At 38.9% G+C, this 258,547-nt stretch overlaps 5 protein-coding genes across 9 annotated transcripts; 3 read left to right on the forward strand and 2 right to left on the reverse strand.

Annotated features, from left to right (window-relative positions):
• Nucleotides 1-20,457: 20,457 nt before the first annotated feature.
• On the forward strand, nt 20,458-86,408 carry LOC128507169 (lysosome membrane protein 2-like). The gene is made up of 12 exons (XM_053477845.1): nt 20,458-20,645; nt 38,190-38,347; nt 45,732-45,879; nt 63,223-63,417; nt 64,475-64,566; nt 66,742-66,861; nt 74,612-74,790; nt 75,515-75,633; nt 78,898-78,971; nt 79,403-79,454; nt 82,348-82,452; nt 85,657-86,408. The coding sequence occupies exons 1-12, from the start codon at nt 20,526-20,528 to the stop codon at nt 85,756-85,758; spliced, it is 1,464 nt and encodes a 487-aa protein (XP_053333820.1). The 5' UTR covers nt 20,458-20,525; the 3' UTR covers nt 85,759-86,408.
• A 5,600-nt stretch (nt 86,409-92,008) lies between these two features.
• Nucleotides 92,009-96,793, forward strand: LOC128507170 (UPF0729 protein C18orf32 homolog). Its single transcript, XM_053477846.1, has 3 exons — nt 92,009-92,128; nt 93,654-93,850; nt 96,433-96,793. The coding sequence occupies exons 2-3, from the start codon at nt 93,674-93,676 to the stop codon at nt 96,508-96,510; spliced, it is 255 nt and encodes an 84-aa protein (XP_053333821.1). The 5' UTR covers nt 92,009-92,128; nt 93,654-93,673; the 3' UTR covers nt 96,511-96,793.
• A 1,031-nt stretch (nt 96,794-97,824) lies between these two features.
• On the forward strand, nt 97,825-154,415 carry ric1 (RIC1 homolog, RAB6A GEF complex partner 1). Its single transcript, XM_053477836.1, has 26 exons — nt 97,825-98,353; nt 107,446-107,553; nt 127,529-127,608; nt 131,430-131,537; nt 132,043-132,185; nt 132,306-132,442; nt 137,621-137,712; nt 138,720-138,808; nt 140,826-140,970; nt 143,286-143,334; nt 143,489-143,626; nt 143,744-143,905; nt 144,291-144,329; nt 146,960-147,070; nt 147,250-147,339; nt 149,213-149,373; nt 149,629-149,761; nt 150,157-150,273; nt 150,455-151,279; nt 151,688-151,846; nt 152,096-152,232; nt 152,507-152,778; nt 152,913-153,110; nt 153,183-153,360; nt 153,592-153,774; nt 153,864-154,415. The coding sequence occupies exons 1-26, from the start codon at nt 98,213-98,215 to the stop codon at nt 154,147-154,149; spliced, it is 4,281 nt and encodes a 1,426-aa protein (XP_053333811.1). The 5' UTR covers nt 97,825-98,212; the 3' UTR covers nt 154,150-154,415.
• A 6,198-nt stretch (nt 154,416-160,613) lies between these two features.
• On the reverse strand, nt 160,614-181,364 carry LOC128507167 (endoplasmic reticulum metallopeptidase 1-like). Its single transcript, XM_053477842.1, has 15 exons — nt 181,010-181,364; nt 175,451-175,755; nt 173,907-174,034; nt 172,516-172,621; nt 172,066-172,212; nt 171,568-171,660; nt 169,105-169,317; nt 168,545-168,765; nt 168,269-168,443; nt 167,680-167,870; nt 166,474-166,626; nt 165,532-165,734; nt 164,493-164,608; nt 161,901-162,064; nt 160,614-160,837 (listed from the first exon to the last, which is right to left on the reverse strand). Exons 1-15 carry the CDS (start codon nt 181,270-181,272, stop codon nt 160,667-160,669), a joined length of 2,649 nt encoding a protein of 882 aa, XP_053333817.1. The 5' UTR covers nt 181,273-181,364; the 3' UTR covers nt 160,614-160,666.
• A 1,771-nt stretch (nt 181,365-183,135) lies between these two features.
• LOC128507165 (endoplasmic reticulum metallopeptidase 1-like) lies at nt 183,136-236,825 on the reverse strand. Of its 5 annotated transcripts, XM_053477838.1 has the most exons (16): nt 236,443-236,729; nt 232,155-232,270; nt 211,396-211,679; nt 210,686-210,813; nt 203,295-203,400; nt 202,963-203,109; nt 201,231-201,323; nt 198,429-198,641; nt 197,797-198,041; nt 197,497-197,671; nt 192,341-192,531; nt 192,092-192,244; nt 191,282-191,481; nt 190,918-191,033; nt 189,319-189,461; nt 183,136-184,058 (listed from the first exon to the last, which is right to left on the reverse strand). In XM_053477838.1, the coding sequence occupies exons 1-16, from the start codon at nt 236,578-236,580 to the stop codon at nt 183,891-183,893; spliced, it is 2,616 nt and encodes an 871-aa protein (XP_053333813.1). In that variant the 5' UTR covers nt 236,581-236,729; the 3' UTR covers nt 183,136-183,890. The 5 variants fall into 5 exon arrangements, with proteins under 5 accessions (XP_053333813.1, XP_053333814.1, XP_053333812.1 ...); XM_053477837.1 differs by lacking the exon at nt 232,155-232,270 and having other exon boundaries at nt 183,137-184,058; nt 236,443-236,824; XM_053477840.1 differs by lacking the exons at nt 232,155-232,270; nt 236,443-236,729 and adding an exon at nt 234,338-234,631 and having other exon boundaries at nt 183,137-184,058.
• Between the last annotated feature and the right edge of the window lie 21,722 nt (nt 236,826-258,547).

Consider the following 258,547-nt stretch of genomic DNA (forward strand, 5'->3'; position numbering starts at 1 on the left):
ACTCTTACTCTGTAACACTGTTATGGAAGAACCAATGCAGAAAACTCCACAATACAACCAAATCCCTAATAACATTACGTTAAACTTTCATTTTGAGTATTTAAGCAGTGTCATTACTTTGTAAAACGTTTTTACTTATGGACAATTTTGTCTTATTTAGCATTTGCTGATGCTGAATAAATAGAGTAAAAGTAAAACTTTGGGGTCATTTTCTATGGGTCCTTATCTAGAGATGAGTAGGACTGACAAATTTACATCAAAAATTTTAAATGGTAACAGATATGACCATATACTGTATATATATATATATATATATATATATATATATATATATATATATATATATATATATATATATATATATATTAGATTTACAAAGTTCAAAAGGTTTTGTACTTTGCAGAGGAAAGGTGATATTTTAGGAAGTGATTAAGAAGTTTTCCCATGTAGGGAAGTAAAAATGAAGTCATGACAAAGTGTGAGGTCATTATACTGTTAGTTTTTTATAATAATCGGAAATAATGGCTGTGGGGATCTAATTGAATTGGAATATTTACAAAATCATGATACTGATCTCGATACAGATTGAATTGGCGCCTAGGTTAAATAGTAATATTGTATTTACTGGTCCCTGGTGATTCGCGTCCCTAATATTTATATAATTTTGAACTCACACACTTGTATAATTGTGTGTTTACCATGTCACATTGCACGATAGAGATTCTCTAACGATAAAGCTGTGATTAAACTGTGATTATATATATATATATATGTATATATATTTTTTTTATTTATTTTTTTTTTTTTTTGTCTTCTCAGTGTGAATTTTAACCGTCATGGTGTGTTATTGTGTTAAAATATAAGCACCAGCCCAGGTTTTCTGGGGGAAAAAAATCTTTCTGGGGTATTATGCTCTGAACCAAGATAAGGAGCTTTTTATGTGTTGTTCTTAGACAAGCCAATCTCAGTTCTATTCACTTGCCCATGAGTGATATGGCAGATTCAAACTTATATCTAACTGTTTTGATGTAAAATATTAATAACAACGACCTGTCTGACACATCCTGGTGCTCAGCTTCTGGTTGGAGTTTATGTGGCGGCCTCTGTTTCCAGCTGAGGATGGCCCTGTATTTTCCTCTTGGTTTAATCACAAGCCGCCAGAGAATAACTTTCTGCAACAGAGTCCATGACCGTCTTCATGTTCAGGTGGAACCAGCCGCTAACTTAGAATGTCAATCTATCTTGTCTCAGCTAATTAGCTACTCAGCTAGTTAGGTTTTTTTGTTAAAGTAGTTTTACTGTGTACTGAACTAAATAAGATTGAAATGACAATAAAAGATTGAACTACTGAACTATTTAACTTGAACTATTGTTTCCAACCAAAGTAAAAATCTATGTTGCATCTGTAATTAGATACCACCAGATGGAGCCTTGTTCCTTTTTTTATTAATTCATTAAAAAAAAACACCAATTACAATATGAAAATTGTAAAAGTACAAGATTCAGGTAGTATAAAGAATTGAATTTAAAAAATAACTATCCACAGTTAAATAGAAGTTATTCAATATGAGCACTTAACATAACTTAACGTAAATATACAAATGAATAATAACAGTAGACAGAGTAAACCAACTAGTAACAAGACATATAAATAAATAATATACATAAATAACTAACAAGAAAAAAAAACAGAAAATAAATAAATAAACTAAATAGCAGAAAAAATGTGTTCCACTGACTAAATCACAACAAAGAGCTCAAAAGGTTTTGTATTTCACAGAGGGAAGGTGATAATTTAGGAGATGATTTAGAAAATTTGCATTTATGAATGTAGAACTTTGCCATTGAAATATAGAAGTTTTCAAGTAGCCCCCAAAATGCTCGTACCACTCCACAATAAAAAAAAAAAGATGAGGAATTTTTTTTTTCTGATAGTTGCAAAAAAGTACACAGATCCACAATGTCTACATATTTTGCAATTAGGCAATACATTTTTCAATTTATGTTATCAATTATTAAAGCCCAACAAAATTTACTTTTTGTAACGTTCTTGTTTAGGTTGTGAGTGGTTTGACGTATATGTTTTTTTTTTTTTTTTTACATTTTGTATCAATGATGAGAACACCTTCAGTGGTTGGTTTGTCATACTTGGTTATTATTTCACACAAACTAATATGAGGTTTATAAATTGGTAATAAAGCACTTGGAATAGCATTAATCACTGATTTTTATTCTCTAAATGGAATAGGAAAATTTAATTTATTCATGAATTGTTCATAGGTAAATACAGAACCTGAATCATTAAGAAGCAAAGATATGTGATCAATATCTCTTAGATGCCATTTTGAAAGAAAAAGTGACTACCTTTTAAAAAGTAATAGTAGCATTGTTCCATAATGAAGCTTTATTTGGAGTTAAATGGCAAATTTTCCAGGCTAACAGTGCTTGCTGGTGAAATTGAGACAGCTTAGTAGGCTATCTAACAACATTAGATAAAATGTATATCTCTTTTATAGAGAATTTTATTTACCCCTCTATAATTGTTAATATTAACATATAAAGGCCGGCAGGTAAACAAAACGAGACAAACCTTTTGCTTTAGAAAGGAGTACTCTTCCAAAAATAGACAAATCTCTTTGTAGCCTATTATTACATACATTAGATACTCTCTTCAGTCTGTAGCTGTTGTCTCTCAGCCACACATTTCAAAATTGAAATGGCCAAATATTTAACAGTATTAATAACTGGTATATTTGCAATTGTGGTGTCATTACAAGAGTGAATGGGCATAATTTCACATTTACAAACATCAAGAGATAACCCAGAGGCTATAGAGAATTGTTTAATCACAGATAAAGCACATAGGGCATATTAAGATTTATCCTTCATGTACGGACATGTTATTCCACAGGTTCTGACGCATATCCTTCTTATTGAACTGGTTTACTCACGACTTGGACGTCCATGAATTCTTTGTCTCTTTTTCGTTTATTTTTTAACGTCAAACGTTCAACACTTCTTACAGTTTTCTTGCATAAATCCACTATGGTTACAACAACTTATTTGCTGTATCTTATTACGTTTTTTTTTTTATTACGGTCAAAAGCTTGTGTTCTCCACAACTTCCGTATCCTAACAACTTCTACAGTGCGTAATGGTCATGCAACTACACAATTATGTAATGACGTCACAGAACAACTTACGATTATCATAAATAAATGCTTACCTAATGAACTTTAAATAAACACAACAACAGAATCGTAAAAATCTCTTACAATTAAAAAAAAGTTGCGTGACACTCAACAAAAATATAAACGCAACACCTTTGTTTCTGCTCCGATTTTTCATGAGATGGACTTAAAGATCTAAAATTCATTCCAGATACACAATATTACCATTTCTCTCAAACATTGTTCACAAATCAGTCTAAATGTGTGATAGTGAGCACTTCTGCTTTGCTGAGATAATCCATCCCACCTCACAGGTGTGCCACATCAAGATCTGACATCATGAGTAGTGCACAGGTGTACCTTATACTGCCCACAATAAAAGGCCACCCTGGAATGTGCAGTTTTGTCTTACAGCAAAATGCCACAGATGCCACAAGCATTGAGGGAGCGTGCAATTGGCATGCTGACAGCAGGAATGTCAACCAGATCTATTGCTCGTGCATTGAATGTTCATTTCTCCACCATAAGCCGTCTCCAAAGGCGTTTCAGAGAATATGGCAGTACATTCAACCGGCCTCACAACCGCAGACCACGTGTAACCACACCAGCCCAGGACCTCCACATCCAGCAGGTTCACCTCCAAAATCGTCTGAGACCAGCCACTCAGACAGCTGCTGAAACAATTGGTTTGCATAACCAAACAATTTCTGCACAAACTGTCAGAAACCGTCTCAGGGAAGCTCAACTGCATGCTCGTCGTCCTCATCGGGGTCTTGACCTGACTCCAGCTTGTCGCCGTAACAGACTTGAGTGGGTAAATGCTCACATTTAATGGCGTCTGGCACGTTGGAGAGGTGTTCTCTTCACGGATGAATCTCGGTTTACATTGTTCAGGGCAGATGGCAGACAGCGTGTGTGGCGTCGTGTGGGTGAGCGCTTTGCTGATGTCAATGTTGTGGATCGAGTGGCCCATGGTGGTGATGGGGTTATGGTATGGGCAGGCATCTGTTATGGACGAAGAACACAGGTACATTTTATTGATGGCATTTTGAATGCACAGAGATACCGTGAAAAGATCCTGAGGCCCATTGTTGTGCCATACATTATATATATATATATATATATATATATATATATATATATACACTCAGCAAAAAAAGAAACATCCTCTGACTTTCAACTGTTTTTACTTTCAGTAAACTTAATGTGTAAATATTTGTATGAAACACTAAAAGAGTCAACACCATAAGACATAAACTAAAAATGTTTCACAATGTGTCCCTGAATGAAGGGAGGCTCAATATTAAAAGTACCAGTCAGTATTGTCGTGTTATGCGTAAGGATTCACGGCACAGATATCATATCACACCGAACTGCTTTATTTTCCATGCACTCTTACATAACCCCAGAAGAGAATGTTTTCCCCTTCCCCCTCCAGCAACACTTCACAATAATAGACTCTGCATCACATTAAACACCACCACATCGCCCTTCTTTAGCTCCAAGGCTTGCAATTTCCAAATAACTCTCTATATACCTAAATTAACACTTTAACTTCAATGATCTGCAACTCCGCTCTTTTATCCATTTACAAGTCCAGTCTTTTTGGTTTACATACAAGTCTACCAAACCTAGTTCTAACAGGAATGGATGAAACACACTCTTGCATCTTTTCTGGGGACATGTGAGCAACTGGGTCACCTAAAGTTGGCTCTACTGGCTGAGATTGTGTACAAGGTGACTGTGTAGAGTTTGAAGTCTCTGACAAAGGAATAAGATGGCATATGTTCCTCCTGATAGTGCCTGTTGGGCTGTTCACAAGATACGACCGAGGTGTGGTGTGTGTCGAAACCACTGCCTGAGAACTTATCACTTGAAACCCACACTGGTTGTCCTGGTTTCAGAGGATTTAGTTCTTTCACACGATGTCTCCTATTGAAGTCAGAAGTGTCTCGTAGCCATCTCTCACTTTCTTTACTGTCGACGACTGAACGATCTGGAAGCTCTGGAATGAGCAGGGATGGAAGCTGCGGTATTGGTGTGCGAAGTCTCCGTCCCATGAGGAGTTGGGCTGGACTATAGCCGTTGGATAAGGGAGTGGCTCTATACGATAAAAGTGCAAGGTAAGGGGCTTGAGCTTTTTTCAGCATCAGCTTCACAGACTGCACTTGGCGGTCAGCCTCACCATTGCTTTGAGGAAATCTTGGGCTACTGCTGATATGTTTGAACCCGTAGGCTGCTGCAAAATCCACAAACTGCTGGCTTGAGAACTGAGGACCATTATCGCTATAGAACAGCTCAGGAATACCATGCCGTGAGAAGATAGATTTCAGATGCACAATTACATCTACCGATCTGCTTGGTGTTAGCTTTGCTATCTCAACAAATCTTGAGTAATACTCCACTACTAATAGGTAGATGCTGTTATGAAGTGTGAACAAATCGGTTTCTCTGGTACTTCACTGGACATGAGCGGCTCCACCGGATTGGATCGTTCCTTAATGCATATTCTACAGTTTTTCACCAGGTCATTTCACTGACTGCTCAAACCTGGCCACCATACAGACTCTCTAGCTCGCTCTCTGCACTTTGTCATCCCTTGATGTCCCTCATGAAGTGAATCTAGGACTGTGTTGCGCATAGCTGTGGGAATAACAAGTCTGGAGCCTCTGAGTAGCAGTCTGTCTTGCACAGTGAGTACTGCTCTTTCTGGCCAGTATGCTTTCACTGGCCCTGAGAGCTGGCTGTGATCTGGCCACCCTCGCTTACAGAATGTCAAAACTTCTGCACAAACACTGTCCTCCTCGAGCTGTTCTTTGATTTTCGAGAGGTAGGTTGAGCTGGCAGGTATGGTGTTCATAATCAAATCTACATAAATATTGGTGTCTTCCATTAAACTTTTGTCTGGCTCACTGCTGTTGGCATCCTGACTAACCGGAGCACGATAAAGTGTATCAGCTGTCAATAGGTTTTTACCTGGAGTGTGGTAAATGGAGTAGCTATATCTAATAAACCTCTGGATTCTTGGAGGAAGTTCTGTTAGAGCCTGGTGGCGTAATAAACTAACAAGTGGCTTGTGGTCAGTCTCTAGGAGAAAGTGTCTCCCCACGAGAAAGTCTCTGAAACGCTCACATGCCCAAGTCAATCCCAGGGCCTCCTTCTCCACTTGGGCATATCTCCGCTCAGTCTCTGTCATAGAGCGTGATGCATATGCCACCGGTCTCCACTGTTCTCCCTCTTTCTGCAAAAGGACTGCACCCAACCCATAGGATGATGCATCTGCTGACAATTTTAGCTCTTTATTTGGGTCATAGAGGGTCAACACAGGAGGTGAAATGAGGTCTGTTTTTAGCTGATCGAACGCTTTTTGTTGTGCATTACCCAAATCCAGTGGTTTTTCTTTAAGAGAAGATCCCGCAGTGGCTTATCCTTCTTTGCTAAGTCTGGGATAAATTTCCCTAGCTGGTTAACAACCCCCAGGAAGCTGCGAAGCTTGCCTGTGTTCAATAATGCTTTTATCTCTCTGACAGCCTCAGTCTTGCCTGGATCTGGTTTCACTCCATCCACCGATACGATATGTCCAAGACACTTGATTTCTCGCTTTTCCAGTTCACATTTCTCCGTATTCAAAGTGACTCCTGCTGCCTGGAGCTTGTTCAGCACCGTGTAAAGTCTCTCGTCATGCTGTTGTCTGTCTTTTCCTCAAACCAGAATATCATCCATGTGACATACTACTCCCTGAAGTCCTTCCAGGATCATGGACATCCGTCTCTGAAAATGTTCAGGGGCTGACGCTATGCCGAAGGGCAATCTGTGAAAGAAATAGCGTCCAAAAGGGGTTATAAACGTTGTATATTTCGCTGACTCAGGAGACAGGGGAATCTGCCAGAACCCTCTGTTTGCATCTAGTTTGCTGAAGACCTGGGCACCCGCAAGAGAACCAAGAGTCTGTTCGACTGATGCAAGGATGTATTTCTCTCTGTCTACTGGTTCATTGAGATGTGTAAGATCTACGCAAATACGCACCAAACCATTTTTAGCTGGTACCGGAACCATGCCAGAACACCAATAGGTCGGCTCTTCGATTTTGGAGATGACATTGAGTCTCTCCATCTTCTCTAGTTCTGCCTTCACTCTTCCTAATGGAGGGATAGGAACCCGTCTTGGCGTTGCAAGGGAAAAAGGAATCGCGTTTGGCCTTAATTTGATATACAGTAGTATGGCTTTTGAAACAACCCTAAGCCCTGACACTACTTTGGGTATGACTTTTCTAGTTCAGTTTTTTCTATGCTATCTGCTCTAGCCACTAACTTGAGCCTAACACTGGCAGGTCTGCTAAGAAGAGCTGTGTGCAAGTCTTTTATGACATAGACTTTTTCAATAATCTTCATTTGTCCTCTGCATAACCTCTCTGTGTAAGCGCCTATAAGTGACAGTGGAGTACCACCTGGGCCCAACAGTATTCTGTCTGCTTTAGCCAGATGGATATTTGTTTGTTTGTTATAGTGCCATAGATCTGTGCGGAAATTACTGTGACATCAGCACCTGTGTCGATCTTGAATCTCACTTTGTGACTTCTGATGGTCAAATCTGCATACCAGGGATCAGCTCCTGCACTGACTGAGCCTAAGAACATGGGACAACAATCAGGGTTGTTTGTTTCCACCACATGTACAGTCCTTGCTGATTTGCACATTTTACTGTAATGTCCTATTTTCCTGTATGTGTGGCACGTAACCTCCTTAGCTGGACACTTAGCTGTGGATTGGAGATTTCCCACATCTGTAGCATGTCTGTCGATCCGGAGGTGTTTTACTCTTGGCTGTTTGTTTCATTTGACGTGATGTCTTGTATGTGCCATTCTTTTGCACTTTGTTCCTTATTGTCACTGCCTCAATGTCTTTTTTTAATTCTCTTCTAAGATCAGTTTGCTGTCTTTTTATATTTTTAGACTGTCTCGCCATGTTGACAGCTTTTTGAAGAGTTAAGTCTTTATCCAACTGTTATTCCTAAAGTTGTTTTTTCGCTCTCACAGTAGTGCTACGCTGCACTTACTTATACTGCTGCCGCACTTCTGACACCATGTCGTGTTATGCGTAAGGATTCACGGCACAGATATCATATCACACAGAACTGCTTTATTTTCCATGCACTCGTACATAACCTGGAAGAGAATGTTTTCCCCTTCCCCCTCCAGCAACACTTCACAATAATAGACTCTGCATCACATTAAACACCACCACAAGTATCTTGTGTGGCCACCAGCTGCTTGAAGTACTGTACTGCAGTGCATCTCCTTCTCATGGACTGCCTATTGCGGACAGTCTGAGCACTGATGTTCCTGGTGTGACTCGGGCAGTTATTGTGGCCATCCTGTACCTTTCACGCAGGTGTGATATTCGGATGTACCGATCCTGTGCAGGTGTTGTTACACATGGTCTTCCACTGCAAAACTTCTCGGTTAACAAATAACCCAACCTTAACCCAGCCACTGGGTCATTATTGGACAGAACATGTGCTGCATTGTTTTGACCCAAGTGCTGGGTTTAACCATTTAACCCAGAATTCTGGGTTCTTCATTTGACCCAAGTGGGTTAAGTTAACACTCTCGCTAGGTTGACACATTCCATTTGATTTGTTTTTCCTAAAAAAAAAGAACCAAAATGTTCACAACTTTACATGATGTAAAAACATTGTCACAGAATAAAAAAATGCGAACTTAATTTTGACAAATGTCAGACAGAACCATGTAATCCAAAGGTGATCATCTGTTAAATATAAAATAAATGTAACATACAGTAAACACACTCTGTAAAACAATAAAAACAAGAGGCCCCTGGTTCACTTAATCTAATTTGAATTGCATTTCTTTTTTGCATTTAATACAATATTTTAACACTTTTTATATAGAAGTTGTCGATACAAATCTTATAAGGCCCACAGGACATCAAACATGTTAATCTCAATATTTTAACTATTTATTTTATCTATTAGTTATTTAACTATTTTCCTTCAAAATTACATTAAGAACAAAAACAATAAAACTTTTTAACATATTATTAATTAAATGTGGGCTGAAACTGTTGCCCTCAAAAATTTAACAGATGAGTACTCATGTCCATCAATCTGATCTACAGTATGCTGGAGAAACTCCCAGGTGGGAGGACACTGCTTTGTGTAGTTAACATTAAAGACAAAAAAACAACAACATTTTAACAAACCAACAGTCCCCACCAAAGAGTCTCAACTGCATTGCCAACAACAATGGGAAAGGTATGTCAGGCGCCCCCTGTCACATCCCCAAAGCACAAAACGTGGAACAATGCTCCATTCATCGCCATATTTTTCACATATCATTCCCATCATGTTACGGAAAGCATTTTTGTTAAGGACATACAGCTAGGTATGGATTTAGTGCAAAATGTTTTCTCTTGTAAACAGTGGCGGACTGGGACAATAATTCAGGCCGGGAATTTGACTCCACTCCCAGGCCACCACTGCTGCTGCAGTCACCACCACCCTATTCATGTAATCTACTGGACTGATAAACTTGTAGGCTAACCCTATTATTGTAACAGGTAGACTACCAGATGCAATATAAATGAATAAAAAAATAGCCCTTAACAGCTCACTAGGAATACACACATTCACATGTTGAAATATTTACATTTTATGTATTTTCAGTGCTCAACTCTAGTATATCAAATGCATCAGAAACACAAACACAAATAAACTTAACAAAACCTATGACAGCGTAAGTAACAGATAACAATGTTTACTCAATTATGGCATTATGTGGAACAGACCAGTAAGAGTAAACAGTAAGTAATTAGCACTACTAGTACACCAGTAGGCGTTTAAATTGGGTGATCCTCAAAAAAAAAAAAATCTAAATCCTTAGACTGTGGACAGGCAAAATAATCAAAAGAGATATAAAGGCTTTCACTGTCTCCTTAATATTTCCCTGAATCCTTCTCTCTCTCTCTATCACTCTGCACATGTAGTTGCTCTGCAATATGAAATAAGCGTGTTCAATAATCTGTACTTATAACTGTGCAGCCATCAGTTGTATGTCCCCAAAATCACAGTCCTACTACTGATCTTATAAACCATAAAAAGCACATGTTGTTTAAAAAGTATAGCCTGCTGCCTGCATGTTTAGTTTTGCTTATCTTTAACTTTACCTGAAGGTCCCTGCTCTGACTCAAACGCTGAACTGTCCACCACCTCTATAGCTCAACAGCAGGAGCATTTACAGCACTAGTGCTACTGCTGCTTCCTTCGTCACCTTTTCAGACGAAACGAGACTTGACACAGCACAGCAGCACAGCAGCACTTACATATTGTTGCTCGTTTGTTGGTTTAGTTTTATCGATTGTGATGATCTAAGTGATTTGGATGAAAGTGTTCGTCTGCCAAATTATTATAAATATAATGTAGATGTAATCTTGACCGACCTGTTCCCTTACTGGCGAACATGGCTGGGATTTTGCAGCAGCTTGCTGCGTCTGCGGCCAGGGCTTTTTTCCTTTATTTTTTACGCTGACTCTCTGCTCCTCCTTTGCGTTTACGCTCCATTTTTTTTAACGATTTAGTCAGATATACCCTGTTTTTGGATAAGGCCAGATATTAGGCAGTGCGTCGCTGACGTTGGGTCATGTGATGTGGGAGTGTAATTTTCCCTCCTGATCTTCTAATCTTCCCCTCCCTTTCCATTTCCTGATTCGTAGATTGAGAGATCCGTCAATTAATTCGTAGTTATACACCAGCCTATCACATGCCAGGCTAATCGTCTGCACAGCGGCAGCCGGCAGGCCAGAACGACCGTCAGGCCACCGGGAAATGTCCCGGTGCTCGCGATGGCCAGTCCGCCCCTGCTTGTAAATACACACAAATACATACTATGAACATAAATGTGTATATTTCTGACTAATTTACCTCACCATTCAACGTATGAGGGATAACAGAAAATGCGGTGCTCCATTTGGATTTAATATAAAGCATTTATGCCTTTTCAAATTCTCACAATACCCTAGATGAATACGATATTTACTATAAGTGATGAATTTACAACTTATAATGAATATTTCATAAGCATGCAGATATAGCTTGTTTTAAACTATGACTTAACGTTGACACATTCTCATGTTTTAAATGATAAAAAACAGAATGAAAAAAAACGTTAACCCCATATCACCCCATACCACGACTTACTAAAAAAAAATATAAGTAAAAATTTACATTAACTTACCATAAAATACTAAGTGCTTTGAGCGTGATCCAGTCAGAAGTAAATAATCCAGGAAGTTTCGCAAAGAATGAACCAACTGCTGGGTCAAAATAACACAATCAGGTGTTTTTCTTTTTCCAGAATGATTCTGGTTTAGAAAAGAAACAGGAGACATATTAAGGCTTTTGTTAAACTTACCCTAATTGCTTTTTTCTGACAACTATAAAATATTATAAAATATGCCAACAGATTTTCCACACACAACTCTAGTAATAATTACTAGTAATCTACTTAAAATTACATTTAAGATTAAATTGAGTAAATTTAGTTTTTTTACAGCAGCGTTGTGTGGCTACAAGAGCGCTGAGCATCTGGGTATTGCCTGTAGCTCAAATCTCCAAAATCGTTGGGCCAATTATTTTAATAGACGCTATCTTCAATAACTGGTGGATGTTTTGAGCTGTACACACATACATTCTCGCTTAAACAACTCTTAAAACTACACTTTAAATTGATAACTGTGACTCTGCTGTCAATAATATGTCACAGGCTCGCAGGCATTAGGTATCAAGCATAAGATACATCGATTTCACAAACTGCTTATGCGTTCGTAATGTAGTACGAAAATTATATTACAACACAATGTGAGATATATAAGGTATTTTTATGAATTCATCCCGTCTCTTTTGCACTCTCCTTATCTGCCATCATGCCGCCTCAAGGTCAAAAAGTACAAAGCATGTGCAGTTTGTCAAATCAATGTATCTTTTGCTCGATACATAAGGACTGCGAGCCTGTGACATATTTTTGACAGTAGAGTCACGGTTATCTATTCGTATTCATAATAAATAAAACCCAAGGGAAAATTGCGCTTTGTAGTACAGTGCAACCTCAGATTGCGAGTAACCTGGTTTGCGAGTGTTCTGCAAGACAAGCAAAAATTTGTTATAAATTTTGACTTGAAAAAAGAGCAAGTCTTGGTTTACGAGTACCAAGTATCATGTATAACGCATGTGCTTCTTGTTTTGACGTTGAGCACCACGTGAACACAACTAGGCCAATGGTTTTTCTCTCTTGCGTTGCAGAATTGTGGGTAATCGTCTCCCCTGCTTGGTCTTAGTGAGCGTCTCTCACTGGTATAATCAACATCTGTGCACGCGTGGACTGTTTACTATACTGTTTACTGTTTACTATTACTGACGTGTGTGCATGTAAAGCATAATTTATTTTGTGTTTATGTGTGGGTACAGCATGCGTGTATTGTTTATTATAACACATAATGCATGCGCATGTAAAGCTAAAGAAAGTGGCATTAGAAAGGTTAAAGCTCTATTTTCTCTCTCTGTTAAACACTGTGCCCCTTCACACACACACCTCCTTCTCTCGCCTTCATACACACTCCTCCTCCTCTCGCCTTTACGCAGAGACACTGCTCTGTCGCAATTCTTTTCAAGGCTTAAGTGTACGGTAATTTGTTTTATTTGTACTTTACAGCAGTGAGTCTGTTAGTGAGTGCGCACACTTGAGATGTTTCTTCTTAATTTTCCAGATGAGGCAGTGTGTGTGCGTGTATGTGTGTGTTTGTGTGAAAGTCATCCCACACATTAGTTATTCCCACCTCTTAAATAAGAGAGGGGGGAGGAACACACACATACACAGTGCATACGCGCACAAACAAACACATATACCCATCGCTTGCGCGCACAAACTTACACACGTACACAGCGCGTCCGCGCATACACATATACACAGCACATGCGTGCACACTAATGGAAACACTTATCTGTCGGGATTTATTTTTTATTATTATTATTTTTTTACTTTATATTTTGTATTAATTATTTTAAGGTATTTTTTTAGGTTGTGGAATGAATAATCTAAGATTTCATTATTTCTTATGGGAAAATTAGTTTTGATTTATGAGTGTCTTGATATACAAGCATGTTTCAGAACGAATTATGCTCGCAATCTAAGGTTCCACTGTATTATAATTTTTATAAGAATTTTTGTTTTGTTTTTTGGAATCGTATTCTCACATACGAACCAACACATTACATATTTTATGTATGATTTGACATATATGAGAGTTTACAAAAGCACATTTTGGCACAACCAACGCGACACAACAATTAAACTATAGCATTTAACCCTATGTCTTGTATAAATTATCCATCAGATGCCGATGCCATATTGAATAGTTCTAAAACTATAGTGCATCAATAAAATTTAATTGAAAGATCAGCTGAGATTGAGATTGATCAGCAGGGCAATTAACAGTTTTTTTTTGTAGGTTTTGTCTTTTTTGCATTTTGTGCAAGATTTAGTAAAGACTTAAAGCACCATGGATCCCAAGAATGGTAACAAGGACGGGAAGAAAAGGGAGCCACATTTAGTTTCATTTTTAAAGCGGCCGATGTCAAGAGGAATCATAAATTAAGTGCGACTTAATGTATATTTATTTTATATTTTAGTTACATTTATGTGTTTTAAAAATGTTTTGATTGTTTTTATATGCAAAAATATGATTAAAGTGTTGAAAATTGGTAATATTTTTGGGTGGCTGAAACGGATTACCTGCATTTACATTATTTCCAAAGGGGAAATGCGTATTACAATATGAAATTTCACCTTAAAAACTTGCCTCTGTAATGGTTAACTACCTTGTACTCTTCTTCTCTTTGTGTTTATTTACAGCTCACAAACCATCTAGAAGCCAACCTGGTATATCGGAGAGTGCAAGTGTACTCAGGTACTCGTCACTTACTCGTACCCTACTGTATCTACTCAATAGGCACTGTGTCCTGGCTCACCCTGTGATCTGACCTCAGCTTCCTAAAGGGGATATGTGAGAAAAAAAGACATATAATTGTGCTGCAAGATGTTAAACTTCTATTTTATTTTATTTTTATTTAAAAGCAGTTTCTCTAATTCAGTATTATGGACTATTTTGTGTACCTTACAGAACAAAATTTCTATTACACTACAGGTAATTTACAAACACCAGTCAGCCTACAAAACCTGTTGTTGGATAGGAGTACCCAAAGGAAACCCACCAAGCATGAGGAGAACATGCAAAATCCACAAACACAAACTGGAAGCAAGATTTAAACCCCCAATGCTGAAAATGAGAGGCCACAGGGAAAACTTCTGAGTCAACATCAGTATTGCCAACTATTTTTAATGGAAAGTAGCTAAAGTCTGCTCGAAAAGTCGCCAAATGTCGCTAGATGACATCATGCGTATATTTGCATATTGGTGACGTAATTACGTCGTATTTGCAATCTGCATGTTTTCCCTAATCCTTCCTCACGTGTCCAATATAAAACAGCACATGCGTAGCTCAATTACATCTATGTCAGCTGACGTGTGGTGATGTGAATAAGCTGCTTCTTTCAGCCGGAGCTAGCGCTCACTGATTAGAGCAGACACAGGGAGATGAGTAACTATACTGGGAAAGCAAGACCTTGCTCTTACAGCACAGTACTGGCGACATTTGGAAAGTTGCTAGATTTGTCGCTAGGTGCTTTTTTAAAAAAAGAGTTGTCAAGGGGGTCTAAAAAGTCGCTAAATCTAGAGACAAAGTCGCTAAGTTGGCAACACTGGTCAACATGCCACCCTTCATGTAAATATTTAATACTTTATTACATTGTTAGGATTATTAATCTGGCAACAAATCTGCCCATTGACTGCATTAGTTTGTCAAAAATGGTATCTCTTAAAATAATAATCATTTTTAAAAGATATTATGATGACTATAAAGAAAAAAATATATAGAATTTTGCAAGTCACTTTAAACACTTTAAATATGTGACATTTCCATTTATACTCAATTTATATTCAACTTCATTCCCACACAAAAAGTCTATAAATTCGATATCTTTGTATTGTACAGCTGTTTCTTATTTTCTATATATTTCCTATATGTTTTTCATATTATATATTTTGTCTTGTACAGTACAGCTGTCTTTTATTTTTCTATATTTTTTCATATATTTTTTATATTGTATATTTTGTACTGTACAGTTATGTTATTTTATTTTAGTTTTATATTTTGTTTTATTCTTTCTTAGTTAAATTTACCTTCTGTTTTCTTTTTCATCTTTATTTTCTATTCATGGTCTTTTATTTTAAGGTCACGGGCAGTTGTCTAAGCATTTTACTGCATATCATACTGTGTATTACTGTGTATGTGACAAATAAAATTTGAATTTGAATTTTAACTTCTAAACTCATTTAAACTTTAAATTTGAGGTTAAGCTCTTTGCTTTCTTAAACTGTTGTCTCACGTTGTGCAGAACCTCTTTAAAAAACCTTGAATAAGTTTAATGAAGAGGAACATAATAGCAAGTGACTGCAAGTGAACTTGAGCAAACACGTGGTTTTAGACTGCACATGGCAGAGTTTGAGTGTGGTAGAGATCATAGAGATACACACTTTTCAAGGAGATCCTGTTATTTTTTTTATTAATTTTTAATTTATAGGTTAATGAGTTTTTTTGTTGTTGTTTTAACTTTACTGTCTCACTTTTGAAGTTCTTGAGGTCTCTGATTCAGAAAAATTAAGTGCATGATCTGTCTAATCTATGCCTTCCTAATAACTGGCAGTTATGGTAATAACAGAGATCTAATAACAGAGATTCACTAAAACAAATAGAAGATAAACTAAAAGGGGTCGATTCATACATGTTTGTACAAGTTCATATTATTTTATGAACACACACCGGCATCCCCTATCACCCTCTTTCGACCCTGTTTTTGAGACTTTGCACATCAGTGTCCTTGGCTGAAATGTTTGCAGGTCTATCATGCAGCTTGTTGGGTTTTTTCCCCTCTATAAAGTAATGACAGACAGAATGAAATAAGCTAGTTTTCTTACAAACTTAAATACAATGTTCATTTAGATTCACTTAGGTGTCAATATGTATAATTTTATATTCTGCCAGCCAACTTTTACTAATCTCAACTCTAAGAATTTCTTTACATTCTAGCTACAGAAGGAACGTTGTCATTACAGAAACAGCAGCAGGAGAAAACCTTTTCTGAAACATTTAGTTAAGGGTTACCGATTAAACCTCAGGGGGGAAAACTGGTCTGTTAATGCTTTAACCATTTAAATCCTCTGTAGGCAGTATCAGTAATGCATTTTGACCATTTTCCCTATTTTTACTGTTGCCTTTAATGCTTAACTATTATTGATTAGTTTGTTTCAATAGATAAGTCAATTCAATCAAGTCATGTTTTGCTTTACAGTGGAGCTTTTCCTGTCAGCACTTTTGAAATGGACTCTGAACAGATCGGATGTCTGGTTTTAACATGCAGTACAGACATACGACTCTGGCCAGTTACCTTTAAACATTTTGTTTTTGACCCCTGTACATTATGAACAAATGCAAACATTAGATATGCTTCAAATTTAAGTACAGTAGGCTTTATTGTCACTTCAACCATATACAGTTAGTACACAGTGAAACGAAACAACATTCCTCCAGGACCAAGGTGCTACATGCAACATAAATTTACAACCTAAATTACCAGAAAAACTGAAACTAGCTAACTAAAAGGCCTAGTTAGCTGGCTAGCGGAGACTAGACAGATTGACCTGACAACATAAATTTAACAACATAAATTAACAAAAACTAACTGGCTAACTCAGAGAAGAAGACTATCTAAGTTTTTTTTTTATTTTTTTTTTTACAGACAACATAAAGTGCACATGCAAATGTGCAAACAAGAGCAACAAAGTAATGGTGTGACAAACACAACATAACATAATACTTTGTGGTATTAAGGTGATAAGTTAAGGTAGTGGAGAACCAGTAAGCATTCCTTAAAGTAGCAGCAAGAATTAAAAGTTAGTGCAAAAAGTAATCCAGTAATGAATACTGTGCAAAAAAGAGCATTTGCATGTTGGTGTGTACAATAGTTTTGGTAGTGTAGGTCAGTGTGTTTGCGATTGTGTTGATTAGTCAGTCCAGTCTCAATGTTTTAAGGTAGTTGAGTTAAGCTGAGTGATAATGTTTGTGTGTGCGTGCGTGCGTGTGTTTATCAGTCCAGTCCCTTTTTGCTGAAAAGACGGCTTGTGAAAAAAAAGCTGTTTCATAGTCTGGATGTGTGTGCCCGAATGCTTCGGTACCTTTTTCCAGATGGCAGGAGTGTGAAGTGTGTGTGAGAAGGGTGTGTCCAGTCAGCCACAATGCTGGTGGCTTTGCAAATGCTAGTGTGGTGTAGATGTCTTCAATAGAGGCGAAAGAGACCCCGATGATCTTCTCTGCTGTCCTCACTATCCGCTGTAGGGTCTTATGGTCCGATATGGCACAATTCCCAAACCAGACAGTGATGCAGCCGCTCAGGATGCTCTCGATAGTTCCTCTTTAGAAGGTGGTCAGGATCGGTGGTGAAAGCTGGGCCTTCCTCAGTCTTCTCAGAAAGAAGAGACACTGTTGGGCTTTCTTGTGCAGGGAGCTGGTGTTGAGGGACCAGCTGAGGTCCTTCTCTAGGTAGACACCCAGGAATTTGGTGCTTCTGACGATCTCCACAGAGTCCTCCTGTCTTGTCAACATTTAGAGACAGGTTGTTGTCTTTACACAAGTCTGTTAGCCTCTGCACTTCCTTATTGTACGCTGACTCGTCGTTCTTGCTAATGAGACCCACCACGGTCGTGTTATCAGCAAACTTGATGATGTGATTCGAACTGTGTGTTGCTACACAGTGAGTCAGCAGTGTGAACAGCAGGGGACTGAGCACACAGCCTTGTGGGGCCCCAGTGCTCAGTGTGGTGGTGCTGGAGGTGCAGTTCCCGATCCGTACTGACTGAGGCCTTCCGGTCAGAAAGTCCAGGATCCAGTTGCAGAGGGAGGAGTTCAGGCCCAACAGGTTCTGCTTCCTGATCAGTTGTTGGAGGATGATAGTGTTAAATGCTGAGCTGAAATCTATGTACAGCATTCGAACATGTGTGTCCTTATTGTCCAAGTGTGTGAGGTCAGGATGGAGTGTAGTGGAGATGGTGTCGTCCATTGAGTAGTTAGAATGGTAAATGAAGTGGGTCCAGTGAGGGGGGCAGCAGGGTCTTGATGTGTCTCATGACGAGCCGCTCGAAGCACTTCATGATGGTGGGTGTAAGTGCAACGGGACAGTAGTCATTGAGACAGGACACAGAAGACTTCTTGGGCACGGGGACGATGGTGGTGGCCTTGAAGCACGTGGGAATGACGGTGCTGCTTATAGAGATGTTGAAGATGTCGGTGATAACATCTGCCAGCTGTTCCGCACATTCTCTAAGCACTCTGTCTGGGATGTTGTCTGGACCGGCAGCTTTATGTGTGTTGACTCTGCGTAGAGTTTTTCATCACATCAGCTGTAGTGAGACACAGTACCTGGTCATTCAGAGGAGGGGTCGTCTTTCTCGCCGCCATGTCGTTCTGCCTCTCAAAACGTTTGGGTAGAAGTTGTTTAGCACATCTGGGAGAGAGCCGTCACCATCACAGGCAGGTGATGTTGTCCTGTAGTGAGTGATGGCTTGTAAGCCCTGCCACATGCGCCATGTGTCACCGCTGTCTCTGAAGTGATTGTGGATTCTCTGGGCGTGTGCGCGCTTCGCCTCTCTGATGACCCGAGAAAGTTTGGGCCTTGCTTCTCTAAGAGCCACCTTGTATCCCGCTTTGAAGGCAGAGTCTCAGGTCCTCAGAAGTGCACGCACTTTCGCAGTAATCCACGGTTTCTGGTTGGGTCGTGAAATTATGTTCTTGGAGACAGTGACGTCATCTGTGCACTTGTTGATGTAGCTGATCACTGATGACGTGTACTCCTCCAAGTTAGTGAAGTCGCCGTAAGTTGCAGCCTCCCTAAACATGGCAGAGTCAGTGTTAAAACAGTCCTGAAGAGCAAAGATGGCTCCTGCTGGCCAGGTTTTCACCTGCTTCAGAACCGGTTTTGAACACCTGACAAGTGGTCTGTATGCTGGAATTAGCATAACAGAGATGTTGTCTGAGTAGCCAAGGTGGGGGCGGGGCTCTGCCTGATATGCGCTGGGGATGTTTGTGTAAACAAGATCCAGCGTGTTTTCCCCTCTCATTGCAAAGTTCACATACTTGAGATTTGCATGGTTGAAATCTCCAGCAACAATAAACAGTCCATCCGGGTGTGCATTTTGCAGTTCACTGATCTTTGTATACAGTTCCCATAGCGCTTCCTTAGCGTTAGTGCTAGGTGAAATGTATACTCCGATAATGAAAACAGTGGTGAATTCTCGTGGTAAATAAAAAGGTCTGCATCTAATAGTCACAAACATTGTCGAAAATTATGTTATATTCATTGTCGAAAATTATGTTAAAAGGAGTGATGTTCTTGAAAATTTGACAAATGTTCACAAATATACACTACCAGTCAAATGTTTTTATTTATTTTTATTTACCTTCTAATTCAATTGTTTTTATTTATTTTTATATGGAACTATGTTATCAACAAATACTGTGTAACACACAATATGACTGCAGATCAATCCCTGCTATCCATTATCACCCAAATGAGGATGGGTTCCCTCTGGTTTCTTCCTATTGTCATCTCAGGGAGTTTTTCCTTTGCCAACCGCCAACAATAAGGGACAATCTTATGATTTTGATTCATGCACATTAACATTTTATACAAACGTCCATAATTTCTTTTGACTGCATAAACCTGCTACGCGACAGTGTCAATTGTTAAAAGCGCTATACAAATTTAATTTAATTTAATTTAATAAACCAAAATTTTTTTAAATTCTTTAAAGCAGTTTCCATTTGCTTTGATGACAGCTTTGCACACTCTTGGCATTTTCTTAGTCAACCTCATGAGGTAGTCACTTGAAATTATTTTTTTAACAATTTTAAAGGAGTTCTCAGAGATGTTGAGTTCTTGTTGGTGGGTTTTCTATCACACTTTGGTCCAACTCATCCCAAACCATCTCAGTTAAATTTAGATAAGGCAATTGTGGAGGCAGGCCAAGTCACTGGGGTCATTGGCCTGTGAGATGGGATGGCATGTCACTGCAAAATGCTGTTGTAGCCATACTGGTTAAGTGAGCCCTCAGTTTTGACCAGTAGTGTTACCTTATCAGTTTGAAGTTCTTCTTGTGGTGTCTGATTTGGGACAATGAAGTACAAGATTCATCTAATCCATGCCTCCATGATAATCGGTGCAGTTATGATAATAGCATACCCTGGCAACTTGGCTGGAGTTTTGCATGAACAAATAGAAGAGAAGCTCAAAGGGGTAAGTTCGTACAAACATTATTTTATGAACACACACCTGCATCATCCTCTTTCTGACCCTGTTTTTGAGACTTTGCACATCAGTATCCTGGGCTGCAATGTTTATAGGTCTATCATGCAGCTTGGTAACAGACAAAAAGAAAAAAGCACTGATTTGTTTTTACAGAAAATTAAATACAATGTTAATTTAGATTAACTTAAAGGTTTTTTTTTATAGATTTTATTGATTGCTATGAGTATTGATTTATTTTTCTCATAACAGTGTCAGTATGCATCATTATATGTTCTTTCAGCCATGAGCAGCAAACTTTTACTAACTCCAACTCTACTATTTTTTACTTTCTGGCAACAGAAGGAAACATTTTCTGACCGGGAAATGTTCTGTTGAGAGTTCCCTATTATACCTCACAGGAGAAAACTGATCTGTTATTTCTTTAATCATTTTCTCCATCTTTCAAAATCTTTTGTAGGCAGTTTCAGTTTGAACATGTTTTCTTCTTTCTCTCCTCTTACTTTAGCTTTGTACTTTTCATTTGTACTTTTTTCAAAGGTAAAGTGCCGGTTAATTCATATAATTTTTACTTTATATTTTGTATAAATTATTTTTATATATGTATTTTTTTGGATTTTATTATTTCTTATGTGGAAATTCGTTTTACAAGTGTTTTGCTATACGAGCATGCTCCGGGAACTAATTATGCTCACAATCCGAGGTTTCACTGTACTGAAATATGGACAGAAGGGTAAATGGGTTTAAATGTTCTAAAGAAAATTGCTGGTATCACAGTGTATGAGATAGTGTGAAGATTTATGGAAAAAAGGTATTGATGAGAAAAAATGATTATTGGTATAGAAGGCTAGGTGGGTTTAAGTTTTAACGTGGCTGTGATTGTGATTGTCTAAGGCACTTTTAATTTAATCCCTAACAACTTATTGATACGTCTCATTTCCCTTTTAAACTGTTCTAAGCAGTGGCAGTCACCGCATTAACACACTCCATCCAACCCAAAAAAAACACATTCTCTACACTAATGTTTTATAATTTCAATTGTAAACTACATAACATGTTTTTATTTAAGAGAAACAGCACTCTTGAAAAACTAACCATCTGTCTCTCACTAGTGGAGACAGAGGGATAGTTTTTTTTAGCCATTTTATAAAATAAAATACGGTTGGGAGGGTAAGGGTCAACAAATCAAAAAGATTTTACCTTAAATACCATTTCAATTTGCCTCTGTCTCGATGACACTGTTTGGCAGGAATCCTGGAACTACGCAATAAAGATATTCGTCTGTAATCGAAGAAAATCTACTCAGTTCATGATTCTACATCATGCACACACCAAAACTGTTCTCAAAAATAAGATGTACACCTCGGTGAAAAAAGTGAAGGAAGTGGTTAAAAATCTTGAGAACAGAATGGAAGAATCAAAGTGTAGGATTGGCGCTTCGGAAGAACGTGGCGACAGAACTGAACGATTGTTGGCGTACATGCTAACAAAACAGCGCCAATTAGGAGAAAAGTGTGAGGACTTGGAGAGCCGATCGCGCAGGTCAAACATCCGCATTTATGGAGTCAAGGAAGGGGCTGAAGGAGAAATGACTGACAGAATTTACAAACAATCTGTTAAAAAGCCTCCTCAAACTCCCCGCTGACCGAGATTTGGGCATTGAGCGCGCTCACAGGTCTCTAATCACGGCTCCAACAGATCCTAAAGCGTCTCCCAGGTCAATTGTTGTAAATTCCTGCACTTTCCGACCAAGTAACAAATCTTGTTTAAGGCATGGAGTGAAAAAGGACTAAAGTACCAGGGCAACACCATCTCATTGGACAATGATTACTCCCTAGATATTCAACACAGACGCAAGGAATATAGAGACATAAAAAGGCAGCTAAAAGAACGGCACATAAAGTTTAGATCACTGTACCCAGCGTTGCTTAAAGTTTCCCTGGAATCCGGCGAGAAGACTTTTCACTCCATGTGGGAAGCGGCGGATGGACTGAAACACCTGGGAATCACAGTCAATCTCTCGGAGAGTGAACTGATCGAAAAAGAACTTTCCCAGTTAGGATGGTTCGCCCAAGGACAGGCCAGGGGCAGGCACCCCTCGCGTGCAGTACTAAGCGACATGAGAGCGCTGACTAAGTAGGTTGGCTGCGTTTTCCTCCTTAGGTAGAGGGATAACATGCTTGTAGGCTACGCCCAATGTTTAAATTTAAAATTTAAATTAATGTTATGACTCAGTCTAAATAAGGGAGATATAGATTTATATTTATCTATTTATTCATTATTATTTTCTCTCTTTCCTTTCCCCCTTAATTATTTATTCATTTATTTATTTTATTTTATTTTATTCTGCCATTTATAAGAGGTTCAGCGGTTAGAAAAATTAAGCCCAAACTGTATGTGTTAAACTATACACTTATTCATTTTGTCATTCTTCATTCTTCGTTATTCTGCTTTCTAAAGGGCTGTTAGTATTCATCCCTGCCTTTAATGGTAACTGTTACATGGTCTGAGAGGAGGGGGTATTATGAGATGGATAAGCTTACAATGGCTATGCTGTCCATTTTCATAACTGCAAATAACTTCATGCAGTCGAAGGCCCATGCCCCAAAGATTAGGTTCTGGATTCTCCTTCAAGCTCTGCCCATAGTACTGCCTATGTCCTTGGTTTTCTTTATGTTGATTATCTGTTTGCGGCAGGGGGAAGCCACTGGGTGGATTATTTTTGTGGAAGTCCAAAAGAAAGAAATTTATATTTTTTATATATTGTGGCGTGGGCGGGGCGGCGGCTGACGACCAGCATGCCTTGCGGGGATGTCGGTGTGTTCACCATATTGGGGAAAGGTGTTTTGGTTAGTGGCTTCGGCCCTGTTTGTGTGTGTGGGGGTGTGACGTGTGAAATGTGCTCCAGTTCAGGCTGACGCTGAATTGGATGTAGGCTCCTGAGTGAAGGTGCTGCTCATGCCATACCTGCTGTGTGCCTAATAAAGTACTCCCAGCCATTGCATTGGGCAGCAAATAAGCTCACTCATCTCTCCAGCATTCTTTCCGGCGTAAAAACGCTACAATATATATTCAGCAAAAAAAAGAAACGTCCCTTTTTCAGGACTGTGTATTTCAACAATAATGTTGTAAAAATCCAAATAACTTTACAGATCTTCATTGTAAAGAGTTTCAACAATGTTTTCCATGCATGTTCAATTAACCATAATCAATTAATTAACATGCACCTGTGGAATGGTCGTTAAGACCTTAACAGCTTAGGTCTTGTCTACCGACTGTGAAAAACACCCAAAGAAAGATGCCCAGGGTCCCTGCTCATCTGCGTGAACGTGCATTAGGCATGCTGCAGGGAGGCATGAGGACTGCTGATGTGGCTACGGCAATAAATCGCCATGAACGCACTGTGAGACGCCTAAGACAGCGCTACAGGGAGACAGGAAGGACAGCTGATCATCCTCGCAGTGGAAGACCACGTGTAACAACACCTGCACAGGATCGGTACATCCGAATATCACACCTGCGTGACAGGTACAGGATGGCCACAACAACTGCCCGAGTCACACCAGGAACACACAATCCCTCCATCAGTGCTCAGACTGTCCACAATAGGCAGTCCATGAGGAGGAGATGCACTGCAGTACTTCAAGCAGCTGGTGGCCACACCAGATACTGACTGGTACTTTTGATTTTGAGCCTCCCTTCATTCAGGGACACATTGTGAAACATTTTTAGTTTATGTCTTATGGTGTTGACTCTTTTAGTGTTCATACAAATATTTACACATTAAGTTTACTGAAAGTAAAAACAGTTGAAAGTCAGAGGACGTTTCTTTTTTTGTTAAGTATAGTTAGCAATTGTTCCTGGTTGTATTGTATGATGTGTTCTATGAATCAGCGTATGGGAAGTTTTATTTCTCTTCTGATCGAATTACTTAATGTTTTGCAACCCAAAGACGTATCAGTCTTAGACACTGTATTATGACTTCGGTAAAGATAGTGAGTTATAATGTCAAAATATACAGACAACAAGGGGCGGTTTGTCTTGGTTCTATATGCACACAATGAGGTTAATATCAAGTTTATGAAAAAAATGTTTAGTCTGGTCAACGAAAAGGCAAAAGGTCAGTTGCTTATTGGAGGCGACTTCAATTGTGTGCTGTCCCCACTAGATAGAAATCCCTTTTCACACAAGCCCCTTTCTATAATGAGTAAGGCATTAAAGAACAACTGTGCAGAATTAGGAGTAATTGATATCTGGAGACACCTGCATCCTAGAGACAGAGACTTCACTTTCTATTCTCATCCGCATAATTCATACCCTAGAATAGACAATTTTTTTGTTTCTGGAAATGAAACATGCAGAGCTATTGACTGCAAAATTTATAACATTACATTATCAGATCATGTGCCGGTGTCATTAGTTTGGGATTTAGGGGAGGGGGGGGGGACTTATACAAAATTGTGGTGGTTAAACAATTCTTTATTAGCATATCCAGCTTTTCAAACATATATTGAATCAAAGTTAAAATATTTTCTAAATACGAATAACACTGGAGATGTTTCTGCAGTTACATTATGGGAGGCAGCAAAAGCAGTTTTGAGGGGTAGAGTGATTGCTTTTGCATCTGCTCTAAAGAAAAGAAGCAAGAAAGAAATTGGATGAACTGCTCTCTGACAATGTAGAGCGGAATTTAAGATTTCTAAAACAAAGCTTTTATGAGTGCGGCCCTAGGGCTTGTAAACTCCTTGCATTCCAGCTCAGGAAAAAAAGAGGGCATAACACAGTTCAAAAAATCAGGAGTGGGGATTCTAATAAACCTTTTTGTTTCAAATCTAAGGAAATAGCAGATGCATTTGCTTCATTTTATGAAGAGCTATATTCTGAAAATAAAGACGAATTAGATCTAGAAGAGATAGATGTTTTTTTTAAAAGAAATACATCTAACCCAGTTGAGCATTACTGATTCTGAAGCTATGGATGCTCCTATAACTGTGCAAGAGATTAATGAGGCTATTTTACAATCAAAAAACAATAAAAGTCCTGGAACTGACGGAGTTAATAATGAATTTTGATGAATGAAGACTTTTAGAAGTCAAATTTGTCCAATGTTAGCAGAGGCTTTCGCTGATGCTAATAAAAATAGTAATTTGCCAGCTACATGGAAAGAAGCTATAATATCTGTTATTCATAAACACGGAAAAGACCCGACGGACTGTGCTGGGTATAGACCTATAGCTCTACTTAATACTGATTGTAAATTGCCATCCTCAATCTTAGCAAAAAGAGTAAATAGAGTAATTACATCTCTGATTCATAATGACCAAACTGGATTCATTATGGGCCGACACTTACAAGATAATATTCGCAGGTTACTTAACATGATGTCTTATAGTTCAACTCTCTCTGAACCCTATATGGCACTGGCGCTTGATGCCGAGAAGGCTTTCGACCGAGTGTCATGGCCTTCTCTGCTCAAAGTGTTAAAAAATTTTGGATTCAGTCCTAATATTATTCAATGGATACGGCTTCTCTACTCTGCCCTAAAAAGTATTGTTAAAGTTAATGGGTGTATGTCCCAACCCTTTTACACTTAAAAGAGGAACGAGACATGGATGCCCACCCCTACTTTTTGTCCTGTGTATAGAGCCATTGGCTGAGATAATTAGAAATAACCCTGACATTCAGGGAATAAGAGTAGAAAGAGAGTTACATAAAGTGTCATTATACGCAGATGACATAATTGTCTACATTTCTGATCCTTTACACTCTGTCCCCAAATTAATGGAGTGTATCAACAAATTTGGCAAACATTCAGGTTATAAAATCAATGTAGGGAAAACTGAAGCTCTAGCCATGAATGCCCTTATTACAACACAGATAAAGTCCTCCTTCTCCTTCAGGTGGCCTAAAGAGGGAATTAGGTATCTAGGTGTGGCCATACCCTGTAATTTGAATAAATTATATGATAGGAACTACACAAAATTATTAGAAAAAATCAATTCAGATTTAAGGAGATGGAGTATATTACTTTTTTCTTTATCTGAAAGAATAGAAGCCGTTATGAGGAATATACTACCATGGCTATTATTCCTTTTCCAGACTCTTCCATTGTCCCCTCCGGTATCCATGTTCTCTCGTTTAGATAAATTGATTTCTAGATTCCTCTGGTGAGGGAGGCGTCCCAGAGTTAGGTATAAAACATTGCAGTTGCAAAAGTCTCGAGGGGGTTGGGCATTACCAGACTTTAAGAATAACTGGATAGCATCACAGTTGCGAGCCATGATAGTTTGGGTGTCTGACACAGTAGGAACTAGGAGGCTGGAAATAGAGAAATTTAATTTTAGACCTTACTCACTTGCAGTTTTTCCATTTAACGAAGAAAAGAAGATGAGTACATATGCAGAGAGGTGCAAAAGATTTATGATCTTCCTATGGGTCTTTCATTGTTAACAAACATAACACAGATAAAGAATTTTTCTCCCTTAGAAATGCATTTGGGTTTCAGGGTATGGGCCCAGAAACAACTGCAATATGTTCAGCAACTTTTTGAAGGAGAAACACTTAAAACCTTTGAACAACTTGCTACTGAATTTGCTCTCTCTAGGACTGACTTCTACAGGTATCTCCAGATTCGAAGCTTCCTTTTTAAACATCCAAATTGGAAAAGGTTAAAAACTACCCCATCAGCAATTGAGATTTTGTTGATTAACGCTCAAAAGGGATTCTCAGACCAATCAGCGGTATATACAGAGCTCTGGAAGACATGAAGACAGACAGAACGCATTATATTAAGTTAAAATGGGAAAAGGAGCTCGGGGTAGGGATATCTGACAAGATTTGGGCCGAAATACATGTTAAAACACGTGTAGTAGAATTTGGAGAGAATATCAGTGGAAGGTGATGAATCGTTTTTTTCGAACGCCACAAACTGTAGCCAAATTTAATTTAAGCCAATCTAGTGCCTGTTGGAGAGAGTGTGGAGAACAAGTAGCCACACATCCGCACATATTTTGGGACTGTCCTATTCTGCTTCCTTACTGGACAAATAAATTTGGTCTTATTAATAATATTTTTGAGGTTAATTTGCCCAGAGATCCTTTAATAGCTTTTTTAGGATTTTAAAAGGTATTTAATCAAAAGTGAGAAGAGTAGATATCTCCTACGCATACTCCTAGTTGCAGCAAAGACGAACATTACAATTAAATGGCTTCAGAGGAGGGATGGAAAAAATAATGTACAGTTTAAGGCTCAGAATGAACCGGTTTGTTGAACAATGGAAACCCTTAATAAAAGAGCTGGGTGAAACATGGGGAGGAAGTTTTTAAATATACCCCATATTATTTATTTATTTTCTTACTTAACTATGTACTTATTTATTTATTTTTTGAATAGATCGGCTGGTGAATTTTGTCAATTCTATATATTTTGACCCCATCCAAAGCTGTTGTTCTGTGTTTATAGTTTTAGAGTGTTTTGTTACTTTTTTCTTTTCTTTTGTTCTTCTTGTCATGCTGTGAAATGCAGTTCTGTTACATAACTCTGTAAAAATGTAATGTGAAAAAGAACTTTATGTACAAATTAAGATACTTTGTTATTCTTATATGTCTTGCAAGATGTTTGTTAATAAAAAATAAGTAAAAAAATTCTCTCTTTTTTTCCCCTCTCATGTTTATGTATCTGCTGAGCCATTGTTCTGTTTTTTTATTGTTTCTTTGTTTCTTTGTTTTCATTGTTATTGTGTTTAAGAAAAACTCAATAAATATATTGCTTTTAAAAGAATTCCCCTGTCTGTACGTTTCACATTGTACATAAGAACACATGTATTACAACAATAAAAGGCCAAATTGAAAAAAGAAAAAATATAATTAGATGAGGTAGATCAAATTTTTAATGACTTCACAGTTAAAGGATATCAACTACATGATTTTTACTGTTTTTGCAAGTAACTTCTCAAATACCCATACTTCATTTGAGTTGTTAAAATCCAAGGTCCATAAGGACATGGATGAGCGAGTTTGGAACTTGACCGAGTTCCGCAGAGTCCTGACCACAACTCGATAAAACACCTTTGAAATTAATTAGAGCAGAGACTGCGAGCCAGGCCTTCTCGTCCAACATCAGTGTCTGACATCACAAATGCGCTTGTGGAAGAATGGTCAAAATAACTTATAAACACACCCTTAAACCTTGTGTTAAGCCCTTCCAGAAACGTTGAAGCTGTTATAGCTGCAAAGGGTGGGCAAACATCTTATTAAACCCTATGGATTAGGAATTGTATGTTACTGAAGTTCATACTGTATGCATTGAAGACGGTCTAGCTAATAGTTTTGGCAATATAGTTATGTGGTGTCAAAAGTATTCACATTCAAAAAGCTTTTTACTTAAGTAAAAGTGTAAAAGTACTGGTTTCAAAACTACTTCAAGTATAGAGTAAAAGTGGTAAAAAGCAATAAGGGTAAAAGCTTAGGCTATGCCACAGGCCTATATACTGCACTAACACCTCATTTAAAAAAAGAAAATGTGTTGTTTTTTTGTTGTATTTTTTAACGGCCATAGTGATTTGGGATAAGGTATATGGCATTTGAAAAATTATGCATTTTAGTACAATGCAAATACATTAAAGAACCATATATGTGTACTAGTGAGCATTAACATGTTTCATGGAGAAGAGGATATAATAACTAGTTGCCTATGAGTATTTTAATGGTGCAAAAAGTCAAACTTCAGAGGCATGTCATCGGTAACCTTTATTGGAATGTAAATGTACATCCAAGTTTAGCTGCAGGAATCTGTGAGGGCAACATGCAAATTGTACCCAGTCTACAATAAACATTGGTGCTGTCAGAATTACTGATTAATCCATGTAATTACTGATTAATATATATATATATACAGATGTTACTCATGCGGTATTCTGGTTTTACCGCCACGCCTCACGGTGGCAGCATTTGGGTTGCTGAGTGGCGCTATATAACTGCAGACTGACGCCTCGGGCATCAGTTCATTCTCTCAAGGTTAAATGAGCCGTGCTCCGTTAGAGCTGCACGTAGTAGCGGATAAAAGCAAGTGAAACATTGTGGTTAAACGAATTCATAATCACAGTATTAAAATTACAGTACAAATGTACTTCCCAGAACTCAGCGTCTGTCCTCCAACACGGAATACGGACTCCGCTAGACTTACCTGATCTCTTCGTCAATGTTTGTATGTTGTCTCGCCTCCTGGCTCCTCGTCCCGTCTTCTGTGTCCTCTTCGTTGTTCGTCCACACGCCTCCACCAGCTCCGGCATCCACACAGTTAAGACTTTTCCGCTTTTGCATTCAATCTTGTCATTATCCACTGTTTGTTAATAAAATGCCCGTTCAGGTTTTAATACGATCTTTGTCTGAGTCTGTGCCTCTGTAACACCCAGCACCCCCGTTGCACTTTACCACTGCCAGCAAAAACACTGCCAGTAAAATACAAGTGAAACATTATGCGAATTTATCATCACAGTACTACAATTACAGTACAAATTTAGAATTAAATATAGGCGTTTTTTAGTTCCATCATGCAGCTCACATCGGCATGCGTTTCGCACAGCGCTGCAAAGACAGTGCTTATTTAACACATATAAATGTGTGCTTGTTATATTTCTGGGAAAGAGAAATCTCTTATAAATCTCTCATATCGGCGCACACGCTCATCTGACTTTAGATCAAAACTCGGCAAAGTGAAAGAGCGCACATGCGCCGCGGGTTCACGCAAACATTTTACATTCACTAAATGATTTACTCACAACCACATTTCAGCCATTCACACACATGCATTGTGCTATGTTGTTGGTACACACTTTCACTTTTCATCTCCACTTTGATCAAAATGCTCCCAATATAAGCCGACATGAGCAGCTTTGTTTCAGTCAGAATATTCCTCTATTATAAAGAGAGGCGACATATACTTGCTGATTAAACACTGCATTTTTTAAAGTGAAAGCGCGCAAAGAAAATTGTACCCAGTGATGTGAGCAGCTTTAATTATTATTAATTAAATAATTATTCAATGCTGGACATAAACAGCTAAAATCAAGATGATTATTATTTTTTAGATTATTATTATCATGTTCTTTTGCTGTTTGGGTTCAGCGTTAAATGATTATTTGAAACTGAAGCACCTCGTGTAAATTTATGCCACGAGTCATTTTATCATACAAAGATTATTACGTTGTGCTCGGACCACTAACTCCAAAATTGACATTTTTACCATTAAAAATAAAAATGTTTTTACAAGCCCTTGAGCTGTTGTTTGTGCTATTTTCTTTAATAATAACAATAGACAGATAGAAACAGAGTCTGTCTAAACAAAATTAATTGCAGCCGTTTTGCAAAATGTCCCTCTGAATTGCGACTGATTTATTTTGGCTGTTGCCGTTTGCAGCGATAGAGTGCATGGCAGTCATAGACATTCCCCTTGAGTAACCACTGTATATATAAATGTTACCTTCCTGGTGCTGTTACCTTCCTCCTTCAAATTTTGAATCTCTGTCACGGACATCGTAGTCTAATAATCACAACCTTATCAACCAAAAATGCTATATTATTCATGTGCAGGTGCGATGGAGCGCGTACCCACCAATAGGGTGTCGGAATGGTATGTTTATACTTCTCATCCAACAACAATCAAATTTGCTCCATCCGGATGGTGCGATTTATCCAGATGTTTTTTTGTTTGTTTGTTTTTTGAATAACAAGCTGTAATAAAATAGGAATAACAAGGCTTTTTTTAAAATGTAAGGAGTAGAAAGTACAGATAATTGCGTGAAAATGTAAGTAGAAGTAAAAAGTTGGCTGAAAAATAATTACTCTATGTAAGGGTCCTCCACTAGAGGTCACTGTTTTTATTTTGTAGTTTTTGTTGGCCGACTCAGTTTCCCAGCAGGCACCTCGGTCAGGTGATGCAGTGCACACCTGAACCGAGGTAGCCATCAATCAATCTATAAATAGCTGTTTAGACTGGGAAACTGGGTCGAGCATTTTTGGTAATACCACTGTCAGTTATGTGGGCATTTTGGTTTGTTTTGTTATCTGTTTAATTTGTACTTTGATTTTAGTTGTGTTGACTTGGGCTCTCTTATTGGCAATGTCTCTGTGTATGTTTTGTGTGTCTGTGTTTGTGGAGATGATTCAGTCCTGTCCTCCTGTGTTCTTGTGGTTAGCTAGAGCAGGTAAGCAGTTAGGTGTGTGTGTGGCTAGGAGCATGATTAGCTAAATGCTATGTTGAGTTTATAGTATAGTTACAGTACTAGCATGCTTCTAGCCATAGCCCCTCTGTGTCTCTAGCTGTCCTGTGTTTCCTACCTCCCTAGTTGCCCAGTGAGCCTAGCCTTTGAGTGTCCCCTAGCCTAGCCTTTGAGTGTCCCCTAGCCTAGCCTTTGAGTGTCCCCTAGCCTAGCCTTTGAGTGTCCCCTAGCCTAGCCTTTGAGTGTCCCCTAGCCTAGCCTTTGAGTGTCCCCTAGCCTAGCCTTTGAGTGTCCCCTAGCCTAGCCACTGGGTATCCCTTGTCCTGTGTTTCCTCTCCCCCTATTGTCCCAGTGCGCCTAGTTTTAGAGTGCTGTCCCTCCTGGCTGGGGAGTAACGACTAGCTTGTGAGTGCCGCCTCGCTTAGTCTTGGAGGGCTGCCTCGCCTAGCCACTGGGTATCCTTTGTCTGTGTTTCTGTGCCCCTATTCCCTAGTGTGTTTCAAATCAAATTCAAATTTTATTTGTCACATACACAAACATACACAGTACGAAATGTAGTGAAATGTATTATACGACTGCTATTGACCCTAAAAGAGAATTAAAGTTTACAAATAAGAAATAAATATAAATAAAAGAATACGATAAAAAAATTAAATAAAAAAATTAAATTAAACTAGGAAAAAATAGAACTAAAAATAAAAATAGAAATGTGCTAGTAAAAAATGGAACTAAAAATAGAAATATGATATGCATAAAAATAGAAATATACTGTACATAGAAATATGATGTGCATAAAAAAAGAAATATACTGTACAAATTGAAATATACTGTACTGGTGTGCAAATATGCATAGAAGAAAGTGTCTTTGTGCAATGGTCCAGGATGTAGATGTACAAAATGTAGTGTAGATATGAGGGAAGGTGAGCGTGTAATTGTCCATAGTGTTCATGGATGTAAAAGGATTGATAGATTTGATCAATTATGGAAAGATTGTGTTAGTTCGTGGTTGTGGTTGAGTGACCTTATCGCCTGCGGGAAGAAGCTCCTCCTTAGTCTCTCTGTGTTGGTCTTCAAGGAGCGGAATCGCTTCCCAGACCGCAACAGAGTAAACAGTCCGTTATTGGGGTGACTGAGGTCCTTCACGATCTTCCTGGCCTTGGTCAAGCACCGCTTGCTGTAGATCGAGTGCAGGTCAGGGAGCTCGATGCGGATGATGCGCTCAGCTGATCGCACCACCCTCTGTAGAGCTCGTCTGTCCTGCATGGTGCTGTTCCCGAACCAGGTCGTGATATTTCCCGTCAGGATGCTCTCTATGGTGCAGGAGTAGAAATTCCTGAGCACCTTGGAGGGCAGTCTAAAGTCTCTCAAGCGTCTGAGGTGGTAGAGACGCTGCCGGGCCTTTTTTACCACGGTGTTGATGTGACAGGACCATGCCAGGTCCTGCGTGATGTGAACACCGAGGTATCTGAAGCTGTCCACTCTCTCCACTGGGCTCCTGTTGATGACGGGGGTCTGGTAGTTCCTCACCTGCTTTGTACTGAAGTCCACTATCAGCTCCTTTGTCCTGCTGACGTTCAGGAGGAGATTGTTTCTCTGGCACCAGTTCTCCAGATTTCCAACCTCCTCCAGGTAGGCCGTCTCATCGTTGTTCGTGATCAGGCCCACCACAACAGTGTCGTCAGCAAACTTGATGATGGTGGTGGAGCTGGTAGTGGCCACGCAGTCGTGGGTGTACAGAGAGTACAACAGGGGGCTCAGAACACAACCCTGGGGGGCTCCAGTGCTGAGAGTGAGGGAGGCTGAGACATGTCCGCCCATCCTTACTGCCTGTGGTCTGCCAGTCAGAAAATTGGAGATCCACTGACACATGGATGAGCTGAGTCCCAGGTGCTCCAGCTTGGTGGTAAGTGTGGAGGGAATTATGGTATTAAATGCAGAACTGTAGTCGATGAAGAGCATTTTCACATAATTCCCCCTCCGAGAGTCCAGGTGAGTGAGAGATGTATGGAGGAGATGAGAGATTGCATCGTCCGTGGAACGGTTTGGACGATAAGCAAACTGTAGTGGGTCGAGTGTGTCTGGTAGTGAAGAGATGATGAAGTCTCTGACCAGGCGTTCAAAGCACTTCATCACTACTGAAGTGAGGGCTACAGGGCGATAATCATTGAGGGAAGCAGGATGAGGTTTCTTTGGGACAGGAACAATGATGGATTCTTTGAAGCATGTGGGGATCACCGACTGAGATAAAGAGATGTTAAATATCTCAGTGAACACAGGTGCTAGCTGGTCTGCGCAGGCTCTGAGAATGCGGCCTGAGATGCCATCTGGTCCTGCTGCTTTCCTGGTGTTCACTCTCTTGAAGGCTCTCCTCACGTCATGCTCGGTGATGATGAACGCGCTTCCGGTGCTGGCAGTGACTTCCTGTCTGCAGCCGTTAGCGCCGCTAGCATTAGCATCGCTAGCGTCCTTAGCTGCAGCCTCGAAGCGAGCATAGAAAGTGTTCAACTCGTCTGCCAGAGACACGTCTGCGTTTATCATACCGGATGTTGGTGCTTTATAATCCGTTATTGTTCTTAATCCCTGCCACAGGCTCCTAGAGTCATTCTGTTGGAGTTGTGACTCTAGTTTCCTCCCGTAGCGCTGCTTCGCCTCTTTCACCCCCTTCCGGACGCTGTATGACGCAGCCTTGTACGGTTCCATGTCCCCCGACGCAAGTCCCGTGTTGTAGGCAGCGGTGCGAGATCTCAGAGCGTCGCGGATGGTTTTATCCACCCACGGCTTCTGGTTGGGAAACGTTTTAATAGTCTTTTTTTCTACGGTATCATCCGCTAGTTTCCCGATGAATCCCACAACCGCTTCCGTAAACACACTGACGTCATCGTCGGAGCTGTTTCTGAACATGTCCCAGTCTGCGTCATCGAGTGCGTCCTGTAACGCAGCCACCGATTGGTCCGTCCAGCGCGCGACCTCCCTCTGAACCGGAACTTCCTGTTTCAGCCTTTGTTTGTATTTTGGCATGAGGAAGATGGCGGCGTGGTCGGATTTACCAAACGGTGGACAAGATTGTGCCTTGTAGCCGTCCTTGACTGTAGTGTAACAGTGGTCCAGTGTCCTTTCGCCCCTGGTGGGGCAGGTGATGTGCTGATAAAAGTTCGGCGCTGCACGTTTGAGGTTGGCACTATTAAAGTCCCCCGCCACAATAAGCGCAGCGTCCCGGTGTTGTGTTTGTTGTTGTGTGAGTGCCTCATGCAGCTCGCATAAGGCAGTGTCCGTGTCCGCTTGTGGTGGAATATAAACGGCGCTGATTATGACCGATGTAAACTCCCGAGGAAGGTAAAAAGGACGACACATGATGGACAGTAGTTCCAGGTTGGGTGTGCAGGAGCGTGTGAGAGGAACAACGCTCGCGCTGTTGCACCAGCTGCTGTTCACCATTAAACACACGCCGCCTCCTCTTGACTTCCCCGAGTCCCGCGTCCTGTCCATGCGGTGAACCGAGAAGAACTCGGCCGGCTGGATGGCGTGGTCCGGCACCGCTGGGTTCAGCCATGTCTCGGTGAAGCAGAGGAGATTGCAGTCCCGAATGTCTCTCTGGAACTTTATCCTGGCCCTGAGGTCATCGAGCTTGTTTTCCAGTGACTGGACGTTGGCGAGCAGGATGCTAGGCAGAGGTGTGCGGTGTGCACGGGCTCTCAGCCTGTTCCTGACGCCGGCTCGTTTCCCTCGGGGCCGCCGCTTCGCGTCGCGTCCTTTGTTGTCCCTCAGGATCTCACTCGGCCAGCTCGGATCCGGAGTTAAAAACGTCGAATTGTGAGTACATTGTATACCAATAGAAACAAGCTATTAGGTAAGTATAGCTTAGTGCATGTTGGGGCTAAAGACATGCTTAGCTAGGTGTATGTGTAGCTGACTGCCATGGTTAAGCTTAGCTTAACCATGTTTAGCTAAAAGCCATGCCTAGCTGATTGCCATGTCTTTAGCCCTCGTCCCGTCCCTCTCTTGTCTCTAGTCTTTACGTGTCTCCCGTTCTTCTCTAGTGTCTCCCGTTCTTCTCTAGTGTCTCCCGTTCTTCTCTAGTGTCTCCCGTTCTTCTCTAGTGTCCTGTTATGTGTCTTGCCAGAGAGCCCCTGTTAGCACAAAGTTAAGTATGGTTTGAGTTTGTTTGTTCCTTTGTTTGTATCTTTATTTATACTTTGTGTTTACTCATTATTAAAAAGACTCTTTTTTGGTTACACCACCCCTCTGCCTCTATGCCTGCTCCTTCCGCCCACGGCGTTCAACACCTGCCACAACACCCCGGTCATGACACTCTAGTAAAGTATAGATACCCAAAATGTTTACTTAAGTAAGGTAATAAGGTATTTGTACTTCATTACTTGACGCCTCTGCTCACATATAGAAACATCATTTGAGGAAGCTTGAAAGAAAGTGAGAAAAGTGTATATACATTGGTTTTCTAGTAACTGACATGGATGTCATAACATGCATTAAGAGCAAAGACATTCTAACACTAATTGTAACACAGCCACCATATTTTTGCAGCCTGACAATGTACATTATGAAATAAACAACTCCCTTCTTGAAATAAGGACGTACAAATTGGAAACAAATACAGCAAAACTAAAATTGTAAATATATACTGTATAAATATAAGTGGAACCTCGGATTGAGAGTAATGCGGTGTGCGGGTGTTCCGCAAGACAAGCAAAAATTCGTAATAAATTTAAAAGTCTAAATTTAAGTCTTTTCATGTATCACGCATGAGCTTCTTGTTTTGCTGCCGAGCGTCACGTGATCACAACTGAGCCAACAGTTTTTCTCTCTCTTGCGCTGCGGAATTGTGGGTCTTAGTGCACGTCTCTCACTGGTATAATTAACATCTGCAAACAATTTTTTTGTCTGTATGCGTGTGTGTACAGCGCCCATTTAAAGCGAAAGCAAGTCTCATTAGAGAGGTCAACAATCAATTTTCGCTCTCTGCTTATGGCTCAGTCTGCTGTTTATGTCATTGGATACCGTGCCACACACACACACACACACACAGATCCCTCCTACTTTCGCCCTTACAGACACATAGACACACACTCTTTCTCTCTGCTCTACACAGAAACACTACTTTGTTGCGATTTTTTTCAAAGGTAAAGGTCAGGTTAATTTGTTTTTTATTTTTACTTTACAGCAGTAATTCCATTAGCGTGCCGCTCAATCGAGTGTCATTAGAGAGATTACTTGTTTATTTTTCCGATAAAACAGTGTTTTCGTTGTGTGTGTGTGTGTGTGTGTGTGGCACACACACACACGTACACTAACAGTACACAGCACCTGCGCGCACAAATGGAAGCACTTATCTGTCGAGATTTTATTATTTTTTTTAAAGGTAAAGTGCAGGTTTATTTGTTTTATTATTTACTTAGTTTGTGCTAATTATTTTTATGTTTTTTTTGGGGGGGGGGGCTGTGAAATGAATACTTTGAGTTTTCATTATTTATTATGGGAATATTCGATTTGGTTTACGAGTGTTTTGGAATATGAGCTCGCTTCCGAAACTAAGAGAGGAAACGAAGAAAAGAGGAAAACAGGAAGCAATATTAGGTTTCCTGAAATAAGGTTAAAAGAGCAAAAATGAATTCAAAGGCAGATTGCTTATGATGAACTTTATCTGTGCAAATAAACTTCCCATCTTGACTACATGACTGTTTGAGGAATTCTGGAAAATTTGGAACACATCCCAAGCATTTAATATAACCCACATTTACATCTCATTTGGAGGAATAATGACCCACTTGTAGTAAGGAAGAAAAAAGGAACAAAACTCTAGCTTGTGTTTAGCTTGGCTGCAGAACGTAATCAGCAACACCTGGGGACACCTGGGGTTTTACGTTCCTCTTAGTGGTTAGAGCCATCCAGTCACCTGTTTGACAGTGTTCACATTTGAGCACGATGAACAATGAATGTAACATTTAGAAAGAGATCATTTAGAAAACATCCACTGAGTTAGATATATAATTATTTCAATGTTATTTACATACTAGATTGGTAACCAACCCTTATATGAGACCCTGATGTGTGTTTGGCATATCTGTATATACTGGTACTTATATTGTACTGTACATTACAGTAAAGACAAGATTTTTTATCATCAAGCGTTATGGCCACTAATAATTCTAGTTTCTAGTAATTTATTATTTTTTAGTAAGGTTTGTTTTTAATTAAAACTGTAAGAGGGTTGGTATCTGAATACTAAAAATTAAACATACGTTACAGTGTAATGATGCAGTTTTGTGTGGGTGTGTGCGTGTGCGTGTGTGTGTGTGTAGAAAATCACTCTGACTGAAGGCAGTAAAGTGCTTGATACATGGAAGAACCCACCTTCACCTGTCTTCAAGGAGTTTTTTTTCTTCAACCTCACAAACCCAGATGAGTTCTTCGCTGGACAGAAGCCATTCCTCACGCAAATGGGACCGTACACTTACAGGTAGCATATGAGGCGCCGTATAGGGCTTAAATCAAACTTTACTCACGCACACACATATAAAACACTTGCATACACATATATGAAACACTCACACATACATATATACTACTAACTGCTCAAACAACTACATATGAAACACTTGCATACACATATATGAAACACTCACACATACATATATACTACTAACTGCTCAAACAACTACATATGAAACACTTGCATACACATATATGAAACACTCACACATACATATATACTACTAACTGCTCAAACAACTACATATGAAATGCGCGCGCACATACATACATACTTTCCGCGCACACACATACATACTTTTCACGCACATACATACATACTTTCCGCGCACATACATACATACTTTTCACGCACATACATACATACTTTCCGCGCACATACATACATACTTTCCGCGCACACACATACAAACTCTTCTCGCACATTCACCTATGAGATTCTCAGTGTAACCGGAAGGCATTTCAGTGTAACCGGAAGGCATTTCAGTGTAAAAGGAAGGCATTTCAGTGTAACCGGAAGGCATTTCAGTGTAGACGGACTTGTCGCTTCATTCTCCCTGAATGGTAGTACTGGTTTGTATCATCACTGCTCAATCACATGGCATATTCAGAACTATCCACATAATGTCTGAATATTTCAGCGGCAGAAAACGCAGGTGATGATTTGCAAAAAAAAAAAATAAAGCACGGAATCTGTGGCTAATATGTCGGATCCTACAACAGAAAGAAATACTGTTTTGTGAAATGTGTTTCCTCGCCTTTGCTTATATGAATAAACAACTCATCGGAATCCCACGGGACAAACATTGTTCCGACCCCCCATATCACCCACTTTTGTGGTGATAAATAAATCACTCGTTGTCTTCTAAACTGTCCATTAACGGTCTATTTAAGAAACGCTACTACTAATCAGGGAGAATGAAGTTCATATACATTGAAATGACTACACCCTACACCCTACTCCCTGCGCAGGAAATGTCTGAAAAGGGAACTTCACTCTACAAAATTCCACCATTCAGAACACCATGCAACGTCACTTCCTCCTTGCGTTACCATGGTAACACAAGCACCTCGGATACCTGCTGCTGTGGAAATTTCACGCTACGGACATTAAATCTAGATTATTTATTGAAACAAAAACTGATACCATAAAAAAATATAAAACTTATTATTTATTTATTTATTTTTACAGATTACTAGACTATATAATACGAATGGTTTCTTTATTAAATCAAAATGTAAATTATTGTGTCCTATTTATATGATGTCCTCGCCTCGATAATAATTATAATAAAAATATAAATTCTTTTTCGAGTAAAATTTTTTCACACTCCAGCGATATGTAATGACTTATAGGAAATTATCCATTCCCTTTTTCGCTAAACTGAAGATCCGTTGTTCACTCGTTCCCTACACCGCTACAGTTGGCTTTGTGCGCGTGCACAGAAAGTATGTATGTGTGTGTGTGTGCGTGCGTGTGCGCGGAAAGTATGTATGTATGTGCGCGAAAAGTATGTATGTATGTGCGCGGAAAGTATGTATGTATGTGCGTGAAAAGTATGTATGTGTGTGCGCGGAAAGTATGTATGTGTGTGCGCGGAAAGTATGTATGTATGTGCGCGCGCATTTCATATGTAGTTGTTTGAGCAGTTAGTAGTATATATGTATGTGTGAGTGTTTCATATATGTGTATGCAAGTGTTTCATATGTAGTTGTTTGAGCAGTTAGTAGTATATATGTATGTGTGAGTGTTTCATATATGTGTATGCAAGTGTTTCATATGTGTGTGCGTGAGTAAAGTTTGATTTAAGCCCTATACGGCGCCTCATAGGTAGCACGCACGCACGCACACACACACACACACACACACACACACATACAGTAGCATATACAGTGTATAGCAGATTGCTTTAAACAATAAATGTAGCTTTAAAAAAAAAAGTTTGTACACTCAAAAAAATGAACATGGCTACCTGTTACATGTACTAAAATGTAATATGTGTTTTGTACATAATAATTTCATGTTTCCAAGATAAACATGAATAAATTATGTTGTATTTACATGAAATTCAACAACTTAACATGTATTAGATTTAATCATGTTGAGATAAACCAAAGAGATCTTGTCACTATGAAAACCGGAAATAGCAAAACCGGAAATATCGCGAGAAAACATCGCGAGAAGAGAACACAGCGTGTTGAGAAGACAAACGTTTGGCGGGCATGTGGAAAAGGTAAGCAGGAATTAATTCCCGTCTTTCTAAATAGAAACGAAATACTAAATATAAATGTCACCTTCTGTTTAGCGATGTTTAGTCACGTTATTTTGGTTTAAGCTATTCATTGTATTTTTAATCACACTTAAAATACCTACGGTTATATGCGCGTGCTTAATCTGCGGTTCGGTTCTGGTTTCGGTCTGTTCTCATGAGTTGTGAAGCGAGAGGAAGAAAGTATAAATATTGTTCATTTAATAAATTAAGTATCATGAATTTTAATTGAATCTATCTCTGTATTTTTTCACAGGAGTTTGTGAGTGAAAGTGTCCTGTCTGCATCTGACTTCAGGAGTTTCCTGACCAACCGTCTCTAACGGTCATATTTAAAAGTCATAACGAACAGTTATAAAGTACAAAACTTTCTGTTGGTGTTAATTTTTTTCTATGATTAATACTTATTTGTGGTGTTTTATGTTTTGTACATCTTTTCAAATTAAGACTTCATTTGTAAGTTGCTGCTGGTGTAAAATAAAAATCTCTGTTTTATCCCGTTTGTCTTATGTTTCCTTCCTTCACAGAATTCTGTTGACCAGGGCTTGAAATTTAAATTTACTTGAGTTGGATCAACTTAATTTACAAAGAGAAATGTGTTGTACCAACGCTATTCATTTATGTTAACAGTATTAAATTATGTTGGACGCAGCTGTAGTAAATAAGTTAAATGAACCTAATAAAATTAATTTGACTGAACCTAAGAACATTAAGTTGGGCCAACAAAATTGTTTAATGCTGAAAGAAAGCCATTAAATCAGGTGGAAATTCTTTCCATAATTTAATTACGTTCATTCAACAAGTTATTTTTTTGAGTGTAGTAAGAAAACACTTCTGTTATACAAATAAATCATATAAGGCATTCTGCAATACTTACAGTATGTTTAATTCTTTTTCATTTATTCATTTATTTTCTGTTGCTCCTTGTTGCTTTCCCATATTTCTTAATTTTTTGCCCATGGGTGCCAAATTGCCCAAAATTTTAATTCTTGCTCACCTATGTGACATCGCTTGACTTAAATCACCTGCAAATTAACTAAGTATTACCTATGGAAAGGTACAATGAGGTAATGTACACTGATCAGCCATAACATCATGATTACCTGCCTTATATTGAGTATGTTCCCCCTTGTGCCACCAAACAGTGATGCACTTTGCGTTCTGACACATTTCTATCACAGCCAGCATTAACGTTTTTATCAGTTTGATCTACACTAGCACTTCAATTGGATCAGCCTTCACTCCCCATGTGCATCAGTTTACAGGTTCTCCTTTCATTGGGCACTTTATGTAGGAACATCCCACAGGAGCTGTAGTTTTGGAGTTTTGCATTTGAACCTTAAATTTTGAAAAAGAAAAAAGTAGGGATAGAGTATTCAAATAAAGAAATAAAATATGAAATAAGAAAGAATTATACCAATATAGAAAACCTTAGCTGTTTAAATTTACAATGTGTATGAGTCATAAGAGAGAACTGAAATAGAATTGTGTCAAATGTTAAGTGTATACAGTAGATAATGCAGAATAAGTTACATTTACATTTACATTTAGGCATTTGGCAGACGCTCTTATACAGAGCGACTTACATTTTTATCTCATTACACATCTGAGCAGTTGAGGCCTAAGGGCCTTGCTCAAGGGTCCAGTGGCAACTTGGTGGTTGTGGGGTTTGAACCTGGGATCTTCCGAACTGTAGTCCAATGCCTTAACCACTGAGCAAAATGTCAACCAACCTTTTACATATTTACCTAAGAAGTACCTACCTCATGGTTTAATATGAACTGTTAAGACTTGCTTGGAACTCCTTATATTTCTGTTACTTCAGAATTGCTCATTTTACTTTACATACTTTCTCCACCTACTTTTTGTAAGGTTTTCAAGTGCTATATTAATAACGATCCATTCCACAAAGAACCACAAACCTGACATGAAGTTTACAAAGGGCTAATAATAGTTAATTGATTTAATCTAAATGTTTACGGCACATTTTAACTGATCATTTTTAGATTACACATCTCAAGTATCTGTACAAAAGAGAGAAATTAGTGCTAGTTCCTTCAATCATGAATGCATATTGTTTCTTTCTGATTTCTCCTATTTAACGCTGCCAATGTACTGTAGCTAGGTAATATAGTCACAGCTTGCTAGCTAAAGATGAATAAGTAGAAAACTCTAAATAGAAATAATCTAAAGTAAATAGTAATTTTAAGAAATCTGGGCTCCCCAAATGATACTGTCATTGATTGCTTAAATGCAGTAAAGCATAAACACATGATGTGCCCAAAGTGAGCGATTAGAGTGTTAAAGATTTTAGTTGGATTACATATGAATTCTTGTAATAAATTTGTAATTTCTCTGCATTCACATTTACTGTATTTTAATCAGTACGTTTTACACATGGACTAAATCTCCAAATGAGACTCTAATAATCACAGTATAGTTTGACAGGAAAATAGGGCACATGAACACATGCCCCAGCCCATTAAACACACTTTGATTGTTCAGGACAATGTGTACTAACATTTTCCATTCGATTAACAGTCAGTTATTTAAAGTGCTGAATCAAACAAAAAAATATTTTTTTGCATCAGATTAATAACCTCAAACATGATTTAATTTTACATAAATTATTTTAATATTTTAGGAATGTTTTGTTAAAACTAGGAAGGATCTACATTTAGATGTTTAAGAATAATTTAAATGTTCACACATATTAAATTTCCTTCAATTAGAACACATATGAGTCATAACATGCATTGTTATTATACTGTATGTGATTGAAATTTAAACTTATTTAACCAGGACAGTAACAAAATATTATCTGGTTTAAAAAATTAGATAGGGACAAAACACAATAGACATGATAAACCGTGCATATTTAAATATATGATATGTACAATGAACAGTAACTGTAGTTTACTTCCGGTTATGTTCACCTGTTATTGAGTCAGCTGGTGCTATGTGTGATCTTTCCAGCTTTTAGTAAATATAATAGATCAGTTAGATAACATGTGCATGCATCCTTTTGTGTCTGCCATACACAAATTTATAAAACTGCAGTAAATTATCTAACACAAACCGAATTAATCAGGCCTTTCAGTTCTGCTTTTAGGGTATACTAGTGGATAATAAATGGAATATCGTGTAAGTACGTACTAGCATGTTAATAACCAACTTTTGGTAGTTGTCTCAGACATTTAGACACAGCTGTTTGTACTTGAGTTCTTACACAGCCTCCTCAAATGAAAAAATGTTGTAAGAAAATGAACCTTTAGGCCATGTTATGATTGGTTAGCCGAATTTACCATTTATATTCACATTTAGGCATTTGACAGATGCCCTGACCCAGAGTGACTTACATGAGTGCTATCAAAGCTACCCAACTACCTAAGGCCATGTTCACGTACCAGAAAAGGCTCTATTCTAATTTTAGATTTTTATTGTTGTCTGAATGCATGATCTTATGTTTTTCCGATTGGATCTGAGTAATTTCCTAGCGTATATCCTAGTAATAGCTGGTAAAATAGATAAAACAACCCGTCTGGCTTCTTCTGGACCTCAGCTGATTAACTGCTCCGTCTACAACCGTCATCCAGCGCGAAATCCCAATAATATTTTTGCGAAAATCATATTGTGGCGTGGGCGGGCGGCGGCTGACGACCATCATGCATTGCGGGGGGCTTTGCAATGTGTTCACCATGTTGGGGAAGGGTGTTTGGGTTAGTGGCTTCAGCCCTGTTTGTGTGTGTGTGTGACCTGTTGAATGTGCTCCGGTTCATGCTTAGGCTGAATAGGATGTAGGTTCTTGTGTGAATGTGCTGCTCATGCTATACATGCTATACATTGACGCAAATGCAATGGGTTTTTCCAAGATTTACTGAAACAAATAAGTATAATAGGGCGGAGTCGAGAAAACAGGCAAGGTTGGCAACGTGAAACTGCATGAACAAAAACGCGAGAAAACTGCGGCAAAACAACACACAATAATCCAGCAGCGAGGTAGCGCGCTGCGCTTCCTTATAAGCAGGGAGAAATCAGCGCCAGATGGGAAACCGGTGTGCCGGCGGGGCGGTCCGGGAGGAGCGATGACAGCGTGGGAAAGCATGACCACGTGATGAGAGCCTGACAGCGTGGGAACGGAAATGTCAAATGAATGACGCGGTCTTTGATCAGCGCGGAGCGCTGAGAGCGTGACAGAATAGATATTTGCTTCAAGTTAAATCTGCGCCACAAATGTAATAAATTTTAGGAGCAGAAGGGAATTTATAAGCAGTTATGTGCCAGATTTTAAACCGAAGTTCTGACAGCGTACTGCGCATGTATCAAACCGTGGGTGCATCTTAAATCGACCGCTGGACAAAATTTTATGAATCTTTTGCAGTACTTTTCCCTGAAGTTTAACCTGCACCATAAGTGAAATCAAAATGTTGAGTAAAAGCAATGTTATGAACATTCATGTGACTTTTTTAATGATTTACTTTAAAATAAGCTACTGTACTAATAAGATACTTGCTTAATGAAAAAAAAAACACCTGCACTAATAGATATTAATGAGAAAATCTAAACTGAACATTTTTATTGTAATTGGTTAATATTTTCACCATTGAAGTGGTATAAGTAAATAATTTTTATCCCTTCTACTTTTTCTATTTACCAAACAGGGAGTGTGTTTGGGTTACAACGAAAAAAATTAAATGTAAACAGCGTAAAAACATTTTTTTTTTAAGTTGAATATCTTACGCCTTGTAAGGTACCTAACCTTACACAATTTTATTTTAAATGACAGGCAGACGTACGTGCGCTTCAACCTAAAACAAGAATTATGATTTTTTTTTAACTAGAACAGAGTCGTGTTTACAATCAATTATATTGATTATATTTATAATTATTTATATCATTATATTTTTTATCATTTTAACAATTGTTTTGTTATATTTAATTCAGAGATAAATATTTAATGACCTGGTCTACAAAAACTACTACACAACTGTATAAAAGAAATAGTAGTATCAATCCTGACTTCATTTCTGATGTATAATTTCATTGAACTAGATTGTATAGCATTGTCTTGTGTTAAATTTAGGAAGTACACACCCAAGGAGAACGTCGCCTTTGCGGAAAATGGAACCAAAGTCTCTGCTCTGACAACAAAAACCTTTGTGTTTGTGCCCGAAATGTCAGCTGGAGACCCGAGTGTGGATCTTATAACTACTGTTAACATTCCAGCTATAGTAAGTCATGTCAAATTTTCTCATCTTTCATTGATATTGAGATCACCTTTTTACAGCTCACCTAAATAAGCTTTAGGAGATGTCTTGATGTCTTGAATATATTTTTACTGAAATATTTATTCCTAGATTACTATGGTAATATTATAGTGGATTTTAGATTCAAATTAAAGGTTGTAACAGATTAAAGAATCATACGTACATGAAATCTTTTTTCCAAGTGTCATAAATCGTGTTGGAAAAAAGGGAGAAATGACGGCAGTTCAAGATGGCAACGTGACAGGCTGTGGGATTGTGGTTAGGCATAGGGGAGTACTTGTGAGGCTTTTAATAAACAAACAAACCAAGAACAAAGAAAATGGGCTTTACGCCGTAAACATACGAAGTATGTTCAAGATGGTGTCCAAGATGGCGCCGGTGAGGTCGGCTGCCGTCACGACTGCTCCGACCACCTTTTCTTTGTTTTTGTTCTTTAAGTTAGTTTTTAGCGTTTTAAAACCAGTCAAATTACCACCATGGAGTACATTAGTTATGATAGAGACACTCTTGTTTCTATTGGTATACAATGTACTCACAATTCGACGTTTTTAACTCCGGATCCGAGCTGGCCGAGTGAGATCCTGAGGGACAACAAAGGACGCGATGCGAAGCGGCGGCCCCGAGGGAAACGAGCCAGCGTCAGGAACAGGCTGAGAGCCCGTGCACACCGCACACCTCTGCCTAGCATCCTGCTCGCCAACGTCCAGTCACTGGAAAACAAGCTCGATGACCTCAGGGCCAGGGTAAAGTTCCAGAGAGACATTCGGGACTGCAATCTCCTCTGCTTCACCGAGACATGGCTGAACCCAGCGGTGCCGGACCACGCCATCCAGCCGGCCGAGTTCTTCTCGGTTCATCGCATGGACAGAACGCTTCCTCTCACACGCTCCTGCACACCAAACCTGAAACTACTGTCCATCATGTGGTGTCCTTTTTATCTACCTCGGGAGTTTACATCGGTCATAATCAGCGCTGTTTATATTCCACCACAAGCGGACACGGACACTGCCTTATGCGAGCTGCATGAGGCACTCACACAGCACCAAACACAACACAAGGACGCTTATTGTGGCAGGGGACTTTAACAGTGCCAACCTCAAACGCGCAGCGCCGAACTTTTATCAGCATATCACTTGCCCCACTAGGGGCGAAAGGACACTGGACCACTGCTATACAACTGTCAAGGACGGCTACAAGGCACAATCTCGTCCACCGTTCGGTAAATCCGACCACGCCGCCATCTTCCTCATGCCAAAATACAAACAAAGGCTGAAACAGGAAGTTCCGGTTCAAAGGGAGGTTGCGCGCTGGACGGACCAATCGGTGGCCGCGTTACAGGACGCACTCGATGACGCAGACTGGGACAGTTCAGAAACAGCTCCGATGGTGACGTCAGCATGTTTATGGAAGCGGTTGTGGGATTCATCGGGAAACTAGCGGATGATACCGTGGAAAAAAAGACTATTAAAACAATTCCCAACCAGAAGCCGTGGGTGGATAAAACCATCCGCGACGCTCTGAGATCTCGCACCACTGCCTACAACACGGGACTCGCGTCGGGGGACATGGAATCATACAAGGCTACGTCATACAGCGTCCGGAAGGCGGTGAAAGAGGCGAAGCAGCGCTACGGGAGAAAACTAGAGTCACAACTCCAACAGAGTGACTCTAGGAGCCTGTGGCAGGGATTAAGGACAATTCAGGACTATAAAGCACCAACAACCGGTATGACGAACGCGGACGTGACTCGACGTGGCAGACGAGCTGAACACTTTCTATGCTCGCTTCGAGGCTGCAGCTAAAGACGCTAGCGATGCTAGTGCTAGCGGCGCTAACGGCTGCAGATAGGAAGTCACTGCCAGCACCGGAAGCGCGTTCATCATCACCGAGCATGACGTGAGGAGAGCCTTCAAGAGAGTGAACACCAGGAAAGCAGCAGGACCAGACGGCATCTCAGGCCGTATTCTCAGAGCCTGCGCAGACCAGCTAGCACCTGTGTTCACTGAGATATTCAACATCTCTTTATCTCAGTCAGTGATCCCCACATGCTTCAAAGAGTTCATTATTGTTCCTGTCCCAAAGAAACCACATCCTGCTTCTCCTAATGACTATCGCCCGGTAGCCCTCACTTCAGTAGTGATGAAGTGCTTTGAACGCCTGGTCAGAGACTTCATCATTTCTTCACTACCAGACACACTGGACCCACTACAGTTTGCATACCGTCCAAACCGTTCCACGGACGATGCAATCTCACATCTCCTCCATACATCTCTCACTCACCTGGACACTCGGAGGGGGAATTATGTCAAAATGCTCTTCATCGACTACAGCTCTGCATTTAATACCATAATTCCCTCCACACTTACCACCAAGCTGGAGCACCTGGGACTCAGCTAATCCATGTGTCAGTGGATCTCCAATTTTCTGACTGGCAGACCACAGGCAGTAAGGATGGGCGGACATGTCTCAGCCTCCATCACTCTCAGTACTGGAGCCCCCCAGGGTTGTGTTCTGAGCCCCCTGCTGTACTCTCTGTACACCTATGACTGCGTGGCCACTACCAACTTCAACACCGTCATCAAGTTTGCTGACGACACTGTCGTGGTGGGCCTGATCACCAACAACGATGAGACGGCCTACCTGGAGGAGGTTGGAAATCTGGAGAACTGGTGCCAGAGAAACAATCTCCTCCTGAACGTCAGCAGGACAAAGGAGCTGATAGTGGACTTCAGTACAAAGCAGGTGAGGAACTACCAGACCCCCATCATCAACAGGAGCCCAGTGGAGAGAGTGGACAGCTTCAGATACCTCGGTGTTTACATCACTCAGGACCTGGCATGGTCTTGTCACATCAACACCGTGGTAAAAAAGGCCCGGCAGCGTCTGTACCACCTCAGACGCTTGAGAGACTTTAGACTGCCCTCCAAGGTGCTCAGGAATTTCTACTCCTGCACCATAGAGAGCATCCTGACGGGAAACATCACGACCTGGTTCGGGAACAGCACCATGCAGGACAGACAAGCTCTAAAGAGGGTGGTGCGATCAGCTGAGCGCATCATCCGCACCGAGCTCCCTGACCTGACCAAGGCCAGGAAGGTCATGAAGGACCTCAGCCACCCCAACAATGGACTGTTCACTCTGTTGCGGTCTGGGAAGCGATTCCGCTCCCTGAGGGCCAATACAGAGAGACTGAGGAGGAGCTTCTTCCCGCAGGCGATATGGTCTCTCAACCACACCACTATGCAGAATTAACACAATAATTTCACAATTTTCACAATCAATCAATCAAGTGTTATACATACATGGACACTATGGACAACTCCACGCACATCTACACTACATGTTTATGTTTACATTCTGGACCATTGCACAAAGACACTTTAATAACCTTGGCACAAAGTCACTTTTTCTATGCATATTTGCACACCATTATATTTCTATTTGTACAGTACATTTCTATTTTCAGTTTCTATTTTTAGTTCTATTTTTCCTAGTTAAATTTTATTTTATTTATTTTATTTTTTTATTAAATTTTTTTATCGTATTTCTTTTATTCATATTTATTACTATTATAAGCTTTAATTCTCTTTTTAAGGTCACTGGCAGTCGTGTAAGCATTTCACTACATTTCGTACTGTGTATGACTGTGTATGTGACAAATAAAATTTGAATTTGAATTTGAAAAAATTTTGAATTTGAAGTATGTTTTAAACAAAACATTTAACAAAAATAGGAACCTATCCATGCTAGGAACTTAAACAGACAAAGAACTTAAATATGCTTTTAGCTTTAAACACAGGCTCAGAGCTTTAAACACAGGCTTGGAGCTTAAACACACTTGGGGACGAGACAGACTGGGATAAGACAGAGTAGTGGTTGATCGGGTTAGTAGTTAAGCGGGTTAGTATCTAAATGGGTTAGTGACTAAACAGACTAAAGTAGGCTGGGTAAACAGGCTGAGTATACAAAAGGCTACACATACCAGAGGCTAAACATACTAGAAGTCACACTGACCAGGAGACACACAGGCTTTGGAGACACACAGAACAGGACACACACAGACGAGAGAAACACTAACTAGCAAAATTAACTAAACTAAATGCAAAACTTAACCAAACAATACCAACATAACAAAACAATGCAAACATATTAAATACATGCACACTAAACAAAAACAGCTCCACAAGACAAATGCCAAATTAACTTAATAAACTCACAACAAACTTAACAGAACAAATGCCGACTTTACGCAACAAATGCAAGCCAAGCAATAATAAAACAAAAGACTACTTCTACTAAAACTAATGAGTCGCTTCGGGTCAGGTGAGCGCTCCAAACTGAGTGAAACCGAGTTCAGAAAAAAAAATACGAAACACATGAACAGAGCCTTTGGGCGCACAGCGGTCTCTGGACGTTACCCCTGACACCAAGCTGTTATTTATTACAAAGGAATAATACATGTAGTAACATACTTGGTGAATATCCAAGTAATAGTGTGCTAAAATTCAGAAAATAACACCTGTGTATGCAATATAACGAGGCCAAAAGGCCATGAATTTTAAAAACATCAGTCTATGCACATTCATGCAGTATATTACTTTAAGATCAAAATAGCAACACACCAGCAACAATTGTCTGTCCATAAAAGTTACTTATATGGTAATAAAATGAAATCCAGGTAGAGTTTAACATCTCAGCAAACTTTTCTACTCAATTTTCTTACCATAACTGCAGAACAGCATACAGCCCCAATTTTCCCATCTCCCATTCTCCCCTTAATGAGCAACATCATATTAATAGTTCGCTTTCAAAGGCTACACTCGATGCTGCGTGAAAAATGCTATGGGGAACATCTTTTCATGTTGCCAGTTGTGAAGCATGTGTGTATCAAACACGCCAAATTTTGGCCTATATAACCTCGGTAGGGTGACGTCATCTAATTAGATGCACCTGCAGGTAATAAATACAGGAAGAAAACATTCCTCAGATCTTTTGTCTTCACCGCTTTGTGCGCGTGTGTGTGTGTGTCAACAAGCATACAAAAAATCTAACAGCAGAATTTAAAGCTTATAAAACTCACCAGATAATAATGGCAGAGTTTAGAGCTAGATGTCCCCCTCCGTGCGATAATTTCCTTTCGGAGGGCGATATGCATACTTTCTGCTTTGAATATTTGGGTGATCTTCTTCCCATGAAGCTGCTATGCGCGTGCCTCGCGTTCTTTAGGGAGCCCCGAGCCGCGCTGCACTCATGGGGATCACAGGCTGACTTGGCCCAGGCACGAGAGACGGAGTCCCTCGTTTCTCTTGCCCTCTCCCCCGATCCCGAACTCTCTCTTCCACTTCACAAGCGCACTTAAGTGCTTCTCGTGGGTGCGTTGAAGAGACTTACTCTCCTGCTTCTGTGGAAATAGAAGTAGCCGCACTGTCTTCTTTGGTAAAAATAAGTCCTGATAGCCTACGCGCTCAGGACTGCGGGGGTTGCTGAGAAATGGGGCCATGGAACATGTTCCCCTACTAGACAGTGAGTCAGGCTACTACAGTCAGTATTTCTTTGTTCCAAGTGGAATGGGGGGCTGTGTCCAATTTTAAGATTTCGCGGGCTGTCCCGCTATCTAAAATGAATAATACAGCCTCAAAATGTTAAATGTCAAAGTGATTGCTCTCAAATCATACCAAGCGATTGATTTGTGACAATCGATTGAAGGACGCTTACTTTCATATAGAAATATTGCCACGACACAGGAGGTTCCTGAGGTTCGCTTTCGGGGTGAAGCTTACCAGTATCGGGTCCTTCCATTTGGTCTAGCTCTCTCACCCGCACATATACAAAATGCATGGATGTAGGGTGCTTCGTACCCTTTCTATGTGGTTCAGACCCCGGTTTTTACTCTGGGTCCCACTCTAACTTCATCTTGTCGTCGCAGATGCTAACGACAGATGCTTCCCTCACGGGCTGGGGTGCGGTCTTAGATAACCATCCAGCCCAAGGGAGCTGGAGAGGCCATCTTCTCGCGCGGCACATCAATTGCCTCAAAATGATGGCTCTATTTCTGGCCCTAAAGCACTTCCTCCAGCAGTTGAGAGGCTGCCATGTCCTAGTGCGGGTGGACAACACTATGAAAGTCTCATACATTAATCACCAGGGCAAACTGTGCTCATTCCCTTAGCGTTTTCACGCAGCATCGGGTGTAGCCTTTAAAAGGGAACGTTTCGGGTTACTTTGCTGCAACCCTGTTCCCTGAAAATGCGAGAACGAGATGCTGCATCCCAATGCCACACTGCTTCGTGACCGGATGTCTATTCAAAATCAATCCGAGGAATGTTTCCGGTTCACCTGTATTTATAACCTGCAGGTGCGTCTAATCAGATGACGTCACCCTACCGAGGTTATATAGGCCAAAATTTGGCGTGTTTGATACACACATGCCTCACAACCGGCAACATGAAAAGATGTGTAGCCAGGGGTAGCTCAGTGGTTAAGGCATTGGACTACGGTTCGGCAGATCCCAGGTTCACACCCCACAACCACCAAGTTACCACTGTTGGCTCCTTGAGCAAGTCCCTTAACTGCTCAGATGTGTAATGAGATAAAAATCGCTCTGGGTAAGAGCCTAATTGTAAATGTTTCCCATAGCGTTTTTCACGCAGCATCTCATTTCCGCCTTTTCAGGGAACAGGGGTACAGCAAAGTAACCTGAGACGAACTCCTCATAATCTATCATCATAACACCCCCCCCCACACACACACACACATTACCATTATTCCCTCAATGTAATTAAATTAAAATTTCCCCTTAACATTCCAGTACATCTTAGTCAACTCTAATTTCCACTATAAGCTACAAATCAGCCTTTGAAACTCTTTTTTCTGATGCTTTGATCTCCTTAAACTTTTTGCACTTGCCTCAATCGGGGTAGGTACTCTGTCCTAAGGCATCTCCGGTGGTACCTGCACAATTGTTTTGCCTGTGTGGGTGACAGGGATAAGGACCTGGCATACCTTATAACTCAGAACTCTTCTTGTTTTCAAATCCACTAACTTGCTCGACACAACTGCACTGCTCTGCCACTTGCCAGGTCTTCACATGATCCTGATGATGACAGACCTCCTGCATATCTGACAGTCTCACCACATAAGAGTGAGAGCCACTTTCTTTTATTCTTTTATGAGATTTTGGTTTCTGTCCCAGCAACATCTCTGCAGATGCCAGGCCTGTATTAGTCTGCTGGGTAATCCGATACTTGAACAGAAAATGAGAAAGGTTAGTTTTAATGCTTGCACCTGACATCTTCTTCAAACTCTCCTTCAACGTCTGTACTGCTCTCCCAGTCAGCCTGTTCGAAGCAGGATGAAATAGCGCTGTCCGAATATGTCTAATTCCATTCCACTTGGCAAATTCTTAAAACAACTCTCCTGTACAGGTCGGCTTATTATCCGTGACACCTACATCCAGCAAGCCATGTGTAGAAAACACTTGCTGCAATGTCTCAATTGTCACTGGAGCAATGATGTTATTCAAGACATGAATTCTAGCCCCTTGAGTGAAAGCTCTCTCCTCCCTGCGAAACATAGCAGATGCCTTAGAGCTTGCACTCCTTGTGCTCTCCCCTGATTTAAAGGAAAAAGAGGACCTTCCAAAGCGGGAAGCCTTACAGCATGTCCCTCAAGCTAAACCACCCCAAACTTTTTTCCCTAAGTACTCCCTATAGTGCGGGAGCACATGAAGCAAGCAGAACAATGGAAAGCATATGACAGGCCAGGTTAGACCCGGGAGTTTTAACCAGGGGACCAAGTTTCTGGCTGGGTACCAGGGACCATACACCGTTATGGAACTAGTGGGGCCAATAAACTATAGACTGCAACAGCCGGGTAAGAGAAAAAGCGCTGAGCTCTATCACATAAATCTTGTTGGATTGAACCATTGCCACTTGTTTCAGCTCTTGCCTCTCTCTCTCTCCCAAAGCACAGGGTCATGAGTTATTGCAGCGAGGGGAAGACCTTTCACTACCACAGCAACAAGAGTTGAACGAGCTCATAGAACAGTTTCAGGACAGTTCTCCTTAGAACCGGGGCTCACCCACCTTGTAAAACACGACATCAAAACCCCACCAGATTTGATTGTCCGCTTGCAACCCTACAGAGCCCCGGAGGCCCGCCGCTGTGCCATCAACGCTGAAGTTGCTAAAATGCTCCGTGATGGCATCATAAAGGAGTCCACTAGCCCCGGGTCAAGCCCCATTATTGCCGTGGATCGACCAGGATATGCAACGACTTCAGGCGCCTAAACCAAATCTCTGAGTTGCATACCTGTTGCCCCTAGTGGACGACCTCGTTGAGCGGTTGGGAGCAGCACAATTCATATCCACACTGGACCTAACCAAGAGGTACTGGCAAGTGGCTCTCACAGCTGATGCTAAGGAAAAGACTGCCTTTAATACTGGACAGGGACACTGGCAGTACAGGGTCCTGTCATTGGCTTGCATGGCGCACCAGACACTTTCCAGCGTTTAATGGATATTGTACACCGGCAGCATCGACAATATACCGCAGCCTATCTAGACGACGTTATTATCCACTCGAGCAACTGGGAGGACTACCTCTACCACCTGAAAAGATCCTTAAAGAACTCCAAAAAAGTGCCACCTGGGGCTGACCGAAGCACAGTACCTGGGTTAACGTATTGGCCGTGGTCTTATGAAACTGCAAGAAAAAAAAGTTAAAGCAGTCTGCACTTTCCCACCACTGATGACAAAAAAACAGGTACGCATTTCTGGGGCTAGCAGGATACTATAGACATTTTGTGCCTAACTTCTCCTCTGTGGCAGCACCCCTCTCCAATCTGCTCAGAAAGGGACAGGCAGAGAAAGTACCATGGACCAAAGAAACAGAAAAGGCTTTCCAACCACTTAAAACCACTTCACCAGCTCCCCTATCCTCCGGAACCCCTTTTTTGTTCACACCGATGCCTCAGAAACCGGGCTAGGAGTAGTTCTCTCCCAGGACTTTAAGGGTGAGGAACACCAAATCCTATATGCGAGTAGAAAACTCACCCCGGCGGAACAGAAGTAGGCGGCTATTGAGCGAAAGGCCCTTGCCATCAAGTGGGCAATAGACGAACTAAAGTATTACCTGGCAAGACGACACTTTTACTGATGACACTATTATTGATCATGCTTCCCTGCAGTGGATGGCAAGAGCTAAGGATACTAACCCTCACATTCATTCTCAATTCTGTACAGAGCTAAAACACAACATGGAAATGCAGACAGTCTCTTGAGGCCTAGAGCCAGCGCCTCTTACTATCTACCACCCTCATACTCAACCAAACAGAGGACAACTCAGCATAGATATAGCACCATGGTCAGCTCCACCTCATGCACACAAGGGGCAGGACGCCTCAACTCTTTGTGGCCAAAAGCAGCAGAGGACCTACCATCCTGGTGTCAACAGCATCTGAAAAGGAGACTAATCCACACCAGACGAGTGGGGGGGAGATACCGGATGCAAGGCTCACATGCCTTCTTTTCTCCTTTTCTCTCCTACAGAGCCAAGAAAGCACACGATTCGTGACAACTCACCAAGAAGGGGACTGCATCTCAGCCTTCCCACACGAAAAAAACCTATATAAAACATATATGTTTTAATATAGGTTTGATATAGGTTTTTAATATATGTGACATATATAAAATTGGCTGTTTTCCTATATTATATGTACATATATGCACATATATGCACATATATGCGTGCGTGCATATATGCGTGCATATAAGTACCTATAGACATATATGTGACATATATAAAATTGGCCGTTTTCCTATATTATATGTACATATATGTACATATATGCGTACATATATGCGTGCGTGCATATATGTACCCATATAGACATATATGTGACATATATAAAATTGGCCGTTTTCCTATATTATATGTACATATATGTGTACATATATACGTGCATATATGTACCTATGTGCATATACATGCACCTATATTTTTACCTAGATATTAGTAAAATTATTAAAATCCATAGCTGTTAGACAACATAAATAAAAGCCCAAAATGTGGAAATTTATTTTTTTTATTTTTTTAAGATCAAATAGTAAAAGAACAAAAATAAGACAAAAAAACTCAACAGGAAGAAAACATATATTTATTTTGAGGACCTTCTCAGCTTCGTGAGCTTTGAATTGATAGATGTGCCTGTCTGCCCTCGGGTGGCTGCCGGCCACTTCTTCAATGTAGCATCTAGAAAAGACAAAAATAATAAGACAGTATAATAATAATAAATGATTATTTATTAAAACGTTTATAAACATCTGTAAACTCCATAAGGCATTAGCTTAGCCACCGGGAAATATCATGTTTGTGCTACATACAGAAAGGCAGCATGTTAGCATGATTTACCTAAACTATGTAAATGGCATTGAAAGCCAATGTGTCACACAAGCTGACAAGAGCTAGCTGAAGTGAGGAAAATATTTACTAATATTAGTTTAATATTATCAGAATAAGAGTTATATAAGACTTAATAACTTACCCAGTGTGTCCTCCTGTATTCTCTCTTCAAAATGCTCCCGTTCGTCGTCAGGGCCACACAGTCTTCTTCTGAGGTAAATGTAAACTCCTCCCATTTTCCAGAACATTCTGAAGAGTTTCCTTGTCCGGGGGCGTGGCCTAGTATGTAAATTAGCCAGACTGATTTCCGTGTGATTGGCGTGTGGGCGTGTCCTGCCTCGGGTCATTAGCAGATAATGCGACAGAAATTCTAAAATGTGTTTTTTATTTAGTTAGTTCTTAGTTATTGCCTTGATAATAGAAAATATGAGCGCATTATGTATGACAGTTGCCAAAGTGAAATATGAGCTAAAATGACCAGATCCTGCCATGAGCTATATAGGAGACATATCTTGTATGTACATATAGGGCTTATATGTGGATATAAAGAAGCAATACAGGAGACCTATATGGCCTGTATATGCACATATATGCACCTCAATTTTGCCTATATGCAGCATATATATTATCATATATATGCATATATACTGCATATAGGCTTCATATATGCGCATATATCCTCATGTAGGTCAGGATATATGTGCATATATACTGCATATAGGTGAGGATATATGCGCATATATACTGCATATAGGCCTTCATATATACTGCATATAGGCTTCATATATGCGCATATATCCTCATGTAGGTCAGAATATACAGTGGTGTGAAAAACTATTTTCCCCCTTCCTGATTTCTTATTCTTTTGCATGTTTGTCACACAAAATGTTTCTGATCATCAAACACATTTAACTATTAGTCAAAGATAACATAATTGAACACAAAATGCAGTTTTTAAATGATGGTTTTTATTATTTGGGGAGAAAAAAAATCCAAACCTACATGGCCCTGTGTGAAAAAGTAATTGCCCCCTGAACCTAATAACTGGTTGGGCCACCCTTAGCAGCAATAACTGCAATCAAGCGTTTGCGATAACTTGCAACGAGTCTTTTACAGCGCTCTGGAGGAATTTTGGCCCACTCATTTTTGCAGAATTGTTGTAATTCAGCTTTATTTGAGGGTTTTCTAGCATGAACCGCCTTTTTAAGGTCATGCCACAACATCTCAATAGGATTCAGGTCAGGACTCTAGGCCACTCCAAAGTCTTCATTTTGTTTTTCTTCAGCCATTCAGAGGTGGATTTGCTGGTGTATTTTGGGTCATTGTCCTGCTGCAGCACCCAAGATTGCTTCAGCATGAGTTGACGAACAGATGGCCAGACATTCTCCTTCAGGATTTTTTGGTAGACAGTAGAATTCATGGTTCCAGGTCCTGAAGCAGCGAAACAACCCCAGACCATCACACCACCACCATATTTTACTGTTGGTATGATGTTCTTTTTCTGAAATGCTGTGTTACTTTTACGCCAGATGTAACGGGACACGCACCTTCCAAAAAGTTCAACTTTTGTCTCGTCGGTCCACAAGGTATTTTCCCAAAAGTCTTGGCAATCATTGAGATGTTTTTTAGCAAAATTGAGACGAGCCTTAATGTTCTTTTTGCTTAAAAGTGGTTTGCGCCTTGGAAATCTGCCATGCAGGCCGTTTTTGCCCAGTCTCTTTCTTATGGTGGAGTCGTGAACACTGACCTTAATTGAGCCAAGTGAGGCCTGCAGTTCTTTAGATGTTGTTCTGGGGTCTTTTGTGGCCTCTCAGATGAGTTGTCTCTGCGCTCTTGGGGTAATTTTGGTCGGCCGGCCACTCCTGGGAAGGTTCACCACTGTTCCATGTTTTTGCCATTTGTGGATAATGGCTCTCACTGTGGTTCGCTGGAGTCCCAAAGCTTTAGAAATGGCTTCATAACCTTTACCAGACTGATAGATCTCAATTACTTTTGTTCTCATTTGTTCCTGAATTTCTTTGGATCTTGGCATGATGTCTAGCTTTTGAGGTGCTTTTGGTCTACTTCTCTGTGTCAGGTAGCTCCTATTTAAGTGATTTCTTGATTGAAACAGGTGTGGCAGTAATCAGGCCTGGGGGTGACTACAGAAATTGAACTCAGGTGTGATAAACCACAGTTAAGTTATTTTTTAACAAGGGGGGCAATCACTTTTTCACACAGGGCCATGTAGGTTTGGATTTTTTTTCTCCCTAAATAATAAAAACCATCATTTAAAAACTGCATTTTGTGTTCAATTATGTTATCTTTGACTAATAGTTAAATGTGTTTGATGATCAGAAACATTTTGTGTGACAAACATGCAAAAGAATAAGAAATCAGGAGGGGGGCAAATAGTTTTTCACACCACTGTATGTGCATATATACTGCATATAGGTGAGGATAAATGCGCATATATACTGCATATAGGCCTTCATATATGCGCATATATGCTCATATAGGTCAGGATATATGTGCATATATACTGCATATAGGTGAGGATATATGCGCATATATACTGCATATGGGTTTCATATATGCGCATATATCCTCATATAGGTGGGGATACAGTATATGTGCATATATACTGCATATAGGTTTCATATATGCGCATATATCCTCATATAGGTTCTTTCCATGTGGGTTGTTGCCTCCTCGTGCCCAGCTCGTCGGATGTGTAAGACCGGCTGCAGCTATTCTAGGAAGTCTCCAAGCTACTCTCTCAATTGCTCCTCAGGAAGCAACTTCCCTAAACTTTGTAATTTTCCTGTGTGTTGTAAATAAAAGAGATCCTATTTCCCCAATCTGGTGTTTCCTGTGTCTGTGTTCTGGCCTGCCGTGCTAAACGCTTTACATTTTCTGTTTTTTCTGGCACTTCTTGCATGGTCTGAACTTGTTTTCAAGATTTTGATCCATATTTGACCAGCAGACAAAGGCTTTTCATACGTAACATTCCAGGATGGGATATGTGGACCTTTTGTAGCAGTCTGGCTCGTCATGCAACTATCCTTAACTGAGGGCTCATTTTTCTTTTTCTCAAAAGTTTTCATTTCTGTATTCACCACCTTGGGTGGCCATTCCTTGAGGAAAAATCTTTTGACTTTTGACAAGACTTTGACTCTCTCTGTACATATAATAATTCCTCTAGACCGCCTGCCTGGCAGTTCCAACCTCAGCATCCTTCTACCGATATATTTACAATCTCTCCTCTGAACATGTCCAAACCACCTCAATCTGGCCTCTCTGACTTTATCTCCAAAACATCTAACATGGGTTGTCCCTCTGATAAACTCATTCTTGATCCTATCCATCCTTGTCACTCCCAAACTCACCTCACAATCCAATCCTCTGCACAAAACCCTTTTAAAACTCCCATCTGAATCATCAGACCACATGAGAATGCATTGTATGTGCAGAAATTTTCTTACTTTTTTTGTTAAACATAGCTGTAATTCTATTGTCTATTTTTTACCATTGAAATTCACATAGCTTTAAATAATAAATATTTCCGATCACAATAATTCATAATTTTTCTTCTGAGCACATTTCTTCAAAAAAAATGTAACAATTTAACACTGTTCTTCCAGGTTTTCAATAATATGTTGGACATTTTATAACGCATTTCCAGTCATATGAGCAATCTCTTTAGTGATTTTCTTTGCTTGATGCAAGCTCATCTGAAATTGAATGTCAGCAATCATGCCACTTTTTCGGTCATCCAGTGCATATATTGTAATAGTAATGATTAATATTAAGATTAAGTTTTGTATTAAAATTTCTCTAGCATATTAAAATTTACTTCTACCTCTTCAATGCTTTTACTTCAGCAGTGAAAATATTAAGTAATACCATAAAAAATATTTAGGTTTTTTTTATTAACATTTATTGGTGAAAGTATTTCTTTACATTTAGAAAGTAGCTTATTAGTATCTTATTTTAAAGTAGATTGTTTAATCTGACACATACTGTAACTGTTCATAACGTCGCTTTAACTCAACAGATTTTTGTAGGTTTTTGGGCTCTCAGTTTGGATATATTTCAGGCCCCCACCTTAAACTGCTAAAGATATGTTTCCTCTAAAAAGCCGTGTTTTATCTCATAGTGGCACTTCCCATTACTGCTTTGTATTAGCTCCACAGTTTTGGGAACATATGAAAATCTTTCCTCCTTTTTTGGAGGAAGAAATGCTGCGTTATTAGTTTTGTGAGAATTTACAAAATACAATGTGCCCATTGTAGCCCTTTGTATTACAGTATCTGTCTACTGTCTACAGTCTTTCGCATACTCTGTCTATACAATGTAAATTATCATGTTGATTGGTTTAAAAAAATGTTTTATTTATTCTAAAATGCATTAGATGCTGTGACAAAATCTGGCACATACAGTGGTGTGAAAAACTATTTGCCCCCTTCCTGATTTCTTATTCTTTTGCATGTTTGTCACACAAAATGTTTCTGATCATCAAACACATTTAACTATAAGTCAAAGATAACACAAGTAAACACAAAATGCAGTTTTTAAATGACGGTTTTTATTATTTAGGGAGAAAAAAAATCCAAACTTACATGGCCCTGTGTGAAAAAGTAATTGCCCCCTGAACCTAATAACTGATTGGGCCACCCTTAGCAGCAATAACTGCAATCAAGTGTTTGCGATAACTTGCAACGAGTCTTTTACAGAGCTCTGGAGGAATTTTGGCCCACTCATCTTTGCAGAATTGTTGTAATTCAGCTTTATTTGAGAGTTTTCTAGCATGAACCGCCTTTTTAAGGTTATGCCACAACATCTCAATAGGATTCAGGTCAGGACTTTGACTGGGCCACTCCAAAGTCTTCATTTTGTTTTTCTTCAGACATTCAGAGGTGGATTTGCTGGTGTGTTTTGGGTCATTGTCCTGCTGCAGCACCCAAGATCGCTTCAGCTTGAGTTGACGAACAGATGGCCGGACATTCTCCTTCAGGATTTTTTGGTAGACAGTAGAATTCATGGTTCCATCTATCACAGCAAGCCTTCCAGGTCCTGAAGCAGCAAAACAACCCCAGACCATCACACTACCACCCCCATATTTTACTGTTGGTATGATGTTCTTTTTCTGAAATGCTGTGTTACTTTTACGCCAGATGTAACGGGACACGCACCTTCCAAAAAGTTCAACTTTTGTCTTGTCGGTCCACAAGGTATTTTCCCAAAAGTCTTGGCAATCATTGAGATGTTTTTTAGCAAAATTGAAACGAGCCTTGATGTTCTTTTTGCTTAAGTGGTTTGCGCCTTGGAAATCTGCCATGCAGGCCGTTTTTGCCCAGTCTCTTTCTTTTGGTGGAGTCGTGAACACTGACCTTAATTGAGGCAAGTGAGGCCTGCAGTTCTTTAGATGTTGTCCTGGGGTCTTTTGGGTCCTCTCGGATGAGTTGTCTCTGCGCTCTTGGGGTAATTTTGGTCGGCTGGCCACTCCTGGGAAGGTTCACCACTGTTCCATGTTTTTGCCATTTGTGGATGATGGCTCTCACTGTGGTTCGCTGGAGTCCCAAGGCTTTGGAAATGGCTTTATAACCTTTACCAGCCTGATAGATCTCAATTACTTTTGTTCTCATTTTTTTCTGAATTTCTTTGGATCTTGGCATAATGTCTAGCTTTTGAGGTGCTTTTGGTCTACTTCTCTGTGTCAGGTAGCTCCTATTTAAGTGATTTTTTGATTGAAACAGGTGTGGCAGTAATCAGGCCTGGGGGTGACTACAGAAATTGAACTTTTAACTGTGATAAACCACAGTTAAGTTATTTTTTAACAAGGGGGGGCAATTACTTTTTCACACAGGGCCATGTAGATTTGGAGTTTTTTTTCTCCCTTAATAACATAATCTTCATTTAAAAACTGCATTTTGTGTTCAATTATGTTATCTTTGACTAATAGTTAACGGTTTTTGATGAGCAGAAACATTTAAGTGTGACAAACATGCAAAAGAATAAGAAATCAGGAAGGGGGCAAATAGTTTTTCACACCACTGTAACTGCTTGTAACATTCCTTTTAATCAACATTTTAATTTCATCTATGCCGCTGATTTAACTTCAGGTAAATACCAAAGGACTGGCAAAGTTTTATTAAATTCTGTCCAGCCAGTTTTGCATAATGCAATGATGATTTTGGCAGAACAGACATACACTCATGCAGAGATTTTTTTCTGAGATTGGTGTGCATCCCCCAATATATGAAATGTAAAAATATAATTGAAAGAGTGAGTTCTGACTAATGTACAGACAAAACCTTTGGTTTATTTATATAGATATATAGTTCTATATCTTACTTAATTTTTTTAAAAGAGAAAGAAAACACAGTGATCTACTGAGATGCTCAATATGAGGCTGTGTTTTTATCTTACATAATGAACAAAACACAACCGGGTGTAATGTTATCGAAAACTCATCGAAGACAGTGTTATGTAATGTGGCGTGATGTACACATGTTCCTCTTATACATGAGAAATAAACATTTATTAATAAAGGAAACTTGAATTTTTATCTATTTATAGTTATTTTTAATGTTTTAGAGCATCTGTTACATAAGCTATTTCTTGTTATCACTGACTGTGGAGACTCCTTCCATCAGCTTTAAATAAACATCTCCTTACAAAAAGCTAAGCTGTGAAAATGTTTATGCCTTTGCTTTGTTATTTTGTTTTGATTTCTCTTTCACAAGTCCGTGTTAATGAGGGTTTTTTTTTATAGAACCAATAACATAAAATCATGTCAGCATTTCAATACACTTGTGATTTAGCATATACTTGAGCACCATGGTATAATGTGCATACAGTGCAATGTCCCACTGTGAAAAAGCAATTCATCTCTACATTATCTGTTTCTCTTTTTTTTTCCAGGCAGTGATGAAACATTTAGAGAATTCAGGTTTTTATATCAGAACACTCTTTGCTATATATATGCTATCAATAAAAACCACCATGTTTATGACACACACAGTGGATGAGCTTTTGTGGGGCTATAAGGATCCACTGCTCAGCCATTTACACGAAAAAAACCAAAAGATAGATAAAAACTTTGGCCTCATGCTATACGTAAGTATCACTTGCTCTCTCACTTATTCATTTATTATAAACAGAGGTGTGTAAAGTAGCCAAAAATTGAACTCAATAAGAAAAGCTGTACTTCAAAATAATATTACTCAAGTAGAAGTAAAAAGTAGTCGTCCACAATATTACTCTAGTAAAGTAAAAAAGTACTGAATAACTGTTTCATCATGATATTCTTTTTTTTTTCTAAGAAATGATGCAGCCAGAGAAAAGGATTAAATAATGTAAAAATTCTGACATTCCCAAATTATAAAATGAAAAAATAAATAAAACTAAATATATTTCCAAAATAGCAAATTAAGGAACAAGAAACACAAATTTCCTAATCTTACTTTTTTCACAATATAAAGCTGTAGGTAACATATGTATGTTTGAACAGTGTAAACTATTTCCAGTGTTAGATATACTGGATATTCAGTTACTCTCCAAATGGCTCAGATAGAAAATAACATTAGAACATGTGTACAAGAGGTCTCATGTTACCATAAACTGTGTCCAGCAGAACAAATTTAAGACAGTTTCTGCTTTGTCATGAGACTACATGAGGTTATTGTTTTTGCGACTGATTGGTCAAACACAGTCACATGGTAGATCCACTGGCTGCATTTCTCTGGCACAAATAAAGAATATCTAATGTGTAGACTAAATAGTTAGAAAAGTAACGAGTTGAATGGAGCCGAATGTAGCGAAGTAAGAGCGTTTCTTCTTTGCTAATCTACTCTAGTAAAAGTTTGATTTAATTTAATTTTATTTTATTTATATAGCGCTTTTAACAATGTTCATTGTCTCAAAGCAGTTTCACAAAATGAAAATGAAAAATAAGTATAGTGCAGTAAAACTGCTTATGGAAGTAATTTTTTTTTTAAGTTATTTAAGTAAATGTAACAGAGTAAATGTAACTCCTTACTGATTATAAATTATTGCAGTGTAGTTAACAACTTGGATAGATAGCATGATTGTCACTGTTTGTATCAGTCATTAATTCATTTGTTTGTTACTTCATTAATTTCCATGACAATTTTTTTGCGTAATTTTCACACAGAAAAATGGAAGTAGTGACGGTGAGTTTGTTTACTACACCGGAGAAGATAACTATTTCAACTACGGTCGCATCGACACCTGGAAGGGAGAGAAGTAAAGATTATATCATCTACCCCCATTTTTACTAACGTTCCAGGACATTAGAGAGAAGAAAAAGGAGGAAGGTTTTATTTAGGGATTTCATTGTGCATTGTGGTTATGTGCATGGATTTTGGGGGAGAAAATAAATGTACAGTTAATTCATTTATAAAACACTCACTTTATGGTATTATAGGAAAATAATCAACTATGAATCCAGACATTGAGCAAAGTGATTATTACCCTGTGAAGTTGATTTTTTTTCCACTAATTGCACATTCAGACGTGTTTTGTTTCTCTTGTACTGCAGTAGTTTAACTATCTTTATTTAATGCACACCAATATCACATCATCCTTTGCATCTGTTTATAATTACTGTTTATTTACATTTTTTTTTTTCATCATGTTGTCATGTCACCAAGAAACTCGTTTTTATTAAAACAATGAACTGGTACTTAAAGCTTCTTGATGAATTAGTAAAAATTTTGTCACAGTAAAATCCGTCTTTCTTTTTCTTCTCATTTCTTATGAGTCTTAAAGTATTTGGAGCATCCAACAAACAAGTCTCTGAAAATATCATATTTCAGGTATTAATATAAACCTGTGATTCATACTACAATTGTCACTACAGTCAAAACTGGTATAAGAAACTAATTAACACCTTCTGGCCAATCAGTTTCGAGAAAAGCATTGTGGAACAATCATAAATATTCATGTGAACATCTTAATGATTTGCTTTCACTCATTTAATTAAATTCAATTTCATTAAATTGAAAACCATTTCAGGAATTATTGCCATTCTTATGCATACATCTCACAGCCCACATTTGAGGGGGGCAGAAATAATGGAACAAATGACTGACAAGCAGTTGACCAGATGTGGTGTTACATTTGCATTTGATAGTTGTTCACTTGAACTCTCAACATGAGGTCCAAGTAAAGGATGCCATCATTTGCTGAAAAAAACCCAACAATAAACCCATCAGAGAGACAGCAAAAACATTGGGAGTACAACGTTTTAGAAAGTTCTTAAAAAATAGAATTAACTGGTAAGCTCAGCAAAAGCAAAAGGCCTGGAAGGCCACAGAAGACAACTAAAGTGGAGGAGTGCAGAATCTGTCCATAGTAACCCTTTTACAACATCTAGAAAAGTCAACACTGTCATTGTCTACACTCAAGTGACGGCTCACTGGTAGCGCTCAAGAACAAAAAGGCCAGATTAGACTTTGCCAGAAAATTTTGCCAGATTCTTTGAACTGATGAAACCAAAATGAACTTGTCCCGGAATCATAGAAAGAAAAAAGTATGGAGAGAGAAAGGAAAAGCTTATGATCCAGAGCATACCACATCATCCATTAGGCATGGTGGAGGCATAAGTGTGTATGGCTGCCAATGGAACCAGATCACTGGTGTTTATTGATGACCTGATGGTAGGTCTGTATAACTGATAGGACGTGGCTTCAAATTGGAGATGACCCAAAAACATACAGTGAAAGCCACCCAAGGCAAGAAAGAAATAGGAAGGTCTTCACTGGGAAAGTCAGTCATCTGCTCTCAACCCATAGTGCATGCTTTCCATTTACTGAAGATAATACTGAAGGCAGAAAGAGCCACAAACAAGCAGCAGCTGAAAAAAGCTGCACTAAAGGTCTGGCAAAGAGTCTTGAGGAAGGAAACTCAGCAATTGGTCATGTTTATGACTTCCAGACTTCAGGCAGTCATTGACTGCAAAAGATTTTCATCTTTTAAAGGCAATCCTTATTTCAATAAAATTATATTTGTTTGTTCCATTATTTATAAGCCTCTAAAGTAAAATGCAAAAAAAAAAAAAAACTGTAATTCCTCAATAGTTAATGCCACACGTTTGTCACTTGAATTTCAGCTGATATTCTTAAATTATTTTTGCGTTTCAAATTTAATGCAGTGTTTCACAGAAAATAAATCCCATGATACTTATTTTTGTTTAAAATTTCTGTACTTTTCTAATGTATGTCTTTAGTTTATGCTTCATCATATCAAGTTCCCGTTCCTATTTTTCAGTTCAAAGGAATTGGTAATAAAATTGATGTCAATGTAAATACCTTAAAAAATTAAAGATATATTATGTGAGGAAATCTACAGTATGTACTTATCGATCATAAAGTTACGGACTGCTAATGCTTTATTGATGTTATCTATGACTTTGTTTAGATTTTTGTCATTCTGGGCCACCAACCAGAGCAACATGATTAATGGAACAGATGGTAGTGCTTTCCACCCATTCCTGACAAAAGAGGAGCGATTAAATGTGTTCAGTGCAGACCTGTGCAGGTAAAATAGTTTATTTTTATTTAAATTATATCCACTACATGAATATGAATTCTCTGAAGTAAGTAAGAAGTTATCAAAATCTAATACATTTAAAACCTACAAAAAACTTTCACCAGGAACTTTAGAAATAGGAAAAGAGAAAAATCTGCGGGTGGCACGGTCGTGTAGTGGTTAGCACTGTCGCCTTGCACCTCCTTGGTGGAATTTTTCCGGGTACTCCGGTTTGCTTCCACAGTCCAAATACCGACAGATTAGGCTAATTGGCATTCCCAAATTGTCCGTAGTGTGTGAAAGAGTGTGTGAGTGTGTGCAGTGGATTAGGTGCTTAGGGTGTACCCTACCTCATGCCCTCAGTGTCTAGGCTACAGGTCCCCCGCGACCGTGAATACAGGATAAAGCGGTAAAGACGATAAATGAGAGTGGGTGAGTGATATATCTGACTTTGATTGATGTATAGAAATTGGTACACCCTAAAAAATGCTGGGTTAAAAACAACCCAATCTGGGTTGTTTTTAACCCAGCTGCTGGGTAACTATTGGACTAACTAAATGCTGGGTTAATTTAACCCAGCAAAATGGGTTATTTTTTTAACCCAGCAAAATGGGTTAAATATACAACCCAAATGCTGGGTCATATTTAACTATAATGCTGGGTTAATTCTACCTCACAAATAGGTTATTATTATTTTCATGTTTTACAGTGAATCTGTAAAAAAAAAAAAAAAACTACCCACGTCTATTAAACAGTTAAATTACTTTGATATACTGGTTTATTACAAAAAAAAACTTAAAAGTTTTGCAAACCATACGCAATAAACAACATTCTATTAAATGTTCATAGAAAAAACTTTTAATTTCAAAAGCACAAGAACAGATAATCAACAGTCACATCATTACTATACTATTACTCACAAGGGCAGAATGGAGTAATAACACAAATAGGCTGAGGCAGCTTCTACAGAGCAGGATCTCTTTGTGACATTAGATATCTTTTCTGCAGAACAAAACTATCCAGCCCTGGTTCCGTTTTAACATACAAACACTGTCTATGACTTTTCAAGTAGGCCTCGCTATTTCATAGCAACATTACAAAAAGTCCTATACAGGTGCACACTACTTTAAATAGTTAATGTCAAAAATATAAAATGCCTTGAAGCACACATCAACCGCCCCAAGTAGTGTGCATTGTTTCAGAGCCTGTCCCACCAGAATGACGAATGCCTGAGAGCAGCGCTGGTCATCATCTCCCAACGTCAGGATGTAGGGTACGGCCTTGGTGCCAACCTTAGAAAGAAATGAAAGAAAGTTAAAAATTTGTTGAATAACAAAGATTAAACTGAATAAGACTATTAATTTAATGTGTAATAGGATTTATACTAAATAAAAAAATGACAAAGCTAAGGTTATAGGTAACATGAAACAAAAACATGGAGACAGCTACTACCAAAAATAAAATAAGCAAAATAAGCAAAATAAGCATGGCTTTTGGGATAAAGCTCATATGAGCTTTATCAGACTAGTAGGTCTTGTGGTCTGTGTTGATTTTAAGCTAATTACTGAGGAGATGCATTGTCATAGCTGGGGTCATACTGGCACATTACAATCACCCAAATATTAATACTTCCATCTAGTAGTTATCTGTACAGCTGACTGATAGTTAATTAAGTCTGAGTCACAAGCAACTTTGGTTAAAGAGGGCTACCTGGTTAGCTTACATGCAGCAGTCATATTTACATACTACTTGCCAAAGGGGGAAAGGTGTAAAATATTGTTATAATTCGGGAGAAACGCGGGCGACTTTTGACCGCGGAGTAAATTACTAGCTAGTGAAAAACGGGAGGTTAGCAGGTGTGTATATTTGTGAGAGGGTCAGTGTTTTGTAACACCCCAGCATTTTATTTTCTCAAACAGTGAGATTAATAAAGTTCTAATGTTAACTAAATGCTAGCGTCATGCTAATACTACAGTTACAGTTTCGTCACCCTGCAAACATTCTACAGAGAAAGATAAAAAGCTCAGACATCTTATCCGTTTCCTTCATACACAGGTGAGAAACTAGCAGCTATTGTCAGCTAAATTATCTTACCTCAGACCAGCCTGAAAGTTTAAGTGTAACCTTAACACGGTAACTAATAAATCTCACATAGAGTAATATTTTTTCAGTCATATGTGACTTAGGTGAGTGAACATGTGTATACAGACCTTGTATTTAACGTCATTTTCCCTTAAATGAACCGTCATCAGCGGTGTGGGAGCTCAAGAGAGACACGAAGCTCTGACTGACAGCCGCTGAATCCACCGGTGAACTTTGGGGGAGGAGCCAAGCAAACTTCAACCCAGCAGCTGGGTTACACAAAAACTACCCAACTCTCTGTAAATAACCCAGAAAAATGACCCAACAGCGGCAACCCAGCGTTTGGGTAGAAAAAACAACCCAGCGTTTTTTAGAGTGTACTTAGCTGTAACGGGTTGTTTTCATAAACATCTTCACACGCAGCAAGCTTTAGAATTCCCACAGAATGGTGCAAAAGAGGTCAGAGGAGAATGACCAGGTTGGTTCAAGTTGACAGAAAGGATATAATAACTCAAGAAATATCTTTTTTATCTTTTTCTCCCATCACATTGTGTAAAAGCATTTTGGTGTACACGAAACATTGAACCTTCTAGGATGCCACACATCAAACCTTGAGGTTGATACACTACAACAGCAGAAGACTAAACTAAGCTCCTGTCAGCCAAGAGCAGGAATCTAAGCATTCACAAGCACAAATTCCCTAGACAGGTAAAAATGGGCTTTTTCAATTCTTCATCTATCCAGTTTCTGTGAGTCTCAGAGCGATTCCTAATGTGGTCTTCTGCTGTTTTAACCCATCTACCTCATGGTTTGTTGTGAATTCTAGGATGCTTTTCTGATGAGCTCAAACCAGTCTGGTCATTGTCCTCTGATCTCTCTCACCAACACGGTGTTTCAGCCTGCAAACCATTCACACAGGATTTTATTTATTTATTTATTTCTCTTTCACATAATTCTTTGCAAACTCCAGAGGCTGTTGTAGGTGTCAAAATCTCAGTGGTTCAGCAGCTTATAAAATACTCATCAAACTAATCTGGCACAAATACATAACTATGCCACTGTTAAAGTTACAGGAATCAAATTTTTTTCCATTCTCATATTTATTGTGAAGATTATCTGAAGCTCTCGGCCTATAGCTGCACGATTTTACCGTTATGCTTCTGACACATGATTTCCTGAATGGATAAATTCACTAATAAACAGGTACACAGATGTTCCTATTAAAGTGCCTAGGGTATATTATTAACAAAAACACTTTTCAATTAATTATATTAAAAAAAAATAGCTGTCTAAGGGATTCTGGTACAAAAAACTTTTTTCTAAATATTATTGTTTAATAATTAAATTGATTGTTCTGTTCTATTTTTTCAATTGGTATTTTGGTGTTAGAGGAAGAGTGTGTGTAATGAAAGAGAAAGCCTTGTTTTAAAAATGTTTGTTTTTTAAAGAGGGAATTTTATTTCTGTGACAGAAATTGACAGAATAATTGTTCTTTTAATGAAACAAATCCTGCCTTTTGTTGAGTCAGATGGGAAATCAGTGGAAATTAACTTAAACAGAGGGCCAACAGCACACAGAACAGCGTGTACACATGATCATTAAACACTAACTGTGTAAGGAAATTACAGCGTTCAAGGTTGTAGTCTGGATATGAAAGTGAGGTTCCATGGATTTACACACAATCAAATTATTATCAAATTAAGCACAATTAAATACAGTTAAACATTGGATTGCAGGCATAATTTGTTTCGGAAGCATGTTTGTATATCAAAGCACTCGCATATCAAAGCAAAGTTCCCGTAAGAAGTAATGGAAACTCCGACAGTTTGTCCACATCCCAAACATATTCATGTAAAGATGATTAATACGAAATTGCTGTTAGAAAGTAAGAAAAAAACAAATCACGGGGGAGAGGACGCTGGCGCTCGCTGTTTGCCGCTTCTCCTGCTGCTGCTGCTGTTTTTATTTTTCTGCTGCTGTTTTTATTTTTATACGGACTGTTTTAGTAACCCGGAGGCTGTTTTTTTTTAAACCTTAGTTTTTTACCTTTGGTTTATGGCGTTTTTAAGACGTTGTGTGCTTCCTTGGACATCTGCTCTGTGGTCTCAATACACTGAAATTTTTTGAGCCTGGTTTTCGCTGCTTCTGCAGTTATTTGGCTGCTAGCTTGTTTTGCTAGTTTTCCGGCGACCGGCATGAGGCTAAAATACACCATCTCGCACTTGTTAAGTCATAACAAGTATTCCATTCCTACAACAAATCCCTTGGCAGTCTCCTAGATTTCCATGCCCCTGTGAGATATAGAACTGTCTGCTTCTCACGTTCTCTTCTCCCCTGGTATACATGTGAGCTGCAGAAGATGAAGACAACTGGGCGTGTTCTTGAGCGACGTCTACAGGCTTCAGGACTCACTGTTCATAAGCAAGTTTACAGAGAACATCAGAAGGCATATGCAAGAGCATTGAGAGCTGCAAGATCACAGTTTTATTCAAATATCATTAACAATAGCTCTGGAAATTCAAAGCAACTATTCTCTACTATTAATCGCCTATTGAAACCACAATTTCAATCTGATCTGGAAGCTACAGAGGAAAAATTGCAATAACATCATTACTTTCTTCAGGAAAAAAGTGGATACCATCCGCTCGTCTCTATCGAGTTCCTCTGCACTACCTGTCTTAATGGATGACCCACAGCCAGGGAATTTGCAACCTTTCAGCTGTTTCTCTGAAGTTACACAGCAAGAGGTTGAGGTCATTGTCAGAAAGGTGAAACCATCAAATTGTGCTCTGGACCCTTTTCCTACAGTTTTGGTTAAATCCAACCTTTGTGCTATAAGCCCCCTGATTACCAGGATAATAAATCACTCTCTCCAGACTGGATATGTTCCCGCTACATTGAAATCTGCTATCATCAGACCACTTTTTTAAAAATCCACCTTTGATCCAGAAGTACTTGCAAACTACAGGCCCATTTCTAACCTCCCATTCCTTTCAAAAGTACTTGCTGCACAGCTTCAGTCTCATCTAAAACAAAATAATTTGTTTGAGAAATTCCAGTCTGGTTTCCGCCCCTGCCACAGTGTAGAAACAGCTCTGGTTAGAGTCATGAAAGACCTGCTGATGTCGGCTGATGCTGATTTTTTTATCGCTTCTCATCCTGTCGGACTTGTCTTTGGCCTTTGATAATGTTGATCACAACATTCGGCTTCACAGATTACGTCACACTGTTGGACTCTCTGACTCTGTTTACAACTGGTTCTCATCTTACTGAAAGCACGGAGCATGTTGCCCTGGGAGAGGCTAAATCCGCTATACACAATGTCACCTGTGGTGTTCCTCAGGGCTCTGTGCTCGGTCCGATTTTGTTTATATTGTATATGCTTCCCCTGGGCTATATCATCAGGCAGCATAGTATTTTATTTCATTGCTATGCTGATGATACTCAGCTCTACCTCAGGATAAATTCCACCTCCTCGTCTACTCTGCCATCATCCACTTTGACCATCTGTTTGGAGGAGATAAAGTTATGGATGAAGCAGAATTTCCTGCAGCTAAACAGCTCTAAGACTGAAACTATTATAGTAGGCACCCCACACCAGGTTAGGTCATCTAACATCACCAGTATTACCTTTTCTGGTCAGGATATCCCATTGTCAACATCTGTTATAAACCTTGGGGTTAAAATAGACTCTTGTTTGACGTATGAGGCTCATGTCAAACATCTGTGTAAAACGTGTAATTTTCACCTCAGGAATATAGCAAAACTGCGTCCAGCACTCACGTTTGCTGATGCAAAAAAAGTTAGTCCATGCGTTTGTCTCCTCCAGGCTGGACTTCTGCAATGCACTTCTCATTGGGACTACTGGAAAAACCCTTAAAAAGCTGCAGTATATTCAGAACAGTGCTACTAGGATCCCGATGAGAGGGCGTAAATACGACCATATTACGCCCATTCTTAAATCTCTTCACTGGCTCCCTTTTTATTTAGAATTGATTACAAGGTTGCCCTTCTTACGCACCAGTGTATTTATGGGGATGCCCCTCATTACCTCAAAGAACTTATTTCCTCACATACGTCCACATGCAACCTCCGCTCTGCATCAGTACATCTTTTGAAAACTCCTAAGACTAAATTTCATACCATGGGAGATCGAGCTTTTTGCTCAGCTGCAATCAGACTGTGGAATGCTCTCCCTAAGTATCTGAGGACGCCACAGACTGTTGATGCTTTTAAATCTGGTCTTAAAACTTATCTTTTTATCAGAGCTTTTGGGTCGAATTAATTTTGTAGCACTGTAACAAACTTTTAATTTGTTTCAAATATAACGTGCATTATAAATAAAATGTATTATTATTATTATTATTATTATTATTATTAAATTAACCTGCACTTAACCAAAAGGAATGATGCAGTTCTGATTCTGCCTTCAGTCCTGTCTGTGAAAAGCATGCTCTATGGGTTAAAGCAGGTGACTGACTTTGCTAGTGAATAATTTCCCATTTCTTCCTTGCCTTGTGTAGCTTTCACTGTATGTTTTGGGTCATTATCCATCTCCAATATGAAGCCACGTCCTAGTTTTACAGAACTGCTGTTAAGTCATTAATAAACACCAGTGATCTGGATCCATTGGCAGTCATACACACTTATGCCTCCACCAATCTAAATAGATGATGTGGTATGCTCTGGATCATAATGATCATCAAAGAATCATGGCTGTAGTGATTAAAACAAGAAGGGAGATAGGAGGAGGGAGAGGGCTACTGTGTAGGATGACTTTCTCACACACACACACACACACACACACACACACACACGCACACACACACACACACACACACACACACACACACACACACACACGCACACACACGCACACAAACCAGCTCCTGACAGGCCAGTGAGAGGAGAGGAGGATAAAGGGGACTCCCGTGTAGAACAACTGTCTTATAATCAGGTTGTACTACAAGTTTTACTGTTTGTTATAATTGTTATAAATGTTTGTTCTTGTAATGTGCATTAATTCATGACCAGTCTTTAGATTATAAAAATTGGTCATAAACATAATCACTCAGTGCTTCAAATGAAGTAATTCATGTTAAATTATTTTAAATTATATGTACTTTAAAAAATCCTCATGTAATACACTTATTCTCATTTCATTTCCAAAATTACACAGATACACATTGTACTTTGAAATTTAAAAAAGATTAAGGACAGAAATATGCTACAAGTTCTATGGTCCTTTTCATTTAATTTAGAACTCGGGTCTGTGTGCATGGAGTTTGCATGTTCTCCCACTGCTTAGTGGGTTTCCCTCTGGGTAAATTGCTTATAGTTTGTGTGTGTGTGTGTGTGTGTGTGTGTGTGTGTGTGTGTGTGTGTGTGTGTGTGTGTGTGTGTGTGTGTGTGTGTGTTTGTGTGTGTGCCCTGTGATGGATTGGCACCCTGTCAAGGGTGTACCCTGCCCTAAGTCTCCTGATACCTTCCCACGATTCTATCTCAGCACGATCTATCTAATCTTTAGTGCCAAGTAGGCTAAATGTTAACACGGATATTAATATTATCACAAATACTTCAAAAAGGGAATTCCTAATTCAGTGTCTCTGTCTATAAACAGCCAGGTGCTTTATTCTTATCTTATTTATAGCTTTTTTTATTCCTATACTTTTTCTAGGTCAATCTACATGTTGTTTGAGAAAGAGGTTGTGGTGAAGGGGATTCCAGCATATCGATACACTCCTCCTCGTGCTGTGTTTGCCAGTGGAAAGAACAATCCAGAAAATGAAGGTTTCTGCCTTGAGAAAAACACTTGCTTAGATGATGGGGTCTTAGATGTTTCAGTGTGTCGCAAAGGTAATGCATAGATACATGACAATCGAATCAGTATTTGCTTTTTGAACATGCCATTTCAAAGACGGACAGTTTGTACCACATAAGCTAGCTAGTTATGTTAATATAGGGTGATTCACTCGAGAGAGGCCCCGAATATTCTGTAGTAACTCTTGCTATGATGACTCAATCTGAACCAAAAGATACACTGCATACCTTGACGTATGTCTAATCGATTGCCTTATATGCAATGCTTAAAGTGATCACCATTTTCTGCCAGAAACATTTTGACGCGGCAATTCATGTTCCTGAACATATTTGCAAGGATATTGGGAGAAATAGGAATTTCAAATCTTCCACTCATGGGCATCTCAGGATGTTTAAAGCTCCATATACTAAGAAGCACATTGTACATGTGTTTCGTTTAGATTGCTTCATCCTAGCAAGAGTTATTACAGAATATTCAGGGCCTCTTTCAAGTTAATCACCCTGTATAATCAGTGTAAGGTTTTGATCAGGGTGTTGGATTGCCATGTGCTTAATATTACATGCCATGTAATTAATATGAATTGGAATGAACTTTGATTGAATGAACTGCATTGGAAAATATCTAAGATGATCTTTAAATGCAGTTTTCTTCCAAAAAAATTTATCCTTGTTATGTAATATTTCCCTTTACCGTTTCTTTCTTTTTTCCACATTCATCTTACCTGTCCATGTTCTCACCTTATTTATGTTTCTTCTGCAGGTGCTCCTGTCATTGTCTCTTTTCCTCATTTCTACTTGGCTGATCAGAAATACATTGATGCCATCGAGGGAATATCACCCGTGCACGAACATCATCAGACTTTCCTCGACCTAAACCCTGTAAGCAAATCCCCTCATTGGATCAATAAAACTTCAGGAAACCGTTATGTAAATCAGATTAACTAATACTCTTATGTACACTTTATGTATTTTACATTTGTTGCTGACTGAGTTGGTTCTTGATGTCTTTATGATGTTATTGTGGCTACTTCTTTCAGTCAGTGAGGACGTAATAAAAGTGTGCGGTAGTGTATTTGATGAATAATGTGCGTTTGATGAATAGTAGTCCAGTCAAGTCAAGTAGGCTTTTATTGTCATTCAAACCATATACAGTTCAGTACACAGTGAAACAAAACAACGTTCCTCCAGGATCAAAGTGCTACAAATATGCAACAACATAAATTTACTACACAACTCTACCTCTAACTAAGACACCTGATTAGCTGAATAGCTCTGATCTGACAGATTTACATTTTGTATTTTTAAGTTAAGCTAAAAAAGCGACAACAATAGACAACGGACAACAAAGTGCAAATGTGCAAACAAAGAGCTACACAGTGACAAACACAACATGTTTCAGTATTTTTGTGGTAATGAGGTATGAGTTGAGGTAGTGGGAGGAGAAACAGTAAACAGAAACATTTGACATTCCTGAGTAGCAACAATGATTTAAAGATTTTTGTGCAAAAAATAGCAAGAAGATAAATATTGTGTAATATATTGCAAAAAGAGAAGATCAGGTAGGTCAGCATGAACAAATTTTGAGATCACAGTGTTTGTGCATGTGTGTGTTTATCAGTTCAGTCCTGATGTTATTTAGATAGTCTGAGTAATTTGTGTGTGTGTGTGTGTGTGTGTGTTTTATCAGTCCAGTCCCATTGTATTGAGGAGACAGATGGCTTGTGGGTAAAAACTGTTACATAATTTGGATGTGAGTGCCCGAATGCTTCTGTACCTTTTTCCAGATGGCAGTAGGGTGAAGAGTGTGTGAGAGGGGTGTGTCCGATCAGCCACAATGCTGGTGGCTTTGCGAATGCAGCATGTATTGTGTATGTCTTCAATAGAGGAGAGAGAGACCCCGATGATCTTCTTAGCTGTCCTCACTATCCGCTGTAAGGTCTTGCGGTCCGATATGGCACAATTCCCAAACCAGACAGTGATGCAGCTGCTCAATTGTCCCTCTATAAAAGGTTGTGAGGATTGGTGGTGGAAGCTGAGCCCTCCTCAGCCTTTTCAGGAAGAAAAGACATTGTTGGACTTTCTTGTGCAGAGAGCTGGTGTTGAGGGACCAGGTAAGGTTCTCCTCCAGGTGGACACCCAGAAATTTTCAGGAATCTCCACAGAGAAACCGTCGATGTTGAATGGAGGGTGATCGCTCCATGTCCTCCTGAAGTCAAGAACCATCTTTTTTGTCTTATCGAAGTTCAGAGACACGTTGTTGTCCTTACAACCGTTTGTTAGCCTCTGCACTTCCTCCTGTATGCTGACTCCTCGTTCTTGCAGATGAGAACCACTGCGGTCGTGTCATCAGCAAACTTGATGATATGATTGAAGCTGTGTGTCGCTACAAAATCAGCACAGCAGAGTCAGCAGTGTGAACAGCAGGGGACTGAGCACACAGCCCTGGGGGCCAGCCAACCTTGTCCCCCACTCTGAAGGCAGAGTCTCGGGTCCTCAGAAGTGCACGCACCTCTGCAGTAATCCACGGTTTCTGGTTGGGTCGTGAGATGATGCTCTTGGAAACAGTGACATCATCGGTGCACTTGTTGATGTAGCTGGTCACTGATCACGTGTACTCCCCCAAGTCAGTGAATAACTTGTTAGAACACTACAAAACACATGCATTTTTAACAAAACAACTATAAAAGTGTGAAAATGGTCATTAAAAAGTATTCAGTGCACGTGCATATATCCATCAATCCAGGAACTTCTGTAGTCCAACTAGGGACTGTGGAGGCCAATGTTGACCATTGTATTTATTCTCATTTGTACGACCATGGTATAACCTGTAATCTTCACAACCTTCACACACAATGCAGGCAATTTGGAAATGCCAATTAGCCTAATGCTTAATGTCTTTGGGAGAAAACCCACCAAGCATGGGGAAAACATGCAAATTCCATGCGCACAGACCAAACCCAGGACCTGGAGGTGCATGGCAACAATGCTAAGCACTAAGCCACTGTGCCGCACATGCATATATGCGTTTCCTGAACTCTTAAAGATTGACACAGACCATACATGGTTCTCTAAATTTATATTATAGGTATAAGAATGTAAAATGTTAAAATGAAGAGAAAAAATTAAATAAAGTTACTATAGCAAATACAATGTGTGTATAAACATTGAAATAATTAAACACAGAAAAGGCTGATCCTGTGTACATGCCTATCTTTTGCAGATAATGAATATTAATGAGCAGTGTTGGGGGGCGATACTTTTTGAAGTAACTAATTACAAAATTGCTTTCTTTAAAAAGTAATCCGTTACATTACAGCGTTACTTTCTGATAAAAGTAACTAGTTAGAGTACTTTTCCATTGCAGAAAATGAAAACTCCTTTGTGATTCCTCGTGCATGTTGTTTTAGTCAAGACCTTTATAATTATTCTACCATCATCACTCCCATAATCTGTTAACTACTAAGACCCCTATCGCACCTACACGGTTTCGTGAGTATGGTAATGCAACGTGACAAGGTTTCAAAATGAACAAGAAATTCAAACAAGTAAAAAATTTTCTTGGCAGATTCTGTAAAAAGCTTGCATCTTTTTTTGCGAGTTGGATCTGTATCTACGATGATGGTTGTTTTGAAGAAATTTATAATGCGGTCTCGGGTCACGTGATCTCAGTACCACAGAAGTACCACAGAAGTTGGACCTAATTAGCATATTAAAAGTACAGGCTGCACAAAACAATAAAAAAAAAATGCTAGTGCATATGGCAAAGCAAAAGTGCTTACTTGTGAAAGCACAGAAGTTAAAGAAAACAGGGGCTAGTGCATATTTGATGCATGACTTTCTGAACATTGTTTTTTGAAATTTTGCTGTTAAATGCTTGACTATTAAATTTTACAATATCATTTAATATTCACCAAATTATTATTATACACGTGTACATGTATCCAATCCATAAACTAAAAGTTTAACTAAACATATGAAGGTGCACCAGTTTAAAATATATTTTCCCCTGTTATTATTATAGGTCCTCTAGCTGTACTGTGTAGTAGCCCACATCTAAACCTACTATGTTACATTAATTAAAGAGTAAGAAAGTACTATGTGTACAATATATAATAACATGTGTGTGCGTCTGTGTGTGTGTAGACGACAGGTGTGCCAGTTCGTGCTGCCAAAAGAGTCCAAATAAACATTAAACTTGACAAAATACCCGGATTTCCGTAAGTACACTTTTTTACACTGTCTGGATTTTTATACATTTTTCTTTTTTGGTCCTCTTAAATGTAGCTATTCTGTATAAATAAGTATACATGCATTCCTGTGCAAAAGTCAGGCATAAAAAAAACATCTAACTTACTGCATAAACCAGTGAGAAACCAGGTGCAGATGATGACAGATGTTCAAACAGGTGATTAATACTGGTGATTCTAAATGCTGAGTGGGTGGAACAGACGAGAGGGGAAAAGAGGTTGCTCATGAGGTTGTTACCTAAACCACAATCTGCCAAATTTTTCCAAAATGTTTCCTTTTAGTTACTGCTTTTTAAGATTAGGGTTCATTTTAGAGTAGGGATATCATTTGAATACTTAGTTAGCTGTTGTAATAATTAGGTCAGTATAAAACAAGGTGTGTCTCTATATGTGTTCTACAGAATAACCAAAAACCTGAACGACACCATTTTCCCTGTCATGTTCTTTAATGAGGTAAGGAATTTAAAGGGGAAAAACTATTTAAAAAACAAAAACAGTTGTTGTTGTTCAATACAAAAAGTTATATCACTTTTTTTGCCCTGAAACTATGAGAATGAGGTAGTTGATGCGTGTGACATTCAGATCAGCAGCAAGAGTAGGGAGCAGGTTGAGATGAGTCTAGAGAGGTGAAGAGAAGAGGCATGAAGATCAGTAGGAGCAAGATGGAGTACATGAGTGTAAATGAGAGAGGGGTGGGGAAAGGTGCAGTTGCAAGGAGTAGAGAAGTCAAGAGGAAAGTGCAGGCACGGTGGAATGGGTAGGGAAGAGAAGCAGGACTGATCTGTGACAGAATGGTATCGGCAAAAATGAAAGGGAAAGTTTACAGGACGGTAGTGAGACCAGCAATGTTGTATGGATTGAAGATGTTACCGCTGACAAAAAAAAACAGGAAACAGAGCTGGAGGTGGCAGAGATGAAGATGTTTCAATTTACTTTTGGAGTGAAGAAGAATGGACAGGATTGGGAATGAGGATATTACAGGGACAGGGCAGGTAGGACGGTTTGGGGACTTAAGATTAAGATGGTTTGGACATGTTCGGAGAAGGGATAAGGGGTATTTCAGGATATTAATGTTAGAGATGGAGCTGCCAGACAGGAGGAGAAGAGCAAGGCTCAAGAGAAGATTTTTATGGATGTGGTGAGGGAGCACATGCAGGAGGTTGGAATGACAAGGAAGGACGTGGTAGAGGGTTAGATGGAGACAAATGGTCGGCTGTGGAGACCTCTATTGGGAGAGAGAATAGTGTAGTCATGAAAGTACATGTTTTTCTATGCTGAATAAAAACAGCGACAAAATAACTTTATAATAATATCTTCTTATAATAGGAATAATAAAGCTTAAAAAGTGCTGCAACTGGAGATTCTTTCCATAAATGCAAAAAACAAGGAGTTTCCATTAGCTTCCAGTAGTTTTGGTGTAACGTCCACCATATAAGTCCCTGTATCATTTGTTTCACGATATAGAAATCATACTTTATTACTTAATCATCATCAACTTTGTAAATGCCACTACTGCAACAACAACTGTTACAAAAAAGTAATCAAAACTTTGGGAGAAATTGTAAGTGGTATAAATAATGATAATAGACAGTATTATATACAGTGGTGTGAAAAACTATTTGCCCCCCTCCTGATTTCTTATTCTTTTGCATGTTTGTCACACAAAATGTTTCTGATCATCAAACACATTTAACTATTAGTCAAAGATAACACAAGTAAACACAAAATGCAGTTTTTAAATGATGTTTTTTATTATTTAGGGAGAAAAAAAAATCCAAACCTACATGGCCCTGTGTGAAAAAGTAATTGCCCCCTGAACCTAATAACTGGTTGGGCCACCCTTAGCAGCAATAACTGCAATCAAGCGTTTGCAAAAACTTGCAACAAGTCTTTTACAGCGCTCTGGAGGAATTTTGGCCCACTCATCTTTGCAGAATTGTTGTAATTCAGCTTTATTTGAGGGTTTTCTAGCATGAACCGCCTTTTTAAGGTCATGCCACAACATCTCAATCGGATTCAGGTCAGGACTTTGACTAGGCCACTCCAAAGTCTTCATTTTGTTTTTCTTCAGCCATTCAGAGGTGGATTTGCTGGTGTGTTTTGGGTCATTGTCCTGCTGCAGCACCCAAGATCGCTTCAGCTTGAGTTGACGAACAGATGGCCGGACATTCTCCTTCAGGATTTTTTGGTAGACAGTAGAATTCATGGTTCCATCTATCACAGCAAGCCTTCCCGGTCCTGAAGCATCAAAACAACCCCAGACCATCACACTACCACCACCATATTTTACTGTTGGTATGATGTTCTTTTTCTGAAACGCTGTGTTACTTTTATGCCAGTATAACGGGACACGCACCTTCCAAAAAGTTCAACTTTTGTCTCGTCGGTCCACAAGGTATTTTCCCAAAAGTCTTGGCAATCATTGAGATGTTTTTTAGCAAAACTGAGACGAGCCTTAATGTTCTTTTTGCTTAAAAGTGGTTTGCGCCTTGGAAATCTGCCATGCAGGCCGTTTTTGCCCAGTCTCTTTCTTATGGTGGAGTCGTGAACACTGACCTTAATTGAGCCAAGTGAGGCCTGCAGTTCTTTAGTTGTTGTCCTAGGGTCTTTTGTGGCCTCTCGGATGAGTTGTCTCTGCGCTCTTGGGGTAATTTTGGTCGGCTGGCCACTCCTGGGAAGGTTCACCACTGTTCCATGTTTTTGCCATTTGTGGATAATGGCTCTCACTGGGGTTCGCTGGAGTCCCAAAGCTTTAGAAATGGCTTTATAACCTTTACCAGACTGATAGATCTCAATTACTTTTGTTCTCATTTGTTCCTGAATTTCTTTGGATCTTGGCATGATGTCTAGCTTTTGAGGTGCTTTGGTCTACTTCTCTGTGTCAGGTAGCTCCTATTTAAGTGATTTCTTGATTGAAACAGGTGTGGCAGTAATCAGGCCTGGGGGTGACTACAGAAATTGAACTCAGGTGTGATAAACCACAGTTAAGTTATTTTTTAACAAGGGGGCAATCACTTTTTCACACAGGGCCATGTAGGTTTGGAATTTTTTTTTTTTTCTCCCTTAATAACGTAAACCTTCATTTAAAAATGCATTTTGTGTTCAATTATGTTATCTTTGACTAATAGTTAACGGTTTTTGATGAGCAGAAACATTTAAGTGTGACAAACATGCAAAAGAATAAGAAATCAGGAAGGGGGCAAATAGTTTTTCACACCACTGTACATTTTTGTATGTTATTGTATTTTTATCGTCTTATGTATTGGTTTTTTTCATGATCATCTATTAGCCAGTTCGTATTGTAGTGTGCATTGAATGATGATGCGTGTACGTGTGTGTGTTGTAGTCTGTTGTGATTGATGACGCCTCAGCACAGGAGCTGCAGAAGCAGCTTTTTAATCATACCAGTCCTCCCTTGCATCCTGCTGGGTCTGGAAGTTTTGAGAAAAAGGTAATGAGTTTGTGTTTAAAAGAGCGAGAGAAAGAGAGAGTGAGAGAGAGAGTGTTCAGAGAGAGGTGTGTGCGTGACAAAGTTTCTCGGAAAGTTTTTGGTTACTCTTACCTCATTTTCCATTCTTCTTACACACTTAGCATTCTCATAACCCACAAAAAAATTTGATATTTTAAACGTAGGGTGAAGATCACGGTCACATAACCTTAAACTGACCTATGCTTTCTTTCCCAGAAGGCTGCAGGCCCTCTGGTATGTGTGAGTTTTGCTCTACATTCATGTACAACAACATTACAGGAGAATGTTAGCAATAAAATCACGCAAGATTGGAAGGGGAAAGACATCGAGCCTCATTTAATTGGCCTATCAGACTTTGGTGATAAATATAAGACTGAACAGGATGTGCTGCAGTGTTGTTGACTTTCCTCCACTGCCATGTGTCAATTTATCAGCTTGTCAAGAATCCTTTCGCACGCAAGTGTGTTTGATTTCCTTGTGATGCTACAGCCAACCATAGACAAGAGTCTAGAGAGCAGAGTGGCTGCTCTCTCTCGGGATGAAAAGATGGCAGACCCGCACTCCCACATGGATCAGGGTGACACTAGCCAATCATGAGCACCTGCGAGCCCACACAAGGGGATGGGGTGGAAAGAATTAAAGATATATATTTTTATTACACAAAAAAACAGGCACAGCTGAGCAGTCTCAATCTTAGTTGATCTGTCAGCTCATTACTTGAAGCAGCACACACCTTGCTGTGACCTTGTCAAATGTTTTACTTGTTTTAAACCATTTTAGGCAAATTTGTGTCACATAATGCCAGATAAGAATTTTAACATAAATATGATCCATCATATCAAGTCAGATATGACGAGTCACATTTATGTTAAAAAGCTTCGCCAATGGTGTGCAGATCTTCAATTTTGCCAAAAATCTATTTAAAATTAAAATTTTATCCGTCACATACACAGTCATACACGGTACGATATGCAGTGAAATGCTTACACGACCGCCAGTAAACTGTAAAAATAAGGGCATAATAAAAATATTAAAAAATATAGAAATATAGAAGAAAAAAAGTATATATATAAAATTGTGTCTTGTGCAATGGTCCAGAATGAAAATATAAATATGTAATGCAAATGTGTATTAATGTGTCCATGATTGTCCAGTCAATGTTGGGAGTTTAAATTAAGAGACCTTATTGCCTGCGGGAAGAAGCTCCTCCTCAGTCTCTCTGTGTTGGCCTTCAGGAAGCGGAATCGCTTCCCAGACCGCAACAGAGAAAACAGTCCATTGTTGGGATGGATGAGGTTCGTCACGATCTTCCTGGATTTGGTCCAGCACCACCTGCTGTAGATTGAGTGCAGGTCAGGGAGCTCGGTGCGGATGATGTGCTCAGCTGATCGCACCACCCTCTGTAGAGCTCGTCTGTCCTGCATGGTGCTGTTAAGATCAAGATGCTCTCTATGGTACAGGAGTAGAAATTCCTGAGCACCTTAGAGGGCAGTCTGAAGTCTTTTAAGTGTCTGAGGTGGTAAAGATGCTGTCGGGCCTTTTTGACCACGGTGTTGATGTGACCACCGAGGTATCGGAAGCTGTCCACTCTTTCCACTGGGCTCTCGTTAATGATGGGGGTCTGGTAGTTTCTCTTCTGCTTTGTACTAAAGTCCACTATCAGCTCCTTTGTCTTGCTGACAAAGGGGTTAAAATAAGTTAATAAATATTTTATCTTCAATTGATTTAGAAAATATTTTAATACAATTGAGAAAGTTCAATCCTAAGCATTGTGTAAAACACTTTAACGAATGCTATCCAAGCTCACACTGGCCATATCTAAGCAATTGTATATGATAGAGTAATTAAATTTGTATAAAAAATGGGCCACCGAGTGGCGCAGTGGTAAAGTTCATTCAGAAAGTTTAATTCCTGAATGCTGTAGCCATCAGCAGGCGGGGGCCTAGAGAGCTCATCAGGGAGGGATGGGAAGCACTAACATCAATCATGGCCCTCCATGGTTGATGCTCACACATGAGAGTAAAGAGTGAATAGCACAAGTATTACATGGTTACGGGATTAGGAACTATCCCTCGGCTTCATAAGCATGCCCAGGGTGCCAGTCAGTGCAACAGTGTCTCGCTCGTGTGCATCAATTCTTCCCTTTTAATATTGCTCTATTGCACAAATACACACACACACACACGCGCAAACCTGCTGCTGCGCACTGACGCCCACTTACACACGCTCTCTGAGCCTCTCCACCAGCCTTAACATTTCAGCCCCAAATAAAACTGCACGCATGTGCTTCTTGTTTTAAGACCGAACGTCATGTGATCACAGCTGAGCCAATGGTTTTTCTATATTGTGCGTTGCAGAATTGTGGGTAATCGTCTCCACGCTCCGTCTTTGTGCTCGTCTCTCACTGGTTGAATCAACACTGTTTACTATAACACTGTGACCACGTGTAAAACATCTTTTGTTTTGTGTTTGTATGCGTGTGTGTACAGTGCGCGTGTACTGTTATTATAACACAAGTGTGTGTCATAAGAGAGGTTGAAGATCCATTTTCTCTCTCTCTCTCTCTCCCTCTCTCTCTCCCTCTCTCTCTCTCTCTCTCTCTCTCTCTCTGTGTCAGCCTGCACTTTGTGTCTGTGTGCACGCATCATTGGAAAGCGTACCCCTTCCCCCCTCCTCTCACCTTCACACACACCCCTCCTTGTCTTGTCTTCACACACACGCACACAGACACACACTCTCTCTAACGGAAACACTGCTCTGTGGCGATAGGTTAATTTGTTTTAGTTTTACTTTACAGCAGTGATTCCGTTAGTGTTAGTGTGTGTGTGTGTGTTAACACAAACTGAAACACTTCTCTGTCTGAATTTATTTTTACTTTTTTTAAAGGTAAAGTGCAGATTAATTTGTTTTATTTTTACTTTATATTTTGTATTAATTATTTTTTTGTGTTTATTTTTTTGGCCTATGGACTGAATAATTTAAGATTTCATAATTTCTTCTGGGGAAATTCGCTTTGATTTACGAATGTTTTGATATACAAGCCTGCTTCCCAGAACGAATTATGCTCACATTCCAAAGTTCCACTGCATCTATAAATAATAGTAATAGTTTTCATGTAGTTAGTGAGATATAATCTTGTAAATACACTTAATTAAATGTAAATCTTCTGCTTTGCTCTTTTTCCAGCAGAGTCCCACAAAGACAGAGACTTCCTACTCTCCAGTCAGCGATAAAGGTGACGAGAAGAATGACACTTTTATTGGCATGACGTCTGTGGAAAAGTCTTGAAAAAACTATGCTGTTCTTTCTCCTTTTTAACTCCTTAGATTTTGAAATGTGACATTGATAGGCCTCCACTCACGATAATTAGATGAATGGGTGATTGAGTGACTGAATAACCAAGAAGGTTTAGAGTCAACAATTTAAATATTTTTTATTAACAAGCTCATGATGCACCTGGCAGGGCATTTTCGGTCAGATTTCAGATTGTAATATACAATAAACTATAAATGCTGCTGTGTTATTTCATGATTCAGGGATGCAGCAGTTGCTAGCATGGCTTGTGCCTTACATTTGCATTTTAAAGTCCAAATCCACTACCAAAAACTGATTTCATCAGGAATCAAAATTAATCTAATTTTAAATGATTTCATAGATACTGCTGCCTGATATAATTGGAAAGTCTTCGGGTTAAACTAAGGACATAAGTAATAAAGTCAGTATCAGGGCTTGGTCATGAAGTATTTGAAATTGGCAATTTAAGACCAAATGACATTGGATTTCCTGGGAAGCTTGTTCAGATTATTTCAGTTACCTGCATGTAACACCTCTGAGGTTGTGAGATTTTTCTTGACCAAAAGCATTCGACATGAGACTTTTTAAAAATTTTAACAATACATAATCACAGGTGACGACAAGTAATTATGTATCAATAAATAAAAATCTATGTAGAAAATGCAAAATGAGGACAGTTGTAGTGCTTTTCTTCTCTATCCAATATAATATGATATACTGTACCATAAAATCTATTAGGCATTTAAAATATTAGATGATATATAACTGAGACGAGGGGGGAAGTATTGACTATTGAAATAAATCTATTAGGAGTCTGGTACAGTTTAAATATGTTGCTGTCTGAACAGTCTTAATTATTATCACTGCAAAGCTGTTTCAATTTAGTAAAAGGGTTTTCACCTTTAATACTTTGCAACTTATGAAATAGCACTTGATCCAGCACATCAGATTATTTGCATTTTTATTTTATTTTTTTATTGAGCGCCACTAGTTACACAAAGTCGAACAAACCTAAATCAGGGTCCCTAAATTTGATCCCACAGTGTTTTGTCCTTCATTATCCTCAGTTAAAGGGCACTTTAAATGATTCTAATGATATTGTTAATTTATTCATCAAATAGTTTTTGTTAAGTTCAGGTGAGAACATGAAGGGTTTTTTTATTTAGGGATTAAAGAACAAGTGATCAAATCATGTAGGAAAAAAATTGTATTAACATTAATTAATTTGGTCATATGCAACAGATTTACACGTTTACAGATTTAGACATTTTTTTCAGTGTATGTTTTATTTTGGACCACGGTAACCTTCTGTCATGTTTCGGGTGTAGTGCTGGCTGTTACCGCCGTGGGTTAAAAAAGGCAGGCATAGGCGCAGAGGGGTTACCAGAAACACAAGTCTTTTATTGAGAAACAAAACAAACAATACTTCCCCAAAACTTAAACAAAACACCAGCTACTGAAGCTTAACTTACAAGCCCAGGCTCTTTAAACTTGGCTCACACAGGTTCTTGATACATCACCCACTCACAGAATTGTCTAACCCAACACACACACAGGGTCATTGAACCCAACACACAGGGTCATTAAACCCCACACACACACACACACACACAGGATCTTTGAACCCACCCACACGGGATCTTTGAACCCACCCCACACACACACACGGGATCTTTTTAGCCTGGCATCCAGCTCTAGAAGCGACACACACACACCTGTGCTCCCACGAGCAGCGTACCACACATTCACGCTCCCACGAGCAGCGTACCACACATTCGCGCTCCCACGAGCAGCGTACCACACATTCGCGCTCCCACGAGCGACACACGCACACCCAGACTTAGAACATCCATAACGTACAGCCTAAACTACAGACAGGGAGAAACACGAGAGACAACGGGAAAACCTGGAAACAAGAAGACAGAAGACACAATAAACAGTCCTCACATCATACACAAGTAAAAGTAAATGTACTTAGCTACAGATAACCTAGAGCCCAAGCTTTCAGAGCCAGTAAACCATAAATCCCTTAAAACAAAACACACCAACAAATACCCACTAGACAGTCTTAATGCTCGACCCAGTTTCACCGAACTTACAAGTTTTTATAACGTCTCTAATTGGCTGCCTTGGCGCAGGTGAGCTCCTTCCTCACCTGACCGAGGTGCCTTCTGGGAAACTGGCTCTTTCAACAAAACTACAAACAAAAAATAATCATGGTCACAGTGCCCTCTGGGGGCAGTCCCTTACACCTTCCTTAGTTTTATGAGTATATTTGCAGCCCAAAATATAAATTTTAGTATGACAGGCATCGGACTGTTCCTCACATGATTTGCCATAACACAAGGAGACAATGCCTTAAATGCATGACGCTCACATAACTTGAGTTCTGAATAATATCAATTTTAATAATATCTGTATACATTTCAAAAAGACAGCAGTAGTAACCACTATGTTAAAAAATAATGTATTCATTAACTAAGATAGTCATGCAAACAGTTCAAATTATGTTACTGCTGTTACTAAGTAGATTTTAACAGACATCATTAATCCAGTGACATAAATATTAACACATACTACGAGGTCATATTGCACTAAAAACACTCACTGTTACATGAATACGTGTTCCAATGTTGTTAGTGAAACGTTCTACACATTAGCATCGTATTCTGTTTCATAAAGCACCGGTTCTGTTTTATGGTGTGTCCCATTATTTCAGATTTGCTATTAGATTTACTGCTTAACATTTAGTATTTCACAATTATACTTAATTATACTTCATATAAGCATTGTACAGCAATGTAGTGAAGTTTATTTTATAAAATTATTCTTGTCTAACTCCATGTGTGATAACAGATCACTGCATTTCAAATTATAGAAACATCTATACAATATTTTGTGTATAAGTGAGCAATTGTGTGTCATGCTTTCAATCTAAATAAAAATAGATCGATTACAACTAATTAGTGTTTCCTTATCAAGCACATAGTGTACTCTCTTGAAGACCCTGAAGGCTTCTTCTACATGGAAGAATCTGTAACACCTGGCCGTACCTCATCATAAAAAAAAGGACTTCTGAATTATTTGTCCTCTTATAGTAGCATATCAGAGTCGCTCTTGCATTAACCCCCTTGTTTTAGTGCAGGAATTTGTTTATTATCATGTAGTCAGCTATCATGTTTTCAACTCTTACCCTGTTACACTGTTATGGAAGAACCAATGCAGGAAACTCCACCCTACAATCAAACCTCAACAACATTACATTTTGAGTATTTAAACAGGGTTAATGCTTTGCAAAACGTTTTTCTTATGGACACTTTTGTCCTATTTAGTATTTGCTGATGCTAAATAAATAGACTTAGAGTAACATTTGTGGGTCATTTTCTATGGGTCCTTATCTAAGGATGAGTAGGACTGAAATGTACATCTAAAATATTCGATGGTCACAAATATGACAACAGAAAAATACATACAGAACTGTTTAAGTATGGTGAACATGGGAGGGGCGGGGGTAGCTTGTTGGTTAAAGTGTAAGACTGCTGATCAGAAGGCCTCCAGTTCAAGCCCCAACTCCACCGACCTACTGTTAAAACCTTAAGCAAGGTCCTTTAACCCAAGTGCTCAGATACGATACTTACCTGAATAAGTAACTGCCACAGAAACAACAGATATATCTCCGGGGGCGGAGGGAGGATCCATTGTCTGATGTGCTGTAGATGGACCCTTTGGAGAAAAAGGGGCCAGATTGTTTTTTATCAGTAACACATGGCTAATTTTCTACAATGAAAAAAATCTAACACATAATTTTTTCCATTATGGGGAAAAAACCCTGAAAGATCCCGAAAGCCCATCTTAGTCACATGACTAGGGATTATTATGATATAGGTTACCTGATAATAGAGATCACCTGATTGCAGATCCTGATGCCTGCGTGCTACCATTACCTGCTAATGGTGAGTGTTCGGTCAACCCACTGCCGCTTCTCACGCTGCTCCAATGTTTCAGCAGTCCTTCTTCTGCCCACACCAACCCAGGCCATCTTATGCATCCAAATAAATTTAGAAAACACAGACAGTTCTATTCTTTTTTTCCTCAATACATCTAAAATATATATATATATATATATATATATATATATATATATATATATATATATATATATATATATATATATATATATATATTATTTTTTTTAATCTATTTTTAATGTTTTGTTTTCCTCTTACAGGTGCATGTGTTGGTGATGAACAGTTTTGTTTAATATCTTTGAATATTAAACTGACAATATTTGACAACATTTTAACCTAAATTCAAAATATAACTATTGTTATTAAGAGTGTATATTTAAAGGAAATGACATCATCACAACAAATCAGAAATCCCAAGACCATGCAGTATTTACAGAGCTTTAATAACAAAATGCAGATAATTTTTAAACAAATTGTGTTAATGCTTTGGCGAAGTACCATTAAAAAATCAGTATTTGGTGGAATAACCCAGATTCGCAGTTACAGCTTTCATGTGTTTTGGCTCTCCACCAGTTTTTCACATTGCAGTTGGGTAACTTTCTAACACTTTTTGCAAAATCAAGTATTTTTCTTGTACCTGGTACTTCTTCTGCTCTAGTGTTATGAACAAAACCGTCTCCACCTTGATGCAAAAAAACCACCTCATTGTAATTTGACTGTTCAGAATCTAAATAAATAAGTATTTATTTATTTATCTTTCAATGCCTTAGATGTTTGCCATGTCTGCACTATAGTTCCTGTCTTCCTGCTTCCATCCTACTTATATAAAAGAATGTGATATTTTGTGTCTGATAAAATACTCACAAAACTTTACAATAAATAATAGTATTTTAAGTGATGATGTTTTTTTTTTTTTTACCACCAAAAAGCATCTTGTTTTTCAGATTACAGAGTGAAAAATTGATTGACCAAATAAATCTTAATAAATTTTCTTTAAAAGGTTACTCGGCGCCTTAGTGTTTAGCACTGTCGCCAGTGTCCGGGTGCGATTCCTGCCTCTGTGTACATGGAGTTTGCATGTTCTCTCCGTGCTTGGTGGGTTTCTGGTTTTCGATTTAGGTACACTGGTTTACTCCCACAGTCCAAAGACATGCAGATTAGGCCAATTGCCATTCCCAAACTGTCCGAAGTGCAGGCCTTGACTGACCATAGGGCATACCCGGCAATGCCCGATGGGTCGTTGCACATTTTTGGGCCAGGGCTGTCAGTCATAATTTTGTATTTTTTGTATTATTAAGTTTATTAGGCCAATTTATTTATTACCGCAATGGTACAGTATCTGAGGCAGGAATCGCAGCCCATTGGTTGACTGTCTTAAAGGACATTGAGCTATTCCAATGAAATCTCAGGCCACACCCTGCCTCCCTCCTGGCCAGCCCTCATCTCCCCTTGACAAAATCTGCTATTTAGAGTTCGACCGGAGTTTGAGATAGTCCGTCTATAACAATGGATAAACCAGAAAAGAGCAAGGGGGGTGCAGAGAAGCTGCGAGAGAAAAGACACAAAAGCCTACAAGTGGAAGCAGCAAAATGTGCGAAAATCACAGAAATGTTTGCCACCACCACACGTTCAGTTGCAGCTGCTGGTGTAGGGCCATCAACATCAGGCAACAGTGCAGAGGCAGTCCAGAGTGCTCAGGCTGCCGGAGCGGCCAAGGGAGTGTAGAACAGAGTAACGTCAACGTTAGTTAGACAGCTTTAGAATAGCTACGAGTCTGGCGGTAAGAAGTAGCCGACATGTTGGCAGAGTGAAGGGAGGGACATTTATGTAGGGAAGACCGAAGGGCTTTTTGTGGTCTGTGTATGTGTGTGTGTGTCACTCGTGCATTTGAGTGTTTGTCGACAACCAGCACCACTAGCCATCTTGGTACATGGCCATCCACATCACATTAACGAGTGGTTTTACGTCTGTCACGATTGATCGGAATTGTTGTCAATCTTCACGCAGTACAACAAATAAACATCCAGAGCTATATAAATTACATGGCTGACTATCGGATTTCCAGGTAGACACACGTAGGCCTACACACACAGAGAGAGAGAATTGCTAATAAAAGACTATAATAATAAATAAAAAGTATTTTATCAAGGTTATTCACTTCCTTGCAGGTTACTGTGGTTTAATGTTTGAAACAAACAGGTGGGAGGTGAGTTACTTTGTACTCCAGTCCGCTTGGTGGCGCTGATAAAAAAAAACAAACTCCCGTCTTTCTTAAACACATTTCCTTCCACTAGGAAATTCATTAGCGTCTGTTACACCAGGGGGACGTAAACAGAGCTGACCAAAAAAGAGAGAGACAGAGAAATATAAAAATAAGAAAGAAAGAGATATTCTCGGTAAGTGGAACAGGGCTGTGTTTTGTTCGGTGATGTTGATTTGGTTCGGGGTTTCCGTACACAGACGGGTGTTTTTGTTAGCTTGTTGGCTAATACTGGTTTGCTTAGTAGGCTTACAAATACAGACGTGTTAAAATTTATACTATTAACTCGGTTAGAAACTGTGTTTAGAAAAGTTATATTTAGATAATTGTCACAAAAGGAGCATGTATGGGTAACTGTCTGTGCTTAAATTATTAGAAATAAACCAGTACAAACGCGCGAGACATTAGGGTTGAGTCGGAATGTTCTAGAAATGTTACCTCAGTAGCTGTTTCGTCATATTTAACAAATATAGTAACATTAAATATAAACTCCATTCATTTAAAACTATTTAAAAAATATTCAATAAGAAGATTAAATTAAGAATATTTCAAATGGTAAGAATAAAAAAAGATAATAGGATCAGTTATAAGACAGGCAGATTAAATTATAATATTAATGAATAAAAATTATAGGGGTTTGAATATTACTCTGAGCACACCATGTAGAGAACTTTGTTTATTTATTTTTATTAGTCACAAAACATTACAATTACAATATTGAAAGAGTAAAAGTACAAGATTTAGGTATAAAAATGTAATTATACATGTAACTACCAACAGTTTAACAGAAGATGTACAGCATAAGCAAGCTTGTGTAAATATGTAAGTAAATAACAATAGACAACACCAATAAACAGTCAAATTAATAATTTTTAAAAAGGGAAATAATACAAGAAATCAACTAACTAAATATCAGGGGGAAAAATCAGTGTTCTACTGATTAACTCAGAATGTCAAGGTTATAGCAGAGAATATATTTGTGGTTTTCTATTAGATTTAAAGAGTTCAAAATGTTTTGTAACTCAAAAAGCAAAGGTGATATTTTAGGAAGTGATTTAGAAAATTTACATTTGTGAATGTAGAACTTGGTCCATGTAGTGAACTATGTAAAAAACTAAAATTATGATGTTATACATAATTTGTCATTAGACTGTTTCTTAGGGGGAAAATTAAACATGATAGGATAATTTTTTCTTAGGATAATCACTGGAAAAAATCGCCCCACTGTCTCAAGCTGTGATAAAATGGGAGGGTTGTGTCAGAAAGGGAGTAGCCGAAAGACTAACAACAACAACACTGACTCCAAATTTTTATTTGAGTTGGAGTTGCAATTTCTCTATGACCCTACAGGTGGAACTCTAAACTGGCAGGCAGCACAACATCCTATGTGGTCGAAGTAAATTATTTGTCAAGTTTGTTATAAAATCTAATTAAATTAGGATATTTGTAAAATCTTAATACTAATCTCAATACAGATCGAATTGACACCTAGGTAAAGTGGTAATATCGTATTTGCTGGTCCCTTACATGATCTTGAACTCAAACCTATTATAAATAACTTCAGTATAAATGTGTTCACTATCTCAAATTGCACAATAGAGATTCTCTAATGATAAAGCTGTGATTAAACTGTAACTATATATATTGTTTTATCTTCTCAGTGTGATATTTACCTGCAGTCATGGTGTGTATCCCTTGCATTGTCATTCCCGTCCTCCTGTGGGTTTACAAACGCTTCCTGGAGCCCATCATCTATCCCTTCATCTCTCCCTTCATCAGCCGGTTCTGGACCAAAACAGCAGTACAGGAGGCGGAAACAACCGACACACAGGGCAAGCAAACAAACCAACCAAGCAAGGTACGATCATATTTAACATGCAGTGCCTTGTTATTATGTTAAAATACGGGCACCAGCCCTGGTTTTATGGAAAGAAAAGAATTTCATGAAGATGGTCTTGGACTGGGTTGATGCAGAAAGCTGTTCTCTGATCACCTGTCACTGTAGTCGCTCAATAGTTTGAACTGAAATTTCTAACATAACGTAAGTGGACTCCATATTACCTTAAACACCTTTTTTGTTGTACTGATCTTTCAGCCTCATAGGACAATGTTGGATTGCGAGCATAATTCGTCCTGGAAACATGCTTGCATATCAAAACTCTTGTTTATCAAAGTGAATTTCCCCCAAAGAAATAATGGAAACCTAGATAATTCATTCCCAACTCAAAAATATTCATATAAAAATAATTAATACAAAATATAAAGTAAAAATAAAACAAACAAAACCTGCACTTTACCTTTTGAAAAGTGTAGTAACGCAGAGCCGACAGTTCGGTAACTTATGCCTTTCTTGACAACAGAAAGGCATGAAATGGTTATAAAAAAAACCTATGACATACAGTTAGGCCCAAAAATATTTAGACAGTGTCACAAGTTTTGTTATTTTAGCTGCTTACAAAAACATATTCAGGATACAATTATAATCAATATGGGCGTAAAAAGTGCAGACTCAACTGTAATTTGAGAAAAAAAAAAAAATGTTACAAAATAAACATTATACAAGAATTTGTAATAATGGTCTCGACGGCTGTCTCGTGCCTAGAGTTTATCATAATAGTAATATCATATTTGATAATACTAAACCTATGAATTTATGTTTATACATAATATTTGATAGCGATTATGTGTGTGTGGGTGGAGGGGAGTCCATGGCAGGGGGCATATACTTTTCTTTTTCCACGTGAGTCAGTCGTGCTCTTTAACCAATCAGATGTGACCTCGCCATTTCAACCAATCATAACCCGGCAGGAGCGCAGGCTAAATCCTGTTTACATGAAATAAACCTGCTCCCGAGCAGGTTCAAGCTTACGGATATGTTGCTATGACAACAAATGCTAGAAGCGCATCGAAGAACGAAACAATCCCAAGATCAGGACAAATCCACAACAATCAAATCCAGCTAACTGAGTTAGCGACGTACGAAGAACGGACCCCAGGTGTAGCGTTTGCATTTGGAAGCTGTTGCTGTGAACACACAGCATGCGGTCAAAAGAGCTCTCAAAGGACGTAAAACAGACTATCCTGAGGCTAAAAAAAAGAAAAAATCCATCAAAGAAATAGCAGAAATGTTAGGAGTGGCCAAATCAACAGTTTGGTACATTCTGAGAAAAATAGAGTGCACTGGTGAGCTTGGGAACCCATGGATGATCGCAGAATCCTTTCCATGGTGAAGAAAGACCTCTTTATAACATCCATTCATCAGCATTCTTTGGACAGATGAGACTAAGATCAACCTGTACCAGAATGATGGAAAGAAGAAAGTTTGGAAAAGACTTGGAACAGCTTATGATCCAAAGCACACCACATCTTCTGTAAAGCATGATGGAGGCAGAGTGATGGCATGGGCATGCATGACTTTCAATGGCACTGGGTCACTTGTGTTTATTGATAATGTGTCAAAAGACAGAAGCAGCCGGATGAATTCTGAAGTGTATAGGAATATACTTAGATTCAGCCAAATGCAGCAAAGTTGATTGGACAGCGTTTCACAGTACAGATGGACAGTGATCCAAAACATAATGCAAAAGCATCCCAGGCGTTTTTTAAAGCAAAGAAGTGGAATATTCTGCAATGGCCGAGTCAATCATCAGATCTCAACCCAATCGAGCATGCATTTCACTTGCTCAAAACAAGACTAAAGGCAGAAAGACTCTCAAACATGCAACAACTGAAGATAGCTGCAGTAAAGGCCTGTCAAAGCATCATAAAGGAGGAAACCCAGCGTTTGGTGATGTCCATGGGTTCCAAACTTCAGGCAGTCATCGCCTGCAAAGGATTCTTAAACAAATATTAAAAAGTAACATTTTACTTAATGTTATGTTCATTTGTCCAATTACTTTTGAACCCCTGAAATGAGGAGTGTTTGTATAAAAATAGCTACAATTCCTACATGTTTAATTGTATTTTTTTTTAACACCTTAAATTAAACCGTGAAGTCTGCACTTCAATTCTGTTGTAGTTGTTTTATTTCAAATCCAATGTGGTGGCATGCCGAGCCCAAATCATGACGATTGTGTCACTGTCCAATTATTTTTGGGCCTAACTATGCATGCTCTTTGCATCAATGTTTAAATGTTCAATGTTCAAAAAGAGCGGAGAACAAGCAGCTGAATGCAGGAAGCAGAGAGAATGTGTGTCATTAGTTTTTGACACAATTGCTATAAAAGAATCCTAGCTGCAGTGATTGAGACCAGAGAAAGGAAAGGAGGAAGGCAGAAAAGGGGCTACTGTGTAGGGGACACACACGCATACACACCTGCACACGGACCTGATTGATTCTGTGAAGCTGCTTTGCAACAATGACAAGTGTTAAAAACTCTTTGTAAATAAAACTAAATCGAATTAAATAACAAGTGTGTTATTTTCTATTTTTTTTCTCAGACTGAATGCAACGGAAACGCAAACGTGTGTTGTACACCTAACGGGACGACGGCAGTCTCCGACAAAAAGAAGGACTGACATAACATGCAGCTGTGTAAACGTCAACCATGTTTGGCTGTAGATACTTTTATTAAAATCATGCTTTCTTGATCTGACATTGTTACATAAGCTTAATTTAGTCCTATTTAGAATTTCCTTTTATAGATTAATTGTTATATAATAATTTAATATATTGATTTATTAAGCTGCTTAATCTCCATTCCCTGAAGACTTCAGACCAGATTCAAATGACTATTTGATATGTTTCCAGAATGGTTTTGGAGTTAGTCTGTAAAGAGAAATAAATATTTAAATTTCACAACTTGTAGTGTTTCTGGATCTGTGTGTGTCTGTGTGTGGTGGTATGTTTTGAATTGCAATTCAGATATTTTCTTGTATAAAAACAGTTATTTCCAACCATGTAATCTGATTACACAAGAGCGATTGCATAAGTGGTGATAATGGCTAAAATTTTGGGGGGTTTAATGGCGGAAAGTCTGGCTAGATTAACTCAATTTATCTGTTTAGGCTTTCAAGCCAATAGTTTAAACAAAAGATTTATTTGTTTACAAACTCGATGTACTGATGTCTAGTGGGCAAATTTTGTGTAGCAAATAGATTCTAGCATCGCAAGCAGCACAATTCATATGGACATGCAGCTCATGTAATATTCCATACATTGTTGTCAGTTGTATGCGGTCAACTCACGGCCGCTCTTTACACTCTGATAGGCTCACAGTATGACATGAAGGTTGATGATGATGCTGCCAACTGTTACATCACAGTAGACATAAAAGCACTACCCACTGTAACAGTCGGTTAAGAATCTTCATAGTTGCTAGAACACTGGAGCAAAGCAAATGTTTGAGCTCATAACAAACCATCTGTTAAAATGAAAAGCCTCTGACTACATTCTAGACATTTGTTACAGTACATTGCCTTAATGAAAGAAATTACATTGATCACGTCACACATGGGAAACAACAAAGACCTCAAAGTTAAAGACTATTTGGTTTATTTTCAACTTTTGGTTACATAATGCTGGTAGGAATTTAAACAGACTGCATTAGAACTGTGCTATATCCAGCAGTACAACACTCCCTCTCGTGTAATATTGTTTAATTAATGAAGGCCAGTTCAAAAGAATACACGTGACAGAGTAGATCGTATTGGGTACTGTAATGAGGCACTTTGCACCACCAGATGGAGCCCTTGATCCAGATGCACTGTTGGCACAGGAAATGACGTTTCCACGTCAAAGCGTGCCGATAAACCCCGCCCCCGTTCGCCTCTAGTCCCGCCTTCTCGTGTTGGGATTAACGAATCGGGTTTTAGATCCATAAAAAGGCCAAAGATGGCGTCAATGGAACGTCGCGCGAGAGACTTCGGACGCCGAACTTCGCTTCAAAACAAACGCTGCTCCCGTTACACTAGCGTCGATACTTGCTGAGTGAAAAACGCGAAAATGGCATCGGGTTAAGGATTAATATTGTTTTTTAAACCCTTTGGATACATTACACAGCTATTCTCTTAAATCTAGATATCTTTTTGAATATAGACATCCCTGGATTTTGATAATGAGCTCAGGTCTTCTGCGCGCAGTGACACGGGCTGCTAGCGGGGATGCTAACCGGCTAACTAGCTAAAAAGCTAGCCTGAAGGGGATTTCTCCTGCGTGTGGATGGAAACGCGCCGGGAGTAGATCAGTTTGAAACGCCGAGACGGATTGTTCCTGTTCGCCATGTACTTCCTGACGGGCTGGCCTCGGAGGCTGCTGTGCCCGCTGCAGAGCGCTGAGGAGCCGTTCCACATCCAGCCCAGCTCGCAGCGCTTTTACTTCGCCGTGCTGTCGGACACACAGCTCAGCATCTGGTTCAGCAGGGTGAGTGTGTGCTGAAATAAAACACAACCCTGTTGCTGAGGTGGTACAGTGTATCGGCCAGTGTTTGTGTTCAGTCGCGAGCTCGATGAGTGCGCGAGCGCTGCCGCGTCACCCGCTCCAGCTGATCCCTTCGCCCTGCTAGCTCTCTCACACACACACACTTACACACGCAAACGTCTCACTGTTACACCCGAGGGGATTTAATTTATGTCAGATATACTCTTTAAACTCACACTTTATATTTTTAGGGTTTTGAGCTAGTCTTACTGAGTGGCTAATGACTTTGTGTGGGTTTATGTGAGATTTAGCTAGCTAGCGCTAACCTGAGGTCAGAGTTACCATGGCAGCTAACGCTCACTTTTACCTCAGGTAGTCACTTCAAATGTAGTTTTTAGCGTTTAATTGTTTTATTAATTAAAGGCTGTTTCTTATATTTTGTAATTTTAATGTAAACATTTAGTGTTAACTTAAAATTTTCATATCTTGACCACTTTATAAATGTATAGTTTTTTTGCAACTTTTTTTTAAGGCTAATATTAATGCTTTTACAGCTCATCATGTAATAAGGTAGTAGATTGTGATGTATTTAAGTTCTTAAAATTATACCCTAAGCGTTTATAACATTATCCTTAGAGGTTTCTTAAATGCTTTATAGATATTGGAAGCAACATATTAAAATGTTAGTGCTTAATCTTTTGTTATAATGTTAGTCATGGAGATGCGAGTTTATGGTTTAGGGAATTAACTTTTCATTGCATTATTGAGGTTGTTGAAAATGTGTGCTAGAGTTACATAGTAATTACTGAATTTTGTGTGTTTGGATGTGGATATGCTTACTTTCAATTTATATGAGTAAAATATTATACAGGTCCTAATCGCCTCCTTATATCGCCATGACCTGCCTTACTCGGATAGGAGATCTTTCTGTGTATAACAATGTTTGGGAACTTCTTCCAGTCTGATAGTGACCTGGGCATTTTATCAAGTCTTGCTTGGATAGCATCTTAAAATGATCCAGAGTTGCCCTCATGACTGCGCATAGGCAGTGCAGGGTTGGAAAGTGCTGCTGCTTCCTGTGGCACTTTTTACACCTGGTCAATATTGAACTCTGTGTTCAACAGTGTAAGGATAATTCTCAGAAAAGATCTATTCAATCTGTACACAGATGGGGGCCATGTAACCTTAAACATATTAGCCAGTCCAAGTTTATATGTAGAAGTTATCATATGATAGTCATTGATTTAAAGATTTACACCTTGTGAGAATCATCTTTTATCATTGTGCTGATGTTAAAAAGCCAAAGTTCTCTGCCTTAGTTCTGCTGTTGACTTTAAGGACCCTGTGATCTTTACCATATGGATGTTTATCAAAGCAAAGTCGCAGACTTGTCGCGTTTGACATAGACTCTGAAATAGGTCATATACTTCTTACATTCAGATCTTTTTATATTCAACGATCTCTATCTGTGGCTGACTTCCTGACTTAACACTCGGTTTGAGCTTTAGTCACTGTTGTAAAGCAGAGCATTTATGGTTTCACACTGCCCTGCTGGTGGTCTTATTAGTGTTCTCAGGTTGATGCTTTTATCTTTTTGCATTTTAAAAAACAGGGAAAGGAATAGATTTTCCAAATGTAAAACTGCAACTACTTTTGTTTACAGATTCATTCTTTTGGCATTTGCTTTTATATGTAAAAAGTGCAAACAGCTGCAGGCTTGCAGAAATAGCCAGGACTACCGAGTAGGAAAAAAACTGGACAACAGTGCCAGCATGCTGTAGAGATTTTAAATAGTTTTCTTTTGTTACTTACTAGAACAAGAAGTTCTAAAGAAAAAACAAATACTAAGCCACTGTGAAGCTGTCTTCAAAGTGGTTTACAAGTGTGATTTGATGTCAGACTGGAATTTTTAGTTAAGATATTAGCTCCAAATTGGGGGCCAAGTTCAAATAGAAAAGTAAAAAAAAAAACTATGGAAATTAGAAATAGCTGGAACCGAGTTAAGAACCCTTTAAAACAAATCCTGGAAGGATGGTGCTGGGCTGTCAACTTTGTGGACGAATTGTGGGTTGGAAAAATATTATGAATGGAGATCACTTAAATGTTGGAAGTTGCTTGGTCAACAGTAAAAACCACAGGCAGTGTTGGGTGTACCATGTTACAAAATACAAAGTCAGCGCACTTTTGACAAAGTTTCTGGGTGCAAGCCGCCAGTAAACACCAATGAAGAAGAACCAAGGTGAAGGAGACACAAACAGTTAGCTGTGTATTGATTTGATGGAGCGTTCTGTTGCGGGCTGCAAAATGGAAGGGAGCGATTAAAAAAAATATCAGCGAGCCAAGAGATGAAGAAACCAGGAAGAGAAAACAATGAAATTGTCAGTAAAGGTGGATATGTTATGCCTGAGCTGTAGATTTAGAAACTTTTAGTTCTGAAAGTTTAGTTGCACACCTTAGTGTTATTGTATAATTATTTATTCCAATGTGTGCCTTAATTTTTTTGATTCTTAGTCATTTGAAATACTTTTTTTTCTTTTAAATACCTCGGTTTTCAAAGTACCATGCATCAAGATTCACCGCGACTTTTGGCGCTGCGATTACGTTTCCATCTTTCCACGCGAAAAATTAAATATGTTTAAGCCGCCTTAAATACATGTTTAAACATGTTTATTTTTTTTTTGGACCATGCAGAACTTCGTGGAATGTCGGCGAATAATGACAATGTTTATTTTTGATAAAATGCTGTATGCGTTTAAAAAAAAAAAAAAAAAAAGTTTATTTTTCTAAAAAGAAAACCAAAAGTAAGAGCATTTGCATACACGTGCAATGTGGTAAGAACTTTCAAGATTGTGACTAAACAGCTGTGTCCATGAGATTAGGGAGCGTAAAAATTGGACAGTGGAGAAAGGTCATGTTGACCCTATTAAGTGATAAGTGCACACACAGTGACCACTGTACAAGCCTCTGGAGATAGTGTTATAATCTAGGGTTGCTTCAGTTGGTCAGGTCTAGACTCAGCAATGTTATGTGGCAATAAAATGGTTATCTGAGAACCTGAATGTACTGAATGACCAGGGTATCACTTGTATGGAGTTTTTCTTTCCTGATGGCGCAAATATTTTCTAGGACTCAAATTGTGATGGGGTGGTTCTGAGAGCATGAGGAATAATTTTCACACGTGCTATAATCAAAGCTAAAGGTGACTATAATTTTATTTTATTTTTTTACCCTTTTTTTTTATCGAAAGTAGCAGTCACCCCCCCCCCCCCCCCCAATCACACCTCCATCATTTGACTTCTTGTTTTCTGATTGGATGAAAAAACAAGTGATCAAGGAATTAATGGAGCACAGTGGTTTAGTGCGGGTACCAAAAGGATCCTTACAACTCAAATGGTGCATTTTGTTCTATTGCACATGAAAAATCCAGCTGAATGTTTTTATTACAAGTTTTGTGGGAGTTTGTGCAAAAATCAGGGCGATATGAGTGTCTAGTTCTGAATTGGAAAAATAGGAATTTTGAGAAAACCGTAGGTCTAATTAATTAGAAAAATAATAGCACACCATTTCTGCAGTATTACCCAACGGTTTTGTGCTTTGAAAAATGCTGTAATAGTAGGGACGTTCTAAGAGTATCCCTACTAATTAAGCTAGAGATTGAATTTGCAATTAAATAAAAGAAAGCCTACAGGAAAAAACAGTGTGAAAAGTATAATATAGTATGGAATATGAGATGGGAGCTGCAGTATTTTGATTTTTTTACCATATCCACATTGAAGGAGCTGATGCTTGAACTGCTTTTAAAATCACTCCAATGCTGTTAGGATCAGGCACAGCATCATTACATTGTCCAAACTTGAGAGAGTCCAATTTGAAAGCAAGACATAAATCTTGCAGCTTTTGTGCATGTGCCTGTGAGTGTTTTTGCTGTTGGAAATGTGGCACCTAGCTTCTTAAAGGTGCTGCATGCTGATATTGTAGAACAAGACATAGCCCATGTATCTGTCGCACTGATGATGTTGTTTTCTCATGTTTTTTTGAGTATTACGAAGTACCTCAAGGTACATGCTCAGTGTAACTGATGGAAAGACCTTAAAAGGTTCCCCTTGGATGGTGTGCTGTGTTCCTCTAGTGTGCATAATTTTAATGTAACGGCATTGTCTGTTGTGTGTTGAGATTAACTGCTTTCTCGTTCATTTTAATGAAAACAAAATTCTGTGTATATCGTCAGCTCATGGAAGCTTTATAGTGGAGCTCATGATCTTTACCAGCGAAGATGATTTTGCACTGAAAAAACAAACTTCAGACTCTCTGAGCTGGACATAGCTGAATGTGACTGATGGATAATTTTTATTTTTTTCATTTCTCGTAACGTTGAGACACTAATGCCCCTTTTCTACTAAGGCAGTTCGAAGCCAATGCCTAATCTTAAGCCAGTTTCAACAGCTGAAGACTCGACTTTCTGCCAGGAAAATTGCTTGAAAGTGGCATTTTTCTTTCGTTCTGGTATAGAACCAAGAACTACTGGCATCAGAGACTGGGCTGGGGTTGTAATCAACAAGTCCTACCTTTGTTGCCATTATTAAAGCAGCTAGTGTAGCAACTACTCAGTCATTGTGTAAGGCTGTCGAAGTTAGGAGCAACACGAACTGAGATGGGTTGTAGTCTGCCACTGTTGTTGTTGTGCTTGGTGCTAGCCTTGCTGGTCAGAGGTAATGATGTAGCACTATAGCCTGTGGAAAAGCAAAACAGTTTTTTTTAAATGTCCACAAATTGAACTAGCTCCGAACTGGCACTAGTACCAACCCAAGCTTGTGTAGCTAGTCATTGAATGTTTAGAGGCTTTTGCAGTTTACGCTTTTTTCTTTCTTTCAGGAGCTACAGATACTGAATGCTTTATGAAAGTGAATGCCTTTTGAGAAATGTGTGCTGTCAGATCATGTGTAGTAAAATTTAGAAGGGAAATTGATTATGAATCACAATTCTTCTGTGTTGATTCATGTATTACATATTGACTCCACCTGTCGATCCGCCAGAGACACAGACCTGGCTGTTTTTCAACTTAAACAGCCATGACCGATCACATCAGACGTAACTGGTTCTATGCAGAGTGCATGATTTCACGAGTGGTGTCACAGAATTGCATTTTCATGGCAACACGGTATCAAAAGTTAAGCACATTTAAAAAGCCTCTAATCAACCATTTTTTTCCAAGCTCTGCAATTGATCTTAAACCCACCCGTTATACACCAGTCTCAAACACCAAGCACAAGTTAGTCTGAAGGCGTACACTAGAAGCGGCATAAAACTGCGCGCACCCACAACTGTTAGTTATTGTGGATATATAAGAGACTGCATAGGTGCTGCTTTAAGTTTAAAATTCAACTTTAAATTAAATAAATGTCTCAAATTTTAAAGGTTTTGTATTGTTAAAGTGCTGCCCTTGGTGTTTTTTCTTTTTTAAATTATCGCAAAATTTGGGGGAAAAATATATTGAATCGGGATAGTTATAAATTTGCGATGCCTTTAATATAAAATCGAGATTGTGTTGCGACGCTGTCGTTGATACTTATCCCTGATGTGTAATAGTATAGCACCCAAGCACTCTTTACAGCTGTAATCAGGCAGTGATTGCATCTCAGAGTGGTATACCTGCAGTGCACTGAAGTTTACTGTAGTACGAAGGAGCATTTTTAAATGAAAATTTTTTAGGAACATTTGGGAAATGTTTGAGTTTTAGGAGTAAAGTAAAGGAGTGAAGTGGTGATGCGTTTAGTGTGTGGCATTTTTATTTCATTATAATGTTTTTTTTTTTTTTCTCACGAGTTTTTGACTTGTGACATTGACTCGTATTTTAGTTTTCCAATGCTGTGATAAATTTTGTGTCTTAAACATTGTCCAGTAGTTTGCTTTTAAAGGTTAATTTTGCTCACAAATCCAGGTTCCTTAAAATGGCATTTTCCTGCTTATTGGTTGTTAAATGCAGCAGGGCTTTGCCTTTCAGCATCCTGAATAAAAGCTGTAATGTGTGCATTAATCGTGAGGTGATGACACTTGTACGTAATTGTAACTATTTTGTTCACACAAGATGTGTTTTAAAACATTAGACTGAACCACTACATATCGGGCTTTTTCACAAGATCTCTAATGGATTGAGAAATAATCAATCTGTTTTTCTTTGTTAGTGGTATTTTTTTAAGGGGGCTCAAGTATCATTAGGAAACACTTAAATGCATTTCCTTTTTTCTTGTTCCTGTGTTGCTGATTGGCCAGTTAGAGAGAGGAACAGGAAGGCCTCAAGAAGAATTTCTTGCCCCTCCAAAAAATTCCTGAGTGCATACGTGCACGCCCGCTTGCAGTTTTTGATTCCACACATGGGCACGTTCATTTTCTTTCTTATTTCTCATTCTGCATTCCAACAAACACTCCCTAAATCTCCATATATATATATATATATATATATATATATATATATATATATATATATATATATATATATTTTTTTTTTGTAAACTGTTTTGCCTGAATTTTCACTTCAAAGTCTGTTCTTCCTCCATCATGCTCTGCCCATTAGGTCTGGTGTGCAGTCCACACAGACCATGTTCGGGTGCTGACCCGAGCCGGGGGTTTGGGTCACCATGAGTATGTGATACGATGGTATTTATTAGTTTAGGATATTAATAGGTGGAACAGATTTTGTTCTGAAAACGAAGTGCAAAAAATCTTAGAGAAAGAAATGAATGAATCTGTTTTAATAAACATGTTTGTGTGCAGAAAATTGTTTTAGCTGCTAAAGTGAAGTTGTTTACACAGTGCAAGTGTATGCACTTAATTGGGGTGCTGTAATTTCAGGCTGATGACAATGCAGGTTTTTTTGTGCTCATGCTAAAGCTTGTCGGATTGTTAGATGATTATACAACAGGAAAAATATGGTTCTGTGACTGCTGATGGTATGGACTCTTGAATGTTTTATTTATTTTATTTATTTTTCTTCCTTGGACACACGCCCACAATGAGGGATCTAATCTGTCTCATGGCTTTTGTTTCTGCCGAACTGCTCCAGGATCAGTCCTCTTTTTCTTGTTTTTGCTGAACTTGTCCCTGGATCTCAACAGCGAATGCGTTTGTGCATCAGTGTTTGTTCTTATGCCAAAATTATCCGCTTTCTTTTGCTCCAATTTATTCCGGAACCTCGTGCTGTCTTTCCCTGGAATGTTCCTGGATCGACATCATTATTACACCTGCAGAACAGCAAATTGTCTCTTGCTAAACTGTTCTCTAATCAGCACCATGTCTTTTGTAAAAATGTTCCGGGGGAAAACTGCACTCAAGGTGCGTTCCAATCAGCCTGAAGTACCCTGCAAAATGGACTGCACAGGGTGTTCAGCCATGTTATAAGTGCATCCCAACCGCGAGGAGTGAAACTGCTCGGTTCAAAGAAAAGGCCAAAGGGTGTAGGCAACAACTGAACAACAGGTCTTCACATCACCCGGAATAGAGACTGAACAATTTCCCATAAGCTGCTGTCTCGCTAAACACAGCTAAAAAAATTATATATATATAGGCTAGTAATTTTGTAAACCAAAATAAAAAAAAAAAACTCCCTACATTTGTAAATAAATAAAATAAATAAATGTATTCATGTTTCATAAGGGTTTTAAACAGTTTTTGTTGTTTTCAAGAAATATTTAATACAAAAACATAGCAAAAAGCGATCCGAGGTGCTTATATTGCCATGGTAACGCGCAGAGGATGTGACCTGTGTATTAGCGGGCATGGCTTCGTCAAGATCCATTTGTGTGACGAGGGGGGAAAAAAGATCAGTATTAAATCAAATCTGAAACCTTACTTACCCGATGTTCGTTTCTTATTAATAAAGCTACATTCAGCAAAAATTTTAATTTAGGTTGACATTATGTCCGTCAGCTTGTTTTTAGTTTTGTATTTTGTTCATCTCTCACCATTCCAGCAGCCTAATAACAATAAAAATTCCTGATGACTCCGTTATCGCTGTGTTTCACAGACCCCAGTTTCGGGACTTATTTTGAGAACCAAGGGCCTAGGATATGAAACAAATTCTCTTTTTTTTCCCCCTAAGTGAGCCAGACTGAACTAACATCTGATAAGAAAAGATTGCTTAGGGGCAGGGCTGGTATTGACCATGACAGTTTGTCTGTTTTTATGTGATTTTTTTTTTTTTTTTTTTTTTTTTTTTTGGTGTGTCTTTTGCCTGAAGTTATATCCTTAGTTACATAGTTATAAAGTGTGTGTATTAAACATTTAATGTGCTTAACTGTTCTAGCAAATAAGTTTTTATTGATGCAGAATTCTAAACAAATCTGGGACCAGATTTCTAAAACATGTTAGAGCCATTTCTGAAACAACTACTTGGAAATTTTGAAGCTGTCCTATTTTTGTCTTCTTTTTTTTTTTCTTTGCAATTGAGGAAGTACTTGTTTCACTGCTGAATTTCATTGTTTATAAACAATCTGTTAAAGGTCTGTTCGAGAGGCTCAAACCAGCCCAGACAGACTGCTGATTATTTGATAAGCTGATGCATGTAAACTACAGACTGAACTGGTCATTGACAAAAAAAAAAACGCTTTACATGCGGTCAGCTGTAGCAAATCAGCACTGGGGTCATATCACAAGAGCCAGCGATTTGTGTCGTCAGAACATGGTTGACCCGTGACTTGTACAGATCACTCCCCGTGGTTTGGTGTGCCTGTGAACCACAGATTCATTGCAAATTTTAACCAACATTTGCACAGACACAAATTATATGTTTGAGCTCAAACTTGCGTGGTCTCGCGTCTAAATCGGTTTAATTGTATTGACCACTTAATTCCTTTTTGTTGCATTGCATAATTCTGAGGTATTGCAATATCGTTTTATAAACTTTATCTAAATAGATCACAAACACTGATGCAATTTAGTGGATTAAAAGTTCATTTCAGGCAGTTTTTTTTTTTTTTTTTTTTTTGAGTCATTTTTGGAATGCTTTCCTTTTATTGGGAATATTATTGGTTTTGGGAAATTATTTAGGTAACTACTATAAGTGCTAATGCACAGTTGAATGTTTTTCTCTTTCTCTCTAGCCGAGTGTCCTGATAGTGAGTTATATCGAATCGGAGAAGGCGGCTGCTCAGTTTGGTTTCTATCAGCAGGCCGAATGGAAGCCAGACGATTCCATGATAGCTGTGGCGGTAAGTGATGCTAAGATTTTCATCCCTCAGTCTTGGGTCGCCAAGTGTGTAACTAAGACAAAGAAAGTTGTAGATTACTCTTGTGAATGAACATTTTATGTGCATGCCTATTAACTTGGCATTATTGAAATGTTAAAGAGATCAAAGGATTTAATGAGTCCCCCCCCCTTGTTTTTTTTTTCTTTTTAAATTGCCTTTTCAGCTCACTCCATGGACAGTATTATGATTGCGTAAACCAAGCTTAAAATGACTTTAAATAAAAAAGTGTACTGCGAGTATAGCTAGTTATTCAGGTATAAGCCTTATTTAAAATGGATGAAGTTTATCATAGGGAAGTCTGAGATCATAGGATAAAATGATCATAGTAGGAGTAGATTTAAAAGGTGCTGTAAACCCGAATGTTTGCAGCGATCAAACACACTGAAGGAGAGAAAACGTACTGGCTCTTATTTGTTTAAGGTAATCCAATGTTTTAGCTGGAATTTGAAAATACAACATAACAGCAAAGTATATCAAGAAAAAATGTGTCATTGGAAAGCGTTTTATCTGTTGTTTCTAAACATGGCCAAAGTTTCAGTGAAAAACAGTATGTAATTCAGCTGTATGACTGATCCAAATATAAATAAAGTCACACAGGAGCTATTCTGTAAAATAAGAAATTACTCCAGCACCCCATGTCCGTTTTAATCCCTGCTAGGTAGTGTTTAAATTTTGTCTATGGTGTTCTATCGTCACATGTGAAAGTGCTAAAGTACACTATCTAGCATTTACATTTTCAGTTAATTGTGAAATATGTCAACCTTTTCAGTTCAGTTAATTTTTATTTGTATAGCACTTCGTATAGTCATTGTCACAAAGCAGCTTTACCCAATCAAAAGAAATGATGAAAGTTTGTATGAGATGTGTATGAATCAAAATTAGATATGCACAACAGCACTGAGGAGCTTTGCACTAGTGAAAAATTATTCGAATAAAATTTTCCAAAAGGCAAAACAGAAAAACATGTTAGTTTAATTGAATCTTGCTCTTACATGGAATAGTTTTACTCGGGACTAAGCAGCTTCCTAGTTCCTTATTTTCTAGGCAGAATTCGTGGTTCTCTAATACTCTGTTATGTGTGACTGATAACTGAGCTGAAGCTTGGAACGAGCCGTCGCCTGTTATTTCACATGAAGCTAAATGCTGCTTGCTGAGCAGATGGTTCTGTCTTCGTGTATTTGTTAAACCAGGCATGCTTTTACATGTTAGGACTTTAGAAGCACAATGACCGTCTAAGAGAGATGTGAGAGAGATGAAACAGGAGCGAAAGAGACCTGGCGAGGGGAAGCGAGAGTGTTGAGACGCGATTCTGCAATTTAAATTTTATATGCCTGGCACACTTTCACATCCTTTTTTTTCTTTAATAACATTAAATAGCACTTTGATTTGAACTAAGGTGTTTTCCCCTCCTCCACAAAATGCAAGCTGTTTTAATATTATAGTGATGACTAAATGAATCATTGTTGGCCAATAGGGCTGCAAGGAATAATTAACTTGGTAGTCTGAAGTTGATGACCAAATTAGTTACCAGGGATTTTAATTCTTAATTAGTTGAAGTCATCAGTTGATGATTTTTCACTCAGGGTGAGAAAACTGCACAGATTGCAAACTTGCCCTTGTCTGGCATGTAAGCAGATCAGCTGTATTAGAGCATCAATATCTCATGAGGCATGTTCAGATCAAGTCTCATGTTTGTGGGTTAGTCAGCTAGATGGTTAGCAAGCCAGTGCTTGACATTACTGCTTGCTTCAAGCAAGTAAACTGTGTTTTGAACTCCCCATTTTTTTTTACAGAATTTCCATTCAGGAAAAAAAAAATTGTGTATGCCAGTCCACCTGTGTAAATGGCTTAAACTTTGACTTTATGCATCTCTAGATTCAGTCTCTCAATAGCTATAGGAATACAAAAAAAAGTTGATATGATAAGTAGTTTTGTTTTAGGGTAGTTCATGATTTTCAGATTGTTCTTAACACTTTTAAAGTAAATGTCCTAAAGCTGAACCTGCTCTACTTTAGTCACCACAATGGCCCCCTTGACCAGCTTAACCGGGCTGGTTTATACCGACTGAGACAGCTAAGTCAAACCACCAAGTACAAATAAATTTAAGATCAATACCAGTGCCCCAAAATTTGTACGCCGTCACCAAATCAATATTTGTTTGTGAGCAATAACATGTTCTAAAGTCAGCAGGCATGTCTGAGTCACACCGTGATGGTCATCCACCATGTTCAGAATTATCCTATAACAGACACCCAGTAACAGTTTAAAACCAGCCTGCTATTATGAACACTTTTACAATAATTTCGCCACAGGATAAACAGATTTGTCAACCAGTCAAAGATTTACTATTGTCAGCTTAACGGTCATAATTATAATTTGCCAGCTGTAAAGTGTAAGAATTACATTTTATTAAAAGTAAGTCTTTTGTACCAGCAGATGGATTCTTGATTCATGCACTATAGTTTAATTCATGAAGTTAAATCCAACAGCAGGCTAGGTTGTCGCCTAAAGAGGAAAAATTATCTAGGCACTGGAAACAGTTCTCCCTGTGTTCATGTTCCTTTTGAAGCTGAAAGATGTGTAGCTAGTTGCTATGGTAACGTTACTTCATCCATGAAGATTTTGAGTGTGGATATAACCTTGGGTCAGAATATGCTTTCAGAATTAAAAATATGCTTTTTAAAAAATATTTTTTCCCCTTTATTGCATGCAAGCACAGCCAGTGAGAGAAGGCAGAGAGCCAGAGAGAGAAAATCAAAAAAAAAACCTAATAAATGGTGGTTCTCAATGCACCTGTGCTTCAGCTTTCAGGAGCATCTGATCTTCCATTCACGTGTGTGAGTATGTGTACGAGCGTGAGCGGGTGCTTGAAACGCGAGCCGCCACCTTGTTTTGAGAAATGAAATCCCTCGTTTCCATCAGACATTAACACTGAGATCTGAGTCGCTCGTCTCTAGCTGCTGGTCATTAAATTATTATAACCAGAAGTTTTACTACAGAAACAATGCACCAGATAAAATAATTGATTTTCCTCTTTCTAGCTTGTTCATAATAAGAAAATAAATCAGAAATAAGTTCAGAAATAAAGCTGATCCAGGCTGTGTGTGTGTGTGTGGGAGGTGGCTTGGGGTGGAAAAAGTAATAATAATTTAGTCTGAAATACCACAATTTCTTGTAAAGCAGCATAACAGATAATATATAACAGGTCAGCTTACATAGACATGTTGAGCTTTTATCATCATTGGGGCACCTTATTAATTTTTTAGCTTTGTAGATTAAATCGATCGCTGGTAGGAATCTGCTGACATGGAAGGTTTTTATATCTCGATTTTTCTCATCTCCAGTTTATAACATTTTCAAACATCTTGTTTTTCCTTAAACATCTCTTGAAAAATACATGTGAAGTAAGCGCAGAGCAATAGCTCCGATGAAGAATTCAGATATTCATATGTCTGAAATGTTATTTGAATATTTAAACGACTTGAACGTTTATAAAGTGACTAGTTTTGCATGTTTACTCTGTATAACCTTGGCTAGATACCATGTCTATGAACAAATTGGTGTGCGTTTGTGGTTTTATATAGATGTATATAATAATTTTTTTCCCCCTTAAAAAAAAATTTAGACAAATTTATGATGCATTGCTGCACAGCGCTGTTGATTTTTCTCTGTCCCGATTGGGCAGGATGTATTGATTTAGATTTTTAAGACAAAGATTTTCCATGTTCTAAAGTTTTCTATAAGTAGACATTATTATTGAAGGAGAACGAATGCGTTATAAAAGTCAGTAGTAATGCTGTAACGAAGTTTTTAATTTTCCCCGACATCTCCACCGATGATTGATTTGTTTCATCAAAACGAGCTGCGGTTATTTTGCACCTTTTATATCATAAATGATCAGACTAATACATACTTTATCCATTTTTAGCTGCAGTACGCCATCGTTAATAAAAAAAAATATATAGTTGTAGTAATATAAAAGGAAGAAAGACGCATCAAAACATGGCAAAAAACGAAACCCCTTTTTAACAATTATTCTGTGTGCAATTCACCACTCGGTTGATTATTTTTCTATAAGGGTTTGCCAGCGATTACATTATAACTTCTGACTAAAAAGAGAATCTAAAGACTCACACTTGAAATAAAATATGAAAACCATCAACACTTGCAGGTCAGAGTTTCGCTCTTGATTTAATTTTTATTTTTTCCCCTTATATATTGCTAATATTAGGAAGAGTGTGAAGGCTGACGACTTTGTTTTTAAAACTCTGTTTTTATTGGTGACCTTTAAATCAATTATGTGAAATAACCACCTGCTTTCGTACCGGGCACAGCATGATCAATCATGCCTAGTGTTAAAGCAGCTACACTTCTCTCCAATTCTTCATGGGTTCAGCATGTAAATTTAAACTTGCTTTGTTTATTTTTATATAAAAAATAAACAAAGCAGGACCTTTATTTCTTTTTTTAATCGAGTTATGCTGTAAACATCAGAGTTATGCTTTAGGTCAGTTCATACATTCAAAGTAGCTTGTTATGGCTTTAACACAGAGCTAACAGATTTGTTGAGGAGCAGCCAAGAAGTCTGAGGTGACACTCCGAGCAATGCTGTCACGAGCATTCATTCCAGCCCAACGTTGTTATAATAGCGGTACACACCTTTTGTAATGAACCCACCATATTGCTGCTATACAACGTGACGAGGCATTAAAGCACTTCTCTGCAGTCCGACTCAGTCCTATGACCTTTGTTTGACGTCCTCTTAAAATAGGCAAGCCGAAGAGACACAAGTTTATAAACTACGCTCTACTTTGATTCTTCAACTCAGTAAAACAGTGTTGCACATGCAAAGCTTTAAACTTTTTCTGCTCCAGCATTTCCATCCCTTTTTCCATCTGTGCTGCTTCTTAGGATTTGTGGGTTTAAAAATGAACAAATAAGCAAAGCCGCCAGCATTCTTTCTTTTTTTTTTACGCTTATTTTTAGCCATCCCTCCTCTTTATGAAACTTGGAAATAGTAGCTGAAGAAAGACTTAAATACACTAACAGTGTTCTAATTGCTACATCCTCTCACCGCACTGCTTCATGTTTCTCTCTCTCTCTCTCTCTCTCTCTCTCTCTCTCTCTCTCTCTCTCTCTCTCTCTCTCTCTCTCTCTCACATGCACACATACTGTGTGTAAGTTGTCATATGAAAGGTAAGAAGGCTAAAATCCTTTCTATTTCAAGACAGGAAGTATAGATCAAAGCGAGTGCTAAGTACACACAACAAACTCATCGTTTTTGTTTTTTTGCTTCTGTGTCGAGTACCTCTAAAACTCATATCTGTTTATTCTCATGCCATTGCTTGCACTCTGTATAATTCATACCTTGTAACTTATTTACAGCATCGTTTATGCAGTCTGCGTTTTATTTTATTTTTTTAAATGCAAACTTAGCATTTATCCTGTAAACTACCACTATGTACTGCAGGGTCAACGAATGCACTTGCATGCACAAAACAAACAAAACGTAGGAAGAAAAGAAGATGCCAGAGTTGGATGCGTGTAAATTCAATTCATAAAATGGGAGAAGAACGCTGACACTTTCACGGTTGTCAGCAGAAAGTGAGCCGGTTTGCTGTGATGAGTGACATTTAGTTTCCTCTTCAGACAGAGAGCTGTATTGTCGGTGATTTAAACTGATCGATGCTGATTGATCTCAAGCAAATATGTGCATGTATACAGCACAACTCAAAAGTTAAGAAGTGCTATGTTTAAGATGCTATTCTGGGATGTTGATTTGACATGACCTTTGAGAACACCATTCAGAGTTCCTAAGTAGGAATTCTAATTTAAGGTGTTTTTTTTTTTTTTTTTGGGAGGAGGCGCTGTGGTTATTCATTATGCCTATGACTGTTTCAGGTAGACGACCCCCCCCCCCCCCCTTTTTGTCTGTCCTGTATGGAAAAGTCATCAGTCATTAAAAACATCAAATGTTAAACCCATTATACGGGTTCACATCACTTTTTAAAAACAAGTTTAAATGAAAAGCACATGTGAAGCAGGCGAACCTCGATCTACAGATAACAGCAAGCCGGGTTCATAACCGCGTTCAGCCGTAACCTACGGCAAAGTCGTTTTGTGTGGTTTTTTTGGGGGGGTGGAAGAGAAACACCACTTCACCTCCTCGAACATAACAGTCTCAGGATGCCCGCGCTTCCTGTTATTGTTACGTTTTGTATAGATGTTCCGGTGCGCTTTGCAAAGAACCAAGAGGACATGGTCTACGTAAAAGTCCCTTACGAGTAAAATTGCATTAGTTTCATTCGAAACCATTCTAAAGTGAAGGGATGAAGGCGGTTACTGGAGTTTGATTTTGTCGTAGATATTATTATAATTTTAATGTATTGTTACTGTTTCTTTAAGGATGCTTTGCTTTAAGAAGATGCTGATACAGTATACATTTAGTTTAGCTCTATACAAATGACATTTCTTTCACATGTGCTGTGTAAAATTGATTATAGCGACTTAATATATTAGCAGTATATTGACTCAGTAAAATGTATTTGCAAGTAGACACTCGTACAGTCAGTTAATGTAGCAGAAGCTGTGTTTATATGGACAATAATTCTTCAATCCGACTGAAGTTATTCCAATTAAAGATTTTAACTCCAAAGAATTTAGTCAGAACATAACCTTTTGTGGACGTTTAGAAAGTCAATCTGCCCGCTGTGAAGCGTTTAAACTGTTGTAAATGTAACACAAGAGGTTCAGCTAGGTTAGCCTTCTCATATTTTTATGGCAAATCCCACCTTCAGCATTATGATTGTTTACATTCAAGCTATTTAGACGAAGCCGGTGCGTTCCCTATCCGATAATTTTTTTTCGTGAACACGGCGTCGTCTCAAGAAATATCTGCGTACACACGAAACCACTGAAAACGGTGTATTATATATGCCAGATCAGTATGGGGCGCTGTAATTCTGCCATAGAGATGCACTATACACGACTTTGAGCATGCGCATAACCTTCGCGCTGTATACGAACCAAGATTGTGTTGTCCATTATCGCTTGTTGCTCATAACAGTTGCAAAGAAGCAATAGATTTTGCTGTAATAAAGCTAGTAGGCTTTGTAGCAACACAAACACAATCATGTAGTCCGCCATTATTGTTGTTGCTGTTACGTGTGACGCAGCCGACACGTGATGTGATGACATCATCGTTTCACAAAATATACGGATTGGCCGTACACACGAAGACGCAAGGGTGTCGTTTTCAGTTTTATCCACTTTGGGACCCGGTTTCAAAAAATAGCGGTTTCAGTCTCCTAAAACGCCGGATCCGTGTGGGCGAATCGCCACTACGATAAAACATTTATACGTATACAGCGAAACGCGCCTCCGTGTGGACAGGCCCTTAGTCTCATTTACGCTACCGCTCAAAAATTTGGGATCACATTCTAACCCCATGGTCGTTCCTGATTTTTATTTCTGTTACCATTGTAAACAATGCTGAAGGCATCCAAAATATGCAGTAATCTTCTTCTTTAAACAGTTTTTAGTAGATTAAGATCCATTTGCTACTTGTCTTCATACGGCTCTCATCTCAGGTGTTTTGTTAATTGGTAATTTCTGAGGATGGTGACTCTAAATGAACTTCTCCTCTGCAGCAGAGGTGAGTTTTGGTCCTACTTTCCTGGGATGGTCTTCATGAGGGACAATTTCATCATGATGATCGATGGGTTTTCCAAACGCACTGGAAAATACTATTATTGCAAGAACTGTTCCAGAAAGGCTAACTTCAAAATAAGTGTTACATAATTACCAAATTCCATGTGTTTCCTAGTTTTGGAAATCCTCTCTATTGTTGTAGAATGTAGAAGGAAAATAATAACTGAACAAAAACAAAGAAATCCCAAATTTTTAAAGGATGTTGGATGGTTAGGCTAAACGCTTTTATTACATGTATAATAGTTAGCCAGTCTCTTTCTTTATCCATTCACCTCCCTTAGCCAGAGGTCCAATAAATGAAAGTAAAGACTGGTGGGAGAGCGGCGTTCTCATGCAGCTAACCAATCAGGAATGCATGAAAAATTACCCTCGTGAAAACTCAAGTCACCTAATGTCCTCACATGGGGCAGAAAGAATATATTTATTCCGACCAGAGATAATAAATTAGGATTTTTTTTTTTTTGTCTGATTGGGTGATTATTCCCAATTATTAGTGGAATATTAGGATCTGATGTTCAATAAACAACCTTCTTATGGTTTAGTTTTAGTGTTGTCTTTTTTCACATTTGTTGTTGGTTTTATCTATGTTTCCTGGTTTGCTTTGTGTTTTGTTTCATATTTTATCTTTTATTTTTGTTTTTTAGCATTGCCTGTTGTTATTTATTTCTATTTTGTTTTACTGATGTTTCATTGCATTTTTGTGGTTGCCGTTAATGTGCTTGGCACCTACATCTCAGCGTAAATAGCTTTAAATTCAAACCACACCACACTTATTAACCACAAAATAGTGAGCTCTTTGACACACAGATTTCCTAAACTCTTCAGAAATTCGTTGCTTTTGGGGTTGTGGAACCAAATGACGTCAGGATTATTTATTGCTCTGTAAAGTTTGCTAGAGATGCTGGACAGATGTGCTGATGAACACAAACCTGCAGCAGTGAACAAGACTGTTCTTTGTTTCCAGGTTTTGTAATATATTTCTCTGTGGGTGCAGAGCAAATAGCAGTTAGTACCTTGTAATGCTAAGGTCACACTCATTAAACACTTTATTAGGGACACTTGTTAACGTCCTCATTTATGCAATTACCTCATTAGCCAATCGTGTGGCAGGAACCCAGTGTGTAAGAGCATGCAGATGCAGGATTGTTTACGTCAGCCATCGGAATGGGAAGGAAAATATTCTGTTCTTGGTGTTGGTGTAAAAGGGACTAGTTTGTTTCTGCTTAGCATGGTGCAATAAAGACAGCGCACAAAAACGCCAACGAGTTGTCTAGGAGAAAGGTCAGAACAGAATAACCAGACTGGTTTTAGCTAACAAAGGGTGCAATAACTCGGGCAACCACTCTTCAATTGTGCTGAGCAGAAAAGCATGCCAAACCTTGAGGTAAAGGGTAACGTCACCAAAAGACCACAAGAGGTTTCACTTCCGTCAGTCGATTTTAAAAAAGCTGAGGCCGCAGTGGGCACAAGCTCAGATTTCTGCTGAGGACCTAGCATGACTTTTTAACACTTTCTTTCTAGGAATACCAATCATTAATGTCCTGAATGCCTCAGACTATCCGAGGGTTAGGTGACCACTCACAACCTGATATATCACGATAGCTAAGTGCCGGTTCGATTTAATATCGCAATTCTGTATCAAGATTTTATAAATGTCCTAATTCAATATTGCTTTTTTTCTGATTAAGTTTAAGACCCTGAACCCTAAAAATGGTCACTCAAAGTTTATAACTTGGCTTTATTTCAGTTTCACAACTAAATAGTGAGTTACTAAATATAGCTCATTCCTTATAGCGTCAGTTTTCGAGCTTAAATACTAAAGGCAGCATTTGCACAATACAAACTAACTTCAAATCCAAGAGTTGAACATTTTACTTCAAATTAGATTCAATAAAAAGCTACATTTTAACTAAGAAGCATGAAAAGAAAAAAAATACACAAATTGAGATTCATAATTGAATTTTATTAATTTTTTCGGTTTCCTTTATTTCTGTACTCTAATGCTGCTTAAAAAATCTTTAGTGAATGGGTGTTCAAATAGAAATCAATTCTTGGTAATATTCTGCCTCATTCATATTCAGTCTGTTTTTTTCTGTTTTCAGTCAGTATTTCTAATTATTAATGCTAGATGATTTCCTCCCACAGTCCAAAGGCATGCAGCTTGGGCTAATTGCCGCTTCCAAATTGCCCATAGTATGAGTGTGTGCGTGTGTGTGTTGCGTGCATGATTGTGCCTTGCGATGGATTGGCACTCCATCCAGGATGTGTCCCGCCTAGTGCCCCGAGTCCTCTGGGACAGGCTCCAGGCTTCCTGAGACATAAGAAAAAAAACAAACTAGTGGGCACGAATATTTACTCCATTTATTTTTGTCATAATATATTTATTATATATTAAGCATAAACATTGCTCATTAAATAAATACCCAGCTCTGTGTGTTGGAAATTTGGGAGGATCAGACTGACATCAACACCACCACTGTGGTAACTGTGTATATTTACAAGGAGCTTTAACAGACGAGCTATTATTTCAGGTGGAGTTAAACTTGAACAGGACCTAACTGAAAGCACAAAACTATTCAAAAGCAATGAATTATATGCAAAACTGACTGGTTTTTGTTCTAAAAATATTTGTTTAAATTGTGTTTATAATAAGCTTTATTACTATAAACAAAATGAGTAGAGAACAGTGAAGGTCATACTTGATTTTACATTGTTGCATATTCCTAGTCTGCACCAATTGTCAGTTTTCTAATGTTTATTGTTACAAGGATATGCTTAAGTTAACTTGCCATCGTAAACCACCCTCATGTTTATGACGCAGTGTGCACTGTAGCTTGGAAAAGATATTGTCTGAGTTGTCTGAGATATTGAGAGTTCCTGCTATATGATTGTAAGGAGTACCCAGTCAGCACTTCCTTCAGTTTGGGTCTGGTGTAACCTCAACTTGGTTATGAATCGCCATTCTTTTAATTTGGCGATTTACACATCACCACACTGTTTTAAAAATCGATTATTTATTTTAAACCTATTACATTTGGTAACCAGAGTTGGCTGGTTTTTACTTTGGTTAACCTATGATCCGCCAATCAGCCTCAGATGTAAAAAAACGCAGGAGTTTCCAAGTGGCCCAACAGAAACGCATGTTTATGGCGTTACAATATTAAAAACCGCTCGAGTAAAAAACAAAATTTTGGTCTTCAAAAAAAACTTGGTCTTAAACTCATCCATTACACACTATGCTTACACGGGCCTTAAAACACCACAATTAATAAAAATTTTAAAAAGTGCGCACTACAGGTAAACAAATAATAATACTAGTAATCTATGTACACATTTTCATCCCGTGTGGTAGGAGTGAATTGTTTGTTTAGAAATAATAATTATGGTGGATGACGAGAGATACTGCTCGGTTACATGTACTCTTAAAGTTGTTTTTAAATACTGCACAATACAGCTTTACAAATGATTTACTTAATTTTTTTTTTTTTTATTTATAAAATCTGGTGAAAAATGTAATATTGAATTGAGATATTTACGGAATAAAATACTTTTCGAAAGTATGAAGGTTTTTTGTGTGTAAGAAAAAACAAAGTATGTGTATGTAGGAAGAAGCAGGATTCAGGACTGTATGTTGTAGTGAATAACAAGGTGTTGAGCTTTTCACATTTCTTTGGCGAGAGCGAGTGTTTTGAGTCCTGTGTTAATCACATGTTTCTTTAGGCCTTAAACTGTGGTGTGGTTTGGGATGCAGCCGAGAAATCTGTTGAATAAATCAGCTTTGGCTCAGTAAAGTAAGAGAGCAGTACAACCACGTTGTGATGTGTTTATTTTTGTGATTTTTTTTTTTTTTTTTTTAATCCCTCCCACTAAATATTTTTTTTAGCTTGGAAGATAATTATAATTTTCGGCCTGTTTCAAAATAATCTTTGCCTTTACTACAAACTTGAATACAGGTTTCACACCAAAGTAAAAAGTCATAAATTGCCACAAACTTTCAGGATGCATTTTTTTAATTAGTTATAATCTACTCAGGAGTAAAAAAATCTCATTACACATTAGGCTGGGAGAATGACTGGGATGATGGCGGCTGCTCAGTGACTAGATAACGCCAGCTCAGACTCGAGCAGAGGGAGTGTGCCTGCTTATGTAAGACTGCAAAATGACTGGAATGTTTTATTTCTAAGTTTGGATTTTAGGTGTAATGTGTTCTCAGTTTGTGTATATGTTAGTTCAGAAGGGGGGAGGGGGGTGAAGGTGAAGGACATAGAGGTGACAGAAAATGAGAGGTAGTGAGACAAAGATACTTGGTTGAAAGAAAGGCTGAGATAGGAAAAATAAATAGCAGACATAGCAAAAGGAAGAGAAGATGGAATAAAGTAAGAGAACAGGAGAGGGTAATGAAAAGATCGGATAACCTCGGACGGATAAACAATTTGTTAACCAAAGACGGTTATATAACTCGATGCGAAATGAAACGTTAAGCATTAAACTGACAGCCCTAATGCTGAACTTTTTAAAATCCCCTTTTTAGGCCTACTCTAGCCACACACTTCCAAGTCCTGGGGAACACAGACACTGCTGAGAAACACTACACTTGTTCTGCACAAATGCATTATTCAGCAGTTTGCATGCAAGTAATGCTGCAGGACAAATTCATAACGCTGTGCCTGCATTTTAAATAAACTTTAGTACGAAACTGTATAAACACTAGCTTAGAGGGTAGGACATAGGTTCCTGTACTGTTTTTGTTAAACTACTGAAGAGGTGACCTTTTTACACCTCCGGATATTATGTTAAAAATTAGCTTATTTTAGTTGAAAAAGTCTCTCTCTTCCATGTACACGCGTAACAATGCATCCAGCGTCGTCTGCATGCCTCGAAACATGTATAGGCCTGCAGAAATGTGAACCCTCTTTCTTTATGATCTCCTTTTCAGTACTATAGTGTTTCCTTGTTTCAAGACCGCTCCAGTGTAAGAACAAGCCGTCATCCAGAACTGATGTATGAGCATCTGTTTATCAATAAGCAGCGGACAGAATGTACTGATAACAAAAAGCGGTCATGATGTCACAGAACCAAGGATATGGTTGAGATGAGCTTATTTGTTTACACTGTAATTGATGAGATAGTATTCAGTTTCTGAAATGGGTTGAACATTGCATTTAGTAACTAAGCCAAGAAGTTGAGCTAGATAGAGGTGCAACAATCAATTGCCATTGAATAACATAGGATAACTGCGAACACTGAGACACCTTGTAGGTATGAGTATTATTGGAGTGAAGGGGAGATGAACACTTAAATGAGCGAAAGTCTCTTCAGTGTTGTTTCCCCCGAGCAAAACAGCTAGAATGAGATGTTAAAGACTCTGTGCTTGGGCAAGCACTGCTTTGTCACGGACTCGACAGTCAGGTAAGCAGGAGAGGATTCACACATGAAAAGGATGTGAATAATTGTTGACTGTTTGTTGCTGTAAGGCAGGTTTTTATTTAAGTTCTGCTCAATGAACTTAAAGCTAGCTTACCCAGCCTGGAAAAATGTTAGTGTGGTGTTCCAGTACCAGGATATAAAGTGCTGAGCTAAATAGGTAATTTGTTAGCTGTAGTGTTGTATCTAAAGCCACATGTTAAAGGATAAGCATTTGCATTTTGTTTTGGATGAATTATTTTTGCTCTCTGGACGGGAATGATGGTATTCTAGATCTTGTGTAGGTCACAATGGCATTATCTAATAAAGTGCACCAGTGAGCTCATGCACAAGGTAGAGAACGGATGGCGCTCCCATCAGGGTGATTTTACACCGCCCTCTCATTTGGCACAAGCAACAGTTTGGGGAAATGTAACCATCCTAGAGGAAAGCTGTGTTGGCTTCACACTCCCCAGTTGGTGTATTGGGTGTGCAATAATGAGGGCTAGGGAGGAATGTAATTGTCATCCATGCTAATTAGGGTGTGTTTTTGTTTTGTTTTTCCTTCGAATTGTTAGACCTTGTCCACAGGGCAACAATGATTTTAAAGTTTTGACAAAACAGATAGGACTTTTGTTTGTTTTTTTTCCCCCAAATTCCAGCTTTATTGTTATTTTTCAGTAATATTTACTAAAACAATCTAAATCTAGTTGTAGCAGTGAGCTAGATTTGACTGAGTTTAGCTTTGGACAAGGTTAGGGAATGTGAAATGCTGTCAGCAATTTACCAGTAATGGCGCTGTTGAATAATATTTGGTCACTAATGACTAATTTATTTTATTTGTTTTTGTCTGAGCGTCTTAAAACAGGCAGCACAATTGCTTAGTGGTTAGCACTGTCGCCTTGCACCTCCGAGTTCGATTCCTGGCCAGGTCGATTCTCGCCACTGTTTGCTTGGTGGGTTTCCTCCAAGTACTCCGGTTTCCTCCCCCAGGCCAAAGACATGTAGATTAGGCTAATTGGCATTCCCAAGTTGCCCATAGTTTGTGTGTGCGCCTTGCGATGGATCGGCACCCTGTTCAGGGTGTACGCCGCCTCATGCCCCAAATCTTCTGGGATAGACGTCAGGTCCCCCATGACCCTGAATACAGGATTAAGCAGGATAGGTGATGAGACAACAATCTTAAACGAGAATGCAAACAATTTTATTGGGAATAAATAATAAAATACATTTACTTGTTAATAGCAGACAAGATGCGATTTAGGTGAGGTCCGATCGCAGTGGAAGTATTAAGCCTGGCCTAGTGGGAGTGTGTAGTCTGGTTTATAATCACAGATTTGACTGGCAGTTCAGACGTTTGTTTACTGGCTGCCTGTCATAATTCCATACTAAAGTAATAATTACCGAATTATCAGGGTTAGTATCCTTTACTAGTTGCCCTTTAAATTTCTCTGTTCAAGTCTCTCACTGAGCATCAACCAGGTGCGTCGTTGTTAAAGTGAATGTGCCTGCTGAGACCTTCCTACACAGCCTTTGAAATTAGAGCTCAGTTGTAAAGCCATGTTTTCCTGGAGAGTTTCCAGGATTCTTGTCAGCTTGGCACTCCTCCTGAATGTCAAGCAACCCAGTGCTACGTAACTAGCTTTCTGTTTCACACTTCAGAAATAATAAACTCAAGGAACCGACATCTTGTTAGGAAGTACGACTCTGGGGTAGTTGCCTAGTTCTGTGAAGTTCTCTGGTGAGGGTGGTCATGTCCCAGCTTCTCCTGCATCAGCGTGCTGTCTGATATGGCCAGAAAGAGCCACCGTGGACAAAGAGCTGACTTGGCTTCATCAGTGAGGTCTCTGTCATTATAGAGCATAATTTGTCTAGTGAGAGAGTCAAAGTAAAAAAAAATTTAAGCGTTTTGGCAATTTGTTTAAAAAAAAAACATATTGAAATACTTTAAGTATTCAGAACCATCGAACCCAAGCACCCAAGTCTTCTTGTAAACCATGCCACAAGCCTGACACATCACTCTTTTGGAAGTTTTTTTTCCTTTATTTTTTCAATAATCATAACCTTCAACCTTGGTGTACATCCATTTTCAGATTTCCTTTGAGATGCCTGGGTTTATAATTTTTTATTTTTATTATTTTTTGCTTGTTTTACATTATGTGGATGGCCTGGTGCGTATCTGTCACCTACCTGGGAAAGAGGTAGTTTTCCAGGATACATTCTGGGGGGAAAAAAGCAAAGCCGACAGGGACAGAGTGATGCTCAGGGCAATGTTCTGCTTGGTGTGTTAACATGTACCATCTTCCTAAACATCGTTGCAGATAAAATAAACGTGTCTGACAGTGGTGTTCCCTATTGAATACATTGGTTGCTTATCAGAAAAAATGCAGGTTCAAGCTGCTGCCACTGTTGGGCCTCGAGCAAAATCTTCAACCTTCTGACTTGGCGCTGTGTCACGGCTAACCCTGCGCTCTGACCCCAGCATCCATACAAGCTGGGCGATGTAGAAGAAAAGAATTTCACTATTCTGTAATGTCTGTGACAATCCTTTCTTCCTCTAATGGCACCTCCTCCTTTCAGCAGGGTAATGTACCCTGCCGCGCTGCACCATTTATTCAGCAATGGGTTGAGAAACGTTAGAGTTGAAGTTGTTGAATTGACTTTTAAAATTCCCCAGATCTCAATCCGGCTGAGCTTTATTGGGGACTGCTGCACTACCAGGGACGCCTTGATGTTGTCTGGTCTGCTGCACCTCCTGGTAGGGGGGTTGTTTAGGGTCCTCCCAGCAAAACATAAATTTCTAAGAACCTAGATAAGATGACCATCTGAAGTCTGCTGCATCCAACCACATACTCCAAGGAGCCTTAAACCTGAGCCTTCTTTTTTTATTTATTTTTTATTTTTTACAGTTCAGTGAAGACAACATGAATACACAAAATACAAATTATGTCCGTTGTCTTCAGTGTGTCCATAAAATGGCCCTACCCAAGAAGCTTCCATGAAGCAGAGAGAGCAAGCCATTATTTTACTTTGTTACTCAGCTACCCCTCACATTCACAATCTCTCTCTTACACACTTGGTTTCTACACCTCGCAATCGACTTCTTAAACTCTGCAGGAAGTTTACACTTATAAACCCATTGCTTTTCTGCTCGTGTCAAAAAAAAAAAAAGCATGCATTTTCACACTTGTTTGTGTAGGTTTTTTTTTCTTTCTTTCCATCACCCTCTTTATATAGGCATCTCAGTCTTGTTATATTTTTGAGGTCCCCAGTATTTCTATCTTTGAGTTATAACATTTCTACGTCCACATATGCAAACGTGCACAAACAAGAAGCAGTCATTCCTCCTACCCCCCCCTCCCCCCAAATCTCTTTTATCTTGATGTCTGTCTTTCTTTTTGTATCTGCATGGATGAGTAGGAGTGAGTGAGAGGAGGTTTTTTTTTTCTTCTTTCTTTTCTTGGCATTCCTCTGTCACTGCATCCATCTGGAAAGTCTGTCCGCATGGCATCGTGGGTAATAACTGTTCCAGCTTCCTGTTTGTCTTCATGAGGTTGCCATGGAGACGGCACCAAAGTGTTTGCCAAACGTTTTGTTTTGACCAAAATCGGCAACAAAAAGGCATAGCTTATGAAGTTATAAAACCAGATCCATAGGCCATGTCTGTAACAAAACATTTTGTTATCAGATTCTAATATGAATATGTGGAAGACATGCCAGTGGTGATGAACAATTCCTAGATATGCTGTGGCGTTCAAATTATGTTGGATTGATATGAACATCCCCCACAACGTTACACCACTACCACCTCCAACATGAACTGTTGACACAACACCGTTCGGTTCTTTCGTTTATGGTATTAAGATATTTTTTTTTTTTTTAATTCCACCTCGCTACCCCAGTCTTCATTTGCCTCATTTCGATCAGCTTGTGCCCAACCTAGTCTCAGATTCCTGACACATTCATGACTGACAGGAGTGGAGTCCGATGTGGGCCACTTGGGTTATTGTATCCCATTTATGTGTTAAGATGCTTTTCAGAACACTGTGGCTGCACAAAGTGGTTCTTTAAAGTACCGTAGCCTTCCTGTCAGCTCAAATCATTTAGCTTGTTGTCATTTTAAAAAAATGTTAATGTGCATTTGACTAAAATAACCTGCAGAAACCCATTTGCTGAAATGCTGTTCTAATTACTATTTTTTTTAAAGTTGAAACACTTAGCAGCGTGCGCGAGCACACAGAGTATGAATTTGGTTCACATCCAGTTTCTAGAGGGTCAAGCTTATTTTGAGCTGCCTCTGCAACTGCAGTTTAAAATCCTGCTGTGATTTTTTTTTTTCTTTTTTTCTCCCCCTTTTCTTTTTTTCTTTCTATTTTCCCCTCTGTGTGTCGAGTCTTTTAGCTGCTCCTTCCCTTACTAACAGAGCTTAAGGTCATATTTTGCCACTTTGAAAGATATAACAAGTTAAATGTGCAGAGCTTGAAAAGGGGAGGGGGGGGTGCGGGTACAACATTTAGAGATTTTGAGCTAAAATGTGCAGCAACTATTTTACTGTGCGTGTTGAATGCAGCGCTTTGTAGCCATGCATGTTACAGGCTTTGCCTGTGTTAATGTCAGAGGGCTACTGAATTCCATCAGTGTGTGTTTGTGTGTGCCTGGTCACACTGACAAAAGGACTGACAGGCTTGACAGCATGATTGCTGATGAGTGGCTAATTCAGTCAGCCATTGTCTATCCTTTATTGCAGTATGATGATAATTTTCTGGAAGAACAGAACTAACACACCCATACCGTCTTTATTATTTACTTACGTACATTGTACTGTTCTTTGTGCCTTTGTGCTACTTGTCAGAATTCGTCCATCGTTTATAGCCCCATTCAGATCGGACCGGTTTTTACATGAATAGGAGGGGGGCGTACTTATCTTTTCTGTCGTTTATTACAGACTGTACGGAACGATCAGGGAGTGAAAACACTGCATTTGGTCGATAATAATCAATTAACTTCATCATGCAGAGACAAGGTGAGAGTGATGAGACCAATCAGAAAACAGCTGACAGTAAAAGTGTGGATCAAAGAGCCACACATTACAACCATGATGAGCAGAAAAGCTTGGACCCACTGTGAACTCTGACGCTAACGAGCGTCTGCTCAGAGCAGAACAGGAACCTGAGGCTACAGTGGACACTGGCTCGTCTAAACGAGACGGCACATTGGTGTACGCTCGCCTGTATTAATAGTTCGGTAAAGATCATGTTATACTCTGCGGGAGAGGAGAGCTTAAGCTTTTACTTCGGCACCAAGACACTCCAGGAAGCACTCATTGTACAAAAACGATCCAAGTCCAACAAGGAAATTTGAAATGACACTTAAAGGAGGGTTTTAGTTATTAAGTTCCTAGCACAGATAATTACTAAATACCATGACTTGCTGGCATGACATTTTTCAATGTGACAACCCCTTAGTAAGCTGTGAGCATGCTTGGGTTTATAATATCTACAGAGATCAGATCGTCTCCTGCCTACTTTATTTTTAAGTGACGTGAAAGCTTATCGCAGTTGATGGTATAAAGTTGTTTGGCAAATCGAACAGCTAGTTTTTTCTCCAGTAGGAAGTGATGGACAAAACTCAATTAAGTAAGGCGGTGTTTTAAAAAAAAAAAAAAAAAAAAAAAACTTTCGATACAAGAGCAAAAAAACAGTAACACAAAACCCTTACCATGTTGAGTCATGTTATGATCTTGTCTTATGATGTCAAACGAGGTAACTGAATACTGCTTTTATTCCACTCTCACTAATCACAGCTTTCTAAGGGCGTTTTCATTAGCCACCATGCCTAGGAACAATTGCTGCCCCTCTCCCACATTGGACAGCATTTAACATGATTTTTTTTTTGCTCTTGAACATTTATACTCTAAACATAAATCTACTTCTGTGTCCAGGTACAATTGACCTTGTGTATCTGATGCGAACCGGGCACTGTTCCCACGCACATTGTCACTGATCAAAATGAATGCTGAAGGATTTTGGGGTCAAATGTTCTCAGACAATTTCTCAACAACCATTGCACCAAACCAGCACTCTGCAGCGCGTGGCTCTTTAATCCCTCTGCTGCGGCTCCCTGTGGCTTTGGAGAATAAATAACGAGTATTTGATTTTTATTTAGTTTTTTATTTTATTGTAATTGCTTTGTCGCTGTAAATGTGGGTCACGAATGCAGATGTGCGACACCTGCCGGCACACGATTTATTGATTTTTTTTTTATTATTTTTTTATTTTTATTATTATTCAGGTTGAACAATGGCATGTGGATTTTTTTGGTTTGCTGCGGGTTGGATAATTTGAGTTTAGCTTTTTATTTCATAGATATGAAGAGGACTCAAATAGACATTGAGTATTTTATTTGAAAGTAAACCTCAACACAGCGTTTTTTGTTTTGTGTTTAAACTGTTTTTCTTGCATGCTGAAATACAATTTTTATCTCTGTAGCAGTTCATCGATATGTAGTGTTATCTTTATTTTAGATGTCAAAAGGGATTTGTGGAAATGATGTTTAAATATATTTTGGACATTATGGACATCACCAGTTAAATGTTTTATGGGTAGTGTTACATTTAGTAGCTGTGTGTGTGTGCACAAGCCTAACGTTCTCTCCCACAGGAACAGAGTGACTTGTTGCTTTGTTCTGTAGATGAATGTGTATCTTTTTTTTTTTTTTGGACATAGTGTACGTTTATGTCCATCATTATGTCTCGTGTGTGAGTGTTATCCAAACCAGCACGTTATTTATTTAGCCACTCATTAATAATTTGCCTTTTTTCCAGGCTGCTAATGGATACGTGCTGCTGTTTGACATCATCGGAGGTGGAGATGAGAAATATCTGTACGAGCCCATCTATCCAAAGTGAGTGAGCTTTTTTTACTCATACAATTCTTCATTTGTTCTCTCCGTTTTTCTTAATGCATTAAATCCCAAACACATTTCTTCACATGCATGCGGACTTCTTACAGCGTAACTGACACTCGCCCCTCGTCTGAACAAACGTCTCTGTTCATATTCACGAGTAGCTGACGCCTATAGTCTGTCTGTGCAGTGATGTGTACCAGCATGCCGCATATCCAACACGTACAAAAGATTAGTTGTATGGTGACAAACGCTATGTACATAGGGATGCAAGGTTAAATGAAGTAGGGGGATATTCCCCTGTTTTTCTGAAGTGTCTTGAAATGCTCTCGATTTACATACACAAACAACCTCATTGCAGAATAATGGCGATTCACTTGCGTGTATTTCGCTGTATTCAGATCAAGCTGCATTCAGATGTCCGCTCATTTACTTGAGTCACACTTGCACAGTGTAACACAACACTGTTAATTCACAAATAAGGCCAGACATTAGCAAATGATTCAGTCGTACAACTCAAATGCTTCTCTCATCTCCCTTCCTTATTGATGTCATCTCAATATTAGCACGTCCTAAATACTGTATCACAACGCTCACTCGCTCAGTTCCAGCCAATTACACGCTAGAGGACAGACAATACCAGCCAATCAGAAATTGAAGGGGGGAAACGTTTGATGAGCTCGTTTTAATGCCCTGTGCCCTATTTAATAAACAATAGATTCACAACTGTAAACTCCTATATTTAATTTTAAACCGCCAACAAACCGCCATTTATGCTGTTAAAATAATGATACAAAATAGCTTCTATAACCTAACTGCTTTTTTTTTTTTTTTATGGTTATCATTCTATCGGTGTGCTTTAAAGTTATTCACTTTATTGGCTTCTCAAATCAAATTAAATGTTTTTTTTTTTTTTTTTTTTTTTTTTTTTTTTTTTGCTTTTGTAAACCTATCCAATTATTGTTTTGGTTGAAAATTCGTGCAAGAGAATTGAGCTCATTTCCCATAGGGAAAAAGCATGATTCACATTTGTGTGTGTGTGTAAGTAAACCATACTTGAGTGAGTAATTTCGCCTGCGGTGTTTAATGGGTGACAGGACCCGAGGGTTCAAACGAATCCTTCTTAAATGAAAATAAAGACTAGATCTATACTATATCATGACAGATGTGGCCTATTTATTATAATACAGAATGTGGAACTATCTTAGTAACTGCATTCCATGCATTTTCATGCAATTAACAGATAAAAGTAGCGCAATGCATTAAAATTATGCTCGTACGCATTAAAGTTAGTTTTTAGCTCAAAAATGAGCTGTGATGTCAGCACTTGGCCTGGTTGTTGATCCCAGACTGGTTTTTCGCTCACAAATGTCAAAATCTTTTCATGTGGATGAAAACAAAAACATCTGGTGAGCAGCAATTCTGCGGGACACATGAGAGAGGTCAGAGGACTATTTTTATCTACTGTACCTCAGGTAACGGCTTTTTACAACCATGGTGAGCAGAAAATAGTCGTCGTGTAAACGAGATACTCGTGTCAGTTAGTTGCATTTTTAGACCTTACCCGGTCATAGCACCCAGATCTGTAGGTTCATGTGGTAAAGAATTGCGTGGTTTTGGTGACCCACATGCTTCTCTGATTGGATTTTTTTTTTTTTTTTGAGGGGTGCTTGTGGTTTCTTTTTTTTTTTCCCCCCTTACTTACCAAGCACCATTCTGAACTACACCTAATTCTTTTTAACCCCTTCTACTCACTTACCTCCACTTTCTGTAGTGTCCACCCTGCTTGCACATATCGGCGATCTGCCTTTGTCTTCAAAAACTCTTAGAAGCACGTCAAGAGAAAAGCTGTTGTCTCATTTTCAAGTCTGAACTTGTCTCTGTTTACGCTGTTTATCGCCCTCTCTCTGTGAGAAAGGTAACTTGTTGCCTTTTCCTGGGAAACACTAAGACATTAAAACATGTAGTCTCCAGTCTGAAAATGACAAGATTAAAAAAAAACAATGCAGCTCGTCGCATCATTATGCATCACGCTGCTAGATAGAGTATAATTCAAGAGATGGATGGGATGCAATTTGACTTAAAAGACAAGAAGAAATAATGCAGTAGTGATACTACTACTAATGAGAATAAGAAAAAAAAAATACATTTAGCTTTTTGGCCAATGTATTTAGCTTTGTGTGTATATGAACAGATCGACAGACCCTTCAGTGTTTGCCCACAGGTGTAAAATGTAACACAAAAGTGGTCTACTACATACATCAAATACATATGACCTTTAACACCATTTAAATATATTTAATATTTGTACTAATCTCACATTTCAGTGATCCAGCCCATTAACGCTCCCGTGCATCTACCCATATGTGTAAAGCATGACGAAGTAATAACATTAAGAACTAAACGCTCTTTGGTGCGTAAAGATGGCACTGTTTGTCAGAGCGCATGGACCTTAAAAACCAGAGCATATTTTAGCTTTTTTTTTCTGCATGTTTTAATTAATATAAAAGAATAAATATATAAGAATTGTGCAATATAGAGTGACGTGTCTTTTTTTTTTTTTTTTTTTTTTTTTTTTTTTTGCCCTCAGCACACTTCAGACGCAGTATGATGAACTGAACTTTATTTCATTTTAACCAACTGTACAACCATGACTCAGCAAGGTTTTTAACTGGGTCAAATAGCCAAAGAAATATCACATTTACAAAATCCTGTTTTTGTCTTGTTGTTTCTCTGACCAGATAGTAGTAATTATTATTCATTTTGTGAATTCTACATTTTTTTGTCATTCCCATATTCCTGTACAAGTAAAATGCGCACATTTGTTATAACTTTATTTCTACATGACGCATCAGAAAACCCAAATGCACGGTTTTAATGTCTGAAGTCTCTCCCATCGATACACACTGGCAGGACTTTCATAAAATTATTATTTTTTTATTATTATAAATTTTAATTAATTAATCTTTATTATTATTATTTTTTAAATCCATATTACGCTGTATTTCCTGCCTCTTAGTCCAGCTCGCTCGCGGTAGCAATATAAACATGTACGGGAGCAGTAGCGTGAGAGGGGAAACATCTGCTACGATGGCATCGTTTTTCCAGACGGTTTAAGTTTTTGCAAATGTAAAAGGGCTGCCGTCAATATACTTGAGCGGCCAATCCGAGTATACTCTGCGTGGGGAAACTCCGCACTTTACTGATGTCAAAGAAAATTCCAGACATCCAGTAGCAATGAAGACGAAACAAAAAGTCAGGTTTGTAGATGTGATTTCACACACTGGGTATCTTGCATATAGTCATTGGATACAGAGTAAGTGTAAGAGCTGACCAAATTTATTAGTAAAATGTGCATGCCTTTGCATCTACAAATCTGACTTTTTGTAACCGTCTTCATTACTACTGGATGTCAGGCAAAAAAATGTATACACATTTCAGAAAAAATAAAGTAGTATGATGTATACTATAGTAATACAATATTAATAATGCATTAAATTATGATTGATACATTTTAATTGATCAAAAATTTGTTAATAAATGAATACATTAACATTTTTATTAATACATTTAGTATTAAAATTTTAATACAAGTTTTTCCTTAAGTTTTTTTTTTTTGTGTGTGTGGGGTTATATGGATGGATAGATTGATAAATGAATGGAGGCATATAAAAAAAGGAAGGAATAAATAAGTCAAGTGAAGTAAAATATAGCGCAATTATTGATGTGGAATTGTATTTGGCAAATTGACTCAATAGTCCATATAGTAATAACTGTGCAAAGGGCAGCATAAAAGTAATGGTATATGTGTGTTTTTGTAGGGGTAGTGTTCGTATGAAGGTTACTCCTGGGTATAAAGAGGAACAATGTGCTCCTGCTCTCAGTGTGGAAATGAAGAAACCAGTCGACCTGGAGGCTCCTATTACCAGGTACACACACCCTTTACACACGAACACTTTACTGTATGGTTCTAAATTTTAAATATGGATGTCCTCTTTACAAAGCTTGTACTAGACTCGGTCAGCGCACACACAGGTTAATCTAAAGTATGTCCATTGCTCGTGTAACTAGGAAAAGGTCCACTTGGCTTAATGCCCTTCATTCTTGTATTCATAAATGAACATTAGAGTTTATTGACATCTCATCCTCTGTCTCATTTCTTTCTATTAAAAGATGTGAGATGAGACCAGGGTTTAAGTTATTACAACATCTTAATAACTTAATAAATCTGACTTCCTGTGCTTGGTGGGCTTGATGTCACTCTTTTTGTTGGACCTGGACACGCTTACTTGTGCTCAATGTTTTCTACTTAAAGGAGAGAAAATACAAGAACGATTTCATTTAATAAGACATGAGAAGACTGGGTGTGATGTGATGTGATAAATGCGAGATGTGTGTAAGAAGCCTACTTATCCATATATTTTTTTCTCTCAGTCTTCAGTCACTGCAGGAGGATTTGTTGGTGTGTACGGCCGATGGTTATCTGCACATGCTCCACTGGGACGGAGTCTGTAACGGCCGGAGAGCCGTAAACCTCAGCACCATTCCTTTCTCTCTGGACCTGCAGTCCTCACGCGGTAAACTTTTTTTTGGCAAATCATTCGCCACTTGTATGTTAAACACAGCTGATGAATGTGAGACCACACCCGAAGATGTGGCATGGTTTCTTCATGGTAAGGTTTTTTTCTTTGCCTTAGGTGGTCCATGTTTGGATCTGAATGGCGTCTACATTAGAGAAATGGAGTATTGTATGACGTTGGATGGTTTTGCCGCCGTGCTTGATGACGGAAGACTCGGATTCATCACACCAACAGCCAACAGGTTCTCCACCGAGGTGAGAAGAACTTCTAAAAGTGTCTGCAAGCAAATCTGTGACATGCACTAAAGGGAACCTTTATGTGTATGTGTTTTTTTTTTTTTTTTTTTTTGTGCATTAGTTAACAAGAACAGACTCTGAATTTTAATATAGCAAGTAACATTTTAAATAGGTCACGGTTGGTATTTGAGATATTGTGCCGTATGGATGAGAATCACCAGTCACCACCCGATAAGATATCACGATACTTTTACCACGATCTCTTATATTAATATTCCGATTCTATAAGTATCATTTACATTTACATTTACATTTAGGCATTTGGCAGACGCTCTTATCCAGAGCGACTTACAAAAAGTGCTTTAATGTTTACAACATTGGATACATACTTACACTGGGTTAACTAAGTTAATAACTAAGTACCATTAGTCCAACACAACTGAGTTTTTTTTTTTTTTTTTTTTTTTTGTGGGGGAGGGGGGTTAGTCCAAGTACTGGAGAAACAGATGAGTCTTAAGTCGTCGTTTAAAGATAGTCAAAGTCTCTGATGTACGGACATCTAGAGGAAGTTCATTCCACCATCTAGGTGCCAGAACAGAAAAGAGCCTGGATGAATGCCGCCCTCGATCCCTGAGAGATGGTGGGATGAGGCGAGCAGTGCTGGAGGATCGGAGGCAACGTGGTGCAGTGCGTGGTGTAATTAGCGCAGAGAGGTAAGTGGGTGCTGGGCCATTTTTGGCTTTGTAGGCAAGCATCAGTGTTTTGAATTTGATGCGGGCAGCTACAGGAAGCCAGTGCAGGGAGCGGAGGAGTGGGGTGGTGTGGGAGAACTTGGGAAGGTTAAAAACGAGTCGTGCTGCTGCATTCTGGATCAGTTGCAGAGGACGAATCGTGGACAGAGGCAGGCCTGCCAGGAGTGAGTTGCAGTAGTCCAGTCTTGAAATAACAAGGGACTGAACAAGCACCTGAGTAGCCTGTGAAGAAAGAAATGGGCGAATTCTTCTGATATTGTAAAGAAGAAATCGACAAGAGCGAGTAAGGTTAGCGATGTGTGGGGAAAATGACAGATGATTGTCCACGGTTACCCCAAGATTGCGGGCGGTGGTTGAGGGAGTGATTTGGTTGTTGTCCATGGATATCACAAGGTCTTGACCTGGAGATGAGTCACAAGGGATAAACAACAGTTCGGTTTTACTGAGATTGAGCTTCAGCTGATGAGCAGCCATCCAAAATGAGATGTCTGCCAGACATGCTGAGATCCGGGTGGAAACCCGAGTGTCAGAGGGAGGAAAGGAGAGGACAAGTTGTGTGTCGTCTGCATAACAGTGGTATGAGAATCCATGCGATGATATGACCTTACCAAGAGACCGGGTATAGAGGGAGAACAGAAGAGGACCAAGTACTGAGCCCTGCGGGACACCAGTAGAGAGTCTACGTGGGGCAGATGTAGTTCCCCTCCATGTTACCTCATATGACCTATCTTTAAGGTAAGAAGCAAACCATTGCCACGCTGTTCCACAAATTCCAAGGCTTGTAAGAATAGATAATAGAATCATGATTTTATAAATAGTATCATGATTTTATAAATATTCTGATTTAATTTTGCAATTTTAAACCCTCATTATAATGATGAATTTAATGTAGCCTGTTAATTATAACATTAGTTTTCTCACTTAAAAACCCATCAAAAAGGGCATAATTTTAATGCATCGTCTTAATTAAGCAAAAAAAAAGCTGCATTTTTACTTAGAAGCACGTATCTGCCATAATTTTCGGTTTTGAACAACCTTGGCAAATAATCCACTCCTACCACCTATAGCATTATAAAGAAATGGTAACGCTTTATCACTACATTTTTGCCCAATTTACACGTGCAGGTGTGTGTAATGAGTGGGGGTAAGATTAATTCACTCGAGTTTTGAGAAAAAGGCAGATCGTAGGCTTTTCACACTCGATTTCTGATCTATAGGAACGTGTTTCTGTTGTTCCACTCAGAAGCTTCTGCACTCGGTGGACTGCCCAAGTTTTAACACCATAAGAAAACAATTTCTACCGGAACAAGATTTAAAAGACATATTCTGCAAGGCAAAACCAGAAAAACTCTTACAATTTCTGTCTAAAGTACATGTAAAGAACCAAATGTAAAACCTTGTTCTTCTGACCAAGACCATGCTATTATGTGATCTATTATTATTATTATTATTATTATTATTATTATATCCTTTTAACTTTCTCACTACTCTCTTAATCACTTTCATTTTCGTAACATAATAAATCAGCTTAATATTTGATGTAAATCTTGCCATGAAATAACCTGAGAAGCTGATATGTCAATAAATCCATATTCAAATAAGAATGAAGGGCATTAAGCCAAGTGGACCTTTTCCTAGTTACACAAGCAATGGACATACTTTGGATTAACCTGTGTGTGCGCTGACCGAGTCTAGTACAAGCTTTGTAAAGAGGACATCCATATTTAAAATAAACTGTTCTGGCACCTAGATGGTGGAATAAACTTCCTCTAGATGTCCGTACAGCAGAGACTTTGATCTTTAAACGACGACTCAAGACGCATCTGTTTCTTCAGTACTTGGACTAACCCCAAAAAAAAAACTCTTCCCAGTTGTGTTGGACTAATGGCACTTAGTTATTAACCTAGTTAACGCAGTGTAAATATGTATCCAATGATGTAAGCTTTAAAGCACTTTTTATAAGTCGCTCTGGATAAGAGCGTCTGCCAAATGCCTAAATGTAATGAAAATGTAAATACAAATACAAACAAACAAATCTGCACTCGGTGCAGTTCTGGTCATCGACTGATTAACCGGTTCATCTTCATTATAAACAAATAATTTTTGCTAGCAATTTTAGAGCGAATCACCGAACAAAAGAATCGTGATTCACAACTGAAAGGATTTCCTGCTAGCATCTCTATTATGCGGTGTTTACAAAGTACACAAAGCTGAAGAATGTAACAATTACAACCCAACAATTTATTTTTGCCAATGAGGTCTAAAATGGAAGTAACTTTTGCTTTTTCCACACAGGTTTAGTTGACATTTCTGCTTTTGCTCTTTCCTGTCATTGCAAGATCTAAAATAATTTGGCCTAAAATGCATAGTATTTTAAAATGGCATTTAAAATTAAAGCTCAACAGTTATACTTCTTTTTGAGCAGACTAGCCTTAGTCTAAGAGGTCTAAACCAAGTCTTAGACATCCTTAAAATGCATCTGTTCATTTTTCAGCTCAAATTCATCTCATATTGTCTACCAAAGATATCACAAGATATCACAAGATGCCATGCTGCCAGCCAATGTGTTAGTTTAGAGCACCCACACCTACGAAAAAAAAAATATATATATATATTTACCTGACTTGGGTCTATCAATAAAAGCTTTACTGACATTATTGATTTATAGACTGTGCTGTTTTGTACAGATTTTTCTACAATCATGATTTGCATGTTTTCTATAACCGCAGTCCAGAAGAGAGGGAAGTAAAAACAGGAATTAAGCGCGAGTTGCAGTCTCACATTTAGTTGCTGTTTAGCAGCAAAACCAATCACTCGGTCATGGGTCATGAATTACAAAATCAGTAAAACTGTTGACTCTGCACAAGGGTATAAACTGAAACAGCTTTTTCGCTGTGCTTTAAAGAGCAACATCATAACAAGCTGCTCTTGGTTAACGTGTGAGGAAGTCGGTAGCATTCGAGATGCACCTTTTAACCCTCCATGGATGTAAACAAACATTTCATCAGCTGAGAAGCAACAGCGAAGAGATTAAGAGCCTTTTCCTTACTCTGACTAATCTGAGAAGGTCTGATGTTGGACACACATTCTGTGCTCATGCTGGGGAAACAACACGTTTCAGCGTGGAAGAGACTCAAGTTGCTAATATAGTTGCAAACAAGGATGACGGGCCCAAGCACCCTGCGCCCTCGGCACCCGGGTCTATCGCATAACCTGTGTTTTATTTGAGCGTGTTAAGACCTACAAAAAGCCATCGCTGCCCAGGTGCACCACACAACTCACTGCTTGGGCCCGTCATCCTTGCTTGCAACTATATTAGCAACTTGAGTCTCTTCCACGATGAAACGTGATGTTTCCCCAGCATGAGCACAGAATGCGTGTCCAACATCAGACCCATATGGTGTGTGTGACATGTGTCTGTGTACAATAGGCCGCACATGCTGGAAAATAAGCATCACACTATGATGTCGCTGAACGTGATGTCGCTCAATATAATGCCACACAAAGGTATTAATCACTTTTTCAGCACATGTTTAAGGCATCGTCATGGCTGACCCGTTTGAGATATCACAAATCCCTACACAAGTTCTCGATGTCTTATCGAGATCATATCGGCCCGTTATGGTGGCGATCGTATAAATTCTTTAGGAGGATATTATCAAAAAACAACGGTTGCATTTTTGCCAAAATAAACGGCCTTCTGTTAAGTTGTGCGAAAGTTGTTCGGCTCATTGAGCTCCAAATGTGTAATAAGTTTCGTGTGCCTACGTGAAAGTGTGTATGAGCTATGCAGCAAAATCTCATGTGAAGGCCCCTGAGGGCCCCGGGCCACGCGACTCTCGGGCATCCTAATGACAGCAGATTTCAACCTATCTGCCAATTTTCAAGTTTTTGAGCATGTTAAGATCCCCAAAAAGCCCAAAAGGATGGAAAAAAATAAATCCTTTGGAAAACAAGAGGGTCCTGCGCACCCTATAATGCTTGGGCCCTAATAACAAAAAAATTAAAACAAAGAATAAAAACACCTCCAGGGCGTGAAAAGCCTGTCGAATAACCCTGACCTTTTCCATCAAAAATTCCATCTTTTTCTATATAAACACATTTCCCTCCTCGATCAAGTAGCGTCACAAAAAAACAAAGCTAAATGAAATTGTAAATCTGGTAATAAAGGAGTAGCAGAGCTGCAAAATATCTATTATATGGAGAAGACCTTAATCTTACAAATAATATTAAACTCTGTTTATACACGTTTTAATGTTCGTAAGAAGCGCTTAAGATTTTAGGATTTTTTTTTTTTTTGGTCAACTTTCCGCACTCATCAGTCACGCACATACTGCAGATAAGAATTCCAGCAGGTTGACCCTGTACCTAGAAGTAGGCATGTGAAACATTTTAAATAATTATATATGTGAACTTCTAATTATATGATGCTTTCTGTGTGCAGCAGTTGCAGGGAGTTTGGGCAGCAGATGTGACGGACGGCACATGTGTAGCAGTGAATAACAAATACAGACTCATGGCTTTCGGTTGTGCGAGGTATGTGTGTGTGCGCAAAACGGTGAACGAATGTGTAATTATTTGTGTGGTATATTTGCTTTGTCTGAGTGTGTGTTAATTTAGCAGTTACAGTGAGGATTGTTCTGAGCTGAAGATGCGCATCGCTCTTCTGTCATTATTTGTGTGCATGTGTAAGCAGTGAACACCTGCAATTTTAACATATTAAATCGCCGATTGAACATCTGTGCGGCTCAGATGTACGAGCTTGGATCGACATATAAAATGCGCTAAATGTAACTGGAGGTTTTTTTTTTTTTTTTTTTAGTAATGCTGCATTTTTTTGCCATGTTGTGAGTTATAATTATATTTTCCCTCCTAAACGAGTAGTTTTGTATTTTAAGATCCAAGCCTTTAAACTTTCGAGTGCACATCTCATTTCAGAAAGACTTCTTAATTGTTTTTTTTTCTCTGATGGGTAGTATATTGGACAATTAACCCTGGGCTACACGTTGCATCCGTCTTCCCAGTGTCTCTGAATGAGTCGCTATAGAAACAATTATTAGAATGAGCACAGTAGCCGACTATTTCCAGATCGCGCCCATCTCAGTATCATCACGGTTTCAGAATTACTTTCCTCTGGTGCAGATGTGACTCTCTGGGCTCTTTGGAAAGCCTCAGATTTTCAACACATCTTCAAATTAGAAGCAGAGCACCATCCTGATTTTTTTTTTTTTTTTTTTTTTTTTTTGTGCTAAACAGCAGATGAGGCTCACGTGTCCCAAGTGCGTGTAAAGAAAAGGAATGCGGCTATTTTTTTTAATCTCATGGTAGCAAAGAGGTTTAAAGATGTGTATAAAAGCATCGCATTTTTCCTTTTAAACATTTAACCTCTTCAGTTGAAAGCTGCAGTGTGAAGTCGTTCAGTGGGGAATGGATCAAATGTGGAAATGAACACAAATAATGTTAATATAAAGATTGAATCATGTTTAAAATAATCGATTGAAAGGGGGGGAAATGTAACTAAAATGAAAATGTTTGTGTTTTAGTGGCTCGGTGTTGGTCTACATGATAGACAACACTACAGGATCGATGCAGCTGTCACACAAATTGGAGTTGAGCCCCAAACACTACCCAGGTAAGTCACACACACAGTTACTGTAGGCACGTATTTCGTAATGGTTGCTTCATTTTCATTTAAAATTCCTTTCTCCTTTTAGATTTAAAATCTAAAAATGTATTAGTATTTTAGACCAGGTATATCAAGGATTCAGTTAAAATGTAAGCAATGTAAAACTGAAAATGTAAACTTAAGTAAATAACTATCGTACGGTGGAGTAAAAAAGTGTTTATATATATATATATATATATATATATATATATATATGAACCAAGAAATGAACCAAGTAAAAACAAAATGCTTTTTTCCTCGAAATTATTTCATTTATTTAGAATTAAGGGAAAAAAGCTGTCTAAATCTGCCTCCTGATATGTGGGAAAAGCAATTGCCCCCTAAACCTAATAACTGGCTGTGCCACTCTTGGCAGCAACAACTGCAATCAAGCTTTGCGATAACTGGCAATGAATCTTTCACATGGCTGAGGGGGAATTGTTTTAGTTCAGCTATACTGATGGGTTTTTAAGCAAGAACAGCCTATTTAAGGATCTCAATTGAGTTTAAGTTTGGACTTTGACTACGGCACTTCAAAACCTTTTTAAAAATTAATTTTTTTTACTTCATTCTTTTGTCGCATGAAAAGGTGACAGGTTTGGGCAGCTTTTTTATTCCCTTTTCATAAATTGATTTATTATTTTTAAACTTTATTTTGTTCACTTGGGTTATCTTTGCAAAATTATTATTTTTATCTAAATCCATTGAGTGTGACATATCTGCAACAAAAATAAAAGGGCAAGGAAGGGGCGCAAATACTTTCACTTTTTTTTTTTTAAACATTCATTTTGTAATGTCCATGGTGCTTTGTCTTTTTTTTTTTTTTTTTTTTAGACCGAATTGCGTAGTTTTTAACAGAACTCTGTATTCACATCCCTAAGCTATCTTTCTGGTTAGTCAAAACAAACGATTAAATTATTTTTTATTATTTTTTATCCTTTTTAAAAATAAAGATATCGGGTATAGAAATGCTGAGATCTTAGCAAAGATAATTTTCTACATAAAACATTCATAAAAACGCAGATCTTAATGTCCCACACTCTCACACATTCATAGATGGACAGAAAATTTTAAAATGTTTAAATTAATCATGTGCTTTTGTTGTAAAATTTTTTTTTTAAATAAATAAATACTGGCTCATACCCAGCATCATGTCTGTGATCATACGTAATCTTACCTCAAATCATCACCAAAACCTTACCACGTACATTACTGGAAGATTGGATTAACAGGTAACTGGAGTAGGATGAAGTAGAAGTAGGATGTCGCTTGGGGCCTTTTAATAAGTTTATAAAGCAAATGGACAAAATATTATACTGTTACTTTGTGTACAGAATCAGTTTGCCAGGAAAAGTCAAGTAAATATGCAGCATTATTGTCATTATTGCAGCCAAAAACAATGAAAGGCCCATAAACTAACCCAGTTTTGCTCAGGCTGTAGTACCTCTGAGAAATTAAAGTTTTTTTTTGTTTTTTTTGTTTTTTTAACAAATAAATAAAGCTAGTGTTCTGCTATTAGAGACGAAGCAGAAGTTAGATGATGGAAGGGGTGGAGTTGACATGTAAGCTACATTTACTTAATAAAGTAGCCAGTCGATGGAGCTACAAGGCAAGTGGCATCTTGTATCTTGGTCTAAACCCCTTTGCCAATTTCTGTACTTTTCTTTGAACTCATGTCTGACTCACCTTAACTGATAGCCCAGAGCCATCGAATTGACCGAACAGTTCTATGCAGCATTTGTGAAGGAGGAGTTTATAGGTTTGTCGTGAGTTGTACACTGCTTCCCCCTAGTGTGAGATAGGAGTATAACAAGTTGCTAATCTCTGAAGGTTTTTCAGGGACTTTTTGCTTCTATTGTGTGGAATTTTAGAGAGAATTCTTTGAAAATTTTCTTTCCTCATTTCCCTTTTTTCCCTTTCATGTAGTTAAACTCATGTATTTGTTGTTCTTTACCCTGATGTTCATTCTTTCTCTCTCCCTTAGATATCCATAATAAAACTGGTCCAGTTAAGCTAATCCGTTGGTCTCCGGACTGCAGCGTCGTCATGGTGACCTGGGCATGTGGAGGTCTCTCTTTGTGGAGTGTGTTTGGAGCTCATCTCGTCTGCACACTCGGAGAAGACTTCACGTGAGTCTCACGCGTGCCTGCATAGACTGCATTCCAAAAATACAAGAACTTGAGTCATCATGTTTCACATTCTGACATTGTTATGCCTTAGAGTGGTGTAACTGATAAGCAGTTTAATAAATTAGTTGAAATACAGACTGTAGGTTACGTCAGGGGCAAAAACTTGTCTGCAATTCATGGAGCACATTATAAGGTAGGATATTCGAGGTAAAACCTGATACCAGCTTGTTAAATGTAGCGTTAAGCATAACTTATTGACATTGCATGGATTTTCAAAGCCACAGTGTACAGTGGGGCAAAAAGATGAAAGAGCCCTGGAATTTTTATTATAGGTATACCTCAAATATAAGAGACAAAAAAATGAGAAAAAATCCAGAAAAATCACACTGTAGGAATTTTTATGAATTTATTTGCAAATTTTGGTGTAAAACAAGCGAGATTTCTGGCTCTTACAGACCTGTAACCTTTTTTAAGGAGCTCCTCTGTCCTCCATTCATTACCTGTATTAATGGCATCTGTTGGCCGAAACCAAAGAGCTGTCAAAGGACACCAGAAACAAAATTGTTGACCTGCACCAGGCTGGGAAGACTGAATCTGCAATAGGTAAGCAGCTTAATGTGAAGAAATCAACTGTGGGAGCAATTGTTCAAAAATGGAGGACATACAAGACCACCGATGATCTTGTAGCTCGATCTGGGGCTCCATGCAAGATCTTACCCCGTGGGGTCAAAATGATCACAAGAACTGTAAGCAAAAATCCCAGAACCACACAGGGGGGACCTATACCCCTTTTCCACTGCTCTGGTTCCCGTGCCGGTTCCCAATTTCGAACCAGTGGGCGAAGTTATAGGGAGCGTTAAAAATAAATGGCGGCAACCCAAAGTCCGTTTATGTGGAGCGCGGACGAAACAAAAGCGCTTTTAGCAATTTGGACAATCGCCGAGATTCAGCAGAAATTGAAAAGTGCTTTAAGAAAAAAAAAAGTGTTAAGAAAAAAAAAAGTGTCGCAGGCTTTACACGAACAACCGACCAAATAGTAAATAAGCTAAAAAAAAACTGAAGAAAGACTTTCAGCAGTTATAACATGTCGAATAAGATGCCTTTGGATACTGAAATACATTTTCAAAGTTTGGAGAATAATCAGTAAACTGACTTTGGCCATGTTCGTTTCTGTTTAGTGGGCGTGGCCTGTGACGTGTTATCATGCAGCTCCCGCTGAGCTCCTGTCTAGTGTAAATGCGGGCACCTGGCACCAGTGTAGTGGAAATGAGGTATTAGTGAATGACTTGCAGAGAGCTGGGACCAAAGTAACAAAGGCTACCATCAGTAACACACTGCGCCGCCAGGAACTTAAATCTTGCAGTGCCAGACGTGTCCCCTTGCTTAAGCCAGTACATGTCCAGGCCCGTTTGAAGTTTGCTAGAGAGCATTTGGATTATCCAAAAGATAATTGGAAGAATGTAATGTGGTCAGATTAAACCAAAATAAAACTTAGTGTTTGGAGAAGAAAGAATGCCGAGTTGCATCCAAAGACCACCATACCTACTGTGAAGCATGGAGGTGGAAACATGATGCTTTGGGGGTGTTTATCTGCAAAGGGACCTGGAAGACCGATCCATGTATCGTGAGATTTTAAGTAAAAACCTCCTTCAATCAGCAAGGGCATTGAAGATGAAACGTGGCTGGGTCTTTCAGCATGACAATGATCCCAAACACATCGCCTGGGCAACAAATAAGTGGCTTTTTAAGAAGCATTTCAAGGTCCTGGAGTGGCCTAGCCAGTCTCTAGATCTTAACCCCATAGAAAATCTTTGGGGGAAGTTGAAAGTCTGTGTTGCCCAGCAACAGCATCACTGCTCTAGAGGAGATCTGCATGGAATAATGGGCCAAAATATCAGCGACAGTGTGTGAAAGACATACAGGAAAACGTTTGTTATATACCATTTGTTGGCAATGACAGAGGTCTAAGTATTGAGATGAAATTTTGTTATTGACCAAATACTTATTTTTCACCATAATTTGCAAATAAATTTATTAAAAATCTTACAATGTGATTTTCTGGATTTTTATTTTATTTTATTTTGTCTTTCATAGTTGAGGTATACCTATGATGAAAATTACAGGCCTCTCATCTTTTTAAGTGGAAGAACTTGCACAATTGGTGGCTGACTAAATACTTTTTTGCCCCATCATGTTTTCTACACAGGTCAAGTGGAGGTGGGGGTTTTAGTTTTAAATAAGGGAGCTGTTTGTTTTCCATATCACTTTCTCTTTATAATTATTGCTCCACTCTTCCTTCCTCTTTCTCTCCTCAGGTACCGATCAGACGGCACTAAGAAGGAGCCACTAAAGATCAGCTCTATGGTGAAACCTCTCAGCATTTTTTTTTTCTTTACTCAATAACACAAGATTAAATAGAGACTAGTTCTAGTCTGAATATTGTTTAATGATGCGCTTTAACTACAGGAGCGTGTAGTGGTGGAGGTGACGTCATGTCCTGTTTGCGTCTGCTTTTCAGAGCTGGGGAGCAGAGGGTTACCACCTGTGGGTGATTGGCAGTACAGATGCAGGCACGGAGCAGTCTCAACAGTTAAGCCAGGCCTCCATTCTGCAGTTTCAATTCATTAAGAGCGCACTCACAGTCAATCCCTGTACGGTAAGATCACACCAACATGCTTTGAAGTTTAAAGCACGCCACAGTGCAACCATCAAAATGTGTGTGTGTAGATGCAGTAGTTTGATTTCTCTCTCTTTAATGCCGTGGTGTATACAGAGTAATCAGGAGCAGGTGCTTCTCCACGGGGAGGATCGGCTGCTGATGACGTGTGGAGATGCTGCGGTTCAGATACACAACCAGGACCAACACTCAGCTCGAAGCACAACACACACACAGCTCAGCACTTTACTGGGACACAAACACTGGCATGTGGTGCAGGTACATGCAAAAAACTACACACACCTGCTGCACTGATTAAAGTGATCTCTCTCTCTCTCTCACACACACACACACACACACACACACACACACACACACACACACACACACACACACACGTGGCCCGTTTAAATACATGTGCATACACTCCAGGAGGACAGGCAGGTACAGTAAACACACCTGCTGCATGATGTTTTATTGTTGCACACCTGCGTTTACACATGCTTTACAAACACAAACATTGATGTACACAATTAAATTGTATCACTTTATTTTTGTTAATTGTTATGAATACAGTATATTACACACTGATTCATGCTTGTGTGTGTTTTCTATAGCAGAGTTCAAACTTACTCAAATAATTGCAAAATGTTTTTGCTTTCAGATTTACAGCACATACCTAGAAACTAACTGGCCAATACGGGTAAGTGTGTATTATATATATATATATATATATATATATATATATATATATATATATATATATGTGTGTGTGTGTGTACATACTCAGCAAAAAAAAGAAATGTCTGACTTTCAACTGTTTTTACTTTCAGTAAACTTAATGTGTAAATATTTGTATAAACACTAAAAGAGTCAACACCATAAGACATAAACTAAATCAAATTCAAATCAAATTAAAATTTTATTTGTCACATACACAGTCATACACAGTACGAAATGTAGTGAAATGCTTATACGACTGCCAGTGACCCTAAAAGAGAATTAAAGTTTACAATAAGAAATAAAATGAATAAAAGAAATACGATAGAAAAATTTAATAGAAAAATTTAATTAAACTAGGAAAAATAGAACAAAAAATAAAAATAGAAATATGATGTACAAAAAAATAGAAATATACTGTACAAATTGAAATATACTGTACTGAGAAATATACTGTACAAATTGAAATATACTGTACTGGGTGTGCAAATATGCATAGAACAAAGTGTCTTTGTGCAAAGACACTAAAACTAAAACAAAAAATGTTTCACAATGTGTCCCTGAATGAAGGGAGGCTCAAAATCAAAAGTACCAGTCAGTATCTGGTGTGGCCACCAGCTGCTTGAAGTACTGCAGTGCATCTCCTCCTCATGGACTGCCTATTGCGGACAGTCTGAGCACTGATGGAGGGATTGTGTGTTCCTGGTGTGACTCGGGCAGTTGTTGTGGCCATCCTGTACCTGTCACGCAGGTGTGATATTCGGATGTACCGATCCTGTGTGCAGGTGTTGTTACACGTGGTCTTCCACTGCGAGGATGATCAGCTGTCCTTCCTGTCTCCCTGTAGCGCTGTCTTAGGCGTCTCACAGTGCGGACATGGCAATGTATTGCCCTAGCCACATCAGCAGTCCTCATGCCTCCCTGCAGCATGCCTAATGCACGTTCACGCAGATGAGCAGGGACCCTGGGCATCTTTCTTTGGGTGTTTTTCACAGTCGGTAGACAAGTCTCTTTAGTGTCCTGCGTTTTTAGAACTGTGACCTTAAATGCCTACTTTCTGTAAGCTGTTAAGGTCTTAACGACCATTCCACAGGTGCATGTTAATTAATTGATTATGGTTAATTGAACATGCATGGAAAACATTGTTTAAACCTTTTACAATGAAGATCTGTAAAGTTATTTGGATTTTTACAACATTATTGTTGAAATACGCAGTCCTGAAAAGGAACGTTTCTTTTTTGCTGTGTGTATATGTGTGTGTGTGTGTATATGTATATATATATATATATATATATATATATATACTGACCTAAAGGATTATTAGGAACACCTGTTTAATTTCTCATTAATGCAATTATCTAATCAACCAATCACATGGCAGTTGCTTCAATGCATTTAGGGGTGTGGTCCTGGTCAAGACAATCTCCTGAACTCCAAACTGAATGTCAGAATGGGAAAGAAAGGTGATTTAAGCTATTTTAAGCGTGGCATGGTTGTTGGTGCCAGACGGGCCTGTTTGCTCAGTTACTGGGATTTTCACGCACAACCATTTCTAGGGTTTACAAAGAATGGTGTGAAACAGGAAAAACATCCAGTATGCGGCGGTCCTGTGGGCGAAAATGCCTTGTTGAGGCTAGAGTTCAGAGGAGAATGGGCCGACTGATTCAAGCTGATAGAAGAGCAACTTTGACTGAAATAATCACTCGTTACAACCGAGTTATGCAGCAAAGCATTTGTGAAGCCACAACACACAACCTTGAGGTGGATGGGCTACAACAGCAGAAAGTACCACTCATCTCCACTACAAATAGGAAAAACAGGCTACAGCTCACAAGCTCACCAAAATGGGACAGATAAAGAATGGAAAAATGTTGCCTGGTCTGATGAGTCTCGATTTCTGTTGAGACATTCAGATGGTAGAGTCAGAATTTGGCGTAAACAGAATGAGAACATGGATCCATCATGCCTTGTTACCACTGTGCAGGCTGGTGGTGGTGGTGTAATGGTGTGGGGGATGTTTTCTTGGCACACTTTAGGCCCCTTAGTGCCAATTGGGCATCGTTTAAATGCCACGGGCTACCTGAGCATTGTTTCTGACCATGTCCATCCCTTTATGACCACCATGTACCCATCCTCTGATGGCTACTTCCAGCAGGATAATGCACCATGTCACAAAGCTCTAATCATTTTAAATTGGTTTCTTGAACATGACAATGAGTTCACTGTACTAAAATGGCCCCCACAGTCACCAGATCTCAACCCAATAGAGCATCTTTGGGATGTGGTGGAACGGGAGCTTCGTGCCCTGGATGTGCATCCAACAAATCTCCATCAACTGCAAGATGCTATCCTATCAATATGGGCCAACATTTCTAAAGAATGCTTTCAGCACCTTGTTGAATCAATGCCACATAGAATTAAGGCAGTTCTGAAGGCGAAAGGGGGTCAAACACTGTATTAGTATGGTGTTCCTAATAAACCTTCAGGTGAGTGTATGTGTGTGTATGTATATATGTATGTCAATTTGATCTTACTTTTGTGCGAAGGCATGTTTGTTTTAATGCTCTGGTTTGAATGGAATTAACCTGTGTGCATGTGTGCGTGTGTGTGTAGTTTGCAGCCATAGACTCAGCAGGTCAGTGTTTGGTGGTTGCGGGGAGACGCGGATTTGCACATTACTCATTATATACCAGGAAATGGAAACTGTTTGGAAACATTACACAGGTAAAATGTTACACTTGTTCTCATACATAATTCTGATCAGAGATGTTTTGGATGATCTGCAACTTTTTTTAATCACTTATTTGTAGTGTGCACAATCATTGGCTGTTTAATGCATCACGTGATGGCTGGCAGTCATAACAGTTTCATTTTGTATTCCTTCTTACCTGTATGTATAACAGGAACAGAGCATGACTGTGACCGGCGGCCTCACCTGGTGGAATGACTTTGTCGTCGTTGCCTGTTACAATTTCATCGACCAGCAGGAGGAGGTACGGCACCAGTTTACACACAATGAGTTTGTTGTTTTTGGACTTTGGTTTTGTTTAAAGCTGAGATTGTTACCTGTTGACAGAATCCTTTTTTTTTTTTCTTTCTCTTTCTCTCTCTCTCTCTCTCTCTATTTATTAAACTGTAATACATCACATTGCACTTACCAGAGGTTGTGTCAGCACTAAAACATTGAGGTTATGTAGGAAGGAAAATATTCAAAATTGGGGTAGTGTGGTGCGTTAGGGTTTTCACTTTAGGGTTGAAATGTTTATCTTTTACCGCAACGCTGTGAACCGTTTGCAAGATTAGTTCGTTCACCATTTGCAGTTCCGTGTGGAATGCTGAAACACTTGGAAAGAAATGCTGTAAAGCAAATGTTTGAAATCTAAACTTATTATTAACTTAATAATGAAGTTATAAAGTTTCACATTTGTAATTATATGTGGCAAGCACACACGTACGTATAAAGAGGTCTTTGCTCGCGCTATCTGGGTTAGAACAAGTCATATTTCTTGTGTGTGTGACCACTCATTCATTTCAAACAATAGAATTGATTTTAGCAAAAATATGTGTGGAATTTTGCTCTGGAGGACGACAAGCAGTTACTCTGCTGTATTTGTTGAGGGCCAAGAGAAGAAAGAAAGCCAGAAGCCTTGCTTTAACTGTTTTGTTTATTGCTTGCACTGTTATGGTATTGACTCATCAGCAGGGCTGCAACAACGAATTGATGAAATACGTTACCAACTAAGTAGTCGATTTTAATCGATTTGTTGTCACGTGATGCTGAGACATTTAATTATAAAAAAAAAAAAAACTTTAGTTGAGTGCGGAGTGAACACACTCGGTCTTGAGCACTGATGCTAGCAGAGTTCTAAAGTTTCCTCATAGACAGGATGGAGCAAAAATAAATATTTAAAAAAACGAGCGGAGGCAGAGATAGATGTCGGGTAAATGTCTCCCATGCTGGGTCTTAGTGTGCATCTCTTACTGGAGTAATCAACATTGCATGCATATATTGTTTACTATACACTGTGACCGTGTGTGCGTGTAAAAAATATTTCATTTTGTGTCTGTATGTGTGTGAACAGCGCGCATGTAAAGGAAAAGCGAATCTCATTAGAGACATAAAAAATCAAATTTCTTTCTCTGTTCAAGGCTTAGCCTGCTCTTTTCTGTCTGTGGGCGTGTGTCATTGGGCACCGTGCAATGTATATATTTGGCAGATGTAAAGCATACATGTCTGTTTTTTGTGTTAATCCATTTTTATTTTATTATTATTATAACAGTTTAAGAAGCAACGTGTTTATGCACTTTTCTGTTTTTTTTTTAAAAAAGGGTTAGAAATGAATCTTGGTTTTTTTTTTTGTTGTTTTTTTTATCCGATTCGTCGATTAATTGAAAAAATAATTGTTGTTTGCAGCCCTACTCCTCAGTGATCGCCTTACATGTGTAATACATTCTGATCTGTCCAATCTCACTCAAATCACATGAATACATTTCGGATATGTATCCGATCCAGGACCACATAAGAAGGTGACACAGATCCAATCTGAAAAAGGTCAGATTTGTGCATTCAGAGAGTCCTAAAAAAAAATCTGATCGGTCACATTTGGGTTAAAAAAAAAAAATGATTCATTCACTTCGGGCTGGTAATGTCAACAAAGCCTAAGCCAATGTCAGCATGTGGGTAGGTATTGCTAAAAACAGGTTCTTTTTTTTTTTTTTTTTTTTTTCTGTCCCCACTCTTACACACACATAAAAGACAAACATGTAAATATAAAACAATGAACTAACCCTAACAGGATATTGTGCTTTTAACTGATTTCATCATTTCCTTATATTGTGTCCTCTCCTTTTTTTGTTTTTGCATAGCTGAGATTATATCTCCGGTCCTCGAACCTTGACAACGCTTTTGCAAGTGTGACAAAGCTGCATGCTGAAACTTTGCTGCTCAACGTGTTCAGAAACACAATCATTATATTTCGCACTGACTGTTCCATCTGCCTTTATAGCATCGAAAAGAAGCAAGATGGGTAACTAACACACACACACACACACACACACACACGGAAAATACATTTAAACATGTTGATAAAACTGTGTCTAGCTAAGGTTTCCATTTTGCAGTAAAGTGACACTAAGCTTCACTTTTTTAAAGTATTAAAAATGTTTGTAATTATTAAGAGTTTTTGTTGCAAGATGTAATATTTAAAAGTTTAATTTACTTTAAACAAAAACATCTGCAGACTGAGATTGTTTAGAGGATCTCTCTCTCTCTGTGTTCTCAGCACTTCAGTGTGTGTAGATGTCCTACAGGAAGTGTCGATGTCACGTTACATTCCTCATCCTGCGCTGGTGGTTTCAGTCACACTCACTTCAGTCAGAACAGAGACGGGAATGTCACTGAAGACCACACAGCAGGTACGCACTCTTACTAACTCTCTCATACATACACACACACTTTAACATAGGAATATCATTGAAAATCACACGGCAGATGCGCAAACACACACAAAAGAGAGATGGGAATGTCCCTGGAAACCATACAGCAGGTACAACGGACACGTTCACTCACTCCAGGCAGAACATGGCACTGTCACTAAAAACCAAATTTTAGACACACACACGCACAGACACAATCTTGCTCACTTAAAACAGTGACTGGAATATCTGATCACTGAACCACAGATCCTTCTCATATGTGCCTTTATTCAAACACACTCCTTATGCATGTATAAAAGTTTTTACATGACTAATAAAACATAACTTTCTTCCATTTTATTTATTACCAACCCTTCTCCCCCTCCCTCTCTCAGGCATGTAATGCAGAAAGTATTCTGTTGAATTTGGCTGGTCAGCTTATTATGCTGCAGAGAGATCGGTCTTGCCCACAGGTACGAGACAAGGACACATCAACCAGTCAGAAAACATTGGTAAGTTATAGACCTTGTGTATGCACTAGGAGTAGGTTTAAATTAATAGAAATGTTTACTTTATATTTAACTGCTATCTAAATTAGTTTAAATTCCCGACATTGTTCTTTCCCTCTTTTATGTAGTATTTGTGCTTTTCCTGTGTTTATTTTTTTTTTGTAACGTTTCCTTCTCCCTGTAGTTGCCTTTCTCTCCACCGGTGGTTCTGGCTCAGTGTGTGGAGAGCGTGTGGGCATCGAGTCACTCTGGTTCTAAGAAGCGCCACCTAGTGGAGGCTCTGTGGCTCTCATGCGGCGAGTCAGGGATGAAGGTGTGGCTCCCTCTGTTCCCACGCCGCGAGAACCGCAAACCGCACTCGTTTCTCTCGCGCCGCATCATGCTCTCATTCCTCCTCGACATCTACCCGCTCGCTGTGCTGTCGGAGGACGCACTCGTTTTGGGCGCTGCTAACGATACCCTTCTCTACGACTCATCTTTTTCCTCCAAAGATGCCCTCGGAGGAAATTCATCCTCTTTAGAAAGCATTGGAGGAGACTCTTCCACCAAAGAAAGCCTTTCTCGCAGGCCCTCTACGTTTTCTCTGTCCCGAGAGCCCCCCGAGTCGTTCTTTCCGTTCTGTTTGGTGGAAAGGACATCTCAGATCTACCTCCACCACCTCCTCCGCCAGCTGCTGGTGAGAAATTTGGGTGAGCAGGCTTTGCTGTTGGCTCAGTCATGCTCATCGCTGCCTTATTTCTCGCACGTGCTGGAGCTGATGGTTCACGTGGTGCTGGAGGAAGAGGCCACGTCTCGCGAGCCCATCCCCGACCCGCTGCTGCCCACTGTGGCCAAGTTCCTGGCCGAGTTCCCTCTGTTCCTGCGCACCATCGTCCACTGTGCCCGCAAGACAGAGTTTAACCTCTGGAACTACCTGTTTGCTGCCGTCGGGAATCCAAAAGATCTCTTTGAGGAGTGCATCATGGCCCAGGATCTGGACACAGCAGCTTCATATCTCATCATACTCCAGGTAAAAGGGGCAATTAAAAAACAAAAAGCTCTGTTTTGCGGAGGTGTGGTATTAGAAAAAATGGCTTATAATATCAGCATTAGGTTCATAAGTTGTTAAATACATGCATATCAGCTTTCTTTAAAATTCGTTGTAAGGACATGTACATGTACAATCTTGTGAGAACATTGCAAAACATTTTAATTCCTCTAATACCAGGACAAATAGACAGAGGTTTTTACCTTATTAATGATAGATCATGAATTTTTAAAAAGGACATGCTTCATTTTAAGTCACTTAGCGGACATGCAAATCAGATCTGACAAAAAATAATAATAATTGACCACTATGGCTTCTAATGTGAGCGTAGATTTAGTTGCTTTGAGTTTGTAAGTAACGTTTCTCATAACCCTGTCATACCTTTGCTAGAACATGGAGGCTCCAGCAGTGAGTCGTCAGCACGCTACTCTCCTCTTCAACACCGCACTCGAGCAAGGAAAATGGGATCTCTGTCGTCACATGATCCGATTCCTCAAGGCTATTGGGTCTGGCGAGAGTGAAACTCCACCCACTACTCCAACCAGTCAGGTGAGTGAGGTGTATTGAACATCAAGATCAGGCACACCATTTTTAACATGCCCTTTAAAAAAATGTTTTTTTTGATAAACTGAAAAGTTATTTTACTACATTCAAGAGAAAAAAATAACCTAAAAGTCATGTAGGGAACATTTTGTTTATTTAGTTAATTTTTTTTACCACATCCAGTCAGTTTTATTCAAATATATATTTACTTTATTAATTGTGTTTGTTGTTTTTTTTCCCCTCTCTTTCGTTTAGGAGCCGAGCTCTTCCGGAGGTTTTGAGTTTTTCCGCCATCGCAGCATCAGTCTGTCTCAGACAGCAGAAACTGTTTCTACAGGAAAATTTAATTTACAGAAAACATTCAGCATGCCTTCAGGACACTCCACCAAAGGGTCTGATATACACGAACACACCACTTTAGTTTTTATGAGAATTTCCCATAAATTTTACACTCCGAGTGACAATTTTACACTCGTTTAAACCTATTCTTGATCTTGACTTTTAAATGAAGCTCTATAAGCATTTTCTATATATACACACACACACACACACACACACTCTTGAATAGAGCACCTGAAAATCACAAGTACTGTGTAATGTGATCTAGAAACCTACAGTACATTTGATCGTCGTTTGCTGACATTTTTGTGTCGTGTCTGTGTGCAGTAAGGAGAGCGACAGTGCTGAGAACATGTACATCGACATGATGTTGTGGCGTCATGCTCGACATCTACTGGAGCAGATTCGCCTGAAAGACCTCGGCTGTTTCTCTGCGCAGCTGGGCTTCGAGCTGATTGGCTGGCTGACCCGTGAGCGTACACGGGTCGCTCGTATCGTTGACTTTGTCTCTGCCCTTAAATGCCTTCATAACGATTTCCTGTGGCCTTTTCCTGTTCTCCCGGCTGGCTCACCCCTTAAAAATGGACGCTGTCGAGCAGGTGTGTGTGTGTGTACCTCGCTGTGTAAACAACTTCATTTTTTTTTTTTTTTTTTATATATAAATAAAACTTAATATATATAACTTATTTATGAGTAAATTGTTGAACCTCCTCTGCCTCTTTCCTCTCTGCAGTCCTGAGCACACGTCTGCTGAAGTCGCGCTCTAACGATAGTTTACTGAACAGCGACATGGACACGGCACCGCCTCAGATCACTACTAATCACAACTGGTTGGACGGTCTGGGGGCGGAGCCTAAAGAGACCGACTCGGCCTCTTCCCACGGGGCTCCGCAAACCCAAGAAGCATTTCTGTCTCCCCTCATCAATAAAAGTGAGTTGGCTTCTCTCCGTCGCTCGTTTAAGCTCGTTTATCAGTTTATTTAACATTCGCTCTCCTCTCCAGCGGAGGAGTGCAGTATCGGCTCAGCCACAGATCTGACCGAGACGAGCTCCATGGTGGATGGTGACTGGACGATGGTGGACGAGAACTTCTCCACCCTGAGCCTCAGCCAGTCACAGCTGGAGCACATCTCCATGGAGCTGGCCAATAAGGGTCCTCACAAGTCCCAGGTGCAGCTAAGGTAAACCCATCAGAATGCTGACATCATCACTGAGGGACAGGTTGTTCCCACTGTAATGTTAATTTCAGTAGTCAGCTGTGCACTTTGAAACATTCATGCTTTTTCATAGGAAAGATGTAAAGATGATGAATCGTGTGTGTGTAATGGGGGGATGGTGGGTGTTGTGAAATCTGTTCATTCTTTCTGTGTCTGTAACTGGAGTGTGTTATTCAGGTTGTTGTCTTTCCACAGGTATTTGCTACATGTGTTTTTAGAGGCAGGATGTCTGGAATGGAGCGTTGTCATTGGCCTGATTCTGCGCGATGTCGGCGTCATCAAGCAAGTTGTGGGATTTTTAGATGCCGCGGATACAGACACGGTTCAGAGTGTACAAGCTGGACTCGTCGCTATTGACCAGTGGGCTTCGTCTGATTGGTCAGTTGGTTTGTGTTCATGCGCATGTGTGCTGCGTTTTTAAAAGAAACCTTTCGAAAACATTTACCAAGCTCTCTGTCTGTCCCCAGTCTTGGTTACAAGCCCTTCCTGAACCTCATCGCTCCCGAGCTGCAGAAGCTGTGCGACGTCTCAATGGATCAGATTTCACTCGACTCGTTCCAGCCGTCTCTCTCCAAGATGGCCGACCCCGTTCTGCCCCGAGCGGAGGAGCACCGCGGCGTCCCGGCCTTTCCCCTCCCCATGAATCTTGAGATCCCCGCCGGCTCCGCCCCTCGCGTTATGGAAGACAAACATAAGGCGGAATCAGAGGACGAGGCAGCTGAGGAAGGCACTTACGACTGCACACTCTCGTGATTTCAGAGAAGAGAATCAGCAGGGTCTGGATTCCTCCGAGTTCTGTCCGAAAGCACCATTTTTTTTATTATTATTATTATTATGCTTCACTAAGCCATGCAGCATCTTTAAAGAGGGCACACAGTGCATTATGGGTCATGGCAGTAAGCGCAGGAAAAAGGCAGGAACCATGTCTGGGTTTCAGTTGCACATAATTAAGTGGATGTGGGCACTACAGGGAGGATGGTTTCATAATGAGGAGGCTCTTTCCCCCCCCCCCCCCCCCCCCCCCCCCCCGCTTTTTCTTGTTCACTATGTAGGGCTCATGTTATCGTCACACGGCACAATGTAGAAGTGCGACTTTAAACTCCCAGAACAGAAACCTATGGCTTTGAGAGGTCTATAGAGAGGTATGTTTGAACCAGTACACTGATGAGAGGTGAACATATGTGTATAAAAAAAATTTAATTAATTCTTTTGATACATGTGTATGGAATCGAGTGGAGAGCATAAAGATTAAAATGGTTAGTTATTCAATTCTTAATAATTAATTTTTATCACTATCGCACTTCCACATTTAAATATACGTTCACATATCTGTATTTGTTAGTTTTGAGCAACCTTTCTTGAAATCTGCATAGTTTTGAGCCCCAAATTCTAAATATCCACGAATATTAAAAGTTTTCAGATGCTGCTTAAATACAAAAGTTGCAGAACTGTTGTGAAAAATGTTTAGGTAGTTGAGCGTCTGAAAATACCCCCCTCACAGGACACAAAAAAAAAAATCTGAAAATGTAAATAAAAAAGTCAGAACCAATACATGTATTTGATTAGGTGTGGGGGATAAAAACTCTATTCAGTTTTGTGATAAATCATGCATTGCCACGATGCCTCCAAAATCTTTGTTTTTTTTTTAAATACTTTTTAAAATTCATGTACGTTTACAAATGACAATTTTAAATTAGTATATTCATAAATTTGTGATCTGTACAGAATCGCAATACAAATCTAACTGACACCTTGGAATCGTGATGGTATCGTATCGGCTTGACCCCTGGTTGACTTCAGCGCTATGAATTCAGTGCGTATTTAACATTGAAAGACAGCTGTGTGAGGGAATGTGTGGCCTTTGTAGTGAATAAGGTGTCATTTGGGAAAGTGTAGGACAGAAAAGACTCGGTATGTTTGTGTGTGTAGGAACCACGTCTAAGGAATGTAGTTAATGGCTGCAGATCTGTCTTTTGGTTGCATTTACATCCAGCCATCAAGACCGCTGTGCGTTTGTGTGCATGTGTGTTTATTCTGTGTTCTAACACCAGTATTATTGATCTCTATGAGAGGTGGCTGTTTTTCCAAAATTAATTGTAAATTTATCTCTTAGGAGACGTTTCAGTGTGGAGGAAAAGGCACCATGTAACGTCATACGGTATAATATGAGGAGAATCGAATTCGCACATTCAGCACGATCAGTTCATAATCATATGCAAATGTTGCTGCTAGGGTTGGATAAATATCATACAATGATGACACGTGCACACACGGGTCACAAGAGCTATAGATTTTTTTTTTTTTAATTAATTTTGCCTTTTTCGGATAAAAACTAAACACAAGCAAAATCCAACCGTCTGGAAATTGTAATTTATGAGCAAATGTACATCTTAAATTTCATTTACTTTACACAAACTTTTTCCAGCATTTGGGAATCTTGGGGAAAGCGAGAGGGTGGGGTTTGTGGTGTCCGGTCAATAAAAGCACAGGCTGTTGGTCATGTATGCAGATTTTATCGTCAAAACGTTTGGTGCTTTTAAATTATGTTCTTTGCGCCACAATATGACACACTAGACGACATTTTTACAGAATTTCTAAACAAAGTAACGATAAATGATGGAAGTTGATTAAAAAATTGGTACAAAAGTCTGTTTTTACTATCTAATTAGTAAAGCGAGTGTCTAAGTGCAGATCTACAGGAGCACTGTGTGTTTGGATCATTTATTATTTTTTTTAATATATAAATCAGATGGACAGATTACCGAGCCCGATCACAAGCACTAATCAGAGCTAGCGTTGTTTTTACAGCATGCTGCTAGCCCTAAAAAAAATAAAAACACATTATACACAGCATTTACATGTTCCTCTCATTCCAGCAGCTGCAGTTGTGACCCTTGAGTTTGTTTTCCTCCGTGTTTTTGTTTTCCATTTATACTTAATATGAAGAGCAGATTCTAATAAATTGGATGTCATGAGTGTAAAGATATTTTATTCAACTGTGAGAATTTCTAATACCTCATTTATTGTTGTTCAAACCACAACTTTGTTGTATTTCCCCTTTATTTCTAGTCATTGTGCTTTGAAAGCACCGATACGCAAGTTGCACCTGCTGTGCATTTGCAGTTTTACCTTTTTTTTGTTTTTTTTTATTGAGTGCTCAGTAAAGCGATCTGAAACAGTACTCCGTCACAGTAAGTGTACAGTTCAATATATTTATTTCTGCATGGATTTTTGTTTTGTTTTGTTTTTGAGTGAGCGAACTTTTTCATTTTTTATTTACTACCGTGAAATGCATGGCATCGTTAAGTGAAAGCAGCCTGTCTGACTCGTCTTGCCCTGCGTACATTAAGTGTTAATCCAGCTTGTTTATCCTGTGACGAGACTCGAAACGAGGGCTGTGTGCTTTTAAATCCGCACGGTGATAAAGAGCCGCTGCAGTGTATGAGTTCGGGCTCAAAAAAAATATTATAATCATTATTAACAAATTTCTTTTTTTGTTTGTTTTTTTACTTGTGCTCAGGAGTTTGCTGTTTTCATGATTCATTTACCGTCAGTACATTGCCACCCCATTAGTTTCCAAATTTATTTAAACCTTTTTTTTTTTATCTAGTTTTATTCTCATGTAATAATAACAAAGCTTCAAGGTACATAACCATGTTTAAAATAAAGAAATAAACCCTGCAATTATCTGACCGATGTGCTTTCAAGCACCACTGCAGTCCTCATGCTTTGGCTGGTGATGATGTAATAGTGTTATTTAAATCTAAAAAATAAAAAATGTCCTGAATTTGAAGCCTGATGTTGTGGGCGGGAAAAAAAAAATTCCATGTTGCTCTTAGAGATATTTTTAACTCCTTGCCCGAGGGAGCGAGTTCACAGCTCTGTAAGTGTTAGGAAACAAACACGAAACTGCTCGCTTACTGCTTTTCGTGTCACTTCAGTATTATCGGTTTGCGTGTGTATCCGTGTGCAATGATGAAGCAGCAGCTCGGTTTGTCTTTCTGACCCTCGATCTAAAAAGCGTTCTCCGTTTGGACCAAACTTGTCGAGGTCTCGCTGCTCCTCAGGTCAAACAGTAGCCTTGTTTCTGTAACTATAAAGAAGCTCGTTCGCTCTGATGTTGCTCATGTTGTCTGATTGCCTGATTTTTGTTGTGCTTATTTTTTTTTCCCAGTACATTTGTTCAGTGTATTGAGTATAGTCGCCGCTTTGCTTTATCGCTTCATTTAGTCTCCATACCAAAGAACTGATCGAGGCCCACAAGCTGATATAAATATGCAAAATGAATTTATTTAAAAACTGTCTTTTTTTTTTTTAATTTTAAACACTCATAGTTCACTGTCTTAGTTTTTCGCCTGCGTCTGTGGATTATGTTAAAGCTAAAGTGATTCAACGGAGGAACGAGCGTACAGCATAGTGATAAGTGTGTGTGTATATGTATATATTTTCTACTCATTTCAGTTCTTCATGAACAGACGCGGTACTTATTTCGAACACAGGATTTTTCTGAACACAAAAGGAACATGATGGACTGACTTCCTGCGTGTACGGACAGTTGTCTTCTTGTAACTTGGAAAATTTGCAGTGGTGCAAGATGCAGCTTGCATCAGGATCATGAGTGTGTGTGAGGGAGAGTGTGTGTATATTATAATGACACAGATTATTGTACAATTCACTTTTTCTACTATGTTTCTAGAGCTTTTCCTGTACATAAAGAACAATAAATTATTTTTAAAAGCATCATATAAACAGCAAACGTGTCTTTTTCCTTCTCTCTATGTTAATCCTTTTGAACTTTTTTTAAAACCTATATTCGAGCCACGTGAAGTGTTTTTTAGGCACTAACCAGGACAAAGATGAAGATATTTACTTCGGAATCCTACTGAAAAGACTTTAGCAATGCGGAAGCATCAAGGGCTTAACAGTGGCAACTTGCTGGGTCTCGAACCACAACCTTCTGATTTAACAAACAAATCATAATCTGTTTAAGTGGTGTTTGAAGAACTGTTTTATAAAAGCAATATCACCGGTCAATAGGTCATTTTGTTGTGCTGAATCTTGGCGCAGCTGTAGCATCTTAGACTCAGAGCCGTTCTGATATTCAGTACAAAGCACTTGGGAGATTGCTTAATTCTATCCATCTCCCTGCAATGAGAGCAAATGCTCTATACGGTCAAGTACTAAGCTCTAGTTCAGATGCGATTGCTGACGCATCCCTGCTATTCTCTCCAGGCTTAAGGCTGGCTTTACATCCCGAGGCTTGGGTATGGGCGTTAACAGGAAGCCAAACCTGGGCCTACCATCCGGCTCACCTTCCACTGAGCAAATAAGCTCTTTTATCAATTTGACAAGGGAGGAATAAACAAAGAAATTGCTTCTCAGGAACTTTCCTCAGATCGTCTCATTAACCCCAAGTCCAGCAAGTGATGTCAACACGAATTTACATGGCTGCTCAAAGAAAAGAAATCAGCATTGCAAGGATCATATTATGTAAAATTCACTTTTTAATCATTTTTAGACATTCAGACAGCTTTCTGCATTAAAACATGAGAATAAAAAACATTCTCTGCTCTTTTTTTTCACACACCAAAAACACACTTGTACCTTTTTCTTCGTAGACTTTATTGCTGGATTTCTGACATCAGTGAGTGAAAGTCTCTTTTTAGTAAATAAATATTAAATGAGACAAAAAAAAAAAAACAGTTTAAAGAAAGAATTGTTAATAATGCATGAGTGTGTGTAGAATGTATTACAAGTAATTAAAAGTGGTCTTTGTTATAACAAGAATCTCACTGTGTTCGCTGCAGTCGCCAAATTACCACAACACCGTTTAGAGAACAACACTACCTGGTGAAACAAGGTTTTAGCCTTTGTCGCTTTCCCTTTCATGTTCTTTTAGTTTGAAGCGTTACAATGTCAAATACTGGCAAACATATTAATACTCCACCTAAAATAACACTGCCTGGCCTTTTTTTTTTTTAACAGCACACAATATGGTGGCCAGTGCATGTGTGTAAAATGTCCTCCTGCTCCCAGAAGCACTCTTTCACAATTTCAGGTCATCAGCTGACTGCATTTTATTGCCACATGACGTTTCTGACCCTCGACTTGAGCAGATCAAAGCACCTGGCTGCGCTCCATTCCAAAGTGTACTTCACAGGATGCGCCCTAAGCCCTTGCAGGCAGCGTTGGTGAAGGGAATTTCCCCTCGACAAACGTTACCATGGGAACATAAGCACTTCAGATACCTGTTGCTGCTACTGTGGAATTTTTTTTTCTTTTTACAGCTTACTAGTTTATATAATAAGGATTGAATGACTAAATCTAAGTTAAAATTTTTGTGGCCTTTTAATATGATGTCATCCTCGATAATAATAATATATGATTTCTCGAGCTCCACTTTTTTGTGTCGTATGGGAAGTCTTTCATTCCCTTTTCCGGTGAAGTGTAGGTCTGTCATTCACTCGTTCCCTACACCGCTCGCACTTCCCCTTGAACTGAACATTTTTGCTCCCTGCGGTTTGGAATCGCACTTAACGTGGCTGAGCACCCTGTGAAGTGTACTCGGCAGGGCACCTTAGGTCGATCGGAACGCACCTACTGCTTCCAGAGGCTTGTGCATGATGGTTAAATTATTCATGCGCTTCCCCTTCTTACCCTGACGCACCCATCACTCTGGAACAGGGTCGATCTGGACTCATCAGACCACATGACCTTTTCGCTCCAAAGTCCAATCTTTCCCCAGCAAACTAATTTAAACAGAGCTTTGGTTTTCATTGTTGATTTATTTTTTATTTTTTTACTTTTACCCTGCAACATGTTTAATGTTTAAATGATTTCCATTCATGATTTTGAATCTGTCTTGCACAGGTTCTCGACAGCTCAGTAATGACCTTCCAGCTGTTAATAATGTGCTGAAGGGGTTTAAACCCAGTTCTCAATCTCAAATCTCCTTAGTTGTTTTCTTTGCCCAATAATTTGACCCTTCTCAAATGGTGCCTTTTTTGGCCAGGCAGTGTATAATTACTTTGGATGGAAAAATTAAATTAATATAAAAACACTACATGTAAGGTGAGAAAATAGGGATGAAACATGCGCGCGCGCACACACACACACACACACACACACACAGGAGAAGCAAGAAGAAGAAGAAATACAGAATGACTTGATGAACGACCACGACACTGATGTCATCATAAATAAATAACGGTTGTGGATCTGTTTCACAGAGACTCTCTCTGCAGTCATGCTTTAGTTTGATTCTCAGCTCTCAGTACTGGTACATGTGGTAAGTACTGACCCATGAAGTCGCAAAAGCCCAATCTGGAAATTTCCCCATAAACACATTGAGTTCAGGAGTGTGCTGATCATCTCCGAATAAATAGTGAGCTGAGATGGCGATGGAGACCATGCTGTCCTCTTCCGTACGCTCTGAAGATGGCTAAGAGAAAGGGACAAAAACAGCACTCAATACTTTATCTAAAAAAAAAAAACATACATTGGACGAGTGACGTACAGTGGTACCTCGGCATACAGATTTATAATGAATAGAAATTAAACCTTAATTTATGATTCCTCTTGAAACTGGCTGCTTTAAAAATGTCCTTGCTAACATTCTTGGGACCCATGGTGCTACAGTATGTCTTAACTAAATATTGGACGAAATGCAAAAAGACAAACAAAAAAAAAAAAACACACAAATAAATATAGTACGTACAACCGGTTCGGTCGCGAAAATGCTCTTATGCTGAGGCAAATTTTACTTTTCAAGGGGAAAATTCACGAGGTGGGGATCCGTATGCAGAGATACCAGTGTGTAATGATTTATTTACCAACACTGATTAATGGAGTTGAGAAAGAAGTGTGCTTGGAGTGTAAAATGAACCAAAGTAAATACATTAAACTTTCTATTACATGTGATAAATAACAAGGCAACACGGTGGTGTAGTGGTTAGCACTGTCGCCTTGCACCTCCAGGGTCCGGGTTCGATTCCCGGCAAGCCTCGATTCCGTCTCTGTGTGCATGGAGTTTGCATGTTCTCCCCGTGCTTGGTAGGTTTCCTCCGGGTACTCCGGTTTCCTCCCACAGTCCAAAGATATGCAGGTTAGGCGTTCCCAAACTGCCCGTAGTGTGTGAATGTGTGCATGTATGTTTGTGTACCCTGTGACGGATTGGCTCATGCCCTAAGCCTGCTGGGATAGGCTCCAGGCCCCCTGCGACTCTGAATACAGGATAAACAATCAGCCGATCAGATTTTTCTCCTTAATTTTGCCCTTTCCACGACTTCTTGCTCATCATCAGCTGATCACATAAGCACTGAAATAGTGTAAAGAAGCCTGAGTAAATCCCCCCGTGTGGTGTGTGTGCTAACACTCCTCAGAGTTAAAAAAAAAATACCGTAGTTCTGCCTTCAGTTGCGAACCTCCAGTTGAATGACATTATTCTGTGTGCGTGTCTTTGCTCTTTGTGACGTTTATTATTCCTGCACTTTATTCACACTTACCTGAACCTCGATCCAGAAGTTCCACGGTCCCGTATTCACCCCGTGAGAGTAAAATATAAAGTATTCTCCGTCCAGATCGTACCGTGGCGTCCCGTCTGCAAACGACCAGCCGGTGAGTGAAGCTCCCACGTGTGGCAGGATGTACAGGGTCATGTGACTCGGACCTGCGGAGTAACGTTAGAAAATGTTTAATGAACTACTGCTTTATGTTGTGGTAGTTCTACACTTACCAGGATCTGGTTAAAGAAAAGTATACTACAAGGGATGTCAATTCATTGATGTTAAGGATGTAACCTAGTAAAGATGTAATAACTTGTAATGCTCATGTGCTGTAGCAACTAACTTGTTCACCACCAGAGGGCGAACTTGCATTTCAGGTGATGGGTATTATTAGTGAACTCGAAGTTCAATAAAGACAAAGGTTCAATAGTAATGAAACCCAAATATGACATTATACAGTGGCGGTTAAACGTTTCCACGTTTGTAGAACCTGTACGGATCACGGCTCAAGTTCAACTACAGTCCAATTAAACATTGCCAATTAATGTGGGTTGTACTGTGGTCGCCCTTCCCGCTTCCTGAAGTGGTCGGCTAGTATTTTTATAAAAAAACGACCAACCGTTTTTTTCCCCTAAATTCCTGTTTTTCTCATAAAAATTGAAACTTGTATCCAAACGTTCGGCCGGGTCTCCCAAGCGCGACAGAAAAATCAACCTCGGCGCAAAAGGCACCATTTTCAAGATATGAGGAAATACCTCCTGGTACCTGGGTCCACTCACTTTCACACTCCATTAGATTCCTTGATCACATGGCAAAGCACTTAAAAACATCTACCACTCTGGTAAAATAATATAATAATAATAATAATAATAATAATAATAATAAAAATTCACCCCCTTTAAAAAGTCAGACTGAAAACAGTGCAAAAAAAATCTAATCACTGATAAGTGATGAAATAAATGGTTAGTAGAGTGGACACAATGAAGAAAAAAATAAAAATAAACTTTCAAACCACTTTGGAAATCCAAAGAGCAGTTCCTCTAACGTAAGTAAAAGACTCACAGGAGTGCCATTTGCTTTAAACTTAAGCTGGATAAATTCCTTATGTCTGTAAGTTTCACGTGCCGGGGTGAGGGGGAGGCTGCAGCGGGTGGGCCGAGCCACGCCTCCTCCAACCACTGACACACACACACTCTCTTAAATCACAAGCATTACACAGAGTCATATCTATGGAACCAAACAGGTAAAAAAAAATGTAATTAAAAAAATAAGCATTTTGCCCAAGAACATTTTTAATTATGTTTAAACTACAGTAAAACCTTGGATTGCGTGTTTTTTGCGAGACGAGCAAAAAAGTTGAATAAATAAATGAGGTCCTGAAATACAAGTAGTACGTATACACTTTGTCTGCTGGGGGTCACGTGATCACAACTCTCTCTCTCTCTCTCTCTCTCCGCTGTACTGTGGGTAATCATCTACCATGCTCTGTCTCAGTGCGCGTGCGTCAACAATCTTGTGCGCATGTACTGTTTACTGTAACATTGTGACCGAGTGTGTGTGTGTGTGTGTGTGTGTGTGTATACACTACCGTTCAAAAGTTTTAGAACACTTTCTAACTCCATGATGGTTCCTGATTTTTATTTCTTTCTAAATTGTAAAGGAATGCTGAAGGCGTCCAAAAATGCATTAATCTCCTTTGAACAGTTAATGGTGAGATGTTTCTGCTACTTCTGCTCTGTAAAGACTTCATAACGCCTCTAATCTGAGGTGCTGTTAATTGGTCATTTTTCAGGCTGATAACTGTAAATGAACGTCTCGTCTGCTGCAGAGGTAGGTTTTGGTCTCGCCCTCCTGGGACGGCCTTCATGAGAGCCAGTTTCATTATGGTGCTGACGGATTTTGCAAATGCACTTGACAATACTGTTCTTACAAGAACTATTACAGAAAGGCTGACCTCTGTGTCTTAAAATAACAACTAACTATTGTTTTTCTTCTCATTATGTAATTACCTAATCCCATATGTGTTATTTTATAGTTTTGAAATCCCCAGTATTGTTGTAAAATGTAGAAAATAAATCGCAAAAAAAAAGAAAAAAAAAAAGAAGTGTTCTAAAACTTTTGAACGGTAGTGTATGCGCGTCCAAGTGTAGTATCTGTTCTTTAGTAACTGTACTGCAACAACACCTCTCGTGAGAAAAACAGGTTTAAAAGTTAAAAAGGCTGTAGTAGTCATAAAATCTTGTGTTAATCATCTTTATCTGAATATTTTGGGGCTGTGGAACGAATCGTCTGAGTTTCCATTATATCTTATAGAGAAATTCTAGTGGCTTTGGATTACAAGCATGCTTCCAGAACGAATTATGCTGGCAATCCAAGGTTTAACTGTATTAGACCTTTTCTCTTCCATAACTAATTTTGGGATTGTGCCGATAGAAATAACTTTACAACTCCGTGTACTACTGTACAGAACCATTAGGAAACACTCTAACATGACCCCCTGATATTTGCACTATTCCATCGATTTCTTAACAACCTTCTAATTTTCAGAACAAGTACAGCTTATAACTCCATACACATGCTCACACACCTTACCTTTAGCTTCAAAGCTCAACTTTACCGCTCCCCATTCTGATACGTGTTTGGATAGCAGTTTAAACTCCAGTGGATTATTAGTGGACACTGCAGGAGCTGGGAGATACCAGTTCTTCCTAAAATAAACAGAGAAATAGGAAAGAAGATTGTTGCATTTCGATATAAATATTTATATAATATAGGCCTATATAAATGTTATGTAAGAATATTAATGTAGAAAATACGATACAATATTTTTTCTGTAATAAACCTCAGCTAAATACAGTAACGACAATGATGTCACACTTTATAAAAACTCAGATTTCAGACTCAGACTCTTTCCATTTCTTAATAATTATTCACATCATTCCAGCTGTTTAAAAAAAAAAAAGGTACTTGTGCTTGTTATGCTAAAAAGGACAGCATCTGCACTTAAAAGAGAAGTAAGATTTAATGTTGCTTTAATGTCGCTGTAATAAAACTGTCACAATATTACATGGTCCAAAATATTTTTGGATGAAACATAAGCAGCAAAAGGTTAGTGTAGCCAAAACTTGAGATGTTAATAATGAATCATTTCTCAATTAATGGCCCATTAATAATTAAATCTGTGCTGTGAACGGCGCACTTGCAAGTCAAATGGTGCATGATATTAGTGGGAGACGAGAGCAGTATAGCTGATGCCTTTATGTTTTGATTTGTTTTTAAGTTTATTTAAAGTTTTGGCCCTTCATTATTCCTCTCACATCACCAATTTGTTCCACTACAGATGTGAAATTGAAAAAAAAGTCTTGTTAATAATTAATCGATGGCTGATTGTTCACTTGTTCAAATATTAGTTAGAAAGAAATATGAAAAATCTGCAACACTGTATGAAACAATTGATTACATCATTGTACATTTTTAACCTTTTTAGTCATTTTAAAACGACTATTGTGAAATGTCTGAAACTGCTTAAAAACATCACGTCTGAATGATATCGTAATCCTATTATGTAGAACCTGGCGGCCTGGTGGATTTTGGCCTGCTCTGCTTGTTTAGGATGAATACAATGACTCACTTGATGAGGAATTTGACGGGAAGGAAAAAGGGAAAACCGCAGAAGGGTAACTCGTCGCTGCAGCGCATTCGGATGGTGTCGTTAATCTCGGGAATGTGAGGGGTGATGTGGCTCATTCCCGTATAATCGAAGCTGTTGATCCAAAAACCGGAATCGGTTTTCTCCAAAGAGCCATCCAAAGCGTGAAAAGTGCGTGTGATGTGCTGAAAAAACAAGTGAGAAACCAGTTTTACTTATTAACAAAGAGCATCGTCACTATCGTACTGTCCTGCACCACGGCTCAGCACAAAGGATAATACACAACCACACGTGAACACTCCCTCTCTCTCACCCATCGTCTACACCACTTTATCCAGTACACAGGGTTGCGGAGAGCTAAAGCCTATCTCAGGAGACTGGGTGGAGTAACAATCTACCGCAGGGCGCGCACAAAGACATATGGGAACATCAGTTTGCCGGTTTGCATGTTTTTGGACTGTGGGAGAAAAACGGAAGCCCTGGAGGAAACCCACCAAGCGGGGAGAACATGCAAACTCTATGCACTCTGAGGCGAGAATCAAACCCGGACCCCTGAGGTGAAAGGCGACAGCACAAACATTTTTAGGGAAAGGTTTCCATGCAAAGGATACATAAAAAAAAAAAGTCAGTGAATTAGTACCTTGTCTACTACAGAAGAGAATCATCATCAGAATTACACGTTAGAAAAGAGTGGTTACGAGTCCTCGTAGTCTTCCTGTCAGCTCAAACCAATCTGTCCATTTTCCTCTGACCTCTCTCATTAACAAAAGCTCCAGCGGTCACATGATCCATAATAAAACATTAGCCATTTTGTTTGGCATGTGTGTGGACAAACCCATGACTTACTAAAGAACTGTACCTGACTGTCAGAGTCTGGAGAAAACGTTTTTGTACATTCTCATTTAATATTTTGAAAGAACTTACCTGGAGAATGACTCTTTTGGGTCGTGGACTCGCTGCATCACCTGAAAACGGAAAGAAAAGTCCGCAGGAAACTAGGACGAGCATCACAGCAAAAATGGTCCATAATACAGCTAACGCACGCTTAGTGCTGCTTGCCAGGTAGAGGAAATGAATCTGTGTGTTTAGAAAAAAAAGAAAAAAAGATTGAATTAAGAGATTTATTACATACATAAAGTACATCTTAAAGATAGAATATAATTAGAAAAAAAAAAACAATTCAAAAGTGAAACTCATATTCTAGATTCATTACACATGAATGAATACAAGGAGCGTAAGCCACAGAAGGATCTGGACTAAAGCTTATTCAGGGAAAGTTGAAGGAACGGAAAAAAGCTACACAAGCAACAGTGCATCTACATCCAGCGTTAAGAAGATTGTTGGAGGGAATTGAGGCTAGAGTCAGTGCATTAGGAGCCGGCATGTCGCCACTCCTGAACCAAAGACAACATCAGAAGCGTCTCACCTGTACTAAGGAGAAATAGAATTTGATCGTTGTCCTAAATGTTGCATTTCATTTGAAAATTAAGGTGCCAGAGTCTAGAGGAAGAGTGGAGAGAACAGAATCTGGAATCTAATGATTTAGCGCATCATGTCATCTGCTGCTGTTGGTCCACTGCATTTCATCAAGTCCAAAGGCTACTCGTCTGTCTACCAGGAGATTTTATTTATAAAGCTACAACTAACTGGTTTGCTAACCATGGCATTCCTCTGCTTGATTAACCAGCCATCTCAGCTGACCTGATTGGCACAGAGACTCCATGGATATTGGTCAAGAGGGAGATAAGAAACCAGCGACCCAAATATACAGACGAGCTAAAGGCTGCTATCAAAGCAACCTGGTCTACATCCACGCCTCAGCAGATCCACAGGCTGATCGTGTCCATGCCACGCCACATTGAAGGAGTAATTTGTGCTAAAGAAAGCCCGACCAAGTGTTGAGCAGATAAATGTACATACTTGACCATTTTGGTGGACATTTTTCTAAAGTTACCTGTTTTTTTTTTTCATGAGCTGTAAGCCATATTCAGGGGAACAAGACTTGAAATATTTCACTTAATGTGTAGTTACTCCAGAATATACAAGTTTCACTTTTTTTTATTAAATTACAAAGAAAAGCGTTACATTTATACAATGCTATTTGGAAACTAAGTGTGTAGAGTCACTCACCAAAAACGAGGAGAGTAAGGCAGTTGCCATAGCGATGAGTGACGCGAGCACCACGTCGGGTGGGATTTCAGTGCCGCTGCGCCCCATAATGGGTGTGAAAATCTCAAAAACGATCCAGATAAGGAACAGCAGGTGAACGTAGGGAAGAGACAACCCCAACAGGTAGAAGAGGATGTATGACTTTGATACACCTGCACATAAACACACACTCAGGGATACAAAATATCAAGATAAATACTGTAATATGGTGAACATCGAACCTCACAGATACATGGTTGCATCATAAACTATATGCCTAAGGGGTCTTTTCACCATCTTACCCTTACTGTAGGTGTATTTTGAACATTTCATTCAAAGTTCACTGTATTGTTTGGTTATAATAAGTCAGCGTGGTTGTGTGTGTGTTTAATTAACTTTAAACTGGTTTTGGTAGTAGACTAATAAAAGAAGGCAAATATTTTAAGAAGGGGTATGACTCCAGTAATTTGTTAATCTATCGAAGCTGACATGGTAGCATAGCTGTGTTTCAGTGTTGTGCACATGTGTATGGCTTAATGAGCTAAAAAACTCAGCGGGGTGAGGCTCACACCTTTTTGTGCATAGTGTCTGGAGAGCAGCAGCTTGGTGGCGAGAGGGAAAAACACCATGATCATGGGAACGTACGCCGAGCACAGACCACGCTGGGTGAGAAAAACAAGGGCACAGCACCACAATAGCAGACTGACGTCGAAAAACAGGTCGCCCAGATCCAACCTCCGCATATTCTATAAGAGAGAAAAAGGTAGAGAGAGATTGAACATTCTAGGAAAATACAACGCTATCACTTTCTAGATGATAAAGTAAGAGATTCAGGTATTTTACTCACTCTGTAATAGAGGTTTTTGGCGAGAGTGTGAATCAGAAGTATCTTTCCAGCTGCAACAGATCCGTATAAGAGGATGGAGGTGTGAAAGTGAGTGAACCAGAACATGGAGCGTCCCATCAGTGTGACTATCAGCGCCACAATCAGGACTGTGAGCAGCGCCACGAACCAGCTGAGCACGAACACACACGAGCCGTACACTAGATCCAACACGTACCGGCCACCTGCACACCACAACATCTTCCATTATGTGTCATAATCTTAGAAATCTAACCAGGTGTTTTTGGCATTTACTGATTTTAATTGTCTTTGTTGTGTGTGTGTGTGTGTGTGTGTGTGTGTGTTTCTGTGTGTAAACTGCTCATTACGATTTTCTTTCTTTATATACATCAGTAAACTGATGACAGGATCATGGGTACCCAAGGCTCATTTATGCCTGCGGTGACCAAAGACTAGCCTGTCTGGTCTGATCATGTAGAAAAAAGTTAATGCTGACTAAAAAAAGATTGACAACATTGTTTGTGTGTGTGTACATGTGTGTGTACTCATGTGGGAGTACGTACCCAAACTGCTAGTGCGTAGACATTTCTTAGCAAGGTAGATAAGAGTTGCTATGGCAACCATGTAGTTGATGATAGAACCGACTCGTGCAGGATACGCCACCATAGTTACACCCAGGACATCGAAAAACACCATGCTACCATGGCGATATTCTGAGGGGTCAGCCAGCGTTTCCGTGGTGACCAGACGCTTCAGAAGTGCCAGGATATTGTCACCTGGTGAAACACACATTAAATGTTAAACATGTGGAAATGGAGGGGAAAAAAGAAATATATTATGGTGTTCTTAATGTTGGTAGATTGTGCTGAAAAATACCTTAAAATACAGTGGAACCTTAAGGAAGCGTGCTCGCATATCAAAACATTCATAAATCAAAGTGAATTAAATCATAAGAAATAATGGAAATTCAAATTATTCATTCCACAATTTAAAGAAATAAACACACAAAAATTATTAATACAAAATATAAAGTAAAAATAAAATTAAGTAACCTGCACTTTACCTTTAAAAAAAGTAAAAAATACATTGCAAGAGATAAGTGTTTTTGTTAGTGTTTGTATGCGTACGCGCTGTGTGTGTGTGTGTGTGTGTGTGTGTGTGCGCGCGTGCGTGCTGTGTATGTGTGTATAAAGTAAGAGGAGATGAGAGAAGGAATGACACCACCCCCTCTCGGTCCTCCAGTCTTACATAATATACCTTCCTCCTTTCTTATTTGAGTTTCACAAACACACACACACATTTATGGAAACACTGGAAAAGTAACAATAAACATCTCTAATGACACTCGATTGATTAACACACTAATGGAATCACTGCTGTAAAGTAAAAATAAAACAAATTTACCTGCACTTTACGTTTAAAAAGAATCGTGACAGAGCAGTGTTTCTGAGTGTGTGTGTGTGTGTGTGTGTGTAAGCGAGAATGTCCAATGACGCGCACACACACACACACTAAGTACAGAGCAAGCAAACAGAGAGAGAAGATGGATCTTTAACCTCTAATGACACTTGCTCTTGCTTTACGACCTTCACTCACACACACACACACACACACACACAAAATAAAACATGGTATAAACACACACGTGGTCACAGTGTTATAGTCAACAGTGAACGTTTGGCTCAGTTGTGATCACGTGACACTCGGCACCACACAAGAAGCGCATGCATAATACATGATACTCTCTACTCCTAAACCAAGACTTGCTCGTTTTTTAAGTCAAAATGTATTTAAAATCTTTGCTCGTCTTGCGGTTCCGAGGTTCCACTGTACTATGTAATTACAGTATTAGGACATGGTGATATATTAATTAAGTTAAAAATATTTATTGTGTTAATTTAAAAATAAACACAATAAGATGATTATGTTCTATTACAACACCATTTGTTTCAGTAACAAGGTTGAACATAGATACCATTACCCAAAAATTATATATTATATAATTATATGGAATAAAAAACCAGAGGCATAATTAGTATTAAAAAAAAAAAACTAGTAAAGCATTATCCTTCGTACTTGGACAGAATGCACTGAAGCATAAAATGCACTGATTCATGTTCCACTAAAAGAATAAACACTGGGGCAATTCCAGCATTATGAAAGTAAAATCTGCTCTCGGACCAAGCTTAATCGTGTCGTTACATAAACTACATACAGTAGCAATTTATCAGCATTATGGGCGTGACGTTAAACAAAAGAACCTCTATGGCAGATTAAGCATTTTTTTTTAACTCAGTGCTGACAAAGTCTGTAAAGTTCCTTGCAGAGGGCATCTCATGTATTATATAAAAGAGAAATACATAAGCAACATGCTTATGCTAACATTTTTAATTAAGTTTCCATTTTGCATGATATTACTCACAACTCTTTCTAGGTAAATTTGTGTGTATATAACTTTCCTGCATTGAGACACACAGAGCCACAGACACCGAGAAAGGGAGAATGGGACAAAGAGACACAGATACAACGGGGGGGAAAAGACAAAGAATCATAGAGACACAGAGTCACAGGCACCGAGACACAGAGAAATGGAAACATAGAGACACAGAGACATAGACACAGAGCCAAGACAGAGAAAGGGACATAGAGTCATGAAGACACGGGGACATAAAGACGTGGACACAAAAACATGAACACAACGAGAGAAACACAGGGATATGGGGACACAGAGACACGAACATGCAGGGACATCAACAAAAACATAGAGACACGGAAACAGATACGCAGACACAGAGACAAGGAGAATGGGACACACAGACATAGACACACAGATACAGAGACAAAGACAGAGTCATAGAGACATGGAGAGACAAAGATGTGAGACACAAGCACAGAGACGTGAAGATGCAGAGACACAAAGACGCAGAAGCACGAACAACACCAATAAATGTACACAAGAAAATAAAGTGTTCATAACGTTCCTGCATTGCAACAAACAGTGTAAGTTTGTGCTGGTGTGTATGTACCTGCTCGCTGAATGGAGTCTGTGAGGATGCGATCTGCAGTGTCGTACTTGGTGTGGTAGATATAACCATTCTCAATGAAGGCCAGGTCAATCCCTGAGGGGAAACACTGTTGTTAAATGCAGTCGTTACAGGATTTGCAAACATGTGCTACGAATCTTATACATAAGCCCAACTGTACCACCGTACCAACCAGTCATTATTTTAAGAAACCCTCCTAATTTACGTTTAAGCATAATCTTAATAAACCTTCTTATTATAACACCCTCGTGTAGACACCCATGAATATACGTCCGGAGGAAATAAAATCGTAAGTGAAACATAAATGGGTTTGCTTTGACTTCAACCTGTTGTATGCAATTTTAGGAAAATACTGCGTCTACAACTGCATAATATATACCTGCATATAATATACTTACCTGTAATCTGTTTATTGCTCTAAAAAGGATTATATTAGTAGTGTAGCTGCATGTATGTGCATGTTTCTGTGTCTTTATATACCAGGAATGCTGCCAAAGTCTCTGAAGATGCGGAAGTCGGTGTCTGAGGGAATAATGCCGCTTTGGAAAACTTCCTGCCCGACGACGGAGGCAAAAGGGTGTTTTACAGCATGAACATATGCTTGAACCAACCACGGGTTTTCTGGACCTGAACACACACAAGCACACACACCATACCTATCAGATGGGTCCATAACATCTACGACTACAATTTTTTTTTTTCTTTACGTCACTTAAAATTTATATTATTTCTTCAAAATACTGAAGAGAGATGAAAGTGCACATAAGAAGATCGGGCATTGTCCAGTGTTGTTCTAGAATGTGGAAAACATTGAATTTGAAGGTGTGTCCATTAATATGATTAAAGAATGAGAACTAGTTAAACCTGAAACTGATTACACACTGAATCAAGTGTCCGGAAGTTCTCGCTAGCGTACACGCTAGTACGTACCTGTCTGGAATACCAGCTCCTTTCCCCCAACTCCAGCAGCCTCCAAATTCACAAACGCTCTGATCTGCTTCACCCACTCATGCTGAGTGATAAAGCCATGACTCGCCTAATTTAAAGAAAGACACAGAGACAGGGAAAATGGGACACAGAGACAAGGACACAGATACAGAAACAAACACAGTGTCAGGTAGAATGGGACACAGACACAGGGACAGGGACAGGAACAAAGGGGCACAGAGTCATAGAGACAAAAAATCATAGAGACACAGATGTGCAGAGACACAGAGACATGAATGCAAAGTAACGTCCAGAGACAGACACAGAGACAGGGAGAATGGGCCACACAGACACAGAGAGACAAGAAAGAGAAATGGACACAGAGTTATGAAGACACAAAGACATAAAACACGGACAGAGAGAGACAGAAACACAGATACAGAGACACGGGGACACGGACATGCAGAGACACGGGGACACGGACATGCAGAGACACCGGGACGGAAACAGGCAGAGACACCGGGACGGAAACAGGCAGAGACACCGGGACGGAAACAGGCAGAGACACCGGGACGGAAACAGGCAGAGACACCGGGACGGAAACAGGCAGAGACACCGGGACGGAAACAGGCAGAGACACCGGGACGGAAACAGGCAGAGACACCGGGACGGAAACAGGCAGAGACACCGGGACGGAAACATAGATACACAGAAACAAGAAAAGAAAGATGCAGAGACACAGAGATGCAGACACAGAGACAGGGAGAATAAAACACATGGAGAGACACAAGGAGATAGAGACAGGAACACAGAGACAAAGTTATGGAGACACAAAGACATGATACATGAGCACAGAGACGTGGGGACACAGCAGCAATTACACAGAGAGAGTAAAATAAAGAAAGACATGGACACAAAGACACAGATTTGCAGAGACACAGAGATGCAGAGACACAAACAACACCAACAGATGTACATATTATAATAAGGTCAATGCAAATGAAAATATACACGTTGCTATGGAGTTAAAAATTCTAAATACAAAAAAAAAAAAAAGCACTGTCCAGAAAAGACAGTCCATTCCAGCTGTCTCAGTCCCTTACACTTCTTCTATTCTGTATTTCTCTTTCGGTGGAAATTGTTTCACTTCTGTATTTTTTTAAGATATTCCTAAGACTTGTACAACAAAAAGCAAAGACTGCATTTTTATCATCTGTGTTTTGGGCGTCAGTTCACACCTCTCTATACTGTGGGCTTTGTGGTGAGGCTGCTGTGTGCAGGTGAGCTGTGTCTCAGTGTGTCTGTGTTTGTGTTCAACATCTGACACGATAATTCTGCCTCTTCTCTATCTTTTGTTTTTTACTACTTCTGTCTATCTTTCTGGTCAGTCTCACCTGAAGGACGTTCTCCTCGGCTCCGTTAAAGAGAAAGATTACGCCGTGATTTAGAGGAATAGAAAAATTGGATATCGACTGAAACACCTCCAGCATCACGGCACAGCTTACTGCATCATCGCTTGCTCCTGCCACACACACACACACACACACACACACACACACACACACACAAAGGATACTGAATACTCGCAAACTACTACAAGTTAAAAAGTATTTTAATATACAGTGGAACCCCGAATTACGAGTAACGGTTTACGGGTGTTTTGCAAGACTAGCAAAGATTTTTAATAAATTTTTACTTAAAAAACGAGCATTGTATCATACATGCGCTTCTTGTTTTGATGCTGAGCGTCACATGATCACAACTGAGCCAATTGTTTTTCTCTCTCTTGTGCTGCGGAATTGTGGGTAATCGTCTCCCCTGCTGGGTTTTAGTGCGTATCTCTTACTGGTAAAATCAACATCCGTGGTCGCGTGAACTGTTTACTATAACACTGTGACCACTCGTGTGTGCGTAAGACATATTTTATGTTGTGTCTGTATGTGTGTGTGTGTGTGTGTGTGTGTGTGTGTGTGTACAGCGCGCATGTAAAGAAAAAGCAAGTCTCATTAAAATGATCCATTAAAATGATCCTTTTTCTATCTCTGCTCAAGGCTCAGCCTGCTCTTTGTATCTCTGTGCGCGTGTCATTGGACACACACACACACATGCCGCACACACACACAAACATAGACCCGTCCTACTTTTGCCTTCACAGACACACAGACACACACACTCTTTCTCTCTGCTCTACACAGAAACACTGCTCCGTCGCAATTCTTTTTAAAGTAAAGTGCAGGTTAATTTGTTTTATTTCTACTTAATTAATTAATGTGTTAATTATATTTATGTATAATTTTTTTTGGGCTGTATAACAAATATTTTGAGTTTCCATTATTTCTTATGGGAAAATGTGATTTGGTTTATGAGTGTTTTGGAATACGAGCCCGCTTCCAGAATGAATTATGCTCATAATCCAAGGTTCCACTGTAAATCTTATATTTTTCCACATGAAAACTATGTTTGATTTCGTTTGCCTGGGACATCTATTGCTCAGATATTTCAAATGATGTCAAATTTTTTTAGGACACCCAATATCTGAGCCTATCTGAGGCTGTTTGTTGTCATGTATCCCTTTTTGGCTACAATTTACCCATCTAATAAAGGTTACTTAGTGTCATCTCAATCCAGTTCCATGAACGTGACAATGAGTTCATTGAACTTCACAAGCCTCCCCAGACACAAGACCTGAATCCAATACAACACGTGGTAGAATGTGAGATCTGCAGCATGAATGTGCAACTCACAAATCTGCCGCAACCACAAAACTGAATCATGAATCATGTCAACATATACAGGGGTCGGACTCAGGATCAGTGTGGTGCTTCTAAAAGCACGGATGATGATATGACTAATAATAATCAGACTAATCAGACTTCCTCAAAACGCACTTACACCTAAAGTATAAAAAGCATAATAAAATCATGGCCGTAGTGTTTACCTGGACTGTTGGGCACACTGTCAAAATGGCAGTTAGCCAGTACGAAGTGTTCAGCTCCACCTCTGGGTTCGAGACGGACCACGATGTTAGTGATTTGATCGTAGCAGCTGGTGAATCCGCCCAGGAAGTCGATGCTAAACGAGCCGCTGTGTTTGCGCGTCTCCACTGTGATGGTGTTGGGCCCATCTACGCTCTCGCTCCGCACCCTCTCCAACTGCTCCAACAGGAAGTTCACAGTCATGATTTCATTCTCAGCACTGCCTGCGGGTCGAGGCCCCACACTGGTGATGCGCTCCAGGTACTTCCTGTTACACACAAAAAAAGTGAAAAAGCCGGTCATCACACAATACAAGCTTTTACTCGTTTTATAGTACAAAATACTAATGCGGGTTCAAGGAGTTCATTTTCAATATGGATTCTCCTCGTACAGAAGCACATACTTACACAGCTGATCAAGATCAAAACGTCCTGGGTCTTTAGTAACACCGCAGTTAATCCTCAAATTTCTCGATTCAAAACTGAAACATGTTGATGTGCTCATGAACGCAACACTCTCACTCTCCTGGTACAAATGCTCTTTTAATATTCAATAAATAATACGGCATTAAGGAGCTAAGTGTTAGGAGAGGGAAAACTCACACACAGAAGAAAAAAAACTCCTGAGGATCAAGGTCATGACTTAACCGATGCAATATTTAAGTAGGAACAAAGTTCAGACTAGAGATTCAGGCTGATAACGTCAGTGGTAAGTAAGAGACAGGCAGACAAACAGTGTCAAGTTGCAGTGTACTCTCTCTTTCTCTCTCTCTCTCTCTCTCTCTTTCTGTGAAGGGAAAAGACCTGAGAAAACGTCGGAATAGAGAATTCACAAAGGACAACACAGTACCTGCTGAGACGTTTTGTACATTTCATTATTTTCCTGCTCTAACGCGGCAGTTCGAAATCATTAGCTCATTATCACACCCTTCAACACAAAACTCCCCACAGGGAGTAACACATTCCTCTGTGAGAGAAGTGAGAGATTTTGTGTCTTTGACCAGTGTTTCCTTCCCTGTCCTGTTGCTTTATAAGAGGTTTTGAACCTGGAACAGAGAACCTGGATCCTGAATAATTTTTTAGAGATAGGAGGAAACTGGTGAACTTAGGATCAAACCAGGAATCCTGTTGTTCCTAGAAGGCTGGGATCAGAGGACATAAAATGGCAATAAAATTCAATTGTCTTGCACAAATATCTTTTAAAGGATATCTTTTTTATTAAAGGAAAGACCTGCAACTCTCAGTCTCTCTAAATGTTTCGTCTATTCAGCTAGAGCCGTGGTTTTTAAAGTGTGGAGCGCAGAGCGCACTAGTGGGGAATACAGACATGACAAGTGGGGCGCAATGAACGCAAGGGAATTAGTATAAAATAATAGTTAAGTACCTATTCTAATTCAAGCGAAACCATAGTGCAACAATAACGTAGGAGGAACAATATATAAGAAAACATTCGGTATTATATATATCATTTCATTTATTCCAATGTGTATGCTGATGTTTCTGTATTTTTGTTAAAAATAAATATTCTATTAGGCAGTACTAGTCTGGCATTTCTAGTTTCCAGTTTGGTAACAAAGTTGCTTTTTGATCCTTCAGGCGCTGAACAGAAGGGAAGATCAATATCGTTCTACGCTTTTTGTTGCTGTGCGGCATTTTGCGATGATCCCTAAATCATTTGTTGCGCCGTAGAGAATAATAGTGTTTATGCTTTTAAACATGTATAATTTAAGGCGGATGTAGCTTAAACACAATGTAGAGATACAGTATGTGGGTATCTTATTCGCGGGTTTATTCACGCAGCTATTAAATTCGGAGATGCGAATATCAAACTAACTTTACCGCCGTCACAAACCGGGTCAGTAGCGTGCTGTATGTAGTGAGCATAATAACGTCAATGGATACATTTGTTACATGGACCACAAAAAAGCAGGCGATTCAGGACTATCAGCCTAATCAACCAAAAAGCCAGCCGAAAGGAAAACATGATGAAGCTTGGATTCACGGTGGGGATGGTGGGGCAGAGGAGAGACACGTGTGTGTTTTGTGTCTTAAACCACTGGCAGCAGACAGCATGAGACCCAACAAAGTAGGAAGACACTTAGAGACAACACACCCCAGCCGATTTCGTTATCATTTTGTTCACAAGTGGGCTTAAAAATTCACCCACCCCCTTAAGTGGGGAATGACAAAAAATGTTTGAGAACTACTGAGCTAGAGGCAGGTCTACACAATGAATCCGACATCGAAGTGGCAAAATGGGCAGTTCCTCGAACGTCCACTTGGGATGGGCTCACTCACTCATCGTCTATACCGCTTTATCCTGTATACAGGGTCGCGTGAAGTTCCAGGGTCCAAGGTAGAGTACACAAACACACACACACACACACACGCTTATTCATAAATTTGGAAAATGGCGATTAGCCTGGCTAATCCAGGCTGTAAAATTATTATTATTTTTTTTTTTAAACGGTTTGGGTCTCCATAGCAACGTTTCCCATTTATGACAACTGCATGGAGGTTAATTTTTATGCAACTCGTCAGTTAACATTATATTAAGCCATAAAAGATACTCAAAAATAAGGGGCGTGGCTAACTTGAGTGGCAGCTGTATTGCAAGCCGCTAGCTGTCTGCGATGTATCGTTTTAGCTAAAAAGCTAATGGGTTTAGTTGTAATTTAACTTAACACAAAACTTGACACAAAAGTTTAAACAAATGCATTATCATATAAATGAATGTTATGCTCTTGCTAAGCTTGTTAGCTTGCGTGTGGTAACTGAGTTAGGTATGCAGGTCCCAAATGACAGCAAGGCTCCATTTGTTCCGCCCATTTTCTCAAAGTTTAGTCAGCTCCTGCAGCAAAAGAAAATTAGATAATCTAATTTACCTTTAACGTCATGCATGTTCAGCTTCTTTATACGGAAACTGCTTTGATAAATACGTTACATATTTCTGCATTCCACTGCTGAAAACTAGGACGCTAATCAAACGAATCAAAACTAATCTCTCTGAACCGCATGTGGGCAAACAGCAAGAAACTGAGGCTTAATTAATAAGAAACTAAGCAGTAATGAACAGGAAAGTCACTTCTTCTGCGGCTTCAGTATGTCCCTGCCATATATCACTCATCAAGTGAGAAACACACTGTGTGAGCTTTTTCCAGTGAAATGTAATTACATGGAATGATCCACGGTTTAACTGGATTGTTCCCTGCATTCAAATTATCTCTAAAAGAACAGACATGTGATTGCTGGAGGGAGTGAGAGGTTTTTACTCTCACGCAGACGGACATGTATGAAGCTTGCACAACAAAGACAAGCCGCACTGGTTTACATGGGAGTGCTGGTTCCCTTTTGCCGTTGCTCTGTGATGCATTTACAGTATTTGGTCACTGATAATCAGGAAGTACTTTATTTTCACATCAAAGGAACTGCGGATTACATATCAGTAATCTGTTTCTATTTTGGGAACCAGATTCCAAGAAATGCTTAAGAAACGGTGTAGTGAAAGGCCGGGAGTAAGATCATTTAGGTTTCATATATGCGTTTCTGGATCATTGCCTGCCTGGAAACTATGCAAAAAAATCTATTAAATAAATAAATGTTTTTTTCCTCCACTGTCTATGTTCCCAAGCAAAACTTTTTATTAGTACAAATTAATTGATCGCTTGCAAAATAGAGCGCTGTTCACAAAACTGACATAGGTGTTACAGTTAACTTTAAACAAATCCATCTAGGCAAAACGTAATAACATTGTTTGTCTCAAACATCCTTTACGAGAGATGCTAGAGATCAGGGGGGAAAAATTTTATTGATATTTATATAGTTTTTTAACTCTAATTCCCTGTTCTTTTCTAAATGTTTAAATTGTTTTTATATGCAAAAATATATATAAAAAATATAATATTATATATTAAAATATATGTTAATATATAATATTTTTCGGAGGCTGCAACGAATTACTGTATCTGCATTTAAATTATTCCTTATGGGAAAATTTGTATCACAATACGATTCTTCCAGAATGATTTGAATTTGCATGCCGAGGTTCCGCTGTACTCGTGTTCAATTCAGTTGGTATAACTTTTGATAACTTTTTAACGTCTTAAAATTGTAACAAAATCAGAAGAAAATTATATCGAATCAGGAAATTTTAAAATCGTGACACTTAAAGAATTGCAATATGAAACAAACTGGCACTTGGGTATGGTAATAAATCATATCGGGTGGAGACTGGTGATTCCTATAACGATTAGATGTCCTACTGAACCAAAAGTGAGAAAAAAGACTCGTTTAAACATTATTTGACGGCTCATTACCTACTCCTGCATTTCTTTTAAATTGTGTAGCTTTAACTCGACCGCACAATGTGCAACAGCTCTCCAACTGTTTGCAACAAATCTCTATGTCCAGAAGGTATACAGTATGTCAAGACAACTGAATTTATTCTGTGATTATTCTTCTACAGACAATATCAGGAATTGTTATGTTATTGCATAGTTTGTCAAGCCGTGCGTCACTATCTTAATGTTTCATCAGGCCGGGCATAATCACAGCTAGCTTATCGTCCCACATCAGTGAGGACTAGACAACTGTGTGATAACCCTCTTGGGCATTCCACTTCCTGAAAATGATCAAACAGATACTGTAGATCTCTGCCATAACAATATTAAATAAAAAAATAATAATACTCTCATGCATTGCATTCTGAGCGGTAGTTAATCAAACAATGTGACTTGATGTGTTACAATGTGACTTAGCATCACTATGAAAACAGAACGATATACTGGATGCAGATTGCATTCTGCAGGAGTTCAACAAGTAATAAGATACAGTAAGTGAACAAAGCAGCACATCTACAGTACACACCAACAAGGTGTACAGTGTACAGGGAAGTAATGTGCAGCATTTATTCTTTCTGATAGTATCTGAGCACTTGGAGGGGTGAAGAATGCTCAAGGGTGCAACACTGGCTACACGGCGTCAGGGCTTGAACCGTGGACCTCCTGGTCTGCAGTCCAACACCTTACCCAATGACCCACCACCACCAACGCTGCAGTGATCAGATTACTCTGGTCAAAGCCTGTCCTAGAAACTCTCTTCCCCGTGCAAACATGAAGACAACATGCAAAACTTCATACGGAGAGTAACCCGAGCTCAGATCACTGGTTTAATCCCGGGCTTGTTGGCGGGATGTCTTGTGATGCACTGGTATTCCCACCGGGGACCTGGTGAATTCTCGCACCTTGAGCCGAACCTTGTTCGTGGAAGGACAACCCTGAGCATGATAAAAGCATTCCAGTCACTTATTGCTCAGACTGGCCACTGCTGTGCTCCATGATTGTCATAATGGTGTGAAGGCAGGTTAAGAGGGATGACAGTACACAGATTTTTAGATCACGTGGTGTAGGTGACAGAGCGAGCTCGCGACCGCTGTGTGATAGCGGTCCAGCTTCACCCTTCTACATTACTGCACTACACGAAGTGCGCTTCTGCAAAGGCGTGGGTTGCTTATTGACAGCTTACCTTGCCCTGGTGGCGTTGAACTCGCCGGTGGACTGTCCTATCACGAGCTGCTTTAAAGACCAGTGCACGGAGAGCCAGAGCGCGCATATGAACACAAGCACGAGCGCGCACGCGACTCCCTCGCTTAACACGAACGCGCCCTGGTGATTCTTCTTCTCTTCCTCACAACCGCTGCCTTCACGGCGCTTCGCAGTGCCGCTGTTTTCATGAGACACGTTATTTAATGAGGATTTGAGCCTCCGGACGGCGGTGTCAGCTTCCATTTTTAAAGTTCCTCCTAAGCACCGGCGTGTCTGTGATCCGCTTCTCCCGCGTAGGTTCGGACTCAACGCGCCGAAGGTCAAACTTCCGGCATCACGTGACGTCACCGCAACTGAGTACGTTTAAACCGAGTTAACTCGCAGAACACTTCCGGGTTCTGGTTTTCGGTAGAGGGCGCAAATAGTGTTTTTATATATATATATATATATATAAAATTAGTTTTAAAAAAGTCTATAAAAATTATATATATATATATATATATATATATAAGTATATATATACACAAACTCCCCTATTTTAATTCTATTTTATTTAGGTAAGTTTGTAAATACAGTATTGTATTTTTTTCAGCCTATAATTTTTACCATATTTGTTTACACTTTTATTGGAAAATATTTATTTCATTTTATTTTATTGTACTCTTAGTGTAATTTATTTCATCATAGAGAAATCCTTATTTTTCAGCTTATTGCAGTCATATAAGCATTTTACTGTCTCCATTTCTCTTCTGATTGTGTAAAGCTGCTTTACGGCAATGTCAGTTGTTAAAAGCGCTATACAAATAAAATTTAACTGAATTCAATTTTACTGCATATCATACATATATGAATGTGTATGACCATTTATGTGACAAAATTAGAATTTGTATATAAATTCTTTGTGTGTTTGTGTGGGTAGTACCGTCACAGGCTGCGGCATCATCAACTTTACGTTATACTGATGTGTACTGTAACATTTGCAAAGGAACACCTGTGCCATCCCTCACCGTAGTCCCCCAACAGTGAACAACATCTTCATCAGCTTCATTGTCATACTGTGAGGTAATAATATATCTACCGAAACATTGGTGTGTTGTGAGGAGCAGCAGCGAACACTCCATTCGCAGGTAATAGTAGCACGCGGGCAGAACCACAGGTACTGATAATATCGTCTAAATATGTAAAACCGAAATTCTGTTTGTGTGTTTGCGATTATTAATTTGCACAGGTAACAGCAGGCAACGTCATCATTGTGCCTTTATCTTTGAAGGTTCAGTTTTCACAGTGTACTGTTCTTTTTTTTGGGGGGGGGGGGGGGTGACCATGTTGTGTCACGCTTTTGTTTCTGTTTCTTGAGGATTTGGGCGGTTTGTAGATGCATTACCATACTTTCTCTGTATTCTTCAAACTCTGTCTGTACACAGTAAACTATCAAGGTGATTGTCTCTGTTGAGCGATGCGTATAGCCACGCCTACCTCAAGGAAAAAGGCGATAAATGTAAGAAAATAATAAACAAATGTTAGATGCTATGACATAATCTGGCGTGATAACTGATCATAACTTAAATTCACAAATTTTTTATTATAAAATCTGACTGGACAGACAGACATACAGACAAAAAAGAATTCTGAGAACGATTTTGGGTCGGCGGCACAGTGGCTTAGTGGTTAGCACGGTCACCTTTCTCCTTCAGGGTCCTCTGTGGGCATGGGTTTCCTCCGGGTACTCCGGTTTCCTCCCACAGACCAAAGACATGCAGAGTAGGCTAATTGGCGTTCCCAAATTGCCTGTAGTGTGTACATGTATGTGTGCCCTACAATGCATTGGCACCCTGTGTATATGTGTAGACCCGTCTCATGCCCCAAGTTTCCTGGAATAGAGTAAAGCCCCCCCAACCCGGAATACAGAATTAAGCGGTAAAGATAATGAGTGGGGGAGCGTGACTGGTTTCAGGTCTTCAAATGTTTAAAAAATGTAAAGAAATCATTGAAAGAGTGAGTTTCAACCAATGTACATACAATTTTTTATTTAGATACAAAGAAGATCTTCAACAGTAGAGCATCTTAAACACACATCATCCGAAGTGCATGTTTAAAAAAAAAAAAAAAATATATATATATATATATATATATATATATATATATGTACACATATATAAACAAATCTAGTTTGTGAAAAGCCTTGTGATAAAACATTTTTGTTGTTTGGTAGTTTTATGAGTTTTTAAAACTTCTTTTGTTAGTTTTCAAGCAATCTTTGGTTTGAAATAATGAAAAAATTTACAATGTATAAAACTTTTTGGGCCTTCCTTTGTTGAAAAAATTACCCTTAGTAAGTTTCCCACCAACTTTATTGCTGAATTGATAATGTGTCATGAAGAGAAAGTGGGTGTTCTTTGTAGTAGATAAATATTTATATCGGATATTGAATAAGAAAACTTATAATTTCATGCCCCAGTATAATAACACTAAATTTAAGGCAACAAAAATACTTAAAAACTGTTACTGTTATAATAAACAAGCATTATACAGATAAACACAAGCAAAGTTCACTGTAGTCACAAAATTATGACAATTATTTGACAATTATGACAATTATAAGACATTTTACCAACCACATGTTATTCACAAAGGTTTAAAAAACTGCTTTTATTTCCCCTTGTCCATTTCCCCTTGTGTATTTAAATACAGCTTGGGCTCTTCATTTAGAATCACAATTACTTCATTCATTTTCAGTCATTTTAAAACAATTACATGTAAACGATTACATGTTACCACAAAAAAAGTGGTAGACAAGAAGAAATATATACTGATTGTGTAAATACTGCAGTCATTGGAGTTCAATTCACATTTCTCAGCTTTCAGTACTTGTACACGTGGTAAGTACTGACCTGTGATGTCACAAAAGCCCAATCCGGAAAATTCTGCAAAAACAAATTGAGCTCAGGAGTGTGCTGATCTTCTCCGAATAAATAGTGGGCTGAAATCATTATGGAGACCATGCCGGTGTCTTTCAAATATTCTGAATTCTGAAGAGAGGAAAAGTGACAAAGCCATTTAACTCAACACAGAATCTTATCTAATCTAAAAAATACCTATGAGTGTTGGCATATAATAATTTTTATCGTAATTGATTGAAAGAGTACAGAATGGTGTGTAAAATTAAAGTTACTAGTTCTCTAAATGAAATACACATTCTATGATACTTGATACACTACCTAGCCCAAAACAGTTGCACACTAATATTTTGTTGGACTGCATTTAGCTTTGATTATGGCATGCATGTAGTTGCTGAGCCTGGACCTGACAAACTGAGGCAACTCCAGATCATAATGCTATCTCTACAGGCTTGTATAGTGGCCAATAAGCATGATGGGTGTCAGGGGGCTGAACTTCGTGCTGAGAGTCCAACTACAGGGGATTAAAGGATAAGATGCAGGTGAGATGACATGGCTGAAGGAGTGAACGCGGATGAAAAACGTTTTCCCAGTCAGTGTTGTAACAAAGCCGATTTGTGAGCACTTGTGTCAGCTGTGAATAAATCTCAGGTGTGCCGGCGGTGGTGGGGGGGGGGTGGTGGTTCATGATGGTCTGGAGGCATGATGGAAATAAAGGGAGCATGACAGCATGGGAAAGGAAATGTCAATGAGCAGGAGTTGTGACAATGGGTGCATCTCTTTATGTGCTTCTGTTCTTATCCTAATGTACCCATCAGTCTGGGAGTAAATTTGGACTTATAAGACCACATGACCTTTTTCCATTGCTCCAAGTCCAATCCTTAGGCTCTCTAGCAATCTGAAACCTTTTCTTTCTAAACAGCCTCACTAGGTCCTCTTTCATAAAATTCATTTTGTGTCTCATATTCGAAATGCATTTATCAACCCAACTGTCTGCACAATTCCCTTGAGAGAATGCTTCATACTAGTCTGTCACCAAGCAGTAGTTTGGCGTTTATGAATGGAGAAAGTAGCAATACAGTGGCAAAAAAAAAGTATCATATACATAAGAGTCATACACATGAAACATCCAAAGAATATGACGGAGCTAAAGCAGTTTTGCCAGGAAGAATGGCCTAGAATTCCTCTTGCCCGATGTGCAGGTCTGATCCACATGGATCCAGGATGGAAGAGTGTGATTAGAGCTTAGGGTCATGGGGTGAATTCTAAGGTGATTCCTTGTTCACTTACTTTTTCCACTACCATTTTAAATGTTGAATGAGTGTGTTTAATAAAGATATGAAAGAAAGAAATAATAATATTTTAGGTTTATTTTGTGAATGCTCTTGACTTAATCAGATCAGATCACATTTTATGAAAAATAAATGCAGACAATTATTTTCCAATATGTTCATTCTTTTTTTTATTATCTGACCACATTTCTTCAAGAACTTCTTCATTATCACACCGCATCACTCCCATGTGTTCATCACTATCATTCCAGGTTTTAATAATAGGTTAGGCACTTCAGTAATAGTAATAATAAACTAGTTAACTTATAATGGCCACTTTAGTCATTTCAGCAATCTTCTTAGTTCCTTTCCTTTCTTAAGTTAGGGTTAAAAGAATTCTTTTGGCCAAATATATTTATCACTGCAGTAGTTATCTAGTAAAAGTACTCACTCACTCACTCAATTGTCTATACTGCTCTTCCTGTATTCAGGGTAGCGGGGACCTGGAGTCTCTCCCAGGAGGCTTAGGGCACAAGGCAGGGTACACCCTGGACAGGGTACCAATCCATCGCAGACATACACTCACGCAATTTTGGAAATGCCAATTAGCCTGACCTACATGTCTTTGGACTGTGGGAGTAAACCAGAGTACATGGAGGAAACCCACCAAGCACAGAGAGAACATGAGGCCATGCACACAGAGATGGGAATCGAGCCTGGCCGCGAATCGAACCCGGACCCTGGAGGTGCAAGACGACAGTGGTAACGACAAAAAATTGCAGCCAACATTTCGCAAGATATCGCAAACAGCAAACAGACCACATGGCTCATACTTCCGGGCCAGTCTCCCAGCGCTGCCAACCACTAAAAAATAACGGAAAAATGGACAATTGATGCCGTTGATGCTCAGCGGAAAATGGTGGCTTCGTGTCCTCCTAAAGTCAACAACCATCTCCTTTGTCTTGTCAACATTCAGGAACAGGTTGTTGTCTTTACACCAGTTCGCTAGCCTCCGCACTTCCTCTCTGTACGCTGACAGTCGTTTTTGCTAATGAGACCCACCATGGTCGTGCCATCAGCGAACTTGATGATGTGATTACAATTGTGTGTCGCTACACAGTCGTAAGTCAGCAGTATGAACAGCAGGGGACTGAGCACACAGCCTTGTGGGGCCCCAGTGCTCAGTGTGGTGGTGCTGGAGATGCAGTTCCCGATCCGTACTGACTGAGGCTTTCCGGTCAGAAAGTCCAGGATCCAGTTGCAGAGGGAGGTGTTCAGGCCTCAGGCTCAGCTTCCCGATCAGTTGTTGGGGGATGATAGTGTTGAATGCTGAGCTGAAATCTATGTACAGCATTCGAACATATGTGTCCTTATTGTCCAAGTGTGTGAGGGCAAGATGGAGTGTAGTGGAGATGGTGTCGTCCATTGAGCGGTTAGAACGGTACGCAAATTGCAGTGGGTCCAGTGATCAGGGTCTTGATGTGTCTCATAATAAGCCGCTTAAAGCACTTCATGATGGTGTGTGTAAGTGCAACAGGACGGTACTCTTTGAGACAGGACACAGAAGACTTCTTGGGCACAGGGGACTGACTTGAGATTTGCATGTTTGAAATCTCCAGCAACAATAAACAGTCCATCTGGGTGTGTATTTTGCAGTTCACTGATCCTTGCATACAGTTCCCATAGCGCTTCCGTAACATTAGCGTTAGGTGGAATGTACCCTCTGATAATGAAAACAGTGGTGAATTCCCGCAGTAAATAAAAAGTCTACATCTAACAGTCACAAACTCCACAAGTGATAAGCAATAACTAGAAACTAGCACAGAGTTCTTGCACCATTTCGTGTTGATGTAAACACACAAGCCACCGCCGCGAGTCTTACCGCACAGAGCTGCAGTGCTGTTGGCGCGAAACGAGGCTAGCCTATCTAGCTGAATGGCGGCGTCCGGTACTCTGTCGCTGAGCCATGTCTCCATGAATACAAAGCCACAGCAGTCTCTAACCTCCTGTATAGCTGTATAGCCTGCTAGAGTCAGATTTATTGTCCAGTTTATTGTCCAGGGAGCAGACTTTGGATAAGATGATGGACGGCCGGCTAGAGTTTGTTTTTAGCCTAGCACAGACTCCCGCCCGCTTGCCGTGCTTCCGCTTCCTCGCGCACCGCTTCCGATGTCCCCTTCTCTGGCCACCGGCAACAGGCAACGCCTAGCCTTCGATACCTGGTTCACGCAGCAAGCTGAGGTCGCGTAGCTTTTCCCGCAGCTCATCGTGGATGTCGTTAACCGGGTTATTTAGATACAAAAGTGTCTGGCGGTTGTATGTACGGACACCAATCACAATGATGTCCATACACAGCTGCATGCTACTTCCACGCCGCCATCTTGGATTTTTTCCAAGATGATTTTTTTTCAAGATGCCCAGATATGCCCTAACCATACCCAGATCTTGCCCTTTCTGTATTTTGGCACTGGAAGACTGACACGGAAGTATGAGTCATGTGGTCTGTTTGCAATATCTCACGAAATATTGGCGAGGCAAGGCTATTGGGGTATGCCTCTACCAGCTTTGCACATCTAGAGAGTGAAATTTTTACCCATTCTTCTTTGCAAAATAGTTCAAACTCAGTCAGATTGGAAGGAGAGTGTCAACAGCAATGTGAAGGTCCTGCCACAGATTCTCAGTTAAATTTATGTCTGGACTTTGACTGGGCTATACTAACACATGAATATGCTTTGATCTAAACCATTCTATTGTAGCTCTGGTTGTATTTTTATGGTAGTTGTCTTGCTGGAAGGTGAATCTCCACCTCAGTCTCAAGTCTTTTGCAGACTCTATTTGGCTCCATCTACCTTTCCATTAACTCTACCCTGTCCACGCTAAAGAAAAATACAACATGATGCTGCCACCACAATGCACAGTGTTACTTTTTCACCACACATAGCGTTTTGGATTTGGGCCAAAAAGTTTAAAAAGTCTGGTCTTATCTGACCAAAGCACATTCTTCCACATGTTTACTGTGTCCCCCACATGGCTTTTCAAAACTTCAAATGGGACTTGTGGCTTCCTTTCCAAAATGGCTTTCTTCTTGCCACTACTGCATAAAGGCCAGATTTCTGGAGTGCACAACTGATAGTTGTCCTGTGGACAAACTCCCCTACCTGAGTTGTGGATCTTTGCAGCTCCTTTAGAGTTACCATGGACCTCTTGGCTCTCTTTAATGCTTTCTTTGCCCAGCCTCTCAAGTTAGATGGACGGCCATATCTTGATCGGTTTGTAGTTGTGCCATACTCTTTCTATTTTCGGATAATGAATTGAACAGTGCTCCTTAAAATTTTCAAAGCTTGGGAAATTTTTTTTCAGAACCTAACCTTTCTTTAAACTTCTCCCCAACTTTATTCCTGACCTGTCTGGAGGGTTGCTTGGACTTCATGATGCTGTTTGTTCACTAATGTTCTCTAACAAACCTCTGAGGGTTTCACAGAACACCTGTATGTATACTAAGATTAAATTACACACAGGTGGACTTTATTTATTAATTAGGTAACTTCGGAAGGCAATTGGTGCCACTGAATTTTAGTTAGGGGTATCAGAGGGGCATTTATCATTTTCCTTCCACTTCACAGTTATGTGCCATTTTGTGTTGGTCTATCACATAAAATCCCAATAAAAAACATTTATGTTTGAGGTATATTCTTTTTCATCTAAATCTTTATCGCTGACTTTTAATTAGAAAAAAAAAGAAAAAGCCCCTTAACTGGAAGTGACGTGACGTCAAATCGACATGTCTACTCACAAAATTGAAAACAGCACCAACTACCTTAAAATCTATTAAATTATATGTATACAAATGTTTGTAGCTCCATCAACATACAAACATTAGCTTGTTTGTTTGTCTTTTGTCACTCACTATACAATTCACTGTTTTGAGGAGTAAAATACTGTATGAATCACTCATTACAATTACCTGGAGGTGTCCATGCAGTTTTCTTCCAATTTTTTACTCAGAACACTTAGAGCTCCATAATCATGTAATTCTGAGCTCTGACTTCCCACTTTCAAATGCAATGCAAGTTCATTGGATTGCTTTGTAAGTAAATTTGAGTTGTTTATTATACACTTACCGCAACCTCAATCCAGAAGGTCCACGGTCCTTTATCCACACCCTGATGGTACCATACACAATATCCTTGGGTATTTTTAAATGACCAACTTGTAACGGTATATCCTCTGTGAGCCCAGACGCACACAGTCATAAAGCTCGGACCTGTGGAATATTAATGTCATAAAAACACTTTTCCTCCACCTACAACTCCTCCTAAAACATTTGTAGGAATTTGACAAAGCCTTCACAGAACCTTTATTAGGAAGCATAGATGTGCATTAGCTATTTAATTTTTAGAAGTAGCATGTTCAGTGGGCAGGTGACATGTTTTCCTTGGAAGACTCATAAATAGATCTTGGTGTAGCGGCTTAGTGGTGTAGTGGTTAGCACTGTCACCTTGCACCTCCAGGGTCCGGGTTCTATTCCTGCCTACATGGAGTTTACATGTTCTCTCTGTGCTTGGTGGGTTTACTTCGGGTACTCTGGTTTTCTCCCACAGTCCAAAGACATGTATATTAGTCCAACTGGTGTTCCCAAATTGCCCGTAGTGTGTGAATGTGTGTGTGTGTGCCCTGCGATTGGTGTATCCGGAGTGTACCCTGCCAAGTCTTCTGGGACAGGCTACAGGTGATTTTGGTCTTTTTACAGGTGATGTGTCTTGTGCAGGTCATCATAGATAGAGATCAAATTTGTCATTACATGGAAAGTAAAAAAAAAATCCATTTAAGAAATTTTTTTTTGATGCTGCTCTGATTACCTATGATGCTGCTATCACACTGAACATAGTAAAGAGTGGTGCATTGTGTGATTGCTATATTCTACAGTTCAGGTATTGTATAATGTAGTGTCATGGAGATCATGAAAAAGGAACACCTTGTGGTATTACTTGGTATTACCATACTAAAGTTCTAGCTCTTACAGTATATTGGATGGTATTTGATAAAAACTTAAAATAAACAAACAATATAAAATTGTTAGAAAATGTAATAACTAATGCTAGAATAACTGGAATCTATGTTCTCTAATAAGGTTCTGTAAATGTTTGGTCAAATTCCTACAAACAGTTTAGGAGGAGTTATAGATAGAGAAAAGAATGACAACAGATAACGGATGCGGACTCTGACACGAGACAACAGATCGTGATCCCTAAGTCGCCTATGCTTTACAGGCAGGCAACACAAAAATTACATGAAATGAGGATGGACATGTACTGTTGGAGCATGGAGCACATCATTAATGCTATCTGTGTGTGTGTGAGAGAGAGAGAGAGACAGAGAGAGACAGAGAGAACACATATAAGTTACTCAAAGTTAAGTTTCTTTTTTCCTGGATATTACCAACAATTTATTAAGATGAGGGGTTTTCAGAACTGTTTATGCAGTATACTGTTTATTTGTGTATCTGGCAACCCTGGCTTATATTATATGCCACTTGATGTACTGTAGAATCTCACAAGGATGGAAACTATGTATGTCTGAACTAAGCCATGAGGAGGATTTACATAAAATTAAGATGTGTCTAAACAACAAAAAGACGTAGTTGTTATGGATTGATGAAGCCCAAAATGTTACACATCACATATCTGAAAAGGGCTTTGTAGATGTATGAAACATCTTACATTTAGCTTCAAAGCTCAACCTTACTGTCCCCCGTGTTGATATGTTTTTGGATACCAGTTTAAACTCTAGTGGAGATTTAGGAGACACTGCCGGAGCAGGGAGATACAAGGCATTTCTGAAACAACAGAAAAAGCCAACAATCTGAGAGACCATATCATACATACATTTACATAGTATATACAGTTATTCATATAAAATGTTAGAAAGGAGTTTGTAAGCACTTCATCATCATTTGATAATTTTTCTTCCAAACTTTTTAACCACATTTTGTGCTTCTTGTTGCTCTCATATGTCTATTGGCAACATTGTGGATTTTAGCTTGCCTTGTTTGTTTGTTTTTTTAAGATGAATACAAGGACTTACTTGGTTGCGCTGTTGAAGAGCAAAAGAAAAAGTTTGTTGAAACCACAGAAGGGTAACTCATAGCTGATGGTGGTGGTGTTAATATCTGTAATGTGAGGGGTGATGTGGCTCATTCCCGTATAATCAGGGCCGTCAATCTGATAACCAGAATCTGTTTTCTCCAAAGAGCCATTCAAAGCATGACAAGTGATTGCGAAGTGCTGAAAAACAAACGATGAATGAGTTTCACTCACAAATAAAAAAAAGAAATCATAATCATTATCATACTGTCCTGCAACATGGTGCAACAAATATAGTGTACACAATACAAAACTACACCATACACACTAGTGCGACTAGTGGAACATGAACAAAAAAAAGCCTAGAATTAATTCATGAAGAAACTGTGAAATAGGGGCTCAATAGTGCATCAAGGTTTCCTGGGCAAAATGGTGAGAACACATATCATTCTTTGCCCATACTATATGACTCGTACATGATCTCTTTCACAGACTTGTATAAGAAAGTGACGGTGTTGTTTCTAAGCCTAATATCTTCTAAACTTTTAGTGCTAGATGTAGACATATGGCACAAATATCACTGATCATTATTCATCATTTATATAACAAGCGCTTAGTGTCGATGTCTACAGTCCAAATCCATTACCAAGAACCAATTTTATCTTTTAACATGTATTACTGTATTAATGTATGATAGGGCAAACACTAATATGTGATGTGACACTTCTTGGTAAAAAAGATATTTGGACTGTACATCACTGTCATCATGTGAAGACAATTATATCTCATTTAATATTTTTAAAGAACTTGCCTGCACTTCGACTCTTTTAGGTCGTGGACTGGCTGGATTACTTGAATACGGAAAAAAAACTCCGCAGGAAACTAGCACAAACATCAGAACAAAAATTGCATATAAAGCAGCTAATGCATGCTTAGTGGTGCTTGCCAGGTACAGGAGATGAATCTGTGATTAGAGAAAGAGATTGAATTAAGACATTTATTACAAAAATATACAGAGTTAATTAGAAACAATTTTTAACACGTGTGTGGAGTCACTTACCAAATAAGAGGATAGTAAGGCAGTTGTTATAGCAATCAGTGCTGCAATCACCATGTCAGGGGGGATATCATTGACAACGCGTCCCATAATGGGTGTGAAAACCTCAAACACAATCCAAATGAGGTACAGAAGGTGAATGCAGGGGAGAGACAACCCCAACAGGTAGAAAAGCATGTAGATCTTTGACACACCTGCACACACACACACACACACGTGATCAGTAACACAAATATCATTCTAAGCAATTAGTTGTACACAGAACTCTAGATTTGGTGCAGCTGATAACTGCAAAAATACTTCAGTTTTTGATGCAAGGATGAAATTTGGCACAAATCCGCTTTGACATTCCCTTTAAAAAAAAAAAAAAAAAAAAAAGCCATGTAAAATTCCAAGATTTTATAGAGATGGCCGCCATATGCACAGTAAATTCCTCTTCTGCAGCTAAATATTTAAAACAAAACAAAATTAAGAGTGTAAACCAAAGTTTTGTGTGTCAAAGATTTAAGCATGATTATTATTTGTAATCTAACACCTCACAGCAAGGTTCTAACAAAGATGACATCCAAGATATCTGCTGCAGAACCAAAAAAATTATCATATTTTAGAAAATATAATACTACATAGACTCTTAATTTAAGGCTCTATACCAAGGTTTTTGGGAGCAACTAGTTAGATGGACATGGTTTTAGATTCGTAGGTCCCATGCATACTGCTAAAACAAAGATGGAGTCTAAGATGGCTGCCACAATATCTATAAACCATAGTTCCATAGTTGTGGCCCAAACACATCTGTGGCTGGGATTGGCACTGCAATGGTCAGTGGAAGGGTATTCTTTGTTTGAAATTAGGTAGGTGGGATATTGGTGAAGAGATCAGGAAGCTGTGGAACTGACTTGACTTTCTCAGGTTAAATCTAAGTTGACGGCGTTCCTCTCCTTTTTTTTCTTGATGGGATGCTGCAACATGGAGATACCGGTCCCATGGAAAGATGATGTAGCAGTTGTTGCACAAGAGTTATGATCAATGTTGTCAATCACTGTAGTAGTGAACAACACTTTCTGTAGCACTGGTGGACAGATGACACCCTCTTTTACATACTTGCTAACTGTGGCAGCTCCTAATGGAGCTCCTAACAGTTCCACAGTTAGTCAGTACTCTGTCATAGGAGATGCTGAGGCCATGCTTATGAAGCATTTCTACCAGACTTCTCTTCCTGGTTTTGGCAAAGATGGCAAAGCAACAACAACCGGTATGACGAACGCGGACGTGACTCTGGCAGACGAGCTGAACACTTTCTATGCTCGCTTCGAGGCTGCAGCTTAAGACGCTAGCGATGCTAATCCTTCAGCGTTCATCATCACCGAGCATGACGTGAGGAGAGCCTTCAAGAGAGTAAACACCAGGAAAGCAGCAGGACCAGACGGCATCTCAGGTCGTATTCTTAGAGCCTGCGCAGACCAGCTAGCACCTGTGTTCACTGAGATATTTAACATCTCTTTATCTCAGTCGGTGATCCCCACATGCTTCAAAAAGTCCATCATTGTTCCCGTTCCGAAGAAACCTCATCCTGCTTCCCTCAACGATTATCGCCCTGTAGCCCTCACCTCAGTAGTGTTGAAGTGCTTTGAACGCCTGGTCAGAGACTTCATCATTTCTTCACTACCAGACACACTGGACCCACTACAGTTCGCTTACCGTCCAAACCGCTCTACGGATGACGCTATCTCTCATCTCCTTCATACATCTCTCACTCACCTGGACACTCGGAGGGGGAATTATGTGAAAATGCTCTTCATCGACTACAGCTCTGCATTTATTACCATATTTCCCTCCAAACTCACCACCAAGCTAGAGCACCTGGGACTTAGCTCATCAATGTGTCAGTGGATCTCCAATTTTCTGACTGGCAGATCACAAGCAGTAAGGATAGGCGGACATGTCTCAGCCTCCCTCACTCTTAGCACTGGAGCCCCCCAGGGGTGTGTTCTGAGCCCCCTGCTGTACTCTCTGTACACCTACCACTGCGTGGCCAGTAACAACTCCACCACCGTCATCAAGTTTGCTGACGACACCGTCGTGGTGGGCCTGATCACGAACAACGATGAGTCGGCCTACCTAGAGGACTGGTGCCAGAGGAACAATCTCCTTCTGAACCTCAGCAAGACAAAGGAGCTGATAGTGGACTTTTGTACGAAGCAGGAGAGGAACTACTAGGAGTCCTACAGGAGGTCCAACTACTAGAATCAACAGGAGCCCAGTGGAGAGAGTGGACAGCTTTCGATACCTCGGTGTACACATCACGCAGGACCTATCATGGTCCTGTCACATCAACACCGTGGTGAAAAAGGCCCGGCAGCGTCTCTACCACCTAAGACGCTTGAGAGACTTCAGACTGCCCTCTAAGGTGCTCAGGAATTTCTACTCCTGCACCATAGAGAGCATCCTGACGGAAAACATCACAAACTGGTTTGGAAACAGCACCATGCAGGACAGGCGAGCTCTACAGAGGGTGGTGCGATCAGCTGAGCGCATCATCCGCACCAAGCTCCCTGACCTGCACTCAATCTACAGCAAGCGGTGCTGGACCAAGGCCAGGAAGATAGTAAAGGATCTCAGCCAACCCAACAATGGACTGTTCTCTCTGTTGCGGTCTGGAAAGTGCTTCCGCTCCCTGAAGGCCAACACAGAGAGACTGAGGAGGAGCTTCTTCCCGCAGGCGATAAGGTCTCTCAACCACAACACAGAACTAATAACATCTTTTTGCAACATCCAACACTGACTGGGCATCCATGGCCACTCTGAACACATTTATGCACACTTTGCACTACATATTTATATTCTCATTTATATTTTCATTCATATTTATCATATTTATATTTTCATTTATGGACCACTGCACAAATCACTTTAAATAAGACACTTATGAAGTCACTTTTTATGCATATTTGCAAACCAGAGCCATTTCAAACTTCTATACTTCTAAATTTCTGTTTTGACAAATTTCTATTTCTATATCTGATATATTGATATTTTGTTCTCATTTCACTAGTTAATCTTATTTTCTAACGTATTACTTTTATTACAGCATATTTTACTAGTTAATTTTGTTCTTAACGTATTTCTTCTATTCAAATTTATTTTCTTATGTATAAGCTTTTATTTTTTTAAGGTCACTGGCAGTCGCGTAAGCATTTCACTGCATATCGTATTGTGTATGACTGTGTATGTGACAGATAAAATTTGAATTTTATTTGATTTGTTGAGATAAAAAACCAATAGGGAAGAGCAGAGTTGGGCAAAGGTGTAAAATGCAAATGGAGCTTGAGGTGTGAATGTCTCCTGACAAAATCCTTGAGTGGATTATTTGCCATGGCAACAAATGGCTGTACCATGGAAGGATTCCTCAGCAAGATACATCCGAATTGGTATTAATCCGGAAGTATCCTAGCTTAATGGAATTTGATGTATACGCTCAGTGGTACTTGTAGATACTTCCGAAAATCAGTGGTGTTTACAGGAGTTTCCTAGTACAGATACACCTCTTTTCATGCAGTGTCAGGAAATGTGCTTGATTGTGTCATCTCAAGATTTTTCCATTGAAACTGCATACAAGTATTCTGATGCTTTTGATCGTGACAAAACCACATCTTTATGGAAAGCTAAAGGCACACCTTCTCTTTTCCTTTTTGTGAGCTTTAAGCTCTGGGATCTCAGCCAACAATTTATCCTTTACTTTGGTGGCATTGACAGTGAGAGTATCAACTCCTATTTGTGCCAGGTATTGTTGGTGTAACTGATCATTTCTGCCAGGGGCTCTCTGAATTCAGACTGGTTTGTAATTCACCAGTAATTCAGAATGTAATTTACCAATTCCGAAAGAACCAGTGGGTATAAATCTGGTTCCTCCTTAGTTTGATGTAAAGTTTTTCTCAAGGCTTCTGAAATGGGATCTATCCCTGTTGTACAGAACAGTGAGACAGGCACGATGGTATTTTAGTTTATGTACAGCCCCCTTACCCTTGACTCGGCTTTTTCACACACCCTGTCAATTTAGGTGCAGCTGTCTAACTAAATCTAGTACCTACAAAATACTGTTTACTAGCTAATGAATATGGGGCTGTTAGTCAGCATTTGCGACACTAAACTAAACTATACTACATCTCCTAGTCTATTACTAGACTCTCATGCTGAGTCACATGGCAGTGACATCACCAGTGTGCCCTGGTTGTGTGCTGATATCTCTCTATTATAATTATGCCAAGATTTTTCTGCCAAAATAATAATATTTTATTATATTTTAAGTGATAATTATAATGAAATCCATTATCTTTATTACCTATTTGTCTACTTATAGTTGGATCTCTATGTTTATACATTAATGAGGTTTTACAGATGGTTTTACACCGGACTGCTTGGACGCCCTCTTGGTTGTAACTGGTAATTTTGCAATGTATGACAGAAAAGTGAGCATTTATGCAATAAATCAGAAATAAAAGTATGTTAACACAAAAATTTGTGAAATGATAAATAATTATTACCAGCTTCATTTGTCTGGAGATATGGCTTAGCAGTCATCTTAAATGTGGCAGCGAATTTAATTTAGAGCAGGAGCAATAATTTTGCATAGAGTTAGAAAGCATTTATGTTAAATTTCATGCTTACATTATAAGCTATTCTGATGAAAATAAGAAAACTCTTCAGTTCTCCTGAGTTAAGTAAAACTCTTTTACTCTCCTGAGAGTTCATGGTGGCCATCTTGGATGCTATCTTTGCTATGACCATTTGATTATGTACCAGAGCCCTGACAACATTCCTTTTAGATTTTTTCACCTTTAAAATCTAGGAATACACTTAAAATAATTCAAATATTTGCTTTGGGAATAATACCTTTCAATTTAGATAGTTGTCATCTTGGAAAATGGTCACCATCTTGATTTTATTTTCGTGAGCAGCACCATTTTTTACAATACGAGTCAAACTTTACCATCACTTTACCATCACACCCATATGTGCATTTTGAACATTGCATTTAAGATTTACTGAATCATCCAGTATTAGTAAGTCAACATGACTGTGTGCGTAATTGTGCATCAACTGACCAGGAACTATCACCTGTTGTAAATTTGTAAATGAATGTGATGTGCGACGGTTCACACCTTTCTGTGCAAAGTGTCTGCAGAGCAGCAGCTTGGTGACCAAAGGGAAAAACAACATAAGCATGGGAATATACGCCGAGCACAGACCTCGCTGGGTGAGAAAAATAAGGGCAAAACACCACAATAGCAGACTGACATCGAAGAACAGGTCGCTCAACTTCAACCTCTGCTTATTCTGAGAGGGGAACAGAAATAAACAAAGAAATATTTTAGTACAAGTTTTGTACTATTTTTTTAAGTAAGAGATGAATGAATGGAGGGAGAAAAAGAAGAAAGTAAAACTAAAAAAGGAAAACATACTTGGGCATGTCCTATATGTCTCACTCTGTAGTAGAGCATTCTGGCGAGTGTGTGGATCAGAAGTATCTTTCCAGCTGCAACAGATCCATACAAGCCGATGGAGGCGTAAAAGTGAGTGAACCAGAACATGGAGCGTCCCATCCTTGTGACCACCCACGCCACACCCAGGACTGCGAGCACTGCCATGACCCAGCTGAGCACGAACACAAACGAGCCGCATACCAGTTCCAGCAGGTACCAGCCCCCTGCCAACATATTGAGTGTAAAATACTACCGTGACTTACATCCAGTTATACAATTTGAAGAATATCAAATTAGTTCAAATCAGTGAATCTCTTCATACATAAATTTTCACAAACTTTGGAGCTCTTGTAGCATTTTTGTCTGGATTTTAATGAACACATATTTATGTTTGAGTGCTACTGCAAGCTATTTAGAATTTAATGTCAAATATGTTCGTTTCAAATAATGTCCAGTTGTCACTTTTTAGCCGACATTATGTTTGGTGTAACTAAACAATATTACTAGCTCCAAGCAAACTTAAACATTTACTTTTTAAAAATTTACACTGACCTACAATATTTAGTGTGTGTGTGTTGCGGTGGGGTGGGGGTGGGTGTGAGTATACATACACACTTCTCTAGGCCATAGACATTTCTTTGCAAGATAGATAAGAGCTGCTACGGCAACCACGTAGTTTATGATGGAACCAACTCGTGCTGGATAAACCACCATCGTTAGACCCAAGACATCAAAAAACACCATGCTACCATTGCGATTTTCTGATGGGTCAGCCAGTGTTTCCATGGTGACCAGATGCTTCAGAAGAGAAAGGATATTGTCACCTGGTGACACATCAAATGCAGAATACAGCAAACATGGACATTAAAAACACAGGAAGTATTCCTATTTCTGCTAAGCATCAATAATAACAATAAGATGTTTACTTTTCATTACAAACATTTGTGTGAGTGACAACACTCCCCTGATGTGCCTTTGAAGAGCACATCAAATGTATTATAGTAAAACCTAGGATTGCGAGTAATGCGGTTTGCAAGTGTTTCCGCAAGATGAGCAAAGATTTTTTTTAATTTTGACTTTACGACTGGTTTACGACTGCCGAGTATCATGTAGCACGCACTTGTTTTGATTATTTTTGAGATAGGAGAGGAGAAAGGTTTACTGTGTAAAATGAGAAGGGGGGGGTTTTAATTCCTCCTCTTCTCTTACTTTAGTTTTACACACAGACACACACACACACACACACACACAGAGCACCTGCGTGCATAAAACGGAAACACTTACCTGTCAAGATTTATTCTTACCTGTCACATTATTTTAAGATAATGTGCTGGTTATTTTTAATTTTTACTTAATATTTTGTATTCATTATTTTGATGTATTTATTTTTTTGGGCTGTGAAACCAAAATAATTTCCATTATTTCTTATGGGAAAATTCGATTTACAAGTGTTTTGAAATACGAGCCCGCTTCTGAAACAAATTATGCTCGTAATCCAAGGTTCCACTGTACATCAATTTGAATCAATATCATACACCATAAATAATAATCATATCATAACTCATAGTAATAATATAATATTTATTAGAGGAAGCCCCCAATGAGTTCCGTTCCGGGAGCATGTTCGCAAGTCAGATTTGTTCTTGAATTCAGTCTTATACACCTTTGAGACGAATGTATGATGTAAAGCTTACCAATCTACTTGACTGAATCTCTGTTCCCTTTTCTCAACGTTCCAAAAACCGTGCCTAAGGAAATTAATCTCACATGTGTTGTCTCTGCACCATCGTGAGGGGAATCCCGGACGCCATTTTGTCTCAGAGCTGTTTTCAACTCTGTTTTGTTGAGGAATTTCCAAAGTTAGGATTATTCAGGACAGCTTTACAGGACAGCCTTTTTCCATTATTGTGTTCCCGGACTGTTTCATTAAAACCTAGGGGGAGGCCAACTCATTTCTCCCGCACTCACACACGCACACACCAGAGGTGGAAAGTAATGAATAACATTTACCTGCATTACTGTAATTGAGTAGATTTTTTGTGTACAGTACTTCTACTTTTTAAAGTAGTTTTTAAAATCTGTAATTCTACTTTTACTTTAGTATGTTTTGTTTAAAGTATTGTACTTCACTACATTTTAAATCATATTCGCTACTGAGTAAAAAATAATTGAATAATGGCCTCCGAGTGGCGCAGTGGTAAAGCGCTCACCCTATCATCTGGAGATCGCTGGTTCGAACCCCGGGTGATGCTGTTTTCCTCTCACAGCCGGAGGCACAGAGAGAGCTGATTGGCCGAGCTCTCTCAGGGGGGAGGGGGGAGAGGTACTTGCGCTCCCACATTAATCACGGCTCTACAGCCAATCAGGGGCGTCTGTGAGCTCGCGCACGCGGAAATAGTGGCTAGCACTTTCCTCCGACTGTGTTACGCCGCTCCTAACGGTGCATGAGCAAGCAGTTCGAAAAGATGCGGTCGGCTGACGTCATGTGGTTCGGAGGAAACACGGGATAGTCTTCGCCCTCCTGACTGAGTGGTAGTAGTAGCCGTAATGTGGGAGCCCCCTAGCAACAGGGAGGAATTGGCCATGACTAAATTGGGGAGAAAATTGGAACACCCCCCCCCCCCCCCCCCCCCCCAAAAAAAAAGAATGAAAATAATACAATGGGGAAGAAAAAAAATTGCACCCCGGAAACCACTGCACTGATTGATGATTGATTGAACAAATACGCTAAATTTACAAGAACAATGGAGACAGACAAAACAGATGCCAATGATGCAGACACAGCTGAAAGTGAAATACCAACAAATTCTTATGAAGCAAACAAGTGCCTCGTATTTAAGCGACCACTTTGATTTCAAGCACAACAAATCATCCCCCATCCCACCTACTCTTTTAATTAAATTTTTAATGAGCTACTTTTTACTTGTACTTGAGTAGAATTTTATAAGGGTAACTTTACTTGTACTTCAGTAAAAGTTTACTAAAGTAACAGTACTTTAACTTAAGTACACATTTTTTTTACTCTTTCCACCTCTGGTACACACACAACATACCGATGTCTTATGACTTTTATTGATGATAGTTATTTTCTTAATTCACTTACACCTTAAAATATTGTTTATAACTGTGAATATTGGTATTTGGTGAACTGCAGTGTCTGTTTTTTGTGCAATACACATAAGCTACTTCCACTATTTCTTTGTAGAACTGTGGTCCGTTCATATCTGTGTAACTGGAATGTATAAAGTTGGGGACTACCTGTGTTATAAAATACATAAGCCAACATTTTATTTCAAGTAATTTTTGATTTGCATGGAATTGCCCACAATCCTTTTTAGATGAATTTGTGTCTGTAACATTGTTCCACTGCAAAAGTACAAGTAAAGCATAGGTTAGTATTAGTGTGTATGTACCTGCTCTCTGAATGGAATCTGTAGGAATGCGGTCTGGAGTGTCGTACTTGGTGTGGTAAAGATAACCACTCTCAATAAAAGCCAGATCAATACCTGCAGAAAAATATAAATACAAAATAATATATACATTTTATTCATAAGGTATGTGCTTTATAAATAAAACTTCTTAGTATTAGATTCTAGTCAACATGTGTATTTAATTGGTGGAAACAGACGTCTGCAAATATATTTTCACCAATACAAATACAGTGGAACCTCGGATTACGAGTAACGCGGTTTATGAGTGTTCTGCAAGACGAGCAAAGATTTTAAATAAAACTTGAAAAACGAGTATTGTCTTGGTTTACGAGCACCGAGTATCATGTTTCACGCATGCGCTTCTTGTTTTGACGCCGAGTGTCACGTGATCACAACTGAGCCAACGGTTTTTCTCTCTCTTGCGCTGTGGAATCGTCTCCCCTGCTGGGTCTTAGTGCCCGTTTCTTACTGGTATAATTAACATCTGTGCACGCGTGTACTGTTTACTATAACACTGTGACACCGTGTGTGTGTGTAAAACATATTTTATTTTTTGTTCGGAAGCGCGTGTGTACAGCACGTGTACTGTTTCTTATAACAAACGTGTGTGGGCGCACGAGTAAGGCAAAAGCAAATCTCAATACAGAGGTTAAAAGTCAATTTTCTTCCTTATCGCTGTGTGCGTGCACGCGAGCGTCATTAGACACTGTGCCGGCTGTGTGTGTGTGTGTGTGTGTGTGTGTGTGTGTGTGTGTGTGTGTAAAACCACTCATTCACAAAAACACACGCGCGCACAGAAATAAAGGCAAGAGACACACACTCTGCTCTCCGAAAAAACTCTTTACAAATCTTTTTAGAGGTAAGGTGCTGGGTCATTTGTTTGTTTGTTTTACTTTACAGCAGTGATTCTGTTAGTTTGCGCTCACACGAGTCATTAGCGATGTTTATTGCTTTTTTTTTTTTTTTTTAGATAAAACAGTGTAGCGGGAGAGACGTTGATTTATGACCTCTGTTTGCGGAAGTGTAGTTCAGTGCGTGTGAACGCGAAGGCGAGATATAAGCTAGGATATTGAGCCTGAGTTTTGTTCTTCAGTAGTTTTTTTTTTTTGTTGGACTTAAGTGCAGGATCCACCCGAAAGTTTGAACTATAACCTGACAATGCAGCAAATAAAAGACTATAATAATTTAGGGGAGAAGAAAAAGTCTTTCCATTAATGTGTTTGTGAGTGTGTTTAAACGAGAGAAGAAAAACTTAATGTGTAAGATGAGGAGGAGGAGACAGGAGGGGTTGAAAGCAAGGGTCTCCACTTACTCTAGCCTCACACACACACACACACACACACACGCGCGCGCGCACACATACAAAGCGCCTGCATGCACAAAGGAAAACGCTTATCTGCCGGGATTAATTTTTTACTTTTCTCTAAAGATAAAGTGCAGGTTAATCCGAGGTTCCATTGTATGTGGGTGCAACATGAACTGGTTTGCACTGACTCTACCCTATATTTAGCACTTTTAGGCAGAAACATTTACAGTTATAAAACCATTAACCAAAATCAACACAGTCAAAATGGTCAGACATTGTAAATGTCTCTCTATCTGCCTGCGGACAAATGCGTCTACCTGTCGAGCTACCTAACTACTTATCTATTTATTTAAAGTTTATTATATATAATTTAGCTGCATGTTTGTGTGTTTTTGTGTGTACATATACCAGGAATGTTGCCAATTTCTGTGAAGATGTGGAAGTCAGTATATGAGGGAATAACGCCGCTCTGGAAAATCTCCTGCCCCAGGACAGAGGCAAAAGGGTGTTTAACAGCATCAGCATACGCTTGAACCAGCCACGGATTTTCTGGACCTGAATACAACCAGGAAAGTCCAGGATATTCAAGCAGATTTATATATATTTATATATATTTTTTTACCTTACAAATTAAGTTTTTATGTTTTATTAATTTTATTAATTAATAATGAGCATTATTTACATTTATATACATAAAATGATTACACAAGGGTCAATTATGTGAACAAAAGATCATGTACCTGTCTGAAACACCAGTTCCTTTCCCCCAACACCACAAGCCTCCAGATTCACAAATGCTCTGATCTGTTTCACCACCTCATGTTGAGTGACAAAGCCATGACTTGCCTGTGTTACAGACAAATACACAGAAAGATGGACGCAGACATATGGATGAACACAAACACACACACACACACAATACCAATACATTTAAACATTATAATGAGGTACTTACAAATTTCTTTAACAATTTCAATTGGAAAATGTAACAAAGGGTCTAAAAATGTATTACATCAATGAAAATTATGTTCTGCACTCATTATTAAAGATACATGTAACGTTAGTGCTATGAAAACTAACATTGGTGTCATACAAAAAACTTCTAAATTTAGATCTCTTAAAAATTTTGGACCATGTGGTAAGGCTGCCAAAGATTCCCCAAACATCGTAAAAAGTGTTTTTATTTATTTATTTATTTATTGTGTTTCCTCTGATCCATGTGACACCAGCAAACCGCATCTTTTTGAACTGCTCGCTCACGCACTATTGGGGGAGTATAACACCCTTGGAGGACAGCGCTATCCGCTCCTTTTGCTTGTGTGAGCTCACGGACACCCATGATTGGCTGTAGAGCTGTGACTGATGTGAGACCACTGCACCACTTGGGGGCTGCTCAAAAGACTTTTGACACCATCTTTGACACTTTTAAACCTCCCCCAACACACACGCACAGCAGACCAAATCGTCATTAGCACGCCCCTTCCCCAAACAGCGTAGCAATGAGCTTTAATTTACATCTGAACTGAGTTGTTTACATAAGTCACTGATCAATAGCGCATCATATCAATTTATGCATACAGATGTACCTGTTTTACATGGAAATTTACAGGCTTGTTACTGAATGATTTACTCTGACAAACCCGTAAGAACAGTGGCAGCTGGAACATCTAAAACAGATGCAGGATTATTTTTATAATCAAAATAAAAATGCTTTTCTAAACGTGGGCTATTATTTACTTACAATATTTGTTAATTTAATTTAAATGGGGTTTGGGCTCCAGGATGTAAAGCATCATGATCCTCCTCTTCACTTTCCTACGTAGTCTAATCAGCAGTTAACTGCACGCATAAATATATCGAAATAAAAATGCTTTTCTAAACGTGGGCTATTATTTACTTACAATATTTGTTAATTTAATTTAAATGGGGTTTGGGCTCCAGGATGTAAAGCATCATGATCCTCCTCTTCACTTTCCTACGTAGTCTAATCAGCAGTTAACTGCACGCATAAAGGTTTATAAATTCGTTTAATGTTTATCTTGTATTTTGCCAGCGTTTGTACAGCATAAGGTTTTGCCAGCGGTACAGCGCAACGGGGATCATTATTTACTATTAAAGAAAATTATGATGATCTGTCATGGTGTGCACCCAAATCTACTACTACAGTACTCGCCTGAATAGGCGGCAAAGGGACAGAGTCGCCTATTCGTGCCGGCTGGCGATAATTAATTAATTATGAATTAATATGATCTCGGGCTTGCTCCGCATTATAAAAGCAAGGCACGGAGTTTAGTCCAAGGTCTGGGAAGTAGGTGATGTGGTGGAGAATAGGAGAGTGGCATGTGAGTGGGCTGATGTGACGCCCAGAGACTTTAAACAAGGACACTGGAATTCCCCCCTTTTATCCCCGCGCTAAGGAACAATCAAAAGTGCCCAGTACAGTGAGATGCTTATGAAAAAGCTGACTTCTGCTCACACTGTTGACACTGCAAAAAAACTCGTTTCAAGGTGTTAAAGCATTGTTCCTCATACTTTCAACTGTTTTGGTCCCCTGAAAGCAACTCTATGAGGACAAAGCGTCAATTCTGATAGTGCTTTGCAGCTCAGTCTAAAATGTTTTTTTTAAGAAGGAATACGAAAGCTTGTTTACAGACGGACAAAGTGTATTGAAAAGCAAGGAAATTAAGTCGTAAAATTAAACTAAAAGTTAATTAAAATAAAATCTACAACCAGAGTGTGGAGAATTTTAACTTGCTCTTGTGGGTGTGTGTGAATGAATCATCAGAGTTTCCATAATTTTTGATGGGGAAATTTGCTTTACTATAGGAGTGCCTTGGATTACAAGCATGTTTCCGAAGATTCGTTCCACTATTCAAAAATATTGATATAAAACTGAATAATACAAAATATTAAGTACAAATTAAACAAATTAACCTGCACTATACCTTTGAAAAGAATCGTAGCCAGTGTGCGGAAGACAAGAGAGAGGAGAAGATGGAGGAGGAGCTGTGTTATTGTGTAGGACGACTTTCTCACACACACACACTGATGGAATCACTGCTGTCTGGCTCAACTGGACACTTTATTTTTGTGTGACAAGGAACTGATCTAATGACACTTGCTTTTGGCTTCTTTTGAGGATTTTGCGGAAATGTGACATTGCATTGTCATGGATACAAAATAAAAAAATGCTTTACACGCGCACACACACACATGGTCACAATGCTGTAAACGGTACAAAGATGTTGACCATACAAGTGAGGCACATACACTGAGACCGAGCATGGGAGATAATTATCCACAATCCCGCAGCTAGAGAGAGAAGTTGTGCATGTGATGCTCAGCAGAGGTGTGCAAAATGTGCAAGCGTGTGAGTGTTAGGTCCTATGTGGTCTTGTGATTGAGAGCTCGTATACCCTGCAGGAAGAAGCTCCTCCTCACTCTCTCTGTGTTGGGCTTCAGGGAGCGGAAGCGCTTTTCTGACTGCAACAGAGAGAACATTGTTGGGATGGCTCTATCTTCCTGGCCCAGCATCGCTTGTTGTAGGTCAGGGAGCTTGGTACAGATGATGCGTTCAGCTGATCGAACCACCCTCTGTGGGGCTCGTCTGTCCTGCACGGTGCTGTTCCCGAACCAGGTTGAGATGTTTCCCATCATGATGATCTCTATGGTGCAGGAGTAGAAGTTCCTAAGCACCTTAGAGTGCAGTTTAAAGTTTCTCAGGTGTCTGAGGTGGTAGAGACGCTGCCAGGCCTTTTTCACCACGGTGTTAATGTGACAGGACCATGACAGCTCCTGCGTGATGTGAACACCGAGGTATTGGAAGATGTCCACTCTCTCCACTGGGCTCTTGTTAATGGCAGGGGTCTGGTAGTTTCTCTCCTGCTTAGTACTAAAGTCCACTAACAACTCCTTTGTCTTATAAATGTTCAGGAGGAGATTCCTCCTGCTCTCTGTTTCACCCAAATGAGGATGGGGTCCCTGTTGAGTCTGGTTCCTCACAAGGTTTCTTCCTGCCATCTCAGGTAGTTTTTCCTTGCAACTGTCACCATCAGCTTGCTCATCAATGACTATCTAACAATTTTGATTCATACACATTCAAAATTTGAAGTTGGAGATCCACTGACAGAGAGATAAGCTGTGTCCCAGGTGCTCTAGCTTGGATGTGAGTGTGGAGGGAATTATGGTATTAAATGCTGAACTGTAGACGACAAAGAGCATTTTAACATAATTTCCCTTTGTAGTGTTCTGGTGAGTGAGTGTAGTGGATCCAGTAGTGAAGAAATGATGACTTGAGGGAAGCAGGATGGGGTTTTTTTGAAACAGGAACAATGATGGACAAAACATGTGGGGATCACCGACTGAGATTTAAAGATATTGAATATCTCTGTAAACACAGGTGCTAGTTGGTTTGCGCAGGCTCTGAGGACTCGACCTGAGATGTCGTCTGGTCCTGCTGCTTTCCTGGTGTTCACTCTCCTGAAGGCTTTCCTCACGTCATGCTCGGAGATGATGAACGTGTTTCCGGTGCTGGCAATGTCTTGCTGTCTGCGGCCGATGGCGCCACTAGCATTAGCATCAGCGTCTTTAGCTGTACTCGACCTGAGTCCAGCTAAAGACACTAGTGATGCTAATGCTAGTGGTGCATTTCGAAGTGAGGATAGAATGTGTTCAGCTCGTCCGCCAGAGACACGTCTGCGTTCGTCATACCGGATGTTGGTGTTTTGTGGTTTGTTATTGTCCTTAGTCCCTGCCACAGGCTCCTAGAGTCACTCTGTTGGAACTGTGAATCTGGTTTCCTCTCGTAGCGCTGCTTCGCCTCTTTCACCACCTTTTGCACGTTGTATAATGTAGCCTTGTACAGGTCCATGTCCCCCAACGCAACTCCCGCATTGTAGGCAGCGGTGCAAGATCTCAGCGCATCGCGAATGATTTTATTTACCCACGGCTTCTGATTGGGAAAGTTCTAATGGTCATTTTTGTATGGTATCATCCTTTAGTTTCCCGATGAAACTCACAACTGCTTCCGTAAACATTTTAATGTCATCAGAGCTTCCTCTTTAAGCATTTGTTGGCACGAGGAAAATAGGGGCGTCAGTGCTCAGACTGTCCGCAATAGGCAGTCCATGAGGAGGAGATGCACTGCAGTACTTCAAGCAGCTGGTGGACACACCAGATACTGACTGGTACTTTTGATTTTGAGCCTCCCTTTATTCAGGGACACATTGTGAAACACTTTTAGTTTATGTCTTATGGTGTTGACTCTTTTAGTGTTCATACAAATATTTACACATTAAGTTTACTGAAAGTAAAAACAGTTGAAAGTCAGAGGATGTCTCTTTTTTTGCTGAGTATATAACCCGTCCGCATCGTCCTGGATCTGTCAGTTGCATTTGACATGGTGAACCACAAGATTGTATAACCTATTCTTACAAGCCTTGAAATCTGTGGAACGGTGTGGCAATGGTTTGCTCTTTACCTAAAAGATGGGTCGTAGAAGGTGACATAGAGGGGATACACATCTACCCCACGGTGACCCTCTACTGATGTCCAACAGGGTTCAGTACTTGTTCGTCTTCTGTTGTCCCTCTATACCCAGTCTCTTGGTAGGGTCATATCATCACATGGCTTTTTATACTATTGTAAGCAGATGACACGCAACTTATCCTTTCCTTTCCTCTCTCAGAAACTCAGGTTTTCACCCGGATCTAATCCTGGATGGCAGCTTATCAGATAAAGCTCAATCTTAGTTAAATTTAACTGCTGTTCATCCTTGGTGATTCATCCCCTGGTCAAGAGCTTATGATCTCCCTGGATAACAATAGCCCAGCACTCACTTACCTCTCAGCTCTATTTACACTGCACCACATTCCCTCCCATCATCTAGCACTGCTTGTCTGGTCCCACCATCTCTCAGGGATCTCTTTTCTGTTCTGGCATCTAGGTGGTGGACTGAATTTTCTCTTGGTGTCCGTAGAGCTAAGCCTTTTACAATTGCATCTATTTCTTCAGTAATTGGGCTAAGCCCAAATAAAAAATAAAAAAAAACTGACCAAAAATTATTTCTTAACTGAGTTTGACTGAGGCACTTAGTTAGTAACCTAGTGTAAGTATCTATCCAATGATGGAAACTTCAAAACACTTTTGTAAGTCACTCTGGATAAGAGACTATGCCAAATGCCTAAATGTAAAGCACTTTAGAAGCAATGACATTTTCTCAAGACTGCTTGTGAGTGATGCTACAAGCTTGGCATACATTTCTTTTGTAATACTTAAATCGCACAGCCTTGTTTCCATGTCAGAGGTATGGCTTTTGGACCGCAGTTCTTTCAGACTACTTCTGGCCTGACATCTCCAGAAAGTAGATGGGAGTACCAGGGCCCCTGTGCCTACTACCAGTTCTTGGACATCTGCTGGACATCTGATATCAAAGAAGTACTAAACACAGAGGGCCTTGGTCAGAGAAGTAACCAAGAACCTAAGGTTTACTATAAATGAGATGCTTAGTTCCCTTGTGGTAGAGACTTCCATAAGGACAGTCGTCACTGCTGCACTGACTCTGACCATTCAACCTGGTTAAACTTGAATGCATTGTTCACAAGCAGACCGAAGGCTGTCATTGCTGCCAAAAGTACTAATACCTGGTTTAAGGACCATAGTATCCCTGTGCTCAATTGGTGAGCAAACTCACCTAAATCCTATAGAGAATCAATTGTGTATTGTTAAAAAGAAGCTGCAACCCCACATCCAACAACACTAAAAAGCTGAAGGCCACTGTCAGTGCAACCTGGACTTCCATAACACCTCAGCAGTGACACAGACTGATTGCCTCCATGCCACACTATATTGCTGCAGTAAATCGTGCAAATGGAGCACTGACCAAGTGTTGAGTGCTGTACATGTTCATACTTTTCAGTAGTTCAATATTTTTATGTAAATTTATTAACGACCTTTTCTCCTGTCGCTTAGATGAGACGATGACGAGACATCACTGAACAGTGACAGTGAAGTCAGCATGCAATATTGTTGACAAAAAAAAAGATGAGACTAAAGTGTTGTTTAAAAAAAAAACAATAATGCATCTATCTTTATTTTCGCCAACATAAATTTTCCGTCACAATCCACTGCGATATCATGTTATGGCGCGCAGCATATCAGAAGTACTTTGCGTGCACAGTGACGGGATGTTTCAAGCTCAGTCATCTTTAACTCTTCATCACCATAGCAGTATTACTCAAGCAAAAGTGAAGAGGTGATATTTGAGCCTTTTTTCTTCATATTAAACCGAAGAAAAAAAAGCCGATGTTATGCCGTGGTAATATCGGAGAGGAAACAGTGTGGAAAAATCCAACAAACTTAAAAAGATGCATCAAGGCATACCATAAAAATCACCCAGTTTTACAGCCTCTTAGTGGTAATTACAATACCACATGTTAACATAATTGTGTTAAAAAGTTTCCAAACACATTAAGCTTATAGGTTAGCAAATAATTGTAACCCATAAGAGCTATCATACAACAGTGTAAATTCATATTTAAAATAAATAAATACATAAAAACACTGTATTGTCCATACGGCTCCTATTGTTTTGTAGGGGAAAAATTATGGACATGCAGCAGTTGTTGTGATGGTTAAGAATAAATATAATTAACTGAAAACATCAGATGAAAAGATACATTTCAAATGTTAAGATATTTATTTTGTGAAAAACCTTAAAAAATGGTTTGGCCAGACTAGATTGACTGTAGGGTTAATTAATAATAATATTTTTGCTAAAATGTTATATTATTATTGACTAAAACCAGACTTTTAGTCGACTAAAACTTGACTAAACAAAAATTGGATAAGATTAACTAAATAGAAAAAAAAAACTAGCAGAGACATTCATCTCGGGACTTAGACTAAGACAAAAATTTTAAATAGCTGATAAAATTAATACCAGTCTTAAATAATATAAAATTTTTTGGAGATACTGAGTTGAATTACTAAAAAAAATCAACTTTTCTATGATATTCTGATTTATTAAGATGCAATTTCTAAGCTGTCCAGCCCTCCCTCTGACACTGTTTCTGCCTCCTCTTGCATTGTCTATAATTTTACTATTTTCTTTAATTCTCCATCTCAGTCTCACCAGTGAGCCAATCTCCTCAGCTCCGTTAAAGAGAAAGATGATGCCATGATTTAAAGGAATAGAAAGATTCGATATTGAATGCAACACCTCCAGCATCACGGCACAGCTTACAGCATCATCATTTGCTCCTGTTATATATAGAACACACAAAAAATACATATGACATACATCACTAGCAAAAAGAAAATTATATGCTGTGTGTATACACACACACTGAATATACACTCTGATATACACGTGTATACACTAACAGGCTTTTGGCTTGATAGCACAAGCCAGACTTATATTTGTATTAAATTCTTTTTCACATAGGGCCGGGTGGGCTGGGACAGCTTTTTTTCCTTAATAAATGAAATCATCTGCTAAAAATGCATTTTGTATTTACTCAGGTTATGTTTGTGTAATATTAAATTTAGTTTGATGATCTGAATCATTTAAGTGTGATAAAACTTGCAAAAAATAATCAGGATGGCGGCAAATACTTTTTTACAGCACTGTATGTTAAATACTGTAAGTGCGGAAAAAGAAAATTTAACAGTAAAGGTAGTGGTGAAATGGTATGTCAAGTTTATTGTTTGCGCTCCTTGGTCCTACTTATTATAAATATGGTGTTACAGAAAAAAGTGGTTGATTGGTATTTAATTATATCTGTTGTGGCATAATAAGACTGCACACTAACTGCTTATCCTACAATATAAGAATGAATTTACCTGGACTGTCGGGCGCACTGTCAAAATGGCAGTTAGCCAGTACGAAGTGTTTAGCTCCACCTCTAGGTTCGAGTCGGACTACAATGTTTGTGATTTGATCATAGTACGTAAAGTCCCGTGAGCCCCTGTGTTTACGCCTCTCCACTGTGATGGTGTTAGGTCCATCCATGCTCTCATTTCGCACCCACTCCAACTGCTTTAACAGGAACTTCACCGTCATGATTTCATTCTCAGCACTGCCTACAGGTCGAGGCCCCACACTGGTGATGCTCTCCAGGTACTCCCTGTTACACACAAAATACACAAATGTAAAGTAGGGAGAAAAATACTTTTATGATGTATGCCATCACGTGATGCTTGTTTTTACCTGTTTTATATTACAAAGCACTGATGCTGTTTCAATTAGTTTATTTTAATTATTAACTGGATTCTCCTCCAACAGAGAGGAGCTCTTCAGCTCTTACACAGCTAATAAAGGTCCCGTTTCACTAGTAACACCACAGTTAATCCTCAAGTTTCTATTCTAAACTGTAACACATTACTGTGGCACCTCAGATTGCGAGTAACCCGGTTAGTGAGTGTTCTGCAAGATGAGAAATTTTTTAAAGACATTTTGACTTGATAAACCAAGTATATTATATATAATAAGTAGATAATAGACAACGGAGTGGCAAATATCAACGAGTGTCATGGGGCACACATGTGCTTCTTGTTTTGACATCAACCGGCATGTGATCATAACTGAGCCAATGGCTATTCTCTCACGCTGCAGAATTGTGGGTAATAGTCTAATAGTCTCCCATGCTTGGTCTCAGTGTGCATGCATCGCTCGTATAGTCAACATCCATGTCCGCATGTACCGTTTACTATAAAAAGTTTACAGAATAAAAAGAGTCTCTATTCAGGAAACTGAATGTGTGTATGAAAGCAAACCCCCGCCCACCCCCTGCTTTTCTGCGTGAATGCCATTTTTGCCATTTTATGAAAGAAAAATTTCAATAATCAATTAAACATTTCATCATCAACAAATCATTTAACAGTTAAGTTTCAGGAGTAAACTTATCTGTGCTGTAGCTAACAGCCAGTGCTTATCTGTGCTGTAGCTGGAACCTTATATTTTTAAAAACATGATTGTGGCACTGTGCAAAACTATACGCACTCTACATAATCAGTACTTGGTAACACCTCCACTGGCAGATATCGCAGCTTGCAAACGCTTTTTATAGCCAGCTAAAAGTCTTTCAATTTTTGTACTTGGAATTCTCCCCTATTCTTACTTGCAAAAGGCTTCTAGTTCTATAATATTCTTATTATATAATATTCTTATAATACTCTTGCATGCACAGCTCTTTTAAGATCTACCCATAAATTTTCAATGACGTTTAAATCAGGGGACTGTAATTGCCTTTTCAAAACCTTCAGCTTGCGTCTCTTAAGGTATTCCATAGCAGATTTCGAGGTATGTTTAGGATCATTGTCGAAAAAGCTGCATTTGGACACCTAGGTGGTCATAGACTAATGTTTTAGCTGTAGTTTCATAGACAAGTGTTTTAGCTGTAGTTTCTGCTCCTTGGTCTGGTACAGAAAAAGCTTCCACCCATCGAGTGAACTGGGCGATGATGATGAGAACATTCTTGTTTCCTGAACTGGACACAGGAAATGGGTCCAATATATCGATGTAAAACATCACCAATGGTGCACCTGCTTGGTAATTCTGAAGCTTGGACCTCTTAGTCGATCCTGCAACTTTGCAGGCATTGCAGTGTCTGCACCTCTGTATATACACATGTACATCTTCCTCCACGCCATCATACCAGTGGAAACTTTGACAGAGGTGCTCTAACGTCTTTCCCTTACCAAAATGGCCAGATTGTGGTGGATTACGGCAGGCTTTTAACACTTCTGTTTGTATCGGCGCTGTTACCAGCAACAGTAAGAAAGGACTCAGTCCTCCAGGCCTTTCCCTACGGTAAATGAGGACACCTTGATGGAGTTCAACTTGTGGCCAACACAGCCAGTATTTATTTACTGCTGGACTTTTCAATGCAACGTCTTGTTTTGTTGGAATGACTCCTGTCCCTTTCCACTCATGCAGGGTGCAGAGATCAGGATTAGCCTTCTGCTCTTGTGCTAAATTTTCTTTAGAGATAGTTTCTAGCCAGTTCACATTTGGGGCTCCACGCAACTCTACAGTCGACCTGCTCTCATCACCTCTGCCAGCACTATTGATACTTTGTTCCTCTGTTGTATGTTTAATACTCCTTATTGCGAGTGGGACAACATCAACATCTTCCTTACACCTCTCTCTGTGGTCAAGCAGCTTTTGGCAATGTTTGCATTTTCCAGATGACAAATTTGAAACACTCTTCCCTGCCTCATAGCAATTACATATATGGAAGATCTCAGCATTATGTCTGGACATTGCATCAGCGTTTGAATGTTGTTTCCCTGCTCTGTGCTCAATGTTGAAATCATACTGGCACAGCTCTTCCAGCTAGCGGGCAAGCTGTCGTTCAGGGTGTTTAAACCAGAACAACTAGGTACTGTAAGGCTGTTGTGGTCTGTACGTAGAAGGAACTTTCTGCCAAGCAGGTAGTGTCTGTATTGGCGGTTGTAAAAGACAATAGCTAGCAACTCTCGTCTTGTTACACAGTTTCTCTTCTGAGCTGGGGTGAGGTGGGTGCATGCATAAGTGATTACTTTGTAGTCTCCCCACTGAAGCTATGACAAGTCTGCACCTATACTGTGATTTGATGCATCAGTGTCTAAGATATATTTTCCCTCTGCCAAAGGATATCCAAGCACAGGTGCAGAAAGTAGCTTTTCTTTGAGCTGTGTAAGAAAAGTTTTGAGGTCTTGTACATGTTTGGGAAGTTCTAAGTTTCTATATCCCTAATCAATGATGTGTTGGGCATTGCACAGTCTAAAAGGCATCCTAGTGTAGTCGTTAGGCCATAGCGAGTAATGAAGGATGTTTTCGCTTTGTCCGTTTCATCTACTGCGATTTGGCAGTAACCAGATTGGAGATCTAGGGTAGATCTGGATGCTGTGTGACATCTCTTTGTCCACTTTTTCTGCTGTTTATAATCTGATAAGACCTCGTCTGGATAAATTTTTACTAAGAGATCCAGACAGGCCCCCTTTGGAAAGGTTTGTTTGTTTCTTTAAAAGATTTCAGAGTCTTGGCCTCTGAGTGGCGCAGTAGTTAAGTGCTCGCCCTATCATCCGGGGATCACTGAATACTGTAACCTCTCGCAGCCGGAGGTCTAGAGAGAGCTGATTGGCCGAGCTTTCTCAGAGGGGAGTGAAGAGAGGTATTTAGTGCTTCAACATTAATCATGACTCTACAGCCAATCAGGGGCATCTGTGAGCTCGTGCACGTGGAAGGAGCGGATAGCGTTGTCCTCCGACATGTTATGCTGCCCCCAACGGTGCGTGAGCGAGCAGTTCAAAAAGATGCGGTCGGCTGGCGTTCACGTCGTTCGGAGAAAACTCCCGACTGAGTGGTAGTAGTAGCCTTAATATAGGAGCCTCCTAGTGACGGGAAGAAATTGGACACAACTAAATTAGGGAGAAAATTGGGAAAGAAAAAAAAAGATTGCAGAGTCTTACAATCACTCTCTGCTCCACAGTTGTGATAACACTACCTGAGGCCACAGTTTCTGTGATTAGGTAAGGTTCCGAAACAGCACAAACACCAGGCTTTGGATTGTCAACTTCGCCCCCTTGGTGTCTGTAACATATATATATATATATATATATATATATATATATATATATATATACAGTGGTGTGAAAAACTATTTGCCCCCTTCCTGATTTCTTATTCTTTTGCATGTTTGTCACACTTAAATGTTTCTGATCATCAAACACATTTAACTATTAGTCAAAGATAACACAAGTAAACACAAAATGCAGTTTTTAAATGATGGTTTTTATTATTTAGGGAGAAAAAAAATCCAAACTTACATGGCCCTGTGTGAAAAAGTAATTGCCCCCTGAACCTAATAACTGGTTGGGCCACCCTTAGCAGCAATAACTGCAATCAAGCGTTTGCGATAACTTGCAACGAGTCTTTTTAAAGCGCTCTGGAGGAATTTTGGCCCACTCATCTTTGCAGAATTGTTGTAATTCAGCTTTATTTGGGGGTTTTCTTGCATGAACCGCCTTTTTAAGGTCATGCCACAACATCTCAATAGGATTCAGGTCAGGACTTTGACTAGGCCACTCCAAAGTCTTCATTTTGTTTTTCTTCAGCCATTCAGAGGTGGATTTGCTGGTGTGTTTTGGGTCATTGTCCTGCTGCAGCACCCAAGATCGCTTCAGCTTGAGTTGACGAACAGATGGCCGGACATTCTCCTTCAGGATTTTTTGGTAGACAGTAGAATTCATGGTTCCATCTATCACAGCAAGCCTTCCAGGTCCTGAAGCAGCAAAACAACCCCAGACCATCACACTACCACCACCATATTTTACTGTTGGTATGATGTTCTTTTTCTGAAATGCTGTGTTACTTTTACGCCAGATGTAACGGGACACGCACCTTCCAAAAAGTTCAACTTTTGTCTCGTCGTTCCACAAGGTATTTTCCCAAAAGTCTTGGCAATCATTGAGATGTTTTTTAGCAAAATTGAGACGAGCTTTAATGTTCTTTTTGCATAAAAGTGGTTTGCCTTGGAAATCTGCCATGCAGGCCGTTTTTGCCCAGTCTCTTTCTTATGTTGGAGTCGTGAACACTGACCTTAATTGAGGCAAGTGAGGCCTGCAGTTCTTTAGTTGTTGTCCTGGGGTCTTTTGTGGCCTCTCGGATGAGTTGTCTCTGCGCTCTTGGGGTAATTTTGGTCGGCCGGCCAATCCTGGGAAGGTTCACCACTGTTCCATGTTTTTGCCATTTGTGGATAATGGCTCTCACTGTGGTTCGCTGGAGCCCCAAAGCTTTAGAAATGGCTTTATAACCTTTACCAGCCTGATAGATCTCAATTACTTTTGTTCTCATTTTTTTCTGAATTTCTTTGGATCTTGGCATAATGTCTAGCTTTTGAGGTGCTTTTGGTCTACTTCTCTGTGTCAGGTAGCTCCTATTTAAGTGATTTTTTGATTGAAACAGGTGTGGCAGTAATCAGGCCTGGGGGTGACTACAGAAATTGAACTTTTAACTGTGATAAACCACAGTTAAGTTATTTTTAACAAGGGGGGGGCAATTACTTTTTCACACAGGGCCATGTAGATTTGGAGTTTTTTTTCTCCCTTAATAACATAATCTTCATTTAAAAACTGCATTTTGTGTTCAATTATGTTATCTTTGACTAATAGTTAACGGTTTTTGATGAGCAGAAACATTTAAGTGTGACAAACATGCAAAATAATAAGTAATCAGGAAGGGGGCAAATAGTTTTTCACACCACTGTATATATATATATATATATATATATGTTAAACATAAATATATATGTAACATATATATATATGGGTCAATGACGTGACGACCCCTTTTTCTGTCCGGGTTAATTTTATTTTGCAGAAAAATCTAAAAAATACATAAAAATTTCTCATCTACTTGTTATACCTTCTTTACCTACTAAACCACTCTAACTTCTCCAAATTTTTAATTTTTCATCATTTTTCTGCTATCCGAAGTGCCAAAACACCATATGGGGCGACCGTCCGGCCTTGACTTTAGTTGGGACAACTGGTTTAAAAACACTTTAAATCAATGTAAATATATCCCTTTTTCCTAGTTGGCATAATTTTAAACATGTTTTACATCCATTAACAAAACTATAAAGCATTTGCTCATATATTTCTATCATGATATACAAACGAATGTTGTCCGAATTATGTTGATTCTATCCATTTCATCCGGGGGAACCATCAACAAACCACAAGTTTGGAACCTTTATTTTGAAAAACATTTCAAGGATGGGATACTGCATCATCCAGACACAAGTGAAGACCCCCTGGAAACAACTGTAAGGTAAATCAGTCTCTCTCATATAGTAGGAAAAAGCTGTTTTTTAACTGCTGTAATGTCGTAGTCACTTTTGGTCATCATGTGGGGCGACCACCCCAAAACTGTGAATTATAATTTTTTTCCACAAATCTATATTTTGATGATAAATTTGATAGTGCTTTGTCACTAGAAGAAGCTAGTTTGGTTTCTGAAAACATCATATGGGGCGACCGAGTATCATGTGGGGCGACCACTGCTAAATGTGTTAAATGATAGATATCTGTCCTATATTTGTAGTTTTCATATTCTATACATCAATTATATACATAGAGTTAATTGTTTAAGTATAATTATTTGTATATTTTATCTTTTTTTCTAAATTCAGCCATTTTCCATTCCTTTTATAGGGATAAACATTTATTTTAACTGGATAATGAAGGAGACTCTGATATTATAGAATAAACTTGTGAAATAATGGTTTTCATAAAATGAAAGGGCACCAAAGTTTATCTTTCTTCATCAGTTTATCTACTTACTGATATGAGTTCAACTAGTCTTAATGATACATAAAAATGTGAATTCTGAGATATATTACGGTCGCCCCAGATGACTTTTTTAAGGCTATGTTTTATTAACTTAAGTGTAAAAACACTAAAATGAATTTTTTTTTACTTTTCTTTATAAAGGCATGTGTACACTACATTCCAAATGTTTAGAAAATGGCCAAACATATCCATATTTTTGGTATTTTAAAAATTGGCCTATTAAAAAGTCAATGACCCATATATATATATATATATATATATATATATATATATATATATATATATATATATATATATATATATATATAAACATAAATTCATCGATTCGGCGTCTTTTCTCCCGTTCCCTCTGTCACAGCTTTCAAAAGCCCTGTGTTTTGCAGATAAGGTGAAAGGTTATTTTTTCTCATCGTTTTAGCTCTGAAGCAAATCTGAACTATGTAGGCGCTTATCCAGACCCCGAATATTACAGTGCTGATCAGATGAGCGAGAAACATAGACGTGAGTTTCTGACGTGGTATACAATACAGAGATACTTATGAGGGCCTGCGCCATGTTAAGAAAGGAGTATATTGAAGAGGCGAGGGTCGACCCCTTTAAGTCAGCAACCATAGCGTCTGCATGTATGTCTGTTTTTTGCACGGAATTCCTGGAAGAGCGCACCATCGCTATACCATCGCCCGATGATTATAGGAGGCAATGTAAAAGATATTCAAACACGGGTATTCAATGGTTAGAATGGATCATGTTCAGCGAGAACATCTTTATCCAACACGCGCTGAACAAGGGCGAAAAGCAGTTGGGGCGGTATTTTGTAGACGGCTATGCCCTGGTAAACGGAGTACAGACAGTTTATGACAGTTTATTTCAAGGATGTTTCTATCACGGATGTACACAGTGTTTTTCTCCTCAAGACAATAATCCTTTAATGGATAAAACATATGCATGTGCATGAACGAGGAAAGTGAGGAGAATCTAAGGCGTTGTACACGGGGTAAAAGTTGGAGCTATAAGAGAGCATACGTGGGAAGAGATGAAGGAGACCCATCAGGGTCTGCAGAGTTTTCTTAAGAGCTTTAATCCTCCTCAACCGCTCTCTCCCCGCGATGCGTTGTACGGTGGCTGGACCTGCCCTGTAAGATTGCGGTACACATCAGGCCCCACTGAAAGCATGAGGTACGTAGACGTGACCTTACTTTACCCTTACGTGACTTAATAATTTTTAAAGGGGTCATACGGTCCTACATGCACTTTTTCAAGCTGTTTGGACTGAAATGTGTGTAAGGAGAGTGTGTACACAACCACTCTACAATGATAAAGAGCCGCGCAGTGATTTTCTTTTCATTTATTAAAATGCCCCTTCTGAAATCAGGCCAATCTCAAATGCCTGTCGATGTGACGCCACACCGACAGAGGCCGCTCCTACTATAGTTGATTGACACCGGTGTTTTAGCAAAGACCCGGGAAGAAGCTGTTGGCCATTGTTTTTTAACGCTGGAGCAAAATGTCGCCTAAGCGAGTGTGGTGTACAGCTGTTGGGAGTAATAGTGAACACAGCAGTCGTCATTCACTACCGACATCTGAGCCGCTGAGGACGCAGTGGCTGAATTTAGTTTTTAAAGCTAACGTCCCCGTCGATCTACCTAAATGCGTTCATGTTTGCACTAATTATTTTTCACCAGACTGCTTTATAAACGCGGGTCAATATAAAGCAGGTTTTGCTAGGAAGAAGCTCCTTAAAAATGGATCTGTACTAACGCTTCGTGTTCCTGCTTCATCTTCACCAGGCTCGGTGAGTGTAATTTCTTTTTCTCTGAATCTTTGCAGATCGCCTTTTCTAATAATCATGATGAATGCGGAGTGTAAGTTAACTTGCACTCTCATAGAACATGGTTATGTCCTCTTCTTCATGTACATCCGTTTCTATATAGTTGCTAATCGCACGTTTATAATAAACAATGCTTTAAGGTGATTGTCTAGTTGCAAACTGTGTACGTAGTCGGAAAACTATATTATGCTTACCTTTGTAACGCTAGATGGTTTATAACGGTGTCTGTCAATGATTAAGAAGTCATGTAAACACATCAGTAAACACATCGCGTTCATATCTCTCTCAGTACGCTACTTACCCTGTGTTAGCTTCTCTGCTTTTTTTTGTTGTCGCGGCAGCGCAACAGCCTGTTAATTCATGCCCATGCAGTGATGAGAAAGACAAACGGGTCGATGCATGTCCATTCTTTTAATTTCTGCGTTGTCAGGCGATATTACAAACTTCCGGGTGGGTTCCGTACTTAAATCAAACCAAAAACTACTTAAGAAAACAGGCTCAGGCTCTATATTCCAGCTTATCTCGCGTTTTCGCACTTTGGACTGCATTACCCAGAAAGCATTGCCCGCAAAGGACGTTTGGTTTTCACTCTCTGCCGCTCATGCCGACCTATTCAAGGGCTACATCCAAACTTTTTTAAAAGACAAACAAGAGGCAAGCAGATATCCATCAGAGGTTACGGACGATGAGGGTAAACAGCGTTACATAGCCGAGTAGAACACTTATCAGGGTATTCTGTTAGACGCAGCCAAAATCGCCTTTAACCCCACCAAAAGACAAGTGGCTAAACTTTGTCTGAACAGCTTCTGGGGTAAATTCGCTCAGCACTCCAACATGATTAACACCGAACTCGTAAGCGATCCTAAAATCTTCATTAATTACATGTTTTCAGGTAATCATAATGTTAACTATTTCAGCTTCCTAAACGAGAACGTCGCTATGTTACAATGGCAGCACGGTGAGCGCTGTATCGCACCCCCTAACAAAACAGATAATGTTTTATTGCAGCCTTTAAAACAGGCTACGGCCGAATGACCCTCTTTAGTTACCTGGATCAGCTGCAAGAGAGAGTCTTGTATTATGACACAGACAGCCTGATCTATATAACCAGAGAAGGCAAGACCCCTCTTGAGATGGGGAATTATTTAGGTCAACTAACGGACAAATTGGATGGGTTTTGCAAAGGTTTTGCGTCGTTTTTGACAAGAGACGTCTATTGGCCAGGGGTGGGAGCTTACCTTTTAGCTACTAAATAAAAATAAATAAATAAACATGTCACACCTCGAGGCTGCGGAGGAAACAACTTTCGACCCTAGACTAAAATTACCATTTTCATATCTGGTTGTGAGACCCAGTGGATCAGGAAAAACTTTCTTTGTAAAGAATGTGTTGGAAAATTGTACACGTTTTGGATACAAAGCCTGATATTATTGGATATACACATGTTTTCAACCAATGTACAGTGAAATGCAGAAAATGTTGAATAAAAGGATAACGTTTTTAGAAGGTCTGCCTGATTCATTTGATGATGAAACTATTTTTCCTAAAGATAAAAATCATCTGGGGTCTCATGTACAAAGACTTGCGTTGAATTCATACTAAAACATTGCGTACGGACAAAGCTGTAAATGTGCGTACGCAGTAAAAAAATCTGATGTATGAAACACTGCGTACGCGGTATCCCACGCATATTCTCTTTGTACATCCGAATTAACGTGAAATTGAGTGCACGTGCACGAGCACAAAACCCCCTTCCTGCCTCCTCCCCCGTATAAATATGGTAATGACTCCACTTTGGCAAAACCAAACGAAAAAGCAATGGCAAAAGCAAGCAAGAAGAGAAACTTCACAAAATGTGAATTGGAGGTGGACCGGAGAAAAACTGTGTTATTTGCAAGTTTGTTCTCCGGAATTTATAAGAAAAATTATTTAAAAAAAATTAGCTGGAATAATATCTTTAAATACATCACTCACCAAGAAGCCACCCATCGCGCACCCTGCCACCTTGAAACCTAATCCCAACCATGCTGTTTGTGAGGATGAATGAATCATGGGTTGTCCCAGGCCACCTTGCCACAATATTTTTTAGGCGCATTTGAGCATCACATATTATTTGCACATTTATTAAATGGAAATGTTTCCGATTCACGTATGCAAATTCGTCTTAAGATGGCGCCTTTATAGTAATGTGCGTGCAGTCGATCGCTCCGATTACATTAGGAAAACTGGCGATCGCTGCAAATTGCGCTTTAATGTTTTGCTGGTCAACTACATGGTATGGAAACCTTATATACCTGCTAGACATGCGGATGATCCCGTCCCATACAGCTGGCATTGCACGGCTCAAAGACGACTGGCTTAACCCCGAGCGGTCTGCCAGTTTCCTTTGAAAATAACCAGTTGCCAGGAAACCAAGCGTTGTCAGCACCTGTAAGGGAACGGGTATTGCGTGGCTCCTCGCTGTCTCTCTTTCCAAATTTGGACCCAACTCAGCACAGAGCTCCAAAAGGATAGCTCTTGGAAATCTGAAACGGCTAATAAGCCAGTCATCGTCGTGGGCCAGAAAATCACTGTGATCCCTAAAAATGCGTTCCCTTCGGATTCGGCCATTGCCAAGGGTTGTATACATTTGCAAATGCTTTTATATGTTCTAAATCACATAATTGGTAGAAAAATATTGTGTCAATTAACCCATTTTATCAATTTTAAATTAATAGCAATGTTTTTCACGTGTTGGTGCGATACTTTGTAGTGTGCAATTTAACATAATTGCCTCTAGGAGTCGCCAACGTAAATAAAACAAACACACACAAGAAATACACGTGCGCCAGACATGAAGTTGGCGTGGAAGAACGCACATTCTCATGTTAATTTCACTGTCCGACCGTGAGCGTGAAAACTGGCGTAAGCAAAGTTTTTGTGCGCACGCAGCGTTGATACTGTACATGAGGCCCCTGGTTATTTTGGATGACATCGTTTTGGAAGCCTCTGACCATCCTGAAGTGGTTAAAATTTCCACACAGTATCGCCATCACAGAAATATGTCTGTTATGTTTCTGACTCAGAACATTTTTTATAAAGGTAAATACAGTAGAACCCTGAAATTAAACTGCACATATTTTATTTTAAAACCCCCTTTGACAAGCTGCAGATGTCTATATTAGCAAATCAGATATTCCCGAGGCAGAGGGCCTTCTTTTTGGAGAGTTATGAAGACACTACAAATAAACCGGCGGTTTTCTTCTACCATTACACAGCACGGCTTTACCGTTCGTAGCGCAGCTGATCGGCGGTACCATTTCTAAATAAATAAAGAATGATCTCGCAGAAAATGTATCTTGTCTCCCCTGAACAACTAAACCATCTAAACAAGAAGGTTAAGCACAGTGAAGATATCAGAAAAAGAGCCGAAAATGAGCTGGATCAGAAGATAAGAGAGATACTGGTTTAGAAAAGGATATCACCCGACGAAAAAAATGAAAAAGTAAAACGTTCTCCTGCAAAGATAACTTAATCTTTAGAAACAGAAGCAAGGCGAGAGATCGGCCTTACTTTACCTAAAGAAGCCGAAGACCTCGTCGAGGCCCAGAAAGAAAAAAAAGACGATATTTTAAAAGACGTTATCGAATGCATTAACCCACGTTTCAAAAAGAATGCCAATTATATTTTACATAAGATATCAGAGGCCTCCGGGCCGGGGGAGTGTAACGAAAATGGGGAGTTTATTTTTAAGAAGCGTGTGATTAACAGTGACCACAGTCGATTTAATAAAACATTTAACAAGCACCGGCAAGATGTCTATTAACAGGCGCCTGACGGGCTGGAACGCTTTTATACAGACCCTCTTAAGCCTGAATATCCCCTTATCGACCATCCCTAGCAGCCTTGCACGGCGGGACATTGAATCGCTTAAAGACAGTGGCGCTGGTGGCTCGACGGGTAAAAGTTACGACGCTGTGTTATTATAAAAGCCTCTCCGCCACAAGCCGAGACATCCCCGCTATCAGTAATTAAAAAAAAGAAGAAAAAGAACATGCGACTCGCAAATCTTTTACCTCGATGGATTAATTTTTCATGAAATGAATGAAAGAGAGCAGACAGTGTGATTAAATAGACCCGCTCGATGATTCCTTATACAGCTCTGATATCTGTTCATAAACTCAGACACCATCCTGTCATTTTTTATCACGTCATTTCCGTAAAAAAATAGCACGTCTTCGTACGCCACTCCGCATGCCCTATGATACACATATGATACAGATAATACACGCAATGTTCGCCGCAGACAGCCGACATGGGTCTCTACCGCCGCAGACAGCCGACATGGGTATGTTATGGTAGAAAACGTTTTTCGCCCCTCTTTGATTTTCCAAAAAATCTAGGATTGTTTTTGGATAATACATAAAGTCAGGAGAGAAACCAAAAAAGCTCGCTTCCCTGTCGGCGTTCAAAAAGAGAAAGAGCCAATGTTCTTTGGGCATGTGTCGCGGGTGCGTGTTAACTATAAAATAGGCCAGATGATGAAAACTTTTCGGTAGCATAAGTAGCTCGTCAGAATTATAAACGCCCCTGAACGAATCTCCCAGTAGATGACGGAGAAGATTTTCCAGCTGATGATTGTTAATTTTTTTTCCCTCCTCCGGCGGAATAAACTTAGTAAAAGTCAAGTAGGACGTTTCTTTTAGAGTTTATTTCAAAAATCGAATTTTAACAGGCGTACACTATCAGCGTAGTTGGGTGGGGTAGTGGGGTGCAAAAACGTAATTCAAGCCTTAAAGACCCGCTGGATATGGGAAAACAGCCTCTGTGTCTTCGGAGGGGCTGAGATTAAAAACAAATAAAGAAATCCTGTCTGTTGATGGCGAGTGGTAGATCTTTCAGATGTCTCCCTGTAGCTGTAAATATGTTGTAAAACTCCTTGACGGCTAAGCCATTGTTGAATTAGGTTGAACCGTCTTGACACAGCGCCAGATATTCGACGTCGTTGTGTATGAAGTTAAACGGTAAAAGGTCACGTTTACCTGTGAACGCTTCGTGATTCACCATAGCCAATACCACGTATTTGGGGGTAGCCCCCAGAAACAGATTCTCATGATTACACACGCAGGAATTCTCCGGGATAGAGTAGGTTTTCATGTTTATACGCAAAATAGGATACAAAGAGACCTTTTTGATTAAAAGAGACGCTCCCAGTATTTTTAGATTATAAACACAATTGCTCGGATGCATGAGGCAAAAATCATCATTAGCGCGAATCAACCTGATTCACAGGAGTCTTTCGCTGAAAAAAATGTGCGCGTGAAGAGCGCCTAATAGATGAATCTCCCTAGATTCCTGACTGAATCGAGCCCTCTAAACCAGGCCTCGATTGGGGCCGTTTACCACCACCAGTGAATCCATGGCTCCCGCTGTGTCTTTGTAAAACAGACTGGCACTGAATTGAGTTTTCAGAGTATCCTCTGAATAATTCAGCAAGGTCTCTATCATAGCCCTGTAAGGGCGCGTCGGGCAGAATATCCGATCCGTCAGGATTAGTAATTTTCAATCTTAAAAATAATAATGTTTCAGTAAGGTCAAGATAATGATCTCCGCTACCGTTTATTATGAATTCTATCGGACCTCTATCGGTTATTGCGGATAAAGGTTGAATCTCTATGTGTTGGCTCTCTTCGACAGAGAGCTGGGTCATAGGGGCCGAAAAATAAGTCGAGCTCCGTCATGGTGCATTCGGACGATTTCTCATGTAAAAGAGCCATGTCTGATTTTTTATTTTTATTTTCAGTCAACTCTAAAATATGTCGCGAGACCTCGCCGTCGACCTCCTTCCTGCAGATCTACTTTCACCAACTGATTTTCTATCATGAATATTCCTATATTTTCCCCTTTTTAGATACACTTTTTTTGGACTTTTATACGCCTTGACCGGGCGGTCGTTTTATGGCTCTTCGAGATTCCTGTCCCCTCCTGATCTCCCGAGCCTTGCTTTCCTGACGGCTCTGCTAATTACGTCCGAAGCGATGCCCTTAGCAGTACTGTTAGATGAGGCTTAGCAACGTTAAAACCCTTTTTTACCAAAGGTATTATAAAACGAAACAGTCTCGAAAAAAACGACCGACTCCTCGTTCGTACATAACCGGGGCACCGTTAAAACCCGGTAAACCATGAAGTCACAAAACGCCTGGGGTCCGCTCTGTAAGTTAACGAAGCCATAATGATGTTTTAACAAGTCTGAAATGGAGCGTGAGTAGCGTCTTACCATAGGTGAAGACTACCTGTTTATTCTGATCAGATTTAATCTCCACATGTATGTTTTCAATATGATTCTTAGCCACGGGTACGTAATGGGGGGTGCTGTATGAGCAAGTGATAACATCTCTATATTTCCCCCCTATTTTAACCGTGCGTAGCAGAGGCGCGTATGCGTCACCTACGATCTGCGGAGTGATGACGTTGATATAAAAATAGAGATGATAAAATCCCGCTTTCATGTCGGCGGAGAATGGGGATATTTTTGGTCCGGGGCCTGTCGTAAACCATTTACCAGGTTTCACACCCAACATGAAACACAGAGGGGCTGTAAAATGCAGCCGATAGCGACCGCTTCCCATCCATTGGAAACACTGTAGGGGTCTATTAAAACTTAACCCGACGTCAAATCCTATCTGTCGAAATTCCTTGTTCAGAGTTTTCATAAGGTGATCTTTGTCTTCATAAACACCATATTTTAATTTAACTCTATGCTGGGTAAATGCACTCAAATCCATCTCGCCAGCGTCGCCGCGAGTTCCGTGTTCCCAGGTGTCTATCCACATAAAACTGGCTCCCTCTCTTGGTAGGTTATGCCAGGAATGTGAATATGATACATCTGTCAGCGCCACTTCCCACGCACTTCCCACTTTTCCGTCGAGGACTATATGCCTGGCCATGTCCACGCGAAAACTTGAACTCCTATTATTCTTAAACACGTCGTAGCTCGCGTTCGAGGGTAAGGTGATGTAGAAAACCTCTCTGCTTGAACGTTCCATTGTGCAAATGATTGTGCATCTTCCAGTTTGATTTTTTTTATACGTTGATTAAATCCCCGGCTTTCACGTAGCTGTTGAATTTATCAGGCCAGTTTCGCCATTTCACCATATAATGTTTCACCCCCCTTATCATACGCTCTTCCAGAATTTTTTGTATCTGAAAGACTTTGTCTTTAGCGACCTTTACTTTTGTAATTCGGCCTAGTAAAAAGTACCCTCTAACACTTCACCGTCATAATCCTTTAATTTATACACAAGAGGGAGCTACAATCAGATACCGTAAATATTTCGTCCCTGAAACTAAAAATATTTCGTCCCTGAAATATATTTCGTATATTTTTTCTTAAAAACACTTCTCAGCTTGGATATTCTCACCAGGTCGCCCTCTTTAAAATTCATCTTTAATTTTTTTTTGTGCCGCAGAGGGAACGTACCGTAGAGGTTTTGAAAAACTTGAGAAGTGTTTTCGGAAGTCACTCGCATAGGCATCATTTTTATACTAGAATGGTATGTGTTATTATAACTTTTGATAAAATCCTGCAACACGTCGATGTATCTAAAAATGTTTTTAGCGGTAAAATAGCGATTTATAGTTCGATTATATCTCTCGACCACGCAGGCTGTCACATCTCTATGTGTTGAAAAGCGTGATGTTATTTTTTCTCATTAGAGTTTTATTGTAGAATTCGCCCCCTTTGTCTGTCTGGAGGAAACGAGGAACCCCGCTGTCTTTTAAAATCGACGCAAAGGCGGTGGTTACTTCTGTAGCTGATTTTTTCTTTATAGCTCTTACATATGCTTTCTTAGAAAAAAAAATCTATTACCGTCAGTAAATACTTAAATCCATCGTTGTATATCGCAGAGATCTGCTTGAAACTGGTTGAGAGGTCTCGAGGTAAAAACTCTTGTTCGGCTAGAAATTCCTTAACCCTCTTGAGATTTATTTTCTGACCTGATTCTTTTTGTAAGGCCTTGTGCAACCTCTGCACCCCTCCGAAACTGGCAGGATGTGAAGGATCGTAATATATTTTTTTCATTAGCCTATCAAGGTTTCGAGACATCTCTAATAACTATATTTTTTGTTTGAATGAGTGTTTATGGCTAAGACTCGCTCTCTGTGTCTGTGATGTATCTTACTATACTATTGTCGTTTAAGGTGTGTGCGAGTTTTATCATCTATTTAGCTTAACACAGAGAAGTGTTTTATGACCCGATAGTCTCTGTCACTGTGAAGTGCTTATTTAGGAAGTGTCTGTTTTATGACCCTTTGGTCTTTAGTCAGTGTGAAGTGCTTAATTAGGATGTGTCTGTTTTATGACCATAATAGCCTTGTCCCTCGTTTGGGAAGTGTATATGTTATGTAATATGTTTGGCCATTTTCTAAACATTTGGAATGTAGTGTACACATGCCTTTAAAAAAAAAAAAGTACAAAAAATTGACATTTTAATGTTTTTACACTTATTTTATAATACATAGCCTTAAAAAAGTCATCTTGGGCGACCGTAATATATCTCAAAATTCCCATTTTTATGTATCATTAAGACTAGTTGAACTCATATCAGTAAATAGATAAACCGATGAAGAAAGATAAACTTTAGTGCCCTTTCATTTTATGAAAACCATTCTTTCACAAGTTTATTCTATAATATCAGAGTCTCCCTCATCATCCAGTTACAATACTGATTTTTACTTCAAAAGCAAAAACTGAATTAAAATTTATACAGATATTACACATTCAACAATAGCATACCACTGATTAATATCTGAGGCTAAACTGATGGATATTTTGTTATGAATTTAGTGTAATTATTGCCATTTGTTGGTTACCCCACATGACATATGGTCACCCCAAATGATAAGAAAACCACAGGTATAAAAATCTCAGTTAAAATGTACACAAAAGAGTTCAAGACGAAAGAAATTGTAACTCTTTTTATTCGAATAACATTTCAACATTTAAATATAACAAATCAGAAGGACATTAACATTTAAAATTATATCATTTTTATTGCAACACACATTAAATGCTTCAAGAACTTAAGAAGCTGAGTAAAGAATATTTTTTTTGGAACCTTTTTGATTTACTGGACAGGGAGGAACACTACTTGCATCTCAATTAATCTTTCAACATTCAAATATCACAAATAATAAGTTTCTTTTTCTGGCCCTTTCCTTTTCTTTTCTCATTGTAAGGGCTATATTTTATTCTTGTAATTTGTTGTTGTGTTTATTTCATTTCAATTAGTTAGTTAAGCATTATACATTAAGTTAATTGAGTTTATTAGTTTAAGCACTTAGTATTATACTCGTAAGTTGTATTGTGACATCATTTCATAAGTTGTTCTGTGACATCATCCCACAGTTGTGTAGCTGCATGTCTATCACGCACGTTAGTTGCAAGTTGTAGTTACGACACGGAAGGATACAGAAAGGTGTGGAGAACACAAGCTTTTGACCGTGATACTGTGAGGTAAAGGATACAGTAAAATAAGTTGTTGTAACTGTAATCTACCGAAGCTACAGAACACAGCAAACGACTTGTCGTGACTACAGTGGATTTATGCAAGAAACCTTAACAACCGTTGTACTTTGATGTTGAGATACTCTGCTCTTGCTGCAGGGTCGGAGTTGACTTTCTGTCTATGACGGGCAGTCTTCTCTTTGCTTGTTAATTGTGCCATCTAGGAAATAGGTAAAATAGGTTAAAACTTGTTTTAAATGTCTAATACATGTATAATCAGATAAATAGAATGTCATTGTGTAGTTGTTGTTGTTTTTTTTTTACATTTTTCCTGTAGGATTGTACTACAACAAAAAATAAATGTTTATCGCCATAAAAGAAATGGAAAATGGCTGAATTAAAAAAAAAAAGATAAAATATACAAATAATTATGCTTAAACAATTAACTCTATGTATATAATTGATGTATAGGATATGAAAACTACAAATATAGGACATGTATCTATCATTTAACACATTTAGCAGTGGTCGCCCCACATGATACTCGGTCGCCCCATATGATGTTTTCAAGTTTACTCAAGTATAACAGGCTAACGGTTAGCCTCAGAAACCAAACAAGCTTCTTCTAGTGACAAAGCACTATCAAATTTATCATCAAAATATAGATTTGTGGGAAAAAAATTATAATTTACAGTTTTGGGGTGGTCGCCCCACATGATGACCAAAAGTGACTACGACATTACAGCAGTTAAAAAACAGCTTTTTCCTACTATATGAGAGAGACTGATTTACCTTACAGTTGTTTCCAGGGGGTCTTCACTTGTGTCTGGATGATGCAGTATCCCATCCTTGAAATGTTTTTCAAAATAAAGGTTCCAAAATTGTGGTTTGTTGATGGTTGCCCCGGATGATATGGATAGAATCAACATAATTCGGACAACATTCGTTTGTATATCATGATAGAAATATATGAGCAAATGCTTTATAGTTTTGTTAATGGATGTAAAACATGTTTGAAATTATGCCAACTAGGAAAAGGGATATACAGTATTTAAGTCGATTTAAAGTGTTTTTAAACCAGTTTTCCTAACAAAAGTCAAGGCCGGACGGTTGCTCCATATGATGTTTTGGCACTTCGGATAGCAGAAAAATGATGAAAAACTTAAAAATTTGGAGAAGTTAGAGTGGTTTAGTAGGTAAAGAAGGTATAACAAGTAGATGGGAAATTTTTATGTATTTTTTAGTTTTTTCTGCAAAATAAAGTTAACCCGGACAGAAAAAGGGGTCCCGGTCTCGGACACCCCACGCAGTTTAACCTCATCCGCTGGTGATCAGTCCATAGTCTCATTTGCACTTCTTCAAAGTTGTCGCGGAAAAAGTCGTCCGTAAAACCCCACAGACACTCGTGGTGTTTCTGACTAGGATGGTCTACGATACAACCATAGCAGGTTTCCTCTCGGTAGCGATACACAACTATAGACAGCAGCCTTGTCACCAAAGTTTTTATCTCGTTTAGATGAAAACGGGAAAGCTATCCGTCTGTCTCATCATCGTGACGCAGCGTAACCGTCACGCACTCGCAGCCCTCCCAATCACACTGTTGACTTTCAGACATTGTTGAAGGCACCGAGGTTTGCTCTGAGTCACTCGCCATGACACTGCTGACATAAATTCGGAAAATGTGACGAATGGATCGAAGCTGTGAACTAGAGGGATTTAAACTAGCCGCCTGATAAAGAGGCGGAGCTAGAAGAGAGCGCGCCTCGTCACAAGCTGATCCCTCCTATCACGACTCTTGTGGAAAAGTCCTGTGATTCGCTCCCCGAAAACTTTGTGCATTCTGATCCAGGCGTCGATCGGGACGTTGAGAGTCGGGTGAAAAACACCACACTCTGTGTTGAAGCGCTTCATGGTCACCGATCCTTCTGGCTCGTTCTCGCTGGTCAAGCCTCAGCTCACGCGGTAAAACCATTTACCCGTAGCTGCTGCCTCCCATATATTTGTCTCCCATATTATTATCATCGGTCTTTTCTTTGATTCGTTTTGCAGCACAGTCTTTGTTGTTGTTGTTTCATCGACACAAGTTTCTTCTTCTTCAATTTCGTGACAGAGATTTAAGTTCTCACTCTCACTCGCTGGTAAGGCTCCTTTAATCTTCTTCTTTTCTTTAAGTAACTTGAAAACCATCAAGCTCAACACACCCGAGTCGCTTGAGGTGATCGTTGTTTTTTTAACACACGTGTTAAATGTTTCACCGTTTTTAAGTTGGTAGAAAAACATCTCCCCGTCTAAGTATTTAAACACAAATCCCCACTTGCGCCCGTGATCCAGACTAATCCCTTCCCGAAGCGATTCACGCGGTGGTGGCTGAGTTCGACGCAAATACATAAAACTTTTCTTCGGAGCTCTAGTTAAAGACAACTCATACACAGCCTTCAAAGGCAGCTCCAAAATTATTTTAGCATTATTAAGCATTCATTTTTACCGATAATAATGATAATAATACTAATAAAACAAAACAAAACACCTACAATCAACTTCTCGCATCAACATGAAAAAATTAAACGATGTCTAATGCATAAGCATTGTTACACCCCCCTTTTATCGAAACTCTAGGTCATAAAAATCCTAAAGGTCATCCAAAGGTCAACTAAAAGGTCATAAAAAATCAATAAAAGGGGCAGTAAAACTGTCAAGATTCAGTTTGACGAAAGGTTGTTAGGTACTATTTTTCCAATACTATGGAGTTTTTTTTTTTCCCTCATCCAATTTAATTCTCTTCTCATGCGTGTGGTTAAATCTTCCACATGAAAATCCCACTTCTGACACTAATTGTGGTGCGTGCAGTTTAGTTTTGTTGGTCAGTGTGGAAACCCGACGGAATAAGGCAAAACAAGAAGATCTTTCTGTGAAGAACTTTTAAACAGTGTATTGATACAGTGCACTCACCAACAGTACAACTTGCAAACAGTACATGCAGCTGTTATAGTCGGTGCTCTTGCTCCGGCACAGAACGGCAACTTTTCCGACCGTGTGATGAGCATGCGAGCAACCTGTTCTAAAGACTAAATAAAACAGCATGGCATTGCACAAACTCTAATAATGACGTAACAAAACAGCCAATAGAAGTTAAAACAGCATAAACATAAAGGATTTACCTAAAGGGAAAAAGCTTTACTTGCTGCAATATTTTAATTTACTGTAGTGGTCATTGTATTGCGACTGTTGCCACACAGAAAGCTTGGGCTACAAGTTCTTATGACAGGTTGTGTCATGTAACCGATTGAAAACAATAGGTATATTCAATAAAAATTAATGTAAAATAATAAAACCCAAGTGGAACAGATCTTGACATACTGTATGTGCTTATATGGAAGCCTTGCTGGTGTATGTTAACACGAAGGCTTTAAACATTAAATTGTGTACAGTGGAATCTCGGATTGCAAGTAACGCGGTTTGCGAGTGTTCCGCAAGACGAGCAAAGATTTTGAATAAATTTGGACTTGAAGTTTTGGTTTACGAGTATCGAGTATCATGTATCACACATGTGCTTCTTGTTTTGACGCCAAAATAAAATGTATTTTACACGCACACATGTAGTCACAGTGTTATAGTAAACAGTACACGCGTGCACGGATATTGATTATACCAGAAAGGACGCACACTAAGACCCAGCAGGGGAGACGATTGCGGATTTCTCTGCCTTTGCCATGTATCTTTCCTCTAGCTCTGCTTGTTTTTGTTTCTTTTCTCGCCTGTCTATGAGGCACCGAACTCTGCTAGCATCAGTGCGCGAGACCAAGTGTGTTCACACTCCGCGCTCAGTTTTTTTTTTAATCATCACACGTCTCCGCGTCGCACGACACAATGAATCGATTATGAAATTTGTTGCCAATGCTTTAAGTAATCGATATTTATCTATTTAAACGATTTGTTCTTGCAGCCGTATTGTCATTATCGATGTTCCTTGCTAATTTTTCCGATAAAACAGTCTTTCCGTTAATGTGTGTGTGAAGCTCAAATAAGAGAGAAGAAAGGTTTACTGTGTAAGCTGAGAAGAGGGAGAGGGAGAGGGGCTTATTCCTCCTCTACTCTAAACTTAGCTTCACACACACACACACACACACGGCGCCTGCGTGCATAAACGGAAACAGCTTCACTTTTATTTATTTTTAGGTAAAGTGCAGGATAGTTTCTTTTATTTTTACTCTATATTTTGTATTTATTATTTTTATTTATTTATTTTTTTGGGCTGTGGAACAAATAATTTAAGTTTTCATTATTTCTTCCGGAACCAATTATGCTCGTAGTCCAAGGTTCCACTGTATTTGTTTTTTTTTAAGATGTGTCATTTAGAACAAAAGTTGTCCTTATTTTTATAACGTGTAAATTTTACCACTATCGGAATATGGAAATGACATCACAAAAATGCAGAACTCTTAAATTAAGAATATTATTATTATTGTTATTATTATTTTGGTCATGGAAACAACCAGAAAAACACGTGATCGTGTGATATTAGTGTTATTTCTTTGCCTGTGTGACCCATTTTTTGTGTTTGGCTAAGTCATTATATAGTCGGTTAAAATAAAATCATATTCGGTTTGCCATATTGCCTAAGTTGTGCTATGTTGCGTATGGAAGTATAACAGTGCCCAAATTTCTCAAAGCAAAACAGCATACTGAATCACATGAACTGAAAAAAAAAATGTCACAAAAAAAGAAGTTTTTTTTAAGAATTTTTTTCTGCTTTGAAATTTAATCTGAATTAATACATTCTTACAGCATTTATACTGCTTGAAAAGTCTGGCAACTGCAATTTATTGTGGTTGTATATTTCAACTGAAAATGTAATTCAAGCATGTAAAATACTATGCAAAAATATTCACCTTACTAAATTGCTGTTCAAAAATATATTCAATTGTTAAAAATACAATCTTCATAATATTTCAGCCTCACAAATTCAAGTTGAAAAAAAAAACTCAAGTATTAAAATTCAGGTTGAAAAAATTCAGGTATTAAAATTCAGAGTCTACAAATTAAAGTCGACAAATTCAGGTAGAAAAATAATAAACAGTACACTAAAATAACTTGTCTTGCCCTGTTAATTAATGAAAACTAATTTTATTTACCCTTGGTCCATTCTCTTTACAGCACGCAATTCCTGCTCAATCTTACTCAGAGCCATTTCTCCTGCTCCCAGTTAGTTACAAGTGCCGCGTTCCGATCGGCAAGTTGTTCTCCGCAAAGTAAACTGCACAGGGAGAACACTTTAAAGTGCACTGTCACATGGAGCCCAGAAATCGGCAATCCATTGCTCTTCCTCTGATATCCCGGATGTGAAGACCAAAATTTTTTCTACCTGAATTTGGCGACTTGAATTTGAAGACTCGCATTTTTTCGACCTGGATTTTAATACTTGATTTTTTTGAAACCCGAATTTAAGAGGCTGAAAAATAATGAAGATTGTATTTTTAACAACTGAATATATTTTTAAACAGCAATTTAGTAAGGTGAATATTTTTGCATTGAATTTTACATGCATTTTCTGTTGAAATATACAACGACAATAAATTGCAGAGTCTAAAATTTCAAGCAGTATAAATGCTGTAGGAATTTATTCATGGATTCGAGGAGCTTTTTTCAAAGAAAAGTGTAAGTCACTTCAAGTACGCTAGTGAATCCATTAAAGTCCATCAAAGTAACGACAAAAGTTAACGTTAATGCTAGTGTTTTTTTTTTTTTTTTTAATGCTTTGACGCACATTCATTATAGCAGGGCAGGCTATAATCTGTGAATACGGACTTAAAACTAACAGCAGATTAAACAGCTAAATGTAAAAGTATAAATATGATCCCTGTCAGTTCTCCTAATCTAATGACGACTATTTGTCAGAAATCAGTCTTGTAAAAAAAAAATTATATGCCTCATACTAATATTGCCATTGCTTTAATTTTGTTGACAGTTGTTGATACCAATTGACAATCCACTTCGCACAAATAGTTTTTAAAATGCATTCACTGACTTGGCAAACATTAATGATTTGATTCGGGATTTGCACACTAAGACTCAGAAAAAGTGAGATAAAATGATTGCTGTTTAAATGGCATGTGTTTATCCTGTTTTGTCAGGTGACAGAACCTAAACAAATGTTCTGTATATCAGACAGTGATGGAGAGAAGGGTCACAGGTGATGTTGAATGATGACTTGATATTATTATACCTAGTTGTCCTGAGATTTAACATTATTATCAAAAATAGGCTGAGGTATTCTCTGTCAATGCTCATAAGGAATCCCTCAATGTTTTTTTTTTTTTTTAAATTAGGGGACAGAAGCAGATCAGCCATGTTGTAGTTCAGGTGAAGAGGCAAGGTCACAGGAGGTGAATCTGAATGTTATTATATATAACATATAATATGTGTGTGTGTATTATACACGTTGATTATATGAATATTTAGCATTATGAGAAGTGATAGGCTGAGGATGTAACTGATTCACTAGTGTTTTTGGCAAAAGTTTTGAAATGACATGTCTCACTTTTTTGTCGCGCTATTTTATCAGGTGGCAATCCTGTCAGGTACTACTGCAGTCAGAGGGGAAGAGTTAGGGTCAAAGGTGAGGCGTATTAAAGGCATTGTTTAGCCCAAAAACAAACTTTACTCACTATTTACTCCTATAAATGGGACGGGGGATGGGGTGGAGTTATAGGTCCCCATCAATGTCCAGAGCAAATCTACGCCCTTGCTTTAATTAATTTTGGCACTGTTATACTTCCGTAGTTTACAATCACGTCTGTTTTAGTTGCATAAATGTTGAGAATTGTGTGGAAGTGGGTGTGGGTGTGTTTCCGTAAATAGCTGCATATTTGCAGACACTAGAGAAGTTTGTCTGGTTGCATTTCATTGTCTGTTAAACACAGTGATTTAAAAAAGGACACAGTGGTCGTCTTAGTTGGCTTGATCAAAAATATATATATATATTCTGCTACAGTTCGTTTAGATTTACCAGGCTCAGTAATAATCAGCTGACATTAGAGCATAAGTAGCAGACACATCTTATTATCACCTGTTCAAGGGAGATTATTGCATAGTTTAGATTTTATAAATAAATCAATAATCATAATAAAATAAAATCACCATGGAGTGATAGGTGTGTCCAAACTTTAGACTGACCGTTTATTCCTTCACTTTCGATTCGGTTTTGATCGCCTTTGTGCTGAGGGGTGACAGCGCTTACCTTGCCCTGGTGGCGTTGAACTCGGTGGGCTTCCCTATAACGAGCTGCTTCATACACACGTACACTGGAACTACCAGCGCGCACATGAACACAAGCACGAGCGCGCAGGCGACTCCTTCGCTTAAAATGCACGCGCATGGGTAATTTTTTTTCGTCTCCTCAGAGTCGCTGCTTTCACGGCGCTCCGGAGTTTCGCCGTTTTCATCAGACACGTTATTCAAGGAAGTGTTTAGCATTTGGAGCTCAGTGTCCGGGTTCCTGTTAGCGTTCCTAATAAACAAAAAGAAATATTCATTACAACCCATCTTGAAGTTTCAAAAGTGTGAGGAACGCTCTCACAAAAGTTGTGACTTAAAGCGCAGAAGTTCAGTCCTCCTGCGTCACTTGACGTCACCGCGTCCCGAGTTTGTTGAAAGGCGGGGGTGGGGGGGGGTGCTTTGGGGTGACCAGAAGCGCTTGGAGCAAGATTCTGAAAATGAGGGTTTGGGTTTCCCATCGCGCATGCGCAGACATTTCGTCTACCTCTAATCACACACGTTCTGTCTATTTATAGCGCTGCATTGTTTTAAGAAAACAACAGATGCCCGTGACAGTGTTTATTTCAGCTGATACAAATGATAGTACATAAAATACTGTATTTAACCTGATACTGTATTTACCAATTAATGTAAGCAGAAAATCAAAATTCAAAGGCAAAGGGTGCTTTATTGGCATGACAACTACACTCAACAAAAATATAAACGCAACACCTTTGTTTCTGCTCCGATTTTTCATGAGATGGACTTAAAGATCTAAAATTCATTTGGAGACGGCTTATGGTGGAGAAATGAACATTCAATGCACGAGCAACAGATCTGGTGGCATTTTGCTGTGAGACAAAACTGCACATTCCAGGGTGGCCTTTTATTGTGGGCAGTATAAGGTACACCTGTGCACTACTCATGATGTCAGATCAGCATCTTGATGTAACACACCTGTGAGGTGGGATGGATTATCTCAGCAAAACAGATTTTTACAGGGCAGTCAAAAGTCAAAAGTAAAGTAAAACTAGTGAAGAATCTACTGAAAAGGAAGGAAAACAAAAGGAATAATAAAAATGAGGAAGTACAGGAAAGATTTATATGACAAAAGTGAAGAAAAAAAAAGATAAAAAATATAAAATATAAAGTGGCATGAAAGTGAATGATTCTCTTGCATGTACATGTATGCAATTATCTCTTATTGCAGATTGTTAGCTGTTGAGTATTCTTATGTATATATACAGTGATGTTTAAAATAATAGCAGTGTTGAAAAACGTAAGTAAAGCTCCATATCCATATTATAACTTTTAATTTAAATCACACAAATGCATTGGACACCCTGCGCGTTCTATTCTGAATCACGACAAGAAGAAAAATGTGCTAAATGTATTATTAGTTTAAGTGAAGAAAAACAAATATTAGTCAGTTAAAAAAAATAGCCGTGTGGAGTTCAATTGGAGAGGTAAATTATTCTGTCAAAAACAGGTGTCAAACAAGTTCCCCTTATTTAAGGATAAATGCAGAAAAGGTTGTCCTGTGCATTTTTTCTCTAAAAAACAGAGTAAAATAGGTTGTCCAGACATTGCTCAGAACAACAGTGTACTTTGATTCAAAAGTTGAGTAGAGATGGGAAACATACAAAGAAGTGCAGAAAATGATAGGCTGCTCTGCTAAAATGATACCAAATCATTTTTAAGCTTTAAAATGTAGGCCAAAACCAGAAAGACCAGAAGAAAACAAAAACTAACATTCGAATGGATCGAAGAATAAGAAAATTGACTCAAAGAACATCTAAAGTTACCCATTAGTACTGTTACTATTAGAAGACGGCTATGTGAAGTCAAGCTATCAGCAAGAAGCCCCTGCAAAGTCCCATTTTTCAAAAAAAGACATGTGATAAAGAGATTACAGTTTGCCAAAAAAAAAACACATTGACTGGCCTAAAGAGAAATGGTGCAATATTTTATGAACTGATGAAAGCAAGATTGTCCTTTTTGGGTCTAGAGGCCGCAGACAGTTTGTCAGGCGACCCCCAAACACTGAATTTAAGCCACAGTCCACTGTGAAGACAGTGAAGCATGGAGGCACAAGCGTCATGATATGGGGATGCTACTATGGTGTTGGGCCTATTTATTAAATTTCCGGGATCATGGATCAATTTGAGTACATCAGAATACTTTAAGCGGTCATATGCCTTATGCCGAAGAGGCATACATAATGATGAATTTACCATTTAAACAAAAATGCTTGAAGTTTTTTCTTTCTTGTTCATCTTTGAACTAGTATTTAGTTGTATAACCATGGTTTCTGAGAACCGCTTCACATCTGTGACATTTTTACTACATGCCACAATTCCTCTGCATTTCTTGGTTTTGCCTTAGAAACAGCATTTTTAATGCCGCAAGTTTTCTATTGGATTAAGGTCTGGGGATTAGGCTGGCCACTCCATAACGTCAATTTTGTTGGTCTGGAACCAAGATGCAGCTTGCTTACTGGTGTGTCTGGGGTCGTTGTCTTGTTGAAACACCCATTACAAGAACTCTTAGGTAACAGTACTCACAGGTAACTTTAAATGTTCTTTGACCTTGCTGGAACTGATCATTGGCTGAGTCTTTGACAATTTTTGTTCTTCTTCGATTCATTCGAATGGTAGTTTTTAGTCAACTATGAGGTCTGTGTGAAACCAAAATGAGACTATAGTGTATTTCTCCTGTAACTCATTTTTTTCTCTAGGAAAAAAAGATGCACAAAATTTTAAACTGGCTAGTTTGAGATTTTGTGCATCTTTTTTTCCTAAAGAAAAAAATGAGTTTTAAGTTTCAAAAGAGGTCTCTTCAAGCTCTAAAACAATTCTCAAACAATTCTCAACTTTTTTTTTTTATCTCTTTTTAATCTCATGCAGAGAAATCGGGGTGCCCTATATATGAACTCAATCTATTCTCATCCCAAAAACTCTATTTTATATAAACTTTATTTATATCTGACCTTATTATGCACATAATATTTTAATTATTAATTTTGTATCGTATTGTTATAGGATGACTGAACAGATTGACTGTAGACTGCACTCTTCTGGTATTAACCAAATTATATTTTTTGTGAATAACATGCAGATTCGGCTAATTTGAGTTCCCAAAAAATAGGGAATGTGAACACAGAGAAGTAGAGACTCAAATACATGGTCCTCAGTTTTATGGATTTTTCATGCTTGCCCAAAACAAAAATGTAACTTTCAAGACATTTTAAACAAAAATCTATAATTAATAAAAAATCAGGTTCTGTAACATTAAAAAAAAAAAACATCTAACAATATCTTGGGAATTACTAGCATTTACATAAAGCATACAGTACACATTAAAATAGCTTATTACTAATTACTATTAAACATTTAGTCAATCATTAATAATATCAGTCAGTTTAGAAATCTATAACTGGAAAAGATAACATTTCACCTGTAAAGTAAAACTGCCAAAATCCCTATACTCAATGCAATATACGGTATTTAAATGTACTTATGCAGGCCCAACATTTTACTGAGACAATTACATTTGCCTTTATCTTTCAAATAAGAACTTTCAACTAGGCTGTTCGGCTCATTGGCACTTCTGTTCAAAATGTATCCTATACATTGACAGTTGGTGTTTAATTTTACAATTAATCCCTTTCAAGCCTGTTAGGGAAATGTGATACAAACACAATACCAGGCATTGAGGATAAATCCATGAACATCAAATTGCCCAAAATGCTTTCAAGTGTAACTACTATCCTTTGAACAGGAACCTTTAGTAAGCTCACAATATGAAAACATGTCCCACCAGTCAGTGTCCTGTAGAAGATTTATGTCAGCAAATAAGAATTCATTCACAAATGCAAGTTTAATGTCATTTTGACAACACAGTAAATCTATCTGCCCATATTTTATCTGCACTCCATCATTAAACAACACTGTAGAATTGTTCCTTCCTTGGCTTTAAAATAGTGCATTAAAGTGTAAACAATTTTTCGTATTTGAGCTCTGTTATATGCCTTAACAACAATTTTATGCAATCTCTGACCAAGAAACTGTTCCACAAGACACATATCATTAGCTTCAAGCAACAGATTGAATGGTGTCCCAATCATCACTGCACTGCTGACCACATTATTTGGTTGATTACTATTGCCACTTGTTATCCTGGCTAAAAATTTAGCAGTTTGAGAGTTGGTGAGCTTATGGTGTTTTGTGTGATACTGGAGAGACACTGTATTTTCTTTACAGCATTAACCATTTGCAAAGGTATATTCTGGGTCCCATGTATAAGGCGAAGTAAGTGCCCATTCTTGTCTTCAAAGTGAAAACAAGAGTGTGTCCACAGAGGACCAAGACTTCTTACACTGTCTGCTAAATGAACAAGCAAATGCACATTGGCTGTCATGTATCGTTCACCATAAAGCACATCAGGAAAACTCTGAGGAAAACCACAAAAACATCAAGAGGCGCATGACTTCCAGGAGCACAGCGTGCATGTAGTCTTTGCCTGTACCCATGACCAAGTCATAGCTTTTTAGTCTAGTGATACAGGTAGGGCCTTTCTCATTAATCACACAATAAAAAGGCCAAACAGAAAACTTTGAAGACTTGAAAATGGGAATGCCATCTGTGTTCCAAGTGAAAGAAATGTTTCTGGGATCTCTGAGCGGACCATTGTATGTTGTGAGTTTTTGATAGACTTCTTCATCATATATTTCCTCTATTTTATCATGACACTTTTTCTGTTTACTAAACCTGAACTTTAGTTTTTCCTCAAAGCCTTCCTTAGCAAACATAGATTTTAATTGTGCTTCAATTGGAACCTCAGTGAAGTAGGAAGTTGAGCCCTCCAACAACACATTTGCCTCACATGATTTATACTCAGTGTCTAAACCCTCAACAGGCATGAGGCATGCACTACAATATTTGTGCAAAAGTAGTGAAGAGGAATTATCAAAAAATGTATGAAAATTCTGAAGACATTCAACGTGGGTGTCAGTGGGGCAGTGCATAGTGATTAGTGTAAGCAAGTCACTTAGAGCTTTTCCTGTTATTTTGTGTCTGTTTGCAAATGTCATTACAAGAGTAAACTCTCCGAAACAGAAATTGGTGCATTTCTGTAAAGTGGATCATCTCCGGTGTTTGTAGGGTTTTTAACTACTGTTCTCTCAACTATGTTTAGCTCTACACTGTCCTCAAATAAAAAGTCATCCTTAAGAGACAGATCATCATTAAGTGACATGTTATCATCTAAAGTTCCCTCCTCAACAAATTCAGGTAGGTGATCAACAAATGTTTCAGTGTGCAACTCTCTAATCCTATAATAAGGCCGATGTGACGTGTCTATCTTGTGCTTTCACAACAGTGAGACAATGTTTGGTTGGTGTTGTGGACATCACACGAACTCAAACCTGAAGGGTTTTCTGGTTCAGCAAAGCCATCAGCTTCCAGAGTAGCTGGACATTGTACTTTTTTAGTGCAGCAGACATCTGGCCTCTAGTCTGTTGATTTTAGAAACCCCCAAAAAATTATTATTGGTGAGTTTTAACTACTTTTTACACTGTAAAAAGAATAGGGTGCATCAAGGTAAAAGTTAGCAGCAGTTTGCTCTGCTTTTTTGAACTCACTCAACTCAAATATTTCATGCTTTTTAGTTCAAAATCTTTGACTCAACTTTTCTCTAATTCACATATTTAGTCAGTGCACTACAGTTCTACAGTTGACTTAGCCCAACTTTTCAACTAGTCAAAAAAGAAAGTTGCCTCATTGAAGTTGCTGGTTCAATTAATTATTCATCTCTAGGGTCAAGTTGGTCAAAAACAATTAGTAGATTCCACCAATTGGAATCTACTAATTCCAACTGGTAAAGTGAATAGTGAAGAAAAAATAATTTCACTTGTTGGTTCAAGTATGGATTTTTATAAGAACAAGTTTGCCTAACAACACCCCAGTAAATAAAACACAAAAACATTACTTTTTGGTGAAAAAAAACTTTTATTCTTCTATTTTTAAAAAGTAGCAAAGATTAAGAGTTTTCACATTTCAAATGCACACACACACAAAAGAAACTATGTTAAACGTTTTAATACCATATATATATATTTTTTTTTTATTTAATTTTTTTTTTTTACATTTTTAATTATGTAATTATACATTTATTTATAAGTTATACATTTTTATTACCTTTCTTCTCCGCGCTTTGTGTATCTGGCTGAAAATAGAAAACAATAATATATAGTTAATATCCTTTTTTGTTTTTTACATACACCTACAGTACATAAAACAAAAAAAAACAAGAAACCCTGCAATAAATCCCCCTTCATAAGAATGTTCTAAAAGAAGTTTTGATTTATTTTAATGGACATTTCAGAGGCTAAAATCTGTAAAACTGTGCTGGAATATATATACAGATGCTGTTCCTATTTTTCTGTCAACAGCTGATTCATATAAATGCTTTAGATAAAATATTAGGCTAAAACAACAGCTCCAATAACAACAAAAAATCCTTCTTACCTTTCTTCTGTATCTTTTGCAAGTATTTAAGTGGATCTTGACTTTTCTCCTCCAACGTGAGTCATACTTCTGTGTCATTTTACTAAGCGTCAACTGTTTGTCTGAAATGATTGACAATATAAATAACAGACACAAAATTGCACATATGTTCAACATAAAAATGTATTTCTAACTTTTGACCCTTCCTACATGGCTATTGCAATTAATCCATAATTACTGTGTAATAAAGTAAACAGACAGGCCACAAAATTTATAAAAATACATAATAAACAACATTAAGTGTCTTAGTAAGGTGTTGTCACTATGCACAAAAATATACTCAATCATTTAATATTTATGAACTATTAGCATTTATATCAATAACAGTTTTATTATTAAATTACAATTACAGTTTTATCATATTTTAATTTATTTAAACTTCCCAGGTGTCCTACATCTGAGTACATTCAAATGAAAAAGAAAATACTAAGCTACACTTAGTAACAGGTTATTACAAAAGACTTACAAAAACAGATTATTTATATTAATTATTTGGCAAAAGTAATAAATAGCTCTATCCATTTACCTTACTGAAGCTGCTCAAATTTGGCGCAAAGATGTGAACTTTGAACCCTCCAGGTGAGGTGGGCACAATGACAGCATACGAAATTTCATTTGACAGCAGCGCAATCCATTACGCAAGCTGTGTCCTGATTGGTTAATTAACGCGGTTGGCTGAATTAAAAGAAGAAGAAGTACGCCGGACGAATGAGGAGGATACGCAAAGCAGCACCTTACAGAAAGAGGTAAGCCAAGTCCTTATTAAATGTAATTTGAGTATGACTTTATAATATTTTGAAGGAAAGTGTTTGTTTGTTGTGAAACTTTTTGAGGAGGCTAGTCCCATACGTGGCAACGTTAAATAATAACTTTAGCTAACCTTTAGCATGGGCTGCGTGCTGTTTAATTAAAGTACCGGAGCGCATAGAAGACGCGCGCGTGTGCGTCGGCGTACATTTAAGATGCGGCTCGGTAAAAAGAAAAAAAAAAAAAAAGTTGTGGCTCATTTCATATACACGTCCTGAGGTGGAAGTGTATAAATTAACTGACTATACGTTAACTAACCATATTATCACATGTTAGACTGTCTTTATGGATTTTTCTCCTGTCGAGAATATTACGCGGCAGTGTATTTTATTGCATGGCATCTAGTATCTCACTGCGCAATGTGTTGTCGTAGTGACGTCTTTTCCATGTCATTTTTGGACGTCCAATTCCCGTCCATTGATGGGGTTGTTTTGTAACGTCAGACGACGTCTTTTTTTCGACGTCTACCGCACGTCTAATGTTGACGTCGGTGGGACCTTCATGTAAGGGAGTCAAAATTTTATGTTGAAAAGATGTCCACAAACGACCACGTTTGGACTATAAATATATTCTAAATACATCTTTTCAACATAAAATGGATTTGGACGTCATTTTTATACAACTTCTATGTAGTCCTATGTTTCAAGAGGGTGGATGACATGTTTTCTGTATCATGTATTCATTTCCCTGTAGCTTTGTTTGGCTCAGCAGTTTAAACTGGAAATGCATTACACCTTTGTATGCTTATCACCTGCTGATGAGACAATCAAATGGAGTTTTTGGAAATGATCTTGAACAGTATGCCACCTTCTAAAATAGGACTAGATCATTTTCCAAAAACTCTATTTTATTGTCTCAGCCGCAGGTGATAACTTGAGACGCATACAAATGTGTAATATACACATTAAAAAAAATCACAATTCAATAATCGCTTTATTAATCAAACTTTATTAAAAAAAAAACAAAAAAAAAACAATATGCTCTGAATGGCATCGAACAAAAAGACAATTTATTGGAACCATTTTAATTCTCATCACTTTGCATTTGCGAATCCTCCACCTCTTATTCTCTGTGGCGCATGCTTGAGGTGCTCAGACACGTTCCCCTTGATGAACTCCTCAGTGGCTGCATTATCGAATTGCATGATCCCATCTGCACAAGCAGAAATAGACAAATGACTTCAATATATTCAAAGGCAATCTGCAGTCATACACTCAAGTCCCCACATGTGTAAGCAAAAATATATTTCCTGTGCATCCACTACCAATACTGGATTAATGCAAAGCCATCTTTCACAACTGTTAACTGTAACAATTAGGCTGTCTACAAGACTAAGCAGACTGTACTTTTTGAGAAAGCTTACATTGTTTAATGTGTGCATTAGAATGTTAACAGTGTTTTAATTAGCCTGTTGTGCTTAGTGCAATTTACAAAAGCTGGTTGTGTGCTTGGAAACACATTAGACTCCATAGAAATTATTATTGAGAAGTTTTGCACAAAAAGTTTTTTTATATTCTGGATAATACAACACATCCACTACATGTTCTACTTGTCAGAGAGCAGACTGTTCAGTTGGAGGCTGCTTCAGCTTCAATGTAATAAGGACCGCCACAGGAAGTCATTCTTGTAATAATGACTCACGTTTGTGCCATGAGAGGAGAATAATATTTTAAGAATTGTGACTATTTACCATTTTTTACTTTCAACTTTGCTTTTGTTTCTTTCTTAATGCTGTAACACATCTTGTGGATGAATAGTCTATCAAAATAGATAATTGGCATTGCTTTGTTTTTTTTTTGTTTTTTTAAGTCAGAAGGGAAGGAAATGTTTTGTCCAAAGTTATTATTTATAGACTGGTCAACATGAAACTTGGGCTTACCTTGTATTGCTCTATAAACCTTTGTACTCTCTAATGGCCGCTTCCCACTTTTCCCCTTGCCCTTCAAATTAAATTTGGCCATGAGGCTGTTAGTAAAAAGAGCCTAAAGAAAAATACATTTCAATAAATGAATGTGAAGGATATACAGTGCTATGCATAAGTTTAGACACCCATGCTAATGTTTCCTAAAAAGATATAAAAAAAAAATCATCTTTTGGAAATTGATCTTAATGCCTTAATTAAAAAAAAATTAGGAAAAGTCCAACCTTTAAGGATTTTTATTTTTAAAGGCCAGTTATTTCATGGATCCAGGATAGTCTGCATTCTACTAAAGTTCCCTTGGCCTTTGGAATTAAAATCGCCCCACATTATCACTTTATAACTTCACCATACCTCGAGATTGGCATGGGGTACTTTCCATAAGATTATCTCTCAATGCAAATCAAACCAGCTATTAGGCTAACTGAAATAAAACCTTGCCAATCTCTAGATATGGTGAAGGGTGTGTGATAATGTGGGGTAATTCCAAAGGCCAAGGGAACTTTAGCAGCTAACCCTAACCCTATTTACGATACATATTCATTCACAAGAAAAAAATTGTGTCCTTAAAGGTTGGAGTTTTCCTCTTTTTTAATTAAGCCATTAAGCTCACTTTCCAAAAGATGTTTTTTTTCATGCCTCTTTTTAGACAACTTTAGCATGGGTGTCTAAACTTAGGCATCACACTGTATGTAGGAACAACATTTCACATGCAATTAACTACTTGATCAGTGTCCCCTAGGGTGGTCCTCCTTTCATTTTCACTTATCTCTTTGTTGAGCACAGCTGGTCTATCTCACAATGCACAAAAAAATGTTGTAGATACCTGTCCAAAACTTTGTGGACACAGTCCTTGGTGTTCCGCCCACCAATTCTTGAAATTTGCAGCACCTGTTGGAATAAGTCCATAATAAACCTGACTGTCACTTCCCAGAGGGAGCTAACAGTGTGCGAGTGCACTGTATTATTTTATTATAGGCTATCCATTACTTTAAGACTTGTAAAACCTACCAGGGTATCAAAGGCCTGTGCATCAGAGAGCCTTTGCTCCTGTAACTCAAAGTCCTCCATGGTGTCCATCCTCTCTATATGCACAGCTCTCTTGAGAACGAAGAAAAAGAATATTCAAAGATGTACAATTATCGAAATGAAACAAAAAGGCACACTCTGCTCCTTTAAGCCAGACAAATCTAAAAAATGTCATTAAGCCTATAAAAGAAATCATTACCAAACTTGTTTTGTAAGCAGTGAGTAACACTTTGTCCTGAATAGAGTTTTGGTTGGTGCCATGGATAAAGTACTCACTGGTAGGGATGCACCGAAATGAAATTCTTGGCCAAAGCCGAATAATAATGAAATGCTTGGCCGAAGGCCGAATACCGAACGCGGTGTTTCGCATTTTTTTCCATTTATTTTGCCAATTTATATTAATTATTTACTAAATAGTAAAAATTTGCTTTTTACTATTTTGTGTTGCTTTTCAGAAAAATAAATCAAATAACAAAAATACAATTTCAAAATATTTATTTAACACTGACCATTTTTTTTTTTATTTCAGCAGATATTATACAAACAAAGCACAATATAACTTAAAATAAATAAATTAGTAAAATAAAAAAATATTTTTATTTGGCCATCTTTGAAGCCCCCCTTCTTGAATAGCCTATGTTAGGCCTATAACTGACTGCTGAAAGAATGTAACTCTGTATGTCTACAACAACAAATGTGCATTAAATAGTGCAAAAAATGTGGATTCGCTGCTGCTGTTGCCCTAGCCGCCGCCGTGTCTTTCTCGTACATTTACATTTAGGCATTTGGCAGACGCTTTTATCCAGAGCGACTTACAAAAAGTGCCTCGTACTCTGCATGATGTTCAAGGTGTCTTGATTTTAAGTAATAAATTAAACTTAAAGTGCTGTACGTTTTTGCAGATGCACCCCCTCTGGACAATTCAGCAGAACAGTGTCCGCAAACGACTGTTTTTGCCCCTTTATCTGTGCTTCCACACTGCTGACATGTTTGCTGCATAAAGCGTACGCCTCTCATTCTACGCGGGTTACTATTTGATCGCGTCATTAAAAACGTCATTGTTCGGGAAAATTTATTCGGCCTTTTTACTTATTTCGGTTGCCGAACATTCGGTGCATCACTACTCACTGGACATTCCCTTGCGCCGAGATCTGGCAGCGTATTTCTCAGAGCCAGAGCAGGCTTCCACAAGGCCATCCAAGGTTTGACTTGCAGAGTCTGAAACACATGAGTCAGCCTATTTAGTACGGTCATGTTGCATATACTAAATTAATAATAAAACACTTCAGTCGTTACTATGCTTAATTAAAAAGCAGTGAGGAAACTACTCAATGGTTGGTGCGAGGGGGAAAGTAAATACTCACTAGTAGTGGACATTTCACTGCCCCGGGGACTGTCCGCACGCTCCACTGGGCCAGACATGGCTGCATCTTCATGGGCTGAAACGCATGAATGATCCTGTGACTCATGTTGTACACAACACATTATCATGCTTCTTAATTTGTCATCAGTACTCACAAGTGTTGTGCATCATGTTGGTGTCTTCTAAGGGGGACTGCAGCTTCCGTGGTGCAGTAGGGAAGGGGTTAGCTTGACGCCTATACAGAAGTAATTATGTATAACTAAGCATATCCATCTACAAAAATATCTAATCTTAAATAATTGAATTCTTTTTAAAACTGGAATTATAAATTCATTAAGAGAAACCCATTACCCCTGACACTCTCATTTAATTCTGCGCACACACACACAAAAAAAAAATCATAAACATTGATGTCTCAAATTTCAAGCCCAATTTGTATCAACCAATTTGATTTCAAATGTATAAAGTATTTGAGAATGAGAAACATACCATTTCTAACAAAACCCTCTGGAATTCCTTTTTAGTGCGCTTCCATGTTGATATAATCACCTCATCGTCCTCTTCTGCCTGGCTGGTCAGGTTGTAGGCGTCACATTCACGACGCTTATCTAGAAATTATAATTAGTTTCAAATTCACCTTAAAAAATATATATATATTTTGACATGGTAATGTATAGGGCTGGGCGATTAATCGAAAAGTAATCGAAATCGAAGATTAGAACCTATAATTGATTAAATTTTCCCAGGCCGATTATTTCGATTACTTTCCCTTTAAAAAAATTACCGTGTGTGGAGTCACGTGACCCCGCTCCATTACGTTATTTCGCCAACATGTCGAGCATGGAGAGCTTAAACACTGAGACAACTGAGCAACAAGAGCAGCTTGCACCAAAGAAAATGCAGTCTCCGTTATTTGGACACATTTTGGCTTCAGTAAGGATGACACTGAACAAAATGAAGTCAGATGTAGATACTGTAGAAAACAGTTTCGACACCCAAAGGTAACACCACCAGTTTGTTTTAACACTTAAAGCACAATCACGTGTTATGAGGGCAAAATTGTATATAAAATAATCGTTCAATTAATCGAGATTTTGATTTTAGGCCAAATCGTCCAGCCCTAGTAATGTATTAAATTTTCCATTAATCTAGGCAAAACTTGCCTGAAGTCATTTTTATCTTGATTAATGAGAATGTTATCCAGTCATCCTGGGGGTTAATTTTGTCCTTTTTATCTTTTTCTGTTTTTGTGACACTCATTTTACTTGGCCATCTGACAGTTTTCATTTCTCTGTCGATCCAACTGTCAGGAACCACACCCTCCTCCTCTTGGGTACCCTCCCTCCAAACTGCCCTCGTGTACATGACCTGGAAAGGATAAGTTTTTAACATTTTCGTTCAAAGTTTAGAGGTTGAGAGGGTTTGGACATGGGCTATGAGGGTAACATTGGAAGTAGGATATTGTGGCAAAAGGACAGAGAGAGGCCCAGGGAGTTTTATGGATGCACTAAGAAAGGACAGGCAGGAGTCACAGAGGAAGATACAGAAAACAAACGAATCCGATGATCCCTGATGGAATCTAGCCAAAAGAAAAAAAATTAATCTTAATGTGTGTGTTCCAGACCTTGGCGAAGGCGTACGAGGACAAAACCACCAGCTTCTTGTGGAAGGAGGCCGCCTTCCGGAACAGATCCCTATCTCGCAGTAGTGCATTTTTTATCCTGACACGACCATTTTCTATGCACACTATGTTCAAAAGTCCAGAGCTACACGGTTGTTGAAATAATGGTGAAGTGTGACGCTGGTGCAGAATTTCACAAGCAAAAGTCCCATCTGCATTTTTCTGTCGAACAAAAGCAAAGCTGTTGTCCCTAAAAAAAAACAGCTGTCCTTTTCTTTATCAGAGACAAACACTTTAGGGTGTCTGGCTACTGTCCACTTCTGATTGCTTGATTTCAGACAAAAGCCTAGTCACTTGTTCCAAGGGACCTTTGCACAGTAAAAACTGCCTCAGTTCAGTGGCTTTCCACCTATCAATTTCATGCAAACCCCGCGGTTATCGAGCAAATCCACTTGGCATCTTCCCTCTTAGTGCAATCAGTTTCTCAGAAATAGCATCATTTTGCCTCACAGATAAACGACAGACCTTTGGGCCACGAGTCAAGTAAATTAACAGCCGCCTAACTACTCTCAAGCAGACGACATGCATATAATCTAGTACAAAGGAGCTGACACAAGGAATTCCTGCTGCAATAAAGGGGCTGATACCATTTTGGTGATTACTGTACTCCACTCTGGAGAAACAGTCATCTTTTCGAGAAGTGCATTCCTTTTCATTGAAAACTATTCTTCTCTCAACACGAGTACCTCTGATTAAGCATCGTTCACAACTCTCATAGGCAGTATGACCCTTAATACATTTCAGATATGCCCTTGCTGCTGCATCACATATCAGGGCATCAATATTGACCGTGTAAGTCTGGCCTTTAAAAACTATTCCATTGTCCTTGAGATGTTTGTATTCAGTCAAAAAGTCTTTTAAATACTCCTCAAGAGGACTTGGCTTACTTTGTCCACTGAACATGGCTACAATGAATGGATCAAATAGGCCACACTTCGCCAGTAAGTGGGATGCCATCGACGTTTATGCTGAGGTGCACATCATTAGTCTCCATCTGACTTAAATAACGACAGATACCCTTTTCTAAGCCGTAGTACTTGTACTGGCCACCACATTTCGACTCTGTTGTGTTATGCTGTGGTGTAGCAAGAAGTGTTCTACAATCCACAGGCAATAAGTGCCCTTGGTTTCTTAATATGGGCAATAGACCATTGAGTGCTCTGTGCATCAATCTGTGCTCTAAGACCCACTGTCTCAGTTCGTCCTTGAAGCTGGTCACTTCAGCTTCATTTGGTTCGTGTTCCGAGTCTGGAGTCCAAATCAGTGACAAAGTCAAAATCATCTGATTCCCCAAGAACACTGTCACTCAAACTATCTGGGGTCCCAGGCACACCGTCACTGCTACAACTACTTGTCCCAGGCACACTGTCGGAATTATTTTCAATGCCCTCTTCATCACTGTCAGAATAACAGAGCAGTTGACCCAGTTCTCTTCTGAGTTTTCGCCACTGTCTTACTCTCAAAGTCATCTGTAAACACAGTCGTTAATCAAAATTTTTTAAGTTTAACTGTTTATTTGACTGGGGCCTGTACAAAAGAAAAGAGGACGAGACCACCACATGTACCTTGTTTAGGTGGTTTATCTCCTAACAGGGAAGGACACCTCATCGTTAGAGCACATGAAAGACAAAAAAAATGGGTTACACACCTTAAAGTTTTCATTCTCCATCACCCAAAAGTTAAAGGATTAGTTCAATATCAAGAAAATAAATCCTTATAATTTACTAACCCCCATGTCAACCAAGATGTCCATGTATGTCTTTCTTCAGTCAAAAAAATGAAGGTTTTTCATGAAAAAATTTCCAAGATTTTTATCCATTTAATGGACTTCAATGACAACCAACTATTGAAAAGTTCAATGAAGGTTTAAATGTCTGTTTGAATACAGCTTCAAAGTCTCTACACGATCCCAGTCAAGAAATAATGGTGTTATTCAGCGTAATTTTCACACAAAAAACACTTTTTAACCACCAATGCCTGTCTTGTACATCTCAGGCGTTACATCATCTAAGTTAGGTCAAATGTTGAACGTCAAAATGACGTCCAAGTTGGGTCATGGTTGGACGTCCAAATAGTGGACCTAGTTTGGACGTCGAAATTAAATCCAAAAAATAAAGCCAGATTAGATCAAATGTTGAACGTCAAAATGACGTCCAAGTTGGGTCATGGTTGGACGTCCAAATAGTGGACCTAGTTTGAACGTCGAATAGATGTCCAGAATTGGTCATGGACCGACGGACCCAATATAGACATGATCTGCACGTCTATCCAACGTCCAGTGTTTAGTGGGATAGTATTAGGCGATACCCTTAATATAGTAGGTTGTTGTTAACATGCCATAAAATAAAAAAATATATGCGAAGTATAAAACACAAAGCTTGTTTAAATAATTTAATTCTTCCTCGTGCAAAGCAATTGAAGTCGCATTCGAACCCTCCATTCTGAGGAAAGACGCAGTGCACGCAGAGGTCATGTTCATGCTTCATTTTCTGTGGAAACTTATCTTTTAAGATGTTTAAATTTTTTAGCTGCTATTTTATTTTAAAGTTTAATTCCAAGTAATCTAGCAACCATAACCAGACTATGTGAATAATCTCTGAAAAAAAGTGATAGCACGTCGTTTGAAATAACTGGGTCATGCTGGGCTTTCAGCAAAGGCACTAAATGGTCCCCTCCATAACTTGGTGTAACATTAGTTCTATTTTTAGATAGACCCTTTGCAGGTTAACATTGCAGGTTTGAACAAAAACTGCATTTTCTTTTTTGCATGCAATATAAAAGTTATTTTTGCATATTCCAAAATGTGGTGTTTTTTGTGTGTGTATGTGTGATTTGAATTTAGAAAAAATGGTAGCAGTCATGTACCAGTACAATCATAAATTAGAGACCTACAGCATTTGGAGGCGGGTATATTGCTTTTCTGGGTATATCAATTAACAGGTGTTTCCAAGCAATAAAAAACAAGTGCTAACTTCTAATAATATAAAAAAATAGTTTAAAATAAAAACTAACTTGAATAATATCAACCTAAAAATTGCTGTAACAAACTGAGACATGCTAAAATGAACTAAAAACCACTTTAAAATATTTTACATTTGTGTTTCACAGAATGGAAAGCCCAGCAGAAAGTTTAAAAAAAAGAGTTGCCCAAAAGAGAGCGCAACCCACCGAAGAAGATCAAGTTTTATGAACAAGTTTTATGGCTTCCTCAAGAAGAGGACGAATAATATGCACATTTTGCAACGTCGGTCCAATATTCTGGTAGCATTAAGTTACACATTTAAAAATAATCATAACTTTTGTTCTACATGATGCATCAGAAAACCAAATGCAAAGTTTGATGTCTAAAGCCAAGGAGGACTGTACTAAGATAAACAAACTCATACTGTAGATGACATCTAGTCTCTTACCACTAGATTATTATGAATGTATCTCCAGGTACAATCATTAGGTTATGGGCATTTTGGTCAAGTTAATCTGAATCTGGATGTTTTTATCTGTGTTTTAACAAGACAATTCTGCTGCCTTGTTGGCCAAAATATCTTTAATTTTTAAAAATCCTTTTGTTAGGAGGGGGGGAGCTATTACCCAGTATGGATGTTAAAAGTCTTAAATTGCTTTTAAAAAGGTATTAAATTGTTAAAACCTGCAGAAACCATGTGTTGCCACATTATAAAAAAATACAATAAAGTAGCATGTTTGAGACTATATCTTAGTATTTACTTAATCTCCGTTATTCCCTGTTTTCATTTTTAGGTCATTTTGTATTTTTAACATTTGAGGATGGATACACTGCAAAAAAAATTAATGTCACTGATATATTTAACAAAGATGATCAACCTATTGCTTGTTTAAGAAATCTGAAACCGTGAGAAGTAGTATTGGCACGGTGGTCTGACAACAAGTTGAAAGTGGATGCCAAGAAGGGCACAAAGAAGGACAGTAAAAAAGAGAGATGCAGCTGCTCAGAGATACAGCTGCTCAGAGATTCTATAACCGCTCATCACTATCTTCAGCAGTTCAGTCTACCTCTGCACTGCACCTAAATTCTGTAGAGCATGGTGTCACCCAGGAACCAGCTACTCCGTCAACTCCACCTCCCCTGCCACACTTCCAGCCACCCAGTGATCACCTCGCCTGCCACTCTACCAGCCACCCAGAGATCATCTTCTTTGCCACTATACCAGCCACTAGCCACCCAGTCATCTCCACCCCTCCTGCCATACTACCACCTATCAGGTACCCCATCAGAGTACCAGCCTTTCTTTATCCAGCCTCTCCAAAATTATCCACTCGCACCTTCTTCTAACCATCCACAGTATCCACAGCACCACACTGCACAGCCAATGTCTTTCAACCAGTTGCAACAGATGCCTGTTTTAAAAAATTCAGCTGAGCAATGGAAGCCAACAACTCCAAGTAAACTTGCAGCCAAAGAAAGCTTTCACAAAATGTTGTACAGTCCCATTGTACCAGAAACACTGCCTACTTGTCCTACAGAGAAGAACACGGCTAGTAGTTCTGAATACGAGAACTCAAGCTTTAGCTCCTCTGCAGCTAGTTCTATCAATGAGATTGCTCCAGTACCAAAATATGGAGAACCAAGTGTGAGAACGAAACCAAGGGGTGATGGAGCATGGAAGCCATGTGAGGCCCGTAAGCCAGAGCTGGCAAAATTAATGGAAGAGAATGAGAAACTGGAGGAGGTGCTGTGTAGTATTGGTGAGTAATCCCCCCACTTCCCAGTATCCAATCCAATCTGATATTATATTGAATATCAGCACGTTAATACAGTATGTGCTTGGAGGCTACCCTTAGCACCCTCCCCTTTAACATTAAATGGACATAACACATCTGATTAGAATTTCAGTGAAGCAGAGTTATGCATGTAGTTAAATGTAATTAATAGTAAATGACAATTAACTCTTACCTTGTAGTTATCAATATGTTTAAAAAACTACAGTTTTAAGTAAACAAATTTTGGGCATATCGGGTGCTTTAGCTATAAAGTTATTTAGAAAATATTCATATTAAATCGAGATTTAGTCATAATTAAATCTTTGTTTTTAAACTTTCTTTTTTTTTTTTGCTTCTTTCTGTATCCCTCTAAAGTAACAATTTAATTTCTGTGTTACAGGTTAGGGTTATTAAAAAGCTTTCTAAAAAAAGGTGAACAGATACAACCTCAGGCTGGTGCTATGGCTAAACAAAACAGATCTGGGAAGCGAGAGCTGTATCCAGGAAGTGGTCTTTTTCTGTCCTCTACCCGTCTAGCTGCAATCTATGCCGAGGCCCAGAAGGATTGCCTTCGCTTTTTTCATCTTCTTTTTAATGAGTTCTTTACTGCAGAGGAGTGCCAAAATGCAGTGACATTTGGGAAACACGGAAAGGTGCCAGAAGGGAAAACAGTCTTGGACAAGTCCAAAGTCAATGGGATCCTAAGTAAGTATTTCTATATTTGTGGTTCTTTTTTTGTACTGTTTTACTTAGACTTTTTCTAATTTTATTGTTTACAATAAAATGTTTATTTTACAATTTATATACCATTAGTCAAAAGTTTAACTCCATAGTCTTTTTTGGGGTTTTAATTGCTTTCTACACTGGCATCCAGAATATGCAATGATCTCTTTGAACAGTTGGTATTGAGATCTTCTACTTGTGATCTGTAAATCCTTCATAACGGCTCTAATCTGAGGTGCTGTGTGTGTGAATTGGTACATTTCTGAGGCTGGTAACTCTAAATGAACTTCTCCTCTGCAGCAGAGGTACATTTTGGTCTTGCTTTCCTGGGAAGGTCTTCATGAGAGCCAGGTTCATCATGGTGCTTAATGGATTATGCAAATGCACTTGACAATACTGTTCTTGGCAATAACTATTGCAGTACCATCTATCCATTATTTAATAAATTAATTGATTGTAGTTGTTACTTATTCACCTAATTCCAAGTGTTATTTCATAGTTTTATAATCTCCAGTATTGTTCTAGAATGTATAAAATAAATCCAAACTTTTATTTTACTGTATTTCTTCATACAACATGGCAAAGGGTTCAGAGCCAGAGAGCAAAACTAAGGCCCACAACATGGTCTAGCCCTATACTGTGACTCAACAGACATCCCTTATTTATTTATTAAAATTCTCGTTTATTCCTATGTACAACGGTCACGCCTATGGTGGCTTACACCAGTGGGCTTTAACATGCTAGCTCACAACAGTTTATTCCACTGTCCAGTTAGAAGCATCTCTACCCATACACAGACTGGTGGCAATACATTTTCAGAAGTTTTGAAGTTTTTTTAAACTAAGCTTAAACTAAATAAGGTGCTTCTTGACATGTAACTAACTATAAACGTATTCAACCTTATAAGATGGAATTTATTTTACCTGCTTTGATTCATGGCCATATCAAACCAATTTGCTCATTTTTATGCCTCAGAAAATGCATGTAAGAATTTATTTGTACTTTCTTTAATTTTTACAGCATACGTCATGCGCTGTGGAACCCTGGATGGATGGACACAGGTGGAAAAAAGTAAAGCCAAAAAAGCTTTGATAAACAAATGTCGGATGAGGGCCACAAAGACTTTATAATTTTTTGAATGTGGCACACTGGAGGGATGTACAAAAAGCCCTCATACAAATACTGCTTGCTGTTCCAGTCTAAGTTATTGGATGTTATGTATTGGTATACAGCTGGACTGAATACTGTTACATATGCTAAAAGCAAAGTCTTATAAGTAGAACATTTTGTAGTTAAGGTTTTCAGATAAATTGCTGTCCTAAAAGTTGAAATTAGGTACTGTAACAGACTCAGTTGTGATCTGTAAGTTAAAGTACAGTGTTTTATTTTTGTGAAATATAAAACAAAAATCTTAAGTTTATTTTTTTGTGATGTAAGTTGCCAAAAGAAGGGAAATGCAGTAGAAGGCACTGCTGACTGTTTTCTGTACAACCTAACAAACTAACAGTTTACATGTGAAGATATTTTATAATATATACATATACATGTGTCTATATATTTTGTTATGGGCCCATGGCTAACTAGGCCGATTTCAGATAAAGCAAACTTGTTTGTTTAAGCATTTGTAAAAGAGCTTTTAATTTATTTTATTTTTTATTAATTTATTAGGTACACTTCGATACAGAAGGTAATGTCCTTCATTTGATATATAAATATATAACCTGTTAACGTTGATTTATATTTTTAGTATTTTGTAGTCTATAAGTCTTGTTCAACTGTACTGGGTCATATTGAAAGGTTTTCCTAGATTTTGTCAACTATAAGTTTAATATAAATTGAATGAAATTATTGGGAACACCTATGGACAAAGATCCATTACAGTTCAACAGAACCAGTCACATGTAATAAACTGCATTAATAATACAAAGAGGTACCTACACCCTAAAAAATGCTGGGTTAAAAACAACCCAATCTGGGTTGTTTTTAACACAGCTGCTGGGTAACTATTGGACTAACTAAATGCTGGGTTAATTTAACCCAGCAAAATTGTTGTTTTTTTTAACCCAGCAAAATGGGTTAAATATTCAACCCAAATGCTGGGTCATATTTAATTATAATGCTGGGTTAATTCTACCACATAAATTGGTTAAATGTTCTACCCAGATGTTGGTTCATTTTAACTGGAATGTTGAGTTACAGTAATTCTACCTCACAAATAGGTTATTATTATTATTTATGTTTTACAGTGAATCTGTAAAAAAAAACAAAAAAACTACCCATGTCTATTAAACAGTTAAATTACTTTGATATACTGGTTTATTACCAAAAAAAACCCTTAAAAGTTTTGCAAACCATACATATATGCAATAAATAACATCCTATTAAATGTTCATAGAAAAAACATTTATTTTTCAAAAGCACAAGAACAGATAATCAACAGCGACATCATTACCATACTATTATCCACAAGGGCAGAATGGAGTAATAACACAAATAGGCTGAGGCAGCTTCTACAGAGCAGGATGTCTGTGACTTTAGATATCTTTTCTGCAGAACAAAACTATCCAGCCCTGGTTCCGTTTTAACATACAAACACTGTCTATGACTTTTCCAGTAGGCCTTGCTATTTCATAGCAACATTACAAAAAGTCCTATACAAGTGCACACTACTTTAAATAGTTAATGTAAAAAATATAAAATGCCTTGAAGCACACATCAACCACCCCAAGTAGTGTGCATTGCTCCAGAGTCTGTCCCACCAGGATGACGAATGCCTGAGAGTAGCGCTGGTCATTATCTCCCAACGTCAGGATGTACAGTAGGGGTACGGCCTTGACCCTTCACCCTGCTTGAGGTATTTCACCATGTTGGATGTTGTAATAGGATTTATACTAAATAAAAAAATGACAAAGCTAGGGTATAGGTAACATGAAACAAAAACATGTAGACAGCTACTACCAAAAATAAAATAAGCAAAATAAGCATGGCTTTTGGGATAAAGCTCATATATATATATATATATATATATATATATATATATATATATATTAGTCAGACTAGTTGATCTTGTGGTCTGTGTTGATTTTAAGCTAATTACCGAGGAGATGCATTGTCATAGCTGGGGTCATACTGGCACATTATAATCACCCAAATAGTAATACTTTCATCTAGTAGTTATCTGTACAGCTGACTAATAGTTAATTTAGCCTGAGTCACAAGCAACTTTGGTTAAAGAGGGCTACCTGGTTAGCTTACATGCAGCAG

The sequence above is a fragment of the Clarias gariepinus genome, chromosome 19 (assembly GCF_024256425.1).
Source record: "Clarias gariepinus isolate MV-2021 ecotype Netherlands chromosome 19, CGAR_prim_01v2, whole genome shotgun sequence".
In the NCBI taxonomy this organism is placed as follows: Eukaryota; Metazoa; Chordata; class Actinopteri; order Siluriformes; family Clariidae; genus Clarias; species Clarias gariepinus.

What these genes read in the sequence shown, in the direction of transcription:
- LOC128507170 (XM_053477846.1), top strand. Translation starts at nt 93,674, where the DNA reads ATGGTGTGTATCCCTTGCATTGTCATTCCCGTCCTCCTGTGGGTTTAC. An exon ending in AAACAAACCAACCAAGCAAG is followed by an intron (nt 93,851 to 96,432) that starts GTACGATCATAT and finishes TTTTTTTCTCAG; the next exon opens with ACTGAATGCAACGGAAACGC.
- LOC128507165 (XM_053477837.1), bottom strand. Translation starts at nt 236,747, where the DNA reads ATGGGTTGTAATGAATATTTCTTTTTGTTTATTAGGAACGCTAACAGG. An exon ending in CCTTACTATCCTCTTATTTG is followed by an intron (nt 192,245 to 192,340) that starts GTAAGTGACTCC and finishes CTCTAATCACAG; the next exon opens with ATTCATCTCCTGTACCTGGC. An exon ending in CCTTCTGGATTGAGGTTGCG is followed by an intron (nt 184,059 to 189,318) that starts GTAAGTGTATAA and finishes TCCTCTCTTCAG; the next exon opens with AATTCAGAATATTTGAAAGA.
- ric1 (XM_053477836.1), top strand. Translation starts at nt 98,213, where the DNA reads ATGTACTTCCTGACGGGCTGGCCTCGGAGGCTGCTGTGCCCGCTGCAG. An exon ending in ATGGCTTTCGGTTGTGCGAG is followed by an intron (nt 137,713 to 138,719) that starts GTATGTGTGTGT and finishes TTTGTGTTTTAG; the next exon opens with TGGCTCGGTGTTGGTCTACA. An exon ending in ATCGAAAAGAAGCAAGATGG is followed by an intron (nt 149,374 to 149,628) that starts GTAACTAACACA and finishes CTGTGTTCTCAG; the next exon opens with CACTTCAGTGTGTGTAGATG.
- LOC128507169 (XM_053477845.1), top strand. Translation starts at nt 20,526, where the DNA reads ATGAAGTACAAGATTCATCTAATCCATGCCTCCATGATAATCGGTGCA. An exon ending in ACTTTGGCCTCATGCTATAC is followed by an intron (nt 63,418 to 64,474) that starts GTAAGTATCACT and finishes ATTTTCACACAG; the next exon opens with AAAAATGGAAGTAGTGACGG. An exon ending in TGTTTCAGTGTGTCGCAAAG is followed by an intron (nt 74,791 to 75,514) that starts GTAATGCATAGA and finishes TTTCTTCTGCAG; the next exon opens with GTGCTCCTGTCATTGTCTCT.
- LOC128507167 (XM_053477842.1), bottom strand. Translation starts at nt 181,272, where the DNA reads ATGGAAGCTGACACCGCCGTCCGGAGGCTCAAATCCTCATTAAATAAC. An exon ending in AGACTTTGGCAGCATTCCTG is followed by an intron (nt 171,661 to 172,065) that starts GTATATAAAGAC and finishes GTTTCCCCTCAG; the next exon opens with GGATTGACCTGGCCTTCATT. An exon ending in CCCGTCAAATTCCTCATCAA is followed by an intron (nt 164,609 to 165,531) that starts GTGAGTCATTGT and finishes TGTTTATTTTAG; the next exon opens with GAAGAACTGGTATCTCCCAG.